Here is a 288,358-nt window from a genome sequence, read left to right as displayed (position 1 = left end):
TATATGCACTGCTCTTCTCCTTGACACCAGATGTTACCCTCTGTAACTGGGTGTTGATGTACCCAAATAGGCCCACTTTAAGCCAATCAGTCTTTTACACCCTCTTACCCGATGCCTATCGCTGAGCCATACCAATTGCCCCTCCAACCCTATTAGCAGGTTCTACATTACCTACATTTCTGGAACTTTTTCTATGTTTTATTTTAATGTGTTAATAATGAAATAATTAATAATAAAACTAAAGAAGAATGAAGGATTAAAAATGCAGAATCTTCCTGGAGGTGAATGTACACAGACGGGTGAGCGGAGATTACATGAAGTGCCTTGCAATCCTGGGTCAGTGACTGCTGATATACAAGACGTCTAAGAACCCTACCCCAGGATAGTCTAGTAGCGAGCGTCACTTCTAATACTCAGGACTATGGGGAACAGCTGCAGAAATGGAAAGAATGTGCAAATCTAAATATTCTGGAGCAGTGATTCCTGTCTACACTGTATGTATTACACAATCTCAGTTTCAGAGAAGATCAAGTCTCCGTAGGATCGGACAAAGACCTCAGGACGCGAATAAGGGGATTGTAAACAGCCACAACCCAGAGGAATATTTTGCTTTTCATTTTTAATGATATTATCTATTTTTATTTATTTTTTTTTTAAATCATAAAAATCAAGCAATTCCTACTCTTGCCACTAAGCCTAAAATAGTTTGTGACTTTCTGTTTCCTGGGGAGGGACCATGGCCCATAGATATAATGGTCATAAGCAGAGCATATTGATTTCTAGGGAAGAGTTTTCTAGGCTTGTTCTGTGGCCTGTTCAGAAATGTAGATAAGATGTGACATGTGACATGAGGTATAATAGTCCGTGGAGTCTCATCTTCCTCTTCGTTGGTGACTGCTATATGGAGAGGTGGGGGTGGGGTGGGTGGTTTGGGATAAATATAACAGTCCGTGGAGTCTCATCTTCCTCTTAGTTGGTGACCGCTATATGGAGAGGTGGGGGTGGGGCGGGTGTATTGGGATAAATATAACAGTCCGTGGAGTCTCATCTTCCTCTGGTTTGGTGACAGCTGGACACGTATTGGGCAGCGATCTCCACAGTGGCCTCTTCTTCTCCCAGTAGGATGTAGAGTTTCCTCTTCTCCCAGTCTGGGATGTGGGCAGAGAGTCTTTGGTAGTAGACGGCCCTCACAGCTGAGTATTTGGTGCAGTGTAGCAGGAAGTGGGTCTGGTCTTCTAGGGCCCCCTGGTTCCAGTGCTGGCACAGTCTCTTCTCCCGTGGCTTGTACGTCTGCCTGTATCGCCCCGTCTCTATCTCTAGGTTGTGGGCGCTCAGTCTGTACCGGCTCAGGGTCTGTCTGTGCTTGGGGTGGCGTATTCTCTCCAGGTAGGTGGCCATGGTGTAGTCCAGGGGTGCTCACACTTTGTCAGCATGTGAGCTACTTCTTTAAATGACCAAGCCCTAAGATTGACTACCCACTTCTTGTGGGCGGGGCCGGGGCGGGCCTGTAGGTGGGGTGGGGCATGTCTGTGGGCAGGGCTGGGAATGTGGGTGGGGCCGGGCGGATCATGAGAGGTGGCCGCCCAGGCATCCCCGCTGTCTGCTTCTTCACAGCGCAGGCTGAGAGTTATCTCTGGACACTGGCAGGCTGGGGCTGGGGTTGCGGCTGGGGCTGGGGTTGCAGTGGCCCCGCCTGCCAGTGTCCGTAGATGACTCTCAGCCTGCGCTGTGAAGAAGCAGCACCCCGGCCCCCTCCATCCCTAAGAGCGGCCTGCAAGTGCTTGTTCACAGCTCAGGCTGAGAGTCATCTATGGACACTGGCAGGCGGGGCCACCGCAACCCCAGACCCAGACCCAGCCTGCCTGTGTCCAGAGATAACTCTCAGCCTGCGCTGTGAAGAAGCAGACAGCGGGGATACCTGGCTGCATCCCGCGATCGACCCATACGTCCATTGCGATTAGACCGGTAGATCGCGATCAACGTATTGGGCACCCCTGGTGTAGTCCCTTTGTAGGGATTGGTACACGGTGATATATGTATACTGTGTATATATACTATATGTGCTATATATGTGTACTGTATATATACTGTATGTGCTATATATGTGTACTGTGTGTACACAGTCACCAACTAAGAGGAAGATGAGACTCCATGGACTGTTATACCCCAAACCATCCGCCCCACCTCCCCATATAGCGGCCACCAACTAAGAGGAAGATGAGACTCCATGGACTGTTATACCCCAAACCATCCGCCCCACCTCCCCATATAGCGGTCACCAACTAAGAGGAAGATGAGACTCCATGGACTGTTATACCCCAAACCACCCCACCCCACCCACCCCCATACCCACCACTCACCCACCCGAATCCAACCCCCCCCCCCCCCCACACACACTTTACTAGCTTTGGCAATGCCAAATATCTATTCGGACGTGCCAATAAAGCTTGTTTGATTTGATTTGATATAGTACATACAGTATATATACAGTGCACATATATAGCACATACAGTATATACACAGTACACATATATAGCACATACAGTATCTATACAGTACACATATATAGCACATACAGTATCTATACAGTGCACATATATAGCACATACAGTATATATACACAGTACACATATATAGTACATACAGTATATACACAGTACACATATATAGTACATACAGTATATATACACAGTACACATATATAGCACATACAGTATATATACAGTGAACATATATAGCACATACAGTATATACACAGTACACATATATAGCACATACAGTATCTATACAGTGCACATATATAGCACATACAGTATATATACACAGTGCACATATATAGCACATACAGTATATACACAGTACACATATATAGAACATACAGTATCTATACAGTGCACATATATAGCACATACAGTATATATACACAGTACACATATATAGCACATACAGTATCTATACAGTGCACATATATAGCACATACAGTATATATACAGTACACATATATAGCACATACAGTATATATACACAGTACACATATATAGCACATACAGTATATATACACAGTACACATATATAGCACATACAGTATATATACACAGTACACATATATAGCACATACAGTATCTATACAGTGCACATATATAGCACATACAGTATATATACACAGTACACATATATAGCACATACAGTATATATACACAGTACACATATATAGCACATACAGTATATATACACAGTACACATATATAGCACATACAGTATCCATACAGTGCACATATATAGCACATACAGTATATATACACAGTACACATATATAGCACATACAGTATATATACACAGTACACATATATAGCACATACAGTATCCATACAGTGCACATATATAGCACATACAGTATATAAACACAGTACACATATATAGCACATACAGTATATATACACAGTACACATATATAGCACATACAGTATATATACACAGTACACATATATAGCACATACAGTATATATACACAGTACACATATATAGCACATACAGTATCTATACAGTGCACATATATAGCACATACAGTATATATACACAGTACACATATATAGCACATACAGTATCTATACAGTGCACATATATAGCACATACAGTATATATACACAGTACACATATATAGTACATACAGTATATATACACAGTACACATATATAGCACATACAGTATATATACACAGTACACATATATAGCACATACAGTATATATACACAGTACACATATATAGCACATACAGTATCTATACAGTGCACATATATAGCACATACAGTATATATACACAGTACACATATATAGCACATACAGTATATATACAGTGCACATATATAGCACATACAGTATATATACACAGTACACATATATAGCACATACAGAATCTATACAGTGCACATATATAGCACATACAGTATATATACAGTGCACATATATAGCACATACAGTATATATACACAGTACACATATATAGCACATACAATATCTATACAGTGCACATATATAGCACATACAGTATATATACACAGTACACATATATAGCACATACAGTATATATACACAGTACACATATATAGTACATACAGTATATATACACAGTACACATATATAGCACATACAGTATCTATACAGTACACATATATAGCACATACAGTATCTATACAGTACACATATATAGTACATACAGTATATATATACACAGTGCACATATATAGCACATACAGTATATACACAGTACACATATATAGCACATACAGTATATACACAGTACACATATATAGTACATACAGTATATATACACAGTACACATATATAGCACATACAGTATCTATACAGTGCACATATATAGCACATACAGTATCTATACAGTACACATATATAGTACATACAGTATATATATACACAGTGCACATATATAGCACATACAGTATATATACACAGTACACATATATAGCACATACAGTATCTATACAGTGCACATATATAGCACATACAGTATATATACACAGTACACATATATAGCACATACAGTATCTATACAGTGCACATACATAGCACATACAGTATATACACAGTACACCTATATAGCACATACAGTATATATACACAGTACACACATATATAGCACATACAGTATCTATACAGTGCACATACATAGCACATACAGTATATATACACAGTACACCTATATAGCACATACAGTATATATACACAGTACACACATATATAGCACATACAGTATATATACACAGTACACATATATAGCACATACAGTATATATACACAGTACACACATATATAGCACATACAGTATATATACACAGTACACACATATATAGCACATACAGTATATATACACAGTACACATATATAGCACATACAGTATATATACACAGTACACACATATATAGCACATACAGTATATATACACAGTACACACATATATAGCACATACAGTATATATACACAGTACACATATATAGCACATACAGTATATATACACAGTACACACATATATAGCACATACAGTATATATACACAGTACACATATATAGCACATACAGTATATATACACAGTACACATATATAGCACATACAGTATCTATACAGTGCACATATATAGCACATACAGTATATATACACAGTACACCTATATAGCACATACAGTATATATACACAGTACACACATATATAGCACATACAGTATCTATACAGTGCACATACATAGCACATACAGTATATATACACAGTACACCTATATAGCACATACAGTATATATACACAGTACACACATATATAGCACATACAGTATATATACACAGTACACATATATAGCACATACAGTATATATACACAGTACACACATATATAGCACATACAGTATATATACACAGTACACATATATAGCACATACAGTATATATACACAGTACACACATATATAGCACATACAGTATATATACACAGTACACACATATATAGCACATACAGTATATATACACAGTACACACATATATAGCACATACAGTATATATACACACAGTACACATATATAGCACATACAGTATCTATACAGTACACATATATAGCACATACAGTATATATATACAGTACACACATATATAGCACATACAGTATATATACACAGTACACATATATAGCACATACAGTATCTATACAGTGCACATATATAGCACATACAGTATATATACACAGTACACATATATAGCACATACAGTATATATACACAGTACACACATATATAGCACATACACCCTATTTAATAAAATTTGCTGACAACTACGACACAAGCCGATGACCTGATGTAAGACACCCTCAATGGTACAGAAACACACATTGCTATATGTCTCGATCCAGCTACAGCTTCATAACCAATCTCCGTCTATATGTGACCCCTCAACCATCATCACTCTCATCATCCTCCTGCATCCTCTCACCTCATCCTGCAGCTGCGGCTTCTGCGATATCAACGCGGCAAGAGGAGGTCGATGAGTGGGAGGCTGAGCGCCTGTGTCACCGGGAAGTCTGCCGCCGCCTAGTGGACACCATCCAGAAAGCATGCTCAGGACGCTTCATACACATGGCAGCGCTTCACCTTACACCCATGAAATGAGGGAGGGGAGTGACAGCACCGGCATGTTCTAGTGATGGGGGGCCTGACAAGTGGATGGGCCCTGCCTTGTGCTGGAACTGGATCCATACAAATAAGGTGCTATCACCTGACCCTGACGGTGAAATACACAAAGATACACACATAGATAGATAGATAGATAGATAGACAGACAGACAGACAGACAGACAGACAGACAGACAGACAGATAGATAGATAGATAGATAGATAGATAGATAGATAGATAGATAGATAGGAGATAGATAGATAGATAGATAGATAGATAGATAGATAGATAGGAGATAGATAGATAGATAGATAGGAGATAGATAGATAGATAGATAGGAGATAGATAGATAGATAGATAGATAGATAGATAGATAGATAGATAGATAGGAGATAGATAGATAGATAGATAGATAGATAGATAGGAGATATATAGTAAGATAGATAGATAGGAGATAGATAGATAGATAGATAGATAGATAGGAGATAGATAGATAGATAGATAGATAGATAGATAGGCGATAGATAGGAGATAGATAGATAGATAGATAGATAGATAGATAGGAGATAGATAGATAGATAGATAGATAGGAGATAGATAGATAGATAGATAGATAGATAGATAGATAGATAGATAGGAGATAGATAGATAGATAGATAGGAGATAGATAGATAGGAGATAGATAGGAGATAGATAGATAGATAGATAGATAGATAGATAGATAGATAGATAGATAGATAGATAGATAGATAGATAGGAGATAGATAGGAGATAGATAGATAGATAGATAGATAGATAGGAGATAGATAGAAGATAGATAGATAGATAGATAGATAGATAGATAGATAGATAGGAGATAGATAGATAGATAGATAGATAGGAGATAGATAGATAGATAGATAGATAGATAGATAGGAGATAGATAGATAGGAGATAGATAGATAGATAGATAGATAGATAGATAGATAGATAGGAGATAGATAGATAGATAGATAGATAGGAGATAGATAGATAGATAGATAGATAGGAGATAGATAGATAGATAGATAGATAGATAGATAGATAGATAGATAGATAGATAGGAGATAGATAGGTAGATAGATAGATAGGAGATAGATAGATAGATAGATAGATAGATAGATAGATAGGAGATAGATAGATAGATAGATAGATAGATAGATAGGAGATAGATAGATAGATAGATAGATAGATAGATAGATTGTGGTGTGCAGTGGCTGGTATACAGTGATGGGTGAGATTGTGGTGTGTGCAGAGGCTGGTATACAGTGATGGGTCAGATTGTGGTGTGTGCAGAGGCTGGTATACAGTGATGGGTCAGATTGTGGTGTGTGTAGTGGCTGGTATACAGTGATGGGTCAGATTGTGGTGTGTGCAGAGGCTGGTATACAGTGATGGGTAAGATTGTGGTGTGTGTAGTGGCTGGTATACAGTGATGGGTCAGATTGTGGTGTGTGCAGAGGCTGGTATATAGTGATGGGTCAGATTGTGGTGTGTGCAGAGGCTGGTATACAGTGATGGGTCAGATTGTGGTGTGTGCAGTGCCTGGCTTACAGTGATGGGTCAGATTGTGGTGTGTGTAGTGGCTGGTATACAGTGATGGGTAAGATTGTGGTGTGTGTAGTGGCTGGTATACAGTGATGGGTAAGATTGTGGTGTGTGCAGAGGCTGGTATACAGTGATAGGTCAGATTGTGGTGTGTGCAGAGGCTGGTATACAGTGATGGGTCAGATTGTGGTGTGTGTAGTGGCTGGTATACAGTGATGGGTAAGATTGTGGTGTGTGTAGTGGCTGGTATACAGTGATGGGTCAGATTGTGGTGTGTGCAGAGGCTGGCAGGGAATGACGTCATTCCAGGGAGGTCCTTTCTCCATTCTGGTCCTCATGTTGATGCTATAGGGGGAGGGCGCAGCTGCTTCAGCACATTCATCCCCGGCTGCTGCTGCTGCTGCTTCTGCTGGAATAATAAGGCTTCATCTGTAGTATGTGACATTGGGCTAATCCCTGCAGCCCCCCCCATGTGACTCTGTGACTGACAGGCGCACACATCTGGCCGTCCATCTATTGTCTGTCTGCTGACATTTCCCTTCCTGCAGCTCAATGCCGCCTGTGCTCCTCTGTCTGCTCCTCCTGCTCCGGGTAAGACAACTCCCATCATCCGCTGTGTACCAGGGATGGGGCTCAGGGGAAAAGGCTCTGCTTTACAGATTGTGATACAGCTGTGTGATGTCCAGAATAAATACTAGATAGTCCTGTTATATCTGTATATAGTGATATTATATCTGTATATAGTGATGTTATATCTGTATATATGTTATATCTGTATATAGTGATGTTATATCTGTATATAGTGATGTTATATCTGTATATAGTGATGTTATATCTGTATATAGTGATGTTATATCTGTATATATGTTATATCTGTATATAGTGATGTTATATCTGTATATAGTGATGTTATATCTGTATATAGTGATGTTATACGTATATAGTGATGTTATATCTGTATATAGTGATGTTATATCTGTATATAGTGATGTTATATCTGTATATATGTTATATCTGTATATAGTGATGTTATATCTGTATATAGTGATGTTATATCTGTATATAGTGATGTTATATCTGTATATAGTGATGTTATATCTGTATATTGTGATGTTATATATATTGTCAGGGTCTGGGGCTGCTAGGTGGGGAGGCATAGACACACAAGTCCAGATTATTAGTCCAAATATTGATAGAGTTTTATTTTCACTCCAGTAACAGCGCGGCAACAAAAGAATACTATACAAATATAAACCCTGCCCGGCTGTAACTGACCACAGAACAGATCACCTATAATAGCAGACTCAATAACAAGTGGCAATATCCAGGACACAACCCCAATAGTGCGCCCTTCCTGCCGACTTTCCAGCCAAGCTCTGCCCCCTGGTCTGCTGCTGGAGCGACCTCTTATATCCTCACTGATAAGGACAATACTCAGGAACGCTGCAGTAACCGCCACAATGTGTAGACTGGAGGGGGGTGGAATGACAGGTCCCACTACCAACCTACCTGCCACTCCTAAAAATCCAGCCCAGTAAGTGGAACTTTAAAATAACCCTCAGCAGACTATATCTGCTATCTGTTACCTGCTGAGAAATGTTCTTTCTGGAGTTTTCTCATCTCACCCACCTGAGTAGTCTGTGTGAGATGTACACCCCCTCCATTACCTGACCGGCCATCGGCTTACACCCCCTCCATTACCTGACCGGCCATCCGCTTACACCCCCTCCATTACCTGACCGGCCATCCGCTTACACCCCCTCCATTACCTGACCGGCCATCCGATTACACCCCCTCCGTCACCTGACCGGCCATCGGCTTACACCCCCTCCATTACCTGACCGGCCATCCGATTACACCCCCTCCGTCACCTGACCGGCCATCGGCTTACACCCCCTCCGTCACCTGACCGGCCATCGGCTTACACCCCCTCCGTCACCTGACCGGCCATCCGCTTACACCCCCTCCGTTACCTGACCGGCCTTCCGCTTACACCCCCTCCGTTACCTGACCGGCCTTCCGCTTACACCCCCTCCGTTACCTGACCGGCCATCGGCTTACACCTCCTCCGTTACCTGACCGGCCATCGGCTTACACCCCCTCCGTTACCTGACCGGCCATCGGCTTACACCCCCTCCGTTACCTGACCGGCCATCGGCTTACACCCCCTCCGTTACCTGACCGGCCATCGGCTTACACCCCCTCCGTTACCTGACCGGCCATCGGCTTACACCCCCTCCGTTACCTGACCGGCCATCGGCTTACACCCCCTCCGTTACCTGACCGGCCTTCCGCTTACACCCCCTCCGTTACCTGACCGGCCTTCCGCTTACACCCCCTCCGTTACCTGACCGGCCATCCGCTTACACCCCCTCCGTTACCTGACCGGCCATCCGCTTACACCCCCTCCGTTACCTGACCGGCCTTCCGCTTACACCCCCTCCGTTACCTGACCGGCCATCGGCTTACACCCCCTCCGTTACCTGACCGGCCTTCCGCTTACACCCCCTCCGTTACCTGACCGGCCTTCCGCTTACACCCCCTCCGTTACCTGACCGGCCATCCGCTTACACCCCCTCCGTTACCTGACCGGCCTTCCGCTTACACCCCCTCCGTTACCTGACCGGCCATCCGCTTACACCCCCTCCGTTACCTGACCGGCCTTCCGCTTACACCCCCTCCGTTACCTGACCGGCCTTCCGCTTACACCCCCTCCATTACCTGACCGGCCTTCCGCTTACACCCCCTCCATTACCTGACCGGCCATCCGCTTACACCCCCTCCATTACCTGACCGGCCTTCCGCTTACACCCCCTCCATTACCTGACCGGCCTTCCGCTTACACCCCCTCCATTACCTGAACGGCCATCCGCTTACACCCCCTCCATTACCTGACCGGCCATCCGCTTACACCCCCTCCATTATCTGACCGGCCTTCCGCTTACACCCCCTCATTACCTGACCAGCCGTCCGCTTACACCCCCTCCACTACCTGACCGGCCATCGGCTTACACCCCCTCCACTACCTGACCGGCCATCCGCTTACACCCCCTCCATCACCTGACCGGCCATCGGCTTACACCCCCTCCATTACCTGACCGGCCATCCGCTTACACCCCCTCCATCACCTGACCGGCCATCGGCTTACACCCCCTCCATTACCTGACCGGCCATCCGCTTACACCCCCTCCATCACCTGACCGGCTGTTCACTTACACCCCCTCATTACCTGACCGGCCGTCCGCTTACACCCCCTCCATTACCTGACCGGCCATCCGCTTACACCCCCTCCATTACCTGACCGGCCATCCGCTTACACCCCCTCCATCACCTGACCGGCCGTCCACTTACACCCCCTCATTACCTGACCGGCCGTCCGCTTACACCCCCTCCATTACCTGACCGGCCATCCGCTTACACCCCCACCATTACCTGACCGGCCATCCGCTTACACCCCCTCCATCATCTGACCGGCCATCCGCTTACACCCCCTCCATTACCTGACCGGCCATCAGCTTACACCCCCTCCACTACCTGACCGGATATCCGCTTACACCCCCTCCATCACCTGACCGGCCATCCGCTTACACCCCCTCCATCACCTGACCGGCCATCCGCTTACACCCCCTCCATCACCTGACCGGCCTTCCGCTTACACCCCCTCCATTACCTGACCGGCCTTCCGCTTACACCCCCTCCATTACCTGACCGGCCATCCGCTTACACCCCCTCCATTACCTGACCGGTCATCGGCTTACACCCCCTCCATTACCTGACCGGCCATCGGCTTACACCCCCTCCATTACCTGACCGGCCATCCGATTACACCCCCTCCGTCACCTGACCGGCCATCGGCTTACACCCCCTCCGTCACCTGACCGGCCATCGGCTTACACCCCCTCCGTCACCTGACCGGCCATCCGCTTACACCCCCTCCGTTACCTGACCGGCCTTCCGCTTACACCCCCTCCGTTACCTGACCGGCCTTCCGCTTACACCCCCTCCGTTACCTGACCGGCCATCGGCTTACACCCCCTCCGTTACCTGACCGGCCATCGGCTTACACCCCCTCCGTTACCTGACCGGCCATCGGCTTACACCCCCTCCGTTACCTGACCGGCCATCGGCTTACACCCCCTCCGTTACCTGACCGGCCATCGGCTTACACCCCCTCCGTTACCTGACCGGCCATCCGCTTACACCCCCTCCGTTACCTGACCGGCCATCGGCTTACACCCCCTCCGTTACCTGACCGGCCATCGGCTTACACCCCCTCCGTTACCTGACCGGCCATCGGCTTACACCCCCTCCGTTACCTGACCGGCCATCGGCTTACACCCCCTCCGTTACCTGACCGGCCATCGGCTTACACCCCCTCCGTTACCTGACCGGCCTTCCGCTTACACCCCCTCCGTTACCTGACCGGCCTTCCGCTTACACCCCCTCCGTTACCTGACCGGCCATCCGCTTACACCCCCTCCGTTACCTGACCGGCCATCCGCTTACACCCCCTCCGTTACCTGACCGGCCTTCCGCTTACACCCCCTCCGTTACCTGACCGGCCATCGGCTTACACCCCCTCCGTTACCTGACCGGCCTTCCGCTTACACCCCCTCCGTTACCTGACCGGCCTTCCGCTTACACCCCCTCCGTTACCTGACCGGCCATCCGCTTACACCCCCTCCGTTACCTGACCGGCCTTCCGCTTACACCCCCTCCGTTACCTGACCGGCCATCCGCTTACACCCCCTCCGTTACCTGACCGGCCTTCCGCTTACACCCCCTCCGTTACCTGACCGGCCTTCCGCTTACACCCCCTCCGTTACCTGACCGGCCTTCCGCTTACACCCCCTCCGTTACCTGACCGGCCATCCGCTTACACCCCCTCCGTTACCTGACCGGCCTTCCGCTTACACCCCCTCCGTTACCTGACCGGCCTTCCGCTTACACCCCCTCCGTTACCTGAACGGCCATCCGCTTACACCCCCTCCGTTACCTGACCGGCCATCCGCTTACACCCCCTCCGTTATCTGACCGGCCTTCCGCTTACACCCCCTCATTACCTGACCAGCCGTCCGCTTACACCCCCTCCACTACCTGACCGGCCATCGGCTTACACCCCCTCCACTACCTGACCGGCCATCCGCTTACACCCCCTCCATCACCTGACCGGCCATCGGCTTACACCCCCTCCATTACCTGACCGGCCATCCGCTTACACCCCCTCCATCACCTGACCGGCCATCGGCTTACACCCCCTCCATTACCTGACCGGCCATCCGCTTACACCCCCTCCATCACCTGACCGGCTGTTCACTTACACCCCCTCATTACCTGACCGGCCGTCCGCTTACACCCCCTCCATTACCTGACTGGCCATCCGCTTACACCCCCTCCATTACCTGACCGGCCATCCGCTTACACCCCCTCCATCACCTGACCGGCCGTCCACTTACACCCCCTCATTACCTGACCGGCCGTCCGCTTACACCCCCTCCATTACCTGACCGGCCATCCGCTTACACCCCCACCATTACCTGACCGGCCATCCGCTTACACCCCCTCCATCATCTGACCGGCCATCCGCTTACACCCCCTCCATTACCTGACCGGCCATCAGCTTACACCCCCTCCACTACCTGACCGGATATCCGCTTACACCCCCTCCATCACCTGACCGGCCATCCGCTTACACCCCCTCCATCACCTGACCGGCCATCCGCTTACACCCCCTCCATCACCTGACCGGCCATCCGCTTACACCCCCTCCATCACCTGACCGGCCATCCGCTTACACCCCCTCCATCACCTGACCGGCCATCCGCTTACACCCCCTCCATCACCTGACCGGCCATCCGCTTACACCCCCTCCATCACCTGACCGGCCATCCGCTTACACCCCCTCCATCACCTGACCGGCCATCCGCTTACACCCCCTCCATCACCTGACCGGCCATCGGCTTACACCCCCTCCATTACCTGACCGGCCGTCCGCTTACACCCCCTCCACTACCTGACCGGCCGTCCGCTTACACCCCCTCCATTACCTGACCGGCCGTCCGCTTACACCCCCTCCATTACCTGACCGGCCGTCCGCTTACACCCCCTCCATTACCTGACCGGCCGTCCGATTACACCCCCTCCGTCACCTGACCGGCCATCGGCTTACACCCCCTCCATTACCTGACCGGCCATCCGATTACACCCCCTCCGTCACCTGACCGGCCATCGGCTTACACCCCCTCCGTCACCTGACCGGCCATCGGCTTACACCCCCTCCGTCACCTGACCGGCCATCGGCTTACACCCCCTCCGTCACCTGACCGGCCATCGGCTTACACCCCCTCCGTCACCTGACCGGCCATCGGCTTACACCCCCTCCGTTACCTGACCGGCCATCGGCTTACACCCCCTCCGTTACCTGACCGGCCTTCCGCTTACACCCCCTCCGTTACCTGACCGGCCTTCCGCTTACACCCCCTCCGTTACCTGACCGGCCATCGGCTTACACCCCCTCCGTTACCTGACCGGCCATCGGCTTACACCCCCTCCGTTACCTGACCGGCCATCGGCTTACACCCCCTCCGTTACCTGACCGGCCATCGGCTTACACCCCCTCCGTTACCTGACCGGCCATCGGCTTACACCCCCTCCGTTACCTGACCGGCCATCGGCTTACACCCCCTCCGTTACCTGACCGGCCTTCCGCTTACACCCCCTCCGTTACCTGACCGGCCGTCCGCTTACACCCCCTCCACTACCTGACCGGCCATCGGCTTACACCCCCTCCACTACCTGACCGGCCATCCGCTTACACCCCCTCCATCACCTGACCGGCCATCGGCTTACACCCCCTCCATCACCTGACCGGCCATCCGCTTACACCCCCTCCATCACCTGACCGGCCATCGGCTTACACCCCCTCCATTACCTGACCGGCCATCCGCTTACACCCCCTCCATCACCTGACCGGCTGTTCACTTACACCCCCTCATTACCTGACCGGCCGTCCGCTTACACCCCCTCCATTACCTGACTGGCCATCCGCTTACACCCCCTCCATTACCTGACCGGCCATCCGCTTACACCCCCTCCATCACCTGACCGGCCGTCCACTTACACCCCCTCATTACCTGACCGGCCGTCCGCTTACACCCCCTCCATTACCTGACCGGCCATCCGCTTACACCCCCACCATTACCTGACCGGCCATCCGCTTACACCCCCTCCATCATCTGACCGGCCATCCGCTTACACCCCCTCCATTACCTGACCGGCCATCCGCTTACACCCCCTCCATTACCTGACCGGCCATCAGCTTACACCCCCTCCACTACCTGACCGGCCATCCGCTTACACCCCCTCCATCACCTGACCGGCCATCCGCTTACACCCCCTCCATCACCTGACCGGCCATCCGCTTACACCCCCTCCATCACCTGACCGGCCATCCGCTTACACCCCCTCCATCACCTGACCGGCCATCCGCTTACACCCCCTCCATCACCTGACCGGCCATCCGCTTACACCCCCTCCATCACCTGACCGGCCATCCGCTTACACCCCCTCCATCACCTGACCGGCCATCCGCTTACACCCCCTCCATCACCTGACCGGCCATCGGCTTACACCCCCTCCATCACCTGACCGGCCATCGGCTTACACCCCCTCCATTACCTGACCGGCCGTCCGCTTACACCCCCTCCATCACCTGACCGGCCGACCGCTTACACCCCCTCATTACCTGACCGGCCGTCCGCTTACACCCCCTCCATTACCTGACCGACCGTCCGCTTACACCCCCACCATTACCTGACCGGCCATCCGCTTACACCCCCTCCATGACCTGACCGGCCATCCGCTTACACCCCCTCCATGACCTGACCGGCCATCCGCTTACACCCCCTTCATCACCTGACCGGCCATCCGCTTACACCCCCTCCATCACCTGACCGGCCATCAGCTTACACCCCCTCCACTACCTGACCGGCCATCCGCTTACACACCCTCCATCACCTGACCGGCCATCCGCTTACACCCCCTCCATCACCTGACCGGCCATCCGCTTACACCCCCTCCATCACCTGACCGGCCATCCGCTTACACCCCCTCCATCACCTGACCGGCCATCCGCTTACACCCCCTCCATCACCTGACCGGCCATCCGCTTACACCCCCTCCATCACCTGACCGGCCATCCGCTTACACCCCCTCCATCACCTGACCGGCCATCCGCTTACACCCCCTCCATCACCTGACCGGCCATCCGCTTACACCCCCTCCATCACCTGACCGGCCATCCGCTTACACCCCCTCCATCACCTGACCGGCCATCCGCTTACACCCCCTCCATCACCTGACCGGCCATCCGCTTACACCCCCTCCATCACCTGACCGGCCATCGGCTTACACCCCCTCCATTACCTGACCGGCCATCCGCTTACACCCCCTCCATCACCTGACCGGCTGTCCACTTACACCCCCTCATTACCTGACCGGCCGTCCGCTTACACCCCCTCCATTACCTGACCGACCGTCCGCTTACACCCCCACCATTACCTGACCGGCCATCCGCTTACACCCCCTCCATCACCTGACCGGCCATCCGCTTACACCCCTCCATCACCTGACCGGCCATCCGCTTACACCCCCTCCATCACCTGACCGGCCATCAGCTTACACCCCCTCCACTACCTGACCGGCCATCCGCTTACACACCCTCCATCACCTGACCGGCCATCCGCTTACACCCCCTCCATCACCTGACCGGCCATCCGCTTACACCCCCTCCATCACCTGACCGGCCATCCGCTTACACCCCCTCCATCACCTGACCGGCCATCCGCTTACACCCCCTCCATCACCTGACCGGCCATCCGCTTACACCCCCTCCATCACCTGACCGGCCATCCGCTTACACCCCCTCCATCACCTGACCGGCCATCCGCTTACACCCCCTCCATCACCTGACCGGCCATCCGCTTACACCCCCTCCATCACCTGACCGGCCATCCGCTTACACCCCCTCCATCACCTGACCGGCCATCCGCTTACACCCCCTCCATCACCTGACCGGCCATCCGCTTACACCCCCTCCATCACCTGACCGGCCATCCGCTTACACCCCCTCCATCACCTGACCGGCCATCCGCTTACACCCCCTCCATCACCTGAGCGGCCATCCGCTTACACCCCCTCCATCACCTGACCGGCCATCCGCTTACACCCCCTCCATCACCTGACCGGCCATCCGCTTACACCCCCTCCATCACCTGACCGGCCATCCGCTTACACCCCCTCCATCACCTGACCGGCCCTCGGCTTACACCCCCTCCATCACCTGACCGGCCCTCGGCTTACACCCCCTCCATCACCTGACCGGCCATCCGCTTACACCCCCTCCATCACCTGACCGGCCATCCGCTTACACCCCCTCCATCACCTGACCGGCCATCCGCTTACACCCCCTCCACTACCTGACCGGCCATCCGCTTACACCCCCTCCACTACCTGACCGGCCATCCGCTTACACCCCCTCCACTACCTGACCGGCCATCCGCTTACACCCCCTCCATTACCTGACCGGCCATCGGCTTACACCCCCTCCACTACCTGACCGGCCATCCGCTTACACCCCCTCCACTACCTGACCGGCCATCCGCTTACACCCCCTCCACTACCTGACCGGCCATCCGCTTACACCCCCTCCATTACCTGACCGGCCATCCGCTTACGCCCCCTCCATTACCTGACCGGCCATCCGCTTACGCCCCCTCCATTACCTGACCGGCCATCCGCTTACGCCCCCTCCATTACCTGACCGGCCATCCGCTTACGCCCCCTCCATTACCTGACCGGCCATCCGCTTACGCCCCCTCCATTACCTGACCGGCCCTCGGCTTACGCCCCCTCCACTACCTGACCGGCCATCCGCTTACGCCCCCTCCACTACCTGACCGGCCATCCGTTTACGCCCCCTCCACTACCTGACCGGCCATCCGCTTACACCCCCTCCATCACCTGACCGGCCATCGGCTTACACCCCCTCCATCACCTGACCGGCCATCCGCTTACGCCCCCTCCATCACCTGACCGGCCATCCGCTTACGCCCCCTCCATCACCTGACCGGCCGTCCGCTTACGCCCCCTCCATCACCTGACCGGCCGTCCGCTTACGCCGCCTCCATCACCTGACCGGCCATCGGCTTACACCCCCTCCATCACCTGACCGGCCATCCGCTTACGCCCCCTCCATCACCTGACCGGCCATCCGCTTACGCCCTCTCCATCACCTGACCGGCCATCCGCTTACGCCGCCTCCATCACCTGACCGGCCATCCGCTTACGCCGCCTCCATCACCTGACCGGCCATCCGCTTACGCCCCCTCCATTACCTGAGCGGCCATCCGCTTACGCCCCCTCCATTACCAGACCGGCCATCCGCTTACGCCCCCTCCATTACCTGACCGGCCATCAGCTTACGCCCCCTCCATTACCTGACCGGCCGTCCGCTTACGCCCCCTCCATTACCTGACCGGCCGTCCGCTTACGCCCCCTCCATTACCTGACCGGCCGTCCGCTTACGCCCCCTCCATTACCTGACCGGCCGTCCGCTTACGCCGCCTCCATTACCTGACCGGCCCTCGGCTTACGCCCCCTCCATTACCTGACCGGCCATCCGCTTACACCCCCTCCACTACCTGACCGGCCATCCGTTTACACCCCCTCCACTACCTGACCGGCCATCCGCTTACACCCCCTCCATTACCTGACCGGCCATCGGCTTACACCCCCTCCATTACCTGACCGGCCATCCGCTTACGCCCCCTCCATTACCTGACCGGCCATCCGCTTACACCCCCTCCATCACCTGACCGGCTGTCCACTTACACCCCCTCATTACCTGACCGGCCGTCCGCTTACACCCCCTCCATTACCTGACCGACCATCCGCTTACACCCCCACCATTACCTGACCGGCCATCCGCTTACACCCCCTCCATCACCTGACCGGCCATCCGCTTACACCCCTCCATCACCTGACCGGCCATCCGCTTACACCCCCTCCATCACCTGACCGGCCATCAGCTTACACCCCCTCCACTACCTGACCGGCCATCCGCTTACACACCCTCCATCACCTGACCGGCCATCCGCTTACACCCCCTCCATCACCTGATCGGCCATCCGCTTACACCCCCTCCATCACCTGACCGGCCATCCGCTTACACCCCCTCCATCACCTGACCGGCCATCCGCTTACACCCCCTCCATCACCTGACCGGCCATCCGCTTACACCCCCTCCATCACCTGACCGGCCATCCGCTTACACCCCCTCCATCACCTGACCGGCCATCCGCTTACACCCCCTCCATCACCTGACCGGCCATCCGCTTACACCCCCTCCATCACCTGACCGGCCATCCGCTTACACCCCCTCCATCACCTGACCGGCCATCCGCTTACACCCCCTCCATCACCTGACCGGCCATCCGCTTACACCCCCTCCATCACCTGACCGGCCATCCGCTTACACCCCCTCCATCACCTGACCGGCCATCCGCTTACACCCCCTCCATCACCTGACCGGCCATCCGCTTACACCCCCTCCATCACCTGACCGGCCATCGGCTTACACCCCCTCCATTACCTGACCGGCCATCCGCTTACACCCCCTCCATCACCTGACCGGCTGTCCACTTACACCCCCTCATTACCTGACCGGCCGTCCGCTTACACCCCCTCCATTACCTGACCGACCGTCCGCTTACACCCCCACCATTACCTGACCGGCCATCCGCTTACACCCCCTCCATCACCTGACCGGCCATCCGCTTACACCCCTCCATCACCTGACCGGCCATCCGCTTACACCCCCTCCATCACCTGACCGGCCATCAGCTTACACCCCCTCCACTACCTGACCGGCCATCCGCTTACACACCCTCCATCACCTGACCGGCCATCCGCTTACACCCCCTCCATCACCTGACCGGCCATCCGCTTACACCCCCTCCATCACCTGACCGGCCATCCGCTTACACCCCCTCCATCACCTGACCGGCCATCCGCTTACACCCCCTCCATCACCTGACCGGCCATCCGCTTACACCCCCTCCATCACCTGACCGGCCATCCGCTTACACCCCCTCCATCACCTGACCGGCCATCCGCTTACACCCCCTCCATCACCTGACCGGCCATCCGCTTACACCCCCTCCATCACCTGACCGGCCATCCGCTTACACCCCCTCCATCACCTGACCGGCCATCCGCTTACACCCCCTCCATCACCTGACCGGCCATCCGCTTACACCCCCTCCATCACCTGACCGGCCATCCGCTTACACCCCCTCCATCACCTGACCGGCCATTCGCTTACACCCCCTCCATCACCTGAGCGGCCATCCGCTTACACCCCCTCCATCACCTGACCGGCCATCCGCTTACACCCCCTCCATCACCTGACCGGCCATCCGCTTACACCCCCTCCATCACCTGACCGGCCATCCGCTTACACCCCCTCCATCACCTGACCGGCCCTCGGCTTACACCCCCTCCATCACCTGACCGGCCCTCGGCTTACACCCCCTCCATCACCTGACCGGCCATCCGCTTACACCCCCTCCATCACCTGACCGGCCATCCGCTTACACCCCCTCCATCACCTGACCGGCCATCCGCTTACACCCCCTCCACTACCTGACCGGCCATCCGCTTACACCCCCTCCACTACCTGACCGGCCATCCGCTTACACCCCCTCCACTACCTGACCGGCCATCCGCTTACACCCCCTCCATTACCTGACCGGCCATCGGCTTACACCCCCTCCATTACCTGACCGGCCATCCGCTTACGCCCCCTCCATTACCTGACCGGCCATCCGCTTACGCCCCCTCCATTACCTGACCGGCCATCCGCTTACGCCCCCTCCATTACCTGACCGGCCATCCGCTTACGCCCCCTCCATTACCTGACCGGCCATCCGCTTACGCCCCCTCCATTACCTGACCGGCCCTCGGCTTACGCCCCCTCCACTACCTGACCGGCCATCCGCTTACGCCCCCTCCACTACCTGACCGGCCATCCGTTTACGCCCCCTCCACTACCTGACCGGCCATCCGCTTACGCCCCCTCCATCACCTGACCGGCCATCGGCTTACACCCCCTCCATCACCTGACCGGCCATCCGCTTACGCCCCCTCCATCACCTGACCGGCCATCCGCTTACGCCCCCTCCATCACCTGACCGGCCGTCCGCTTACGCCCCCTCCATCACCTGACCGGCCGTCCGCTTACGCCGCCTCCATCACCTGACCGGCCATCGGCTTACGCCCCCTCCATCACCTGACCGGCCATCCGCTTACGCCCCCTCCATCACCTGACCGGCCATCCGCTTACGCCCCCTCCATCACCTGACCGGCCATCCGCTTACGCCGCCTCCATCACCTGACCGGCCATCCGCTTACGCCGCCTCCATCACCTGACCGGCCATCCGCTTACGCCCCCTCCATTACCTGAGCGGCCATCCGCTTACGCCCCCTCCATTACCAGACCGGCCATCCGCTTACGCCCCCTCCATTACCTGACCGGCCATCAGCTTACGCCCCCTCCATTACCTGACCGGCCGTCCGCTTACGCCCCCTCCATTACCTGACCGGCCGTCCGCTTACGCCCCCTCCATTACCTGACCGGCCGTCCGCTTACGCCCCCTCCATTACCTGACCGGCCGTCCGCTTACGCCGCCTCCATTACCTGACCGGCCCTCGGCTTACGCCCCCTCCATTACCTGACCGGCCATCCGCTTACGCCCCCTCCACTACCTGACCGGCCATCCGTTTACGCCCCCTCCACTACCTGACCGGCCATCCGCTTACGCCCCCTCCATTACCTGACCGGCCATCGGCTTACACCCCCTCCATTACCTGACCGGCCATCCGCTTACGCCCCCTCCATTACCTGACCGGCCATCCGCTTACACCCCCTCCATCACCTGACCGGCTGTCCACTTACACCCCCTCATTACCTGACCGGCCGTCCGCTTACACCCCCTCCATTACCTGACCGACCATCCGCTTACACCCCCACCATTACCTGACCGGCCATCCGCTTACACCCCCTCCATTACCTGACCGGCCATCCGCTTACACCCCTCCATCACCTGACCGGCCATCCGCTTACACCCCCTCCATCACCTGACCGGCCATCAGCTTACACCCCCTCCACTACCTGACCGGCCATCCGCTTACACACCCTCCATCACCTGACCGGCCATCCGCTTACACCCCCTCCATCACCTGACCGGCCATCCGCTTACACCCCCTCCATCACCTGACCGGCCATCCGCTTACACCCCCTCCATCACCTGACCGGCCATCCGCTTACACCCCCTCCATCACCTGACCGGCCATCCGCTTACACCCCCTCCATCACCTGACCGGCCATCCGCTTACACCCCCTCCATCACCTGACCGGCCATCCGCTTACACCCCCTCCATCACCTGACCGGCCATCCGCTTACACCCCCTCCATCACCTGACCGGCCATCCGCTTACACCCCCTCCATCACCTGACCGGCCATCCGCTTACACCCCCTCCATCACCTGACCGGCCATCCGCTTACACCCCCTCCATCACCTGACCGGCCATCCGCTTACACCCCCTCCATCACCTGAGCGGCCATCCGCTTACACCCCCTCCATCACCTGACCGGCCATCCGCTTACACCCCCTCCATCACCTGACCGGCCATCCGCTTACACCCCCTCCATCACCTGACCGGCCATCCGCTTACACCCCCTCCATCACCTGACCGGCCCTCGGCTTACACCCCCTCCATCACCTGACCGGCCATCCGCTTACACCCCCTCCACCACCTGACCGGCCATCCGCTTACACCCCCTCCACCACCTGACCGGCCATCCGCTTACACCCCCTCCACCACCTGACCGGCCATCCGCTTACACCCCCTCCACTACCTGACCGGCCATCCGCTTACACCCCCTCCACTACCTGACCGGCCATCCGCTTACACCCCCTCCATTACCTGACCGGCCATCGGCTTACACCCCCTCCATTACCTGACCGGCCATCCGCTTACGCCCCCTCCATTACCTGACCGGCCATCCGCTTACGCCCCCTCCATTACCTGACCGGCCATCCGCTTACGCCCCCTCCATTACCTGACCGGCCATCCGCTTACGCCCCCTCCATTACCTGACCGGCCATCCGCTTACGCCCCCTCCATTACCTGACCGGCCATCCGCTTACGCCGCCTCCATTACCTGACCGGCCCTCGGCTTACGCCCCCTCCATTACCTGACCGGCCATCCGCTTACGCCCCCTCCACTACCTGACCGGCCATCCGCTTACACCCCCTCCGTCACCTGACCGGCCATCCGCTTACACCCCCTCCACTACCTGACTGGCCATCCGCTTACACCCCCTCCATTACCTGACCGGCCATCGGCTTACACCCCCTCCATTACCTGACCGGCCTTCCGCTTACACCCCCTCCATTACCTGACCGGCCATCGGCTTACACCCCCTCCATTACCTGACCGGCCTTCCGCTTACACCCCCTCCATTACCTGAGCGGCCATCCGCTTACGCCGCCTCCATTACCTGACCGGCCATCCGTTTACACCCCCTCCACTACCTGACCGGCCATCCGCTTACACCCCCTCCATTACCTGACCGGCCATCGGCTTACACCCCCTCCATTACCTGACCGGCCATCCGCTTACACCCCCTCCATCACCTGAGCGGCCATCCGCTTACACCCCCTCCATTACCTGAGCGGCCATCCGCTTACACCCCCTCCATTACCAGACCGGCCATCCGCTTACACCCCCTCCATTATCTGACCGGCCATCGGCTTACACCCCCTCCATTACCTGACCGGCCGTCCGCTTACACCCCCTCCATTACCTGACCGGCCGTCCGCTTACACCCCCTCCATTACCTGACCGGCCGTCCGCTTACACCCCCTCCATTACCTGACCGGCCGTCCGCTTACACCCCCTCCATTACCTGACCGGCCGTCCGCTTACACCGCCTCCATTACCTGACCGGCCATCGGCTTACACCCCCTCCATTACCTGAGCGGCCATCCGCTTAGACCGCCTCCATTACCTGAGCGGCCATCCGCTTACACCCCCTCCACTACCTGAGCGGCCATCCGCTTACACCCCCTCCATTACCTGACCGGCCATCCGCTTACACCCCCTCCACTACCTGACCGGCCATCCGCTTACACCGCCTCCATTACCTGAGCGGCCATCCGCTTACACTTCCTCCACTACCTGACCGGCCATCCGCTTTCACCCCCTCCATTACCTGACTGGCCATCCACTTGCACCCCCTCCATTACCTGACCAGAATACACTCTATACACTGCATAGAGCACAGAACTGTAATATTAGACCCCACCTGTGCTCATAGAAGCCCTTCCCCTTCCATGACATCATACCGACCGTGTGCAACTCCATTCTAGACACTAGTACAACATATCAGGGCTTGGGGACAGCAGGGGTGGGAGATAGAGGTTTCTCCTGCCCACTGTCATCATGAAAGTGCTGGGGCCAGGACAGCATGTGGCCCATGTTTGGGTAAAATAATTGCTGTAAAGAGATGGACTGTGGAGGAAGCATTTTGGGCCCTCCCTTGCAGAACATCGCATCCATCTTCAGGCACCCCCTCCTATGCATCCGACACTGCAGGAATTTTAAGGGAGGCGGTTGGAATTTATCCATCCGGCTGAGTCACAGATCCGGGGCCAGAACTGAAAACTATAGAATCCGTCCGCTTGTGTGCATCATGCCATAGAGAAACTGCTAGTAAGCCGTGCATATGTGAGCGCACCCTAACATGGGGAGGGGCTGAAAATCTAGAGCCCTGAGTGTATATATTATGTGTAACTGCAAACTTAAGATGAATTGATCATCAGCAATTGTGGTAAGTTGTAAAAAAAAACGAAGTTTTGGCAGTTTGCTGGTCTGGAGTCTTCAGGTGTTAGTTAACACAATGCAAAGGAGAAAAACATCAGCATTGATCTTGAGAAGCAATCCTTCCTGCCCAAGAAGGACTGGTTGTCAGGAGAAAGACAGAACAAGTATGGCTCATGTATAAGGGTTGTCAGGAGAAAGACTAAACAAGTATGGCTCATGTATAGGGGTTGTCAGGAGAAAGACTGAACAAGTATGGCTCATGTATAAGGGTTGTCAGGAGAAAGACAGAACAAGTGTGGCTCATGTATAAGGGTTGTCAGGAGAAAGACAGAACAAGTGTGGCTCATGTATAAGGGTTGTCAGGAGAAAGACAGAACAAGTATGGCTCATGTATAAGGGTTGTCAGGAGAAAGACAGAACAAGTATGGCTCATGTATAGGGGTTGTCAGGAGAAAGACAGAACAAGTATGGCTCATGTATAAGGGTTGACAGGAAAAAGACAGAACAAGTATGGCTCATGTATAAGGGTTGTAAGGAGAAAGACAGAACAAACATGGCTCATGTATAAGGGTTGACAGGAAAAAGACAGAACAAGTATGGCTCATGTATAAGGGTTGTAAGGAGAAAGACAGAACAAGTATGGCTCATGTATAAGGGTTGTCAGGAGAAAGACAGAACAAGTATGGCTCATGTATAAGGGTTGACAGGAGAAAGACAGAACAAGTATGGCTCATGTATAAGGGTTGTCAGGAGAAAGACAGAACAAGTGTGTCTCATGTATAGGGGTTGTCAGGAGAAAGACAGAACAAACATGGCTCATGTATAAGGGTTGTCAGGAGAAAGACTGAACAAACATGGCTCATGTATAAGGGTTGTCAGGAGAAAGACAGAACAAGTATGGCTCATGTATAAGGGTTGTCAGGAGAAAGACAGAACAAGTATGGCTCATGTATAAGGGTTGTCAGGAAAAAGACAGAACAAGTATGGCTCATGTATAAGGGTTGTCAGGAAAAAGACTGAACAAACATGACTCATGTATAGGGGTTGTCAGGAGAAAGACAGAACAAACATGGCTCATGTATAAGGGTTGTCAGGAGAAAGACAGAACAAGTGTGGCTCATGTATAGGGGTTGTCAGGAGAAAGACAGAACAAACATGGCTCATGTATAAGGGTTGTCAGGAAAAAGACAGAACAAGTATGGCTCATGTATAAGGGTTGTCAGGAAAAAGACAGAACAAGTGTGGCTCATGTATAGGGGTTGTCAGGAGAAAGACAGAACAAGTATGGCTCATGTATAAGGGTTGTAAGGAAAAAGACAGAACAAGTATGGCTGATGTATAAGGGTTGTCAGGAGAAAGACAGAACAAGTATGGCTCATGTATAAGGGTTGTCAGGAAAAAGACAGAACAAGTGTGGCTCATGTATAAGGGTTGTCAGGAGAAAGACAGAACAAGTATGGCTCATGTATAAGGGTTGTCAGGAAAAAGACAGAACAAGTATGGCTCATGTATAAGGGTTGTCAGGAGAAAGACAGAACAAGTGTGGCTCATGTATAGGGGTTGTCAGGAGAAAGACAGAACAAACATGGCTCATGTATAAGGGTTGTCAGGAGAAAGACTGAACAAGTGTGGCTCATGTATAAGGGTTGACAGGAAAAAGACAGAACAAGTATGGCTCATGTATAAGGGTTGTCAGGAAAAAGACTGAACAAACATGACTCATGTATAGGGGTTGTCAGGAGAAAGACAGAACAAACATGGCTCATGTATAAGGGTTGTCAGGAGAAAGACAGAACAAGTGTGGCTCATGTATAGGGGTTGTCAGGAGAAAGACAGAACAAACATGGCTCATGTATAAGGGTTGTCAGGAAAAAGACAGAACAAGTATGGCTCATGTATAAGGGTTGTCAGGAAAAAGACAGAACAAGTATGGCTCATGTATAAGGGTTGTCAGGAAAAAGACAGAACAAACATGGCTCATGTATAAGGGTTGTAAGGAAAAAGACAGAACAAGTATGGCTCATGTATAAGGGTTGTCAGGAGAAAGACAGAACAAGTATGGCTCATGTATAAGGGTTGTCAGGAAAAAGACAGAACAAGTATGGCTCATGTATAAGGGTTGTCAGGAGAAAGACAGAACAAGTGTGGCTCATGTATAGGGGTTGTCAGGAGAAAGACAGAACAAACATGGCTCATGTATAAGGGTTGTCAGGAGAAAGACTGAACAAGTGTGGCTCATGTATAAGGGTTGACAGGAAAAAGACAGAACAAGTGTGGCTCATGTATAAGGGTTGTCAGGAGAAAGACAGAACAAGTATGGCTCATGTATAAGGGTTGTCAGGAGAAAGACAGAACAAGTGTGGCTCATGTATAAGGGTTGTCAGGAGAAAGACAGAACAAGTGTGGCTCATGTATAAGGGTTGTCAGGAGAAAGACAGAACAAACATGGCTCATGTATAGGGGTTGTCAGGAGAAAGACAGAACAAGTATGGCTCATGTATAGGGGTTGTCAGGAGAAAGACAGAACAAACATGGCTCATGTATAAGGGTTGTCAGGAGAAAGACTGAACAAACATGGCTCATGTATAAGGGTTGTCAGGAGAAAGACAGAACAAGTATGGCTCATGTATAAGGGTTGTCAGGAGAAAGACAGAACAAGTATGGCTCATGTATAAGGGTTGTCAGGAGAAAGACAGAACAAGTGTGGCTCATGTATAAGGGTTGTCAGGAGAAAGACAGAACAAGTGTGGCTCATGTATAGGGGTTGTCAGGAGAAAGACAGAACAAACATGGCTCATGTATAAGGGTTGTCAGGAGAAAGACAGAACAAACATGGCTCATGTATAAGGGTTGTCAGGAGAAAGACTGAACAAACATGGCTCATGTATAAGGGTTGTCAGGAGAAAGACAGAACAAGTATGGCTCATGTATAAGGGTTGTCAGGAGAAAGACAGAACAAGTGTGGCTCATGTATAAGGGTTGTCAGGAGAAAGACAGAACAAGTATGGCTCATGTATAAGGGTTGACAGGAAAAAGACAGAACAAACATGGCTCATGTATAAGGGTTGTCAGGAGAAAGACAGAACAAGTATGGCTCATGTATAAGGGTTGTAAGGAAAAAGACAGAACAAGTATGGCTCATGTATAGGGGTTGTCAGGAGAAAGACAGAACAAACATGGCTCATGTATAAGGGTTGTCAGGAGAAAGACAGAACAAGTATGGCTCATGTATAAGGGTTGACAGGAGAAAGACAGAACAAGTATGGCTCATGTATAAGGGTTGTCAGGAAAAAGACAGAACAAGTATGGCTCATGTATAAGGGTTGTCAGGAGAAAGACAGAACAAGTATGGCTCATGTATAAGGGTTGTCAGGAAAAAAACAGAACAAGTATGGCTCATGTATAGGGGTTGTCAGGAGAAAGACAGAACAAACATGGCTCATGTATAAGGGTTGTCAGGAAAAAGACAGAACAAGTATGGCTCATGTATAAGGGTTGTCAGGAAAAAGACAGAACAAGTGTGGCTCATGTATAAGGGTTGTCAGGAGAAAGACAGAACAAACGTGGCTCATGTATAAGGGTTGTAAGGAAAAAGACAGAACAAGTATGGCTCATGTATAGGGGTTGTCAGGAGAAAGACAGAACAAACATGGCTCATGTATAAGGGTTGTCAGGAGAAAGACAGAACAAGTGTGGCTCATGTATAGGGGTTGTCAGGAGAAAGACAGAACAAACATGGCTCATGTATAAGGGTTGTCAGGAGAAAGACAGAACAAGTATGGCTCATGTATAAGGGTTGTCAGGAGAAAGACAGAACAAACATGGCTCATGTATAAGGGTTGTCAGGAGAAAGACAGAACAAGTATGGCTCATGTATAAGGGTTGTCAGGAAAAAGACAGAACAAGTATGGCTCATGTATAAGGGTTGTCAGGAAAAAGACAGAACAAACATGGCGCATGTATAAGGGTTGTCAGGAGAAAGACAGAACAAGTGTGGCTCATATATAAGGGTTGTCAGGAGAAAGACAGAACAAGTATGGCTCATGTATAGGGGTTGTCAGGAGAAAGACAGAACAAGTATGGCTCATGTATAAGGGTTGTCAGGAGAAAGACAGAACAAGTGTGGCTCATGTATAAGGGTTGTCAGGAGAAAGACAGAACAAGTATGGCTCATGTATAAGGGTTGTCAGGAGAAAGACAGAACAAACATGGCTCATGTATAAGGGTTGTCAGGAAAAAGACAGAACAAGTATGGCTCATGTATAAGGGTTGTCAGGAGAAAGACAGAACAAGTGTGGCTCATGTATAAGGGTTGTCAGGAAAAAGACAGAACAAACATGGCGCATGTATAAGGGTTGTCAGGAGAAAGACAGAACAAGTGTGGCTCATGTATAGAGGTTGTCAGGAGAAAGACAGAACAAGTATGGCTCATGTATAAGGGTTGTCAGGAAAAAGACAGATCAAGTATGGCTCATATATAAATGTTGTCAGGAGAAAGACAGAACAAGTGTGGCTCATGTATAGGGGTTGTCAGGAGAAAGACAGAACAAGTATGGCTCATGTATAAGGGTTGTCAGGAGAAAGACAGAACAAGTGTGGCTCATGTATAAGGGTTGTCAGGAAAAAGACAGAACAAGTATGGCTCATGTATAAGGGTTGTCAGGAGAAAGACAGAACAAGTGTGGCTCATGTATAGGGGTTGTCAGGAGAAAGACAGAACAAGTATGGCTCATGTATAAGGGTTGTCAGGAGAAAGACAGAACAAGTGTGGCTCATGTATAAGGGTTGTCAGGAAAAAGACAGAACAAGTATGGCTCATGTATAAGGGTTGTCAGGAAAAAGACAGAACAAGTATGGCTCATGTATAGGGGTTGTCAGGAGAAAGACAGAACAAACATGGCTCATGTATAAGGGTTGTCAGGAGAAAGACTGAACAAACATGGCTCATGTATAAGGGTTGTCAGGAGAAAGACAGAACAAACATGGCTCATGTATAAGGGTTGTCAGGAGAAAGACAGAAGAAGTATGGCTCATGTATAAGGGTTGACAGGAAAAAGACAGAACAAATATGGCTCATCTATAAGGGTTGTCAGGAGAAAGACAGAACAAGTATGGCTTATGTATAAGGGTTGTCAGGAGAAAGACAGAACAAGTATGGCTCATGTATAAGGGTTGTAAGGAAAAAGACAGAACAAGTATGGCTCATGTATAAGGGTTGTCAGGAAAAAGACAGAACAAGTGTGGCTCATGTATAAGGGTTGTCAGGAGAAAGACAGAACAAGTATGGCTCATGTATAAGGGTTGTCAGGAGAAAGACAGAACAAGTATGGCTCATGTATAAGGGTTGTCAGGAGAAAGACAGAACAAGTGTGGCTCATGTATAGGGGTTGTCAGGAGAAAGACAGAACAAACATGGCTCATGTATAAGGGTTGTCAGGAGAAAGACTGAACAAACATGGCTCATGTATAAGGGTTGTCAGGAGAAAGACAGAACAAACATGGCTCATGTATAAGGGTTGACAGGAAAAAGACAGAACAAACATGGCTCATGTATAAGGGTTGTCAGGAGAAAGACAGAACAAGTATGGCTCATGTATAAGGGTTGTCAGGAGAAAGACAGAACAAGTATGGCTCATGTATAAGGGTTGTAAGGAAAAAGACAGAACAAGTATGGCTCATGTATAGGGGTTGTCAGTAGAAAGACAGAACAAACATGGCTCATGTATAAGGGTTGTCAGGAGAAAGACAGAACAAGTATGGCTCATGTATAGGGGTTGACAGGAAAAAGACAGAACAAGTATGGCTCATGTATAAGGGTTGTCAGGAGAAAGACAGAACAAGTATGGCTCATGTATAAGGGTTGTCAGGAAAAAGACAGAACAAGTATGGCTCATGTATAAGGGTTGTCAGGAAAAAGACAGAACAAGTATGGCTCATGTATAAGGGTTGTCAGGAGAAAGACAGAACAAGTGTGGCTCATGTATAAGGGTTGTCAGGAAAAAGACAGAACAAGTATGGCTCATGTATAAGGGTTGACAGGAAAAAGACAGAACAAGTATGGCTCATGTATAAGGGTTGTCAGGAAAAAGACAGAACAAGTATGGCTCATGTATAAGGGTTGACAGGAAAAAGACAGAACAAACATGGCTCATGTATAAGGGTTGTCAGGAGAAAGACAGAACAAGTATGGCTCATGTATAAGGGTTGACAGGAAAAAGACAGAACAAGTGTGGCTCATGTATAAGGGTTGTCAGGAGAAAGACAGAACAAGTGTGGCTCATGTATAAGGGTTAACAGGAAAAAGACAGAACAACTGTGGCTCATGTATAAGGGTTGTAAGGAAAAAGACAGAACAAGTATGGCTCATGTATAAGGGTTGTCAGGAGAAAGACAGAACAAGTATGGCTCATGTATAAGGGTTGTCAGGAGAAAGACAGAACAAGTGTGGCTCATGTATAGGGGTTGTCAGGAGAAAGACAGAACAAGTATGGCTCATGTATAAGGGTTGACAGGAAAAAGACAGAACAAGTATGGCTCATGTATAAGGGTTGTCAGGAGAAAGACAGAACAAGTATGGCTCATGTATAGGGGTTGTCAGGAGAAAGACAGAACAAGTATGGCTCATGTATAAGGGTTGTCAGGAAAAAGACAGAACAAGTGTGACTCATGTATAGGGGTTGTCAGGAGAAAGACAGAACAAGTATGGCTCATGTATAAGGGTTGTCAGGAGAAAGACAGAACAAGTGTGGCTCATGTATAAGGGTTGTCAGGAAAAAGACAGAACAAGTATGACTCATGTATAGGGGTTGTCAGGAGAAAGACAGAACAAACATGGCTCATGTATAAGGGTTGACAGGAAAAAGACAGAACAAACATGGCTAATGTATAAGGGTTGTCAGGAGAAAGACAGAACAAGTATGGCTCATGTATAAGGGTTGTCAGGAGAAAGACAGAACAACTGTGGCTCATGTATAAGGGTTGTAAGGAAAAAGACAGAACAAGTATGGCTCATGTATAAGGGTTGTCAGGAGAAAGACAGAACAAGTATGGCTCATGTATAAGGGTTGTCAGGAGAAAGACAGAACAAGTGTGGCTCATGTATAAGGGTTGTCAGGAGAAAGACAGAACAAGTGTGGCTCATGTATAAGGGTTGTCAGGAGAAAGACAGAACAAGTATGGCTCATGTATAGGGGTTGTCAGGAGAAAGACAGAACAAGTATGGCTCATGTATAAGGGTTGTCAGGAAAAAGACAGAACAAGTGTGACTCATGTATAGGGGTTGTCAGGAGAAAGACAGAACAAGTATGGCTCATGTATAAGGGTTGTCAGGAGAAAGACAGAACAAGTGTGGCTCATGTATAAGGGTTGTCAGGAAAAAGACAGAACAAGTATGACTCATGTATAGGGATTGTCAGGAGAAAGACAGAACAAACATGGCTCATGTATAAGGGTTGACAGGAAAAAGACAGAACAAACATGGCGCATGTATAAGGGTTGTCAGGAGAAAGACAGAACAAGTGTGGCTCATGTATAGGGGTTGTCAGGAGAAAGACAGAACAAGTATGGCTCATGTATAAGGGTTGTCAGGAGAAAGACAGAACAAGTGTGGCTCATGTATAAGGGTTGTCAGGAGAAAGACAGAACAAGTATGGCTCATGTATAAGGGTTGTCAGGAGAAAGACAGAACAAACATGGCTCATGTATAAGGGTTGTCAGGAAAAAGACAGAACAAGTATGGCTCATGTATAAGGGTTGTCAGGAGAAAGACAGAACAAGTGTGGCTCATGTATAAGGGTTGTCAGGAAAAAGACAGAACAAACATGGCGCATGTATAAGGGTTGTCAGGAGAAAGACAGAACAAGTGTGGCTCATGTATAGAGGTTGTCAGGAGAAAGACAGAACAAGTATGGCTCATGTATAAGGGTTGTCAGGAAAAAGACAGATCAAGTATGGCTCATGTATAAGTGTTGTCAGGAGAAAGACAGAACAAGTGTGGCTCATGTATAGGGGTTGTCAGGAGAAAGACAGAACAAGTATGGCTCATGTATAAGGGTTGTCAGGAGAAAGACAGAACAAGTGTGGCTCATGTATAAGGGTTGTCAGGAAAAAGACAGAACAAGTATGGCTCATGTATAAGGGTTGTCAGGAGAAAGACAGAACAAGTGTGGCTCATGTATAGGGGTTGTCAGGAGAAAGACAGAACAAGTATGGCTCATGTATAAGGGTTGTCAGGAGAAAGACAGAACAAGTGTGGCTCATGTATAAGGGTTGTCAGGAAAAAGACAGAACAAGTATGGCTCATGTATAAGGGTTGTCAGGAAAAAGACAGAACAAGTATGGCTCATGTATAGGGGTTGTCAGGAGAAAGACAGAACAAACATGGCTCATGTATAAGGGTTGTCAGGAGAAAGACTGAACAAACATGGCTCATGTATAAGGGTTGTCAGGAGAAAGACAGAACAAACATGGCTCATGTATAAGGGTTGTCAGGAGAAAGACAGAAGAAGTATGGCTCATGTATAAGGGTTGACAGGAAAAAGACAGAACAAATATGGCTCATGTATAAGGGTTGTCAGGAGAAAGACAGAACAAGTATGGCTTATGTATAAGGGTTGTCAGGAGAAAGACAGAACAAGTATGGCTCATGTATAAGGGTTGTAAGGAAAAAGACAGAACAAGTATGGCTCATGTATAAGGGTTGTCAGGAAAAAGACAGAACAAGTGTGGCTCATGTATAAGGGTTGTCAGGAGAAAGACAGAACAAGTATGGCTCATGTATAAGGGTTGTCAGGAGAAAGACAGAACAAGTATGGCTCATGTATAAGGGTTGTCAGGAGAAAGACAGAACAAGTGTGGCTCATGTATAGGGGTTGTCAGGAGAAAGACAGAACAAACATGGCTCATGTATAAGGGTTGTCAGGAGAAAGACTGAACAAACATGGCTCATGTATAAGGGTTGTCAGGAGAAAGACAGAACAAACATGGCTCATGTATAAGGGTTGACAGGAAAAAGACAGAACAAACATGGCTCATGTATAAGGGTTGTCAGGAGAAAGACAGAACAAGTATGGCTCATGTATAAGGGTTGTCAGGAGAAAGACAGAACAAGTATGGCTCATGTATAAGGGTTGTAAGGAAAAAGACAGAACAAGTATGGCTCATGTATAGGGGTTGTCAGGAGAAAGACAGAACAAACATGGCTCATGTATAAGGGTTGTCAGGAGAAAGACAGAACAAGTATGGCTCATGTATAGGGGTTGACAGGAAAAAGACAGAACAAGTATGGCTCATGTATAAGGGTTGTCAGGAGAAAGACAGAACAAGTATGGCTCATGTATAAGGGTTGTCAGGAAAAAGACAGAACAAGTATGGCTCATGTATAAGGGTTGTCAGGAAAAAGACAGAACAAGTATGGCTCATGTATAAGGGTTGTCAGGAGAAAGACAGAACAAGTGTGGCTCATGTATAAGGGTTGTCAGGAAAAAGACAGAACAAGTATGGCTCATGTATAAGGGTTGACAGGAAAAAGACAGAACAAGTATGGCTCATGTATAAGGGTTGTCAGGAAAAAGACAGAACAAGTATGGCTCATGTATAAGGGTTGACAGGAAAAAGACAGAACAAACATGGCTCATGTATAAGGGTTGTCAGGAGAAAGACAGAACAAGTATGGCTCATGTATAAGGGTTGACAGGAAAAAGACAGAACAAGTGTGGCTCATGTATAAGGGTTGTCAGGAGAAAGACAGAACAAGTGTGGCTCATGTATAAGGGTTGACAGGAAAAAGACAGAACAACTGTGGCTCATGTATAAGGGTTGTAAGGAAAAAGACAGAACAAGTATGGCTCATGTATAAGGGTTGTCAGGAGAAAGACAGAACAAGTATGGCTCATGTATAAGGGTTGTCAGGAGAAAGACAGAACAAGTGTGGCTCATGTATAGGGGTTGTCAGGAGAAAGACAGAACAAGTATGGCTCATGTATAAGGGTTGACAGGAAAAAGACAGAACAAGTATGGCTCATGTATAAGGGTTGTCAGGAGAAAGACAGAACAAGTATGGCTCATGTATAGGGGTTGTCAGGAGAAAGACAGAACAAGTATGGCTCATGTATAAGGGTTGTCAGGAAAAAGACAGAACAAGTGTGACTCATGTATAGGGGTTGTCAGGAGAAAGACAGAACAAGTATGGCTCATGTATAAGGGTTGTCAGGAGAAAGACAGAACAAGTGTGGCTCATGTATAAGGGTTGTCAGGAAAAAGACAGAACAAGTATGACTCATGTATAGGGGTTGTCAGGAGAAAGACAGAACAAACATGGCTCATGTATAAGGGTTGACAGGAAAAAGACAGAACAAACATGGCTAATGTATAAGGGTTGTCAGGAGAAAGACAGAACAAGTATGGCTCATGTATAAGGGTTGTCAGGAGAAAGACAGAACAACTGTGGCTCATGTATAAGGGTTGTAAGGAAAAAGACAGAACAAGTATGGCTCATGTATAAGGGTTGTCAGGAGAAAGACAGAACAAGTATGGCTCATGTATAAGGGTTGTCAGGAGAAAGACAGAACAAGTGTGGCTCATGTATAAGGGTTGTCAGGAGAAAGACAGAACAAGTGTGGCTCATGTATAAGGGTTGTCAGGAGAAAGACAGAACAAGTATGGCTCATGTATAGGGGTTGTCAGGAGAAAGACAGAACAAGTATGGCTCATGTATAAGGGTTGTCAGGAAAAAGACAGAACAAGTGTGACTCATGTATAGGGGTTGTCAGGAGAAAGACAGAACAAGTATGGCTCATGTATAAGGGTTGTCAGGAGAAAGACAGAACAAGTGTGGCTCATGTATAAGGGTTGTCAGGAAAAAGACAGAACAAGTATGACTCATGTATAGGGATTGTCAGGAGAAAGACAGAACAAACATGGCTCATGTATAAGGGTTGACAGGAAAAAGACAGAACAAACATGGCGCATGTATAAGGGTTGTCAGGAGAAAGACAGAACAAGTGTGGCTCATGTATAGGGGTTGTCAGGAGAAAGACAGAACAAGTATGGCTCATGTATAAGGGTTGTCAGGAGAAAGACAGAACAAGTGTGGCTCATGTATAAGGGTTGTCAGGAGAAAGACAGAACAAGTATGGCTCATGTATAAGGGTTGTCAGGAGAAAGACAGAACAAACATGGCTCATGTATAAGGGTTGTCAGGAAAAAGACAGAACAAGTATGGCTCATGTATAAGGGTTGTCAGGAGAAAGACAGAACAAGTGTGGCTCATGTATAAGGGTTGTCAGGAAAAAGACAGAACAAACATGGCGCATGTATAAGGGTTGTCAGGAGAAAGACAGAACAAGTGTGGCTCATGTATAGAGGTTGTCAGGAGAAAGACAGAACAAGTATGGCTCATGTATAAGGGTTGTCAGGAAAAAGACAGATCAAGTATGGCTCATGTATAAGTGTTGTCAGGAGAAAGACAGAACAAGTGTGGCTCATGTATAGGGGTTGTCAGGAGAAAGACAGAACAAGTATGGCTCATGTATAAGGGTTGTCAGGAGAAAGACAGAACAAGTGTGGCTCATGTATAAGGGTTGTCAGGAAAAAGACAGAACAAGTATGGCTCATGTATAAGGGTTGTCAGGAGAAAGACAGAACAAGTGTGGCTCATGTATAGGGGTTGTCAGGAGAAAGACAGAACAAGTATGGCTCATGTATAAGGGTTGTCAGGAGAAAGACAGAACAAGTGTGGCTCATGTATAAGGGTTGTCAGGAAAAAGACAGAACAAGTATGGCTCATGTATAAGGGTTGTCAGGAAAAAGACAGAACAAGTATGGCTCATGTATAGGGGTTGTCAGGAGAAAGACAGAACAAACATGGCTCATGTATAAGGGTTGTCAGGAGAAAGACTGAACAAACATGGCTCATGTATAAGGGTTGTCAGGAGAAAGACAGAACAAACATGGCTCATGTATAAGGGTTGTCAGGAGAAAGACAGAAGAAGTATGGCTCATGTATAAGGGTTGACAGGAAAAAGACAGAACAAATATGGCTCATGTATAAGGGTTGTCAGGAGAAAGACAGAACAAGTATGGCTTATGTATAAGGGTTGTCAGGAGAAAGACAGAACAAGTATGGCTCATGTATAAGGGTTGTAAGGAAAAAGACAGAACAAGTATGGCTCATGTATAAGGGTTGTCAGGAAAAAGACAGAACAAGTGTGGCTCATGTATAAGGGTTGTCAGGAGAAAGACAGAACAAGTATGGCTCATGTATAAGGGTTGTCAGGAGAAAGACAGAACAAGTATGGCTCATGTATAAGGGTTGTCAGGAGAAAGACAGAACAAGTGTGGCTCATGTATAGTGGTTGTCAGGAGAAAGACAGAACAAACATGGCTCATGTATAAGGGTTGTCAGGAGAAAGACTGAACAAACATGGCTCATGTATAAGGGTTGTCAGGAGAAAGACAGAACAAACATGGCTCATGTATAAGGGTTGACAGGAAAAAGACAGAACAAACATGGCTCATGTATAAGGGTTGTCAGGAAAAAGACAGAACAAGTATGGCTCATGTATAAGGGTTGTCAGGAGAAAGACAGAACAAGTGTGGCTCATGTATAGTGGTTGTCAGGAGAAAGACAGAACAAACATGGCTCATGTATAAGGGTTGTCAGGAGAAAGACAGAACAAACATGGCTCATGTATAGGGGTTGACAGGAAAAAGACAGAACAAGTATGGCTCATGTATAAGGGTTGTCAGGAGAAAGACAGAACAAGTATGGCTCATGTATAAGGGTTGTCAGGAAAAAGACAGAACAAGTATGGCTCATGTATAAGGGTTGTCAGGAAAAAGACAGAACAAGTATGGCTCATGTATAAGGGTTGTCAGGAGAAAGACAGAACAAGTGTGGCTCATGTATAAGGGTTGTCAGGAAAAAGACAGAACAAGTATGGCTCATGTATAAGGGTTGACAGGAAAAAGACAGAACAAGTATGGCTCATGTATAAGGGTTGTCAGGAAAAAGACAGAACAAGTATGGCTCATGTATAAGGGTTGACAGGAAAAAGACAGAACAAACATGGCTCATGTATAAGGGTTGTCAGGAGAAAGACAGAACAAGTATGGCTCATGTATAAGGGTTGACAGGAAAAAGACAGAACAAGTGTGGCTCATGTATAAGGGTTGTCAGGAGAAAGACAGAACAAGTGTGGCTCATGTATAAGGGTTGACAGGAAAAAGACAGAACAACTGTGGCTCATGTATAAGGGTTGTAAGGAAAAAGACAGAACAAGTATGGCTCATGTATAAGGGTTGTCAGGAGAAAGACAGAACAAGTATGGCTCATGTATAAGGGTTGTCAGGAGAAAGACAGAACAAGTGTGGCTCATGTATAGGGGTTGTCAGGAGAAAGACAGAACAAGTATGGCTCATGTATAAGGGTTGACAGGAAAAAGACAGAACAAGTATGGCTCATGTATAAGGGTTGTCAGGAGAAAGACAGAACAAGTATGGCTCATGTATAGGGGTTGTCAGGAGAAAGACAGAACAAGTATGGCTCATGTATAAGGGTTGTCAGGAAAAAGACAGAACAAGTGTGACTCATGTATAGGGGTTGTCAGGAGAAAGACAGAACAAGTATGGCTCATGTATAAGGGTTGTCAGGAGAAAGACAGAACAAGTGTGGCTCATGTATAAGGGTTGTCAGGAAAAAGACAGAACAAGTATGACTCATGTATAGGGGTTGTCAGGAGAAAGACAGAACAAACATGGCTCATGTATAAGGGTTGACAGGAAAAAGACAGAACAAACATGGCTAATGTATAAGGGTTGTCAGGAGAAAGACAGAACAAGTATGGCTCATGTATAAGGGTTGTCAGGAGAAAGACAGAACAACTGTGGCTCATGTATAAGGGTTGTAAGGAAAAAGACAGAACAAGTATGGCTCATGTATAAGGGTTGTCAGGAGAAAGACAGAACAAGTATGGCTCATGTATAAGGGTTGTCAGGAGAAAGACAGAACAAGTGTGGCTCATGTATAGGGGTTGTCAGGAGAAAGACAGAACAAGTATGGCTCATGTATAAGGGTTGACAGGAAAAAGACAGAACAAGTATGGCTCATGTATAAGGGTTGTCAGGAGAAAGACAGAACAAGTATGGCTCATGTATAGGGGTTGTCAGGAGAAAGACAGAACAAGTATGGCTCATGTATAAGGGTTGTCAGGAAAAAGACAGAACAAGTGTGACTCATGTATAGGGGTTGTCAGGAGAAAGACAGAACAAGTATGGCTCATGTATAAGGGTTGTCAGGAGAAAGACAGAACAAGTGTGGCTCATGTATAAGGGTTGTCAGGAAAAAGACAGAACAAGTATGACTCATGTATAAGGGTTGTCAGGAGAAAGACAGAACAAACATGGCTCATGTATAAGGGTTGACAGGAAAAAGACAGAACAAACATGGCTAATGTATAAGGGTTGTCAGGAGAAAGACAGAACAAGTATGGCTCATGTATAAGGGTTGTCAGGAGAAAGACAGAACAAGTATGACTCATGTATAAGGGTTGTCAGGAAAAAGACAGAACAAGTATGGCTGAGGTATAAGGGTTGTCAGGAGAAAGACAGAACAAGTGTGGCTTGTGTGGACAGGATGTCTTGGAAGGACGAGACCAAAGTGGAGATTTATGGCCATAATGTTTAGTGCCATGTCCTGCGTCCCCCTCCTACTGACTGTGGGGCACAATGGTGGAGATTTGGGCTCATTCAGCAGGACCCGGATCCCTTGTAGTCTCTGATTGGGCCATGAAGTCCTCTGTATAGCACTTTAGGGTCAGAGGTGAGGTTGTCTATACAACAGATAAAGCTGGGACCAAACTGGGTCACGTGACAGGACAAAGCCCTGCGCATTGTTGTTTCTTCATCTGAGGTTGGATTTACCAAATTTTAAGACCTTGTAAAGAAGAGAAGTTTTTGATGCGGTGGCGGTGATGGTGGACTTTGTTCTCGTGGGGTCACCTCACCCCTTAGCTAGCAGCCCTCCTGACCTCCCACCCTAACCAGGGCGCGCCTATGGATTTGCTGCCACCATTTATTCCACTCTTGTGTCTACAATATTTTGGACCTTGTTTTTGGTCATTTTTGCCCCTTCATGAAGACGAGTGATTATGAGGTCGACCCGACTTGCCATCTGCCCTCGAGTTCATCCCTTGGGTGTCGGGTGGGGTTGAGGTCGGGGGTCAACTTCCAAATGTTTCACAGCAAAAAACAAAGCAATACAACTATAAGGGTCACAAACCGAAAAATACTGAACTACTGATGAATAAATAATCCCCTCACACATCCCTGGTCACAGCTCTAGCAGCGCACAACACCTATAGGACGTAGATACAACTCTTATTATTCACTGGGCGCGTCATCACCATATGGCACTATTATAGATTACATGATCACATTCTGGGTTATATACACCGGGGGCACTGCAGGGGGGAGGGCTAGAGAATATACACTAGGTGTTATGATGTCTGCGGTATTGTGATATGTGCAATATTATATGTGCGGTATTATAATATGGGCGGTATTATGGTATGTGCGGTATTATGGTATGTGTGGTATTATGGTATGTGCGGTATTATAATGTGCGGTATTATGGTATGTGCGGTATTATAATGTGCGGTATTATGGTATGTGCGGTATTATAATGTGCGGTATTATGGTATGTGCGGTAATATGGTATGTGTGGTATTATGGTATGTGCGGTATTATAATGTGCGGTATTATGGTATGTGCGGTATTATAATGTGCGGTATTATGGTATGTGCGGTATTATAATGTGCGGTATTATGGTATGTGCGGTAATATGGTATGTGCGGTATTATGGTATGTGCGGTATTATAATGTGCGGTATTATGGTATGTGCGGTATTATGGTATGTGCGGTATTATGGTATGTGCGGTATTATAATATGTGCGGTATTATGGTATGTGCGGTATTATGGTATGTGTGGTATTATGGTATGTGCGGTATTATGGTATGTGCGGTATTATGGTATGTGCGGTATTATGGTATGTGCGGTATTATAATATGGGCGGTATTATGGTATGTGCGGTATTATGGTATGTGTGGTATTATAATATGTGCGGTATTATGGTATGTGCGGTATTATGGTATGTGCGGTATTATAATGTGCGGAATTATGGTATGTGCGGTAATATGGTATGTGTGGTATTATGGTGTGTGCAGTATTATAATATGTGCGGTATTATGGTATGTGCGGTATTATGGTATGTGCGGTATTATGGTATGTGCGGTATTATAATGTGCGGTATTATGGTATGTGCGGTAATATGGTATGTGTGGTATTATGGTGTGTGCAGTATTATAATATGTGCGGTATTATGGTATGTGCGGTATTATGGTATGTGCGGTATTATAATGTGCGGTATTATGGTATGTGCGGTAATATGGTATGTGCGGTATTATGGTGTGTGCAGTATTATAATATGTGCGGTATTATGGTATGTGTGGTATTATAATGTGCGGTATTATGGTATGTGCGGTATTATGGTATGTGCGGTATTATAATGTGCGGTATTATGGTATGTGCGGTAATATGGTATGTGTGGTATTATGGTGTGTGCAGTATTATAATATGTGCGGTATTATGGTATGTGTGGTATTATAATGTGCGGTATTATGGTATGTGCGGTATTATGGTATGTGCGGTATTATAATGTGCGGTATTATGGTATGTGCGGTAATATGGTATGTGTGGTATTATGGTGTGTGCAGTATTATAATATGTGCGGTATTATGGTATGTGCGGTATTATGGTATGTGCGGTATTATAATGTGCGGTATTATGGTATGTGCGGTAATATGGTATGTGCGGTATTATGGTGTGTGCAGTATTATAATATGTGCGGTATTATGGTATGTGTGGTATTATAATGTGCGGTATTATGGTATGTGCGGTATTATGGTATGTGCGGTATTATAATGTGCGGTATTATGGTATGTGCGGTAATATGGTATGTGTGGTATTATGGTGTGTGCAGTATTATAATATGTGCGGTATTATGGTATGTGCGGTATTATAATGTGCGGTATTATGGTATGTGCGGTATTATGGTATGTGCGGTATTATGGTATGTGCGGTATTATAATGTGCGGTATTATGGTATGTGCGGTATTATGGTGTGTGCAGTATTATAATATGTGCGGTATTATGGTATGTGTGGTATTATGGTATGCGCGGTATTATGGTATGTGTAGTATTATGGTATGTGTGGTATTATGGTATGTGTGGTATTATGGTATGTGCGGTATTATGGTATGTGCGGTATTATAATATGTGCGGTATTATGGTATGTGCGGTATTATGGTATGTGCGGTATTATGGTATGTGCGGAATTATGGTATGTGCGGTATTATGGTATGTGTGGTATTATGGTATGTGTAGTATTATGGTATGCGCGGTATTATGGTATGTGTAGTATTATGGTATGTGTGGTATTATGGTATGTGTGGTATTATGGTATGTGCGGTATTATAATATGTGCGGTATTATGGTATGTGCGGTATTATGGTATGTGCGGTATTATGGTATGTGCGGAATTATGGTATGTGCGGTATTATGGTATGCGTGGTATTATGGTATGTGTAGTATTATGGTACGCGCAGTATTATGATAAGAGGGTGAAATTCGGAAAAACAAAGGCGCAGATTTATGATTACAACAACAGTTTCCATATCTTCTGCGCTTAATACAATGATGACATCTCACCTCCCCACCAACTCAGATTCAGTGGGACAGTCCTGGATTCTGGGTGTTGTCCCACTGTCCGCTCCTTGCTTAACAATTCGGAGGCTGGTATACAGTGATGGGTCAGATTGTGGTGTGTGCAGAGGCTGGTATACAGTGATGGGTCAGATTGTGGTGTGTGCAGAGGCTGGTATACAGTGATGGGTCAGATTGTGGTGTGTGTAGTGGCTGGTATACAGTGATGGGTAAGATTGTGGTGTGTGTAGTGGCTGGTATATAGTGATGGGTCAGATTGTGGTGTGTGCAGAGGCTGGTATACAGTGATGGGTCAGATTGTGGTGTGTGTAGTGGCTGGTATACAGTGATGGGTCAGATTGTGGTGTGTGCAGAGGCTGGTATACAGTGATGGGTCAGATTGTGGTGTGTGCAGAGGCTGGTATACAGTGATGGGTCAGATTGTGGTGTGTGTAGTGGCTGGTATACAGTGATGGGTCAGATTGTGGTGTGTGTAGTGGCTGGTATACAGTGATGGGTCAGATTGTGGTGTGTGCAGAGGCTGGTATACAGTGATGGGTCAGATTGTGGTGTGTGCAGTGCCTGGTATACAGTGATGGGTCAGATTGTGGTGTGTGCAGAGGCTGGTATACAGTGATGGGTCAGATTGTGGTGTGTGCAGAGGCTGGTATACAGTGATGGGTCAGATTGTGGTGTGTGCAGAGGCTGGTATACAGTGATGGGTCAGATTGTGGTGTGTGCAGAGGCTGGTATACAGTGATGGGTCAGATTGTGGTGTGTGCAGAGGCTGGTATACAGTGATGGGTCAGATTGTGGTGTGTGCAGAGGCTGGTATACAGTGATGGGTCAGATTGTGGTGTGTGCAGAGGCTGGTATACAGTGATGGGTCAGATTGTGGTGTGTGCAGAGGCTGGTATACAGCGATGGGTCAGATTGTGGTGTGTGCAGTGGCTGGTATACAGCGATGGGTCAGATTGTGGTGTGTGCAGAGGCTGGTATATAGTGATGGGTCAGATTGTGATGTGTGCAGAGGCTGGTATACAGTGATGGGTCAGATTGTGGTGTGTGTAGTGGCTGGTATACAGTGATGGGTCAGATTGTGATGTGTGCAGAGGCTGGTATACAGTGATGGGTCAGATTGTGGTGTGTGCAGAGGCTGGTATACAGTGATGGGTCAGATTGTGGTGTGTGCAGTGGCTGGTATACAGTGATGGGTCAGATTGTGGTGTGTGCAGTGGCTGGTATACAGCGATGGGTCAGATTGTGGTGTGTGCAGAGGCTGGTATACAGCGATGGGTCAGATTGTGGTGTGTGTAGTGGCTGGTATACAGCGATGGGTCAGATTGTGGTGTGTGCAGTGGCTGGTATACAGCGATGGGTCAGATTGTGGTGTGTGCAGAGGCTGGTATACAGTGATGGGTCAGATTGTGGTGTGTGTAGAGGCTGGTATACAGTGATGGGTCAGATTGTGGTGTGTGTAGAGGCTGGTATACAGTGATGGGTCAGATTGTGGTGTGTGCAGAGGCTGGCATACAGTGATGGGTCAGATTGTGGTGTGTGCAGAGGCTGGTATACAGTGATGGGTCAGATTGTGGTGTGTGCAGAGGATGGTATACAGGGATGGGTCAGATTGTGGTGTGTGTAGTGGCTGGTATACAGTGATGGGTAAGATTGTGGTGTGTGCAGAGGCTGGTATACAGTGATGGGTCAGATTGTGGTGTGTGCAGAGGCTGGCATACAGTGATGGGTCAGATTGTGGTGTGTGCAGAGGCTGGTATACAGTAATGGGTGAGATTGTGGTGTGTGCAGTGCCTGGTATACAGTGATGGGTCAGATTGTGGTGTGTGCAGAGGCTGGTATACAGCGATGGGTCAGATTGTGGTGTGTGTAGTGGCTGGTATACAGTGATGGGTGAGATTGTGGTGTGTGTAGTGGCTGGTATACAGTGATAGGTCAGATTGTGGTGTGTGCAGTAGCTGGTATACAGTGATAGGTCAGATTGTGGTGTGTGCAGAGGCTGGTATACAGTGATGGGTCAGATTGTGGTGTGTGCAGAGGCTGGTATACAGTGATGGGTCAGATTGTGGTGTGTGCAGAGGCTGGTATACAGTGATGGGTCAGATTGTGGTGTGTGTAGTGGCTGGTATACAGTGATGGGTCAGATTGTGGTGTGTGCAGAGGCTGGTATACAGTGATGGGTCAGATTGTGGTGTGTGCAGAGGCTGGTATACAGTGATGGGTCAGATTGTGGTGTGTGCAGAGGCTGGTATACAGTGATGGGTCAGATTGTGGTGTGTGTAGTGGCTGGTATACAGTGATGGGTAAGATTGTGGTGTGTGTAGTGGCTGGTATATAGTGATGGGTCAGATTGTGGTGTGTGCAGAGGCTGGTATACAGTGATGGGTCAGATTGTGGTGTGTGTAGTGGCTGGTATACAGTGATGGGTCAGATTGTGGTGTGTGCAGAGGCTGGTATACAGTGATGGGTCAGATTGTGGTGTGTGCAGAGGCTGGTATACAGTGATGGGTCAGATTGTGGTGTGTGTAGTGGCTGGTATACAGTGATGGGTCAGATTGTGGTGTGTGTAGTGGCTGGTATACAGTGATGGGTCAGATTGTGGTGTGTGCAGAGGCTGGTATACAGTGATGGGTCAGATTGTGGTGTGTGCAGTGCCTGGTATACAGTGATGGGTCAGATTGTGGTGTGTGCAGAGGCTGGTATACAGTGGTGGGTCAGATTGTGGTGTGTGCAGAGGCTGGTATACAGTGATGGGTCAGATTGTGGTGTGTGCAGAGGCTGGTATACAGTGATGGGTCAGATTGTGGTGTGTGCAGAGGCTGGTATACAGTGATGGGTCAGATTGTGGTGTGTGCAGAGGCTGGTATACAGTGATGGGTCAGATTGTGGTGTGTGCAGTGGCTGGTATACAGCGATGGGTCAGATTGTGGTGTGTGCAGAGGCTGGTATACAGTGATGGGTCAGATTGTGGTGTGTGCAGAGGCTGGTATACAGTGATGGGTCAGATTGTGGTGTGTGCAGAGGCTGGTATACAGCGATGGGTCAGATTGTGGTGTGTGCAGTGGCTGGTATACAGCGATGGGTCAGATTGTGGTGTGTGCAGAGGCTGGTATACAGTGATGGGTCAGATTGTGATGTGTGCAGAGGCTGGTATACAGTGATGGGTCAGATTGTGGTGTGTGCAGAGGCTGGTATACAGTGATGGGTCAGATTGTGGTGTGTGCAGTGGCTGGTATACAGTGATGGGTCAGATTGTGGTGTGTGCAGTGGCTGGTATACAGCGATGGGTCAGATTGTGGTGTGTGCAGAGGCTGGTATACAGCGATGGGTCAGATTGTGGTGTGTGTAGTGGCTGGTATACAGCGATGGGTCAGATTGTGGTGTGTGCAGTGGCTGGTATACAGCGATGGGTCAGATTGTGGTGTGTGCAGAGGCTGGTATACAGCGATGGGTCAGATTGTGGTGTGTGCAGAGGCTGGTATACAGTGATGGGTCAGATTGTGGTGTGTGTAGAGGCTGGTATACAGTGATGGGTCAGATTGTGGTGTGTGTAGAGGCTGGTATACAGTGATGGGTCAGATTGTGGTGTGTGCAGAGGCTGGCATACAGTGATGGGTCAGATTGTGGTGTGTGCAGAGGCTGGTATACAGTGATGGGTCAGATTGTGGTGTGTGCAGAGGATGGTATACAGGGATGGGTCAGATTGTGGTGTGTGTAGTGGCTGGTATACAGTGATGGGTAAGATTGTGGTGTGTGCAGAGGCTGGTATACAGTGATGGGTCAGATTGTGGTGTGTGCAGAGGCTGGCATACAGTGATGGGTCAGATTGTGGTGTGTGCAGAGGCTGGTATACAGTAATGGGTGAGATTGTGGTGTGTGCAGTGCCTGGTATACAGTGATGGGTCAGATTGTGGTGTGTGCAGAGGCTGGTATACAGCGATGGGTCAGATTGTGGTGTGTGTAGTGGCTGGTATACAGTGATGGGTGAGATTGTGGTGTGTGTAGTGGCTGGTATACAGTGATAGGTCAGATTGTGGTGTGTGCAGTAGCTGGTATACAGTGATAGGTCAGATTGTGGTGTGTGCAGAGGCTGGTATACAGTGATGGGTCAGATTGTGGTGTGTGCAGAGGCTGGTATACAGTGATGGGTCAGATTGTGGTGTGTGCAGAGGCTGGTATACAGTGATGGGTCAGATTGTGGTGTGTGTAGTGGCTGGTATACAGTGATGGGTCAGATTGTGGTGTGTGCAGAGGCTGGTATACAGTGATGGGTCAGATTGTGGTGTGTGCAGAGGCTGGTATACAGTGATGGGTCAGATTGTGGTGTGTGCAGAGGCTGGTATACAGTGATGGGTCAGATTGTGGTGTGTGTAGTGGCTGGTATACAGTGATGGGTAAGATTGTGGTGTGTGCAGAGGCTGGTGTACAGTGGTGGGTCAGATTGTGGTGTGTGCAGAGGCTGGTATACAGTGATGGGTAAGATTGTGGTGTGTGCAGAGGCTGGTATACAGTGATGGGTCAGATTGTGGTGTGTGTAGTGGCTGGTATACAGTGATGGGTCAGATTGTGGTGTGTGCAGAGGCTGGTATACAGTGATGGGTCAGATTGTGGTGTGTGTAGTGGCTGGTATACAGTGATGGGTCAGATTGTGGTGTGTGCAGAGGCTGGTATACAGTGATGGGTAAGATTGTGGTGTGTGCAGAGGCTGGTGTACAGTGGTGGGTCAGATTGTGGTGTGTGCAGAGGCTGGTATACAGTGATGGGTCAGATTGTGGTGTGTGCAGAGGCTGGTATACAGTGATGGGTCAGATTGTGGTGTGTGTAGTGGCTGGTATACAGTGATGGGTCAGATTGTGGTGTGTGCAGAGGCTGGTATACAGTGATGGGTAAGATTGTGGTGTGTGCAGAGGCTGGTGTACAGTGGTGGGTCAGATTGTGGTGTGTGCAGAGGCTGGTATACAGTGATGGGTAAGATTGTGGTGTGTGCAGAGGCTGGTATACAGTGATGGGTCAGATTGTGGTGTGTGTAGTGGCTGGTATACAGTGATGGGTCAGATTGTGGTGTGTGCAGAGGCTGGTATACAGTGATGGGTCAGATTGTGGTGTGTGTAGTGGCTGGTATACAGTGATGGGTCAGATTGTGGTGTGTGTAGAGGCTGGTGTACAGTGGTGGGTCAGATTGTGGTGTGTGCAGAGGCTGGTATACAGTGATGGGTAAGATTGTGGTGTGTGCAGAGGCTGGTATACAGTGATGGGTCAGATTGTGGTGTGTGCAGAGGCTGGTATACAGTGATGGGTAAGATTGTGGTGTGTGCAGAGGCTGGTATACAGTGATGGGTCAGATTGTGGTGTGTGCAGAGGCTGGTATACAGTGATGGGTCAGATTGTGGTGTGTGCAGAGGATGGTATACAGTGATGGGTCAGATTGTGGTGTGTGTAGTGGCTGGTATACAGTGATGGGTCAGATTGTGGTGTGTGTAGTGGCTGGTATACAGTGATGGGTCAGATTGTGGTGTGTGCAGTGCCTGGTATACAGTGATGGGTCAGATTGTGGTGTGTGCAGAGGCTGGTATACAGTGATGGGTAAGATTGTGGTGTGTGCAGAGGCTGGTGTACAGTGGTGGGTCAGATTGTGGTGTGTGCAGTGGCTGGTATACAGCGATGGGTCAGATTGTGGTGTGTGCAGAGGCTGGTATACAGTGATGGGTCAGATTGTGGTGTGTGTAGAGGCTGGTATATAGTGATGGGTCAGATTGTGGTGTGTGCAGAGGCTGGTATACAGTGATGGGTAAGATTGTGGTGTGTGCAGAGGCTGGTATACAGTGATGGGTCAGATTGTGGTGTGTGCAGAGGCTGGTATACAGCGATGGGTCAGATTGTGGTGTGTGCAGAGGCTGGTATACAGTGATGGGTCAGATTGTGGTGTGTGTAGTGGCTGGTATACAGTGATGGGTCAGATTGTGGTGTGTGTAGTGGCTGGTATACAGTGATGGGTCAGATTGTGGTGTGTGCAGTGCCTGGTATACAGTGATGGGTCAGATTGTGGTGTGTGCAGAGGCTGGTATACAGTGATGGGTAAGATTGTGGTGTGTGCAGAGGCTGGTGTACAGTGGTGGGTCAGATTGTGGTGTGTGCAGAGGCTGGTATACAGTGATGGGTAAGATTGTGGTGTGTGCAGAGGCTGGTATACAGTGATGGGTCAGATTGTGGTGTGTGCAGAGGCTGGTATACAGCGATGGGTCAGATTGTGGTGTGTGTAGAGGCTGGTATACAGTGATGGGTCAGATTGTGGTGTGTGCAGAGGCTGGTATACAGTGATGGGTCAGATTGTGGTGTGTGCAGAGGCTGGTATACAGTGATGGGTCAGATTGTGGTGTGTGTAGAGGCTGGTATACAGTGATGGGTCAGATTGTGGTGAGTGTAGTGGCTGGTATATAGTGATGGGTCAGATTGTGGTGTGTGCAGAGGCTGGCATACAGTGATGGGTCAGATTGTGGTGTGTGCAGAGGCTGGCATACAGTGATGGGTCAGATTGTGGTGTGTGCAGAGGCTGGTATACAGTGATGGGTCAGATTGTGGTGTGTGCAGAGGCTGGTATACAGTGATGGGTCAGATTGTGGTGTGTGTAGAGGCTGGTATACAGTGATGGGTCAGATTGTGGTGAGTGTAGTGGCTGGTATATAGTGATGGGTCAGATTGTGGTGTGTGTAGTGGCTGGTATACAGTAATGGGTGAGATTGTGGTGTGTGCAGTGCCTGGTATTCAGCGATGGGTCAGATTGTGGTGTGTGCAGAGGCTGGCATACAGTGATGGGTCAGATTGTGGTGTGTGCAGAGGCTGGTATACAGCGATGGGTCAGATTGTGGTGTGTGTAGTGGCTGGTATACAGTGATGGGTGAGATTGTGGTGTGTGTAGTGGCTGGTATACAGTGATAGGTCAGATTGTGGTGTGTGCAGTGGCTGGTATACAGTGATAGGTCAGATTGTGGTGTGTGCAGAGGCTGGTATACAGTGATGGGTCAGATTGTGGTGTGTGCAGAGGCTGGTATACAGTGATGGGTCAGATTGTGGTGTGTGCAGTGGCTGGTATACAGCGATGGGTCAGATTGTGGTGTGTGCAGAGGCTGGTATACAGTGATGGGTCAGATTGTGGTGTGTGCAGAGGCTGGTATACAGTGATGGGTCAGATTGTGGTGTGTGCAGTGGCTGGTATACAGTGATAGGTCAGATTGTGGTGTGTGCAGAGGCTGGTATACAGTGATGGGTCAGATTGTGGTGTGTGCAGTGGCTGGTATACAGCGATGGGTCAGATTGTGGTGTGTGCAGAGGCTGGTATACAGCGATGGGTCAGATTGTGGTGTGTGTAGTGGCTGGTATACAGCGATGGGTCAGATTGTGGTGTGTGCAGTGGCTGGTATACAGCGATGGGTCAGATTGTGGTGTGTGCAGAGGCTGGTATACAGCGATGGGTCAGATTGTGGTGTGTGCAGAGGCTGGTATACAGTGATGGGTCAGATTGTGGTGTGTGTAGAGGCTGGTATACAGTGATGGGTCAGATTGTGGTGTGTGTAGAGGCTGGTATACAGTGATGGGTCAGATTGTGGTGTGTGCAGAGGCTGGCATACAGTGATGGGTCAGATTGTGGTGTGTGCAGAGGCTGGTATACAGTGATGGGTCAGATTGTGGTGTGTGCAGAGGATGGTATACAGGGATGGGTCAGATTGTGGTGTGTGTAGTGGCTGGTATACAGTGATGGGTCAGATTGTGGTGTGTGTAGAGGCTGGTATACAGTGATGGGTCAGATTGTGGTGTGTGCAGAGGCTGGTATACAGTGATGGGTCAGATTGTGGTGTGTGCAGAGGCTGGTATACAGTAATGGGTGAGATTGTGGTGTGTGCAGTGCCTGGTATACAGTGATGGGTCAGATTGTGGTGTGTGCAGTGCCTGGTATTCAGCGATGGGTCAGATTGTGGTGTGTGCAGAGGCTGGTATACAGTGATGGGTCAGATTGTGGTGTGTGCAGAGGCTGGCTTACAGTGATGGGTCAGATTGTGGTGTGTGCAGAGGCTGGCATACAGTGATGGGTCAGATTGTGGTGTGTGCAGAGGCTGGTATACAGCGATGGGTCAGATTGTGGTGTGTGTAGTGGCTGGTATACAGTGATGGGTCAGATTGTGGTGTGTGCAGTGGCTGGTATACAGTGATAGGTCAGATTGTGGTGTGTGCAGAGGCTGGTATACAGTGATGGGTCAGATTGTGGTGTGTGCAGAGGCTGGTATACAGTGATGGGTCAGATTGTGGTGTGTGCAGTGCCTGGTATACAGTGATGGGTGAGATTGTGGTGTGTGCAGTGGCTGGTATGCAGTGATGGGTCAGATTGTGGTGTGTGCAGTGCCTGGTATTCAGCGATGGGTCAGATTGTGGTGTGTGCAGAGGCTGGTATACAGTGATTGGTCAGATTGTGGTGTGTGCAGAGGCTGGTATACAGTGATTGGTCAGATTGTGGTGTGTGTAGAGGCTGGTATACAGCGATGGGTCAGATTGTGGTGTGTGCAGAGGCTGGTATACAGTGATGGGTCAGATTGTGGTGTGTGCAGAGGCTGGTATAAGTGATTGGTCAGATTGTGGTGTGTGTAGAGGCTGGTATACAGTGATGGGTCAGATTGTGGTGTGTGCAGTGGCTGGTATACAGTGATGGGTCAGATTGTGGTGTGTGCAGTGGCTGGTATACAGTGATAGGTCAGATTGTGGTGTGTGCAGAGGCTGGTATCCAGTGATGGGTCAGATTGTGGTGTGTGTAGTGGCTGGTATACAGTGATGGGTCAGATTGTGGTGTGTGCAGAGGCTGGTATACAGTGATGGGTCAGATTGTGGTGTGTGTAGTGGCTGGTATACAGTGATGGGTCAGATTGTGGTGTGTGCAGTGGCTGGTATACAGTGATGGGTCAGATTGTGGTGTGTGCAGAGGCTGGTATACAGTGATGGGTCAGATTGTGGTGTGTGCAGAGGCTGGTATACAGTGATAGGTCAGATTGTGGTGTGTGCAGAGGCTGGTATACAGTGATGGGTCAGATTGTGGTGTGTGCAGAGGCTGGTATACAGTGATGGGTCAGATTGTGGTGTGTGTAGTGGCTGGTATACAGTGATAGGTCAGATTGTGGTGTGTGCAGAGGCTGGTATACAGTGATAGGTCAGATTGTGGTGTGTGTAGTGGCTGGTATACAGTGATGGGTAAGATTGTGGTGTGTGCAGAGGCTGGTATACAGCGATGGGTCAGATTGTGGTGTGTGCAGAGGCTGGTATACAGTGATGGGTCAGATTGTGGTGTGTGCAGAGGCTGGTATACAGTGATGGGTAAGATTGTGGTGTGTGCAGAGGCTGGTATACAGTGATGGGTCAGATTGTGGTGTGTGTAGTGGCTGGTATACAGTGATGGGTAAGATTGTGGTGTGTGTAGAGGCTGGTATACAGTGATGGGTCAGATTGTGGTGTGTGCAGAGGCTGGTATACAGTGATTGGTCAGATTGTGGTGTGTGCAGAGGCTGGTATACAGTGATGGGTCAGATTGTGGTGTGTGCAGAGGCTGGTATACAGTGATGGGTAGGATTGTGGTGTGTGCAGAGGCTGGTATACAGTGATGGGTCAGATTGTGGTGTGTGCAGAGGCTGGTATACAGTGATGGGTCAGATTGTGGTGTGTGCAGAGGCTGGTATACAGTGATGGGTCAGATTGTGGTGTGTGTAGTGGCTGGTATACAGTGATGGGTCAGATTGTGGTGTGTGTAGTGGCTGGTATACAGTGATGGGTCAGATTGTGGTGTGTGTAGTGGCTGGTATACAGTGATGGGTCAGATTGTGGTGTGCAGTGGCTGGTATACAGTGATGGGTGAGATTGTGGTGTGTGCAGTGGCTGGTATACAGTGATGGGTCAGATTGTGGTGTGCAGTGGCTGGTATACAGTGATGGGTGAGATTGTGGTGTGTGCAGAGGCTGGTATACAGTGATGGGTCAGATTGTGGTGTGTGCAGAGGCTGGTATACAGTGATGGGTCAGATTGTGGTGTGTGTAGTGGCTGGTATACAGTGATGGGTCAGATTGTGGTGTGTGTAGTGGCTGGTATACAGTGATGGGTCAGATTGTGGTGTGTGTAGTGGCTGGTATACAGTGATGGGTCAGATTGTGGTGTGTGTAGTGGCTGGTATACAGTGATGGGTAAGATTGTGGTGTGTGCAGTGGCTGGTATACAGTGATGGGTCAGATTGTGGTGTGTGCAGAGGCTGGTATACAGTGATGGGTCAGATTGTGGTGTGTGCAGAGGCTGGTATACAGTGATGGGTCAGATTGTGGTGTGTGCAGAGGCTGGTATACAGTGATGGGTCAGATTGTGGTGTGTGCAGAGGCTGGTATACAGTGATGGGTCAGATTGTGGTGTGTGCAGAGGCTGGTATACAGTGATAGGTCAGATTGTGGTGTGTGCAGAGGCTGGTATACAGTGATGGGTCAGATTGTGGTGTGTGTAGTGGCTGGTATACAGTGATGGGTCAGATTGTGGTGTGTGCAGAGGCTGGTATACAGTGATGGGTCAGATTGTGGTGTGTGCAGAGGCTGGCAGGGAATGACGTCATTCCAGGGAGGTCCTTTCTCCATTCTGGTCCTCATGTTGATGCTATAGGGGGAGGGCGCAGCTGCTTCAGCACATTCATCCCCGGCTGCTGCTGCTGCTGCTGCTGCTTCTGCTGGAATAATAAGGCTTCATCTGTAGTATGTGACATTGGGCTAATCCCTGCGGCCCCCCCCATGTGACTGTGACTGACAGGCGCACACATCTGGCCGTCCATCTATTGTCTGTCTGCTGACATTTCCCTTCCTGCAGCTCAATGCCGCCTGTGCTCCTCTGTCTGCTCCTCCTGCTCCGGGTAAGACAACTCCCATCATCCGCTGTGTGTACTCGGGGGCATTGTTATTACCTCACCCTTTTTACCCCATAACATTGTGTGTTATTTTCCCGTGTTACCTTGTATTGGACCAGGACATAAGTAGGACGCTTGGGAGTGATGGGTATAGAAAGGAGGGCACAGAGATGCCCATTATAATTGGTTCTGGTCACCGACCCCCCCGACAGGGCAATATCAGAATCATCAGATTTATCATTGTGGATGAAATGACAATATCCTGAGCTCAGGACAAGGCCCAAGGCCCCACATCAGATCCAGCGAAACACAATGAGATACCAGATCTAGTGACCCAAAATCCTAGAGCAGATCTAGTGACCCACAAGTTCTGCTGCCTAGGGGGGCACTACTGGGGGGTCAGTTTATGGGGTTAAATTTCTCCTACATCGCTCCTGATTCTTGGTCGTCCTGATCCACAACAATCATATTGGCAGTCATGGTGGTCCCTGGTGCCTGCGCTGATTAAAATACACCTCACTCTTCTCGTAACATACCGCCATCTCCGGAAAAAGTGCCAACCGCACAACTCCATATTATTAAAAGAAAACAAGAGAGTGAAGGGTCAAGGTGCATCCCCCGACAACTCCGCAGGTTCCTGACACCCACTCCTCCCTTCATTAACTCAGATATTTGTACTTAGTATTTGTACTTAAAGGGCACCTGTAAATTATGTGACCCCTTTACAGTATAAGACATCTTTATATTATAGGGCACCTATATACTATATGACACCATTACATTATAGGGCACCTATATACTATATGACACCGTTACATTATAGGGCACCTATATACTATATGACACCGTTACATTATAGGGCACCTATATACTATATGACACCATTACATTATAGGGCACCTTTACATTGCATGACACTATTACGTTATAGGGCAACTATATACTATATGACAGTATTACATTATAGGCCACCTATATACTATATGACACCATTACATTATAGGGCACCTATATACTATATGACACTGTTACATTATAGGGCACATATATACTATATGACACCGTTACATTATAGGGCACCTATATACTATATGACACCATTACATTATAGGGCACCTATATACTATATGACACCATTACATTATAGGGCACCTATATACTATATGACAGTATTACATTATAGGGCACCTATATACTATATGACACTGTTACATTATAGGGCACCTATATACTATATGACACCATTACATTCTAGGGCACCTATATACTATATGACAGTATTACATTATAGGGCACCTATATACTATATGACACTGTTACATTATAGGGCACCTATATACTATATGACACCATTACATTATAGGGCACCTTTACATTGCATGACACCGTTACATTATAGGGCAACTATGTACTATATGACACCATTACATTATAGGGCACCTACATACTATATGACAGTATTACATTATAGGCCACCTATATACTATATGACACCATTACATTATAGGGCACCTATATACTATATGACACCGTTACATTATAGGGCACCTATATACTATATGATACCATTACATTATAGGGAACCTTTACATTGCATGACACCATTACATTATAGGGCACCTACATACTATATGACACCGTTACATTATAGGGCACCTATATACTATATGACACTATTACATTATAGGGAACCTATATACTATATGACACCATTACATTATAGGGCACCTATATACTATATGACACCATTACATTATAGGGCACCTATATGTTATATGGTACCCGCGACTTAGTCTGCGGTGATTGTAGCAGTGGGTATATACAGGCGCGGGTAAGGTTTTCGTACTGTGTATAAGGTATGGGATATGAAATGTAACTTTGTATCTTGTTGTTGCTGTAATTCTGAGAATACCTGAGACTTTTGTGTTGGATGTAATTTGTATTTCAGCTGCTATATATACGGTGTTGGTATAAACTGTACATAGTGTCTTTGGGACAGAGGGATTTGAAGTGAATAGACCTCGATATACGACATTGTAGGATTTGTTATTTTCTGCCAGTAGTGTGTTTCCATATTCTGATAGCAGTCACTTTGTTATTTGTCTGTGTCGGGGGGTGTCTTTTTTTGCGGGGCCGGGTGTAGTTTGTAGTTGTTGCATTTTCGGGAAATACTATTGGTTTGATCACTTTTGATTGATATTTGTATGATAATGAAAATAGTGAAAAAACAGGGGTTTTGGACTTTTCAGTATGTTTGCGGCTACGGCGTTAAGTGTCCAGGCAAAATATTTGTATAGCTTTGTAGAGCGGGCGATTTCGGATGCGGGGATACCTAACATGTATGTGTTTCACAGTATTTAACTACTTTTATATGTGTTCTAGGGAAAGGGGGGGATTTGAATTTTTAATCCTTTTTATTTTTTTTATATTTTTTTTTTACTTTTTTTAAACTTTTTTTTTGCATTTATTAGACGGCCTAGGGGTATTGACATGGGTGGGCGGTGTCGCGGATTGTCAGAGCGGTGGGGGTCGGCAAACATGGCTGCTCCGGAGCGTTAAAGAGCGCCTCCTAGAGAATCGTTAAGGTGAGGTGCAAAGTGGTAAAGTCTATGTATATGTGATTGTGTGGGGTTAGGGGCGAGGCTGCAGAGGGCAATAGGAATTTTGTGGCTTGCTATGGTCCAAAGTGTGTGAGATTGCAGAGATGGTGGTGTGAGTTTGGGTTTTGTGGGGGTCCTGGAACAAACGTATGTGCGCTATTGTGAGGAAAAGTAGCCTATTGCGCAATCGAGTGTAGTGACTATGTTTGTGGAAACTTTCAGCCAAATCGGTAGCGCGGGTTTTGCGTGATTGAGTAACAAACATCCAAACACACAAACACACAAACTCACAGATGACACCATTACATTGTATGACACTATTACATTATAGGGCACCTTTACATTGCGTGACACCATTACATTATAGGGCACCTATATACTATATGATACCATTACATTGTATGACACTGTCACGGGATGGTTAGAGTCTATACTATAGGCAATGTGTAATATATATTTCATGTGGAATGTATTCTCTAACCTGTTATATACATCAATGTGTAGTTGGCTGATTAGGGTCTAGTGTGTTAGCACATTGTATGCAAATACCTCTAACTAGTGAGGACCAGTGAGGACAATGGGTGGAGATAATCTGATCGGTGTCTCCAAGAAGATGTTGGATGGTGCATTGTCCATAGTAGACAGGGAGTCTGCTCTCCTTGGTATAGGTGAGGGGGGAAGGATCTGTGACTCAGCCCTTCCCACCCACAGATATAGGTGTAACAGTTTTAGTATATAGTATATAGCTAGCAGTTAGTATGTGTTAGCCGGCCTGTGCACAGCTCTGCAGAGAGCCAGAATTTAGTTACAGGACCAAGGAACCAAAGCTATCATTGGATTGTGACTTCTGTGGACTTATTGTTATTACGGTTGATGTGACCGCCGCCGGCTACTAACTTTGTGGATTACAATAAATTGCTGTTGTCTCCCGACCTCTTGCGTCCGTGTTGATTCAAAAGACCATCCGGAGGAAGACGTATACCTTCGCTCCGTGACAACTGGTTGGCAGCGGTGGGATCAACAGCGGACAGCGAGATGGACTACAGCAGCTCAGCGATTAATGGAGCCACAACCTCAGAATACAGGAACTGGACTATGGCAAGTCTACAAGTAAGGGCCCGGGAACTAAACCTGAGTTACCAGGGAAGAACGAAAGATCAACTGATCGAGGCACTGGAGGAGATGACCCTGCAAAGCGACCATGAGGAGGGCTGCCCCCAGGAGAGTGGAGAGATACGGGAGTGGCAGGTACAGACCCAAAAGAGCAGATGGGTTGTTTTGTATGAGGAGGAATTGGCAGTGCTGGGGCTAGGAGCAACTGCAGAGCAAAGGAGTAGAGCATTACAGAGGGCTCAGGAAACGGAGAAGGAGGAACAGAGAATGGCGCATGAAAAGGAAAGAATGGCGCATGAAAGGCGAATGGCTGAGATAACTACGAGGAATTATAATCAAACGTCGACCCCCAGCCCAACAGTGAGAGAACCACCATATGTCTCCCATAAACACTTCAAGACCTTTGATGAAGCGGCTGGGGATGTTGATGGATATTTTCAGGACTTCGAACACCAGTGCCACCTGATGGAAGTCCCAGAGAAGGATTGGGTCCGGTATCTGGTGGGGCACCTACGAGATGGGGCTGCGGAAGCTCTCAGAGCCATGGACCCTAGTGATCAGCGGGACTATGAGGCCATTAAAAGAGCGGTGCAGAAGTATTATGCAGTCACTCCAGAGACCTACCGAGTTCAGTTCCGCTCTTTGTCTTACAATGGGGGAAGCTCCTTCCACATGTTCGCCCACAAGTTGAAGCAAGCATGCAAGCGCTGGCTAGAAGGAGAGGAGGCTGTCACAGTCGATAAGATCCTCCAAGTCATACTTAAGGAACAGTTCTTTTCCCAGTGCCCCGCTGAGATCCGTGAGTGGGTGCTGGAACGGAACCCAGCCACAGTTGAGCAAGCTGCTTCTCTTGCAGATGAGGGCCTGACCATCAAGCCGCAGTGGAAGAGGTTGTTTGCAGAGGAGCGGAAAACTACCACAGTCCGCCAGACACCCTTCAGCCAGCCACCCACCTTTCGTGTCCGGCCTCAGGATTACAATTCCCCCTCTACCCCTGCCCCAGCCCATCGGCCTCCAGCTATGAACAACCCTGTCCCTAGACAACGACCCACTGGAAGAATGCTAGAGCGCAGATGTTTTGGGTGCGGGCGGCCTGGACATTTGCAAGCTAGTTGCCCTGCTAACATGGGGGCACGGGCCACCGTGGCATCCCGGCCTATTCACTACCTGGGAACCACCCCTAGGACAGAAAGTTTGGCCCCATTTCCAGATGACTCCATGAATGACCCATCTGTTCCACCTCCAGGGGTCTATGGGATTCAGCCTTCCGCCACACATCCCGCAAACCTCCAGAGGAAGCACTTGCAGGAGGTCCTACTGGATGGCCGAACAGTTGTTGGATTCCGGGACTCGGGAGCTTTCCTAACGGTAGCGGACCCCCGAGTTGTGCGACCCGAGGCCCTAGAGGAGGGCCCTGGCATTTCTATCAAGTTGGCAGGGGGTACTCAAAGACGTATTCCTAAAGCTACCGTGGAACTCGACTATGGTTATGGACCAAAACGATGCACAATTGGTGTGATGAGCGGGCTGCCGGCCGATGTTCTGTTAGGCAACGATGTTGGAAATCTACAGTGCCACTTTGTGGGAGCAGTGACCCGAAGCCAAGCTCAGAGAGACGCCAACATGGATCGACCGGATTTTCTGCCAGATGCCAGCCCTTCAAACCTACAACTTTACCATTCAGTACCGCCGAGGGAACCAACACCAGAACGCAGATGGGTTATCCCGGCAGGAGGACATATGAGCTATAGAGACTGATGTGCATTCCCCAATTTACCTGTGTAGGCCAATTGTGTCATGCACATGTTTTGACAGGGGGAGGGGTTGTCACGGGATGGTTAGAGTCTATACTATAGGCAATGTGTAATATATATTTCATGTGGAATGTATTCTCTAACCTGTTATATACATCAATGTGTAGTTGGCTGATTGGGGTCTAGTGTGTTAGCACATTGTATGCAAATACCTCTAACTAGTGAGGACCAGTGAGGACAATGGGTGGAGATAATCTGATCGGTGTCTCCAAGAAGATGTTGGATGGTGCATTGTCCATAGTAGACAGGGAGTCTGCTCTCCTTGGTATAGGTGAGGGGGGAAGGATCTGTGACTCAGCCCTTCCCACCCACAGATAGAGGAAGTAACAGTTTAGTATATAGTATATAGCTAGCAGTTAGTATGTGTTAGCCGGCCTGTGCACAGCTCTGCAGAGAGCCAGAATTTAGTTACAGGACCAAGGAACCAAAGCTATCATTGGATTGTGACTTCTGTGGACTTATTGTTATTACGGTTGATGTGACCGCCGCCGGCTACTAACTTTGTGGATTACAATAAATTGCTGTTGTCTCCCGACCTCTTGCGTCCGTGTTGATTCAAAAGACCATCCGGAGGAAGACGTATACCTTCGCTCCGTGACAGACACTATTACATTATAGGGCACCTTTACATTGCGTGACACCATTACATTATAGGGCACCTATATACTATATGATACCATTACATTATAGGGCACCTTTACATTGTATGACATTACTAAGTACAGTACAAATATCTGCAGTTAATGAAGGGAGGAGTGGGTGTCAGGAACCTGCGGAGTTGTCAGGGGATGCACCTTGACCCTTCACTCTCTTGTTTTCTTTTAATAATATGGAGTTGTGCGGTTGGCACTTTTTCCGGAGATGGCGGTATGTTACGAGAAGAGTGAGGTGTATTTTAATCAGCGCAGGCACCAGGGACCACCATGACTGCCAATATGATTGTTGTGGATCAGGACGACCAAGAATCAGGAGCGATGTAGGAGAAATTTAACCCCATAAACTCACCCCATAAACTTACCCCTTCCATAGCCGAGCTGAGCCCCCATCACCCCAGTGTTCTGCAGGGAGGATTCCATAGGACTGTTATATTTATCCCAATACACCCGCCCCACCCCACTCCAACCCACCTCCCCATATAGCGGTCACCAACGAAGAGGAAGATGAGACTCCATGGACTGTTATAACCCAAACCACCCCCCCATACCCACCACTCACCCACCCGAATCCAACTCCCCCCCCCCCACCGCCCACTTTACTAGCTGTGGCAATGCCAAATACCTATTTGGACGTGCCAATAAAGCTTTTTGATTTGATTTGATTTGTATTTTGCCCAGTGACGATTTTTGTTTTTTGGGTTAGGGGGGTTGAATGGACTTGCTGAAGGACTAATTTCTAGGCGTCAGCTTTGTCCAGACCCTCTATGACCACAGCTCCTGTATACAAGTCTACACCCCTCACTGTAGCAATTTGTCACAGACATATTGTAACTCCTGTTCTATAGAGCATATTGTACAACTAAAGAGCAGTATAGTGCATGTTATACAGCTGTACAGAGTACTAGTACTAGAGAACGGTATAGTGCATGCAGTACAGGTAGAGAGCGGTATAATGTATGTAGTACAGGTAGAGAGTGGTATAATGTATGTAGTACAGGTAGAGAGCGGTATAATGTATGTAGTACAGGTAGAGAGCGGTATAATGTATGTAGTACAGGTAGAGAGCGGTATAATGTATGTAGTACAGGTAGAGAGCGGTATAATGTATGTAGTACAGGTAGAGAGCGGTATAATGTATGTAGTACAGGTAGAGAGCGGTATAATGTATGTTGTACAGGTAGAGAGCGGTATAATGTATGTAGTACAGGTAGAGAGCGGTATAATGTATGTAGTACAGGTAGAGAGCTGTATAATGTATGTAGTACAGGTGGAGAGCGGTATAATGTATGTAGTACAGGTAGAGAGCGGTATAATGTATGTAGTACAGGTAGAGTGCGGTATAATGTATGTAGTACAGGTAGAGAGCGGTATAATGTATGTAGTACAGGTAGAGAGCGGTATAATGTATGTAGTACAGGTAGAGAGCGGTATAATGTATGTAGTACAGGTAGAGAGCGGTATAATGTATGTAGTACAGGTAGAGAGCGGTATAATGTATGTAGTACAGGTAGAGAGCGGTATAATGTATGTAGTACAGGTAGAGAGTGGTATAATGTATGTAGTACAGGTAGAGAGCGGTATAATGTATGTAGTACAGGTAGAGAGCGGTATAATGTATGTAGTACAGGTAGAGAGCGGTATAATGTATGTAGTACAGGTAGAGAGCGGTATAATGTATGTAGTACAGGTAGAGAGCGGTATAATGTATGTAGTACAGGTAGAGAGCGGTATAATGTATGTAGTACAGGTAGAGAGCGGTATAATGTATGTAGTACAGGTAGAGAGCGGTATAATGTATGTAGTACAGGTAGAGAGCGGTATAATGTATGTTGTACAGGTAGAGAGCGGTATAATGTATGTAGTACAGGTAGAGAGCGGTATAATGTATGTAGTACAGGTAGAGAGCTGTATAATGTATGTAGTACAGGTGGAGAGCGGTATAATGTATGTAGTACAGGTAGAGAGCGGTATAATGTATGCAATACAGGTAGAGAGTGGTATAATGTATGTAGTACAGGTAGAGAGCGGTATAATGTATGTAGTACAGGTAGAGAGCGGTATAATGTATGTAGTACAGGTAGAGAGCGGTATAATGTATGTAGTACAGGTAGAGTGCGGTATAATGTATGCAGTACAGGTAGAGAGCGGTATAATGTATGTAGTACAGGTAGAGAGCGGTATAATGTATGTAGTACAGGTAGAGAGCGGTATAATGTATGTAGTACAGGTAGAGAGCGGTATAATGTATGTAGTACAGGTAGAGAGCGGTATAATGTATGTAGTACAGGTAGAGAGCGGTATAATGTATGTAGTACAGGTAGAGAGCGGTATAATGTATGTAGTACAGGTAGAGAGCGGTATAATGTATGTAGTACAGGTAGAGAGCGGTATAATGTATGTAGTACAGGTAGAGAGCGGTATAATGTATGTAGTACAGGTAGAGAGCGGTATAATGTATGTAGTACAGGTAGAGAGCGGTATAATGTATGTAGTACAGGTAGAGAGCGGTATAATGTATGTAGTACAGGTAGAGAGCGGTATAATGTATGTAGTACAGGTAGAGAGCGGTATAATGTATGTAGTACAGGTAGAGAGCGGTATAATGTATGCAGTACAGGTAGAGAGCGGTATAATGTATGCAGTACAGGTAGAGAGCGGTATAATGTATGCAGTACAGGTAGAGAGCGGTATAATGTATGTAGTACAGGTAGAGAGCGGTATAATGTATGTAGTACAGGTAGAGAGCGGTATAATGTATGTAGTACAGGTAGAGAGCGGTATAATGTATGTAGTACAGGTAGAGAGCTGTATAATGTATGTAGTACAGGTAGAGAGCGGTATAATGTATGTAGTACAGGTAGAGAGCGGTATAATGTATGCAGTACAGGTAGAGAGCGGTATAATGTATGTAGTACAGGTAGAGAGCGGTATAATGTATGTAGTACAGGTAGAGAGCGGTATAATGTATGCAGTACAGGTAGAGAGCGGTATAATGTATGCAGTACAGGTAGAGAGCGGTATAATGTATGCAGTACAGGTAGAGAGCGGTATAATGTATGCAGTACAGGTAGCGAGCGGTATAATGTATGCAGTACAGGTAGAGAGCGGTATAATGTATGTAGTACAGGTAGAGAGCGGTATAATGTATGTAGTACAGGTAGAGAGCGGTATAATGTATGTAGTACAGGTAGAGAGCGGTATAATGTATGTAGTACAGGTAGAGAGCTGTATAATGTATGTAGTACAGGTAGAGAGCGGTATAATGTATGTAGTACAGGTAGAGAGCGGTATAATGTATGTAGTACAGGTAGAGAGCGGTATAATGTATGTAGTACAGGTAGAGAGTGGTATAATGTATGTAGTACAGGTAGAGAGCGGTATAATGTATGTAGTACAGGTAGAGAGCGGTATAATGTATGCAGCACAGGTAGAGAGCGGTATAATGTATGCAGTACAGGTAGAGAGCTGTATAATGTATGTAGTACAGGTAGAGAGCGGTATAATGTATGTAGTACAGGTAGAGAGCGGTATAATGTATGTAGTACAGGTAGAGAGCGGTATAATGTATGTAGTACAGGTAGAGAGTGGTATAATGTATGTAGTACAGGTAGAGAGCGGTATAATGTATGTAGTACAGGTAGAGAGCGGTATAATGTATGTAGTACAGGTAGAGAGCGGTATAATGTATGTAGTACAGGTAGAGAGCGGTATAATGTATGTAGTACAGGTAGAGAGCGGTATAATGTATGTAGTACAGGTAGAGAGCGGTATAATGTATGTAGTACAGGTAGAGAGCGGTATAATGTATGTAGTACAGGTAGAGAGCGGTATAATGTATGTAGTACAGGTAGAGAGCGGTATAATGTATGTAGTACAGGTAGAGAGCGGTATAATGTATGTAGTACAGGTAGAGAGCGGTATAATGTATGTAGTACAGGTAGAGAGCGGTATAATGTATGTAGTACAGGTAGAGAGCGGTATAATGTATGTAGTACAGGTAGAGAGCGGTATAATGTATGTAGTACAGGTAGAGAGCGGTATAATGTATGTAGTACAGGTAGAGAGCGGTATAATGTATGTAGTACAGGTAGAGTGCGGTATAATGTATGCAGTACAGGTAGAGAGCGGTATAATGTATGTAGTACAGGTAGAGTGCGGTATAATGTATGTAGTACAGGTAGAGAGCGGTATAATGTATGTAGTACAGGTAGAGAGCGGTATAATGTATGTAGTACAGGTAGAGAGCGGTATAATGTATGCAGTACAGGTAGAGAGTGGTATAATGTATGTAGTACAGGTAGAGAGCGGTATAATGTATGCAGCACAGGTAGAGAGCGGTATAATGTATGCAATACAGGTAGAGAGCGGTATAATGTATGTAGTACAGGTAGAGAGCGGTATAATGTATGTAGTACAGGTAGAGAGCGGTATAATGTATGTAGTACAGGTAGAGAGCGGTATAATGTATGTAGTACAGGTAGAGAGCGGTATAATGTATGTAGTACAGGTAGAGTGCGGTATAATGTATGTAGTACAGGTAGAGAGCGGTATAATGTATGTAGTACAGGTAGAGAGCGGTATAATGTATGTAGTACAGGTAGAGAGCGGTATAATGTATGCAGTACAGGTAGAGAGCGGTATAATGTATGTAGTACAGGTAGAGAGCGGTATAATGTATGTAGTACAGGTAGAGAGCGGTATAATGTATGTAGTACAGGTAGAGTGCGGTATAATGTATGTAGTACAGGTAGAGAGCGGTATAATGTATGTAGTACAGGTAGAGAGCGGTATAATGTATGTAGTACAGGTAGAGAGCAGTATAATGTATGTAGTACAGGTAGAGAGCGTTATAATGTATGTAGTACAGGTGGAGAGCGGTATAATGTATGTAGTACAGGTAGAGAGCGGTATAATGTATGTAGTACAGGTAGAGAGCGGTATAATGTATGTAGTACAGGTAGAGAGCGGTATAATGTATGTAGTACAGGTAGAGAGCGGTATAATGTATGTAGTACAGGTAGAGAGTGGTATAATGTATGTAGTACAGGTAGAGAGCGGTATAATGTATGTAGTACAGGTAGAGAACGGTATAATGTATGTAGTACAGGTAGAGAGTGGTATAATGTATGTAGTACAGGTAGAGAGCGGTATAATGTATGTAGTACAGGTAGAGAGCGGTATAATGTATGTAGTACAGGTAGAGAGCGGTATAATGTATGTAGTACAGGTAGAGAGCGGTATAATGTATGTAGTACAGGTAGAGAGCGGTATAATGTATGTAGTACAGGTAGAGAGCGGTATAATGTATGTAGTACAGGTAGAGAGCGGTATAATGTATGTAGTACAGGTAGAGAGCGGTATAATGTATGTAGTACAGGTAGAGAGCGGTATAATGTATGTAGTACAGGTAGAGAGCGGTATAATGTATGTAGTACAGGTAGAGAGCGGTATAATGTATGCAATACAGGTAGAGAGTGGTATAATGTATGCAGTACAGGTAGAGAGCGGTATAATGTATGTAGTACAGGTAGAGAGCGGTATAATGTATGTAGTACAGGTAGAGAGCGGTATAATGTATGTAGTACAGGTAGAGAGCGGTATAATGTATGTAGTACAGGTAGAGAGCGGTATAATGTATGTAGTACAGGTAGAGAGTGGTATAATGTATGTAGTACAGGTAGAGAGCGGTATAATGTATGTAGTACAGGTAGAGAGCGGTATAATGTATGTAGTACAGGTAGAGAGCGGTATAATGTATGTAGTACAGGTAGAGAGCGGTGTAGATCAAGATAAAACTTGAATTGCTTTAAGATGGAAATCCACCATTCCGCTGGCTGTGGACACTGACTTACTTCCTAGGATGTCTCTAACCTGGGCTGCTTGACAGACTCCCTCCACAACACTGTATCTGCTTTTGATGCTATCTGGGATCAATGGGATATCTCTTGTACATTGAGAAACTTGTGCCGCCTCCCTTCTCTCCTACACCCGCACTTTTTCTTTGTTGTCTCTTGGTCTTGTGCCGGTCTCTAGTCTGATTGCCTTATTGCCATTACCTTGTCTTGGACTTCCTTGTACATTTGGATCCATCTTGTAATACTTCTTATACGTTTCCTTCTGAGGGCAAAATTATCAGCATTTACACTAGAAAAGTGATGCAAGTCTATGCCCAGGGGTGCAGCGGGAGTCACCTCACACATCTGGGGGCGCAGGAGATATGAAAAGTGATGTAAGTCTATGCCCAGGGGTGCAGCGGGAGTCACCTCACACATCTGGGGGCACAGGAGATATGAAAAGTGATGTAAGTCTACGCCCAGGGGTGCAGCGGGAGTCACCTCACACATCTGGGGGCGCAGGAGATATGCAAAGTGATGTAAGTCTACACCCAGGGGTGCAGCGGGAGTCACCTCACACATCTGGGGGCGCAGGAGATATGAAAAGTGATGTAAGTCTACGCCCAGGGGTGCAGCGGGAGTCACCTCACACATCTGGGGGCGCGGGAGATATGAAAAGTGATGTAAGTCTACGCCCAGGGGTGCAGCGGGAGTCACCTCACACATCTGGGGGCGCAGGAGATATGAAAAGTGATGTAAGTCTACGCCCAGGGGTGCAGCGGGAGTCACCTCACACATCTGGGGCGCGGGAGATATGCAAAGTGATGTAAGTCTACGCCCAGGGGTGCAGCGGGAGTCACCTCACACATCTGGGGGCGCAGGAGATATGAAAAGTGATGTAAGTCTACGCCCAGGGGTGCAGCGGGAGTCACCTCACACATCTGGGGGCGCAGGAGATATGCAAAGTGATGTAAGTCTACGCCCAGGGGTGCAGCGGGAGTCACCTCACACATCTGGGGGCGCAGCAGATATGCAAAGTGATGTAAGTCTACGCCCAGGGGTGCAGCGGGAGTCACCTCACACATCTGGGGGCGCAGGAGATATGCAAAGTGATGTAAGTCTACGCCCAGGGGTGCAGCGGGAGTCACCTCACACATCTGGGGGCGCAGCAGATATGAAAAGTGATGTAAGTCTACGCCTAGGGGTGCAGCGGGAGTCACCTCACACATCTGGGGGCGCAGGAGATATGCAAAGTGATGTAAGTCTACGCCCAGGGGTGCAGCGGGAGTCACCTCACACATCTGGGGGCGCAGCAGATATGAAAAGTGATGTAAGTCTACGCCCAGGGGTGCAGCGGGAGTCACCTCACACATCTGGGGGCGCAGCAGATATGAAAAGTGATGTAAGTCTACGCCTAGGGGTGCAGCGGGAGTCACCTCACACATCTGGGGGCGCAGGAGATATGCAAAGTGATGTAAGTCTACGCCCAGGGGTGCAGCGGGAGTCACCTCACACATCTGGGGGCGCAGCAGATATGAAAAGTGATGTTGATAACTCCCCCGTTATTTCCATTTCTAGCCTATCTCTCATCCTGGCATTTCCTTTTAGGAATCTTCCATGTTCCAAGTGACGGTCACAGACGACAACCTCATCCTCATCTCCCTGGAGGATTCCGATGTGACATCTTTGTCCTCCGTGTATGTTGTGAAGATCACAGGTGAATCCAAAAACTACTTCTTCCAGTTTGAGGAGTTTAACAGTTCTCTGCCGAGTCCTCTGCTCTTCAATGCCACTTACCATGGACTCTATTACATAATCACCTTAATGGTGATAAACGCCAACCTGGCCTCAAGACCGGCAAGATCAGTGACCGTTCTGACCAGTAAGTATGTCTACCATGAGCGTCCCGTGGCAGGGGCTACAGTGGTCTGATAACCCCCACAAGTGCCTCCTCCCAGCACAGAGCTGCTGACATGGGACTTTCCTTCCAGGACTCCCAATAACACTTACGTCTTTCTTGCAGAGCCGCTTCCGGTTACCAGGGTATTGATCCATGACTACATACCGTCTCCAGAAACAGGAGTTGTGTTTGAGGTTTACTACCCCGAAAAGTTCAACGTTTTCACAAGAGTTAACATCAGTTATTGGGAAGGAAGCAACTTCCGTACAATGCTATACAAAGGTCTGCATCATATAAGAACCCAAATAGTGGGAGGGAAATAGAGTCATACTAACAAACAGTAGTAGTGATACTAATGATAGTAGTAGTGGTGGTGGTAGTGATAGTAGTACTAGTAATAATGATGGTAGTAGTGATAATGGTGATAGTAGTAGTGGTGGTAGTAGTGATACTAATGATAGTAGTAGTGGTGGTGGTAGTGATAGTAGTACTAGTAATAATGATGGTAGTAGTGATAATGGTGATAGTAGTAGTGGTGGTAGTAGTAGTGGGGGTAGTAGTGATACTAATGATAGTAGTAGTGGTGGTAGTAGTACTAGTAATAATGATGGTAGTAGTGATAATGGTGATAGTAGTAGTGGTGGTAGTAGTGATACTAATGATTGTAGTAGTGGTGGTGGTAGTGATAGTAGTACTAGTAATAATGATGGTAGTAGTGATAATGGTGATAGTAGTAGTGGTGGTAGTAGTGATACTAATGATAGTAGTAGTGGTGGTGGTAGTGATAGTAGTACTAGTAATAATGATGGTAGTAGTGATAATGGTGATAGTAGTAGTGGTGGTAGTAGTGATACTAATGATTGTAGTAGTGGTGGTGGTAGTGATAGTAGTACTAGTAATAATGATAGTAGTAGTGGTGGTGGTAGTGATAGTAGTACTAGTAATAATGATGGTAGTAGTGATAATGGTGATAGTAGTAGTGGTGGTAGTAGTGATACTAATAATTGTAGTAGTGGTGGTAGTAGTGATAGTAGTACTAGTAATAATGATGGTAGTAGTGGGGGTAGTAGTGATAATGGTGATAGTAGTAGTAGTGATAGTAGTACTAGTAATAATGATGGTAGTAGTGGGGGTAGTAGTGATAATGGTGATAGTAGTAGTAGTGATAGTAGTACTAGTAATAATGATGGTAGTAGTGGGGGTAGTAGTGATAATGGTGATAGTAGTAGTGGGGGTAGTAGTGATACTAATGATAGTAGTAGTGTTGGTAGTAGTGATAGTAGTACTAGTAATAATGATATTAGTAGTGGTGGTAGTAGTGATAGTAGTACTAGTAATAACAGTCCGTGGAGTCTCATCTTCCTCTTAGTTGGTGACCGCTATATGGGGAGGTGGGGTGGGGGTGGGGCGGGTGTATTGGGATAAATATAACAGTCCGTGGAGTCTCATCTTCCTCTTGTTTGGTGACTGCTATATGGGGGGGTGGGGGTGGGGGTGGGGCGGGTGTATTGGGATAAATATAACAGTCCGTGGAGTCTCATCTTCCTCTGGTTTGGTGACAGCTGGACACGTATTGGGCAGCGATCTCCACAGTGGCCTCTTCTTCTCCCAGTAGGATGTAGAGTTTCTTCTTCTCCCAGTCTGGGATGTGGGCAGAGAGTCTTTGGTAGTAGACGGCCCTCACAGCTGAGTATTTGGTGCAGTGTAGCAGGAAGTGGGTCTGGTCTTCTAGGGCCCCCTGGTCACAGTGCTGGCACAGTCTCTTCTCCCGTGGCTTGTACGTCTGCCTGTATCGCCCCGTCTCTATCTCTAGGTTGTGGGCGCTCAGTCTGTACCGGCTCAGGGTCTGTCTGTGCTTGGGGTGGCGTATTCTCTCCAGGTAGGTGGCCATGGTGTAGTCCCTTTGTAGGGATTGGTACACGGTGAGTTTCTTGGAGTTATTTATTTCATTTCTCCATTCTTCAATGTACCGCTCTCTGTTTGCCTCTGTGGTCGCCTTTATTTCGGCCTTGGTTATCATCTGTTGGTGTTTTTGGTTTGGTGGTTGGCTGCTGTTTGGTTGGGGAGTGTCTGGTTTGCTCAGGTGGCTTAGCCATGCTTGGTGGTGGTAGGAGTCGCTCCCCTGGATGTGTGCCTGGAAAGCTAGCGCCCTCTTCTGTATGGTGAGCCATAGGGGGAGTCTGCCTAGCTCTGCCCTGCAGGCCATGTTGGTGGTGTTGCGATGGACATGGAGCAGGTATTTGCAGAACTCCAGGTGGAAGTTCTCTGTTGGGCTGGAATCCCACTTTGACTGGTCTGGGTAGGTGGCTGGGCCCCAAACCTCGCTGCCATAGAGAAGGATCGGGGAGATGACTGCGTCAAATATCTTCAGCCAGACCCTCACCGGTGGTTTGAGGTGGTGCAGTTGTCTTCTGATGGCATATGGTATATGTAGTACTAGTGATGGTATATAGTAGTACTAGTGATGGTATATATAGTAGTACTAGTGATGGTATATATGTAGTAGTAGTACTAGTGATGGTATATAGTAGTACTAGTGATGGTATATATACTAGTACTAGTGATGGTATATATAGTAGTACTAGTGATGGTATATATAGTAGCACTAGTGATGGTATATATGTAGTAGTAGTACTAGTGATGGTATATATAGTAGTAGTAGTACTAGTGATGGTATATGTAGTAGTACTTGTGATGGTATATATAGTAGTAGTACTAGTGATGGTATATATAGTAGTACTAGTGATGGTATATATAGGCAGAGTGCTGATCTGCGGCGACCTAAACGCCAGGACTGGCACAGAGATAGACTACCTGTCCTCTGATGGAAACCTGCACATCCCGGTAGGCGAGGTCCACCACCTGGAGTCTGCACAGAGAAGAAGAAATAGCTATGACAGTCGTCAACAAGAGCGGGAGACAGCTGCTGAACCTGTGCCGGAGTCTGGGACTGTACATAATAAACGGGCGTACCAGAGGGGACACTCAGGGACGCTTCACACTAAACTCCCATGTGGGCAACAGCGTGGTGGACTATGCCATCACAGACGCAGACCCAGCAGACATAGATGCTCTCATAGTCACCCCTGAGACACACCTGTCAGACCACAATCAGATCCTGCTGTACATGAGATCCACTGACAAGCCCCTCACACAGCAGCCCCACCAGATTGGTCTCTACAACCTGCCACCATTCTTTAAATGGGCCAGTCACCGGGCCACCGAATACACCAATGCGGCTAACCGACCCGAAATCAAGGAACTGCTCACAAACTTCTATATGAGTTCCTACCAGCCAGACCAACAAGGGGTCACCCGAGCAGTGAAGGACTTCAGTAACATCCTGTACACCACGGCAGAACTAGCAGGCCTGAAACAGACAAAGCCCAAGAGACCGACTAACAAACAGTCTCACAAATGGTTTGACAGTGACTGCAAGGCTCTACGCCGTTCTCTAAGGGCAGCCTCCAACCAGAAACACAGAGACCCCCAACAACAGAGAGACGAGGGAAGCCTACAACAATCTATGCAAGCAATACAAGGGCACCCTCAGAGAGAAGAAACAGAGATACCTCTCCCACAAAATACAGCAACTAGAGGACTCCCTCCAGGACAGCTCATTCTGGGAGACCTGGCACCACATGGGCACAAAGCCCAAGAAAAACTCTCTCCACATCCAAAATGGCAATATCTGGCTCAACTACTTCAGAGGTCTCTACAAAAACATCCCAGAAGAAGACCTAACTCCAGAACAGCAACAGATAATCACCAAACTGAGGGACATGGAAAAAGTCATCAAAGACTTCCAGAACCCTCTGGACTCGCCAATCACCATAAAAGATATACAGGAAAGAATTGTCCTGCTGAAAGGCAAAAAGGCCAGTGGCCCTGACGGCATCCTACCAGAGATGATCAAATACAGCCCTCCAGCAATACACGCGGCACTGGCAAAGCTATTCACCCTCGTGCTCAATGCTGGACACTTCCCCGAAGACTGGAACAAAGGCCTCATAACCCCCATCTACAAGAATGGGGACCAATATGACTCCAACAACTACAGAGGGATCTGCGTCAGCAGCACATAGCTGGGGAAACTGTTCAACAGCATCATCAATAACAGAATCCTCACCTTCCTCACACAACACGGGGTCCTCAGCAAGAGCCAAGCAGGGTTCATGCCAAACCACCGCACCACAGACCATATCTACACCCTGCACAGCCTCATCAAGACGCACGTCCACAACACCAGAAGAGGCAAGATATTCGCCTGCTTCGTAGACTTTAAGAAGGCGTTTGATTCAGTATGGCACCCAGGCCTACTCCTAAAACTCCTAGAGAGTGGAATAGGAGGAAGAACGTACGACGTCATCAAGAGCTCCTACACCAGAAACCAGTGCAGTGTGAAGGTGAATGGGAAAAGGACCGCATACTTCCAACAGGCCCGAGGGGTCAGACAAGGCTGTAGCCTGAGCCCAACGCTCTTCAACATCTATATCAATGAACTGGCTACAGCTCTGGAGGCCTCACCAACCCCAGGCCTCACCCTGAACAATCGAGAGGTGAAGTTCCTGCTATACGCCGACGACCTCCTACTCCTGGCCCCCACCGAGAAAGACCTCCAAGAAAGCCTGTCAGTGCTGGAAAAATTCAGCACCACATGGGCCCTACCCATCAACCAGAAGAAGACCAAAGTCATGGTATTTCAGAAGAAGGGCCACAATAAAGCCTCCACCACCTCACAATTCACACTGAACGGCTCCACACTGGAGAAAACCAACAGCTACACCGACCTGGGGCTGGAGCTCAGCCAATCAGGAAGCTTCAAAGCAGCAATAGAAACCCTGAAAGCAAAAGCCTGCAGAACCTTCTACGCCATCAGAAGACAACTGTACCACCTCAAACCACCGGTGAGGGTCTGGCTGAAGATATTTGACGCTGTCATCTCCCCGATCCTTCTCTATGGCAGCGAGGTTTGGGGCCCAGCCACCTACCCAGACCAGTCAAAGTGGGATTCCAGCCCAACAGAGAACTTCCACCTGGAGTTCTGCAAATACCTGCTCCATGTCCATCGCAACACCACCAACATGGCCTGCAGGGCAGAGCTAGGCAGACTCCCCCTATGGCTCACCATACAGAAGAGGGCGCTAGCTTTCCAGGCACACATCCAGGGGAGCGACTCCTACCACCACCAAGCATGGCTAAGCCACCTGAGCAAACCAGACACTCACCAACCAAACAGCAGCCAACCACCAAACCAAAAACACCAACAGATGATAACCAAGGCCGAAATAAAGGCGACCATAGAGGCAAACAGAGAGCGGTACATTGAAGAATGGAGAAACGAAATAAATAACTCCAAGAAACTCACCGTGTACCAATCCCTACAAAGGGACTACACCATGGCCACCTACCTGGAGAGAATACGCCACCCCAAGCACAGACAGACCCTGAGCCGGTACAGACTGAGCGCCCACAACCTAGAGATAGAGACGGGGCGATACAGGCAGACGTACAAGCCACGGGAGAAGAGACTGTGCCAGCACTGGAACCAGGGGGCCCTAGAAGACCAGACCCACTTCCTGCTACACTGCACCAAATACTCAGCTGTGAGGGCCGTCTACTACCAAAGACTCTCTGCCCACATCCCAGACTGGGAGAAGAGGAAACTCTACATCCTACTGGGAGAAGAAGAGGCCACTGTGGAGATCGCTGCCCAATACGTGTCCAGCTGTCACCAAACCAGAGGAAGATGAGACTCCATGGACTGTTATATTTATCCCAATACACCCGCCCCACCCCCACCTCCCCATATAGCAGTCACCAACGAAGAGGAAGATGAGACTCCACGGACTGTTATATTTATCCCAAAACACCCGCCCCACCCCACCTCCCCATATAGCAGTCACCAACGAAGAGGAAGATGAGACTCCACGGACTGTTATACCCCAAACCAACCGCCCCACCCCACCCCACCTCACCTCACCTCCCCATATAACGGTCACCAACGAAGAGGAAGATGAGACTCCATGGACTGTTAAACCCCAAACCACCCACCCCACCCCCACCACTCACCCACTCGAGTCTAACTCCCCCCCCACACACACTTTACTAGCTTTGGCAATGCCAAATATCTATTCGGACGTGCCAATAAAGCTTTTTTGATTTGATTTGATATAGTAGTACTAGTGATGGTATATATAGTAGTAGTACTAGTGATGGTATATATAGTAGTAGTACTAGTGATGGTATATATAGTAGTAGTACTAGTGATGGTATATGTAGTAGTAGTACTAGTGATGGTATATGTAGTAGTAGTACTAGTGATGGTATATATAGTAGTAGTACTAGTGATGGTATATATAGTAGTAGTACTAGTGATGGTATATATAGTAGTAGTACTATAGTGATGGTATATATAGTAGTAGTACTAGTGATGGTATATATAGTAGTACTAGTGATGGTATATATAGTAGTAGTACTAGTGATGGTATATATAGTAGTAGTACTAGTGATGGTATACATAGTAGTACTAGTGATGGTATATATAGTAGTAGTACTAGTGATGGTATATGTAGTAGTAGTACTAGTGATGGTATATGTAGTAGTAGTACTAGTGATGGTATATATAGTAGTACTAGTGATGGTATATATAGTAGTACTAGTGATGGTATATATAGTAGTGGTACTAGTGATGGTATATATAGTAGTACTAGTGATGGTATATATAGTAGTAGTACTATTGATGGTATATATAGTAGTAGTACTAGTGATGGTATATATAGTAGTACTAGTGATGGTATATATAGTAGTAGTACTAGTGATGGTATATGTAGTAGTAGTACTAGTGATGGTATATGTAGTAGTAGTAGTACTAGTGATGGTATATATAGTAGTACTACTAGTGATGGTATATATAGTAGTACTAGTGATGGTATATATAGTAGTACTAGTGATGGTATATATAGTAGTGGTACTAGTGATGGTATATATAGTAGTACTAGTGATGGTATATATAGTAGTGGTACTAGTGATGGTATATAGTAGTACTAGTGATGGTATATATAGTAGTACTAGTGATGGTATATATAGTAGTGGTACTAGTGATGGTATATATAGTAGTGGTACTAGTGATGGTATATATAGTAGTAGTACTAGTGATGGTATATATAGTAGTAGTACTAGTGATGGTATATATAGTAGTACTAGTGATGGTATATATAGTAGTGGTACTAGTGATGGTATATGTCACGGGATGGTTAGAGTCTATACTATAGGCAATGTGTAATATATATTTCATGTGGAATGTATTCTCTAACCTGTTGTAAACATCAGTGTGTAGTTGGCTGATTCGGGTCTAGTGTGTTAGCACATTGTATGCAAATCCCTCTAACTAGTGAGGACCAGTGAGGACAATGGGTGGAGATAATCTGATCAGTGTCTCCAAGAAGATGTTGGATGGTGCATTGTCCATAGTAGACAGGGAGTCTGCTCTCCTTGGTATAGGTGAGGGGGGAAGGATCTGTGACTCAGCCCTTCCCACCCACAGATAGAGGAAGTAACAGTTTAGTATATAGATATAGCTAGCAGTTAGTATGTGTTAGCCGGCCTGTGCACAGCTCTGCAGAGAGCCAGGACTTAGTTACAGGACCAAGAACCCAAAGTTATCATTGGATTGTGACTTCTGTGGACTTATTGTTATTACGGTTGATGTGACCGCCGCCGGCTACTAACTTTGTGGATTACAATAAATTGCTGTTGTCTCCCGACCTCTTGCGTCCGTGTTGATTCAAAAGACCATCCGGAGGAAGACGTATACTTTTGCTCCGTTACAACTGGTTGGCAGCGGTGGGATCAACAGCGGACAGCGAGATGGACTACAGCAGCCCAGCGATTAATGGAGCCACAACCTCAGAATACAGGAACTGGACTATGGCAAGTCTACAAGTAAGGGCCCGGGAACTAAACCTGAGTTACCAGGGAAGAACGAAAGATCAACTGATCGAGGCACTGGAGGAGATGACCCTGCAAAGCGACCATGAGGAGGGCTGCCCCCAGGAGAGTGGAGAGATACGGGAGTGGCAGGTACAGACCCAAAAGAGCAGATGGGTTGTTTTGTATGAGGAGGAATTGGCAGTGCTGGGGCTAGGAGCAACTGCGGAGCAAAGGAGTAGAGCATTACAGAGGGCTCAGGAAACGGAGAAGGAGGAACAGAGAATGGCGCATGAAAAGGAAAGAATGGCGCATGAAATGCGAATGGCTGAGATAACTACGCGGAATTATAATCAAACGCCGACCCCCAGCCCAACAGTGAGAGAACCACCATATGTCTCCCATAAACACTTCAAGACCTTTGATGAAGCGGCTGGGGATGTTGATGGATATTTTCAGGACTTCGAACACCAGTGCCACCTGATGGAAGTCCCAGAGAAGGATTGGGTCCGGTATCTGGTGGGGCACCTACGAGATGGGGCTGCGGAAGCTCTCAGAGCCATGGACCCTAGTGATCAGCGGGACTATGAGGCCATTAAAAGAGCGGTGCAGAAGTATTATGCAGTCACTCCAGAGACCTACCGAGTTCAATTCCGCTCTTTGTCTTACAATGGGGGAAGCTCCTTCCACATGTTCGCCCACAAGTTGAAGCAAGCATGCAAGCGCTGGCTAGAAGGAGAGGAGGCTGTCACAGTCGATAAGATCCTCCAAGTCATACTTAAGGAACAGTTCTTTTCCCAGTGCCCCGCTGAGATCCGTGAGTGGGTGCTGGAACGGAACCCAGCCACAGTGGAGCAAGCTGCTTCCCTTGCAGATGAGGGCCTGACCATCAAGCCGCAGTGGAAGAGGTTGTTTGCAGAGGAGCGGAAAACTACCACAGTCTGCCAGACACCCTTCAGCCAGCCACCCACCTTTCGTGCCCGGCCTCAGAATTACAATTCCCCCTCTACCCCTGCCCCAGCCCATCGGCCTCCAGCTATGAACAACCCTGTCCCTAGACAACGACCTACTGGAAGAATGCTAGAGCGCAGATGTTTTGGGTGCGGGCGGCCTGGACATTTGCAAGCTAGTTGCCCTGTTAACATGGGGGCACGGGCCACCGTGGCATCCCGGCCTATTCACTACCTGGGAACCACCCCTAGGACAGAAAGTTTGGCCCCATTTCCAGATGACTCCATGAATGACCCATCTGTTCCACCTCCAGGGGTCTATGGGATTCAGCCTTCTGCCACACATCCCGCAAACCCTCAGCGGAAGCACTTGCAGGAGGTCCTACTGGATGGCCGAACAGTTGTTGGATTCCGGGACTCGGGAGCTTTCCTAACGGTAGCGGACCCCCGAGTGGTTCGACCCGAGGCCCTAGAGGAGGGCCCTGGCATTTCTATCGAGTTGGCAGGAGGTACTCGGAGACGTATTCCTAAAGCTACCGTGGAACTCGACTATGGTTATGGACCAAAACGATGCACAATTGGTGTGATGAGCGGGCTGCCGGCCGATGTTCTGTTAGGCAACGATGTTGGAAATCTACAGTGCCACTTTGTGGGAGCAGTGACCCGAAGCCAAGCTCAGGGAGAAGCCAACATGGATCCACCGGATTTTCTGACAGATGCCAGCCCTTCAACCCTACAACTTTACCATTCAGCACCGCCGAGGGAACCAACACCAGAACGCAGATGGGTTATCCCGGCAGGAGGACATATGAGCTATAGAGACTGATGTGCATTCCCCAATTTACCTGTGTAGGCCAATTGTGTCATGCACATGTTTTGAGAGGGGGAGGGGTTGTCACGGGATGGTTAGAGTCTATACTATAGGCAATGTGTAATATATATTTCATGTGGAATGTATTCTCTAACCTGTTGTAAACATCAGTGTGTAGTTGGCTGATTCGGGTCTAGTGTGTTAGCACATTGTATGCAAATCCCTCTAACTAGTGAGGACCAGTGAGGACAATGGGTGGAGATAATCTGATCAGTGTCTCCAAGAAGATGTTGGACTGTGCATTGTTCAAAAGAGACAGGGAGTCTGCTCTCCTTGGTATAGGTGAGGGGGGAAGGATCTGTGACTCAGCCCTTCCCACCCACAGATAGAGGAAGTAACAGTTTAGTATATAGATATAGCTAGCAGTTAGTATGTGTTAGCCGGCCTGTGCACAGCTCTGCAGAGAGCCAGGACTTAGTTACAGGACCAAGAACCCAAAGTTATCATTGGATTGTGACTTCTGTGGACTTATTGTTATTACGGTTGATGTGACCGCCGCCGGCTACTAACTTTGTGGATTACAATAAATTGCTGTTGTCTCCCGACCTCTTGCGTCCGTGTTGATTCAAAAGACCATCCGGAGGAAGACGTTACAGTATATATAGTAGTGGTACTAGTGATGGTATATATAGTAGTACTAGTGATGGTATATATAGTAGTACTAGTGATGGTACTGGTAGTTTTGTGTTAACAAGTCTTATACAATACAATTTACAGATTTCTTCAAGGGCAAAACGGTGTTTAATCATTGGCTCCCGGGGACCTGCTACAAGAATGTCACCTTCCAGCTGGTGTCGGAAGCCTCCTTTAATAAAAGCACCCTGGTAGAAAGCAGTGGGATTGGGCACACGCCCCAGCAACACAGGACCGGTGAGTAGCTCACATGTAGCGCTATACTTTTTATCCAGCAGAATATCTTTTATTTCCTTTAATAATAAATGTTATTTCTATAGCGCCAACGTATTCCGCAGCGCTGTACAAGTTGTAGGGTTCAAATACAGACAAAGATACATTACAAAGGAAGTCATTTCACACAATGGGACTGAGGGCCCTGCTCACAAGAGCTTACAATCTATGAGGTAGAGGGGGGGACACAAGAGCTTACAATCTATGAGGTAGAGGGGGTGACACAAGAGCTTACAATCTATGAGGTAGAGGGGGGGACACAAGAGCTTACAATCTATGAGGTAGAGGGGGTGACACAAGAGCTTACAATCTATGAGGTAGAGGGGGTGACACAAGAGCTTACAATCTATGAGGTAGAGGGGGGGACACAAGAGCTTACAATCTATGAGGTAGAGGGGGTGACACAAGAGGTAGCAGGGGCGGCATTGCTTATACACAGGTCAGACACTTCTGTAATAGAGGTGACTGTCATTACACAAACATAAGACTTTGAGCCGTCACCAGTCGTGTCATTTTCCTTTCCTTCTCTTTAGCTCCATACCCACCAAGAAACATCTCCATACAAGTTTTGGTGCTAAATGATAGCCGCTTGGAGCAGTTACCTCAGGGTGTTCCTTCTTCTGGAATTGCCCATTCTGATCCAGTGACAGAGAAAGCTGAGATGTTGGAGGATCAGTTTGAGAGCTCAGCAGGTGTTTCATCCCATAACTGGAGCGACTATAAGGCCTTGGACCTTGTGGCTTCATCACGGCCATACTGGTGGGTGAACGATAGCATGACCACAGACAGTGAGGGCTTCGTGAACGAGATTCCACCCGACTACGACAACCAAACACTACTGATCTCCTCATCTGAAGTCGGCCCAGATCATCCTGCTCCACCCAGATTCAGGCTCCTAGTCAGCTGGCTGCCGCCAACACCACCCACCGCCTTCGATGGCTTCAATATCTACATCCAGAAAGATGGTGCGTATAAGTGGTCACTACAACGTATAATAGAAGAAGGTCCACAGTAGCACCAGGGTAATGGCGGGCGCCGAGCCCAGAGTCAATGGTGACAGCCCCATGTAAGTATCCAAGGGAGAAGGCAGCACCAGGGTAATGGCGGGCTCCGAGCCCAGAGCCAATGGTGACAGCCTCATGTAAGCATTCAAGGGAGAAAGCAGTACCAGGGTAATGGCGGGCACTGAGCCCAGAGCCAATGGCGATAGCCCCATGTAAGTATCCAAGGGAGAAGGCGGCACCAGGGTAATGGCGGGCGCCGAGCCCAGAGCCAATGGTGACAGCCCCATGTAAGTATCCAAGGGAGAAGGCAGTACCAGGGTAATGGCGGGCACTGAGCCCAGAGCCAATGGCGATAGCCCCATGTAAGCATTCAAGGGAGAAAGCAGTACCAGGGTAATGGCGGGCACTGAGCCCAGAGCCAATGGCGATAGCCCCATGTAAGTATCCAAGGGAGAAGGCGGCACCAGGGTAATGGCGGGCGCCGAGCCCAGAGCCAATGGTGACAGCCCCATGTAAGTATCCAAGGGAGAAGGCAGTACCAGGGTAATGGCGGGCACTGAGCCCAGAGCCAATGGTGACAGCCCCATGTAAGCATCCAAGGGAGAAGGCAGTACCAGGGTAATGGCGGGCGCCAAGCCCAGAGCCAATGGTGACAGCCCCATGTAAGCATCCAAGGGAGAAGGCAGTACCAGGGTAATGGCGGGCGCCAAGCCCAGAGCCAATGGTGACAGCCCCATGTAAGTATCCAAGGGAGAAGGCAGTACCAGGGTAATGGCGGGCGCTGAGCCCAGAGCCAATGGTGACAGCCCCATGTAAGTATCCAAGGGAGAAGGCAGTACCAGGGTAATGGCGGGCGCTGAGCCCAGAGCCAATGGTGACAGCCCCATGTAAATATCCAAGGGTGAAGGCGGCACCAGGGTAATGGCGGGCGCCGAGCCCAGAGCCAATGGTGACAGCCTCATGTAAGCATTCAAGGGAGAAGGCAGTACCAGGGTAATGGCGGGCACTGAGCCCAGAGCCAATGGTGACAGCCCCATGTAAGAATCCAAGGGAGAAGGCAGTACCAGGGTAATGGCGGGCGCCAAGCCCAGAGCCAATGGTGACAGCCCCATGTAAGTATCCAAGGGAGAAGGTGGCACCAGGGTAATGGCGGGCGCCGAGCCCAGAGCCAATGGTGACAGCCTCATGTAAGCATTCAAGGGAGAAGGCAGTACCAGGGTAATGGCGGGCACTGAGACCAGAAGCCAATGGTGACAGCCCCATGTAAGAATCCAAGGGAGAAGGCAGTACCAGGGTAATGGCGGGCGCCAAGCCCAGAGCCAATGGTGACAGCCCCATGTAAGTATCCAAGGGAGAAGGCGGCACCAGGGTAATGGCGGGCGCCGAGCCCAGAGCCAATGGTGACAGCCTCATGTAAGCATTCAAGGGAGAAGGCAGTACCAGGGTAATGGCGGGCACTGAGACCAGAAGCCAATGGTGACAGCCCCATGTAAGAATCCAAGGGAGAAGGCAGTACCAGGGTAATGGCGGGCGCCGAGCCCAGAGCCAATGGCGATAGCCCCATGTAAGTATCCAAGGGAGAAGGCGGCACCAGGGTAATGGCGGCCGCCGAGCCCAGAGCCAATGGTGACAGCCCCATGTAAGCATCCAAGGGAGAAGGCAGTACCAGGGTAATGGTGGGCGCCAAGCCCAGAGCCAATGGTGACAGCCCCATGTAAGTATTCAAGGGAGAAGGCAGTACCAGGGTAATGGCGGGCACTGAGCCCAGAGCCAATGGTGACAGCCCCATGTAAGTATCCAAGGGAGAAGGCAGTACCAGGGTAATGGCGGGCACTGAGCCCAGAGCCAATGGTGACAGCCCCATGTAAGCATCCAAGGGAGAAGGCAGTACCAGGGTAATGGCGGGCGCCGAGCCCAGAGCCAATGGTGACAGCCCCATGTAAGCATCCAAGGGAGAAGGCAGTACCAGGGTAATGGCGGGCACTGAGCCCAGAGCCAATGGTGACAGCCCCATGTAAGTATCCAAGGGAGAAGGCAGTACCAGGGTAATGGCGGGCACTGAGCCCAGAGCCAATGGTGACAGCCCCATGTAAGTATCCAAGGGTGAAGGCGGCACCAGGGTAATGGCGGGTGCTGTGCTTAGAGCCAATGGTGACAGATCCGCAGGAGTACCCAAGGAAAATGACATCAAGAAAATAATGGTGAAATTTATTCCATGTGTGTAGACAAAGTTTCAGCTCTGGTGAGCCTATGGCTAGCAAAGAGCACGTGCACATAGGGTAGTGTATGTATATGTATGTGTATATATATATATCTCAGTGAGTATACAATTACATAGACTAGTACAGTATATATATATACAGTGCGTATACAATTGCAATTTACATTCAATCAAGTATAAAAGGTGATCTAATCCATATAAAACATCATAGTGTCCAGATATATAGTGAGAGCGTATATATATTCTGTCTATCTGTTTGTTCTCTATGCGCGACCAAACGACTGGACCGATCTTTACCAAATTTGGTACAGAGATACTTCAGGTATCCGGGAAGGTTTAAGACAAGACTCCAACTCGCTTGGACGTACTGTTGCTGAGATACAGCTTTCCCAACACCCTGGCCCAGGGCGCTGTGGATGATACGGTTACACAAGGTCACATTCACACAGCTTTACTCTAGGTCTCCATAACAACTGATCACAGGTTTTTCACTGATATCCAAAATGAGAAATACGTGATGCTTATGGACATACACAAATGACATACAAAATACTCCGGTATACAAACAAAAATGCAATATACCTGTGCAAATCGGAGTCCTGCTGCTAGTATTGTATAAGGCTTATTACCTAGCATTCTAGATGGTGTATTACTGATTATTGGATGAGGTGTATAACCTAGTATGGTATATGGGTTATTACTGAGTATTCTATATAGCGTATCACCTAGTATTCTATGTGGTTTATAGAATCTCCAGAGTGACGGCCATGCTGGGGGTCTCCAGGACCCGCTCTCATGAAGTGCCGTCACCTTCCCCATCTGATGCATCTTTTCTATCTCCCTTAATACAGAAAACACAACAGAAGTCTCTACGGTGGATGAAAACACACACGAATATGTCACAGAACTGAAGGAATCAGGGAAATACAAGCTGACAATCAGAACCTTCAGCTCCTCCGGGTCCTGTCCGGCACGAGAAAGTGATGTTTCCAAAGCCATGAGCTTCTACATCAGTAAGTGACCTGCTCTTCCTTCTTTGCAGATCCCACCAAACCTAAGAATACTTGGAATGAAATGATGATGTTGCACATGGTGGGCAGGGAATAGGAATATCCACTGGAAAGTCATTGGTGTTTCTTCATTCTGCGTCTCCTGCTGTGAACATTGCAATGAGTGACCACGTGGACTTTGGAGGTGACATGACGTTGAATACAATTAAAGATTAAAGGAGCTCTATCAGCAAAATCCTGCTGCTAGAGCCCCACATATGCCTGAATAGACTTTAAATAGGCTATTCAGGCACCGTAAATGTTATATTAAACTACCCCCCCCCGTTTTAAAATAAAACCCTAAAACAGAATATGATCTACTTACGTATCGTGCACGCTGGGCGGGCATTCAGGGTGTGTCTTCATCCACGCCTCCTCTTCCTCCGATGCCCTCGGGTCCAGTCTTCCTCCGGCGCTTGCGAACTGACATTGATAGAAAAAAATGGCCTGGGCGCATGCGCAGTAGCATGCGGCTTCTACTACGGCTACTGCGCATGCGCCCAGGCCATTTTTTTTTTAAATCAATGTCGGTTCACGAGCGTCGGAGGAGGACGGGACCTGAGGACATCAGAGGAAGAAGAGGCGTGGAGGAAGAAGAAGACACACCCTGAATGCCCGCCCAGCGTGCACAATGCGCAAGTAGAGCACATTCTTTTTTAGGGTTTTATTTTAAAACTGGGGGGGGGGGGGGGTGTAGGTTCACGCCTGCGTTCTTCTTTCCATCTTCTGCATGCCAGAAGACGCAAAGCACAGACCGGGTCCGGCCGTGAGCGTTTTATGCTCTCCGCCGCGAAACCAGATTTTTTAATCCGGACACAGAGTACTGCATGTCCAACTCGGTGTCCGGATTAAAAAACCCGGTTTCGCGGCGGAGAGCACAAAACGCTCACAGCAGCTCACGGCCGGACATCTCTCTCACCCATTCAAATGAAAGACTCCGGCAGGTTTCCGTCTCCTGCTCTGTTTTATGCAGGAAACGGAAACCTGCACAACGGAGAGGGCGACGCAGATGTGAACGAGCCCTAGCCGTTTTAAAGGCTATTCACGTATATGTGGGGCTCATCTGCATGATTTTGCTGATAGAGCCCCTTTAAGGCTTCTGTCTCAGTAGGACGGACCCTGGAGGAAATGTACAGGACAGCTGATTTACAACAGGATAGGATGGCTGCTCTACATCATTACAACAGGGCAGCCGCCCCGGGACGGGACAGTAACTGTACAACAGGAATCCCCCCCCCAGTATATTGTTATAAGAGGAAGTACTCACCCTAGTATACGGTTATAACAGGGACACCCCCCCCCCAATCTATAAGAGATCCCCCAGTATATGGTTATTAGAGGGAGCCCCTAAGTATAGGGTTACATGCGGAAGCTCCCCCAATGTAACAGGGAAGACCCCCCCACTATAAGGAGCCCCCTCTATATGGCTACGATTACACTTCTACATCGGGCTACTTTGTGTGAGGAGGGTTAAGGTGCTGATCATGATGAGACATATAAAGGGTTAATTTTTTTGGTGGCATTTTCTAGTTTTTGGATATTCCTCACATAGGTCCTGAAGGAAAGTGGTTTGAGGAGCTGACCGAGCGACCACTGAACGTGACCGTGAATGCCCTAAACGCCACGGCCGCGCTGGTATCGTGGACATCATCCCTGACAACCAGCAGCAATGAGTTTGTAGTGTCTGTGCAATCCCAAACGTGTCAGAAACAGAAGGAGAGTCAGCGTCTGGAGAAGCACTACTGCCAAGAGGTATACAGTATAGACTCTGTACTAGATACTGTAGGTCGGCAGATCGGATCACAGGTGATAGGATTAGATACTGTAGGTCAGCAGATCGGATCACAGGTGATAGGATTAGATACTGCAGGTCGGCAGATCGGATCACAGGTGATAGGATGAGATACCGTAGGTCGGCAGATCGGATCACAGGTGATAGGATGAGATACCGTAGGTCGGCAGATCGGATCACAGGTGATAGGATGAGATACCGTAGGTCGGCAGATCGGATCACAGGTGATAGGATGAGATACCGTAGGTCGGCAGATCGGATCACAGGTGATAGGATGAGATACCGTAGGTCGGCAGATCGGATCACAGGTGATAGGAGGAGATACCGTAGGTCGGCAGATCGGATCACAGGTGATAGGAGGAGATACCGTAGGTCAGCAGATCGGATCACAGGTGATAGGAGGAGATACCGTAGGTCAGCAGATCGGATCACAGGTGATAGGAGGAGATACCGTAGGTCAGCAGATCGGATCACAGGTGATAGGAGGAGATACCGTAGGTCAGCAGATCGGATCACAGGTGATAGGAGGAGATACCGTAGGTCGGCAGATCGGATCACAGGTGATAGGAGGAGATACCGTAGGTCGGCAGATCGGATCACAGGTGATAGGAGGAGATACCGTAGGTCGGCAGATCGGATCACAGGTGATAGGAGGAGATACCGTAGGTCGGCAGATCGGATCACAGGTGATAGGAGGAGATACCGTAGGTCGGCAGATCGGATCACAGGTGATAGGAGGAGATACCGTAGGTCGGCAGATCGGATCACAGGTGATAGGAGGAGATACCGTAGGTCGGCAGATCGGATCACAGGTGATAGGAGGAGATACCGTAGGTCGGCAGATCGGATCACAGGTGATAGGAGGAGATACCGTAGGTCGGCAGATCGGATCACAGGTGATAGGAGGAGATACCGTAGGTCGGCAGATCGGATCACAGGTGATAGGAGGAGATACCGTAGGTCAGCAGATCGGATCACAGGTGATAGGAGGAGATACCGTAGGTCGGCAGATCGGATCACAGGTGATAGGAGGAGATACTGTAGGTCGGCAGATCGGATCACAGGTGATAGGAGGAGATACCGTAGGTCGGCAGATCGGATCACAGGTGATAGGATGAGATACCGTAGGTCAGCAGATCAGATCACAGGTGATAGGAGGAGATACCGTAGGTCAGCAGATCGGATCACAGATGATAGGAGGAGATACCGTAGGTCAGCAGATCGGATCACAGGTGATAGGAGTAGATACCGTAGGTCAGCAGATCGGATCACAGGTGATAGGATGAGATACTGTAGGTCAGCAGATCGGATCACAGGTGATAGGATGAGATACTGTAGGTCAGCAGATCGGATCACAGGTGATAGGATGAGATACTGTAGGTCAGCAGATCAGATCAGATCACAGGTGATAGGATGAGATACTGTAGGTCAGCAGATCGGATCACAGGTGATAGGATTAGATACATTTGCCCTATTATTGATGACTCTTGTCTTATGTTTCAGGTAAATCTCACCAGTAGGGTCATAGCGGACCTGGTCCCCGGTGCACAGTACAGGGTGCTCGTCTACCTGCAGAAAGCTCCATTAATTGGTCCTCCGTCTGACCCACTTCTGTTTGCAATGGGTAAAAAGATAATTGCATAATATCCCTATATAATATACCTGCGAGCTATAGCGATGATATAGTGAAGTAACAATACATTTTATTTCTATAGCGCCAACATATTCCAAAGCGCTGTACAACTTGTAGGGTTCAAATACAGACAGAAAGACATTACTAAGAAAGTCATTTCACACACAATGGGACTGAGGGCCCTGCTCACAAGAGCTTACAATCTATGGGGTAGGTAGAGGGGGTGACACTGACACAGGAGGTAGCGGGAGGGGGGTTGGTGACACAGGAGGTAGCAGGGGCGGCATTCCTTATACAGGGGTCAGATAATTCTATAATAGAGGTGACTGTCATTACACATATATAAAGCTGTAGCAGCCGTCACCAGTCGTGTCTTGTAACATGCAGATGGGACCTGGACGTATAAAGTTAGTCTGAAACTGCCTCATATCGCGTGGGATAATATGGGAGCGGGGACAGTTTACATTAGGACATGTGATTGGCCGGTCTGGTGTTTCTTTAGTTATGCACTTGAAGCTGTAGCAATTGGGAGTTAATCTGATTTTCCAGGGATATTTATTCTGCTTACTTCTATAGCGCCATCATATTCCACAGCGCTGTACACATATTGTCAGTCACTGTCCCATATAGGGCTCACAGTCTACATTCCCCATCAGTATGTCTTTGGTGTGTGGGAGGAAACCCACGCAAACATGGAGAGAACATACAAACTCCTTGCAGATATTGCCCTTGGCAGGATTGGAACCCTTGGACCCCAGCGCTGCAAGTCTACAGTGCTAACCACTGAGCCACCGTGCTGCCGAGGTATAGAACATTCCAGAGAAGTGGTGCAGCTCGGGAGAAGTCTTGTATATGAGCGGGGGAGGTTCTGATAATAGAGGATGGAAGTGTTAGGTCATTGAGTGAGCGGAGAGCACGGGGATGTGTGATAGCGATGAGGAAGGACATGTAGGAGTTGCGGCATTATGGGGAGAGAAGGTTATATTGTATTCTGTAATGAATAGGCAGCCAATGAAGCATGTGACAGCACAGACCAGAGGCCGCTGCATTCAGAATAGATTGTAGAGGGGAGAGTTTAGTGAGGGGAAGACGGATTAGTAAGGAGTTACAGTAGTCAAGGCGAGAATGAATCAGAGAGACAATAAGTGTCTTTAGTGTATCTCTGGTAAGGAAAGGGTGTATTCTGGAGATGTTTTTGAGGTGGAGGTGACATGAACGTGCGAGTGATTCAATATGAGGGGTGAAGGAAAGGTCTGCGTCACACATGAGCCCGAGGCAGCGGGCCTGCTGCCTAGGAGTTATAGTAAGGCCTGAGACTGCAATGGATATATCAGGGACAGATCTATTAGATGGTGGAAACAGCAGTAGTTCAGTCTTAGAGAGATTTAGTGTCAGATAGACCGCACTTTCAGTCTATCATGTCCTCACTCTGAGAGATAAGAGGAGAACCAGGAGAGCGCAGTGTCCATGAGGCCGACTGAGCGGAACAGAGTGAGGAGAAGTTGAGATGAGCGAACAGTAAAATGTTCGATATTCGTTTCGAGTAGCCCCTCAATATTGGACTATTGGAAGGAATATGGAACCCCATTATAGTCTATGGGAGAAAATGCTTCACTACAGGGGATCCCACCATTCACCTCAGGAGAGTCAGCAAGTCCACTATGACACCCCAGGAAATGATGCCAACACCTCTGCAATGTAACTGGGACAGCAGGGGAAGCATGTCTGGGGGTATCAAGTACTTTTATTATGTCGGGATCCCTGTCAGCTTGCGATATGCCAGAGCTGACTTTTTCCCATAGGAATGCATTGACCAGCGTTGATTGGCCAGTGTACAGCATTCGGCCAATCAACGCTGGTTCTGCTGGAGGAGGCGGAGTCTAAAATTGGTCCACAGCAGTTTCCATTCTGGTCCGATTTTAGACTCCGCCTCTTCTGGCAGAACCAGCGTTGATTGGCCGAATGCTGTACACTGGCCAATCAACTCTGGTCAATGCATTCCTATGGCAAGATGAAGTAGAGCTAGCCGTGCGGTTAGCTCAGCTACACCCAACAATACTCCTCCTGTCACACACACAGCTCTGCACTACTACCAACCAGCCCTCCAACTACTCCTCCTGTCACACGCATCTCTGGTGTAACAGAGCTCAGCACACACTCAGCACTGCTACACTCTGTTGTAGAGATGTAGTAGAGCTGAGTGTGCACTGAGCTCTGCTACACACGAGATGTGTGTGACAGGAGGAGTAGATGGAGGGATGGTTGAGAGTAGTGCAGAGCTGCTACACTAGAGATGTAGCAGGGCTGGCCGATATTAGCAGTCCGATGCAGCAGAGCTGAGTGTGTTAGCTCTGCTGCATCGGACTGCTAATATCGGCCAGCCCTGCTACATCGGGCCGTGCGCTCAGCTCAACTACTCCGGAGTGTGTAGTATCAGACACTACTACATCAGAGATGAAGCAGAGCTGGGATTTTAAAGACGATCCTATTCACTACACAGCATGTAGTCCAAAAAATGGTTCAATTTTTGGACCCCACGCTGTGTAGTGATTAACCCCCTCTCCCCCAACCGGTGTCTGCTTACCTGCAGCTCCCTGTTCTTCTTGGTCCAGTCCGGTCTTCAGAGCGCCCCGCGACTAGTATTATAGAGAAGGCGGGGTTTTAGGAGAGTGTGGGCGGGGAGACGTCTCCGGAGTAGTTCAGCTGAGCGCACAGCCCGATGTAGGAGAGCTGGCAGATGTAGCAGTCCGATGCAGCAGAGCTAACACACTCAGCCCTGCTACATTGAGCCATGCACTCAGCTCAACTACTCCGGAGATACAGCCAAGCAGAGTGCACGCCCAGCTCTGCATCATCTCCGATGTACAGTACTGTGTCAGCACTGCTACATCTGAGATTGGACCACAATGGAAACTGCTTTGGATGGATCTTAGACTCTGCCTCCTCCAGCAGAACCAGCGTTGATTGGCTGAATGCTGTACACTGGCCAATCAATGCTGGTCAATGTATTCCTATGGGAAAAAGTCATCTCCTGCATATCGCAAGCTGCCAGGGATCCCGACCAGACAGAGCCCCAAAGAGCTGGGTGAGTAAGATCCCCCTAAATAAAGGTAACCCCTAGCTAACCCTGCCTGTACATCTGTCCCTGTCTCACAGTCACATAGTTCACAGTCCCAAATTAATCGAATGTTAAATCCACCATTAGTCTAAATGGGAGGTCACCTGATTTCGGCAGCCAATGGGTTTTTTCAATTTTTTTTCGATGCCTCCATTGTTGTAGTTCCTGTCCCACCTGCCCTGCACATTTATTGGTGCAAAAAACGTGCCAGGGAATACAAATTTTTACTGCGTTTGCCTCGTGGTATTCGATTGGAATCGAACACCTCAAACGGCCTGATATTCAATGGAACGGTGTTTGCTCATTTCTAAGGAGGAGATGATGGTCAACAGTGTCAGAAGCTGCAGAGAGGTCCAGAAGAATAAGAAGAGAGAAGTCGCCATTGGATTTAGCCATTAGGAGATCATTGGAGACTTTTGTGAGAGCCGTTTCAGTAGAGTGCAGAGCGCGGAAGCCAGATTGTAAGGGGTCAAGAAGAGAGATTGCAGAGAGATAGCGGATTAACCGAGAATAGACCAGGCGTTCCAAGAGTTTAGAGATGAAGGGGAGGTTAGAGACGGGTCAATAGTTAGCAGCACAGGACGGGTCCAGGGAGGGTTTTATCAATAGCGGAGTTATAACAGCGAGTGTGAAAGAGTAATATGGTGGGCAAGGGGGGGGGGGGGGGGAAATCAGTACTATGGTAGGTGAGGGGGGAAAATCAGTACTATGGTAGGTGAGGGGGGGGGGGGGAAATCAGTACTATGGTAGGTGAGGGGGGAAATCAGTACTATGGTAGGTGAGGGGGGGGGGAATCAGTACTATGGTAGGTGAGGGGGGGGGGGAAATCAGTACTATGGTAGGTGAGGGGGGGAAATCAGTACTATGGTAGGTGAGGGGGGGGAAATCAGTACTATGGTAGGTGAGGGGGGGGAAATCAGTACTATGGTAGGTGAGGGGGGGGAAATCAGTACTATGGTAGGTGAGGGGGGGGGGAAAATCAGTACTATGGTAGGTGAGGGGGGGGAAATCAGTACTATGGTAGGTGAGGGGGGGGACAATCAGTACTATGGTAGGTGAGGGGGGGAAATCAGTACTATGGTAGGTGAGGGGGGGGGGGAAAATCAGTACTATGGTAGGTGAGGGGGGGGAAATCAGTACTATGGTAGGTGAGGGGGGGAAATCAGTACTATGGTAGGTGAGGGGGGGGAAATCAGTACTATGGTAGGTGAGGGGGGGGGGAAAATCAGTACTATGGTAGGTGAGGGGGGGGAAATCAGTACTATGGTAGGTGAGGGGGGGGAAATCAGTACTATGGTAGGTGAGGGGGGGGGGAAAATCAGTACTATGGTAGGTGAGGGGGGGAAATCAGTACTATGGTAGGTGAGGGGGGGGGGAAATCAGTACTATGGTAGGTGAGGGGGGGAAATCAGTACTATGGTAGGTGAGGGGGGGGAAATCAGTACTATGGTAGGTGAGGGGGGGAAATCAGTACTATGGTAGGTGAGGGGGGGGGGAAATCAGTACTATGGTAGGTGAGGGGGGGGCAATCAGTACTATGGTAGGTGAGGGGGGGAAATCAGTACTATGGTAGGTGAGGGGGGGGGGGAAAATCAGTACTATGGTAGGCGAGGGGGGGGAATCAGTACTATGGTAGGCGAGGGGGGGAAAATCAGTACTATGGTAGGTGAGGGGGGGGAATCAGTACTATGGTAGCTGAGGGGGGATCAGTACTATGGTAGGTGAGGGGGGGAAAATCAGTACTATGGTAGGTGAGGGGGGGGAAAATCAGTACTATGGTAGGTGAGGGGGGGAAAATCAGTACTATGGTAGGTGAGGGGGGAAATCAGTACTATGGTAGGTGGGGGGGGAATCAGTACTATGGTAGGTGAGGGGGGGGGAAATCAGTACTATGGTAGGTGGGGGGGGGAATCAGTACTATGGTAGGTGAGGGGGGGGGAAATCAGTACTATGGTAGGTGGGGGGGGAATCAGTACTATGGTAGGTGAGGGGGGGGGAAATCAGTACTATGGTAGGTGAGAGGGGGGGGGGAAATCAGTACTATGGTAGGTGAGGGGGGGGGGAAATCAGTACTATGGTAGGTGGGGGGGGGAATCAGTACTATGGTAGGTGGGGGGGGGGGGGTAATCAGTACTATGGTAGGCAAGGGGGGGAAAAAAAATCAGTACTATGGTAGATGAGGGGGGGAATCAGTACTATGGTAGGTGAGGGGGGGGGAAATCAGTACTATGGTAGGTGGGGGGGGAATCAGTACTATGGTAGGTGGGGGGGGGGTAATCAGTACTATGGTAGGTGGGGGGGGAATCAGTACTATGGTAGGCAAGGGGGGGAAAAAAAATCAGTACTATGGTAGATGAGGGGGGGAATCAGTACTATGGTAGGTGAGGGGGGGGAAAATCAGTACTATGGTAGGTGAGGGGGGGGAAATCAGTACTATGGTAGGTGAGGGGGGGGGGAAATCAGTACTATGGTAGGTGAGGGGGGGGGGAAATCAGTACTATGGTAGGTGAGGGGGGGGGGAAATCAGTACTATGGTAGGCAAGGGGGGGGGGAAATCAGTACTATGGTAGGTGAGGGGGGGGGAAATCAGTACTATGGTAGGTGAGGGGGGGAAATCAGTACTATGGTAGGTGAGGGGGGGGGGGGGGAAATCAGTACTATGGTAGGTGAGGGGGGGGGGGAAATCAGTACTATGGTAGGTGAGGGGGGGAAATCAGTACTTTTTTGATTGAAAATGCGTTTATTCACAATCAGTCGTCAAGCAAAAGTATTTACAAAGTACTGCGTCGCAGCGCATTTGATACACAGCTTACAATACTTGCACAAATAAATAAATAAATAAATAGAAATACTTTTCCCATACTTAATGGGGCAGGGCGAAGCAGAGACCCAGAAGAAGTCTCCTGAGTGCTCTGCCTCGTCCTACCTCATACCAGTACTTCCTAGCCCCACAGCATGCATGCATTCAACAACTAGCTATCTGACATGTGGAGGAGGGGGGGAGGGGAGTAAACACAGTGCCCGAAGCTTTATTGAAGAACACACAAACACGAGGGAGCGACACAATGTCTATTCTAACTAACACAATAGCACTGCCTGAGCACCCGAGCCAGCTTGGGGGAGGGAGGGGAGGGAAGGGAGGGGGGAGAGAGAGGGAAGACTGGCTCAGAGCTCTGACAATGCAACTATACCAAATGCAAAGACAAAAATGGCAAAGTCCCAAAATGGAGGAAACAATCGAAGAAAAAGGCTTCTCAGTCTTCTTCTTCGTCTTCGCCTCTCAGGCTGTCCAGGATGGTGTAGTCCCGCAGCAAGCTGTGGATGAGCCTGCAGCAGTCCTGAAAGGTGACTTGTTCCCTCCTGAGAACAAGCCGGTTTCTGGCGAACCAGATAGCGTCTTTGAAACAGTTGAGGATCCTCCAGGCCTTCTCGCAGTCTGTCTCTCGGTGGGTCCCCGGGAAGAGTCCATAAAAAACAGAATGGTAAGAAAGCTGGTTCCGGGGGACCGAGTCCTGCAAATCATCCTCCAGGGCATCCAACAGGCCCTGAGCAAACGGGCAGGCCCAGAAAAGATGGTGGGTGGTCTCCTCTTTGAAGGGACATCTGGGGCAGTAGCGCGTCTTGCTCAGGTTGCGGGCATGCATGAACGACCTCACCGCCAAACCTCCCTGCACGGCCATCCACGACATATCCTTGTGCCCGTTGGTCAGCTGGGCCGAAGAGATGTTCTTCCAAACGACCTCCGCGGTTCCAGCCGGCAGCCCTGGGATCTCCTCCATGATGTCCTTAGCTCGGATGAGCTTATGGACGGTCTTGGGTTTCCAGAGGTCAGGCTTGAGCTCCTCCAGCTGGTGCTCCCTCACGAACCGGGGTGACGTCTTGGTAGTGCCAAGGGACGGTCCAGTTGTAAGGGACGGAGCTGTTCCACTTGTCCCATCCTAGGCGACGCCACAGGGGTAACAGGAACAAGCGGGACATGGCTCGGCCTGCCGATTCCGTTCCAGTCCTCAGGGTTCTGCGGACACAATCACAAACAAAGGTTAGTCTCAACAGAGTGGGGATGTCGGGGACACCCTTACCTCCTTTGGACGGATCCTTGTACATGACGGCCCGCTTCACCCTGTCCATCTTGGAGCCCCAGATGAAGTGGAAGACGATCCTGTAGATGGCTTTAACCACGGTGTTGAGAGGTGGCCAGGCCTGCGCGGTGTAGAGGAGCACAGGCAGGATCTCATTCCGCAGGACCAGTGTCTTCCCTTCCAGCGAAAGCTGTCTGAGGCTCCACAGTCCAATCCTCTGGTTGCATTTGGCCAAACGCTCGTTCCAGGACTTCAGGGCCGCTCCCTCCTTTCCGAACCAGACTCCCAGGATCTTGATGAAGTCCGGTTGCACTGTGAAAGGAAGGGGAGAGGATGAAGCCAGACGCCAGTCTCCGAAGAGCATGACCTCTGACTTGGCACAGTTGACTTTTGCCCCCGAAGCCCGGCCGAACTTCTCGCAGGTCTGGACGAGCGCTGAGACCGATGATCTGTCGGAACAGAAGACGGTGACGTCGTCCATGTACAGCGAGCACTTGACCACGTGGTTGCCAGGTCCCGGTGCGGTGATCCCTCTAATCCCTGCATTCTGCCGGATAGACTCCGCGAAGAGTTCTATAACACAAACAAAAAGAAGGGGTGAAAGAGGGCAGCCTTGTCTGACCCCGGAGAGGACCGGAAAGGGGTCAGTCTTCCAGCCGTTCACCATCACCGAGCTGTGAATGTCAAAGTACATTAGGTCGACATACTTACAGAACCCCGCACCCAGACCGAGTCTGCGGAGAGCCTTAGCCATGAAGGCGTGAGAGACACGATCGAAGGCCTTCTCCTGATCAAGACTGACCAGGGCCCACGGCGGTCAGTCCTGATAGGAGAGGCTAGATGTGTCTCTCACCATGGCTAGGCTGTCCGCAATCCTACGGCCAGGAATGCCGCAGGTTTGGTCGGGGTGGATGATCCTGTCGATGACAACCTTCAGTCTCGTCGCCAGCACCTTGGCCAGGATCTTGTAGTCCACGTTGAGGAGAGAGATGGGTCGCCAATTCTTCAGCTCGCACCTGTCGCCCTTCCGCTTGTACAGGATCGTGACCAGACCTTCCCTCAGCGACGGCGGCATGGCACCCTCCACCACCATCTCCTCGTAAAGGTCCTTCAGGTCCGGGCAAATGAGGTCGCCCAGCGCTACGTAGAGCTCCGCTGGGAGACCGTCACTGCCCGGGGTCCTTCCGGTCCTAAAGGATTTAGCGGCAGAGAGCACCTCTTCCGCCGTCAGAGGGTCATCGAGCCCCTCGGCACCTGCAGGATCAAGGGTGTTAGTGATACCTGACAGGAACTCCTCGGCGGCGTCATCATCGATGGGCCTTTGGGAGTAGAGGTCGCGGTAGTAGTCGTGGACGACTCCCATCACTTCCTGCTTCCCCCGCCGGATGTTGCCGTCCTCATCCTTCATCTCTGTCACAGGCGTGTGGCCGGCGTGGAGTTTCCTGAAAAAGAACGAGTTACATTTCTCACCCTTCTCCAGTGTCTCCACTTTGGAACGGAAGATGACGTGCTGGGCCTCCTCCTCGAAGTGCCTTTTCAGGTCCCTCTTGGCCTCGGCGAGCATGTCCCTGACGTCCCAGCCGCAGCGATCGAGGTCCATCAGTGAGTTGAGCTCGCGCTGCATCCCCTTGAGGTCCCTCTTGCGCTGTGACGCCTGCTGGCGTCCCTTGACCTGGAAGAAATGACGGATTTGGAGTTTAACATATTCCCACCATTCCCAAACAGTCCTGAAAAAGAAGCGGTCGTTACGCCAACACAAGTACGCATCTCTAAGCTCCGCCAGCGACCCCTCATTTTCCAGCAGTGCGCAGTTCAACTTCCAGGAACCTGGGCCAGGAGGAAAACCGTGGCCCAGAGTACCCTCGAAGAGAATGCCCCTGTGGTCAGAGAAGAAGCAGGGGATCATAGAGTGCCTTACCTGGGTGACCGATCGAGAGGTGAACACAAAGTCAATCCTGGAGCGCTGCGAGCCATCCGGGCGGCACCAGGTATAATTAACTGATGCCGGCCCCATGGAACCCACAGCGTCCCGAAGAGAGGCTTCGGACACCATCTCGATCAGTAGCTTTGACGTGACGTCCAGCTTCGCAGATGTCGAGGAGCTTCGTCCGTCCGCTTCGACAGGGCAGTTGAAATCCCCGGCCAATACCACTGCTCTGGTGGTGACGAGCTGAGTGCGCAGGATCTGGAAAAGCTCCAGTCGCTCGGCCTTCATGGGGGAAGCGTACACGTTGATGAGCCTGAGAGGCTCGCCCGCCCAGGTGCCGTCGATGACCGCAAGACGGCCAACGACGAGCTCCTGGACGGATTCAACAGTGAAGGCGTTCCCCCTAATGAGGACAGCAATACCTGCGGACTTACAGTCGCCCCCACCAAACCAGTAGGACGGGCCGTGGCTCCACTCCCTGCACAGGTGATGGTATGACCTGGAAGAAGGAAGGGAACACTCCTGCAACATAATAACATTAATGTTAGGGATAGCAGCAAAAAATGCAAGCGTCGTCTGTCGTCTCCTCTTCTCTCTCACACTTCGCACGTTGATGGAAAGAAGGTTAATTCCTGCCATAGTGAAAAGGTAAAAGGGTTAAGTTAACAATCAGAACGATACATGCAAGTTACCGCTCCCATCATCGATGTCTGGGCCCAACTCCGGTGTCCCGAGGCTGAGGCCGCTTCCGTAGATGTCTTCCTCCAGATCCTTGATCACTAGGGCCATCTGGCTGGGAGGTCCTTCCCCCTCTAAGACGGCGACGATGTCTGGGTCCATCTCCGTGGCGGAGTCGTCTACCAGCTCGTCGACCCTCTTCTCCAGTTCGGTGACCTCAGGGATGGGATCTCTCTGGACGTCCACCTCGATGGCGTCCTCTGAGGCCTCTATGGCGATCTTCTTGGAAGAGTCGTCATCTGAGTCCTCCCTGTCCTTCCTCTTCTTGGGCTGTTTGGGCGGCTCTGAGGAGACAAGAGATCGACAAGGGAGGGGGGGGAACTCCTCCATAGACAATACCGAGGTAGCTGGAGGAAGGACTGTTAGTGCTACCTCGGGGGAAGGGCGGGTGGGGGGTTGGGTGTTAACAGGGGTGTCCACCGAGGTTGTGGAGACTATAGGGGTGGAAACCTCGGTGGGGGTGGAGGTAGGGAGGGGTGCCGATTTCTTACCCTTGGCCTTTCCCTTTTTCTTCTCCTTCTCCGGTCCTGGTTTCTTCTCCTTTGCGGCCGCCTGGGCTCTAGCCTGGGTCCCGGAGGGACCGGCCCGAGCCGCTGGGGCCTTGGCGTTTCCGGCTGGGGCTTTTGAGGCCTTCGCCGGTCCCGCCTTGGCCCCGGCAGAAACCACGGTGGAGGGGGGTTCCTTGGCCACGGAAGCCCAGGATCGGGTGCGCATCTTGCAAGCCTTGTAGACATGGTCCGCCATGCCGCACAGGTTGCAGGTCTTGGCCGTGGGGCAGTCCTTTGTGGCGTGGCCCTCCACTCGACACATCCTGCAGGCGTCAGCTTTGCAGTCTTTTACCTGGTGGCCCTCCTTTCCGCAGCGCCGGCAGGCCTTCGGTAGGTCGGGGTACCAGATGAGACCACTGCTGTTACCTAAGGAAAATGTTTGAGGGAGATGCCTTACCTCGCCATCCCTTCGCAGTTTGACGACCACCGACCATTTCCCAGTCCAGTAGCCCGTCTTGTTCAGGATGCGAGTGGGATCCCGCAGCACTGTGCAAAAACGAGCCAGGAACCGGGCGATGTCTCCGGGTGGGGTGTGCGGGTTCCTCATCGTCACCCTCCTCTCATCCATCTGGACAGGGCAACTGCCCAGGAAGGCCTTGAAGGGGGAGCCCGGTGCCGCTGACTTGACCGCCTCCCAGTACCGGCGGCAGATCTCCATACTTGCAAAGGTGACGTAGAACAAGCCCGTCACAAAGCTCTGGACGCTGAGGGTCTGGCAGGGGGAGAAGCCCTGGTCTGCCAGCATGGTCCGGCAGAAGACCTCCTCGCTCAGGTCCGGGAGCCTCCCGTCTACCTCCCTAAGCTTGAGCACCACGGTCTGCTTCATCCAGGGCTCCAGTGAAGGAGGTCCCTGTTTCCGCAGACCGGGTACACCAGGCCCGGGGAGAGCTTCAGGGCTGGCGTCTCCGGTTGCCGTCTTCCGTCCGACGTCTTCTTGAGGAGCAGCAGCGGTGGTTGCCACGACGTCCCCTGAAGTCGCCATCTTCGTCCTCTTCGTCGTCTTCTTCTCCAGCAGTGTTCTAGCTCAGTTGCTTCTTCAGCTGCTCTCTCTTGCTCCTCGTCGTCCGAAGTGTTCTATCACTCGTAGACAAGGGGCTCGCGTTCTCGGCCCCGAACTGGTGGGATACAAGGTTTCTCTGGAATCAGAATAAATTCTGATAAGAACAGATACTACACTTGATCTTAGCCATAAGGCCGAGAAGCCTTATGGTGAGGGGGGGAAATCAGTACTATGGTAGGTGAGGGGGGGAAATCAGTACTATGGTAGGTGAGGGGGGGAAATCAGTACTATGGTAGGTGAGGGGGGGAAATCAGTACTATGGTAGGTGAGGGGGGGAAATCAGTACTATGGTAGGTGAGGGGGGGAAATCAGTACTATGGTAGGTGAGGGGGGGAAATCAGTACTATGGTAGGTGGGGGGGGAATCAGTACAGGAGAGAGAAGAGATGAGGGGGTCGGAGTCTTGTTTGGGGAGGTGAAGGGCAGAACTAGAGGTTTTGAGCATAGACTTGTAGTGGAGGAGTCTGCAGGTTACAGAATCTTCTCCACAGACGTTCGGCACACCTAGAGCACCGCTGAAGATAACGTGTCTGGTGTGTGGTGGGGCTGCAGCCTCCTACGTCTCACTTTGAGTGGAGGGGGGAGGGGAAGCCACCTCATCCAATGCATTACTAAGGGTTTCATTATAGTGACTGGTGGCCAGATTGGGACAGGAGATTGAAGAGATAGGGGACAGAGAGGATTGTAGAGTATCTGAGAGGTGCTGGGTGTAATAGTAGGCAAGTTCCTATATGTATGATGGGTAGGGGTATCCTGTCATGGGTAGGGGTATCCAGTGAAGGGGAGAGGGCACCGTTGGGAGAGACAGAAGGGTATGATCAGAGAAGAGTTAGTAAATTTAGAAACTGAGGAGTCGATGGAAGAAGAGATCAATCGAGTGGTCATCTACATGTGTGGTGGAAGAAGAACATTGTGAGAGACCCAAAGAAGTGGTTATTGAAAGAAACTGAGGCAGCTGGGGAGTGAGGGGGCAATAGGGATGTGACAGTCACCCATGATGAGGGCAGGAATAGGCCAGGATAGTAAGAGGGGAAGCCAAGACGCAAAGTGGTCCAGAAATTGGTAGGGTGAGCCAGGTGGACAGTAGATCACGGCTACACGTAAGGAGAGTGGGCGGATGAGTGGGGAATGTGAGTGAGGGACCAGGGGAATGACCTGTAATACACTGTGGTGACAGAAGTAAGCCTACCCCACCACCCTGCCCATTGTCAGGCCTAGAGGTGTGTGAGAATTGTAGGCGACCATGACACTGAGCAGCAGGGGAGGCCGTATCTGACTGCTGGATCCAGGGCTCAGTAAGGACGAGCAGGCTGAGGGATTTACTAAGGAATAAGTCATTAATATATTCTATGGGAAGAATATGCAAATCTGTCTTCCATGATGTACCGTATTTTTCGGACTATAAGACGCACTGGACTATAAGACGCACCTAGGTTTTAGAGGAGGAAAATAGGGAAAAAAAATTTTGAAGCAAAAACTGGTAAAATATTTAATATATGGGAGTTGTAGTTTTGCAACAGCTGCAAGGCCACATTGACAGGTGACCCTGCAGCTGTACGGGGATGCATAGAGCGTTTTTTTTTTGCGGGGCCAGCTGTACTTTTTAGTTATACCATTTTGGGGGATATCTATTGCTTAGATCACCTTGTATTGAAAAAAAAAAAACAAAAACAGGAGGTGATTTAGAACTTTTATTTATTTCATATTTTTAAAGCTTTTTTTTTTTTACTATTTTATTCCCCCCCTGGGGGCTTGAACCTGCGGTCACCTGATCGCAAGTCCCATAGACGGCAATACAACTGTATTGCCGTCTATGGGACATTCTGTCTATTAGTATTACAGCTGGTCATAGAGACCAGCCGCAATACTAATACAGCAGTGACAGGCCGGGGAGCCTCATTAGGCTCCCGGCTGTCACCCGAACAGGTCGGCTCCTGCGATATCGCCACGCAGGAGCCGGCCTGCAACTTTACAGGTACGGGGCCGGTGGAGACCGGCCCCGGGGGAGAAGAGGCCACCGATACTGACCCGGCATCCGCTGTACTAGAGAGGCGGATGCCAGCACGGGATAGACGCCGGGGCCTGAGACATTGCTGCCCTGCCCTGCATGAAGCCAGCAGCGGGGGGACGGAGGAGCGGAATATCAGCATCACTCCTCCCGCTGCTGGCTTCATGCAGGGCAGAGGAGCGCAGCGATGTCTCAGGCCCCGACACCTGTAATGGCGTCTATCACTTGCCGGCTTCCGCCTCTCTACTACAGCGGATGCCAGGCGCCACCTTCAGACTATAAGACGCACCCTTCTTTTCCCAAAAAAATTTGGGGAAAAAAAGTACGTCTTATAGTCCGAAAAATACGGTAATTAGGAAGTCAGAAGCTGCCTCATTGTTGCAAACCAATAGAGGGCGCTCACTGGAATGTGCAAACCTGTCTTCCCTGATTTAGTTAGGATGACAGAATTCCAGTGAAATAACCCAATAAAGGCTGCTCCCTTTAGCATCATGCCCGACCTTCCAAGAGGCCTTTATTTTGCAATGACACTGGGATTACTACCAGGTATAGTCTCTCAATCAAGGACGGCCGTTTCGATGTACTTGCATCTCATCAGCTCGATGTAGAGAGGACTATAACCTGGTAGAGGTGAGAGGCTTAGACAGGGTTAAGGGGATATTGTGGTCTCTCCCTAAGGAGTGATAATATCCCCTTAACCCTGTCTAAGCCTCTCACCTCTCCCAGGTTATAGTGTGTGTGTGTGAGAGCTGTACATGGGAGAAGGAAGACGAGACAGCTGATATGTATAGTGTATACTGGTGGTAGAGATGGAGGAGAGGTCTGATATGTATAGTGTATACTGGTGGTAGAGATGGAGGAGAGGTCTGATATGTATAGTGTATACTGGTGGTAGAGATGGAGGAGAGGTCTGATATGTATAGTGTATACTGGTGGTAGAGATGGAGGAGAGGACTGATATGTATAGTGTATACTGGTGGTAGAGATGGAGGAGAGGTCTGATATGTATAGTGTATACTGGTGGTAGAGATGGAGGAGAGGTCTGATATGTATAGTGTATACTGGTGGTAGAGATGGAGGAGAGGACTGATATGTATAGTGTATACTGGTGGTAGAGATGGAGGAGAGGACTGATATGTATAGTGTATACTGGTGGTAGAGATGGAGGAGAGGTCTGATATGTATAGTGTATACTGGTGGTAGAGATGGAGGAGAGGTCTGATATGTATAGTGTATACTGGTGGTAGAGATGGAGGAGAGGTCTGATATGTATAGTGTATACTGGTGGTAGAGATGGAGGAGAGGACTGATATGTATAGTGTATACTGGTGGTAGAGATGGAGGAGAGGACTGATATGGATAGTGTATACTGGTGGTAGAGATGGAGGAGAGGACTGATATGTATAGTGTATACTGGTGGTAGAGATGGAGGAGAGGTCTGATATGTATAGTGTATACTGGTGGTAGAGATGGAGGAGAGGTCTGATATGTATAGTGTATACTGGTGGTAGAGATGGAGGAGAGGACTGATATGTATAGTGTATACTGGTGGTAGAGATGGAGGAGAGGTCTGATATGTATAGTGTATACTGGTGGTAGAGATGGAGGAGAGGACTGATATGTATAGTGTGTACTGGTGGTAGAGATGGAGGAGAGGTCTGATATGTATAGTGTATACTGGTGGTAGAGATGGAGGAGAGGACTGATATGTATAGTGTATACTGGTGGTAGAGATGGAGGAGAGGACTGATATGTATAGTGTATACTGGTGGTAGAGATGGAGGAGAGGACTGCATATAGTTGGTGACAGTGCAGCTCCATGATCCCAGGCGTTATTGCTTGCTTACCTTGTTTTCTTCCATTGTTTGCCTGTTTTGCACCCGGTATCAGGGCCATGTGCCCGTGCACTTGGGGTATGCTGCCCACCCTGCACTGGGACTACTTCCCCCATAAGCTGTATCTACTTATACAGGGAACCTTCAGAACTAGCACTAATTTAAGTCGTTAACTAATTAATCTATAATCTGTGACACATGAGGAGACCGGGCCGTGCAGAGCCAAGAAATCACTGACCAGAAACAGCCATAAACTCAGAGAGGAACAAATCCCTGAACTAATGCAGAGAAGGACATAGGGAAATGCAAGAATACGGCGAAACGTGAGGAGGGGGCTCAGGGATCAGGAAAAGTTGGGGTTTAGAGTATCATAGACCTGTGTGATGAGAAGATGGTCGGAATCATGTCGTGTGTAACGTGCATTTCAGTTAAGATGGCCGCTGCGTGAGTATCATTGAGGGAAGAATGAGTGTATGAGGGGTGCACTTCTATTCCAAAGACTCCACAGTACCACTGCTCTTATCCTGTATTGTATGGACCGTGCACAGTACCACTTCTCTTATCCTGTATTGTATGGACCGTGCACAGTACTACTTCTCCTGTATTGTATGGACCGTGCACAGTACCAATTCTCTTATCCTGTATTGTATGGACCGTGCACAGTACCACTTCTCTTATCCTGTATTGTATGGACCGTGCACAGTACTACTTCTCCTGTATTGTATGGACCGTGCACAGTACCACTTCTCTTATCCTGTATTGTATGGACCGTGCACAGTACCACTTCTCCTGTATTGTATGGACAGTGCACAGTACTACTTCTCCTGTATATATGGACACTGCACAGTACTACTTCTCCTGTATTGTATGGACCGTGCACAGTACCACTTCTCCTGTATTGTATGGACAGTGCACAGTACTACTTCTCCTGTATTGTATGGACCGTGCACAGTACCACTTCTCTTATCCTGTATTGTATGGACAGTGCACAGTACTACTTCTCCTGTATTGTATGGACAGTGCACAGTACTACTTCTCCTGTATTGTATGGACCGTGCACAGTACCACTTCTCCTGTATTGTATGGACAGTGCACAGTACTACTTCTCCTGTATTGTATGGACCGTGCACAGTACCACTTCTCTTATCCTGTATTGTATGGACAGTGCACAGTACTACTTCAAATGTATTGTATGGACAGTACACAGTACTACTTCTCCTCTCCTGTATATATGGACAGTGCACAGTACTACTTCTCCTCTCCTGTATATATGGACAGTACACAGTACCACTTCTCCTCTCCTGTATATATGGACAGTGCACAGTACCACTTCTCTTCTCCTGTATATATGGACAGTGCACAGTACTACTTCTCTTCTCCTGTATATATGAACAGTGCACAGTACTACTTCTCTAGTTCTGTATATATGGACAGTGCACAGTACCACTTCTCTTCTACTGTATATATGGACAGTGCACAGTACTACTTCTCTTCTCCTGTATATATGAACAGTGCACAGTACCACTTCTCTTCTCCTGTATATATGGACAGTACACAGTACTACTTCTCTTGTCGTGTATATACGGACAGTGCACAGTACTACTTCTCCTGTATATATGGACAGTGCACAGTACTACTTCTCTTCTCCTGTATATATGGACACTGCACAGTACTACTTCTCCTGTATATATGGACAGTGCACAGTACTACTTCTCTTCTCCTGTATATATGAACAGTGCACAGTACTACTTCTCTTGTCCTGTATATATGGACAGTGCACAGTACCACTTCTCTTCTCCTGTATATATGGACAGTGCACAGTACTACTTCTCTAGTCCTGTATATATGGACAGTACACAGTACTACTTCTCTTCTCCTGTATATATGGACAGTGCACAGTACTACTTCTCCTCTCCTGTATATATGGACAGTGCACAGTATCACTTCTCTTCTCCTGTATATATGAACAGTGCACAGTACTACTTCTCCTCTCCTGTATATATGGACAGTGCACAGTATCACTTCTCTTCTCCTGTAGATATGGACAGTACACAGTACTACTTCTCTTCTCCTGTATATATGGACAGTGCACAGTACTACTTCTCCTGTATATATGGACAGTGCACAGTACTACTTCTCTAGTCCTGTATATATGGACAGTACACAGTACTACTTCTCTTCTCCTGTATATATGGACAGTGCACAGTACTACTTCTCCTCTCCTGTATATATGGACAGTGCACAGTATCACTTCTCTTCTCCTGTATATATGGACAGTGCACAGTACTACTTCTCTAGTCCTGTATATATGGACAGTACACAGTACTACTTCTCTTCTCCTGTATATATGGACAGTGCACAGTACTACTTCTCCTCTCCTGTATATATGGACAGTACACAGTACTACTTCTCTAGTCCTGTATATATGGACAGTACACAGTACTACTTCTCTTCTCCTGTATATATGGACAGTGCACAGTACTACTTCTCCTCTCCTGTATATATGGACAGTACACAGTACTACTTCTCTAGTCCTGTATATATGGACAGTACACAGTACTACTTCTCTTCTCCTGTATATATGGACAGTGCACAGTACTACTTCTCTAGTCCTGTATATATGGACAGTACACAGTACTACTTCTCCTCTCCTGTATATATGGACAGTGCACAGTACTACTTCTCCTCTCCTGTATATATGGACAGTGCACAGTATCACTTCTCTTCTCCTGTATATATGGACAGTGCACAGTACTACTTCTCTAGTCCTGTATATATGGACAGTACACAGTACTACTTCTCTTCTCCTGTATATATGGACAGTGCACAGTACTACTTCTCCTCTCCTGTATATATGGACAGTGCACAGTACTACTTCTCCTCTCCTGTATATATGGACAGTACACAGTACCACTTCTCTTCTCCTGTATATATGAACAGTGCACAGTACCACTTCTCCTCTCCTGTATATATGGACAGTACACAGTACTACTTCTCTTCTCCTGTATATATGGACAGTGCACAGTACCACTTCTCTTCTCCTGTATATATGAACAGTGCACAGTACTACTTCTCCTCTCCTGTATATATGGACAGTACACAGTACCACTTCTCTTCTTCTGTATATATGGACAGTACACAGTACCACTTCTCTTCTCCTGTATATATGGACAGTACACAGTACTACTTCTCTTGTCGTGTATATATGGACAGTGCACAGTACCACTTCTCTTCTCCTGTATATATGAACAGTGCACAGTACTACTTCTCTTCTCCTGTATATATGGACAGTACACAGTACTACTTCTCTTGTCGTGTATATACGGACAGTGCACAGTACTACTTCTCTAGTCCTGTATATATGGACAGTACACAGTGCACAGTACCACTTCTCTTCTCCTGTATATATGGACAGTACACAGTACTACTTCTCTTGTCGTGTATATATGGACAGTGCACAGTACTACTTCTCCTCTCCTGTATATATGGACAGTACACAGTACCACTTCTCTTCTCCTGTATATATGGACAGTACACAGTACTACTTCTCTTGTCGTGTATATACGGACAGTGCACAGTACTACTTCTCTAGTCCTGTATATATGGACAGTACACAGTGCACAGTACCACTTCTCTTGTACTGTATATACAGTACAGACTAATAGTTTGGCTGCACCTTCTCACTCGCAGAGGTTTCTGTATTTCCATGACTCTGACAGTTGTAGATGACACTGAAGTCAGACATGTGGGATTATAGACTTACCAAACAGTGGGACACAGCTGACAATCTGTCTTCTATTCTCGCTTCTTCAAAGTAGCCACCTTTGCTTTTGCTGGTTCACTATGCCTTCAATTTTGAATAAATCCCCAACAGTGTCCCCAGCTTGCCCCCCCCCCCATCACACCTCCTCCTCCAGGCTTTACGGTGGGAACCAGCCATGTAAAGTCCATCCGGTCCCCAAAGACATGCTGGTTGGAACCAAAGATCTCCAATTTGGACTCCTCAGACCTTGGCACAGATTCCCACTGGTCTAATGTCCATTCCTTGTGGTCTCTTCTGCTTGTTGCCGCTCCTTAGCAGGGGTTTTCTAGCAGCTATTTTACCATGAAGGCCGGCGGCTGCACAAAGTCTCCTCTTACCAGTTGTTGTAGAGATGTGTCTGCTGCTAGAACTCTGTGTGGCATTGCCTGGTCTCTAATCTGAGCTGCTGGTAACCTGAGATTTCTGAGGCTGGTGACTCGGATGAACTTATCCTCCGCAGCAGAGGTGACTCTTGGTCTTCCTTTCCTGGGGCGATCCTCATCCTCCGCAGCAGAGGTGACTCTTGGTCTTCCTTTCCTGGGGTGGTCCTCATCCTCCGCAGCAGAGGTGACTTTTGGTCTTCCTTTCCTGGGGCGGTCCTCATCCTCCGCAGCAGAGGTGACTCTTGGTCTTCCTTTCCTGGGGTGGTCCTCATCCTCCGCAGCAGAGGTGACTTTTGGTCTTCCTTTCCTGGGGCGGTCCTCATCCTCCGCAGCAGAGGTGACTTTTGGTCTTCCTTTCCTGGGGCGGTCCTCATCCTCCGCAGCAGAGGTGACTTTTGGTCTTCCTTTCCTGGGGCGGTCCTCATCCTCCGCAGCAGAGGTGACTCTTGGTATTCCTTTCCTGAGGCACTCCTTATCCTCCACAGCAGAGGTGACTCTTGGTCTTCCTTTCCTGGGGTGGTCCTCATCCTCCACAGCAGAGGTGACTTTTGGTCTTCCTTTCCTGGGGCGGTCCTCATCCTCCGCAGCAGAGGTGACTCTTGGTCTTCCTTTCCTGGGGCGGTCCTCATCCTCCGCAGCAGAGGTGACTCTTGGTCTTCCTTTCCTGAGGCACTCCTTATCCTCCACAGCAGAGGTGACTCTTGGTCTTCCTTTCCTGGGGTGGTCCTCATCCTCCGCAGCAGAGGGGACTCTTGGTCTTCCTTTCCTGGGGTGGTCCTCATCCTCCGCAGCAGAGGGGACTCTTGGTCTTCCTTTCCTGGGGCGGTCCTCATCCTCCGCAGCAGAGGTGACTCTTGGTCTTCCTTTCCTGAGGTGGTCCTCATGTCAGTCAGTTTCTTTGTAGTGCTTGATGGTTTTTGTAACTGCACTTGGGGACACTTTCAAAGTTTTCCCAATTTTTTGGACCGACTGACCTTCATTTCTTACAGTAATGATGGCCGCTCATTTTTCTTTACTTAGCTGTTTTTTTCTTGCCATAATACAAATTCTAAGAATCTATTCAGTAATACTATCAGCTGTGTATCCTGTACCTGACTTCTGCACAACACAACTGATGGTCCTAACCCCATTTATAAGGCCAGAAATCCCACTTATTACACCTGACAGCATGACCTGTGAAGTGAGAACCATTCCCGGTGACTACCTCTTGAAACTCATCAAGAGAATGCCAAGAGTGTGCAAAGCAGGAATCAAAGCAAAATGTGGCTGCTTAGAAGAATCTAGAATATAAGACATATTTTCAGTTGTTTCGCTCTTTTTTATAAGTGTATAATTCCACATGTGTTAATTCATAATTTTGATGCCTTCAGTGTCATCTACAATTTTCATAGTCATGGAAATACAGAAAACTCTTTGAATGAGAAGGTGTGGCCAAACTTTTGGTCTGTACTGTATGGACAGTGCACAGTACCACTTCTCTTCTCCTGTATATATGGACAGTGCACAGTGTACACCTGTGTGACAAATTTGGTGAAGATCGGTCCTGTCATTTGGTCGCGCATAAAGAACAGACAGATGGAAACTCATTTTTATCTATATACCAGCAGGAGGACGCGGCTCACACGGGTGTATGTCAGTTTTTGTTTGTGTAGTGGTCCAATAAGAATTGCCAAGTTCTGCACTGGTGTATGTTGGTGTATGTAGTATGTTTGTGTGTGTCCATAAGCGTCATGTGATCATGTGTATCTCAGTTTGGATATCATTGAAAGACCTGCGATCGGTTGTTTTAGATACCTGGAGTAAAGCTGTGTGTATGTGACCTTGTGTAACAATGTTATCCACAGCGCCCTGCCCCTTTAAAGCTGATGTACAGCAGTGAAGAAAAATGGCTGGGTTGCTATGGAAACCTGGAGTAATACTCTGATGTGTGATTGCGTATGCTGAGCCATGTATCTAATCCTCCAGTGTGTGGTACTGTATGCTGGGCTGTGTATCTAATCTTCCGATGTGTGATACTATGTGCTGAGCTGTGTATCTAATCCTCCGGCGTGTGGTACTGTGTGTTGAGCTGTGCATCTAATCTTCTGACGTGTGATACTGCGTGCTGAGCCACGTACCTAATCCTCCAGCATGTGGTACTGTGTGCTGAGCCATGTATCTAATCCTCCGGTGTGTGGTACTGTGTGCTGATGTATCTAATCCTCCGGCATGTGGTACTGTGTGCTGAGCCATGTATCTAATCCTCCAGCGTGTGGTACTGTGGGCTGAGCTGTGTATCTAATCCTCTGACGTGTGATACTGTGTGATGAGCTGTGTATCTAATCCTCCAGCGTGTGGTACGGTGTGCTGAACTGTGTATCTAATCTTCCAATGTGTGATACTGTGTGACGAGCTGCGTATCTAATCCTCTGGCGTGTGATACTCTGTGCTGAGCTTTGTATCTAATCCTCCGGCGTGTGGTACTGTGTGCTGAGCCAGGTATCTAATCCTCTGATGAGTGTATCTCAGTTTGGATATCAGTGTTGTATTGTACATGTGGAGTGACTGTTTGTCTGGCAGTTGGAATATGAGTGAAAGACCCGCAGGTTTGTATTGGCTAATAGGGGGGGTCAGGGTTTTGGGAAAGCTGTATCTCTGGAACGGTACATCCGAGAGAGTTGATGCCTCATCTTAAACCTTCCCGGACAGCTGAAGTATCTGTGTGCCAAATTTGGTGAAGATCGGTCCATTCGTTTGGTTGCGCCTAAAGAACAGACAGACAGAAATTCATTTTTGTAATCTAGAGATATAACTGATATTTAGTGCACCCACATAACACCGAGCTCCATCTACCTATGTAACCACACAATATATACAGATCTATACAGTATACAGCTGATATAATCTAGGTATTGTCATAGATGCGGTACCCTATATATTTAATATGGCGACATCTCCTGATTTGTCTTCTTCAGAGCCTCCTGGAGTCAGGGACCTGGTGCTCTACCCTCTGGGACCATCGTCTGTGGTGCTGAGCTGGACACGGCCTTACGTCAGCTCCTTCCGGAAATATGTGGTGGAAATGTTTTACTTTAATCCCGTCTCGATGACCTCAGAATGGACGCCATACTATGAAATTGCAGCCACCGTCTCCGTAACATCCACTGTGGTAACCTGAAGCAATGCATTCTGGGAAAAACAGACTAAACAGACATGCGGTTCCCCAGTCCAGACAGGCCAAGACGTTTAAGGGTCCAGACAGTGGCTTGGAGGGCAGAGCCCTGCAGGGGGCGCTATTCCTGCACCCTGCAGTATATATTGTACACATAAAAGTGCCCATGATAATAATGTAATGGCAAGTTGTCCCTCTGCGATCAGCAGCACCCCCGCAGGAGACATGGAGCATTACATATTACAGTTTCGGGGCTGGGGGGTGGGACGCTTGTAGCTCAGTGATAAGGCCACATGTTGTATTTCTGGAGCCCCATATTCTGTGTAATCGGGAGCCCCACTGATTGCATTGCATGTACATGGCTGTGGAATATGGAGGCGCTATCTTACATAATAATTATTCTTTCAGACCCCGCACCGCTTGGGTTTCTACACTAGATCGCTTCTGATGAAGGTCTAAGGGCCGACACGTCAATCCTCCATTGATCTAGCCTGTCCTCCGTTACTTTGCATTGTGTCAATGGCGTTAATCAGATTGTAAAATAAATCTCTTCAGTATAAGTCGTGTGCGCGGCATGATGTGTACACGGCTCTAAGGACGGCCGCCTGTAAGAGTCTGCGGTGCCATTCAGTCTTGTCTTATTATTCTTACAGAGACTCAGCAACTTACTTCCTGCCTGGTATTACAACTTCAGGGTGATCATGGTGACGTGGGCCGAACCCCAACTCAGCTGCTGCGACACCTCGACCCTCAGCTTCATAACAGGCAAGTCCTCGGCTTACTCCGCAAACCAGGCCCTGGACTAGTGTATATACCAGGACTAGTGTATATACCAGGACTAGTGTATATACCAGAACCTCGACTAGTGTATATACCAGGACTAGTGTATATACCAGGACCAGGACTAGTGTATATACCAGGACTAGTGTATATACCAGGACCAGGACTAGTGTATATACCAGGACCAGGACTAGTGTATATACCAGGACCAGGACTAGTGTATATACCAGGACTAGTGTATATACCAGGACCAGGACTAGTGTATATACCAGGACTAGTGTATATAAGAGGACTAGTGTATATACCAGAACCTCGACTAGTGTATATACCAGGACTAGTGTATATACCAGGACCAGGACTAGTGTATATACCAGGACCAGGACTAGTGTATATACCAGGACTAGTGTATATACCAGGACTAGTGTATATACCAGAACCAGGACTAGTGTATATACCAGGACTAGTGTATATACCAGAACCAGGACTAGTGTATATACCAGGACTAGTGTATATACCAGAACCAGGACTAGTGTATATACCAGGACTAGTGTATATACCAGGACTAGTGTATATACCAGGACCAGGACTAGTGTATATACCAGGACTAGTGTATATACCAGGACTAGTGTATATACCAGGACCAGGACTAGTGTATATACCAGGACCAGGACTAGTGTATATACCAGGACCAGGACTAGTGTATATACCAGGACCAGGACTAGTGTATATACCAGGACCAGGACTAGTGTATATACCAGGACTAGTGTATATACCAGGACTAGTGTATATAAGAGGACTAGTGTATATACCAGAACCTCGACTAGTGTATATACCAGGACTAGTGTATATACCAGGACTAGTGTATATACCAGGACCAGGACTAGTGTATATACCAGGACTAGTGTATATACCAGGACTAGTGTATATACCAGAACCAGGACTAGTGTATATACCAGGACTAGTGTATATACCAGAACCAGGACTAGTGTATATACCAGGACTAGTGTATATACCAGAACCAGGACTAGTGTATATACCAGGACTAGTGTATATACCAGGACTAGTGTATATACCAGGACTAGTGTATATACCAGGACTAGTGTATATACCAGGACTAGTGTATATACCAGGACCAGGACTAGTGTATATACCAGGACTAGTGTATATACCAGGACCAGGACTAGAGTATATACCAGGACTAGTGTATATACCAGAACCAGGACTAGTGTATATACCAGGACTAGTGTATATACCAGAACCTCGACTAGTGTATATACCAGGACTAGTGTATATACCAGGACTAGTGTATATACCAGGACTAGTGTATATACCAGGACTAGTGTATATACCAGAACCTCGACTAGTGTATATACCAGGACTAGTGTATATACCAGGCCCTGGACTAGTGTACATACCAGGACTAGTGTATATACCAGAACCAGGACTAGTGTACATACCAGGACTAGTGTATATACCAGGACTAGTGTATATACCAGGACTAGTGTATATACCAGGACTAGTGTATATACCAGGACTAGTGTATATACCAGGACTAGTGTATATACCAGGACTAGTGGATATACCAGGACCAGGACTAGTGTATATACCAGGACTAGTGTGTATATCAGGACTAGTGTATATACCAGGACTAGTGAATATACCAGGACTAGTGTATATACCAGGACTAGTGGATATACCAGGCCCTGGACTAGTGTATATACCAGGACCTCGACTAGTGTATATACCAGGACTAGTGTATATACCAGGACCAGGACTAGTGTATATACCAGGACTAGTGTATATACCAGGACCAGGACTAGTGTATATACCAGGACTAGTGTATATACCAGGACCAGGACTAGAGTATATACCAGGACTAGTGTATATACCAGGACCAGGACTAGTGTATATACCAGGACTAGTGTATATACCAGGACCAGGACTAGTGTATATACCAGGACTAGTGGATATACCAGGACTAGAGTATATACCAGGACCAGGACTAGTGTATATACCAGGACTAGTGTATATACCAGGACCAGGACTAGAGTATATAAGAGGACTAGTGTATATACCAGGACCAGGACTAGTGTATATACCAGGACTAGTGGATATACCAGGACCAGGACTAGAGTATATACCAGGACTAGTGTATATACCAGGAGCAGGACTAGTGTATATACCAGGACTAGTGTATATACCAGGACCAGGACTAGTGTATATACCAGGACCAGGACTAGTGTATATACCAGGACTAGTGTATATACCAGGACCAGGACTAGTGTATATACCAGGACTAGTGGATATACCAGGACCAGGACTAGAGTATATACCAGGACTAGTGTATATACCAGGACCTCGACTAGTGTATATACCAGGACTAGTGTATATACCAGGACCAGGACTAGTGTATATACCAGGACTAGTGGATATACCAGGCCCTGGACTAGTGTATATACCAGGACCTCGACTAGTGTATATACCAGGACCAGGACTAGTGTATATACCAGGACTAGTGTATATACCAGGACTAGTGTATATACCAGGACTAGTGTATATACCAGGACCAGGACTAGTGTATATACCAGGACTAGTGTATATACCAGGACCAGGACTAGAGTATATACCAGGACTAGTGTATATACCAGGACCAGGACTAGTGTATATACCAGGACTAGTGTATATACCAGGACTAGTGTATATACCAGGACCAGGACTAGAGTATATAAGAGGACTAGTGTATATACCAGGACCAGGACTAGTGTATATACCAGGACTAGTGGATATACCAGGACCAGGACTAGAGTATATACCAGGACTAGTGTATATACCAGGACCAGGACTAGTGTATATACCAGGACTAGTGTATATACCAGGACCAGGACTAGAGTATATAAGAGGACTAGTGTATATACCAGGACTAGTGTATATACCAGGACCAGGACTAGTGTATAGACCAGGACTAGTGGATATACCAGGACCAGGACTAGTGTATAGACCAGGACTAGTGTATAGACCAGGACTAGTGGATATACCAGGACCAGGACTAGTGTATAGACCAGGACTAGTGTATATACCAGGACCAGGACTAGTGTATATACCAGGACCAGGACTAGTGTATAGACCAGGACTAGTGGATATACCAGGACTAGTGTATAGACCAGGACTAGTGTATAGACCAGGACTAGTGTATAGACCAGGACTAGTGGATATACCAGGACCAGGACTAGTGTATATACCAGGACTAGTGTATATACCAGGCCCAGGAATAGTTTATATACCAATCTCCGAGTGTAGACCAGGACTAGTGTATACACCAGGCCCAGGACTAGTTTATACACCAGGCCCAGGACTAGTTTATACACCAGGCCCAGGACTAGTTTATATACCAGGCCCAGGACTAGTTTATATACCAGGCCCAGGACTAGTTTATACACCAAGCCCAGGACTAGTTTATACACCAGGCCCAGGACTAGTTTATACACGAGGCCCAGGACTAGTTTATATACCAGGCCCAGGACTAGTTTATATACCAGGCCCAGGACTAGTTTATATACCAGGCCCAGGACTAGTTTATACACCAGGCCCAGGACTAGTTTATACACCAGGCCCAGGACTAGTTTATATACCAGGCCCAGGACTAGTTTATATACCAGGCCCAGGACTAGTTTATATACCAGGCCCAGGACTAGTTTATATACCAGGCCCAGGACTAGTTTATATACCAGGCCCAGGACTAGTTTATATACCAGGCCCAGGACTAGTTTATACACCAAGCCCAGGACTAGTTTATATACCAGGCCCAGGACTAGTTTATATACCAGGCCCAGGACTAGTTTATATACCAGGCCCAGGACTAGTTTATACACCAGGCCCAGGACTAGTTTATACACCAGGCCCAGGACTAGTTTATACACCAGGCCCAGGACTAGTTTATATACCAGGCCCAGGACTAGTTTATACACCAGGCCCAGGACTAGTTTATACACCAGGCCCAGGACTAGTTTATACACCAGGCCCAGGACTAGTTTATACACCAGGCCCAGGACTAGTTTATACACCAGGCCCAGGACTAGTTTATACACCAGGCCCAGGACTAGTTTATACACCAGGCCCAGGACTAGTTTATACACCAGGCCCAGGACTAGTTTATACACCAGGCCCAGGACTAGTTTATACACCAGGCCCAGGACTAGTTTATATACCAGGCCCAGGACTAGTTTATATACCAGGCCCAGGACTAGTTTATATACCAGGCCCAGGACTAGTTTATACACCAGGCCCAGGACTAGTTTATACACCAGGCCCAGGACTAGTTTATACACCAGGCCCAGGACTAGTTTATACACCAGGCCCAGGACTAGTTTATACACCAGTCTCCGAGTGTAGACCAGGACTAGTTTATATACCAGGCCCAGGACTAGTTTATACACCAGGCCCAGGACTAGTTTATATACCAGGCCCAGGACTAGTTTATATACCAGGCCCAGGACTAGTTTATATACCAGGCCCAGGACTAGTTTATACACCAGTCTCCGAGTGTAGACCAGGACTAGTTTATATACCAGGCCCAGGACTAGTTTATACACCAGGCCCAGGACTAGTTTATACACCAGGCCCAGGACTAGTTTATACACCAGGCCCAGGACTAGTTTATACACCAGGCCCAGCACTAGTTTATATACCAGGCCCAGGACTAGTTTATACACCAGGCCCAGGACTAGAGTATATACCAGGACTAGTGTATATACCAGGAGCAGGACTAGTGTATATACCAGGACTAGTGTATATACCAGGACCAGGACTAGTGTATATACCAGGACTAGTGTATATACCAGGACCAGGACTAGTGTATATACCAGGACTAGTGGATATACCAGGACTAGTGTATATACCAGGACCTCGACTAGTGTATATACCAGGACTAGTGTATATACCAGGACCAGGACTAGTGTATATACCAGGACTAGTGTATATACCAGGACCAGGACTAGTGTATATACCAGGACTAGTGTATATACCAGGACCAGGACTAGTGTATATACCAGGACTAGTGTATATACCAGGACCAGGACTAGTGTATATACCAGGACTAGTGGATATACCAGGACCAGGACTAGAGTATATACCAGGACTAGTGTATATACCAGGACCAGGACTAGTGTATATACCAGGACTAGTGTATATACCAGGACCAGGACTAGAGTATATAAGAGGACTAGTGTATATACCAGGACCAGGACTAGTGTATATACCAGGACTAGTGGATATACCAGGACCAGGACTAGTGTATATACCAGGACTAGTGTATATACCAGGACTAGTGTATATACCAGGACTAGTGTATATACCAGGACCAGGACTAGTGTATATACCAGGACTAGTGTATATACCAGGACTAGTGTATATATCAGGACTAGTGTATATACCAGGACTAGTGTATATACCAGGACTAGTGTATATACCAGGACTAGTGTATATACCAGGACCAGGACTAGTGTATATACCAGGACTAGTGTATATACCAGGACCAGGACTAGAGTATATACCAGGACTAGTGGATATACCAGGACCAGGACTAGTGTATATACCAGGACTAGTGGATATACCAGGACTAGAGTATATACCAGGACCAGGACTAGTGTATATACCAGGACTAGTGTATATACCAGGACCAGGACTAGAGTATATAAGAGGACTAGTGTATATACCAGGACCAGGACTAGTGTATATACCAGGACTAGTGGATATACCAGGACCAGGACTAGAGTATATACCAGGACTAGTGTATATACCAGGAGCAGGACTAGTGTATATACCAGGACTAGTGTATATACCAGGACCAGGACTAGTGTATATACCAGGACCAGGACTAGTGTATATACCAGGACTAGTGTATATACCAGGACCAGGACTAGTGTATATACCAGGACTAGTGGATATACCAGGACCAGGACTAGAGTATATACCAGGACTAGTGTATATACCAGGACCTCGACTAGTGTATATACCAGGACTAGTGTATATACCAGGACCAGGACTAGTGTATATACCAGGACTAGTGGATATACCAGGCCCTGGACTAGTGTATATACCAGGACCTCGACTAGTGTATATACCAGGACCAGGACTAGTGTATATACCAGGACTAGTGTATATACCAGGACTAGTGTATATACCAGGACTAGTGTATATACCAGGACCAGGACTAGTGTATATACCAGGACTAGTGTATATACCAGGACCAGGACTAGAGTATATACCAGGACTAGTGTATATACCAGGACCAGGACTAGTGTATATACCAGGACTAGTGTATATACCAGGACTAGTGTATATACCAGGACCAGGACTAGAGTATATAAGAGGACTAGTGTATATACCAGGACCAGGACTAGTGTATATACCAGGACTAGTGGATATACCAGGACCAGGACTAGAGTATATACCAGGACTAGTGTATATACCAGGACCAGGACTAGTGTATATACCAGGACTAGTGTATATACCAGGACTAGTGTATATACCAGGACCAGGACTAGAGTATATAAGAGGACTAGTGTATATACCAGGACTAGTGTATATACCAGGACCAGGACTAGTGTATAGACCAGGACTAGTGGATATACCAGGACCAGGACTAGTGTATAGACCAGGACTAGTGTATAGACCAGGACTAGTGGATATACCAGGACCAGGACTAGTGTATAGACCAGGACTAGTGTATATACCAGGACCAGGACTAGTGTATATACCAGGACCAGGACTAGTGTATAGACCAGGACTAGTGGATATACCAGGACTAGTGTATAGACCAGGACTAGTGTATAGACCAGGACTAGTGTATAGACCAGGACTAGTGGATATACCAGGACCAGGACTAGTGTATATACCAGGACTAGTGTATATACCAGGCCCAGGAATAGTTTATATACCAATCTCCGAGTGTAGACCAGGACTAGTGTATACACCAGGCCCAGGACTAGTTTATACACCAGGCCCAGGACTAGTTTATACACCAGGCCCAGGACTAGTTTATATACCAGGCCCAGGACTAGTTTATATACCAGGCCCAGGACTAGTTTATACACCAAGCCCAGGACTAGTTTATACACCAGGCCCAGGACTAGTTTATACACGAGGCCCAGGACTAGTTTATATACCAGGCCCAGGACTAGTTTATATACCAGGCCCAGGACTAGTTTATACACCAGGCCCAGGACTAGTTTATACACCAGGCCCAGGACTAGTTTATACACCAGGCCCAGGACTAGTTTATATACCAGGCCCAGGACTAGTTTATATACCAGGCCCAGGACTAGTTTATATACCAGGCCCAGGACTAGTTTATATACCAGGCCCAGGACTAGTTTATATACCAGGCCCAGGACTAGTTTATATACCAGGCCCAGGACTAGTTTATACACCAAGCCCAGGACTAGTTTATATACCAGGCCCAGGACTAGTTTATATACCAGGCCCAGGACTAGTTTATATACCAGGCCCAGGACTAGTTTATACACCAGGCCCAGGACTAGTTTATACACCAGGCCCAGGACTAGTTTATACACCAGGCCCAGGACTAGTTTATATACCAGGCCCAGGACTAGTTTATACACCAGGCCCAGGACTAGTTTATACACCAGGCCCAGGACTAGTTTATACACCAGGCCCAGGACTAGTTTATACACCAGGCCCAGGACTAGTTTATACACCAGGCCCAGGACTAGTTTATACACCAGGCCCAGGACTAGTTTATACACCAGGCCCAGGACTAGTTTATACACCAGGCCCAGGACTAGTTTATACACCAGGCCCAGGACTAGTTTATACACCAGGCCCAGGACTAGTTTATACACCAGGCCCAGGACTAGTTTATATACCAGGCCCAGGACTAGTTTATATACCAGGCCCAGGACTATTTTATACACCAGGCCCAGGACTAGTTTATACACCAGGCCCAGGACTAGTTTATACACCAGGCCCAGGACTAGTTTATACACCAGGCCCAGGACTAGTTTATACACCAGGCCCAGCACTAGTTTATATACCAGGCCCAGGACTAGTTTATACACCAGGCCCAGGACTAGTTTATACACCAGGCCCAGGACTAGTTTATACACCAGGCCCAGGACTAGTTTATACACCAGGCCCAGGACTAGTTTATACACCAGGCCCAGGACTAGTTTATACACCAGGCCCAGGACTAGTTTATACACCAGGCCCAGGACTAGTTTATACACCAGGCCCAGGACTAGTTTATACACCAGGCCCAGGACTAGTTTATACACCAGGCCCAGGACTAGTTTATACACCAGGCCCAGGACTAGTTTATACACCAGGCCCAGGACTAGTTTATACACCAGGCCCAGGACTAGTTTATACACCAGGCCCAGGACTAGTTTATACACCAGTCTCCGAGTGTAGACCAGGACTAGTTTATATACCAGGCCCAGGACTAGTTTATACACCAGTCTCCGAATGTAGACCAGGACTAGTTTATATACCAGAGTCAGTGTGTCAGCGGGGAATTCTTTGTAGACCAGGTCTAATTTGTTCCAGTGACTGTAGTTATGCAGAGTCTTCTCACTTATCCACAGCCCCTGTAGCTCCACAAATTGTGCACATGGAATATGTCCGGCACCTCCTGTACGTCACCTGGAGATATGGGGAGAAAAACTTTGATTTGTCCCATTCCAGGATGTTGCACTGGCAAGTGACAGCTGAAGGAAGGAAGCGTGTAAAGAAAAGTGTAAGTGTGCATGACTTCTACTGGAGATGAGGGGAGTACCTGGAGGGGCTGCAGGTGCCTTATGGAGAGCCCCAAGATGTGGGGGGCAGTAATGTGAAGCTACATTATAGCTGGGGCACCTTCCGTGACCATCTGTCCTCATACAGCCCCCAGGGGTCAGATCACCCTTTCTTGTCTGCTATGGGCCGAGCCATAGGCAGGGGAATGTTTTTGGTCACCTCCTGTCAGATGGGAGTGCAGATGGAGCAGACCTCGTTGCAGGTTGCTTTCTAGTGTCTTGTACAATATTAACACTTTGTTTTCAGGTGTCTAGAACGACCATGACGGCAGTGATGAGTCTCCCAGCTGGCGACATCTATAATATCACGGTCACAGCCTGTACTGAGAGGAGCAGTAACACGTCTCTGCCGCACCAGGTGAAGTTAGGTGAGTGCGCTGGAATGAGGTCCTGGAGACCGCGCCGCAGAGCTGGCCCTTGTATCTGTCATTCTAATCATTGCTGCTGCTGTTTGTCTCAGATCCGGCCCCCCCCAAGTCTCTCTATGCTGTGAACAAGACGCAGACATCCTTCACCCTCCTGTGGGTAGAGGAAGGCTTCTCCGATCATTTTGAGGTTGTTTGCTGGCGCTTAGATCCTCTGCAGAGTGAATTTGAGAAGGTAAAAGGATTGATATCATGCATGTTGTCCCATGTATAGGGTTTGAGTTTCATGGAGGGGTCACCTATATACCCACAGGAATATGTGAGATACAGTATGGCATGTAATATATATCATGCTCTAAGGCAATGTGGTATATGTCATGTGCAATATACAGTACAGTGTGTAATATATAGTGTCATTTACATCCTACAGCCTATACTATGATATATGGTAGTTATAGAACATGATCGAGATTACACACTGCACTGTATATATCATGTTATATGTTACGTGCTCTACTCGGTATCTTGTTATACCACTACAGGCTTTATACTATATCCCGTATCATATAGCACTGTACTGTAAATCATATATTACATGCTGCACTGCAAATACACATTGTTTAATATAAAACATGTTACAGTCTAAGATGTGATAAATACTGTGCAGCCTGTATACTGTATACTCTACAGCAGAGAGTAATATACAATACAGTGCAGCCTGTAATATATAATGTAATACTCTACAGCAGAGTGTAATATACAATACAGTGCAGCCTGTAATATATAATGTAATATACAATACAGTACAGCCTGTAATATATAATGTAATACTCTACAGCAGAGAGTAATATACAATACAGTGCAGCCTGTAATATATAGGTGTAATACTCTACAGCAGAGTGTAATATACAATACAGTGCAGCCTGTAATATATAATGTAATGCTCTACAGCAGAGAGTAATATACAATATAGTGCAGCCTGTAATATATAATGTAATACTGTACAGCAGAGTGTAATATACAATACAGTGCAGCCTGTAATATATAATGTAATACTCTACAGCAAATATACAATACAGTGCAACCTGTAATATAGAATGTAATACTCTACAGAAGAGTGTAATATACAATATGGTGCAGCCTGTAATATATAGGTGTAATACTCTACAGCAGAGTGTAATATACAATACAGTGCAGCCTGTAATATATAATGTAATACTCTACAGCAGAGAGTAATATACAATACAGTGCAGCCTGTAATATATAGGTGTAATACTCTACAGAAGAGTGTAATATACAATACAGTGCAGCCTGTAATATATAATGTAATACTCTACAGCAGAGAGTAATATACAATACAGTGCAGCCTGTAATATATAGGTGTAATACTCTACAGCAGAGTGTAATATACAATACAGTACAGCCTGTAATATATAATGTAATACTCTACAGCAGAGTGTAATATACAATACAGTGCAGCCTGTAATATATAATGTAATACTCTACAGCAGAGAGTAATATACAATACAGTGCAGCCTGTAATATATAGGTGTAATACTCTACAGAAGAGTGTAATATACAATACAGTGCAGCCTATAATATATAATGTAATACTCTACAGAAGAGTGTAATATACAATACAGTGCAGCCTGTAATATATAATGTAATACTCTACAGCAGAGAGTAATATACAATACAGTGCAGCCTGTAATATATAATGTAATACTCTACAGCAGAGTGTAATATACAATACAGTGCAGCCTGTAATATATAATGTAATACTGTACAGCAGAGTGTAATATACAATACAGTGCAGCCTGTAATATATAATGTAATATACAATACAGTACAGCCTGTAATATATAATGTAATACTCTACAGCAGAGAGTAATATACAATACAGTGCAGCCTGTAATATATAGGTGTAATACTCTACAGCAGAGTGTAATATACAATACAGTGCAGCCTGTAATATATAATGTAATGCTCTACAGCAGAGAGTAATATACAATATAGTGCAGCCTGTAATATATAATGTAATACTGTACAGCAGAGTGTAATATACAATACAGTGCAGCCTGTAATATATAATGTAATACTCTACAGCAAATATACAATACAGTGCAACCTGTAATATAGAATGTAATACTCTACAGAAGAGTGTAATATACAATATAGTGCAGCCTGTAATATATAGGTGTAATACTCTACAGCAGAGTGTAATATACAATACAGTGCAGCCTGTAATATATAATGTAATACTCTACAGCAAAGTGTAATATACAATACAGTGCAGCCTGTAATATATAGGTGTGATACTCTACAGCAGAGTGCAATGTACAATACAGTGCAGCCTGTAATATATAATGTAATACTGTACAGCAGTGTGATATACAATACAGTGCAGCCTGTAATAGATAATGTAATACTGTACAGCAGAGTGTGATATACAATACAGTGCAGCCTGTAATAGATAATGTAATACTGTACAGCAGAGTGTAATATACAATATAGTGCAGCCTGTAATAGATAATGTAAAACTCTACAGTAGAGTGTAATATACAATACAGTGCAGCCACTATGGGACATAATACTGTGTGCAGGGGTCACTATGGGGGCATAATACTGTGTGCAGGGGCCACTATGGGACATAATACTGTGTGCAGGGGGCACTATGGGGACATAATACTGTGTGCAGGGGCCACTATGGGGACATAATACTGTGTGCAGGGGCCAGTAAGGGACATAATACTGCGTGCAGGGGCCACTATGGGGTATAATACTGTGTGCAGGGGCCACTATGGGACATAATACTGTGTGCAGGGGCCACTATGGGGGATAATACTGTGTGCAGGGGCCACTATGGGGGATAATACTGTGTGCAGGGGCCACTATGGGGGATAATACTGTGTGCAGGGGCCACTATGGTGTATAATACTGTGTGCAGGGGCCACTATGGGACATAATACTGTGTGCAGGGGCCACTATGGGGTATAATACTGTGTGCAGGGGCCACTATGGGACATAATACTGTGTGCAGGGGCCACTATGGGACATAATACTGTGTGCAGGGGCCACTATGGGGTATAATACTGTGTGCAGGGGCCACTATGGGACATAATACTGTGTGCAGGGGCCACTATGGGACATAATACTGTGTGCAGGGGCCACTATGGGACATAATACTGTGTGCAGGGGCCACTATGGGGGATAATACTGTGTGCAGGGGCCACTATGGGACATAATACTGTGTGCAGGGGCCACTATGGGACATAATACTGTGTGCAGGGGCCACTATGGGGTATAATACTGTGTGCAGGGGCCACTATGGGACATAATACTGTGTGCAGGGGCCACTATGGGACATACTGTGTGCAGGGGCCACTATGGGACATAATACAGTGTGCAGGGGCCACTATGGGACATAATAGAGCACGCAGGAATGCGTAGGACGGGGTTGATCGAGGTTTTCAGCATCGGTGTGTGTGGGGGGGGGGGGCGGCAATGTCAAAAGTTCGCCACGGGGCCCCGCCATTTCTAGTTACGCAACTGCACACACTCATACATATACCATATCTACTCAAAGATATACCACACACTCATACATATACCGTATACACTCACACATACACACTCATATATATACTCAGACACACATTTATACTATATGTAGTCATACTTATACATTGTTATGTCATATATACTCACACATATACGTTTATAGAGCTTATAATCCTCTGTAGGAGCCACTGTGGTGGTGGTGGTTACTGTGGAGCATATAATATTGTGTGAGGGCCACTGTGGAGCATATAATACTGTGTGGGGGGTCACTGTAAAGCATATAATACTGTGTGGGTACACTGTGGAGCATATAATAGCGTGTGGGGGCCACTGTGGAGCATATAATACTGTGTGGGGGGGTCACTGTGGAGCATATAATACTGTGTGATCGCCACTGTGGAGCATATAATACTGTGTGGGTACACTGTGGAGCATATAATAGCGTGTGGAGGTCACTGTGGAGCATATAATACTGTGTGGGGGCCACTGTGGAGCATATAATACTGTGTGGAGGTCACTGGAGCATATAATACTGTTTGTGGGGGGGTCACTGTGGAGCATATAATACTGTGTGTGTACACTGTGGAGCATATAATAGCGTGTGGGGGCTGCTCTGGAGCTTATAATACTGTGTGGGGGCCACTGTGGAGCATATAATTCAGTGTGGGGGCCACTGTGGAGCATATAATACTGTGTGGGGGGTCTCTGTGTAGCATATAATACTGTGTGGGGGTTACTGTGGAGCATATAATACTGTGTGGATGGTCACTGTGGAGCTTATAATACTGTGTGGGGGGCCAATGTGAAGCATATAATACTGTGTGGGGGGCCACTGTGGAGCATATAATACTGTGTGAGGGTCACTGTGGAGCATATAATACTGTGTGGGGATCACTGTGGAGCATATAATACTGTGTTTGGGGGCCACTGTGGGGCATATAATACTGTGTGGGTGGTCACTGTGGAGCATATAATACTGTGTGGGTGGTCACTGTGGAGCATATAATACTGTTTGGGGGGTCACTGTGGAGCATATAATACTATGTGGGGGGTCACTGTGGAGCATATAATACTGTGTGTGGGGGTGTCACTGTGGAGCATATAATACTGTGTGAGGGCCACTGTGGAGCATATAATACTGTGAGGGGGTCACTGTGGAGCATATAATACTGTGTGAGGGCCACTGTGGAGCATATAATACTGTGTGGGGGCCACTGTGGAGCATATAATACTGTGGGGGGGGGGTCACTGTGGAGCATATAATAGCGTGTGGGGGCTGCTCTGGAGCATATAATACAGTGTGGGGGCCACTGTGGAACATATAATACTGTGTGTGTGTGTGGGGGGGTCACTGTGGAGCATATAATACTGTGTGGGTACACTGTGGAGCATATAATAGCGTGTGGGGGCTGCTCTGTAGCTTATAATACTGTGTGGGGGCCACTGTGGAGCATATAATACAGTGTGGGCGCCACTGTGGAGCATATAATACTGTGTGGGGACCACTGTGGAGCATATAATACTGTGTGTGTGGGGTCACTGTGTAGCATATAATACTGTGTGGCGTCATTGTGGAGCATATAATACTTTGTGGGGGCTACTGTGGAGCATATAATACTGTGTGGGGACCACTGTGGAGCATATAATACTGTGTGGAGACTGCTGTGGAGCATATAATACTGTGTGGGGGCCACTGTGGAGCATATAATACTATGTGGAGACTGCTGTGGAGCATATAATACTTTGTGGGGGCTACTGTGGAGCATATAATACTGTGTGGGGACCACTGTGGAGCATATAATACTGTGTGGAGACTGCTGTGGAGCATATAATACTGTGTGGGGGCCACTGTGGAGCATATAATACTGTGTGGGGGCCACTGTGGCGCATATAATGCAATGTGGAGACTGCTGTGGAGCACATAATACTGTGTGGAGACTGCTGTGGAGCATATAATACTGTGTGGGGGCCACTGTGGAGCATATAATGCAATGTGGAGACTGCTGTGGAGCACATAATACTGTGTGGAGACTGCTGTGGAGCATATAATACTGTGTGGGGGCCACTGTGGAGCATATAATGCAATGTGGAGACTGCTGTGGAGCATATAATACTTTGTGGGGGCTACTGTGGAGCATATAATACTGTGTGGGGACCACTGTGGAGCATATAATACTGTGTGGAGACTGCTGTGGAGCATATAATACTGTGTGGGGGCCACTGTGGAGCATATAATACTGTGTGGGGGCCACTGTGGAGCATATAATGCAATGTGGAGACTGCTGTGGAGCACATAATACTGTGTGGAGACTGCTGTGGAGCATATAATACTGTGTGGGGGCCACTGTGGAGCATATAATGCAATGTGGAGACTGCTGTGGAGCATACAGTATAATACTGTCCTAGTATATAACATGTGAAATAGGTGTAGTATATAAAGTTATATTCAGTACATTAAGGTACTCAGCCCAATATAATAAGTTTTGTGTGGCCCCCTAAGTCTGATTTTTATGTTCTCAGGATCCGGTAACTGTCTTCTCACATGTGGTAACCATCGCCAATCTCCATCCAGGAACTTCTTACAACTGCAGCATCAGCACTGTCAGCCATCACACCACCAGCACCCCCACCTACATCATAGTCACTACACTGGGTAAGTGTATGGATCCCAGCCTCATTCACTGGTGTATCCCCATCTAGGCCTAGGGTTAGGGTCTTCTACGGCAGAGTTATTCGTAGTCAGAGACACGGACCACTTGGGGATCAGACTGCATCCTACAGTGCTGGAGCTTGGAAGCAAGGACAGATCCTGCACCTATAGGAGATGATAAGGCAGAGAGTCCCAGGACAACTCATCTGGTGCCCATATATCATAAAATGTACTAACGTGGCCGAGGGGCATCTGAAGCAAATGGGAAAATCTCTCTTCTGTCTCCTAGTGGCGGAGGTGAACCCCAATGTTGTGGTGATATCCCTGCTGGCCATTCTCAGTATACTTCTCATTGGACTCTTGTTGGTGACACTGGTTGTCTTACGCAGAAAACATCTCCAGATGTCGAGGTAATTCTGTGACAGTCTCAAGTATATTCTCCCCCATCTGATCTTACATCGCCCCCCTCTGCTCTTACATCGCAAGTTCAATTCTGTAAATAAACTGATTGTCCCCCAAAATGCACAAGGTCTGTGTAATAGTCAGGGCATATCCTCATACATGTCACTCATTGTATCAGTCAGGGCATATCCTCATACATGTCACTCATTGTATCAGTCAGTGCATATCCTCATACATGGGAAGAATATGCAAATCCGCCTTCCATGATGTAATTAGGAAGACAGTTGCTGCCTCATTGTTGCAAACCAATAGAGGGCGCTCACTGGAATGTGCAAGCCTGTCTTAAGACAGGATTCCAGTGAAATAACCCAATAATGGCTGCTCCCTTTAGCCTCATGCCCGACCTTCCAAAAGGCCTTTGTTTAGCAATGACGCTGGGATTATTACCAGGTTATAGTCTCTCAATCGAGGACAGCTGTTTCGATCTGGTTGGATCTCATCAGCCCGATGTAGAGAGGACTATAACCTGGTAGAGGTGAGAGGCTTAGACAGGGTTCGGGGGATATTGTCACTCCTTAGGGAGAGACCACCATATAGGTGTGTGGAGATTTGTTAAGCCTTTAGCACTCCACTTTGCAAGGAACTATGGGAAGAATATGCAAATCCGCCTTCCATGATGTAATTAGAAAGACAGTTGCTGCCTCATTGTTGCAAACCAATAGGCCTCTTGGAAGGTCGGGCATGAGGCTAAAGGGAGCAGCCATTATTGGGTTATTTCACTGGAATCCTGTCTTAAGACAGGCTTGCACATTCCAGTGAGCGCCCTCTATTGGTTTGCAACAATGAGGCAGCAACTGTCTTCCTAATTACATTATGGAAGGCGGATTTGCATATTCTTCCCATAGTTCCTTGCAAAGTGGAGTGCTAAAGGCTTAACAAATCTCCACACACCTATATGGTGGTCTCTCCCTAAGGAGTGACAATATCCCCCGTATCCTCATACATGTCACTCATTGTATCAGTCAGTGCATATCTTCGTACATGTCACTCACTGTATTAGTCAGGGCATATCCTCGTACATGTCACTCATTGTATCAGTCAGTGCATATCCTCATACATGTCACTCATTGTATTAGTCAGGGCATATCCTCGTACATGTCACTCATTGTATCAGTCAGTGCATATCCTCATACATGTCACTCACTGTATTAGTCAGGGCATATCCTCGTACATGTCACTCATTGACATGTACGAGGATATACCCTGACTAATACAATGAGTGATATGTACGAGGATATGCCCTGACTAATACAATGAGTGACATGTTCGAAGATATGCACTGACTGATACAATGAGTGACATGTATGAGGATATGCCCTGACTCATATAATGAGTGACATGTACGAGGATATGCCCTGACTGATACAATGAGTGACATGTACGAGGATATGCCCTGACTGATACAATGAGTGACATGTATGAGGATATGCACTGACTGATACAATGAGTGACATGTATGAGGATATGCCCTGACTAATACAATGAGTGACATGTATGAGGATATGCCCTGACTAATACAATGAGTGACATGTATGAGGATATGCCCTGACTGATACAATGAGTGACATGTATGAGGATATGCCCTGACTGATACAATGAGTGACATGTATGAGGATATGCCCTGACTGATACAATGAGTGACATGTATGAGGATATGCCCTGACTAATACAATGAGTGACATGTACGAGGATATGCCCTGACTCATATAATGAGTGACATGTACGAGGATATGCCCTGACTAATACAATGAGTGACATGTACGAGGATATGCCCTGACTAATACAATGAGTGACATGTACGAGGATATGCACTGACTGATACAATGAGTGACATGTATGAGGATAAAATATAAAAAAAACAAAAAAAACTTTGCAAGTCTTCAGTAGGTGATACCTTTTTTAATGGCTAACTCATAATGATGACAGAATATGACGTTTCGAAGCTTTCCTCTGAGCTTCTTCTTCAGATATAACTAAAGAACACTTTCTAGAGGCTGCATATTTATGTACAACAGGACACAGGGGTAGGATTACAGGAGGGAGGGGGGGAAGAGGCTTATTACTATATACTTATAAAAACAAACAATCAATTGCCAGATCCCCCAGTTCTTATCTTAATGGCTGTCTTAATGATGTGTATAAAAAGACATAAACCCATGTGAGATGTTCATCCCATTGTCCAACGTCTGGAATAGGGTCATGGCCTTGTACTCATAAATCAGTCGCTGTTTCCTTGATTTAAAGTTCCCTTTTAAGATCAAGATTTTCATGTCATTGGTGATATTATGATCTTCCTGGCAAAAATGATTTGGCACGGGAAGATCAGTTCTCTGTTGTTTGATTGTATGGCGATGTGAATTAATTCTCATTCTGAGTTTCTGTCCGGTCTCTCCAACATACAGATTTTCAGTGGAACATTTGGTGCAAATGATCAAATACACCACATTAGGTGTGTTACAGGTGACCGTACCTGGGATTTTATATTCCCTGTTAGAGTTTGGTATCTCTATCCTGTCAGTGGTCAGTATGTGGGGGCAGGTTTTGCACCTCTTCTGTCCACATGGAAATGTTCCTTTGTTAGTTGGAGGTGACAGTGAGCTGCTAATAATCATATTCCTGAGGTTTGGTGGGTGTCTGTAGCACAGGAGAGGGGGGTCAGAAAATATGGATTTTAGACGGTTGTCTTTTTGCAGTAGTGGATGTAATTTGCGTGTGATTCCTCTCAGCGTCTCCAGGTGGGGGTTGTATGTGACAACCAGGGGCACCCGAGTGTTCTCCTGTTTGGTATTGTATCTTAATAACTCCGATCTTGGTATCCTGGTGGCCCTGGTGATTTGGTTATCAGTTGTTCTTGGATGGTAACCCTGCCCTAAGAATGTGTTTTTGAGGCCCCCAAGGTGTTCGTCCCTATCTGCAGGGTTTGAACATATGCGATGGTATCTGATGGCCTGGCTGTAGACAATGGAGTTCTTTATGTGTTTCGGATGAAAGCTTTCCCATCTTAGGTAGGTAGGGCGGTCAATTGGTTTCCGATACAGCAGTGTCTCAATTTTGTTGTCCTGTATCTTGATGACGGCGTCCAGGAAGTTTATTTCGGAGAAGGAGTGATTGAGCGTCAGGTTGATGGTGGGATGGAACTGGTTGAACTGTTCATGGAAGGTTTTCAGCTGTTCCTCAGACCCGGTCCAAATGATTAGGATATCATCAATGAAGCGATAGTAGGCCCGAGGCCTAATGGTGCAGGTGGAGAGGAAGTCACTCTCAAGCTTGGCCATGAAGAGATTAGCGTACTGTGGCGCCATTTTGTATGAGGATATGCATTGACTGATACAATGAGTGACATGTACGAGGATATGCCCTGACTGATACAATGCGTGACATGTACGAGGATATGCCCTGACTGATACAATGAGTGACATGTACGAGGATATGCCCTGACTGATACAATAAGTGACATGTACGAGGATATGCCCTGACTAATACACTCATTGTATTAGTCAGGGCATATCCTCATACATGTCACTCATTGTATTAGTCAGCGCATATCTTCGTACATGTCACTCATTGTATTAGTCAGGGCATCAGTATCAGTTATCTGTCAGTTATTCTAGTGTAACGTCGATTTATAAATGTTATTCCCATTTTGCTTTGTGTATCAGTCAGTGAGATAATACATCTGTGTTCTATCTGCTCCTGTAACAAGCAGTGTATTAGTTTGTGATCAGTGGAATAGTCAGTCAGCCTATCAATTATTTTTGTTTAGAGAATGCGGCGCTGGAACATTCATCAATTTTGCCACGCTGGAGAGAGATGGGAAACTTCCATACAATTGGTGAGTGCAGCTTTGGCACAGTCAGTGAGCATGGCATCGGTGCAGTCGGTGGGTGCGCCGTCGGTACAGTAGGTGGGTGCGGCATCGGTGCAGTCGGTGGGTGCGCCGTCGGTACAGTAGGTGGGTGCGGCATCAGTGCAGTTGGTGGGTGCGGCGTCGATGGGTGCGGCTTCGGTGCAGTTGGTGGGTGCGGCGTTGGTGCAGTTGGTGGGTGCGGCGTTGGTGGGTGCGGCTTCGGTGCAGTTGGGTGTGGCATCGGTGCAGTTGGTGGGTGCGGCGTTGGTGGGTGCGGCGTCGGTGGGTGCGGCTTAGGTGCAGTTGGTGGGTGCGGCTTAGGTGCAGTTGGTGGGTGCGGCGTCGGTGGGTGCGGCTTCGGTGCAGTTGGTGGGTGCGGCGTTGGTGGGTGCGGCGTTGGTGGGTGCGGCGTCGGTGGGTGCGGCTTAGGTGCAGTTGGTGGGTGCGGCTTAGGTGCAGTTGGTGGGTGCGGCGTCGGTGGGTGCGGCTTCGGTGCAGTTGGTGGGTGCGGCTTCGGTGCAGTTGGTGGGTGCGGCTTAGGTGCAGTTGGTGGGTGCGGCTTCGGTGCAGTTGGTGGGTGCGGCTTCGGTGCAGTTGGTGGGTGCGGCTTCGGTGCAGTTGGTGGGTGCGGCGTTGGTGGGTGCGGCTTCGGTGCAGTTGGTGGGTGCGGCTTTGGTGCAGTTGGTGGGTGCGGCTTTGGTGCAGTTGGTGGGTGCGGCTTTGGTGCAGTTGGTGGGTGCGGCTTTGGTGCAGTTGGTGGGTGCGGCATAGGTGCAGTTGGTGGGTGCGGCTTAGGTGCAGTTGGTGGGTTCGGCGTCGGTGAGTGCGGCTTCGGTGCAGTTGGTGGGTGTGGCGTCGGTGGGTGCGGCATAGGTGCAGTTGGTGGGTGCGGCATAGGTGCAGTTGGTGGGTGCGGCATAGGTGCAGTTGGTGGGTGCGGCGTTGGTGGGTGCGGCTTAGGTGCAGTTGGTGGGTGCGGCTTAGGTGCAGTTGGTGGGTTCGGCGTCGGTGGGTGCGGCTTCGGTGCAGTTGGTGGGTGCGGCGTTGGTGGGTGCGGCTTAGGTGCAGTTGGTGGGTGCGGCTTAGGTGCAGTTGGTGGGTGCGGCGTCGGTGGGTGCGGCTTTGGTGCAGTTGGTGGGTGCAGTTGGTGGGTGTGGCGTCGGTGGGTGCGGCATAGGTGCAGTTGGTGGGTGCGGCGTTGGTGGGGTGCGGCGTTGGTGGGTGTGGCGTTGGTGGGTGTGGCTTCGGTGCAGTTGGTGGGTGCGGCGTTGGTGGGTGTGGCTTCGGTGCAGTTGGTGGGAGCGGCGTCGGTGGGTGCGGCTTCGGTGCAGTTGGTGGGTGTGGCTTTGGTGCAGTTGGTGGGTGCGGCTTAGGTGCAGTTGGTGGGTGCGGCTTAGGTGCAGTTGGTGGGTGCGGCTTCGGTGCAGTTGGTGGGTGCGGCTTTGGTGCAGTTGGTGGGTGCGGCATAGGTGCAGTTGGTGGGTGCGGCTTAGGTGCAGTTGGTGGGTTCGGCGTCGGTGAGTGCGGCTTCGGTGCAGTTGGTGGGTGTGGCGTCGGTGGGTGCGGCATAGGTGCAGTTGGTGGGTGCGGCATAGGTGCAGTTGGTGGGTGCGGCATAGGTGCAGTTGGTGGGTGCGGCGTTGGTGGGTGCGGCTTAGGTGCAGTTGGTGGGTGCGGCTTAGGTGCAGTTGGTGGGTTCGGCGTCGGTGGGTGCGGCTTCGGTGCAGTTGGTGGGTGCGGCGTTGGTGGGTGCGGCTTAGGTGCAGTTGGTGGGTGCGGCTTAGGTGCAGTTGGTGGGTGCGGCGTCGGTGGGTGCGGCTTTGGTGCAGTTGGTGGGTGCAGTTGGTGGGTGTGGCGTCGGTGGGTGCGGCATAGGTGCAGTTGGTGGGTGCGGCGTTGGTGGGTGCGGCGTTGGTGGGTGTGGCGTTGGTGGGTGTGGCTTCGGTGCAGTTGGTGGGTGCGGCGTTGGTGGGTGTGGCTTCGGTGCAGTTGGTGGGAGCGGCGTCGGTGGGTGCGGCTTCGGTGCAGTTGGTGGGTGTGGCTTTGGTGCAGTTGGTGGGTGCGGCTTAGGTGCAGTTGGTGGGTGCGGCTTAGGTGCAGTTGGTGGGTGCGGCTTCGGTGCAGTTGGTGGGTGCGGCGTCGGTGGGTGCGGCTTCGGTGCAGTTGGTGGGTGCGGCGTCGGTGGGTGTGGCTTAGGTGCAGTTGGTGGGTGTGGCTTAGGTGCAGTTGGTGGGTGCGGCTTAGGTGCAGTTGGTGGGTGCGGCGTCGGTGGGTGCGGCTTCGGTGCAGTTGGTGGGTGCGGCGTCGGTGGGTGTGGCTTAGGTGCAGTTGGTGGGTGCGGCTTAGGTGCAGTTGGTGGGTGCGGCGTCGGTGGGTGCGGCTTCGGTGCAGTTGGTGGGTGCGGCGTCGGTGGGTGCGGCTTCGGTGCAGTTGGTGGGTGCGGCCCCATTGATCTCTGCAGTTTAATTGCTTGAGGTACTGAACCTTTAAGAAATGACGTTTCTCCGCTGGTTTTCCAGTCGCCTCTGTCACTTCTTGATCTTCTCCGTTTTTTTTGTCTGCAGCTTCCATGTGGATCTAGTCCTGATGGAGTTTTAGGGTTTTTTTCTCTCATCTTATTTTTGGGATTCTTTTCCTTTGGTTTTGACCCTCGCTACACTTCAATCTTTCTATATTTTTCTTGTTGTGTTTTTCTTATTTCCTTTGCAAATCCCACTTTTTTTGTGGGGGGTTTTGCATTGTTTGTTCCTTATGCTTTTTTATATCTCTATTTTTTTTCTATTTTTTTCTGATACAGTCTTATTATTCTTCCGGTCTATACGCAATATACTGTATACATTGGTTCAGTCCTGCCGTTCTTACGCTCTGTAGTTATTATACGGTCACTTTTCTAACCTCCTGTTTCTGTCCTGACTTATTAACACTCACAGGCGTCGGAGTATCTTTGCTTTCCTAACCCTCCTGCCGTCCTGTCTCTGGACTGACTACCTCTTGGCTTTTTATATTAACCCTTGGTAAGTCGTTTTTATTCTTTGAAGCGTTAGATTTACTTGTTTTTTATTATATCGCACCCTATGATGTCATATTATGTCATCATGAAGTGTTGTGTTGTTGTAAGAAGAGCGCCCCCTCTACTGAGACTGTGTGATATCACTGATTATAATTGAGGATGTCCCATCATTTCCAGGGATCCATATAGAGAAGGGCGGAGACTTGGCAGATTCGATTCTACATCAAGAACTCTATAGGCGAAGGATATAGAAGTAATTGCTAATAATCTCAATAGTGCCCAGTGCTAGTCTGCTGCATGTAAAGCTGAGCTGTTACCTATGTAACATACTGGTGTATATGGGAGCAGGAGGGGGATGTGTTATTAGGGGCTACGGATTCGGAGTAAAGGAAAGGGAGTGATATTTATTAGATTACGCAGGTTGGAAGTTTGGGCAGAGAATAGAAAGTTATCAATCGGGATATTCAGGTGAGGTGGTCTGTGTCGGGGCAGTAACTAGGAATGGCGGGGGCCCCGTGACGAACTTTTGACATGCCCCCCCCGACCGACACAGACGCTGAAGACCTTGAGCGACCTCCTGCTCCGCATTTCTGCGCGCTCTATTATGCCCCTAGTGGCCCCTGCACACAGTATTATGTCCCATAGTGGCCCCTGCACACAGTATTATGTCCCATAGTGGCCCCTGCACACAGTATTATGTCCCATAGTGGCCCCTGCACACAGTATTATATACTATCCATAGTGGCCCCTGCACACAGTATTATGTCCCATAGTGGCCCCTGCACACAGTATTATCCCCCATAGTGTCCCCTGCACACAGTATTATGTCCCATAGTGGCCCCTGCACACAGTATTATGCCCCATAGTGGCCCCTGCACACAGTATTATGTCCCATAGTGGCCCCTGCACACAGTATTATACCCCATAGTGGCCCCTGTACACAGTATTATCCCCCATAGTGGCCCCTGCACACAGTATTATGTCCCATAGTGGCCCCTGCACACAGTATTATGTCCCATAGTGACCCCTGCACACAGTATTATGTCCCATAGTGGCCCCTGTACACAGTATTATCCCTCATAGTGGCCCCTGCACACAGTATTATGTCCCATAGTGGCCCCTGCACACAGTATTATGTCCCATAGTGGCCCCTGCACACAGTATTATGTCCCATAGTGACCCCTGCACACAGTATTATGTCCCATAGTGGCCCCTGTACACAGTATTATCCCCCATAGTGGCCCCTGCACACAGTATTATGTCCCATAGTGGCCCCTGCACACAGTATTATGTCCCATAGTGTCCCCCTGCACACAGTATTATGTCCCATAGTGACCCCTGCACACAGTATTATGTCCACATAGTGGCCCCTGTACACAGTATTATCCCCCCATAGTGGCCCCTGCACACAGTATTATGTCCCATAGTGGCCCCCTGCACACAGTATTATGTCCCATAGTGGCCCCTGCACACAGTATTATGTCCCATAGTGGCCCCTGCACACAGTATTATGTCCCATAGTGGCCCCTGCACACAGTATTATGTCCCATAGTGGCCCCTGCACACAGTATTATACTATCCATAGTGGCCCCTGCACACAGTATTATACCCCATAGTGGCCCCTACACACAGTATTATAACCCATAGTGGCCCCTGCACACAGTATTATGTCCCATAGTGACCCCCTGCACACAGTATTATGTCCCATAGTGGCCCCTGCACACAGTATTATGTCCCATAGTGACCCCTGCACACAGTATTATGTCCCATAGTGGCCCCTGTACACAGTATTATCCCCCATAGTGGCCCCTGCACACAGTATTATGTCCCATAGTGGCCCCTGCACACAGTATTATGTCCCATAGTGGCCCCTGCACACAGTATTATGTCCCATAGTGGCCCCTGCACACAGTATTATACTATCCATAGTGGCCCCTGCACACAGTATTATACCCATAGTGGCCCCTACACACAGTATTATACCCCATAGTGGCCCCTGCACACAGTATTATGTCCCATAGTGACCCCTGCACACAGTATTATGTCCCATAGTGGCCCCCTGCACACAGTATTATACTATCCATAGTGGCCCCTGCACACAGTATTATACACCCCATAGTGGCCCCTACACACAGTATTATACCCCCATAGTGGCCCCTACACACAGTATTATACCCCATAGTGGCCCCTGCACACAGTATTATGTCCCATAGTGGCCCCTGCACACAGTATTATGTCCCATAGTGGCCCCTGCACACAGTATTATATCCCATAGTGGCCCCTGCACACAGTATTATGTCCCATAGTGGCCCCTGCACACAGTATTATGTCCCATAGTGGCCCCTGCACACAGTATTATGTCCCATAGTGGCCCCTGCTCACAGTATTATGTCCCATAGTGGCCCCTGCACACAGTATTATACCCCATAGTGGCCCCTGCACACAGTATTATCCCCCATAGTGTCTCCTGCACACAGTATTATGTCCCATAGTGGCCCCTGCACACAGTATTATGTCCCATAGTGACCCCTGCACACAGTATTATGTCCCATAGTGGCCCCTGCACACAGTATTATGTCCCATAGTGGCTCCTGCACACAGTATTATACCCCATAGGGGCCCCTGCACACAGTATTATATCCCATAGTGACCCCTGCACACAGTATTAATGCCCCATAGTGGCCCCTGCACACAGTATTATGTCCCATAGTGGCCCCTGCACACAGTATTATGTCCCATAGTGGCCCCTGCACACAGTATTATGTCCCATAGTGGCCCCTGCACACAGTATTATCCCCCATAGTGGCCCCTGCACACAGTATTATGTCCCATAGTGGCCCCTGCACACAGTATTATGTCCCATAGTGACCCCTGCACACAGTATTATCCCCCATAGTGGCCCCTGCACACAGTATTATCCCCCATAGTGGCCCCTACACACAGTATTATGTCCCATAGTGGCCCCTGCACACAGTATTATCCCCCATAGTGGCCCCCTGCACACAGTATTATCCCCCATAGTGGCCCCTGCACACAGTATTATGTCCCATAGTGACCCCTGCACACAGTATTATCCCCCATAGTGGCCCCTACACACAGTATTATGTCCCATAGTGGCCCCTGCACACAGTATTATGTCCCATAGTGGCCCCTGCACACAGTATTATCCCCCATAGTGGCCCCTGCACACAGTATTATCCCCCATAGTGGCCCCTGCACACAGTATTATCCCCCATAGTGGCCCCTGCACACAGTATTATGTCCCATAGTGGCCCCTGCACACAGTATTATCCCCCATAGTGACCCCTGCACACAGTATTATACCCCATAGTGACCCCCTGCACGCAGTATTATGTCCCATAGTGGCCCCTGCACGCAGTATTATGTCCCATAGTTGGCCCCTGCACGCAGTATTATGTCCCATAGTGGCCCCCTGCACGCAGTATTATCCCCCATAGTGGCCCCTGCACGCAGTATTATCCCCCATAGTGGCCCCTGCAACACAGTATTATGTCCCATAGTGTCCCCTGCACACAGTATTATGTCCCATAGTGGCCCCTGCACACAGTATTATGTCCATAGTGGCCCCTGCTCACAGTATTATGTCCCATAGTGGCCCCTGTACACAGTATTATGTCCCATAGTGACCCCTGCACGCAGTATTATGTCCCATAGTGGCCCCTGCACGCAGTATTATGTCCCATAGTGCCCCTGCACGCAGTATTATGTCCCATAATGGCCCCTGCACGCAGTATTATGTCCCATAGTGGCCCCTGCACGCAGTATTATGCCCCATAGTGGCCCCTGCACGCAGTATTATGTCCCATAGTGGCCCCTGCACACAGTATTATGCCCCATAGTGGTCCCTGCACACAGTATTATGCCCCATAGTGGCCCCTGCACACAGTATTATGCCCCATAGTGGCCCCTGCACACAGTATTATGTCCCATAGTGGCCCCTGCACACAGTATTATACCCCATAGTGGCCCCTGCACACAGTATTATGCCCCATAGTGACCCCTGCAAACAGTATTATACTCCACTGTGGACGCCCATAAAAAATTATTATACTCTGGGGTCTTTTCAGATATTTGGAGACCCAGGGGGAATAAAAACATTAAAAAAAACCCGCTGTTACTTACTTGTCCCCTGTGTCCGGCTGCAGTCCTCCGCTGTCATCCTTCTTCAATGACGTCGGACGTCACATGACCCGGGACGCAGGTCGGGTTCATGTGACGTCAGAGACGTCAGACAACCAGGCCTGAAGCCTGCCCGGATCGTGGAGAGGTAAGTAACCGTGTTTTTTATGTTTCTTACCCTTCCCGGGCCTCCAATCATTATACTTGGGGGTCTGCAAAGAGTATAATGATAGTCTTTGTGGGGCCTGTGGTGTCACTTACTGATCCCGGCCCAGCCAGGATTGGTAAGTAAATAGGGCCTGTTACCGGCTGGAGTAACTCCAAACGGTAACGGCCTATTAAGAAGTAAGAAAAAAACCGCAGCGGTAGATCCCCTAATGTCCCTGACTGTAATGACTCCCTAGTGATGTCACCTCCAGGCCCAGCTCAGGGCTCTCTAGTGATGTCACCTCCAGGCCCAGCTCAGGGCTCTCTAGTGATGTCACCTCCAGGCCCAGCTCGGGACTCCCTAGTGATGTCACCTCCAGGCCCAGCTCAGGGCTCTCTAGTGATGTCACCTCCAGGCCCAGCTCGGGACTCCCTAGTGATGTCACCTCCAGGCCCAGCTCAGGGCTCTCTAGTGATGTCACCTCCAGGCCCAGCTCAGGGCTCTCTAGTGATGTCACCTCCAGGCCTAGCTCGGGACTCCCTAGTGATGTCACCTCCAGGCCCAGCTCGGGACTCTCTAGTGATGTCACCTCCAGGCCCAGCTCAGGGCTCTCTAGTGATGTCACCTCCAGGCCCAGCTCGCGGCTCTCTAGTGATGTCACCTACAGGCCCAGCTCGGGACTCTCTAGTGATATCACCTCCAGGCCCAGCTCGGGACTCCCTAGTGATGTCACCTCCAGGCCCAGCTCGGGACTCCCTAGTGATGTCACCTCCAGGCCCAGCTCGGGACTCTCTAGTGATGTCACCTCCAGGCCCAGCTCGGGACTCTCTAGTGATGTCACCTACAGGCCCAGCTCGGGACTCCCTAGTGATGTCACCTCCAGGCCCAGCTCGGGACTCCCTAGTGATGTCACCTCCAGGCCCAGCTCGGGACTCCCTAGTGATGTCACCTCCAGGCCCAGCTCGGGACTCTCTAGTGATGTCACCTCCAGGCCCAGCTCGGGACTCTCTAGTGATGTCACCTCCAGGCCCAGCACGGGACTCTCTCACACAAGTATAGGCGACTTTTGCACAGGCACCCGGGGGCCACACTATCACCTCTTCATATCTGAGCAGTTGCACATAGTGTGCACATGCAGCTCATCTGTAGGTGCACTGTACAACAGGTCAGCAGCTCTATTGTCCTGTATGCACGTGGAGCTCATCTATAGGTGCAATGTCCTGTATGTACGGGGAGCTCATCTATAGGTGCAGTGTCCTGTATGCACGTGGAATTCATCCATAGGTGCAGTGTCCTGTATGCACGTGGAGCTAATCTATAGGTGCAGTGTGCTGTGTGCAGGTGGAGCTCATCTATAGGGGCAGTGTCCTGTATGCACGGGGTGCTCATCTATAGGGGCAGTGTCCTGTATGCACGTGGAGCTCATCTGTAGGTGCAGTGTCCTGTATGCACGGGGTGCTCATCTATAGGGGCAGTGTCCTGTGTGCACGTGGAGCTCATCTATAGGTGCAGTGTCCTGTGTGCACGTGGAGCTCATCTATAGGGGCAGTGTCCTGTGCGCGTGCAGAGCTCATCTATAGGTGCAGTGTCCTGTGTGCACGTGGAGCACATCTATAGGTGCAGTGTCCTGTATGCACGTGGAGCTCATCTATAGGTGCAGTGTCCTGTGTGCACGTGGAGCTCATCTATAGGTGCAGTGTCCTGTGTGCACGTGGAGCTCATCTATAGGGGCAGTGTCCTGTGTGCACGTGGAGCTCCCGTTCCAGCGATGGACCCTTCACTGCAGCAATGATGAAACCAACTTTCGCAACAGAGGCCACTGATTGGCTGCTCTGACCATGTGACGGATCATTGACGGCATGACCAGAGACTAACAGGGCTTCAAAATGAACTAAAGACCTCCTAGACATCGGGGGTGACAAGGGCTCATGTAGTGCTGGCCCTCAGCTAATCCTAGGGCCACGCTGGGTGCACTTTATCTGCCGTGAATCTTGTGCCGTGTCCGGTCTCTGATCCTGAAGAGAATTTCTCTTTCTTTTTTAGTGTTACCAGAATCTATTACCAGAGAGGTAGCAGTGTTTGTCTGGAGCAGCAGTGCCCAGCTAGGTCAGTCTACCCAGAGACCCCGTGTGTCCTACCCCCCTCCCACCCCCCAGCTAGGTCAGTCTACCCAGAGACCCCGTTTGTCCTACCCCCCCACCCCCCAGCTAGGTCAGTCTACCCAGAGACCCCTTGTGTCCTACCCCCCCTCCCCAGCTAGGTCAGTCTACCCAGAGACCCCTTGTGTCCTACCCCCCCTCCCCAGCTAGGTCAGTCTACCCAGAGACCCCATGTGTCCTACCCCCCAGCTAGGTCAGTCTACCCAGAGACCCCGTTTGTCCTACCCCCCCACCCCCCAGCTAGGTCAGTCTACCCAGAGACCCCGTGTGTCCTACCCCCCACCCCCCAGCTAGGTCAGTCTACCCAGAGACCCCATGTGTCCTACCCCCCAGCACCCCCCATCTAGGTCAGTCTACCCAGAGACCCCGTGTGTCCTACCCCCCAGCACCCCCCAGCTAGGTCAGCCTACCCAGAGACCCCGTGTGTCCTACCCCCCCACCCCCCAGCTAGGTTAGTCTACCCAGAGACCCCGTGTGTCCTACCCCCCCACCCCCCAGCTAGGTCAGTCTACCCAGAGACCCCGTGTGTCCTACCCCCCTCCCACCCCCCAGCTAGGTCAGTCTACCCAGAGACCCCGTTTGTCCTACCCCCCCACCCCCCAGCTAGGTCAGTCTACCCAGAGACCCCTTGTGTCCTACCCCCCCTCCCCAGCTAGGTCAGTCTACCCAGAGACCCCTTGTGTCCTACCCCCCCTCCCCAGCTAGGTCAGTCTACCCAGAGACCCCATGTGTCCTACCCCCCAGCACCCCCCAGCTAGGTCAGTCTACCCAGAGACCCCGTTTGTCCTACCCCCCCACCCCCCAGCTAGGTCAGTCTACCCAGAGACCCCGTGTGTCCTACCCCCCAGCACCCCCCAGCTAGGTCAGTCTACCCAGAGACCCCGTGTGTCCTACCCCCCTCCCACCCCCCAGCTAGGTCAGCCTACCCGGAGACCCCGTGTGTCCTACCCCCTCACCCCCCAGCTAGGTCAGTCTACCCAGAGACCCCGTGTGTCCTACCCCCCTCCCACCCCCCAGCTAGGTCAGCCTACCCAGAGACCCCGTGTGTCCTACCCCCCCCACCCCCCAGCTAGGTTAGTCTACCCAGAGACCCCGTGTGTCCTACCCCCCACCCCCCAGCTAGGTCAGTCTACCCAGAGACCCCGTGTGTCCTACCCCCCTCCCACCCCCCAGCTAGGTCAGTCTACCCAGAGACCCCGTGTGTCCTACCCCCCCACCCCCCAGCTATTTCAGTCTACCCAGAGACCCCGTGTGTCCTACCCCCCAGCACCCCCCAGTTAGGTCAGTCTACCCAGAGACCCCGTGTGTCCTATCCCCCTCCCACCCCCCAGCTAGGTCAGCCTACCCGGAGACCCCGTGTGTCCTACCCCCCACCCCCCAGCTAGGTCAGTCTACCCAGAGACCCCGTGTGTCCTACCCCCCACCCCCCAGCTAGGTCAGCCTACCCAGAGACCCCGTGTGTCCTACCCCCCCACCCCCCAGCTAGGTTAGTCTACCCAGAGACCCCGTGTGTCCTACCCCCCTCCCACCCCCCAGCTAGGTCAGTCTACCCAGAGACCCCGTGTGTCCTACCCCCCACCCCCCAGCTAGGTCAGTCTACCCGGAGACCCCATGTGTCCTACCCCCCCAGCACCCAGCTAGGTCAGTCTACCCAGAGACCCCGTGTGTCCTACCCCCACCCCCCCACCCCCCAGCTAGGTCATTCTACCCAGAGACCCCGTGTGTCCTACCCCCCCCCCACCCCCCCAGCTAGGTCAGTCTACCCAGAGACCCCGTGTGTCCTACCCCCCCCCACCCCCCAGCTAGGTCAGTCTACCCAGAGACCCCGTGTGTCCTACCCCCACCCCCCCAGCTAGGTCAGTCTACCCAGAGACCCCGTGTGTCCTACCCCCCCACCCCCCAGCTAGGTCAGTCTACCCAGAGACCTCGTGTGTCCTACCCCCCCACCACCCCCCAGCTAGGTCAGTCTACCCAGAGACCCCGTGTGTCCTACCCCCCCCCCCCACCCCCCAGCTAGGTCAGTCTACCCAGAGACCCCGTGTGTCCTACCCCCACCCCCCCAGCTAGGTCAGTCTACCCAGAGACCCCGTGTGTCCTACCCCCCCACCCCCCAGCTAGGTCAGTCTACCCAGAGACCTCGTGTGTCCTACCCCCCCACCACCCCCCAGCTAGGTCAGTCTACCCAGAGACCCCGTGTGTCCTACCCCCCCCACCCCCCAGCTAGGTCATTCTACCCAGAGACCCCGTGTGTCCTACCCCCCCACCCCCCAGCTAGGTTAGTCTACCCAGAGACCCCGTGTGTCCTCCCCCCCCCCCCACACCCCCCAGCTAGGTCATTCTACCCAGAGACCCCGTGTGTCCTACCCCACCCCCCCACCCCCCAGCTAGGTCATTCTACCCCACCCCCCCACCCCCCAGCTAGGTCATTCTACCCAGAGACCCCGTGTGTCCTACCCCACCCCCCCACCCCCCAGCTAGGTCAGTCTACCCAGAGACCCCGTGTGTCCTACCCCCCCACCCCCCAGCTAGGTCAGTCTACCCAGAGACCCCGTGTGTCCTACCCCCACCCCCCCCAGCTAGGTCAGTCTACCCAGAGACCCCGTGTGTCCTACCACCCCACCCCCCAGCTAGGTCAGCCTACCCAGAGACCTCGTGTGTCCTACCCCCCCCCCAGCTAGGTCAGTCTACCCAGAGACCCCGTGTGTCCTACCCCCCCCCCCCCCAGCTAGGTCAGTCTACCCAGAGACCCCGTGTGTCCTACCACCCCACCCCCCAGCTAGGTCAGTCTACCCAGAGACCCCGTGTGTCCTACCCCCCCACACCCCCCAGCTAGGTCATTCTACCCAGAGACCCCGTGTGTCCTACCCCCCCCCCCCCACCCCCCCAGCTAGGTCAGTCTACCCAGAGACCCCGTGTGTCCTACCCCCCCACCCCCCAGCTATTTCAGTCTACCCAGAGACCCCGTGTGTCCTACCCCCCAGCACCCCCCAGCTAGGTCAGTCTACCCAGAGACCCCGTGTGTCCTACCCCCCTCCCACCCCCCAGCTAGGTCAGCCTACCCGGAGACCCCGTGTGTCCTACCCCCCACCCCCCAGCTAGGTCAGTCTACCCAGAGACCCCGTGTGTCCTACCCCCCACCCCCCAGCTAGGTCAGCCTACCCAGAGACCCCGTGTGTCCTACCCCCCCACCCCCCAGCTAGGTTAGTCTACCCAGAGACCCCGTGTGTCCTACCCCCCCACCCCCCAGCTAGGTCAGTCTACCCAGAGACCCCGTGTGTCCTACCCCCCTCCCACCCCCCAGCTAGGTCAGTCTACCCAGAGACCCCGTGTGTCCTACCCCCCACCCCCCAGCTAGGTCAGTCTACCCGGAGACCCCATGTGTCCTACCCCCCCAGCACCCAGCTAGGTCAGTCTACCCAGAGACCCCGTGTGTCCTACCCCCCCCCCCACCCCCCAGCTAGGTCATTCTACCCAGAGACCCCGTGTGTCCTACCCCCCCCCCACCCCCCCAGCTAGGTCAGTCTACCCAGAGACCCCGTGTGTCCTACCCCCCCCCCACCCCCCAGCTAGGTCAGTCTACCCAGAGACCCCGTGTGTCCTACCCCCACCCCCCCAGCTAGGTCAGTCTACCCAGAGACCTCGTGTGTCCTACCCCCCCACCACCCCCCAGCTAGGTCAGTCTACCCAGAGACCCCGTGTGTCCTACCCCCCCCCCCCCCACCCCCCAGCTAGGTCAGTCTACCCAGAGACCCCGTGTGTCCTACCCCCACCCCCCAGCTAGGTCAGTCTACCCAGAGACCCCGTGTGTCCTACCCCCACCCCCCCAGCTAGGTCAGTCTACCCAGAGACCTCGTGTGTCCTACCCCCCCACCACCCCCCAGCTAGGTCAGTCTACCCAGAGACCCCGTGTGTCCTACCCCCCCACCCCCCAGCTAGGTCATTCTACCCAGAGACCCCGTGTGTCCTACCCCCCCACCCCCCAGCTAGGTTAGTCTACCCAGAGACCCCGTGTGTCCTCCCCCCCCCCCCACACCCCCCAGCTAGGTCATTCTACCCAGAGACCCCGTGTGTCCTACCCCACCCCCCCACCCCCCAGCTAGGTCATTCTACCCAGAGACCCCGTGTGTCCTACCCCACCCCCCCACCCCCCAGCTAGGTCAGTCTACCCAGAGACCCCGTGTGTCCTACCCCCCCACCCCCCAGCTAGGTCAGTCTACCCAGAGACCCCGTGTGTCCTACCCCCACCCCCCCAGCTAGGTCAGTCTACCCAGAGACCCCATGTGTCCTACCCCCCCCCCCCCCAGCTAGGTCAGTCTACCCAGAGACCCCGTGTGTCCTACCACCCCACCCCCCAGCTAGGTCAGCCTACCCAGAGACCTCGTGTGTCCTACCCCCCCCCCAGCTAGGTCAGTCTACCCAGAGACCCCGTGTGTCCTACCACCCCACCCCCCAGCTAGGTCAGCCTACCCAGAGACCCCGTGTGTCCTACCCCCCCCCCCCACCCCCCAGCTAGGTCAGTCTACCCGGAGACCCCGTGTGTCCTACCCCCACCCCCCCCAGCTAGGTCAGTCTACCCAGAGACCCCGTGTGTCCTACCCCCCCACCCCCCAGCTAGGTCATTTTACCCAGAGACCCCGTGTGTCCTACCCCCCCACCCCCCAGCTAGGTCAGTCTACCCAGAGACCCCGTGTGTCCTACCCCCCCACACCCCCCAGCTAGGTCATTCTACCCAGAGACCCCGTGTGTCCTACCCCCCCCCCACCCCCCCAGCTAGGTCAGTCTACCCAGAGACCCCGTGTGTCCTACCCCCCCCACCCCCCAGCTAGGTCAGTCTACCCAGAGACCTCGTGTGTCCTACCCCCCCCCCCCCCACCCCCCAGCTAGGTCAGTCTACCCGGAGACCCCGTGTGTCCTACCCCCCTCCCACTGCAGATAGATCAGTCTGACCGATTATAATGGGTGTCCTTTGTATTAAAACTGAACATGGCAGAGAAGAAATGTTCCTTGTGCCGGATTTTTTTCTCTGCTGTTTTTTGTGGCGGAGTTTCAGAGCCTGAGGGTTTGTTAGATTGTATCAGGGCAGGGAAATGCAGAAGAAGAATCGACCTCTTGTCCTGATTTTGTTACATTGTGTCAGTGCAGATAAAATAAAGTCATCTGGGGCCCATTAATGTACAAGTGTAACAAACCCTCAGCTGTGAGAAGTTATCATTGAGGCATCTTGTCACTGACAGCAAGCAGAGATCTTTATTGTGTCAGTAATCTCCAGAAAACCTCTGTAATGCCCTGGACACGTAGGGTGGGGGGGCCGGGGGTCACGTTATCAGCCGTTCCTTCCTACTGGTTGTAGGTTCTGCTGGTGGAGGCGGAGTCTAAGAGCGGTCCACAGCAGTCTCCATTCTGGTCCGATCTTAGACTCCGCCTCCTTACAGACGAGCCTCCGGCAGAACCAGCATTGATTGGCCGAATGCCGTACACTGTACCATGACGGTGACTACCCCAGTGACCATGACGGTGACTACCCCAGTGACCATGACGGTGACTACCCCAGTGACCATGACAGTGACTATCCTAGTGACCATGACAGTGACTATCCTAGTGACCATGACAGTGACTATCCTAGTGACCATGACAGTGACTATCCCAGTGACCATGACGGTGACTACCCCAGTGACCATGACGGTGACTACCCCAGTGACCATGACGGTGACTATCCCAGTGACCATGACGGTGACTACCCCAGTGACCATGACGGTGACTATCCCAGTGACCATGACGGTGACTATCCCAGTGACCATGACGGTGACTATCCCAGTGACCATGACGGTGACTATCCCAGTGACCATGACGGTGACTATCCCAGTGACCATGACGGTGACTATCCCAGTGACCATGACGGTGACTATCCCAGTGACCATGACGGTGACTATCCTAGTGACCATGACGGTGACTATCCTAGTGACCATGACGGTGACTACCCCAGTGACCATGACGGTGACTACCCCAGTGACCATGACGGTGACTATCCTAGTGACCATGACGGTGACTATCCTAGTGACCATGACGGTGACTATCCTAGTGACCATGACGGTGACTATCCTAGTGACCATGACGGTGACTACCCCAGTGACCATGACGGTGACTATCCTAGTGACCATGACGGTGACTATCCCAGTGACCATGACGGTGACTATCCCAGTGACCATGACGGTGACTATCCCAGTGACCATGACGGTGACTATCCTAGTGACCATGACGGTGACTATCCTAGTGACCATGACGGTGACTACCCCAGTGACCATGACGGTGACTATCCTAGTGACCATGACGGTGACTATCCTAGTGACCATGACGGTGACTATCCTAGTGACCATGACGGTGACTATCCTAGTGACCATGACGGTGACTATCCTAGTGACCATGACGGTGACTATCCTAGTGACCATGACGGTGACTACCCCAGTGACCATGACGGTGACTACCCCAGTGACCATGACGGTGACTATCCCAGTGACCATGACGGTGACTATCCCAGTGACCATGACGGTGACTATCCCAGTGACCATGACGGTGACTATCCCAGTGACCATGACGGTGACTACCCCAGTGACCATGACGGTGTCTATCCCAGTGACCATGACGGTGACTATCCCAGTGACCATGACGGTGACTATCCTAGTGACCATGACGGTGACTATCCCAGTGACCATGACGGTGACTATCCCAGTGACCATGACGGTGACTATCCCAGTGACCATGACGGTGACTACCCCAGTGACCATGACGGTGACTACCCCAGTGACCATGACGGTGACTACCCCAGTGACCATGACGGTGACTACCCCAGTGACCATGACGGTGACTACCCCAGTGACCATGACGGTGACTACCCCAGTGACCATGACGGTGACTACCCCAGTGACCATGACGGTGACTATCCCAGTGACCATGACGGTGACTACCCCGGTGACAGGTACTTGCACTGCTTTTGTCATGTCCTCTCTTTTTTTCCACATAAACATTTATATTTTTGTTTTAGGAGCAAGAATGGATTCAAGAAGCGGAAACTGACCAAGTAGGTGACCTCTGCTGCTGCCTTCATATAAGCCCTGCCCTCTATAGTAGCTGCATGAAGCAGGCCACCAGACCCCAGCTGTTACTCTCTGATGTCAGCCCACTGCCAGTCTGCATGGATGTTTTTCTCTCTGATTGTGCCCAAACAATAACCCCATCATGTCCCTTCTCTCCCAAATCCCGGAAGCCCCGTACAGCTGGACGACTTTGATTCCTACATTGTGGACATGGCCAAAGATTCTGACTACAAGTTCTCACTGCAGTTTGAGGTAAGTGATGGTCTTCAACACTGCACAGATCCGTTCGCGCACAGATAGCCATACATATCTATATACACTGCTCAAAAAATTGAAGGGACCCTCCGATTAGACCTCCGAGATCTGAATGATCAGGGGGGGGCAGTAGTTTTCTGAGCAGTGTATATATGAGTGACCCTGTGACTGTATATATGAGTGACCCTGTGACTGTATATATGAGTGACCCTGTGACTGTATATATGAGTGACCCTGTGACTGTATATATGTGTGACTCTGTGACTGTATATATGAGTGACCCTGTGACTGTATATATGTGTGACTCTGTGACTGTATATATGAGTGACCCTGTGACTGTATATATGAGTGACCCTGTGACTGTATATATGAGTGACCCTGTGACTGTATATATGAGTGACCCTGTGACTGTATATATGAGTGACCCTGTGACTGTATATATGTGTGACCCTGTGACTCTATATATGTGTGACCCTGTGACTCTATATAAATCAAATCAAACAAGCTTTATTGGCACGTCCGAATAGATATTTGGCATTGCCAAAGCTAGTAAAGTGGGGGGGGGGGTTTGATTTTGGGTTATAACAGTCCATGGAGTCTCATCTTCCTCTTCGTTGGTGGCTGCTATATGGGGAGGTGGGGGTGGGGCGGGTGTTTTGGGATAAATATAACAGTCCGTGGAGTCTCATCTTCCTCTTGTTTGGTGACAGCTGGACACGTATTGGGCAGCGATCTCCACAGTGGCCTCTTCTTCTCCCAGTAGGATGTAGAGTTTCCTCTTCTCGTCTGCAGATATGAAGTCTGGGATGTGGGCAGAGAGTCTTTGGTAGTAGACGGCCCTCACAGCTGAGTATTTGGTGCAGTGTAGCAGGAAGTGGGTCTGGTCTTCTAGGGCCCCCTGGTCACAGTGCTGGCACAGTCTCTTCTCCCGTGGCTTGTACGTCTGCCTGTATCGCCCCGTCTCTATCTCTAGGTTGTGGGCGCTCAGTCTGTACCGGCTCAGGGTCTGTCTGTGCTTGGGGTGGCGTATTCTCTCCAGGTAGGTGGCCATGGTGTAGTCCCTTTGTAGGGATTGGTACACATTGGTGAGTTTCTTGGAGTTATTTATTTCGTTTCTCCATTCTTCAATGTACCGCTCTCTGTTTGCCTCTGTGGTCGCCTTTATTTCGGCCTTGGTTATCATCTGTTGGTGTTTTTGGTTTGGTGGTTGGCTGCTGTTTGGTTGGTGAGTGTCTGGTTTGCTCCGGTGGCTTAGCCATGCTTGGTGGTGGTAGGAGTCGCTCCCCTGGATGTGTGCCTGGAAAGCTAGCGCCCTCTTCTGTATGGTGAGCCATAGGGGGAGTCTGCCTAGCTCTGCCCTGCAGGCCATGTTGGTGGTGTTGCGATGGACATGGAGCAGGTATTTGCAGAACTCCAGGTGGAAGTTCTCTGTTGGGCTGGAATCCCACTTTGACTGGTCTGGGTAGGTGGCTGGGCCCCAAACCTCGCTGCCATAGAGAAGGATCGGGGAGATGACAGCGTCAAATATCTTCAGCCAGACCCTCACCGGTGGTTTGAGGTGGTACAGTTGTCTTCTGATGGCGTAGAAGGTTCTGCAGGCTTTTGCTTTCAGGGTTTCTATTGCTGCTTTGAAGCTTCCTGATTGGCTGAGCTCCAGCCCCAGGTAGGTGTAGCTGTTGGTTTTCTCCAGTGTGGAGCCGTTCAGTGTGAATTGTGGGGTGGTGGAGGCTTTATTGTGGCCCTTCTTCTGAAATACCATGATTTTGGTCTTCTTCTGGTTGATGGGTAGGGCCCATGTGGTGCTGAATTTTTCCAGCACTGACAGGCTTTCTTGGAGGTCTTTCTCGGTGGGGGCCAGGAGTAGGAGGTCGTCGGCGTATAGTAGGAACTTCACCTCCCGGTCGTTCAGGGTGAGGCCTGGGGTTGGTGAGGCCTCCAGGGCTGTAGCCAGTTCATTGATATAGATGTTGAAGAGCGTTGGGCTCAGGCTACAGCCTTGTCTGACCCCTCGGGCCTGTTGGAAGTATGCGGTCCTTTTCCCATTCACCTTCACACTGCACTGGTTTCCGGTGTAGGAGCTCTTGATGACGTCGTACGTTCTTCCCCCTATTCCACTCTCTAGGAGTTTTAGAAGTAGGCCTGGGTGCCATACTGAATCAAACGCCTTCTTAAAGTCTACGAAGCAGGCGAATATCTTGCCTCTTCTGGTGTTGTGGACGTGTGTCTTGATGAGGCTGTGCAGGGTGTAGATATGGTCTGTGGTGCGGTGGTTTGGCATGAACCCTGCTTGGCTCTTGCTGAGGACCCCGTGTTGTGTGAGGAAGGTGAGGATTCTGTTATTGATGATGCTGTTGAACAGTTTCCCTAGCGTGCTGCTGACGCAGATCCCTCTGTAGTTGTTGGGGTCATATTGGTCCCCATTCTTGTAGATGGGGGTTATGAGGCCTTTGTTCCAGTCTTCGGGGAAGTGTCCAGCATTGAGCACGAGGGTGAATAGCTTTGCCAGTGCCGCGTGTATTGCTGGAGGGCTGTATTTGATCATCTCTGGTAGGATGCCGTCAGGGCCACTGGCCTTTTTGCCTTTCAGCAGGGCAATTCTTTCCTGTATATCTTTTATGGTGATTGGTGATTCCAGAGGGTTCTGGAAGTCTTTGATGACTTTTTCCATGTCCCTCAGTTTGGTGATTATCTGTTGCTGTTCTGGGGTTGGTTCTTCTTCTGGGATGTTTTTGTAGAGACCTCTGAAGTAGTTGAGCCAGATATTGCCATTTTGGATGTGGAGAGAGTTTTTCTTGGGCTTTGTGCCCATGTGGTGCCAGATCTCCCAGAATGAGCTGTCCTGGAGGGAGTCCTCTAGTTGCTGTATTTTGTGGGAGAGGTATCTCTGTTTCTTCTCTCTGAGGGTGCCCTTGTATTGCTTGCATAGATTGTTGTAGGCTTCCCTCACCTCCTTGTTGTTGGGGTCCCTGTGTTTCTGGTTGGAGGCTGCCCTTAGAGAACGGCGTAGAGCCTTGCAGTTGCTGTCAAACCATTTGTGAGACTGTTTGTTAGTCGGTCTCTTGGGCTTTGTCTGTTTCAGGCCTGCTAGTTCTGCCGTGGTGTACAGGATGTTACTGAAGTCCTTCACTGCTCGGGTGACCCCTTGTTGGTCTGGCTGGTAGGAACTCATATAGAAGTTTGTGAGCAGTTCCTTGATTTCGGGTCGGTCAGCCGCATTGGTGTATTCGGTGGCCCGGTGACTGGCCCATTTAAAGAATGGTGGCAGGTTGTAGAGACCAATCTGGTGGGGCTGCTGTGTGAGGGGCTTGTCAGTGGATCTCATGTACAGCAGGATCTGATTGTGGTCTGACAGGTGTGTCTCAGGGGTGACTATGAGAGCATCTATGTCTGCTGGGTCTGCGTCTGTGATGACATAGTCCACCACGCTGTTGCCCACATGGGAGTTTAGTGTGAAGCGTCCCTGAGTGTCCCCTCTGGTACGCCCGTTCATTATGTACAGTCCCAGACTCCGGCACAGGTTCAGCAGCTGTCTCCCGCTCTTGTTGACGACTGTCATAGCTATTTCTTCTTCTCTGTGCAGACTCCAGGTGGTGGACCTCGCCTACCGGGATGTGCAGGTTTCCATCAGAGGACAGGTAGTCTATCTCTGTGCCAGTCCTGGCGTTTAGGTCGCCGCAGATCAGCACTCTGCCTTGGGACTGGGACTGGGCAGATTCCCTTTGTAGGACCTCATAGATGTCTGGGTTGTGGTAGGTGGACTCAGATGGGGGGGATATATACTGCACAGAGATAGATGTCGTGTTGGCCGTTGAGGATGGAGTTGCTTATTTTTATCCACATGTGGTTGTCACCGCGTTTGATGGCTTTCACATGTTCTTTAAGCTCCTCCTTGTACCATATTAGTATGCCTCCTGAGTGGCGGCCATGTTTGGTAGTCTTGCTTTTCCGGGCAGCGACAGAGAATTCCTTGTAGCCCATGGGTGTTAGGGACTCGTCATCTGCCCGGGTCCATGTCTCTAGGAGGATTTGGATGTCTATGTTTTTTAGTCTGTCTATAAATTCTGGATCGTTTGGTTTGGATCCAAAGGCTGAGGCGTTCAGCCCTTGGATATTCCAGCTACTGATAGTCAGTGGTGTCATCTTTGGTGGGTATACCTTGTAATGAGCTGTCCTGCAGAGGACGGGCTGGGTTCCTGATTGGTGGCCATGTTGTGGATCCCAGTCTGGAGCAGTGTGTCGCACAGGGTGCTGAACATGGTTCTTATCTCCTCTATGTCTGTGCTCTGCCTTGTTCTGTATGGCACAGGTGGCTTCCGCCATGGTTTATAGTAGTCCCCATTTCCAGTTTTTTGGGGAGACGTTGTGTTTGAGATATTTTCCAGCCAGGCAACCCCCCCATGGGTCTTTGTCTTGCATGTTGAGGGGGGTATGGTGTTTGGGTGTGTCTCCTGGAAGGTGACTTCTCCACAGGTGACTTCTCCACAGGTTCTTGTCTTGTTTGTTGTCTAGGCCCGGGGTCTCTGTTGAGCACTAAGTCTTTGAATTCCTTCGCTAGGAGGCTGACTCCCTGTTTGTTGAGGTGTTTGTCATCATATAGGTGACGCTTGTCTATGGAGGGGTGTTGTGCCAGGGCGATACCTGATGTTGATCGGATTTTGGCTGCCAGCTCTGAATTGATATCTCTGATGATGTGTTCAGAGATGTCTTCTCGTGGGAGCAGAGATGACAGGATGATACTGTAAGCCGTGTACCGAGGTGGGCTCCCGAGGATACAGCGAAGTCACGGACAAAGGAAGTGAGTCCAATTCAATTTAACCAAGATAGGACTTTACTTAGTTTAGATAACCTCTTTTGTCCAAAAGAACACTCCCAGGTATTACATTTACACAGCCTAGAGGCTGGGACCCTGGTGTTATACAGCACGGTGCCCACTAGTGTGGCCTTCAATATACTCCAAGCTTTTACCTACCTGCAAGCTGCGCCTATGCAGCTGCCTGTTACCTGTTATTACCCTATTACACAGGAACAATTCAGTGTGTGTGACACAGGCATCCGGCGGTGTAACACCAGGGTTTACAATCTTATCACAATACTACTAAATTCCCCCCAAACCAAGTACAACTAAGCAAGTATAATGGTTAGTTAGCTTGCAAGCCAAACAGTGTAAAGTTAAACTAAATGTTGCTCCCAGACTTCCTTACAAGTCCCTCTCTGGGAGATAGAACTCTGTAGAAATCCTCTGTGACTTAGTCCTTTTACCAGACAGGTAGATAGTTCACCAGTATTGCAGCCTGGGGTGATGATTATACCTAACTAACTAACTACAGGCTTTACTCAGTCCCAGCAATATGGTGCAAAACTTGCAGTGTGGTGCGTGCACGCTTACTTCTGTTGGGTACCTTTTAGTCTCTGTTAGCATCAGGGTGAAGAGGAGCTCCTCGGACAGCATGCAGTCTCACTGACAGTCTCACTTCTCAGCCAAGTCTCTGACAGTAATCTTCTCCTTAGGATGGTGTCTGCACAGACTCTGAAAGTCTCAAATCCTCAGCTATTCTTGCTGTGGCTTCTCCCTCCAAGGACCCTCTCTGCACAGTGATGTCTCCACAGCTCTCTCTTCTCCTCTAGAGTCCAGCACACTCTGACTCAAAATGGCTCCTAGAACCTTCCTCCAACGATCAGGGTCTCCACATCAATCTTCCAGGGGCATGCAGCCTTTTTCCTTTTACTTGTTATCTCGCAACAGCGACCTCTTGTGGTCAAACAACAAAATGTCAGGTTATGAAAACACCAACTCAATTACACATTGCACATTCACTACACAGGGGCTGTTTCACCCTCTTACATGCCACCCCACTAGAGGTTGACGTCCCTGGCAACCTTTCCCATATAAACTCATCTTGTGCATAGCGCTGTGGGGGTACCCCAGCATTGGACCTGGCTGTCCTACGCAGAGTCACAGAATCAGGGGCACCCGGCACACCCAATGATGGCTGTTCTGCAGGTTGTACAACTCCCTCCCTGGGCGGCAAACTAGACTCGACTTGGTTCCCTGGATCGGCTGGGGCAGGGACAACCCACCACTCATCGTCTAAGGGGGTTTCCCTGGTAGCAATGCTAGGAGCCTGTACCACCTCGTCGGCCACCGAGTGTTCAAAATTGCAGCGTCTTAACATGTTACGGTGAAGGTTCCTTGAGGGTCCTCCAGTCCCTACTGGCTGTACCTCATACACTGGAATATCAGGGTCTACCTTTCGCTTCACAACATATGGTACCGCCTCCCACCGCCCATCCAATTTTCCCGTTGGCCTCTTGGCCCTGACAATCACACGATCACCTGGGGCGTATTCATCCCTCTGCACCGGCCCTGGGTTGGGGTGTACTATTTGTCTCATGCGTTCGCCCACAACCTTATGTACTGCTCTCAGTCGGCGACGGTGTTCTTGCGCCCATGCGGTAGTGCTCCTTGGAGGAGGCTGCATTGGATCTGGCATGTGGAGATCCTCAATCTCTTGACCTGCCCTCCCAAACATCAACATGTGTGGAGAGTAACCAGTGGTGTTGTGTACTCTATTGTTATAGGCCCACATCAGTTCAGGTAGATACTCTGGCCACCGAGCTTTTTGACTATCCTCTAGCGTCCGCAACATCTGTATCAAGGTGCGGTTGAACCGCTCGCATGCCCCGTTCCCCTGTGGATGATATGGGGTCGTGCGAGAACGTTCGATCCCATAGAGTTGATACAATTCACTCATCAAAGCCCCCTGAAAGCACGCCCCCTGATCTGAATGGATTTTCTGTGGACACCCAAACACTTGTATAAAGTGTTTGCAGACCGCTTCGGCAGCGGATTCAGCCGTCTGATCTCTGGTGGGTACAGCTACTGCATACTTTGTAAAATGGTCCGTCATAACCAAACAGTAAGAATGTCCTGAGGTAGAGTACCCAATCTGTACATAATCAATCATTAGAATTTGCAGGGGGGCAGATGTTTGAATAGTTTGTACAGGGGCACGTTGTTCGGGACTTTTACTCAGCCCGCAGGACCGACATTGAAGACATGCCTTGGTCACCATCTTTCCCAAATCTGGACAATACACAAATCGTTGGAGCCATTGGTACGTTTTGGCACTCCCAAAATGGGCCCCACTCTCATGGGCTTCCTGAGCGGCTACTGGTCCCAATGACATCGGGATGACAATCTGTTGCCGGTGCTGCAGCTCTGACTGTATGTATATGGTCCGACATAGGAGTCCTTGGATGACAACCAGCTTATCCCACTGTCTCAGTAACTTCTGACCCTCTTGGGTTAAGCTAGCCCGCTCATTCGGCCGTGGCCAGATCTTAGTCCGGATCCACTCTTTCACTTTACATAGGTCCGGACAGCTATTTTGAACCCTTTCCCAATCTTCCAATGTCTTCCCCAGCACCATCGGCATCCCTGAAGCCACCCCACTTGAATGGGTTATGTTCTGGAATGGCGGTATTCTGCGGAGGTGTGGGATTTCACTGTCTTCTAGCCCTTCCTCTCCACTCTTGGTTGGCAACCCCACAGGGACTCGGGAGAGGGCATCAGCGTTGCCATTCTCTCTCCCTGATCGGAACTGGATACGGTATTGATACTTGGAAAGGCGGGACATCCACCTCTGCTCAAGGGCACCTAACTTAGCGTTCTCTAAGTGTGCTAAAGGGTTATTGTCCGTCATCACAATCACTTCTGCACCCGTCAGATACTCTGTGAATCTTTCAGTCATGGCCTATACAAGTGCCAAAAGCTCCAACTTAAAGGAGCTGTAGTTGTCGGGGTTACGCTCTGACTCCCTTAAGGACCGGCTGCCATAGGCAATCACCCTCTCACGTCCATCTTGAACTTGAGATAGCACAGCTCCCAGACCATGTAGACTTCCATCGGTGTACAACAGGAATGGCTTATCAAACTGTGCATAGGCCAGGATCGGGGTACTGGTCAGAGCTTTCTTTAACCCCTCAAAGGCTTCTTGCTGTCATGGCCCCCACTCAATGGGGCGATTCTTGGGTCCACCAGCTGTGCCTCTCAGTAGTTCATTTAGGGGGCCAGCCCGATGAGAGAACTTGGGTATGAATCTCCTGTAATAACCGGCCAACCCTAGAAAGGCTTGTACTTCACGCAGGGTTCTTGGTTGGGGCCACTTCTGGACGGCCTCCACCTTGCTGGGCGCAGGTTGTACCCCTTCCGGAGTGACTACATGTACTCTATTCGCTGCTGGAATAGTTGACACTTCTTGGGCTTGATTTTTAGCCCATGATCACGCAATCGCCCTAGGACCTGCCGCAGCTTTTCGAGATGATCTTCAAATGAGGACCCAAACACTACAACGTCATCCAAATATATCAATACCGACTCAAAGTTTAGGTCACCCAAACAGAGCTCCATCAACCGCTGAAATGTCCCTGGGGCATTGGACAGACCGAAAGGCATTCTGTTAAACTCATAGAGTCCCATGGGTAAGATAAACGCTGTCTTGGCCTTGTCCTTCTCGGCCACTGGCACTTGCCAATATCCACTGGCCAAGTCAAGCGTTGAGAAATACTTGGCATGACCGAGGGAGGATAGTGACTCTTCAATCCGTGGAAGGGGGTATGCATCACGGACGGTCTTAGCATTTAGTTTCCGGTAATCTACGCAGAAACGGAGACTTCCGTCTTTCTTCCGCACCAAGACCACCGGAGCAGCCCATGGGCTCTTACTCTCCTGGATCACTTGATTCTCCAGCATGCTAGCCACCATTTCTTTCACCTCCTGATACATCTTGGGGGGAATCTGCCTATACCGCTCCCGAATAGGCGCAGCGTCGCCAGTGGGGATTTCGTGTTCAATGGCGGTAGCACACCCGAAGTCTTCATCGTGTCTTGCAAACGCCTCCTGGAATTCCCACAGAGTGTCCTCCAGAAGCTTCTGTTGTCCCGGGGTCAGAGACCGGCGATCTACTCCCATCAGAGACATGATCACTTGGCCATTCCACTCTGCCGTTGGAGGCTGCCTTTGCTGGACCTTCACAGCATAGGTCCAAGACGACCTCCCATCAGGCTGCAACGTGAAGCTCTTCCGGCGAAGGATGTTACCCCCGGGCACGTGAACTTCAGCCAGCAGGGTATTCCCAGGCACGAACAACTCACTGTCCAGAACGTTGAGACAGCGTATAGGCACACACCCATCCTTCACAGTGGCAAGTGCTCGGGCTACCAGAGGGCGGGTCTGCGTTTCTCCCTGCAGGGCAGGCTCTATCAAGACCTCTAGTCCATTTAATGGTCGTCCAGCCCCCACCGGAAGCATCACAATATTTTCCTGTCGCGGTGGAATCTTCATTGGGGCACTCAGCGGCACCTTCACGTATCCAATGGAGCGCCCTGCCATGGTGCTCTTCTGCAAACTACAGCTCCTCACCATCTGCTGTAGGACCTTCTGAGTCGGCCGGTGTGTGGTGGCCCGCTGCCAGTATTTAGGTCCTTCCTTTGCATAAAGGTGATGATCTAGGTCTCTCAGCACGTTCATGCCCAGCGTCACATCGAGTCCTCTCCTGGACGGATGGTCTATCAGCACGATCCCCTTTTTGCCAATGTCTTGCCCAAACAGCCGGACCCGCATCCAGACGATCCCTTGTACGTCCATCGCACCATTGTTGGCAGCTATCAACCGGATGACACTTCCATCCTCTGGCTCCATCATATGTCCGAAGTGTCTCTCGAAGAACTCCAGGGGCATCAGGGTGCACTCCGATCCAGTATCAACTAAGCAGCGTACCTTCTGGCCCTCCAGCTCAGCTTCCATAACGGGGCTGCTAGCATATAGGTCGCATTCATCACATACGGGGCTTGATTGTTGGTGAACCGCCACAGGACGCCCCGTTACTGCGGCGGTCGGGAGTTTAAAGCCGGCTCGGGTTCCACCTCCCCCTTACACTCTCTGGCGATATGGCCATACTGTCTGCAACTCCAGCAGAGGGGTCCCCTTGATACCTGCCCAGCTGATGAGCCTCGGTTGGTGGGTCCTCGGCCACGGTGTACTCTCAGCGGGGGAGAGTAGGACGATGCGGTCATTTCTGGAACCATGGATTGACCTGCTCGCATCTGGGACACCTCCAGTCGGAGTTCTCTCATTTCTGCCCGTAGAGCCTGGACTACATCCTTTAAGGACCCTGGGTCTTCAGGACCTCCTCGGGTCCCTGTCACTTGGGTGCTACTCACAGCCTTCACATTCACAGCCACGGGCGCTTCTTCCCTCTCTACAGCAGCCAGGTAAACATTATAGAATGTCAGGTTGGTATCTGCCCGGATCATCTCTTGCAGTTTATCCTGTAACAACTTATTGGATAACCCTAGGATGAATTGATCTCGTAGCAGCCGGTCCACTTCTTTGAAGGCTCCCATAGCCTCTGAGTCCCGTCGCTGCACTTCATTCAGCATCTCTTGTAAGGCGTTAGAGTATTGCGTTAAAGTCTCACCCTCCCTCTGTGACCGATTGAAGAAGTTGCTCCGCAACTGCGCTACCTTGGCACGCCCTCCCTGAGCTCCCTCTAGCAGAGCAAATATTTTTTCTAAAGTGTCTCTTTCCGATTCGGGCCGTACCATCACTGTCCGTCTAGCGTCACCTTCTAGGGCCCCTAATGCTATCTCTGCACGCAGTTCCGGTATCAGGTTGCTCAGTCTAACTATACTTCGTACCCTTTCAGTCCAGTCCTGCAACGTCATATTATTACCGTCAAACTTTGGCAGATGCTGCATTAGTGCCCCGGCCGATAAGTACCCCACTTGGGCCGGCATTACCAGCGCTGGGGCTTGCTGTGCAGGGGCACCCTGGACCACCACAGCTGGTGCCAGGGGATTCTCTCCCGCCACATTCCCGTCCATGAGGGTCGCTGTATCCTGCCGACTACGCCAAGTTGTAAGCCGTGTACCGAGGTGGGCTCCCGAGGATACAGCGAAGTCACGGACAAAGGAAGTGAGTCCAATTCAATTTAACCAAGATAGGACTTTACTTAGTTTAGATAACCTCTTTTGTCCAAAAGAACACTCCCAGGTATTACATTTACACAGCCTAGAGGCTGGGACCCTGGTGTTATACAGCACGGTGCCCACTAGTGTGGCCTTCAATATACTCCAAGCTTTTACCTACCTGCAAGCTGCGCCTATGCAGCTGCCTGTTACCTGTTATTACCCTATTACACAGGAACAATTCAGTGTGTGTGACACAGGCATCCGGCGGTGTAACACCAGGGTTTACAATCTTATCACAATACTACTAAATTCCCCCCAAACCAAGTACAACTAAGCAAGTATAATGGTTAGTTAGCTTGCAAGCCAAACAGTGTAAAGTTAAACTAAATGTTGCTCCCAGACTTCCTTACAAGTCCCTCTCTGGGAGATAGAACTCTGTAGAAATCCTCTGTGACTTAGTCCTTTTACCAGACAGGTAGATAGTTCACCAGTATTGCAGCCTGGGGTGATGATTATACCTAACTAACTAACTACAGGCTTTACTCAGTCCCAGCAATATGGTGCAAAACTTGCAGTGTGGTGCGTGCACGCTTACTTCTGTTGGGTACCTTTTAGTCTCTGTTAGCATCAGGGTGAAGAGGAGCTCCTCAGACAGCATGCGGTCTCACTGACAGTCTCACTTCTCAGCCAAGTCTCTGACAGTAATCTTCTCCTTAGGATGGTGTCTGCACAGACTCTGAAAGTCTCAAATCCTCAGCTATTCTTGCTGTGGCTTCTCCCTCCAAGGACCCTCTCTGCACAGTGATGTCTCCACAGCTCTCTCTTCTCCTCTAGAGTCCAGCACACTCTGACTCAAAATGGCTCCTAGAACCTTCCTCCAACGATCAGGGTCTCCACATCAATCTTCCAGGGGCATGCAGCCTTTTTCCTTTTACTTGTTATCTCGCAACAGCGACCTCTTGTGGTCAAACAACAAAATGTCAGGTTATGAAAACACCAACTCAATTACACATTGCACATTCACTACACAGGGGCTGTTTCACCCTCTTACAATACTACAGTCTGGGAACTGTTGTTGTGCTTTCTCTGCTAGCTGGGTCAGCTGTCCCGCTATCTGTTGGTGCTGGTCCTGGGCCTCAAGGTTTTTTGTCCCTGTGTGTATGATGACGTGGTTGGGTTTGGTGAAATAAGGGTCGTTGATGGCAGCGTTTGCTTTTTCGATTGTTCCCAGGGAAAAGAGTCACCAAAATCCGCTGTTTAACAGTCTATTTGTGTCCAGGTATTTGCCATTGGAGTCTGTGATCAGGACAATATCTGGACCCGGTGATCTCCTCATCAAGACTTGGGTTTGGGGTATAACAGTCCGTGGAGTCTCGTCTTCCTCTTAGTTGGTGACCGCTATATGGGGAGGTGGAGGTGGGGGTGGGGTGGGGTGGAGTGGGGCGGGTGTATTGGGATAAATATAACAGTCCGTGGAGTCTCATCTTCCTCTTAGTTGATCGCTATATGGGGAGGTGGGGGTGGGGTGGGGCGGGTGTATTGGGATAAATATAACAGTCCGTGGAGTCTCATCTTCCTCTTGTTTGGTGACAGCTGGACACGTATTGGGCAGCGATCTCCACAGTGGCCTCTTCTTCTCGCAGTAGGATGTAGAGTTTCCTCTTCTCGTCTGCAGATATGAAGTCTATGTGTGTGTGTGACCCTGTGACTGTGTATATATATGTGTGTGAGTGTGTGCTCCATGTGCATCGCAACACCTCCAACATGGCCTGCAGGGCAAAGCTAGGCTGGACCCACATACAGGGCAGCAGTCCTGGCTCTTACCACCACCAAGCCTGGCTGAGCCACAGAGCCCAGAGAAAAACTGATACCCCCCAAACAAGCATCAGCCATCTGCCAAAACCCCCAACATGCCCTGAACAAGGCTCAAATAAAAGGAGTCATTGAGAGAGACAGAGAGCGGTACATGGAGGAATGGAGAAGTGCAATAAATAACTCCAAGAAACTCACCAATGTGTACCAATCCCTACAAAGGGACTACACCATGGCCACCTACCTGGAGAGAATACGCCACCCCAAGCACAGACAGACCCTGAGCCGGTACAGACTGAGCGCCCACAACCTAGAGATAGAGACGGGGCGATACAGGCAGACGTACAAGCCACGGGAGAAGAGACTGTGCCAGCACTGTGACCAGGGGGCCCTAGAAGACCAGACCCACTTCCTGCTACACTGCACCAAATACTCAGCTGTGAGGGCCGTCTACTACCAAAGACTCTCTGCCCACATCCCAGACTGGGAGAAGAGGAAACTCTACATCCTACTGGGAGAAGAAGACGCCACTGTGGAGATCGCTGCCCAATACGTGTCCAGCTGTCACCAAACCAGAGGAAGATGAGACTCCACGGACTGCTATATTTATCCCAATACACCGGCCCCACCCCACCCCCACCTCCCCATATAGCAGTCACCAACTAAGAGGAAGATGAGACTCCACGGACTGTTCTATTTATCCCAATACACCCGCACCCCCCCCCCCCCATATAGCGGTCACCAAACAAGAGGAAGATGAGACTCCACGGACTATTATACCCCAAATCAGCCACCCCCCACCCCCTTGCCCCATACTCTCACCCTCGACTCCAACTCCCCCCCCCACCCCCCTTTACTAGCTTTGGCAATGCCAAATATCCATTCGGATGTGCCAATAAAGCCTATTTGATTTGTGTGTGTGCGACCCTGTGACTGTGTATATATGTGTATATATATATATATATATATATATATATATATATATATATATATATGTGTGTGTGTGCGCGACCCTGTGACTGTATATATATATATGTGTGTGTGTGCGACCCTGTGACTGTATATATATGTGTGTGTGTGTGCAACCCTGTGACTGTATATATATGTGTGTGTGCGCGACCCTGTGACTGTATATATATGTGTGCGTGCGACCCTGTGACTGTATATATATATGTGTGTGTGTGTGCGACCCTGTGAGCACATGTTGTGTTTTCTCCAGGAGCTGAAGATGATCGGGTTGGACATCCCGCACTGCGCTGCCGACCTTCCTGCAAACAGATGTAAAAACCGCTATACAAATATTTTACCATGTGAGTTGAAGCAGCAATGGCGGCCACCACTACTGTGTGATGGGGACTATGACAGGTCTTCATGTCAGTGGCACTGTCTGCCAGTGTGTGGCACCACACTTGTATATAATGTTGTATATAGTGTTTGGCGTGTACTCTGTATAGTGCTGTATCAGTGTAGTGTGTTGCGGGCTGTGTACGGTATATAGTATAGTGTTAGGTGTGTATACAGTATATAATGTATAGTGTTAGGTGTATACGGTATATAGTGTGTACACCTTTGTATGATGTCATTGTCACCCAGGACTATATGTTTTGTCCCGATAGATGACTTTAGTCGGGTGAAGCTGGTGACCAGTGAGGAGGAGGAGGACGCCGCCGATTACATCAATGCCAATTACATCCCTGTAAGCTCTACTGGTTAAGTGAGGCTGTAATAACCCGGGCCATGTGGGGGCGCTGCAGTCCCTAAAATGTTGCATGGTCTCAGGGCGCAGGGATTGCAGGAGTCTCCTGTAGTGTCTGTGGGGAATAGCTGATCCCTACTGATGGGAACTCCGGGCCGCTACAATGTCACTTAAGGATTCTATTATTATTAGAGATGAGCGAACAGTAAAATATTCGATATTCGTTCCGAGTAGCCGCTCAATATTGGACTATTCAAACGAATACCGAACCCCATTATAATCTATGGGAGAAAATGCTTTGTTTCAGGGGATCCCACCATTCCACTCAGGAGGGTCACCAAGTCCACTAGGACACCCCAGGAAATGATGCCGACACCTCTGCAATGTAACTGGGCCAGCAGGGGGCGCATGTCTGGGGGCATCTAACAAGCCCAAGTCACTGTATTACATCGGGATCCCTGTCAGCTTGTGATATGCGGAGCTGACTTTTTCCCATAGGAATACTACTCCGGGGTAGTGAGCTGAGCGCACGGCCTGATGTAGCAGTGCTGGCCGATGTAGCAGTCTGATGCTGAAGGTTCAGCTGAACCTGCGGCACACTCAGCTCTGCTGCATCGGATACTGCTACACTGCTACATCGGGCCGTGCGCTACTCAGCCAAGCTCAGCAAACGGCCAGCTCTGCTGCTCAATGCATTCCTATGGGAAAAAGTCAGCTCCCACATATCGCAAGCTGCCAGGGATCCCGACCAGACAGAGCCCCAAAGAGCTGGGCGAGTGACATTTCCCCCTAAATAAAGGTAATCCCTAGCTAACCCTCCTGTACATCTGTCATAATAATAATACATTTTATTTTTATAGCGCCAACATATTCCGCAGCGCTGTACAATCTGTAGGGTTCAAATACAGACAGAAAGAGACATTACATAGAAAGTCATTTCACACAGTGGGACTGAGGGCCCTGCTCACAAGAGCTTACAATCTATGAGGTAGAGGGGGTGACACAAGAGGTAGCAGGGGCGGCATTGCTTATACAGGGGTCAGACACTTCTGTAATAGAGGTGACTGTCATTACACAAACATAAGACTTTATGAGCCGTCACCAGTCGTGTCCTGTAACATGTGGATGGAGCTCGGACCTATAAAGTTATCCTGAGATGACATCATATCATGTGAGGTAATGTGGGGGCGGGGACAGAGGAGGGGGAAGGGTTTACGTTAGACATTGTGATCGGCCGCTCTGATAAGATGAGTCTTTAGGCTGTATTCACACTGAGTAATGCTGGCGGTTTTTGTGCTTATTTTTGCACATAGCGCCGCGTATATGCGGCGCTATGTGCAAAAATAAGCAAAAAAAACGCCAGCGTTACTCAGTGTGAATGCAGCCTTAGTTTGTGTTTGAAGCTGTAGAAATTGGGAGTTACTCTGATTGTCCGGGGTAGAGCATTCCAGAGAAGTGGTGCAGCTCGGGAGAAGTCTTGTATACGAGCGGGGGAGGTTCTGATAATAGAGGATGTAAGTGTTAGATCATTGAGTGAGCGGAGAACACAGGTTGGCCAGTAGAGATGAGGGAGGAAATGTATGGGGGTGCGGCATTATGGAGAGCCTTGTGGGGGAGGGGGAGAACTTTATATTGTATTCTATAATGAATAGGCAGCCAATGTAACGACCGGCACAGACCGGAGGCCTCGCTGTAGTGACCGGCACAGACCGGAGGCCTCGCTGTAGTGACCGGCACAGACCGGAGGCCTCGCTGTAGTGACCGGCACAGACCGGAGGCCTCGCTGTAGTGACCGGCACAGACCGGAGGCCTCGCTGTAGTGACCGGCACAGACCGGAGGCCTCGCTGTAGTGACCGGCACAGACCGGAGGCCTCGCTGTAGTGTCTCGCCTGATAGATGAGCCTGGCCGCTGCATTCAGAATAGATTGTAGAGGGGAGAGTTTAGTGAGGGGAAGACGGATTAGTAAGGAGTTACAGTAGTCAAGGCTAGAATGAATCAGAGAGACAATAAGTGTCTTTAGTGTATCTCTGGTGAGGAAAGGGTGTATTCTGGAGATATTTTTGAGGTGGAGGTGACATGAACGTGCGAGTGATTCAATATGAGGGGTGAAGGAAAGGTCTGCGTCACACATGACCCCGAGGCAGCGGGCCTACTGTCTAGGAGTTATAGTAAGGCCTGAGACTGCAATGGATATATCAGGGACAGATCTATTAGATGGTGGAAACAGTAGTAGTTCAGTCTTAGAGAGATTTAGTTTCAGATAGAGCGAGGACATGATATTAGAGACAGCAGAGAGACAGTCACTGGTGTTCTGTATGAGTGCAGGGGTGATGTCACGGGAAGATGTGTATAATTGGGTGTCATCAGCATAAAGATGGTACCTGAAGCCAAATCTGGCGATGGTTTGTCCAATGGGGGCTGTGTAGAGAGAAAAGAGCAGGGGGCCGAGGACCGAGCCCTGAGGAACCCCAACAGCAAGGGAAAGAGGGGAGGAAACAGAGCCCACGAATGATAGACTGAAAGTGCGGTCTGAGAGATAAGAGGAGAACCAGGAGAGCGCAGTGTCCATGAGGCCGACTGAGCGGAGCAGAGTGAGGAGTAAATGATGGTCAACAGTGTCAAAAGCTGCAGAGAGGTCCAGAAGAATAAGAAGAGAGAAGTCACCATTGGATTTAGCCTTTAGTAGATCATTAGAGACTTTTGTGAGAGCCGTTTCAGTAGAGTGCAGAGCGCGGAAACGAGATTGTAAGGGGTCAAGCAGAGATTTAGCAGAGAGATAGCGGATTACACGAGAATAGACCAGGCGTTCCAAGAGTTTAGAGATGAAGGGGAGGTTAGAGACGGGTCGATAGTTAGAAGCACAGGACGGGTCCAAGGAGGGTTTTATCAATAGCGGAGTTATAACAGCATGAAGGAGGATGGGAAGATTCCAGAAGAGAGAGAGAGGTTAAATATTTTAGTAAGGTAAGTAGTTACAGCAGGCGACAGAGATTGGAGAAGGTGTGAGGGGAAGGGGTCACTACTGCAGGTTGTAGGGTGAGATGAAGAAAATAGCTGAGAGACTTCCTCTTCTGTAACAGGTTCAAAAGATGAGAATGGACAGTCTGAAGTGCGGCTGGTGAGGGGATCAGTACTATGGTAGGTGATGGGATCAGTACTATGGTAGGTGAGGGGGGGATTAGTACTATGGTAGGTGAAGGGGGATCAGTACTATGGTAGGTGAGGGGGGATCAGTACTATGGTAGGTGAGGGGGGATCAGTACTATGGTAGGTGAGGGGGGATCAGTACTATGGTAGGTGAGGGGGGATCAGTACTATGGTAGGTGAGGGGGGATCAGTACTATGGTAGGTGAGGGGGGATCAGTACTACGGTAGGTGAGGGGGGATCAGTACTACGGTAGGTGAGGAGGGATCAGTACTACGGTAGGTGAGGGGGGATCAGTACTACGGTAGGTGAGGGGGGATCAGTACTACGGTAGGTGAGGGGATCAGTACTACGGTAGGTGAGGGGGGGTCAGTACTACGGTAGGTGAGGGGGGGGTCAGTACTACGGTAGGTGAGGGGGGGGTCAGTACTACGGTAGGTGAGGGGGGATCAGTACTACGGTAGGTGAGGGGGGGTCAGTACTACGGTAGGTGAGGGGGGGGTCAGTACTACGGTAGGTGAGGGGGGGGTCAGTACTACGGTAGGTGAGGGGGGGTCAGTACTACGGTAGGTGAGGGGGGGGGTCAGTACTACGGTAGGTGAGGGGGGGGTCAGTACTACGGTAGGTGAGGGGGGGGTCAGTACTATGGTAGGTGAGGGGGGGGGTCAGTACTATGGTAGGTGAGGGGGTCAATGCCACCTGGGGCTTGGGCAGTAATTTCCTGACGGATCTTAGCAATTTTATCATGGAAATAAGTGGCCAGGTCATCAGCACTAAGGTCTGTGAATGGCGTCTGCACCTGTCTCACATCTGTCCCTGTCTCACAGTCACACAGTCACAGTCCCAAATTAATCGAATGTTAAATCCACCATTCGTCTAAATTAGAGGTCACCTGTTTTCGGCAGCCAATTCCTTCCGATTTTTTTCCCTGCCTCCGTTGTCGTAGTTCCTGTCGCACCTCCCCTGCGCAGTTATTGGTGCAAAAAATGCGCCAGGGAAGGTGGGAGGGGATACGAATTTTTACTGCGTTCTCCTCGTGGTATTCGATTGGAATCGAACACCTCAAACGGCCTGATATTTGATCGAATATGTATTCGATCAAACGGTGTTCGCTCATCTCTAATTATTATGGATTCAGGTATTTGCCCTATAAGATTATTTAAAGAGGGGATCTGAGGAGAGTCACTACCTGAATGCTGGGCCTCCACCTATGGCTACCATAGGACCACAGAGAAGAGTCATCTCATTACCATTAGAGGCTGAGGGCATCAGAGTCATCCCATTACCATTAGAGGAGGATGTCAGCAGAGTCATCCCATTACCAATAGAGGAGGATGTCAGCAGAGTCATCCCATTACCATTAGAGGAGGATGTCAGCAGAGTCATCCCATTACCAATAGAGGAGGATGTCAGCAGAGTCATCCCATTACCATTAGAGGAGGATGTCAGCAGAGTCATCCCATTACCATTAGAGGAGGATGTCAGCAGAGTCATCCCATTACCAATAGAGGAGGATGTCAGCAGAGTCATCCCATTACCATTAGAGGAGGATGTCAGCAGAGTCATCCCATTACCATTAGAGGAGGATGTCAGCAGAGTCATCTCATTACCATTAGAGGAGGATGTCAGCAGAGTCATCTCATTACCATTAGAGGATGATGGCAGCAGAGTCATCCCATTACTATTAGAGGAGGATGTCAGCAGAGTCATCTCATTACCATTAGAGGATGATGGCAGCAGAGTCATCCCATTTACCATTAGAGGAGGATGACAGCAGAGTCATCCCATTTACCATTAGAGGAGGATGACAGCAGAGTCATCTCATTACCATTAGAGGAGGATGTCAGCAGAGTCATCTCATTACCATTAGAGGATGATGGCAGCAGTCTCATCTCATTACTAATAGAGGATGATGGCAGTAGTCATCTCATTACCATTAGAGGATGATGGCAGCAGAGTCATCTTATTGGTAGCAGGTGTGGGCAGCAGTGTTCTCTTCCAGTGGCAGCTGTAGACAGGCATAATTTTGTCCTGTAACTCTATAATAGAAAGAAGAGGATTTGTACATTGTCAGGAAAAGTTACTTGTCGCCTCCGTCATCATCTGCTCCCTGCTGCTCTCTGGCTACACGGACACTCTCTTACATGTCCGGCTTCACCTTCTGTATGGTCCATTTTGCCTCTGCTGATAGTATAGGCCCTGCAGGATGTTGGGGTGGGCTGCACTCAGTGTGTGCTTTCGGACGTACGGTTTTTCTTTTCTGATGCAGGGATACAGCTCCTTACAAGAATACATTGCGACACAGGGACCCCTGCCCGATACCAGGAATGACTTCTGGAAGATGATTCTCCAGCAGAAATCTCAAGTCGTTGTCATGTTGACCCAGTGCAATGAGAAGAGACGGGTAAATTGCTCTCACATGTAGTATGGCTGCATGGATCCGTACCCTGTGCCCTGGGCAGAACCTGAACCTGGGCAGACCCCAGACCAGACCCCTAAACTAATACAGACCCCAGACCGGAGCCCTAAACTAATACAGACCCCAAACCAGACCCCTAAACTAATACAGACCCCAGACCGGACCCCTAAACTAATACAGACCCCAGACCGGACCCCTAAACTAATACAGACCCCAGACCGGACCTCTAAACTAATACAGACCCCAGACCGGACCCCTAAACTAATACAGACCCCAGACCGGACCCCTAAACTAATACAGACCCCAGACCGGACCCCTAAACTAATACAGACCCCAGACCGGACCCCTAAACTAATACAGACCCCAGACCGGACCCCTAAACTAATACCGACCCCAGACCAGACCCCTAAACTAATACAGACCCCAGACCAGACCCCTAAACTAATACAGACCCCAGACCAGACCCCTAAACTAATACAGACCCCAGACCAGACCCCTAAACTAATACAGACCCCAGACCCCTAAACTAATACAGACCCCAGACCAGACCCATAAACCAATACAGACCCCAGACCAGAGCCCTAAACTAATACAGACCCCAGACCGGACCCCTAAACTAATACAGACCCCAGACCAGACCCCTAAACTAATACAGACCCCAGACCAGACCCCTAAACTAATACAGACCCCAGACCAGAGCCCTAAACTAATACAGACCCCAGACCAGACCCATAAACCAATACAGAACTCTTCATCAATATGGTCCTCAGAACATGCACTCAGGATTGGTTGAGGTCCTTGTGATGCCCCCAGTCTGACATTTGGCTTGGTTGACCACAAGTGGCGCCATGAAAGTGATCTCTATATTGATAACTTCCTGCTTGACCTCACAGAACACTAGGACCTGTCCACACCAGACTCTACAGGTCGCCCTCCTCCTATCCAGGAATTTATTTTTGGGGAATGTGGGATACCTTATGGGGACCTTCCTGGAGGAGACAGCAGTAGGGTTCTCTTCACTGTGGGTGTCTCAGTACATTTCTTTTGACCCACCCAAGGCCCGTATCCAGGGAGTGTGGCCTCCAGTTTGCCCAGTAGACTCCATGTGACTGCCCCATTATTGTGTATTGTAGATAAAGTGTGACCACTACTGGCCGTTTACTGTAGAACCCGTCAGCTATGGAGACATCATGGTGGAGATGGTGTCTGAGGAGGAGCAGCCAGACTGGGCGCTCCGAGTATTCCGAGTCTCACATGTGAGTATCAATTAGTAGTGTGACATGATCTGCATAGCCATTCCTCAGGGGCGGAGCAGTAACAGCAGGTTGTGCCCTAGTGCCGGCCCAGAGGGGGAGGAGCATGACACAGGGATTGTGTATAGTACAGGAGCTGAGGGGGAGGAGTCTGAGACAGGGATTGTGTATAGTGCTAGCCCAGAGGGGGAGGAGCCTGACAGAGGTTCTGAGTAATGGCTGATCTCAGTCTCACCGTCCTTGTGTGATTGGTGCGATGCTCTGTCCTGCTCCATCTCCAGGGTATTGGCTATTTAAGGGGTTACAATTTTTGGACATACTTATCCTTTTTGTGAACCAGTTTTAGATTTTCCTTTGTGGAGTTTGTGGGGTTGGCTGAGGTGATCCGGTAGCAGTGGGGGTGGGGCGGTGACTACCATGGTGTCTTCAGTTTTTCGTTTTTCCAGGACTCTGATGCACAGCATGTTATGCATTTCAACTTCACGGCGTGGCCCGACCATGGGGTCCCAGCGGCCAGTGCGGCCGAGAGTATTCTACAGTTTGTTTACATGGTGAGACAGAAAGCAGCCAAAACCAAAGGACCAATAACCGTTCACTGCAGGTAAATCCTCCAGCCCTGACTCAGCAGCTAGTCTGAACATGCACATGAAGCTGAATAGTCCGCTGTGTGCCCGATAGCTGCAATACACTGCACGCAGTGAGTAGAGGAGAAGCTTCTGTAGTCAGGACCATGCAGGACATATTTAGAGAAGCACTGACCTGTACTGTACAATGGACCAGTATGTCCTCGAAACGCGTCAGCTAGATGCTTCTCTCTATATGTAGAAATCATTTTGGTAACACCAATTTGGAAACTGAATTTTAACTAATGTAAATAAAGGCCAAGTTTTAAGGACTTTATTGCGGTGCTGGATTCCTCTCTTTTTTTTCTACAATCTAGTACTTGGGCTGAGAGCGGTAGCCCCTGTGTAGAGTCTGGCTTTGTTTCTCTCTCTTTGGCCGGGTTCACACGGAGTTACGTGCCGCGAGATTTGGCACGTAGACGCCGCGTGACCCTTTGCGTGCCGTACACGCTCCCATTCATTTCAATGGGAGCGGGGAGCGTATGCGCCGCGCTAGTTTGCGGCCGTGCATTTATTCACGGCCGCAAACTAGCGCGGCGCATACGCTCCCCGCTCCCATTGAAATGAATGGGAGCGTGTACGGCACGCAAAGGGTCACGCGGCGTCTACGTGCCAAATCTCGCGGCACGTAACTCCGTGTGAACCTGGCCTTCTCTCTTTGCTCACTTCTTCCCCTACACGCTCCATAGACATCCTTGGCCATGTTATTTGAGTCATATGACCTGCTGATAGCAGAGATTTTCAGAGTGAATGTCACTTTAGCAGAAGGAGGATGAGATAAGTGGAGAAGCTACACCGGGTCTTACTATTCATGTCTGTCTCTTCTGTTGTATCTCGGACACCTTCTTCAGGCTATTGACCCCTCTTGTGTTCTTGTAGTGCCGGTGTCGGGCGGACTGGAACATTTATAGCTTTGGATCGCCTCATGCAGCATATACGAGACCACGAGTTTGTAGATGTCCTAGGGCTCGTAGGAGAACTGCGCTCTTACAGGATGTCTATGGTGCAGACAGAGGTTAGTATGTATTGCTATACTGTGTGTATAGTGGTGTATGTATATATATACTGTGTGTATGGTGGTGTATGTATATATATATATATATATATATGTATGTATGTGTGTATATATGTATATATATATATATATATATATATATATATATATATATATACTGTGTGTATGGTGGTGTATGTGTGTATGTATATATATATATATATATATATATATATATACTGTGTGTATGGTGGTATATGTATATATATACTGTGTGTATAGTGGTGTATGTATATATATACTGTGTGTATGGTGGTGTGTGTGTGTGTGTATATATATATATATATATATATACTGTGTGTATGGTGGTATATGTATATATATACTGTGTGTGTATAGTGGTGTATGTATATATATATATATACTGTGTGTATGGTGGTGTATGTATGTATATATATATATATATATACTGTGTGTATAGTGGTGTATGTATGTATATATATATATACTGTGTGTATAGTGGTGTATGTATGTATATATAGATAAGATAAGATAAGATAATCCTTTAATAGTCCCACCTTGGGGAAATTTCAGCGTGTTACAGCAGCATAGTAATACAGATACAGGATAATACAGAGTAATATGTTACAGACGTAGACACAGATAAGCTGAGAAGAGAAGATATACTAGGAGTCCATGGCAGCTAAGGAAAAACAGAAGAGAAAGAGGAAGACCTCATAATCATTAGTTCTCTGTGCGGAGAGCTCTTCGTTTGGTCTGATGTAGATTATACAGCCTGCTCGCGGTTGGAAGGAAGGACCTGCGATAGCGCTCCTTCTCACACTTGGCAGCACTGTAAGCGACCGTCTGCTTCACCCCAAGTCCCATCAGGGTCCCATACATGGGGTGGGATTTGTTCTCCCGCATGGAGGTCACCACAGACAGTATCCTTCTGTCACCCACCACCTGTACTGGGTCCAAGGGGCTCCCCAGGACAGAGCTGGCCCTCCTGATCAGCGTGACAAGTCTATTTCTGTCCCTGGTTGATATACTGCTTCCCCAGCAGGCCACACCGAAAAAGATGGCTGAGGCAACCACAGAGTTGAAGAAGGCCCTAAGAAGTGTCCCCCGGACTCCGAAGGCCCTCAGCCTCCTGAGCAGGTAGAGTCTGCTGTGACCCTTTCTGTGCAGCGCCTCCAGGTGATCAGCCCAGTCTAGTTTATTATTGAGGAGCACGCCCAGGTACTTATAGGTCCTGACTATCTCAATACATGTTCCTTGGATCTCCACCGGGGTCGGAGCACCTCTCCGTTTACTAAAGTCCACCACCATCTCCTTGGTCTTCCCAGCATTAATCCTGAGCTGGTTCTGCTGGCACCATTCAACAAAATCCCGGTTTAAGTCTCTGTATTCCCTATCATCGCCATCAGTGATAAGGCCGACTATAGCAGAGTCATCGGAGGACTTCTGTAAGTAACAGCTGGAGGAGTTGTGCCTGAAGTCAGCAGTGTACAGTGTGAGCAGGGGCGAGAACTGTACCTTGTGGTGCCCCCGTAGTGCAGATCACAGTGTCAGACACACAGTCCTGGGCTCTCACATACTGAGGGCGGGGTGTCAGGTAGTCTAGGATCCAGTTGGACAGGTGATGGTCCACACCACCAAGGTTCAGCTTCTCCCTCAATAGCCCTGGTTGATGGTGTTGAACGCACTGGAGAAATCAAAGAACATTATTCTCACAGTGTTCCCTGGTTTCTCCAGGTGAGAGAGAGCTCTGTGAAGAAGGTGGATGATGGCGTCATCTACCCCAATGCCTGGCCGATAGGCAAACTGGAGGGGGTGCAGAGCGGAGCTCACTAGGGGGCGTAGGTGTGTCAGGACCAGTCTCTCTAGGACCTTCATTAGGTGTGATGTCAGTGCTACAGGTCGGTAGTCATTGTAGCCCATCGGGTTGGGTTTCTTTGGGACTGGTACCACGCAAGATGTTTTCCACAGTTGAGGTACCACCCCCAGCTTCAGGCTCATATTGTACATGTGCGTTATAATACCACACAGCTGGTCACTGCACATTGTAAGAACTCTTGCGCTTATACCATCAGGTCCCCCTGCTTTGTTCGCTCTAATGTTCTTCATTTCCTTACACACTTGAGACTCCTGCAGGATCAGATAGTCAGATTGCAGTTGACCGCAGGTCGGTGGGGGTTGGGTCTTGGTGTGTGAGGGGAGGGCGGTTGGCTGACATGCTGGTGGAGGGAGCATTTGCTTGGAGTCGAATCTATTGAAGAATAGATTAAGCTCGTTAAGCCACTTCCTGTCCCCTACTGTTCGGTGCCTTGTCTTATATATATATATATACATACATACACCACTATACACACAGTATATATATATATATATATATATATACATACACCACCATACACACAGTATATATATATACATACACCACTATACACACAGTGTATATATATATATATATATACATACACCACCATACACACAGTATATATATATATATATATATATATATACATACATACATACATACTGTGTGTATAGTGGTGTATGTATTGCTATACTGTGTGTATAGTGGTGTATGTATATATATACTGTGTGTATAGTGGTGTGTGTATAGTGGTGTGTGTATATATACTGTGTGTATAGTGGTGTATGTATATATATATATACTGTGGTGTATGTATGTATATATACTGTGTGTATTGTGGTGTATGTATATATACTGTGTGTATAGTGGTGTGTGTATATATACTGTGTGTATAGTGGTGTATGTATATATACTGTGTGTATAGTGGTGTATGTATTGCTATACTGTGTGTATAGTGGTGTGTGTGTATATATACTGTGTGTATAGTGGTGTATGTATATATACTGTGTGTATAGTGGTGTATGTATATATACTGTGTGTATAGTGGTAAAGGGAAAATGTTTGTTTTGGTACCGTGTTAGCCAGTGGTTATAAAATATAAAAAACAAAAAAAACTTTGCAAGTCTTCAGTAGGTGATCCCTTTTTTAATGGCTGACTCATAATGATGACAGAATATGACGTTTCGAAGCTTCCTCTGAGCTTCTTCTTCAGATATAACTAAAAACCCTCTGTAGAGGCTGCATATTTATAACTGGGCACAGGGCTAGAGTTACAGGAGGGGGGAAGAGGCTTATTACTATATACTTATCACAACAAACAATCAATTGCCAGATCCCCCAGTTCTTATCTTAATGGCTGTCTTAATGATTTGTATAAAAAGACATAAACCCACGTGAGATGTTCATTCCATTGTCCAACGTCTGGAATAGGGTCATGGCCTTGTACTCATAAATCAGTCGCTGTTTCCTTGATTTAAAGTTCCCTTTTAAGATCAAGATTTTCATGTCATTGGTGATGCTGTGGTGTTCCTGGCAAAAATGATTTTACACACTAGATATTACACACTGGTCACCATACTGGGGGGATTAGGAGTATCACACACTAGATATTATGCAAGTCTTTAGTAGGTGATACCTTTTTTAATGGCTAACTCATAATGATGACAGAATATGACGTTTCGAAGCTTTCCTCTGAGCTTCTTCTTCAGATATAACTAAAAAACACTTTCTAGAGGCTGCATATTTATGTACAACAGGACACAGGGGTAGGATTACAGGAGGGGGGAAGAGGCTTATTACTATATACTTATAACAACAAACAATCAATTGCCAGATCCCCCAGTTCTTATCTTAATGGCTGTCTTAATGATGTGTATAAAAAGACATAAACCCACGTGAGATGTTCATCCCATTGTCCAACGTCTGGAATAGGGTCATGGCCTTGTACTCTAAATCAAGGAAACAGCGACTGATTTATAAGTTCCCTTTTAAGATCAAGATTTTCATGTCATTGGTGATATTATGATCTTCCTGGCAGAATGTTTTGGCACGGGAAGATCAGTTCTCTGTTGTTTGATTGTATGGCGATGTGAATTAATTCTCATTCTGAGTTGCTGTCCGGTCTCTCCAACATACAGATTATCAGTGGGACACTTGGTACACATTATTACATACACTACATGCGGGGTGTTACAGGTGACCGTACCTGGGGTCTTATATTCCCTGTTAGTTTGGGATCTCTATCCTGTCAGGGGTCAGTATGTGCGGGCAGGTTTTGCTCCTCTTCTCTCCACATGGGAATGTTCCTGTGTTAGTTGGAGGTGACAGTGAGCTGCTGACAATCACCATATTCCTGAGGTTTGGTGTCTGCAGCACAGGAGAGGGGGGTCTGGAGATCTGGATATTAGATGGTGGTCTTTTTGCAGTTGTATCTATCTATCTATCTATCTATCTATCTATCTATCTATCTATCTATCTATCTATCTATCTATCTCCTATCTATCTATCTCCTATCTATCTATCTCCTATCTATCTATCTCCTATCTATCTATCTCCTATCTATCTATCTCCTATCTATCTATCTCCTATCTATCTATCTCCTATCTATCTATCTCCTATCTATCTATCTCCTATCTATCTATCTATCTATCTATCTATCTATCTATCTATCTCCTATCTATCTATCTCCTATCTATCTCCTATCTATCTATCTCCTATCTATCTATCTCCTATCTATCTATCTCCTATCTATCTATCTCCTATCTATCTATCTATCTATCTATCTATCTATCTATCTATCTCCTATCTATCTATCTCCTATCTATCTATCTATCTATCTCCTATCTATCTATCTCCTATCTATCTATCTATCTATCTATCTCCTATCTATCTATCTATCTATCTATCTATCTATCTATCTATCTATCTATCTCTCCACATCTGTTTCTTATCTTCTTTCTAAGTCTGTTGATCTGATCCCTTGCCTCTCCCTATATCTCGGACTGCAGACAGTATTCAGTTTGTCTATACAGTGTTTCACTATGGCCACATATACGCTGCCCTTCCCCCTGTATATGTGACGCCCCCTCCCCATATGACCCCCAGGTCGGGCTCCAGTAACCGACTTGTATAATTGCACTTTAGGAACAGTTCGTCTTTCTTCATCATTGTGTTCAGCTAATGTGGAAGAAGAAGAAGCAGCAGTTCCGGATCAGTGATGTCATCTATGAGAACGTCCATAAATCCTAGAGCCGATTCTTACTGGTGAGTGAAGGGTTAATCTATCTATCTATCTCCTATCTATCTATCTATCTCCTATCTATCTATCTATCTATCTATCTATCTATCTATCTATCTATCTATCAGAGGAGACGGATATTCTCCCTATAGAGACAACCAGAGAACCTGTCATTGGTAAAAACACTCGGATATCTCTGCTTTACCTGCCACATCCTAGTCACTATCTGAGAAAATCCTCAGGGGCGTGTCCAAAGATGAAAGAGGGGGAGAGTGTCCACAGAGGAAAGGGGGGGAGAGTGTCCACAGAGGAAAGGGGGGGAGAGTGTCCACAGAGGAAAGTTATCAAAGTGGGATCTCCATGAGCTTAGAGGTGCCTCAATTATGGAAAGCTTAAAGGGATTCTACCATTAAACTACCTTTTTTTTTCTAATGAACACGTCGGAATAGCCTTAAGAAAGGCTATTGGTTTCCTACCTTTAGATGTGGTCTCTGCCGCGCAGTTCTGTAGAAATACCGGTTTTAACCAGTATGCAAATGAGCTCTCCGCAGCAATGAGGGCGGGCCCCAGCGCTGAAAGGCCGATGAGCACATCCCCATTGCTGCCCAGAGCTCTTTCCTGTGCCGACTCCTTCTTCTTCAGCAACTCCGCCTCTTCTGGCTTCTCTTACTCTTGTAGTTTGATACAGGAGCATAGAGAGGCCACCCCAAAATGGCCGCCGGCCAGCTCCTGTATTGAACTGCAAGAGCGGCTACCCCAAAATGGTGTCTAAATGAGAGAGGTTAGTCTCTCTTTATAGAGTAAGGCCTAGTTCACATCTGTGTTCGGTAATCTGTTCGGGTTCACATGGAGACGCCCTCCATTGGAATACCAAACGCATTGGCATGTGGTGAGCTTATGAAAGCACACGGACCCCATATAGACTATAATGGGGCCCGTACGCTTTCCGCGCAGAACATGCAGACAGAAACTTACGTCATGATGTACGCTCCTGTCCGCATGACTCGTGCGGAGTCCGCGCAGAAAGCACACGGACCCCATTTTAGTCTATACGGGGCCATTATAGTCTATGGGGTCCATGTGCTTCCACTGCTCACTGCTTGTCAATGTGTTCAGGAAGGGGCCCCATGCGGACTGCTCGAATGGATTAATGAACGCAGATGTGAACTAGGCCTAAGGCTGTTTATGGAGAGGGGTCTTCATGAGGAGATGTCTTCAGGGAGGGTTTGCACCCATGTACCTCATTTTTAGATTCCCATGATGGATGACGTGGACCATATGACACTTTTGCATTCTTCCTGCAGTCGAGAGCCGAGCAATCACCGCCTCCAGTTTTTGGACTACTCTCATTGGTTGTGCAGAAACTAAAGCCACTACCCTGTGGTCAAGCCCTGCAAAGAGCTGGCCTTGAATCTGGCGCGTCTTCTGGATCTTTTCTTCATGAACCTTTTCAGTATGGACCAAATAAAATCGATACCAAGGGAGAAGAGAACAGAGCTGGGAGGAGGAGGTGGCGGAGCAGGTGCAACGTTACAAGCCTCAGTCTTTCTATGGATTAGACCTCATTTTCCTTCCACAAGTTGCGAGGACACTGGGCTGTGCGGTCGCTCCATACCGAGTCTTCAGGCTCCTGGTCGAGGTTTCTCTAACTTGTATCCTGAGTGTAGAGACTTTGTCCCACAGTTGTATGTAACTTGTGAAGCACAATGTCCATGTTGTGTCCCAGGCTGGAGAGTGTGGAAGGCGCAGTAAGGAGCCCTGGCATCTCCGAGACCTCACCCTTGTGTGTATTCAGTTTCCTTTGTGCTATGTGAGTTTGACACGGGTAGGATCGGTTATGGGGCCTATGCATCTGTGTACCGGGGCAGGAACAATGTAACGAGAAATTGCACATACAATAAAATAATGAAGAGAACATTCTGTGTCATCTGATGTCCTCATTCAGAGCGACTCCCAGGACCCCCAGTGATACTGACCCCCAATGTCCTCATTCAGAGCGACTCCCAGGACCCCCAGTGACACTGACCCCCAATGTCCTCATTCAGAGCGACTCCCAGGACCCCCAGTGACACTGACCCCCAATGTCCTCATTCAGAGCGACTCCCAGGACCCCCAGTGACACTGACCCCCAATGTCCTCATTCAGAGCGACTCCCAGGACCCCCAGTGACACTGACCCCCAATGTCCTCATTCAGAGCGACTCCCAGGACCCCCAGTGACACTGACCCCCAATGTCCTCATTCAGAGCGACTCCCAGGACCCCCAGTGACACTGACCCCCAATGTCCTCATTCAGAGCGACTCCCAGGACCCCCAGTGACACTGACCCCCAATGTCCTCATTCAGAGCGACTCCCAGGACCCCCAGTGACACTGACCCCCAATGTCCTCATTCAGAGCGACTCCCAGGACCCCCAGTGACACTGACCCCCAATGTCCTCATTCAGAGCGACTCCCAGGACCCCCAGTGACACTGACCCCCAATGTCCTCATTCAGAGCGACTCCCAGGACCCCCAGTGACACTGACCCCCAATGTCCTCATTCAGAGCGACTCCCAGGACCCCCAGTGACACTGACCCCAATGTCCTCATTCAGAGCGACTCCCAGCACCCCCAGTGACACTGACCCCCAATGTCCTCATTCAGAGCGACTCCCAGGACCCCCAGTCATACTGACCCCATGTCCTCAGAGTGACTCCCAGCACCCCCAGTCATACTGACATCCTACACGGTTGGACTGCTTAATATGGAAACACATTTGTACCGACACCCGCAGAGTTGAAATCTTTAGCAGAAATTCGGAAGGTTTTCCTGTAGAAAAACTTGTTGCATTATAAAGGCCTGTAAAGCCAGAGCCATCCAGGTCAGTAGGGGCCCCTCCCTCCAGTGTGTTCCTGCTGGAATTGCAGTAAGTCTTCCATCCAGGTGACCTGTTTTAGTTGCAGCATGTGGAGTAGACTTCCTGTAGGTGGTTCCATTTTGCCCCACAGATGTTAATGAAACTCACCCAGTGGCGTAACTGACCCAGAACCATAGGGGGCCCAGCAGCAGCCACTACCACTGCGTTGTCGTGTTTTTTTCAAATAGGCAGTGACCGGCTGCAGCGGTGTTTTTTTTTACGTTTGTAACCCCCCTGGGTCTCCGATTATTGTACTCTAGGGTCTGAAAAGACTCCCCCCTCCCCCCATTCTCATCCAGAGTATAATAATTATTCATGGGTGTCCACTATGGGGGATAATACTGTGTGCAGGGGCCGCTATGGGACATAATACTGTGTGCAGAGGCCACTATGGGGTATAATACTGTGTGCGGGGGCCACTATGGGGGATAATACTGTGTGCGGGGGACACTATGGGACATAATACTGTGTGCGGGGGCCACTATGGGACATAATACTGTGTGCGGGGGCCACTATGGGGGATAATACTGTGTGCAGGGGCCACTATGGGGGATAATACTGTGTGCGGGGGCCACTATGGGGGATAATACTGTGTGCGGGGGACACTATGGGACATAATACTGTGTGCGGGGGCCACTATGGGGGATAATACTGTGTGCAGGGGCCACTATGGGGGATAATACTGTGTGCGGGGGACACTATGGGACATAATACTGTGTGCGGGGGCCACTATGGGACATAATACTGTGTGCGGGGGCCACTATGGGGGATAATACTGTGTGTAGGGGCCACTATGGGGTATAATACTGTGTGCGGGGGCCACTATGGGACATAATACTGTGTGCGGGGGCCACTATGGGACATAATACTGTGTGCGGGGGCCACTATGGGACATAATACTGTGTGCGGGGGCCACTATGGGGGATAATACTGTGTGCGGGGGCCACTATGGGGGATAATACTGTGTGCGGGGGACACTATGGGACATAATACTGTGTGCGGGGGCCACTATGGGACATAATACTGTGTGCGGGGGCCACTATGGGACATAATACTGTGTGCGGGGGCCACTATGGGGGATAATACTGTGTGCGGGGGCCACTATGGGGGATAATACTGTGTGCGGGGGCCACTATGGGACATAATACTGTGTGCGGGGGCCACTATGGGGGATAATACTGTGTGCGGGGGCCACTATGGGGGATAATACTGTGTGCGGGGGCCACTATGGGGGATAATACTGTGTGCAGGGGCCACTATGGGGTATAATACTGTGTGCGGGGGACACTATGGGGGATAATACTGTGTGCCGGGGCCACTATGGGGGATAATACTGTGTGTACAGGGTACATTATAGGGCATAATAGTGTGTGTGTGGGGAATGTCGGTTGGGGTCTTCGGCGTCAGTCGGTGCCCCATGTCAAAAGTTCGAGGGCCACAGGGCCCCCGACATTCCTAGTTACACCACTGCACTTACCTCTCGTAGCTCCCGGGACAATTTACCTCTTTTCTGAGCTCTGGCACCTGCACACATGACCTTGTAAATGCTTCAGCAAGGAAAGGGTGGGGGGTCTGGGGGCTATAAGCGTTAAGTGCTGTTGCAGTGTGTAAGCATCTCCCGCTCCCCTCATTTTGGATCATGCTGGCCCTTGCAACAACTATGTAACACCTCAATATTGGACCCCATAACAATATGCACTGAGCACAATATTTTTTGATGGGCTGCCCAGGAGACATCAGGCTTAGGATTTTAGGGTTACATTTAGATCTCAATCCTTTCGCTCCAACATTCAGAGCAGCCCCATGTTCACCTCCTCACAGGCCCCTCTATAGAGCTCCTCTCTGTCCACACCAGTCTATATATCCGCAGCCCCTCTATAGAGCTCCTCTCTGTCCACACCAGTCTATATATCCGCAGCCCATCTATAGAGCTCCTCTCTGTCCACACCAGACTATATATCCGCAGCCCCTCTATAGAGCTCCTCTCTGTCCACACCAGACTATATATCCGCAGCCCCTCTATAGAGCTCCTCTCTGTCCACACCAGTCTATATATCCGCAGCCCCTCTATAGAGCTCCTCTCTGTCCACACCAGTCTATATATCCGCAGCCCCTCTATAGAGCTCCTCTCTGTCCACACCAGACTATATATCCGCAGCCCCTCTATAGAGCTCCTCTCTGTCCACACCAGTCTATATATCCGCAGCCCCTCTACAGAGCTCCTCTCTGTCCACACCAGACTATATATCCGCAGCCCCTCTATAGAGCTCCTCTCTGTCCACACCAGTCTATATATCCGCAGCCCCTCTACAGAGCTCCTCTCTGTCCACACCAGTCTATATATCCGCAGCCCCTCTACAGAGGGGCTGCTATATATATATATATATATATATATATATATATATAGCTCCTCAGCCCCTCCATCCGCTTCCTCTCCTCACAGGTCCCTGTATTGAGCTCCTCTCTGTCCACGCGCACCCGTTTCCACCATCGTCTTCACATCCAGCCCTTTCTACACCTCACAAGTCTCACACAATGACTCGACATAAGACATGAAGAGAAGCTCGGTAAAAACACTTTACTCAAAAACCTCAGAAAAATAATTTCTATATTTATCATTTACTCAATAACCAACTAAACTTTTATTCATAGAAGACAAATATACAAGAAACCTGAACCCGGCTCCAGGCGTGCGGACATGAGCCATGGACGATGGAGAACATCTAATACTGCGGCGATAGACACGATAGGGGCAGAGCCAGCCACGTGCAGAAACTATTCATCATTGCCTGTACAAGTCACTCAGCCCCCCCCCCACCATAGGGCAGAATGCTCCCCCCCACCACCATAGGGCAGAATGCTCCCCCCCACCACCATAGGGCAGAATGCTCCCCCCCACCACCATAGGGCAGAATGCTCCCCCTACCATCTCCTCCACCAGCAGACAAGCTCAGGGGTCTCACTTTCAATGCTGTGATTGTATGATCAGCCTGGAGAATCAAACAAGGTAAAGTGACCGTGAGGCGAGTCCAGGAACGAGATTGGCAAATGATGGAAAAGACAAAGTCAGTGATTGTTTCCTTCATCAAAAGATTCCACCCCGGAGTCACTGGCCGCAGCGTTAATCTTCTCTTGCCGTTTTCTCATGACTTCCTGCAGCTCAGAACTTCCAGTCATTTTCTAGAAGAGAAAGGGAAGATAAGATTTGTACTTCAGATTAGTAACCAGCCAAGACATTCTGTGACCGGCCCTAGACGGCAGGGGCGACCACATCTGCGGCGGCTCTAGACGGCAGGGGCGACCACATCTGCGGCGGCTCTAGACGGCAGGGACGACCACATCTGCGGCGGCTCTAGACGGCAGGGGCGACCACATCTGCGGCGGCCCTAGACGGCAGGGGCGACCACATCTGCGGCGGCTCTAGACGGCAGGGGCGACCACATCTGCGGCGGCTCTAGACGGCAGGGGCGACCACATCTGCGGCGGCTCTAGACGGCAGGGACGACCACATCTGCGGCGGCTCTAGACGGCAGGGGCGACCACATCTGCGGCGGCCCTAGACGGCAGGGGCGACCACATCTGCGGCGGCCCTAGACGGCAGGGGCGACCACATCTGCGGCGGCCCTAGACGGCAGGGGCGACCACATCTGCGGCGGCCCTAGACGGCAGGGGCGACCACATCTGCGGCGGCCCTAGACGGCAGGGGCGACCACATCTGCGGCGGCCCTAGACGGCAGGGGCGACCACATCTGCGGCGGCCCTAGACGGCAGGGGCGACCACATCTGCGGCGGCTCTAGACGGAAGGCGCGACCACATCTGCGGCGGCCCTAGACGGCAGGGGCGACCACATCTGCGGCGGCTCTAGACGGCAGGGGCGACCACATCTGCGGCGGCCCTAGACGGCAGGGGCGACCACATCTGCGGCGGCCCTAGACGGCAGGGGCGACCACATCTGCGGCGGCCCTAGACGGCAGGGGCGACCACATCTGCGGCGGCCCTAGACGGCAGGGGCGACCACATCTGCGGCGGCCCTAGACGGCAGGGGCGACCACATCTGCGGCGGCCCTAGACGGCAGGGGCGACCACATCTGCGGCGGCCCTAGACGGCAGGGGCGACCACATCTGCGGCGGCCCTAGACGGCAGGGGCGACCACATCTGCGGCGGCCCTAGACGGCAGTGGCGACCACATCTGCGGCGGCTCTAGACGGCAGGGGCGACCACATCTGCCGCGGCTCTAGACGGCAGGGGCGACCACATCTGCGGCGGCTCTAGACGGCAGGGGCGACCACATCTGCGGCGGCTCTAGACGGCAGGGGCGACCACATCTGCGGCGGCTCTAGACGGCAGGGGCGACCACATCTGCGGCGGCCCTAGACGGCAGGGGCGACCACATCTGCGGCGGCTCTAGACGGAAGGCGCGACCACATCTGCGGCGGCTCTAGACGGAAGGCGCGACCACATCTGCGGAGGCTCTAGACGGAAGGCGCGACCACATCTGCGGCGGCTCTAGACGGAAGGCGCGACCACATCTGCGGAGGCTCTAGACGGAAGGCGCGACCACATCTGCGGCGGCTCTAGACGGCAGGGGCGACCACATCTGCGGCGGCTCTAGACGGCAGGGGCGACCACATCTGCGGCGGCCCTAGACGGCAGGGGCGACCACATCTGCGGCGGCCCTAGACGGCAGGGGCGACCACATCTGCGGCGGCCCTAGACGGCAGGGGCGACCACATCTGCGGCGGCCCTAGACGGCAGGGGCGACCACATCTGCGGCGGCCCTAGACGGCAGGGGCGACCACATCTGCGGCGGCCCTAGACGGCAGGGGCAGGCATCATGCACAGCTGTATCCGTATCAGGATGACTGAGTGCACTTGACGTATAGTCAGCACTTCCATAGCTGGGAGGATCTGAGCTCCTCATTGTGTTCACATCATTGTCTGTGACTATCTCATTTCCCCCAAAATTAAGGAATAACCCCCCCCCCCTCCCCCAACTCCCAGTGTAGCAACTGCGGTCAGTGAGGGCCCCTTGTGAGCCAGGGTCCACATTCTAGACACACACATTACCTCCAGAGTTGCTTTCTGCACCGTCACCTGGTTGTAGACCCTCGGCCCCTCTGGACAGACCGTCCTCAGCTCATCCTTTGTCAGAGAGAAGAGCTGCGCTCCGGTTAATACTCCAAGACAATCCACAGTTCTGTAGAGAACAGCAATGATGTGTAAAATAGTGCAATCCCCTGATGATAGAATAATTCACCCAATACCACCCCTCCCCCCAGGGATCGTAGCGAATACAAGTATAGTCCATGCCCAGGTGGTCTTAAAGCCCCTAAATATGAAAAGTCCCATTCACTACAGCAAGCGGAGATCCTGAGAAAGGTGAGAGAAAGTGACTGTACGTGCAGCCCCAGCCGTCAGCCTATGCAGTGTACAGGGCATCTACATAGGGGCGCTGGGAGAAGAGGGGGCATCTACATAGGGGTGCTGGGAGAAGAGGGGGCATCTACATAGGGGTGCTGGGAGAAGAGGGGGCATCTACATAGGGGCGCTGGGAGAAGAGGGGGCATCTACATAGGGGCGCTGGGAGAAGAGGGGGCATCTACATAGGGGTGCTGGGAGAAGAGGGGGCATCTACATAGGGGTACTGGGAGAAGAGGGGGCATCTACATAGGGGCGCTGGGAGAAGAGGGGGCATCTACATAGGGGTGCTGGGAGAAGAGGGGGCATCTACATAGGGGCGCTGGGAGAAGAGGGGGCATCTACATAGGGGTGCTGGGAGAAGAGGGGGCATCTACATGAGGGTGCTGGGAGAAGAGGGGGCATCTAGTGATATAAATGGAAACAACAAGGCCTGAACTTCTTTGATGCCCAGAGTCCCCCTTTATTCCCAGGGGCCTACATGGCTGTTATATCTACATGGGGGGGCTGGAAGAAGAGGGGGCATGTACAGTATTAAACATCGAAACCCCAAGTCCTCCGATTCCTCATGAGGGACCTACACGGAGCTGAAGCCCTTTGCGAGCAGCCAGGTCTTCACGTCCTCTGCACACGAGCTGTACGAGATATTCACCACTGGCACATTTTGACGCGGGACGGTGAATTTTTTCTGTGCTGCGTTACGTCCGATGGTCAGTCTATGAACTAACTCGTCCTGAACTTCTTCCATCTGAGACTTCCTCCCTAAAAGACAAGACACATTTCACAAAGTCTATAGCGCCTGATCTGCAGGAGAAACGAAGACGACAGGCCTTCAGTGGGCTCTAGGGGGGCAGTGTGATGGCAGCCAAACATCTAAGGACATAGACCTGGAGGGGACGGACCAGACCCCCCCAGACCACTCAGCCCCCCCAACACATACAGAGATTAAGAGATCTGTAAACCTCAGGTCTGGAGCCAGTGGTCTCATCTGTCACATCATCCAGAACCTTATCAGTGTTCTTATCCTGCTTTAGCTAGGCCACTGCCACACAATACAAGCCTAACCCTATACACAACCCTACTGGACCAGAAAATGGGGGGCATTGTGTAGGATTGATCGTATATCACACTGCAGCCTGGTCCTGCAGGATCTTTCATGGCCCTCAACCGATCTGCACGTTACATGGCTTCCCCCCTGATCTGCACGTTACATGGCTTCCCCCCTGATCTGCACGTTACATGGCTTCCCCCCTGATCTGCACGTTACATGGCCCGCCCTCTGATCCGCACGGTACATGGCTTCCCCCCTGATCCGCACGGTACATGGCCCTCCCTCCTGATCCGCACGGTACATGGCCCTCCTCCTTATCCGCACGGTATATGGCTTCCCCCCTGATCCGCACGGTACATGGCCCCCCCCCTCCTTATCCGCACGGTACATGTCCCCCCCCTCCTTATCCGCACGGTACATGGCCCCTCTCCTGATCCGCACGGTACATGGCCCCCCCTCCTGATCCACACAGTACATGGCCCCCCTCCTTATCCGCACGGTATATGGCTTCCCCCCTGATCCGCACGGTACATGGCTTCCCCCCTGATCCGCACGGTACATGGCCCCCCTCCTGATCCGCACGGTACATGGCCCCCCCTCCTTATCCGCACGGTACACGGCCCCCCTCCTGATCCGCACGGTACACGGCCCCCCCCCCCGATCTGCACGGAACATGGCTTCCCCCCTGATCCGCACGGTACATGGCCCTCCCTCCTGATCCGCACGGTACATGGCCCTCCCTCCTGATCTGCACGGTACATGGCTTTTCCCCTGATCTGCATGGTACATGGCCCCCCCCCTCCTGATCCGCACGGTATATGGCTTCCCCCCTTATCCGCACGGTACATGGTCCCCCCCTCCTGATCCGCACGGTATATGGCTTCCCCCCTTATCCGCACGGTACATGGCCCTCCCTCCTTATCCTCACGGTACATGGCCCCCCCCCTCCTTATCCGCACGGTACATGTCCCCCCCCTCCTTATCCGCACGGTACATGGCCCCCCTCCTGATCCGCACGGTACATGGCCCCCCCTCCTTATCCGCACGGTACATGGCCCTCCCTCCTTATCCGCACGGTACATGGCCCCCCCCTCCTTATCCGCACGGTACATGGCCCCCCCTCCTGATCCGCACGGTACATGGCCCCCCCCTCCTGATCCACACGGTACATGGCCCCCCCTCCTGATCCGCACGGTACATGGCCCCCCCCTCCTTATCCGCACGGTACATGGTTTCCCCCCTGATCCGCACGGTACATGGCCCCCCTCCTGATCCGCACGGTACATGGCCCCCCCTCCTTATCCGCACGGTACATGGCCCTCCCTCCTTATCCGCACGGTACATGGCCCCCCCCCTCCTTATCTGCACGGTACATGGCCCCCCCTCCTGATCCGCACGGTACATGGCCCCCCTCCTGATCCGCACGGTACATGGCCCCCCCTCCTGATCCGCACGGCACATGGCCCCCTCCTTATCCGCACGGTACATGGCCCCCCCCTCCTTATCCGCACGGTACACGGCCCTCAACCGATCCCTGCACCAAGTTATATTTATATAGTATAAACACAGCCACTCTTCTGAGGACTTACGATCAGACGTCTTGGACACTTGGGGGTCTCTTGCTCCGCTGCCCCCACTGTCACTAGAAGTGCTGCTTTGTCGGCTGACTAGATTTTCTGAAGGATAAGACTGTGATTTAGAGATGGAAACTCCTGGAGGAGCAGGAACAGGGGTTGGAGGGGGGCTGGGCGCGGTCACATTTGGCTCTGTGTGTCTTGCAATAAATTCAGATTTTTGTTTCTATGAAGAAAAAAAATTGGATGATATAGAGACAAGATACAGACAATAATATATACGGGCGCTATCTGTAGGTGTGTGTAGATATCTCACAGTGGTTATAGTGTGAATGTGTGTGAAGATACAGACACTTATCTAGAGACACTACACGGCTCTGAAGACAGTTGCAAGTTTCTCCTTGGAATCACAACATGGAAGTCCCATTTGGGAGAAGTGACGTCCTGAGGGATGAGTCTGCTCAGAAAAGATGTGACAAGATGACAGAAGCGATGTCTTTAGTAAATCAGTGACAAGCGGATGTTCTGACCCCACTGACATCGTCACTTCTCCCACCCTACTAAGCACATCTTCTCCCAACCAGAACATCTACCGAGGTCATCAAAATGTCTTACTAAGGTTATTGCAAAAGCTGCCACAAGTTTAGATACGCTTTAAGAACATCAAGTTATGCTAATGCCAATGACGACACTCAACCAAACCACAGTCTACAGGTAAAGAGAAGGAAGAACAAGGAGCCGCCGTGTAGTCCTAGTCTACAGGAAGCAAGACACAGAAGAAGGAAGAACAAGGAGCCACTGTGTAGTCCTAGTCTACAGGAAGCAAGACACAGAAGGAAGAACAAGGAGCCGCTGTGTAGTCCTAGTCTACAGGAAGCAAGACACAGAAGAAGGAAGAACAAGGAGCCACTGTGTAGTCCTAGTCTACAGGAAGCAAGACACAGAAGAAGGAAGAACAAGGAGCCGCTGTGTAGTCCTAGTCTACAGGAAGCAAGACACAGAAGAAGGAAGAACAAGGAGCCGCTGTGTAGTCCTAGTCTACAGGAAGCAAGACACAGAAGAAGGAAGAACAAGGAGCCGCTGTGTAGTCCTAGTCTACAGGAAGGAAGATACAGAAGAAGGAAGAACAAGGAGCCGCTGTGTAGTCCTAGTCTACAGGAAGGAAGGCACAGAAGAAGGAAGAACAAGGAGCCGCTGTGTAGTCCTAGTCTACAGGAAGGAAGACACAGAAGAAGGAAGAACAAGGAGCCGCTGTGTAGTCCTAGTCTATAGGAAGGAAGATACAGAAGAAGGAAGAACAAGGAGCCGCTGTGTAGTCCTAGTCTACAGGAAGCAAGACACAGAAGAAGGAAGAACAAGGAGCCACTGTGTAGTCCTAGTCTACAGGAAGCAAGACACAGAAGAAGGAAGAACAAGGAGCCGCTGTGTAGTCCTAGTCTACAGGAAGCAAGACACAGAAGAAGGAAGAACAAGGAGCCGCTGTGTAGTCCTAGTCTATAGGAAGGAAGATACAGAAGAAGGAAGAACAAGGAGCCGCCGTGTAGTCCTAGTCTACAGGAAGGAAGGCACAGAAGAAGGAAGAACAAGGAGCCGCTGTGTAGTCCTAGTCTACAGGAAGCAAGACACAGAAGAAGGAAGAACAAGGAGCCGCTGTGTAGTCCTAGTCTACAGGAAGCAAGACACAGAAGAAGGAAGAACAAGGAGCCGCTGTGTAGTCCTAGTCTACAGGAAGGAAGATACAGAAGAAGGAAGAACAAGGAGCCGCTGTGTAGTCCTAGTCTACAGGAAGGAAGGCACAGAAGAAGGAAGAACAAGGAGCCGCTGTGTAGTCCTAGTCTACAGGAAGGAAGACACAGAAGAAGGAAGAACAAGGAGCCGCTGTGTAGTCCTAGTCTATAGGAAGGAAGATACAGAAGAAGGAAGAACAAGGAGCCGCTGTGTAGTCCTAGTCTACAGGAAGGAAGATACAGAAGAAGGAAGAACAAGGAGCCGCTGTGTAGTCCTAGTCTACAGGAAGGAAGATACAGAAGGAAGAACAAGGAGCCGCTGTGTAGTCCTAGTCTACAGGAAGGAAGACACAGAAGGAAGAACAAGGAGCCGCTGTGTAGTCCTAGTCTACAGGAAGCAAGACACAGAAGAAGGAAGAACAAGGAGCCGCTGTGTAGTCCTAGTCTACAGGAAGGAAGACACAGAAGAAGGAAGAACAAGGAGCCGCTGTGTAGTCCTAGTCTACAGGAAGGAAGATACAGAAGGAAGAACAAGGAGCCGCTGTGTAGTCCTAGTCTACAGGAAGGAAGATACAGAAGAAGGAAGAACAAGGAGCCGCTGTGTAGTCCTAGTCTACAGGAAGCAAGACACAGAAGAAGGAAGAACAAGGAGCCGCTGTGTAGTCCTAGTCTACAGGAAGGAAGGCACAGAAGAAGGAAGAACAAGGAGCCGCTGTGTAGTCCTAGTCTACAGGAAGCAAGACACAGAAGAAGGAAGAACAAGGAGCCGCTGTGTAGTCCTAGTCTATAGGAAGGAAGACACAGAAGGAAGAACAAGGAGCCGCTGTGTAGTCCTAGTCTACAGGAAGCAAGACACAGAAGAAGGAAGAACAAGGAGCCGCTGTGTAGTCCTAGTCTACAGGAAGCAAGACACAGAAGAAGGAAGAACAAGGAGCCGCTGTGTAGTCCTAGTCTACAGGAAGCAAGACACAGAAGAAGGAAGAACAAGGAGCCGCTGTGTAGTCCTAGTCTACAGGAAGCAAGACACAGAAGAAGGAAGAACAAGGAGCCGCTGTGTAGTCCTAGTCTACAGGAAGGAAGATACAGAAGAAGGAAGAACAAGGAGCCACCGTGTAGTCCTAGTCTACAGGAAGGAAGATACAGAAGAAGGAAGAATAAGGAGCCGCTGTGTAGTCCTAGTCTACAGGAAGGAAGATACAGAAGGAAGAACAAGGAGCCGCCGTGTAGTCCTAGTCTACAGGAAGGAAGATACAGAAGGAAGAACAAGGAGCCGCTGTGTAGTCCTAGTCTACAGGAAGGAAGGCACAGAAGGAAGAACAAGGAGCCGCCGTGTAGTCCTAGTCTACAGGAAGGAAGGCACAGAAGAAGGAAGAACAAGGAGCCGCTGTGTAGTCCTAGTCTACAGGAAGGAAGATACAGAAGGAAGAACAAGGAGCCACCGTGTAGTCCTAGTCTACAGGAAGCAAGACACAGAAGAAGGAAGAACAAGGAGCCACCGTGTAGTCCTAGTCTACAGGAAGGAAGATACAGAAGAAGGAAGAACAAGGAGCCGCTGTGTAGTCCTAGTCTACAGGAAGGAAGATACAGAAGAAGGAAGAACAAGGAGCCGCTGTGTAGTCCTAGTCTACAGGAAGGAAGACACAGAAGAAGGAAGAACAAGGAGCCACCGTGTAGTCCTAGTCTACAGGAAGGAAGACACAGAAGAAGGAAGAACAAGGAGCCGCTGTGTAGTCCTAGTCTACAGGAAGGAAGATACAGAAGAAGGAAGAACAAGGAGCCGCTGTGTAGTCCTAGTCTACAGGAAGGAAGATACAGAAGAAGGAAGAAGAAGGAGCCGCTGTGTAGTCCTAGTCTATAGGAAGGAAGATACAGAAGAAGGAAGAACAAGGAGCCGCTGTGTAGTCCTAGTCTACAGGAAGGAAGATACAGAAGGAAGAACAAGGAGCCGCTGTGTAGTCCTAGTCTACAGGAAGGAAGATACAGAAGGAAGAACAAGGAGCCGCTGTGTAGTCCTAGTCTACAGGAAGGAAGATACAGAAGAAGGAAGAACAAGGAGCCACTGTGTAGTCCTAGTCTATAGGAAGGAAGACACAGAAGGAAGAACAAGGAGCCGCTGTGTAGTCCTAGTCTATAGGAAGGAAGACACAGAAGGAAGAACAAGGAGCCGCTGTGTAGTCCTAGTCTATAGGAAGGAAGACACAGAAGAAGGAAGAACAAGGAGCCGCCGTGTAGTCCTAGTCTACAGGAAGGAAGATACAGAAGGAAGAACAAGGAGCCGCTGTGTAGTCCTAGTCTACAGGAAGGAAGATACAGAAGAAGGAAGAACAAGGAGCCGCTGTGTAGTCCTAGTCTACAGGAAGGAAGACACAGAAGAAGGAAGAACAAGGAGCCACCGTGTAGTCCTAGTCTATAGGAAGGAAGACACAGAAGGAAGAACAAGGAGCCGCTGTGTAGTCCTAGTCTACAGGAAGCAAGACACAGAAGAAGGAAGAACAAGGAGCCACCGTGTAGTCCTAGTCTACAGGAAGGAAGATACAGAAGAAGGAAGAACAAGGAGCCACCGTGTAGTCCTAGTCTACAGGAAGGAAGATACAGAAGAAGGAAGAACAAGGAGCCGCTGTGTAGTCCTAGTCTACAGGAAGGAAGATACAGAAGGAAGAACAAGGAGCCACCGTGTAGTCCTAGTCTACAGGAAGGAAGATACAGAAGGAAGAACAAGGAGCCGCTGTGTAGTCCTAGTCTATAGGAAGGAACACACAGAAGGAAGAACAAGGAGCCACCGTGTAGTCCTAGTCTATAGGAAGGAAGACACAGAAGGAAGAACAAGGAGCCGCTGTGTAGTCCTAGTCTATAGGAAGGAAGACACAGAAGGAAGAACAAGGAGCCGCTGTGTAGTCCTAGTCTACAGGAAGGAAGATACAGAAGAAGGAAGAACAAGGAGCCACCGTGTAGTCCGAGTCTACAGGAAGGAAGACACAGAAGGAAGAACAAGGAGCCGCTGTGTAGTCCTAGTCTATAGGAAGGAAGATACAGAAGAAGGTAGAACAAGGAGCCGCTGTGTAGTCCTAGTCTACAGGAAGGAAGGCACAGAAGGAAGAACAAGGAGCCGCTGTGTAGTCCTAGTCTACAGGAAGCAAGACACAGAAGAAGGAAGAACAAGGAGCCGCTGTGTAGTCCTAGTCTACAGGAAGGAAGACACAGAAGAAGGAAGAACAAGGAGCCGCTGTGTAGTCCTAGTCTATAGGAAGGAAGACACAGAAGAAGGAAGAACAAGGAGCCACCGTGTAGTCCTAGTCTACAGGAAGGAAGGCACAGAAGGAAGAACAAGGAGCCGCTGTGTAGTCCTAGTCTATAGGAAGGAAGACACAGAAGAAGGAAGAACAAGGAGCCGCTGTGTAGTCCTAGTCTACAGGAAGGAAGATACAGAAGGAAGAACAAGGAGCCGCTGTGTAGTCCTAGTCTACAGGAAGGAAGACACAGAAGGAAGAACAAGGAGCCGCTGTGTAGTCCTAGTCTATAGGAAGGAAGACACAGAAGGAAGAATAAGGAGCCACCGTGTAGTCCTAGTCTACAGGAAGGAAGATACAGAAGAAGGAAGAACAAGGAGCCGCTGTGTAGTCCTAGTCTACAGGAAGGAAGATACAGAAGGAAGAACAAGGAGCCGCTGTGTAGTCCTAGTCTATAGGAAGGAAGACACAGAAGAAGGAAGAACAAGGAGCTGCTGTGTAGTCCTAGTCTATAGGAAGGAAGACACAGAAGGAAGAACAAGGAGCCGCTGTGTAGTCCTAGACTATAGGAAGGAAGACACAGAAGAAGGAAGAACAAGGAGCCGCTGTGTAGTCCTAGTCTATAGGAAGGAAGACACAGAAGGAAGAACAAGGAGCCGCTGTGTAGTCCTAGTCTACAGGAAGGAAGATACAGAAGAAGGAAGAACAAGGAGCCGCTGTGTAGTCCTAGTCTATAGGAAGGAAGACACAGAAGGAAGAACAAGGAGCCGCTGTGTAGTCCTAGTCTATAGGAAGGAAGACACAGAAGAAGGAAGAACAAGGAGCCGCTGTGTAGTCCTAGTCTATAGGAAGGAAGACACAGAAGGAAGAACAAGGAGCCGCTGTGTAGTCCTAGTCTATAGGAAGGAAGACACAGAAGGAAGAACAAGGAGCCGCTGTGTAGTCCTAGTCTATAGGAAGGAAGATACAGAAGAAGGTAGAACAAGGAGCCACCGTGTAGTCCTAGTCTATAGGAAGGAAGACACAGAAGAAGGAAGAACAAGGAGCCGCTGTGTAGTCCTAGTCTACAGGAAGGAAGACACAGAAGGAAGAACAAGGAGCCACCGTGTAGTCCTAGTCTACAGGAAGGAAGACACAGAAGAAGGAAGAACAAGGAGCCGCTGTGTAGTCCTAGTCTACAGGAAGGAAGACACAGAAGAAGGAAGAACAAGGAGCCGCTGTGTAGTCCTAGTCTACAGGAAGGAAGGCACAGAAGAAGGAAGAACAAGGAGCCACCGTGTAGTCCTAGTCTACAGGAAGGAAGACACAGAAGAAGGAAGAACAAGGAGCCACCGTGTAGTCCTAGTCTACAGGAAGGAAGGCACAGAAGGAAGAACAAGGAGCCGCCGTGTAGTCCTAGTCTATAGGAAGGAAGACACAGAAGAAGGAAGAACAAGGAGCCGCTGTGTAGTCCTAGTCTACAGGAAGGAAGATACAGAAGGAAGAACAAGGAGCCGCTGTGTAGTCCTAGTCTACAGGAAGGAAGATACAGAAGAAGGAAGAACAAGGAGCCGCTGTGTAGTCCTAGTCTACAGGAAGGAAGATACAGAAGGAAGAACAAGGAGCCACCGTGTAGTCCTAGTCTATAGGAAGGAAGACACAGAAGAAGGAAGAACAAGGAGCCGCTGCGTAGTCCTAGTCTATAGGAAGGAAGATACAGAGGAAGGAAGAACAAGGAGCCGCTGTGTAGTCAGAGTCTACAGGAAGGAAGATACAGAAGAAGGAAGAACAAGGAGCCGCTGTGTAGTCCTAGTCTACAGGAAGGAAGATACAGAAGGAAGAACAAGGAGCCGTTGTGTAGTCCTAGTCTATAGGAAGGAAGACACAGAAGAAGGAAGAACAAGGAGCCGCTGTGTAGTCCTAGTCTACAGGAAGGAAGATACAGAAGAAGGAAGAACAAGGAGCCGCTGTGTAGTCCGAGTCTACAGGAAGGAAGACACAGAAGGAAGAACAAGGAGCCGCTGTGTAGTCCTAGTCTATAGGAAAGAAGACACAGAAGAAGGAAGAACAAGGAGCCGCTGTGTAGTCCTAGTCTACAGGAAGGAAGACACAGAAGAAGGAAGAACAAGGAGCCGCTGTGTAGTCCTAGTCTACAGGAAGGAAGACACAGAAGGAAGAACAAGGAGCCGCCGTGTAGTCCTAGTCTATAGGAAGGAAGACACAGAAGAAGGAAGAACAAGGAGCCGCTGTGTAGTCCTAGTCTATAGGAAGAAAGACACAGAAGAAGGAAGAACAAGGAGCCGCTGTGTAGTCCGAGTCTACAGGAAGGAAGACACAGAAGGAAGAACAAGGAGCCGCCGTGTAGTCCTAGTCTATAGGAAGGAAGACACAGAAGAAGGAAGAACAAGGAGCCGCTGTGTAGTCCTAGTCTATAGGAAGAAAGACACAGAAGAAGGAAGAACAAGGAGCCGCTGTGTAGTCCGAGTCTACAGGAAGGAAGACACAGAAGAAGGAAGAACAAGGAGCCGCCGTGTAGTCCTAGTCTATAGGAAGGAAGACACAGAAGAAGGAAGAACAAGGAGCCGCTGTGTAGTCCGAGTCTACAGGAAGGAAGACACAGAAGGAAGAACAAGGAGCCGCTGTGTAGTCCTAGTCTATAGGAAGGAAGACACAGAAGAAGGAAGAACAAGGAGCCACTGTGTAGTCCGAGTCTACAGGAAGGAAGACACAGAAGAAGGAAGAACAAGGAGCCACTGTGTAGTCCTAGTCTACAGGAAGGAAGATACAGAAGGAAGAACAAGGAGCCGCCGTGTAGTCCTAGTCTATAGGAAGGAAGATACAGAAGAAGGAAGAACAAGGAGCCGCCGTGTAGTCCTAGTCTACAGGAAGGAAGATACAGAAGGAAGAACAAGGAGCCGCTGTGTAGTCCTAGTCTACAGGAAGGAAGATACAGAAGAAGGAAGAATAAGGAGCCGCTGTGTAGTCCGAGTCTACAGGAAGGAAGACACAGAAGGAAGAACAAGGAGCCGCCGTGTAGTCCTAGTCTATAGGAAGGAAGACACAGAAGGAAGAACAAGGAGCCGCTGTGTAGTCCTAGTCTATAGGAAGGAGGACATAGAAGAAGGAAGAACAAGGAGCCGCTGTGTAGTCCTAGTCTACAGGAAGGAAGGCACAGAAGAAGGAAGAACAAGGAGCCGCTGTGTAGTCCTAGTCTACAGGAAGGAAGGCACAGAAGAAGGAGGCACAAAAAGCCGCGGTTACCTCTGACAATTCTCCCAGTAATTGCTGCCGGCAAGGAGAGAGAATCCAGTTATGCAACTTATATAAGTAGAGGGAGACACGACACAGCAGATGCAAGGCAGGGACAGCAGGAAGCCTGCTCTAGGCCAAGGAGACATTCACACAATGGAACATTGACGCTCCTGGTCATGGGATCAATTTCTACACCTTTTAGTAATGTAGGAACCTGTGATGTTCATACAGACCCTAGACAACTGTTCTCCATACTGTGGCTCTCCAACTGCTATAAAACCAAAGCTTGTGCTGGAGCTGCCACAGACCTTGAACAACCTGGAAAAGAGACCAGCGCCCTAGACCCTGATCAACCAAAAGTTAAGGCCACGGCCCTAGACCTTGGTCACCCAGGAGTAGAGACCAGCGCCTTAGTCTTTGGTCACCCAGGAAACGCCTTAGACCATGGTCACCTCGGAGCAGACAGAAGACCTCTTGTCTTCAGGCTTTAGGTTTGAGAGTGACTCAATGGGTGGGGACTGCATGGTCCTGAGATTTGACCAGAATGGATGAGCTGTAGGCCTCTTACAAAGTCCATAATATTAAGCTCCATCCTCCTAAATGAAAGGCTCTTGGATACATCAACATAAATGATCTTTGGGATCAACAGAGGCTTTCCATTCCATACAAAGACAGATGCTTCTAAACTCTCCCCTTCAGGTGGTTAGGCCAGAGCCATCCAGTCCCTGTTCTGAGTATAGTCCTCATCTCAGCATTCATTGCTACTGAGGAACATTTGGGGAACTTATTGGCCTTCAGGACTATTTCGATCAGATCAAACAAAGCAGGAGAAGAAAAACCTAGTGACTAAAGAGCATGCAAAGCAGAAAGGCCGGGCCCAGCAGTCCACACACAAATAGCTGCCCTACCTTGAAGATCTCAAATTCCTTCTTTGGCATCAAAAGCTATTACCGAAGGACAAGTGAGGTCAGCCAATAGTCACCAATGGTTGAATAACAAACATACAGTCTGGATCAGATTCTAAAGATGTCTCTTAAGTGATCTACTATACACAGTCACTACCTAGGACCTCAGTGATCTACTATACACAGTCACTACCTATGAGCTCAGTGATCTACTATACACAGTCACTACCTATGAGCTCACTGATCTACTATACACAGTCACTTCCTATGAGCTCAGTGATCTACTATACACAGTCACTACCTATGAGCTCAGTGATTTACTATACACAGTCACTACCTAGGAGCTCACTGATCTACCATACACAGTCACTACCTAGGACCTCAGTGATCTACTATACACAGTCACTACCTAGGAGCTCAGTGATCTACTATACACAGTCACTTCCTATGAGCTCAGTGATCTACTATACACAGTCACTACCTATGAGCTCAGTGATCTACTATACACAGTAACTACCTATGGGCTTACTGATCTACTATACACAGTCACTACCTATGAGCTCAGTGATCTACTATACACAGTCACTTCCTATGAGCTCAGTGATCTACTATACACAGTCACTACCTAGGACCTCAGTGATCTACTATACACAGTCACTACCTAGGAGCTCAGTGATCTACTATACACAGTCACTTCCTATGAGCTCAGTGATCTACTATACACAGTCACTACCTATGAGCTCAGTGATCTACTATACACAGTAACTACCTATGGGCTTACTGATCTACTATACACAGTCACTACCTATGAGCTCAGTGATCTACTATACACAGTCACTTCCTATGAGCTCAGTGATCTACTATACACAGTCACTACCTAGGACCTCAGTGATCTACTATACACAGTAACTACCTATGAGCTCACTGATCTACTATACACAGTCACTACCTATGAGCTCAGTGATCTACTATACACAGTCACTACCTATGAGCTCACTGATCTACTATACACAGTCACTTCCTATGAGCTCAGTGATCTACTATACACAGTCACTACCTATGAGCTCAGTGATTTACTATACACAGTCACTACCTAGGAGCTCACTGATCTACCATACACAGTCACTACCTAGGACCTCAGTGATCTACTATACACAGTCACTACCTAGGAGCTCAGTGATCTACTATACACAGTCACTACCTAGGAGCTCAGTGATCTACTATACACAGTCACTTCCTATGAGCTCAGTGATCTACTATACACAGTCACTACCTATGAGCTCAGTGATCTACTATACACAGTAACTACCTATGGGCTTACTGATCTACTATAAACAGTCACTACCTAGGAGCTCAGTGATCTACTATACACAGTCACTTCCTATGGGCTTACTAATCTACTATACACAGTCACTACCTATGAGCTCAGTGATCTACTATACACAGTCACTACCTAGGAGCTCAGTGATCTACTATACACAGTCACTACCTATGAGCTCACTGATCTACTATACACAGTCACTACCTATGAGCTCAGTGATCTACTATACACAGTCACTTCCTATGGGCTTACTGATCTACTATACACAGTTACTACCTAGGAGCTCAGTGATCTACTATACACAGTCACTACCTATGAGCTCACTGATCTACTATACACAGTCACTACCTAGGAGCTCACTGATCTACCATACACAGTCACTACCTAGGACCTCAGTGATCTACTATACACAGTCACTACCTAGGAGCTCAGTGATCTACTATACACGGTCACTTCCTATGGGCTTACTGATCTACTATACACAGCCACTACCTAGGAGCTCAGTGATCTACTATACACAGTCACTACCTAGGAGCTCAGTGATCTACTATACACAGTCACTTCCTATGGGCTTACTGATCTACTATACACAGTCACTACCTATGAGCTCACTGATGTACTATACACAGTCACTACCTATGAGCTCAGTGATCTACTATACACAGTCACTACCTATGAGCTCAGTGATCTACTATACACAGTCACTACCAAAGAGCTCAGTGATCTACTATACACAGCCACTACCTATGGGCTCAGTGATCTACTATACACAGCCACTACCTATGAGCTCAGTGATCTACTATACACAGCCACTACCTATGGGCTCAGTGATCTACTATACACAGCCACTACCTATGAGCTCAGTGATCTACTATACACAGTCACTTCCTATGGGCTCAGTGATCTACTATACACAGTCACTACCTATGAGCTCAGTGATCTACTATACACAGTCACTACCTATGAGCTCAGTGATCTACTATACACAGTCACTTCCTATGGGCTTACTGATCTACTATACACAGTCACTACCAAGGAGCTCAGTGATCTACTATGCACAGCCACTACCTATGAGCTCAGTGATCTACTATACACAGTCACTACCTATGAGCTCAGTGATCTACTATACACAGTCACTACCTATGGGCTTACTGATCTACTATACACATTCACTACCTAGGACCTCAGTGATCTACTATACACAGTAACTACCTATGAGCTCAGTGATCTACTATACACAGTCACTACCTATGAGCTCAGTGATCTACTATACACAGTCACTACCTATGAGCTCAGTGATCTACTATACACAGTCACTACCTATGAGCTCAGTGATCTACTATACACAGTCACTACCTAGGAGCTCACTGATCTACCATACACAGTCACTACCTAGGACCTCAGTGATCTACTATACACAGTTACTACCTAGGAGCTCAGTGATCTACTATACACAGTCACTACCTAGGAGCTCAGTGATCTACTATACACAGTCACTTCCTATGAGCTCAGTGATCTACTATACACAGTCACTACCTAGGACCTCAGTGATCTACTATACACAGTCACTACCTATGAGCTCAGTGATCTACTATACACAGTCACTTCCTATGGGCTCAGTGATATACTATACACAGTCACTTCCTATGAGCTCAGTGATCTACTATACACAGTCACTTCCTATGAGCTCAGTGATCTACTATACACAGTCACTTCCTATGGGCTCAGTGATATACTATACACAGTCACTTCCTATGAGCTCAGTGATCTACTATACACAGTCACTTCCTATGAGCTCACTGATCTACTATACACAGTCACTACCTAGGAGCTCAGTGATCTACTATACACAGTCACTACCTATGAGCTCAGTGATCTACTATACACAGTCACTACCTATGAGCTCAGTGATCTACTATACACAGTCACTACCTATGAGCTCAGTTATCTACTATACACAGTCACTACCTATGGGCTCAGTGATCTACTATACAAAGTCACTACCTATGAGCTCAGTGATCTACTACACACAGTCACTTCCTATGGGCTTACTGATCTACTATACACAGTCACTACCTAGGACCTCAGTGATCTACTATACACAGTCACTACCAAAGAGCTCAGTGATCTACTATACACAGCCACTACCTATGGGCTCAGTGATCTACTATACACAGCCACTACCTATGAGCTCAGTGATCTACTATACACAGTCACTTCCTATGGGCTCAGTGATCTACTATACACAGTCACTACCTATGAGCTCAGTGATCTACTATACACAGTCACTACCTATGAGCTCAGTGATCTACTATACACAGTCACTTCCTATGGGCTCAGTGATATACTATACACAGTCACTTCCTATGAGCTCAGTGATCTACTATACACAGTCACTTCCTATGAGCTCAGTGATCTACTATACACAGTCACTTCCTATGGGCTCAGTGATATACTATACACACTCACTTCCTATGAGCTCAGTGATCTACTATACACAGTCACTACCAAAGAGCTCAGTGATCTACTATACACAGCCACTACCTATGGACTCAGTGATCTACTATACACAGCCACTACCTATGGGCACAGTGATCTACTATACACAGTCACTTCCTATGAGCTCACTGATCTACTATACACAGTCACTTCCTATGGGCTCAGTGATCTACTATAGACAGTCACTACCAAAGAGCTCAGTGATCTACTATACACAGTCACTACCTAGGAGCTCAGTGATCTACTATACACAGTCACTACCTATGAGCTCAGTGATCTACTATACACAGTCACTTCCTATGGGCTTACTGATCTACTATACACAGTCACTACCTAGGACCTCAGTGATCTACTATACACAGTCACTTCCTATGGGCTTACTGATCTACTATACACAGTCACTACCAAGGAGCTCAGTGATCTACTATGCACAGCCACTACCTATGAGCTCAGTGATCTACTATACACAGTCACTTCCTATGGGCTCAGTGATCTACTATACACAGCCACTACCTATGGGCACAGTGATCTACTATACACAGTCACTACCTATGGGCTTACTGATCTACTATACACAGCCACTACCTATGAGCTCAGTGATCTACTATACACAGTCACTACCTATGAGCTCAGTGATCTACTATACACAGTCACTACCTATGGGCTTACTGATCTACTATACACATTCACTACCTAGGACCTCAGTGATCTACTATACACAGTAACTACCTATGAGCTCAGTGATCTACTATACACAGTCACTACCGATGAGCTCAGTGATCTACTATACACAGTCACTACCTAGGAGCTCACTGATCTACCATACACAGTCACTACCTAGGACCTCAGTGATCTACTATACACAGTCACTACCTAGGAGCTCAGTGATCTACTATACACAGTCACTACCTAGGAGCTCAGTGATCTACTATACACAGTCACTTCCTAGGAGCTCAGTGATCTACTATACACAGTAACTACCTAAGGGCTTACTGATCTACTATAAACAGTCACTACCTAGGAGCTCAGTGATCTACTATACACAGTCACTTCCTATGGGCTTACTGATCTACTATACACAGTCACTACCTAGGAGCTCAGTGATCTACTATACACAGTCACTACCTAGGAGCTCAGTGATCTACTATACACAGTCACTACCTATGAGCTCACTGATCTACTATACACAGTCACTACCTATGAGCTCAGTGATCTACTATACACAGTCACTACCTATGAGCTCACTGATCTACTATACACAGTCACTACCTATGAGCTCAGTGATCTACTATACACAGTCACTACCTATGAGCTCAGTGATCTACTATACACAGTCACTACCTATGAGCTCAGTGATCTACTATACACAGTCACTACCTATGAGCTCAGTGATATACTATACACAGTCACTTCCTATGAGCTCAGTGATATACTATACACAGTCACTTCCTATGAGCTCAGTGATCTACTATACACAGTCACTTCCTATGGGCTTACTGATCTACTATACACAGTCACTACCTAGAAGCTCAGTGATCTACTATACACAGTCACTACCTATGAGCTCAGTGATCTACTATACACAGTCACTTCCTATGGGCTTACTGATCTACTATACACAGTCACTACCTAAGAGCTCAGTGATGTACTATACACAGTCACTACCTATGAGCTCAGTGATCTACTATACACAGTCACTACCTATGAGCTCAGTTATCTACTATACACAGTCACTACCTAGGACCTCAGTGATCTACTATACACAGTCACTACCTATGAGCTCAGTGATCTACTATACACAGTCACTACCTATGAGCTCAGTGATCTACTATACACAGTCACTTCCTATGGGCTTACTGATCTACTATACACAGTCACTACCTAAGAGCTCAGTGATGTACTATACACAGTCACTACCTATGAGCTCAGTGATCTACTATACACAGTCACTACCTATGAGCTCAGTGATCTACTATACACAGTCACTACCTAGGACCTCAGTGATCTACTATACACAGTCACTACCAAAGAGCTCAGTAATCTACTATACACAGTCACTACCTAGGAGCTCAGTGATCTACTATACACAGTCACTACCTAGGAGCTCAGTGATCTACTATACACAGTCACTACCTATGAGCTCAGTGATCTACTATACACAGTCACTTCCTATGGGCTTACTGATCTACTATACACAGTCAGTACCAAGGAGCTCAGTGATCTACTATGCACAGCCACTACCTATGAGCTCAGTGATCTACTATACACAGTCACTACCTATGAGCTCAGTGATCTACTATACACAGTCACTACCTATGGGCTTACTGATCTACTATACACATTCACTACCTAGGACCTCAGTGATCTACTATACACAGTCACTACCAAAGAGCTCAGTGATCTACTATACACAGCCACTACCTATGGGCTCAGTGATCTACTATACACAGCCACTACCTATGGGCACAGTGATCTACTATACACAGTCACTTCCTATGAGCTCACTGATCTACTATACACAGTCACTTCCTATGGGCTCAGTGATCTACTATACACAGTCACTACCAAAGAGCTCAGTGATCTACTATACACAGTCACTACCTAGGAGCTCAGTGATCTACTATACACAGTCACTACCTAGGAGCTCAGTGATCTACTATACACAGTCACTACCTAGGAGCTCAGTGATCTACTATACACAGTCACTACCTATGAGCTCAGTGATCTACTATACACAGTCACTACCTAGGACCTCAGTGATCTACTATACACAGTCACTACCTAGGAGCTCAGTGATCTACTATACACAGTCACTACCTAGGAGCTCAGTGATCTACTATACACAGTCACTTCCTATGGGCTTACTGATCTACTATACACAGTCACTACCAAGGAGCTCAGTGATCTACTATGCACAGCCACTACCTATGAGCTCAGTGATCTACTATACACAGTCACTACCTATGAGCTCAGTGATCTACTATACACAGTCACTACCTATGGGCTTACTGATCTACTACACACATTCACTACCTAGGACCTCAGTGATCTACTATACACAGTAACTACCTATGATCTCAGTGATCTACTATACATAGTCACTACCTATGAGCTCAGTGATCTACTATACACAGTCACTACCTATGAGCTCAGTGATCTACTATACACAGTCACTACCTATGAGCTCACTGATCTACTATACACAGTCACTTCCTATGGGCTCAGTGATATACTATACACAGTCACTTCCTATGAGCTCAGTGATATACTATACACAGTCACTTCCTATGAGCTCAGTGATCTACTATACACAGTCACTTCCTATGGGCTTACTGATCTACTATACACAGTCACTACCTAGGAGCTCAGTGATCTACTATACACAGTCACTACCTAGGACCTCAGTGATCTACTATACACAGTCACTACCAAAGAGCTCAGTAATCTACTATACACAGTCACTACCTAGGAGCTCAGTGATCTACTATACACAGTCACTACCTAGGAGCTCAGTGATCTACTATACACAGTCACTACCTATGAGCTCAGTGATCTACTATACACAGTCACTTCCTATGGGCTTACTGATCTACTATACACAGTCAGTACCAAGGAGCTCAGTGATCTACTATGCACAGCCACTACCTATGAGCTCAGTGATCTACTATACACAGTCACTACCTATGAGCTCAGTGATCTACTATACACAGTCACTACCTATGGGCTTACTGATCTACTATACACATTCACTACCTAGGACCTCAGTGATCTACTATACACAGTCACTACCAAAGAGCTCAGTGATCTACTATACACAGCCACTACCTATGGGCTCAGTGATCTACTATACACAGCCACTACCTATGGGCACAGTGATCTACTATACACAGTCACTTCCTATGAGCTCACTGATCTACTATACACAGTCACTTCCTATGGGCTCAGTGATCTACTATACACAGTCACTACCAAAGAGCTCAGTGATCTACTATACACAGTCACTACCTAGGAGCTCAGTGATCTACTATACACAGTCACTACCTAGGAGCTCAGTGATCTACTATACACAGTCACTACCTAGGAGCTCAGTGATCTACTATACACAGTCACTACCTATGAGCTCAGTGATCTACTATACACAGTCACTACCTAGGACCTCAGTGATCTACTATACACAGTCACTACCTAGGAGCTCAGTGATCTACTATACACAGTCACTACCTAGGAGCTCAGTGATCTACTATACACAGTCACTACCTATGAGCTCAGTGATCTACTATACACAGTCACTTCCTATGGGCTTACTGATCTACTATACACAGTCACTACCAAGGAGCTCAGTGATCTACTATGCACAGCCACTACCTATGAGCTCAGTGATCTACTATACACAGTCACTACCTATGAGCTCAGTGATCTACTATACACAGTCACTACCTATGGGCTTACTGATCTACTACACACATTCACTACCTAGGACCTCAGTGATCTACTATACACAGTAACTACCTATGATCTCAGTGATCTACTATACATAGTCACTACCTATGAGCTCAGTGATCTACTATACACAGTCACTACCTATGAGCTCAGTGATCTACTATACACAGTCACTACCTATGAGCTCAGTGATCTACTATACACAGTCACTACCTAGGAGCTCACTGATCTACCATACACAGTCACTACCTAGGACCTCAGTGATCTACTATACACAGTCACTACCTAGGAGCTCAGTGATCTACTATACACAGTCACTACCTAGGAGCTCAGTGATCTACTATACACAGTCACTTCCTATGAGCTCAGTGATCTACTATACACAGTCACTACCTAGGACCTCAGTGATCTACTATACACAGTAACTACCTATGGGCTTACTGATCTACTATAAACAGTCACTAACTAGGAGCTCAGTGATCTACTATACACAGTCACTTCCTATGGGCTTACTGATCTACTATACACAGTCACTACCTAGGAGCTCAGTGATCTACTATACACAGTCACTACCTAGGAGCTCAGTGATCTACTATACACAGTCACTACCTATGAGCTCACTGATCTACTATACACAGTCACTACCTATGAGCTCAGTGATCTACTATACACAGTCACTTCCTATGGGCTTACTGATCTACTATACACAGTTACTACCTAGGAGCTCAGTGATCTACTATACACAGTCACTACCTATGAGCTCACTGATCTACTATACACAGTCACTACCTAGGAGCTCACTGATCTACCATACACAGTCACTACCTAGGACCTCAGTGATCTACTATACACAGTCACTACCTAGGAGCTCAGTGATCTACTATACACAGTCACTACCTATGAGCTCAGTGATCTACTACACACAGTCACTACCTATGAGCTCAGTGATCTACTACACACAGTCACTTCCTATGGGCTTACTGATCTACTATACACAGTCACTACCTATGAGCTCACTGATCTACTATACACAGTCACTACCTATGAGCTCAGTGATCTACTATACACAGTCACTACCTATGAGCTCAGTGATCTACTATACACAGTCACTACCTATGAGCTCAGTGATCTACTATACACAGTCACTTACTATGGGCTCAGTGATCTACTATACACAGTCACTTCCTATGGGCTTACTGATCTACTATACACAGTCACTACCTAGGACCTCAGTGATCTACTATACACAGTCACTACCTAGGAGCTCAGTGATCTACTATACACAGTCACTACCTATGAGCTCAGTGATCTACTACACACAGTCACTACCTATGAGCTCAGTGATCTACTACACACAGTCACTTCCTATGGGCTTACTGATCTACTATACACAGTCACTACCTATGAGCTCACTGATCTACTATACACAGTCACTACCTATGAGCTCAGTGATCTACTATACACAGTCACTACCTATGAGCTCAGTGATCTACTATACACAGTCACTACCTATGAGCTCAGTGATATACTATACACAGTCACTTCCTATGAGCTCAGTGATCTACTATACACAGTCACTTCCTATGGGCTTACTGATCTACTATACACAGTCACTACCTAGGAGCTCAGTGATCTACTATACACAGTAACTACCTATGAGCTCAGTGATCTACTATACACAGTCACTTCCTATGGGCTTACTGATCTACTATACACAGTCACTACCTAGGAGCTCAGTGATGTACTATACACAGTCACTACCTATGAGCTCAGTGATCTACTATACACAGTCACTACCTATGAGCTCAGTGATCTACTATACACAGTCACTACCTATGAGCTCAGTGATCTACTATACACAGTCACTACCTATGAGCTCAGTTATCTACTATACACAGTCACTACCTATGGGCTCAGTGATCTACTATACAAAGTCACTACCTATGAGCTCAGTGATCTACTACACACAGTCACTTCCTATGGGCTTACTGATCTACTATACACAGTCACTACCTAGGACCTCAGTGATCTACTATACACAGTCACTACCAAAGAGCTCAGTGATCTACTATACACAGCCACTACCTATGGGCTCAGTGATCTACTATACACAGCCACTACCTATGGGCACAGTGATCTACTATACACAGTCACTTCCTATGAGCTCACTGATCTACTATACACAGTCACTTCCTATGGGCTCAGTGATCTACTATACACAGTCACTACCAAAGAGCTCAGTGATCTACTATACACAGTCACTACCTAGGAGCTCAGTGATCTACTATACACAGTCACTACCTAGGAGCTCAGTGATCTACTATACACAGTCACTACCTATGAGCTCAGTGATCTACTATACACAGTCACTTCCTATGGGCTTACTGATCTACTATACACAGTCACTACCTAGGACCTCAGTGATCTACTATACACAGTCACTACCTATGAGCTCACTGATCTACTATACACAGTCACTTCCTATGGGCTCAGTGATATACTATACACAGTCACTTCCTATGAGCTCAGTGATATACTATACACAGTCACTTCCTATGAGCTCAGTGATCTACTATACACAGTCACTTCCTATGGGCTTACTGATCTACTATACACAGTCACTACCTAGGAGCTCAGTGATCTACTATACACAGTAACTACCTATGAGCTCAGTGATCTACTATACACAGTCACTACCTATGAGCTCAGTGATCTACTATACACAGTCACTACCTATGAGCTCAGTGATCTACTATACACAGTCACTACCTATGAGCTCAGTTATCTACTATACACAGTCACTACCTATGGGCTCAGTGATCTACTATACAAAGTAACTACCTATGAGCTCAGTGATCTACTACACACAGTCACTTCCTATGGGCTTACTGATCTACTATACACAGTCACTACCTAGGACCTCAGTGATCTACTATACACAGTCACTACCAAAGAGCTCAGTGATCTACTATACACAGCCACTACCTATGGGCTCAGTGATCTACTATACACAGCCACTACCTATGGGCACAGTGATCTACTATACACAGTCACTTCCTATGAGCTCACTGATCTACTATACACAGTCACTTCCTATGCGCTCAGTGATCTACTATACACAGTCACTACCAAAGAGCTCAGTGATCTACTATACACAGTCACTACCTAGGAGCTCAGTGATCTACTATACACAGTCACTACCTAGGAGCTCAGTGATCTACTATACACAGTCACTACCAAAGAGCTCAGTGATCTACTATACACAGTCACTACCTAGGAGCTCAGTGATCTACTATACACAGTCACTACCTAGGAGCTCAGTGATCTACTATACACAGTCACTACCTATGAGCTCAGTGATCTACTATACACAGTCACTTCCTATGGGCTTACTGATCTACTATACACAGTCACTACCTAGGACCTCAGTGATCTACTATACACAGTCACTACCTATGAGCTCACTGATCTACTATACACAGTCACTTCCTATGGGCTCAGTGATATACTATACACAGTCACTTCCTATGAGCTCAGTGATCTACTATACACAGTCACTTCCTATGGGCTTACTGATCTACTATACACAGTCACTACCTAGGAGCTCAGTGATCTACTATACACAGTAACTACCTATGAGCTCAGTGATCTACTATACACAGTCACTACCTATGAGCTCAGTGATCTACTATACACAGTCACTACCTATGAGCTCAGTGATCTACTATACACAGTCACTACCTATGAGCTCAGTGATCTACTATACACAGTCACTACCTATGAGCTCAGTTATCTACTATACACAGTCACTACCTATGGGCTCAGTGATCTACTATACACAGTCACTTCCTATGAGCTCAGTGATCTACTACACACAGTCACTTCCTATGGGCTTACTGATCTACTATACACGGTCACTACCTAGGACCTCAGTGATCTACTATACACAGTCACTACCAAAGAGCTCAGTGATCTACTATACACAGCCACTACCTATGGGCTCAGTGATCTACTATACACAGCCACTACCTATGGGCACAGTGATCTACTATACACAGTCACTTCCTATGAGCTCACTGATCTACTATACACAGTCACTTCCTATGGGCTCAGTGATCTACTATACACAGTCACTACCAAAGAGCTCAGTGATCTACTATACACAGTCACTACCTAGGAGCTCAGTGATCTACTATACACAGTCACTACCTAGGAGCTCAGTGATCTACTATACACAGTCACTACCTAAGAGCTCAGTGATCTACTATACACAGTCACTACCTATGAGCTCAGTGATCTACTATACACAATCACTTCCTATGGGCTTACTGATCTACTATACACAGTCACTACCAAGGAGCTCAGTGATCTACTATGCACAGCCACTACCTATGAGCTCAGTGATCTACTATACACAGTCACTACCTATGGGCTTACTGATCTACTATACACATTCACTACCTAGGACCTCAGTGATCTACTATACATAGTCACTACCTATGAGCTCAGTGATCTACTATACACAGTCACTACCTATGAGCTCAGTGATCTACTATACACAGTCACTACCTATGAGCTCAGTGATCTACTATACACAGTCACTACCTATGAGCTCAGTGATCTACTATACACAGTCACTTCCTATGGGCTTACTGATCTACTATACACAGTCACTACCTAGGACCTCAGTGATCTACTACACACAGTCACTACCTATGAGCTCAGTGATCTACTATACACAGTCACTACCTATGAGCTCAGTGATCTACTATGCACAGTAACTACCTATGAGCTCAGTGATCTACTACACACAGTCTCTACCTATGAGCTCAGTGATCTACTATACACAGTCACTACCTATGAGCTCAGTGATCTACTATACACAGTTACTACCTATGAGCTCAGTGATCTACTATACACAGTCACTACCTAGGACCTCAGTGATCTACTATACACAGTCACTACCTATGAGCTCAGTGATCTACTATGCACAGTAACTACCTATGAGCTCAGTGATCTACTATACAGTCACTACCTATGAGCTCAGTGATCTATTATACACAGTCACTACCTAGGACCTCAGTGATCTACTATACACAGTCACTTCCTATGGGTTTACTGATCTACTATACACAGTCACTACCAAGGAGCTCAGTGATCTACTATACACAGTCACTACCTATGAGCTCAGTGATCTACTATACACAGTCACTTCCTATGGGCTTACTGATCTACTATACACATTCACTACCTAGGACCTCAGTGATCTACTACACACAGTCACTACCTATGAGCTCAGTGATCTACTATACACAGTCACTACCTATGAGCTCAGTGATCTACTATGCACAGTAACTACCTAGGAGCTCAGTGATCTACTATACACAGTCACTACCTATGAGCTCAGTGATCTACTATACACAGTCACTTCCTATGGGCTTACTGATCTACTATACACATTCACTACCTAGGACCTCAGTGATCTACTACACACAGTCACTACCTATGAGCTCAGTGATCTACTATACACAGTCACTACCTATGAGCTCAGTGATCTACTATACACAGTCACTACCTATGAGCTCAGTGATCTACTATGCACAGTGTCACGGGATGGTTAGAGTCTATACTATAGGCAATGTGTAATATATATTTCATGTGGAATGTATTCTCTAACCTGTTGTATACATCAATGTGTAGTTGGCTGATTAGGGTCTAGTGTGTTAGCACATTGTATGCAAATACCTCTAACTAGTGAGGACCAGTGAGGACAATGGGTGGAGATAATCTGATCAGTGTCTCCAAGAAGATGTTGGATGGTGCATTGTCCATAGTAGACAGGGAGTCTGCTCTCCTTGGTATAGGTGAGGGGGGAAGGATCTGTGACTCAGCCCTTCCCACCCACAGATATAGGTGTAACAGTCTTAGGATATAGTTGTAGCTAGTAGTTAGTATGTGTTAGCCGGCCTGTGCACAGCTCTGCAGAGAGCCAGGATTTAGTTACAGGACCAAGGAGCCAAAGCTATCATTGGATTGTAACTTCTGGGGACTTATTGTTATTACGATTGATGTGACCGCCTAACTTTGTGGATTACAATAAATTGCTGTTGCCTCCCGACCTCTTGCGTCCCTGTTGATTCAAGATATCCTCCGGAGGAAGGACGTATACCTTTGCTCCGTGACACACAGTAACTACCTATGAGCTCAGTGATCTACTATACACAGTCACTACCTATGAGCTCAGTGATCTACTATGCACAGTAACTAACTATGAGCTCAGTGATCTACTATACACAGTCACTACCTATGAGCTCAGTGATCTACTATACACAGTCACTACCTATGAGCTCAGTGATCTACTATACACAGTCACTACCTATGAGCTCAGTGATCTACTATGCACAGTAACTACCTATGAGCTCAGTGATCTACTATACACAGTCACTACCTATGAGCTCAGTGATCTACTATGCACAGTAACTACCTATGAGCTCAGTGATCTACTATACACAGTCACTACCTATGAGCTCAGTGATCTACTATACACAGTCACTACCTATGAGCTCAGTGATCTACTATACACAGTCACTACCTATGAGCTCAGTGATCTACTATACACAGTCACTACCTATGAGCTCAGTTATCTACTATACACAGTCACTACCTATGGGCTCAGTGATCTACTATACAAAGTCACTACCTATGAGCTCAGTGATCTACTACACACAGTCACTTCCTATGGGCTTACTGATCTACTATACACAGTCACTACCTAGGACCTCACTGATCTACTATACACAGCCACTACCTATGGGCTCAGTGATCTACTATACACAGCCACTACCTATGGGCACAGTGATCTACTATACACAGTCCCTTCCTATGAGCTCACTGATCTACTATACACAGTCACTTCCTATGGGCTCAGTGATCTACTATACACAGTCACTACCAAAGAGCTCAGTGATCTACTATACACAGTCACTACCTAGGAGCTCAGTGATCTACTATACACAGTCACTACCTAGGAGCTCAGTGATCTACTATACACAGTCACTACCTATGAGCTCAGTGATCTACTATACACAGTCACTTCCTATGGGCTTACTGATCTATTATACACAGTCACTACCTAGGACCTCAGTGATCTACTATACACAGTCACTACCTATGAGCTCACTGATCTACTATACACAGTCACTTCCTATGGGCTCAGTGATATACTATACACAGTCACTTCCTATGAGCTCAGTGATATACTATACACAGTCACTTCCTATGAGCTCAGTGATCTACTATACACAGTCACTTCCTATGGGCTTACTGATCTACTATACACAGTCACTACCTAGGAGCTCAGTGATCTACTATACACAGTAACTACCTATGAGCTCAGTGATCTACTATACACAGTCACTACCTATGAGCTCAGTGATCTACTATACACAGTCACTACCTATGAGCTCAGTGATCTACTATACACAGTCACTACCTATGAGCTCAGTTATCTACTATACACAGTCACTACCTATGGGCTCAGTGATCTACTATACAAAGTCACTACCTATGAGCTCAGTGATCTACTACACACAGTCACTTCCTATGGGCTTACTGATCTACTATACACAGTCACTACCTAGGACCTCAGTGATCTACTATACACAGTCACTACCAAAGAGCTCAGTGATCTACTATACACAGCCACTACCTATGGGCTCAGTGATCTACTATACACAGCCACTACCTATGGGCACAGTGATCTACTATACACAGTCACTTCCTATGAGCTCACTGATCTACTATACACAGTCACTTCCTATGCGCTCAGTGATCTACTATACACAGTCACTACCAAAGAGCTCAGTGATCTACTATACACAGTCACTACCTAGGAGCTCAGTGATCTACTATACACAGTCACTACCTAGGAGCTCAGTGATCTACTATACACAGTCACTACCAAAGAGCTCAGTGATCTACTATACACAGTCACTACCTAGGAGCTCAGTGATCTACTATACACAGTCACTACCTAGGAGCTCAGTGATCTACTATACACAGTCACTACCTATGAGCTCAGTGATCTACTATACACAGTCACTTCCTATGGGCTTACTGATCTACTATACACAGTCACTACCTAGGACCTCAGTGATCTACTATACACAGTCACTACCTATGAGCTCACTGATCTACTATACACAGTCACTTCCTATGGGCTCAGTGATATACTATACACAGTCACTTCCTATGAGCTCAGTGATATACTATACACAGTCACTTCCTATGAGCTCAGTGATCTACTATACACAGTCACTTCCTATGGGCTTACTGATCTACTATACACAGTCACTACCTAGGAGCTCAGTGATCTACTATACACAGTAACTACCTATGAGCTCAGTGATCTACTATACACAGTCACTACCTATGAGCTCAGTGATCTACTATACACAGTCACTACCTATGAGCTCAGTGATCTACTATACACAGTCACTACCTATGAGCTCAGTTATCTACTATACACAGTCACTACCTATGGGCTCAGTGATCTACTATACAAAGTCACTACCTATGAGCTCAGTGATCTACTATACACAGTCACTACCTATGAGCTCAGTTATCTACTATACACAGTCACTACCTATGGGCTCAGTGATCTACTATACAAAGTCACTACCTATGAGCTCAGTGATCTACTACACACAGTCACTTCCTATGGGCTTACTGATCTACTATACACAGTCACTACCTAGGACCTCAGTGATCTACTATACACAGTCACTACCAAAGAGCTCAGTGATCTACTATACACAGCCACTACCTATGGGCTCAGTGATCTACTATACACAGCCACTACCTATGGGCACAGTGATCTACTATACACAGTCACTTCCTATGAGCTCACTGATCTACTATACACAGTCACTTCCTATGCGCTCAGTGATCTACTATACACAGTCACTACCAAAGAGCTCAGTGATCTACTATACACAGTCACTACCTAGGAGCTCAGTGATATACTATACACAGTCACTTCCTATGAGCTCAGTGATATACTATACACAGTCACTTCCTATGAGCTCAGTGATCTACTATACACAGTCACTTCCTATGGGCTTACTGATCTACTATACACAGTCACTACCTAGGAGCTCAGTGATCTACTATACACAGTAACTACCTATGAGCTCACTGATCTACTATACACAGTCACTACCTATGAGCTCAGTGATCTACTATACACAGTCACTACCTATGAGCTCAGTGATCTACTATACACAGTCACTACCTATGAGCTCAGTTATCTACTATACACAGTCACTACCTATGGGCTCAGTGATCTACTATACACAGTCACTTCCTATGAGCTCAGTGATCTACTACACACAGTCACTTCCTATGGGCTTACTGATCTACTATACACAGTCACTACCTAGGACCTCAGTGATCTACTATACACAGTCACTACCAAAGAGCTCAGTGATCTACTATACACAGCCACTACCTATGGGCTCAGTGATCTACTATACACAGCCACTACCTATGGGCACAGTGATCTACTATACACAGTCACTTCCTATGAGCTCACTGATCTACTATACACAGTCACTTCCTATGGGCTCAGTGATCTACTATACACAGTCACTACCAAAGAGCTCAGTGATCTACTATACACAGTCACTACCTAGGAGCTCAGTGATCTACTATACACAGTCACTACCTAGGAGCTCAGTGATCTACTATACACAGTCACTACCTAAGAGCTCAGTGATCTACTATACACAGTCACTACCTATGAGCTCAGTGATGTACTATACACAATCACTTCCTATGGGCTTACTGATCTACTATACACAGTCACTACCAAGGAGCTCAGTGATCTACTATGCACAGCCACTACCTATGAGCTCAGTGATCTACTATACACAGTCACTACCTATGGGCTTACTGATCTACTATACACATTCACTACCTAGGACCTCAGTGATCTACTATACATAGTCACTACCTATGAGCTCAGTGATCTACTATACACAGTCACTACCTATGAGCTCAGTGATCTACTATACACAGTCACTACCTATGAGCTCAGTGATCTACTATACACAGTCACTACCTATGAGCTCAGTGATCTACTATACACAGTCACTTCCTATGGGCTTACTGATCTACTATACACATTCACTACCTAGGACCTCAGTGATCTACTACACACAGTCACTACCTATGAGCTCATTGATCTACTATACACAGTCACTACCTATGAGCTCAGTGATCTACTATGCACAGTAACTACCTATGAGCTCAGTGATCTACTACACACAGTCTCTACCTATGAGCTCAGTGATCTACTATACACAGTCACTACCTATGAGCTCAGTGATCTACTATACACAGTTACTACCTATGAGCTCAGTGATCTACTATACACAGTCACTACCTAGGACCTCAGTGATCTACTATACACAGTCACTACCTATGAGCTCAGTGATCTACTATGCACAGTAACTACCTATGAGCTCAGTGATCTACTATACAGTCACTACCTATGAGCTCAGTGATCTATTATACACAGTCACTACCTAGGACCTCAGTGATCTACTATACACAGTCACTTCCTATGGGTTTACTGATCTACTATACACAGTCACTACCAAGGAGCTCAGTGATCTACTATACACAGTCACTACCTATGAGCTCAGTGATCTACTATACACAGTCACTTCCTATGGGCTTACTGATCTACTATACACATTCACTACCTAGGACCTCAGTGATCTACTACACACAGTCACTACCTATGAGCTCAGTGATCTACTATACACAGTCACTACCTATGAGCTCAGTGATCTACTATGCACAGTAACTACCTAGGAGCTCAGTGATCTACTATACACAGTCACTACCTATGAGCTCAGTGATCTACTATACACAGTCACTTCCTATGGGCTTACTGATCTACTATACACATTCACTACCTAGGACCTCAGTGATCTACTACACACAGTCACTACCTATGAGCTCAGTGATCTACTATACACAGTCACTACCTATGAGCTCAGTGATCTACTATACACAGTCACTACCTATGAGCTCAGTGATCTACTATGCACAGTAACTACCTATGAGCTCAGTGATCTACTATACACAGTCACTACCTATGAGCTCAGTGATCTACTATGCACAGTAACTACCTATGAGCTCAGTGATCTACTATACACAGTCACTACCTATGAGCTCAGTGATCTACTATACACAGTCACTACCTATGAGCTCAGTGATCTACTATACACAGTCACTACTTATGAAGGTGCTTAGCCATATCTACAATGTACCTGGTGTCGGCCATCTTTCCCATACAGTACAGAATTCCACAATGGAGCTGACGCATAGTGTAGCGCTGCACTCATAGGACTGACTACTCAGGGTGCAGTACATGGCGATGTACCTGAATTGTCTGGCTGTAGACTGGCTCAGCGCGTCCCGGTGAAGGCTCCTCAGGTTTCACTACTCCCAGGATGTTGTTTGGCACAAATCCAGAAGAGCCGCTGGAATTTTTTACTTTCCACCACTGCTTTCTATCATCAATGACCTGAAATACAGAGAGGAGAAGCAAGTGGGCGCTGTACACACTACAAGCGGGAACCATCCTGAATCCATGCATGTTATAGTAGGTATCTGGATGTAAGGCTCACTGCTCTATACTCAAGTCATTGGCTGGTGAAGAAGGTGCGCACTACTATAATATGTAACCCCTGCTAGGGGTAAAATAGCAGAAGGCAGCACCACCTGATTCTTTGTGCCCCTGCCACCGAGGGGAGGAGCTGCAAAGGATGGGGGGAAAAGGGAATTGTGGGTCAAGGAAAAGCAGGAAGGAGATGAGGGGACCGCATGGTTTAGAGAGAAGAGGGTCCTGGACTTGGACACATCGGGCAGAGCCCCGGAGACAGTCCTGCCCACACAGCAGCTAAGACCAGGAGAGAGGGTCACTCTGCAGCTAGACGGCTCTACAACTTGGCCCTGGACAGACCCCTTGTCTCATCACACAGGCAGACCCTGCCCCACTCCGCTAGGATCTGAGTGCTGCAGACTCGCGCAGAATTCTGGAAGTGGACGCATCTGTGTGTCTGGGAGTTGGGACTAGTCATTGCTGAACTGTGTTAGAGAGTTCTTGTGGGAACTATTCCTGAGGAGATTAACCTTAAGTGCACCAACGGTTCCAGCAAGCGCGCCAGCGGCATCAGGGCCCCAACTCACGGACTGAGTTCTGGATGTTGCTGCAGCTTTATTAGGGGAGATTTGGTACATTCAGCTAGCTCTGTGGAGTGTGTGAGAGAATGAGGTAGTATGTGGGGGGTCACTGTCCATTAACCCTGTGTTCCCCAGAGTATTAGGGGATCCATTTATACTATTATATCCGCCAGGCCTGGCCTGCATTTATAGCTCGTGGTTACAAAGGAGCAGCCGCTGGATTGCTTAGGTGTTTGTTCTCCTGAGCACATTCCTATTTCATTCTATCCCAATAAATATTCCCCGGTTGTTTTACCCCTGGCAGTGTGTACTGAGCTTAGGCAGGGGTTTCCCCGAGACAACCCCTGGCAGAAGAGGACAACCCTCCTGCCTTCCTACAGAGCTCCGAGAAAGATTCGGGTGGAGGCACTGCGCCATAGCCAATTTAAAGGTACCACACACCCTTCCTATAGAGTGAGGTCTGAAGGGGTGTTACAAATAGGAGGAGGTGGTGAGCGCTACTAGGGGGACGCGTAGAAGAAGGAGAAGGTGAGCACTATAAGGGGGACGCGGAGGAGGAGAAGGTGAACACTACTAGGGGGACGAGGAGGAGGAGGTGGTGAGCGCTACTAGGGGGACGGGGAGGAGAAGGTGGTGAGCACTACTAAGGGGACGAGGAGGAGGAGGTGGTGAGCGCTACTAGGGGGACGAGGAGGAGGAGAAGGTGAGCACTATAAGGGGGACGCGGAGGAGGAGAAGGTGAACACTACTAGGGGGACGAGGAGGAAGAGGTGGTGAGCGCTACTAGGGGGACGGGGAGGAGGAGGTGGTGAGCACTACTAAGGGGACGGGGAGGAGAAGGTGGTGAGCACTACTAAGGGGACAAGGAGGAGGAGGTGGTGAACGCTACTAGGGGGACGGGGAGGAGGAGGTGGTGAGCACTACTAAGGGGACGAGGAAGAGGAGAAGGTGAGCACTATAAGGGGGACGCGGAGGAGGAGAAGGTGAGCACTACTAGGGGGACGAGGAGGAGGAGAAGGTGAGCACTACTAGGGGGACGGGGAGGAGAAGGTGGTGAGCACTACTAAGGGGACGAGGAGGAGGAGGTGGTGAGCACTACTAAGGGGACGAGGAGGAGGAGGTGGTGAGCGCTACTAAGGGGACGAGGAGGAGGAGGTGGTGAGCACTACTAGGGGGACGGGGAGGAGAAGGTGGTGAGCACTACTAAGGGGACGAGGAGGAGGAGGTGGCGAGCGCTACTAAGGGGACGAGGAGGAGGAGGTGGTGAGCACTACTAAGGGGAGGAGGAGGAGAAGGTGAGCGCTACTAGGGGGACGAGGAAGAGAAGAAGGTGAGCACTATAAGGGGGACGCGGAGGAGGAGAAGGTGAACACTACTAGGGGGACGAGGAGGAGGAGGTGGTGAGCACTACTAAGGGGAGGAGGAGGAGAAGGTGAGCACTACTAGGGGGACGAGGAAGAGGAGAAGGTGAGCACTATAAGGGGGACGCGGAGGAGGAGAAGGTGAACACTACTAGGGGGACGAGGAGGAGGAGGTGGTGAGCGCTACTAGGGGGACGGGGAGGAGGAGGTGGTGAGCACTACTAAGGGGACGGGGAGGAGAAGGTGGTGAGCACTACTAAGGGGACGAGGAGGAGGAGGTGGTGAGCGCTACTAGGGGGACGAGGAGGAGGAGGTGGTGAGCACTACTAAGGGGAGGAGGAGGAGGAGGAGAAGGTGAGCACTACTAGGGGGACGGGGAGGAGGAGGAGGAGAAGGTGAGCACTACTAGGGGGAGGAGGAGGTGGTGAGCACTACTAAGGGGACGGGGAGGAGGAGGAGAAGGTGAACACTACTAGGGGGACGCGGAGGAGGAGAGGGTGAACACTACTAGGGGGACGGGGAGGAGGAGGTGGTGAGCACTACTAAGGGGACGGGGAGGAGAAGGTGAACACTACTAGGGGGACGAGGAGGAGGAGGTGGTGAGCGCTACTAGGGGGACGAGGAGGAGGAGGTGGTGAGCACTACTAAGGGGAGGAGGAGGAGAAGGTGAGCACTACTAGGGGGACGGGGAGGAGGAGGAGGAGAAGGTGAGCACTACTAGGGGGATGGGGAGGAGGAGGTGGTGAGCACTACTAAGGGGACGGGGAGGAGGAGGAGAAGGTGAACACTACTAGGGGGACGAGGAGGTGGTGAGCGCTACTAGGGGGATGAGGAGGAGGAGGTGGTGAGCACTACTAAGGGGACGGGGAGGAGGAGGAGAAGGTGAGCACTACTAGGGGGACGGGGAGGAGGAGAAGGTGAGCACTACTAGGGGGACGGGGAGGAGGAGGAGGAGAAGGTGAGCACTACTAGGGGGACGAGGAGGAGGAGGTGGTGAGCACTACTAGGGGGGACGAGGAGGAGGAGGAGAAGGTGAACACTACTAGGGGGACGGGGAGGAGGAGGAGGAGGTGGTGAGCACTACTAGGGGGACGAGGAGGAGAAGGTGAACACTACTAGGGGGACGAGGAGGAGGAGGTGGTGAGCGCTACTAGGGGGACGGGGAGGAGGAGAAGGTGAGCACTACTAGGGGGACGCGGAGAAGGAGAAGGTGAGCACTACTAGGGGGACGCGGAGAAGGAGAAGGTGAACACTACTAGGGGGACGGGGAGGAGGAGGAGGAGAAGGTGAGCACTACTAGGGGGACGAGGAGGAGAAGGTGAGCACTACTAGGGGGAGGAGGAGGAGAAGGTGAGCACTACTAGGGGGACGGGGAGGAGGAGAAGGTGAGCACTACTAGGGGGACGGGGAGGAGGAGAAGGTGAGCACTACTAGGGGGACGAGGAGGAGGAGAAGGTGAGCACTACTAGGGGGACGAGGAGGAGGAGAAGGTGAGCACTACTAGGGGGACGGGGAGGAGGAGGTGGTGAGCACTACTAAGGGGACGGGGAGGAGGAGGAGAAGGTGAGCACTACTAGGGGGACGAGGAGGAGGAGAAGGTGAGCACTACTAAGGGGAGGAGGAGGAGAAGGTGAGCGCTACTAGGGGGACGAGGAAGAGAAGGTGAGCACTACTAGGGGGACGAGGAGGAGGAGAAGGTGAGCACTACTAGGGGGACGAGGAAGAGGAGAAGGTGAGCACTACTAGGGGGACGGGGAGGAGGAGAAGGTGAGCACTACTAGGGGGACGCGGAGGAGGAGGTGGTGAGCACTACTATGGGGACGGGGAGGAGGAGAAGGTGAGCACTACTGGGGGGCGGGGAGGAGGAGAAGGTGAGCACTACTGGGGGTCGGGGAGGAGGAGAAGGTGAGCACTACTAGGGGGACGAGGAGAAGGTGAGCACTACTAGGAGGAGGAGAAAGTGAGCACTACTAGGGGGACGAGGAGGAGGAGAAGGTGAGCACTACTAGGGGGACGGGGAGGAGGAGGTGGTGAGCACTACTAAGGGGACAGGGAGGAGGAGGAGAAGGTGAACACTACTAGGGGGACGAGGAGGTGGTGAGCGCTACTAGGGGGATGAGGAGGAGGAGGTGGTGAGCACTACTAAGGGGACGGGGAGGAGGAGGAGAAGGTGAGCACTACTAGGGGGACGAGGAGGAGGAGAAGGTGAGCACTACTAGGGGGACGAGGAAGAGGAGAAGGTGAGCACTACTAGGGGGACGGGGAGGAGGAGAAGGTGAGCACTACTAGGGGGACGCGGAGGAGGAGGTGGTGAGCACTACTATGGGGACGGGGAGGAGGAGAAGGTGAGCACTACTGGGGGGCGGGGAGGAGGAGAAGGTGAGCACTACTAGGGGGACGAGGAGAAGGTGAGCACTACTAGGAGGAGGAGAAAGTGAGCACTACTAGGGGGAGGAGGAGAAGGTGAGCACTACTAGGGGGACGGGGAGGAGGAGGTGGTGAGCACTACTAAGGGGACGGGGAGGAGGAGGAGAAGGTGAACACTACTAGGGGGACGAGGAGGTGGTGAGCGCTACTAGGGGGATGAGGAGGAGGAGGTGGTGAGCACTACTAAGGGGACGGGGAGGAGGAGGAGAAGGTGAGCACTACTAGGGGGACGGGGAGGAGGAGGAGGAGAAGGTGAGCACTACTAGGGGGAGGAGGAGGTGGTGAGCACTACTAAGGGGACGGGGAGGAGGAGGAGAAGGTGAACACTACTAGGGGGACGCGGAGGAGGAGAAGGTGAACACTACTAGGGGGATGAGGAGGAGGTGGTGAGCGCTACTAGGGGGACGGGGAGGAGGAGGTGGTGAGCACTACTAAGGGGACGGGGAGGAGAAGGTGAACACTACTAGGGGGACGAGGAGGAGGAGGTGGTGAGCGCTACTAGGGGGACGAGGAGGAGGAGGTGGTGAGCACTACTAAGGGGAGGAGGAGGAGAAGGTGAGCACTACTAGGGGGACGGGGAGGAGGAGGAGGAGAAGGTGAGCACTACTAGGGGGATGGGGAGGAGGAGGTGGTGAGCACTACTAAGGGGACGGGGAGGAGGAGGAGAAGGTGAACACTACTAGGGGGACGAGGAGGTGGTGAGCGCTACTAGGGGGATGAGGAGGAGGAGGTGGTGAGCACTACTAAGGGGACGGGGAGGAGGAGGAGAAGGTGAGCACTACTAGGGGGACGGGGAGGAGGAGGAGGAGAAGGTGAGCACTACTAGGGGGAGGAGGAGGTGGTGAGCACTACTAAGGGGACGGGGAGGAGGAGGAGAAGGTGAACACTACTAGGGGGACGAGGAGGAGGAGGTGGTGAGCGCTACTAGGGGGACGAGGAGGAGGAGGTGGTGAGCACTACTAAGGGGACGGGGAGGAGGAGGAGAAGGTGAGCACTACTAGGGGGACGGGGAGGAGGAGGAGGAGAAGGTGAGCACTACTAGGGGGACGGGGAGGAGGAGGTGGTGAGCACTACTAAGGGGACGGGGAGGAGGAGGAGAAGGTGAACACTACTAGGGGGACGAGGAGGAGGAGGTGGTGAGCGCTACTAGGGGGACGAGGAGGAGGAGGTGGTGAGCACTACTAAGGGGACGGGGAGGAGGAGGAGAAGGTGAGCACTACTAGGGGGACGGGAAGGAGGAGAAGGTGAGCACTACTAGGGGGACGGGGAGGAGGAGGAGGAGAAGGTGAGCACTACTAGGGGGACGAGGAGGAGGAGGTGGTGAGCACTACTAGGGGGGACGAGGAGGAGGAGGAGAAGGTGAACACTACTAGGGGGACGGGGAGGAGGAGGAGGAGGTGGTGAGCACTACTAGGAGGACGAGGAGGAGAAGGTGGACACTACTAGGGGGACGAGGAGGAGGAGGTGGTGAGCGCTACTAGGGGGACGGGGAGGAGGAGAAGGTGAGCACTACTAGGGGGACGCGGAGAAGGAGAAGGTGAGCACTACTAGGGGGACGCGGAGAAGGAGAAGGTGAACACTACTAGGGGGACGGGGAGGAGGAGGAGGAGAAGGTGAGCACTACTAGGGGGACGAGGAGGAGAAGGTGAGCACTACTAGGGGGAGGAGGAGGAGAAGGTGAGCACTACTAGGGGGACGGGGAGGAGGAGAAGGTGAGCACTACTAGGGGGACGGGGAGGAGGAGAAGGTGAGCACTACTAGGGGGACGAGGAGGAGGAGAAGGTGAGCACTACTAGGGGGACGAGGAGGAGGAGAAGGTGAGCACTACTAGGGGGACGGGGAGGAGGAGGTGGTGAGCACTACTAAGGGGACGGGGAGGAGGAGGAGAAGGTGAGCACTACTAGGGGGACGAGGAGGAGGAGAAGGTGAGCACTACTAAGGGGAGGAGGAGGAGAAGGTGAGCGCTACTAGGGGGACGAGGAAGAGAAGGTGAGCACTACTAGGGGGACGAGGAGGAGGAGAAGGTGAGCACTACTAGGGGGACGAGGAGGAGGAGAAGGTGAGCACTACTAGGGGGACGAGGAGGAGGAGAAGGTGAGCACTACTAGGGGGACGGGGAGGAGGAGAAGGTGAGCACTACTAGGGGGACGCGGAGGAGGAGGTGGTGAGCACTACTATGGGGATGGGGAGGAGGAGAAGGTGAGCACTACTGGGGGTCGGGGAGGAGGAGAAGGTGAGCACTACTAGGGGGACGAGGAGAAGGTGAGCACTACTAGGAGGAGGAGAAAGTGAGCACTACTAGGGGGACGAGGAGGAGGAGAAGGTGAGCACTACTAGGGGGACGAGGAGGAGGAGAAGGTGAGCACTACTAGGAGGAGGAGGAGAAGGTGAGCACTACTAGGAGGAGGAGGAGAAGGTGAGCACTACTAGGAGGAGGAGGAGGTGAGCGCTACTATAATAGGAGAAGGAGGTGAGCGCTACTATAATAGGAGGAGGAGGTGAGCGTTACTATAATAGGAGGAGGAGGTGAGCGCTACTATAATAGGAGGAGGAGGTGAGCGTTACTATAATAGGAGGAGGAGGTGAGCGCTACTATAATAGGAGGAGGAGGTGAGCGCTACTATAATAGGAGGAGGAGGTGAGCGCTACTATAATAGGAGGAGGAGGTGAGCGCTACTATAATAGGAGGAGGAGGTGAGCGTTACTATAATAGGAGGAGGAGGTGAGTGCTATTATGAGGGGTGTAGCTATAGAGGGTGCAGCGGTAGCAGCTGCTACTGGGCCCTGGACCCCGAGAGTCTACCAAGGTTCCTTAGCCACATAAATGCACTATCATTCTAATTGGTACCAGATAAGTAGGGGAGCCATTCCAGATTCTGCATTTGGGGCCCAGAAGATTCCGGTTCCCCTCCTGGCTACTATACTAGCAGCTCAGTAGGGATCAGTCTCACCTCTACAATGTCGTCTTTCAGAACGGAGAGCTCATTCAGGTTCCTGGCCACAAAGTCGTACCTGCAGATGGCGAACTTCTTGGGCAGCACTGCCTCCGTGTTCCTGTGGTACAAGAAAGAATTACAGATCATCATCACGGCTTGCATGAGCAACTCATGAACCTTTAGGATCCTGCGCCAGAAAACTGAACATCCAGCAAGCAGAAGACCCCAATTGTTTGTTCTATGAGACTGCCCTCCATCCAATGTCGCTCTTCTCCTCTGTGCAATATACCCCGTGTTATGGTCGTGGTCTCCTCCGCCCTCCGTGCAATATACCCCGTGTTATGGTCGTGGTCTCCTCCGCCCTCCGTGCAATATACCCCGTGTTATGGTCGTGATCTCCTCCGCCCTCCGTGCAATATACCCAGTGTTATGGTCGTGGTCTCCTCCGCCCTCCGTGCAATATACCCCGTGTTATGGTCGTGGTCTCCTCCGCCCTCCGTGCAATATACCCCGTGTTATGGTCGTGATCTCCTCCGCCCTCCGTGCAATATACCCCGTGTTATGGTCGTGGTCTCCTCCGCCCTCCGTGCAATATACCCCGTGTTATGGTCGTGGTCTCCTCCGCCCTCCGTGCAATATACCCCGTGTTATGGTCGTGATCTCCTCCGCCCTCCGTGCAATATACCCAGTGTTATGGTCGTGGTCTCCTCCGCCCTCCGTGCAATATACCCCGTGTTATGGTCGTGGTCTCCTCCGCCCTCCGTGCAATATACCCTGTGTTATGGTCGTGGTCTCCTCCGCCCTCCGTGCAATATACCCCGTGTTATGCTTGTGGTCTCCTCCGCCCTCCGTGCAATATACCCCGTGTTATGCTTGTGGTCTCCTCCGCCCTCCGTGCAATATACCCCGTGTTATGCTTGTGGTCTCCTCCTTGCAATATACCCCGTGTTATGGTCGTGGTCTCCTCCGCCCTCCGTGCAATATACCCCGTGTTATGGTCGTGGTCTCCTCCGCCCTCCGTGCAATATACCCCGTGTTATGGTCGTGGTCTCCTCCGCCCTCCGTGCAATATACCCCGTGTTATGGTCGTGGTCTCCTCCGCCCTCCGTGCAATATACCCCGTGTTATGGTCGTGGTCTCCTCCGCCCTCCGTGCAATATACCCCGTGTTATGGTCGTGGTCTCCTCTGCCCTCCGTGCAATATACCCCGTGTTATGGTCGTGGTCTCCTCCGCCCTCCGTGCAATATACCCCGTGTTATGGTCGTGGTCTCTTCCACCCTCCGTGCAATATACCCCGTGTTATGGTCGTGGTCTCCTCCGCCCTCCGTGCAATATACCCCGTGTTATGCTTGTGGTCTCCTCCGCCCTCCGTGCAATATACCCCGTGTTATGCTTGTGGTCTCCTCCGTGCAATATACCCCGTGTTATGGTCGTGGTCTCCTCCGCCCTCCGTGCAATATACCCCGTGTTATGGTCGTGGTCTCCTCCGCCCTCCGTGCAATATACCCCGTGTTATGGTCGTGGTCTCCTCCGCCCTCCGTGCAATATACCCCGTGTTATGGTCGTGGTCTCCTCCGCCCTCCGTGCAATATACCCCGTGTTATGGTCGTGGTCTCCTCCGCCCTCCGTGCAATATACCCCGTGTTATGGTCGTGGTCTCCTCCGCCCTCCGTGCAATATACCCCGTGTTATGCTTGTGGTCTCCTCCGCCCTCCGTGCAATATACCCCGTGTTATGGTCGTGGTCTCCTCCGCCCTCCGTGCAATATACCCCGTGTTATGGTCGTGGTCTCTTCCACCCTCCGTGCAATATACCCCGTGTTATGGTCGTGGTCTCCTCCGCCCTCCGTGCAATATACCCCGTGTTATGCTTGTGGTCTCCTCCGCCCTCCGTGCAATATACCCCGTGTTATGCTTGTGGTCTCCTCCGTGCAATATACCCCGTGTTATGGTCGTGGTCTCCTCCGCCCTCCGTGCAATATACCCCGTGTTATGGTCGTGGTCTCCTCCGCCCTCCGTGCAATATACCCCGTGTTATGGTCGTGGTCTCCTCCGCCCTCCGTGCAATATACCCCGTGTTATGGTCGTGGTCTCCTCCGCCCTCCGTGCAATATACCCCGTGTTATGGTCGTGGTCTCCTCCGCCCTCCGTGCAATATACCCCGTGTTATGGTCGTGGTCTCCTCCGCCCTCCGTGCAATATACCCCGTGTTATGCTTGTGGTCTCCTCCGCCCTCCGTGCAATATACCCCGTGTTATGGTCGTGGTCTCCTCCGCCCTCCGTGCAATATACCCCGTGTTATTTTTAATTATGCGCTATGATATATATCTGTACTCTTCTTTTTTCTCTTCTGAACTCCTAACCTACTGCCATACAGTGACAGATACATCTATCGCTATATACAAGGGTGTTATGTATGTAAGAAAGAATCCTAGGACTGGAGATGAAGGGGAAACCTTCTTCAGCAGTGCAGTCTGTCACCAATGGAAGGGGCGTTCCCACTGCCAGGGATCACGTCCGTCGCTGTATACCGTCGCGGATGATGGCAGCAGACATTAAACGGTCGCAGAGAAGGTGAAGATGGCGGCCATCATGTTGTTTCCATTAGTATCAGTCTGTGACCATTCTCTACGACTGTATACAGCAACGGACATTATCACTGGCAGTGCCAACGCCCCCCATAAATAATACAGTGCAGCCTGTGAGATTTGGGGGGGGTTTGGCCCCTCATTTGCCTGACCTTGCTGGATTTGGTTGGGTACAGGCGAATTCTTCTTCCATTGCTGTGACCACACCCCCAATATATACCTGTACAATGGATCAGATCAGCTAGCATTCACCCCCCCACACCCTACATGTATACCACTGGACAGTCTATATATTTGGGTGTATAATCATGTATATGTGCATAGGATTGCCCGCTCCATATGCAGTTGAGATATACACGATTTTTGGGTTTTTTTTATATATGGTACAATCTATATGTATATGGCGGCACAATCTATATGTATATGGCGGTACAGTCTATATGTATATGGCGGCACAATCTATATGTATATGGCGGCACAGTCTATACGTATATGGCGGTACAATCTATACGTATATGGCGGTACAATTTATACGTATATGGCGGTACAATCTATACGTATATGGCGGTACAATTTATACGTATATGGCGGTACAATCTATATGTATATGGCGGTACAATCTATATGTATATGGCGGTACAATCTATATGTATATGGCGGTACAATCTATATGTATATGGCGGTACAATCTATATCTATATGTATATGGCGGTACAATCTATATGTATATGGCGGTACAATCTATATGTATATGGCGGTACAATCTATATGTATATGGCGGTACAATCTATATGTATATGGCGGTACAATCTATATGTATATGGCGGTACAATCTATATGTATATGGCGGTACAATCTATATGTATATGGCGGTACAATCTATATGTATATGGCGGTACAGTCTATATGTATATGGCGGTACAATCTATATGTATATGGCGGTACAATCTATATGTATTTGTGGTACAATCTATATGTATATGGCGGTACAATCTATATGTATATGGCGATACAATCTATATGTATATGGCGGTACAATCTATATGTATATGGCGGTACAGTCTATATGTATATGTGGTACAATCTATATGTATATGGCGGTACAATCTATATGTATATGGCGATACAATCTATATGTATATGGCGGTACAATCTATATGTATATGGCGGTACAGTCTATATGTATATGGCGGTACAATCTATATGTATATGTGGTACAATCTATATGTATATGTGGTACAATCTATATGTATATGGCAATACAATCTATATGTATATTTGGTACAATCTATATGTATATGGCGGTACAATCTATATGTATATGTGGTACAATCTATATGTATATGTGGTACAATCTATATGTATATGGCAATACAATCTATATGTATATTTGGTACAATCTATATGTATATGGTGGTACAATCTATATCTATATGTATATGGCGGTACAATCTATATCTATATGTATATGGCGGTACAATCTATATGTATATGGCGGTACAATCTATATGTATATGGCGGTACAATCTATATGTATTTGTGGTACAATCTATATGTATATGTGGTACAATCTATATGTATATGTGGTACAATCTATATGTATATGTGGTACAATCTATATGTATATGGCAATACAATCTATATGTATATGGCAATACAATCTATATGTATATTTGGTACAATCTATATGTATATGGTGGTACAATCTATATCTATATGTATATGGCGGTACAATCTATATCTATATGTATATGGCGGTACAATCTATATGTATATGGCGGTACAATCTATATGTATATGGCGGTACAATCTATATGTATATGGCGGTACAATCTATATGTATATGGCGGTACAATCTATATGTATATTTGGTACAATCTATATGTATATGGCGGCACAATCTATATGTATATGGCGATACAATCTATATGTATTTGTGGTACAATCTATATGTATATGGCAATACAATCTATATGTATATTTGGTACAATCTATATGTATATGGCGGTACAATCTATATGTATTTGTGGTACAATCTATATGTATATGGTGGTACAATCTATATCTATATGTATATGGCGGTACAATCTATATGTATATGGCGGTACAATCTATATGTATATGGCGGTACAATCTATATGTATATGGCGGTACAATCTATATGTATATGGCGGTACAATCTATATGTATATGGCGGTACAGTCTATGTATATGGCGGTACAGTCTATATGTATATGGCGGTACAATCTATATGTATATGGCGGTACAATCTATATGTATATGGCGGTACAATCTATATGTATATGGCGGTACAATCTATATGTATTTGTGGTACAATCTATATGTATATGGCGGTACAATCTATATGTATATGGCGATACAATCTATATGTATATGGCGGTACAATCTATATGTATATGGCGGTACAGTCTATATGTATATGTGGTACAATCTATATGTATTTGTGGTACAATCTATATGTATATGGCGGTACAATCTATATGTATATGGCGATACAATCTATATGTATATGGCGGTACAATCTATATGTATATGGCGGTACAGTCTATATGTATATGGCGGTACAATCTATATGTATATGTGGTACAATCTATATGTATATGTGGTACAATCTATATGTATATGTGGTACAATCTATATGTATATGGCAATACAATCTATATGTATATTTGGTACAATCTATATGTATATGTGGTACAATCTATATGTATATGTGGTACAATCTATATGTATATGTGGTACAATCTATATGTATATGGCAATACAATCTATATGTATATTTGGTACAATCTATATGTATATGGTGGTACAATCTATATCTATATGTATATGGCGGTACAATCTATATCTATATGTATATGGCGGTACAATCTATATGTATATGGCGGTACAATCTATATGTATATGGCGGTACAATCTATATGTATATGGCGGTACAATCTATATGTATATGGCGGTACAATCTATATGTATATTTGGTACAATCTATATGTATATTTGGTACAATCTATATGTATATGGCGGCACAATCTATATGTATATGGCGATACAATCTATATGTATTTGTGGTACAATCTATATGTATATGGCAATACAATCTATATGTATATGGCGGTACAGTCTATATGTATATGGCGGTACAATCTATATGTATATGGCGGTACAATCTATATGTATATGGCGGTACAATCTATATGTATATGCGATACAATCTATATGTATATGTGGTACAATCTATATGTATATGGCGGTACAATCTATATGTATATGGCGGTACAATCTATATGTATTTGTGGTACAATCTATATGTATATGGCGGTACAATCTATATGTATATTTGGTACAATCTATATGTATATGGCGGCACAATCTATATGTATATGGCGATACAATCTATATGTATTTGTGGTACAGTCTATATGTATATGGCGGTACAATCTATATGTATATGGCGGTACAATCTATATGTATATGCGATACAATCTATATGTATATGTGGTACAATCTATATGTATATGGCGGTACAATCTATATGTATATGGCGGTACAATCTATATGTATATGGCGGTACAATCTATATGTATATGTGGTACAATCTATATGTATATGGCGGTACAATCTATATGTATATGGCGGTACAATCTATATGTATTTGTGGTACAATCTATATGTATATTTGGTACAATCTATATGTATATGGCGGCACAATCTATATGTATATGGCGATACAATCTATATGTATTTGTGGTACAATCTATATGTATATGGCGGTACAATCTATGTATATTTGGTACAATCTATACGTATATGGTGGCACAATCTATATGTATATGGCGATACAATCTATATGTATTTGTGGTACAATCTATATGTATATTTGGTACAATCTATATGTATATGGCGGTACAATCTATATGTATTTGTGGCACAATCTATATGTATATGGTGGTACAATCTATATCTATATGTATATGGCAGTACAATCTATATGTATATGGCGATACAATCTATATGTATATGGCGGCACAATCTATATGTATATGGCGGTACAGACTATACGTATATGGCTTTGTGTACTGCTGCCATGGTTTCGGGGTCACAAATAATCCAGAGATACGGCAGTGGAGGTGTGCAGCTTAGTTTATTGGTGTCAGAGTATAGAATATATACAGGACACTTCATTTGTGATTGGATTCTGTTATTGGAAATCAAGGCGAGGTAATTGAAGCCTCGAACCTCTGGTAGAGGTCATGTGATGTAGGAGAGGAGGATCACGGGATCAAGCGATTACTGTGCATTGTGATCAGAGCAGATCTATTAGAGGGTTAAGGTTTAGATTCTCAATGATTGGCAAGAGGGAGTGGCTAGGATTAGAATGTACAACAGGGAGGAGAGATGGATGGCAGGCTCCTGTGTTCTTCAGAGGAGGAGACGTGGGCCGGGAGGTATATGGCGGCACACAGGACGGGAGGTTAGTAATTATAAAAATAAAGATTCCTGCGACAAGAAGAAAAGTAACGGAGTCAATGGCGGTCACAGAGGGTGGAGAGATGTACACAACGCCAACGCCACCCTGCCCGGAACCCCAACTATTACTGCTGGGACTGAATATACACATAATAAACATACTACAGTATATACAGGGTACACACTACATACAGTATATATACACGCACTATATACCGGGTACACACTACATACAGTATACACGTACTATATACAGGGTACACACTATATACAGTATATACACACGCACTATATACAGGGTACACACTACATGCAGTATACACACACTATATACAGGGTACACGCTACATGCAGTATATACACGCACTATATACAGGGTACACACTACATGCAGTATATATACACACACTATATACAGGGTACACACTACATGCAGTATATATACACACACTATATACAGGGTACACGCTACATGCAGTATATACACGCACTATATACAGGGTACACACTACATGCAGTATATATACACACACTATATACAGGGTACACACTATATACAGGGTACACACTATATACAGGGTACACACTACATGCAGTATACACACACTATATACAGGGTACACACTACATGCAGTATATATACACACACTATATACAGGGTACACGCTACATGCAGTATATACACGCACTATATACAGGGTACACACTACATGCAGTATATATACACACACTATATACAGGGTACACACTATATACAGGGTACACACTATATACAGGGTACACACTACATGCAGTATACACACACTATATACAGGGTACACACTATATACAGTATATATACACGCACTATATACAGGGTACACACTACATGCAGTATATATACACACACTATATACAGGGTACACACTATATACAGTATATATACACTATATACAGGGTACACACTACATGCAGTATATATACACACACTATATACAGGGTACACACTATATACAGTATATATACACGCACTATATACAGGGTACACACTACATGCAGTATACACACACTATATACAGGGTACACACTACATGCAGTATACACACACTATATACAGGGTACACACTACATGCAGTATATATACACACACTATATACAGGGTACACACTACATGCAGTATACACACACTATATACAGGGTACACACTATATACAGTATATACACACGCACTATATACCGGGTACACACTACATACAGTATACACACACACACTATATACCGGGTACACACTACATACAGTATACACACACACACTATATACAGGGTACACGCTACATGCAGTATACACACACTATATACAGGGTACACACTACATGCAGTATATATACACACACTATATACAGGGTACACACTATATACAGTATATATACACGCACTATATACAGGGTACACACTACATGCAGTATACACACACTATATACAGGGTACACACTACATACAGTATACACACACTATATACAGGGTACACACTACATGCAGTATATATACACACACTATATACAGGGTACACACTACATGCAGTATACACACACTATATACAGGGTACACACTACATGCAGTATACACACACTATATACAGGGTACACACTACATGCAGTATATATACACACACTATATACAGGGTACACACTATATACAGTATATATACACGCACTATATACAGGGTACACACTACATGCAGTATACACACACTATATACAGGGTACACACTACATACAGTATACACACACTATATACAGGGTACACACTACATGCAGTATATATACACACACTATATACAAGGTACACACTACATGCAGTATACACACACTATATACAGGGTACACACTACATGCAGTATATATACACACACTATATACAGGGTACACGCTACATGCAGTATATACACGCACTATATACAGGGTACACACTACATGCAGTATACACACACTATATACAGGGTACACACTATATACAGTATATACACACGCACTATATACCGGGTACACACTACATACAGTATACACACACACACTATATACCGGGTACACACTACATACAGTATACACACACACACTATATACAGGGTACACGCTACATGCAGTATACACACACTATATACAGGGTACACACACTATATACAGGGTACACACTACATACAGTATACACACACACTATATACAGGGTACACACTATATACAGGGTACACGCTACATGCAGTATATACACACACTATATACAGGGTACACACTATATACAGGGTACACACACTATATACAGGGTACACACTACATGCAGTATATATACACACACTATATACCGGGTACACACTACATACAGTATACACACGCACTATATACAGGGTACACACTATATACAGGGTACACACTACATGCAGTATATACACACACTATATACAGGGTACACACTACATGCAGTATATACACGCACTATATACAGGGTACACACTACATACAGTATACACACACACTATATACAGGGTACACACTACATGCAGTATATACACACACACTATATACAGGGTACACACTACATACAGTATACACACACACTATATACAGGGTACACACTATATACAGGGTACACACTACATGCAGTATATACACGCACTATATACAGGGTACACACTACATACAGTATACACACACACTATATACAGGGTACACACTACATACAGTATACACACACACTATATACAGGGTACACACTACATACAGTATACACACACACTATATACAGGGTACACACTATATACAGGGTACACACTACATGCAGTATATACACACACTATATACAGGGTACACACTACATGCAGTATATACACGCACTATATACAGGGTACACACTACATGCAGTATATACACGCACTATATACAGGGTACACACTACATGCAGTATATATACACACACTATATACAGGGTACACACTACATGCAGTATACACACACTATATACAGGGTACACACTACATGCAGTATATACACACTATATACAGGGTACACACTACATGCAGTATATACACGCACTATATACAGGGTACACACTACATGCAGTATATACACGCTATATACAGGGTACACACTACATGCAGTATATACACACTATATACAGGGTACACACTACATGCAGTATATATACACACACTATATACCGGGTACACACTACATGCAGTATACACACACTATATACAGGGTACACACTACATACAGTATACACACACTATATACAGGGTACACACTACATGCAGTATACACACACTATATACAGGGTACACACTACATGCAGTACATATACACACACTATATACAGGGTACACACTACATGCAGTATATACACACACTATATACAGGGTACACACTACATGCAGTATATACACACACTATATACAGGGTACACACTACATACAGTATACACACACACACTATATACAGGGTGCACGCTACATGCAGTATATACACACACTATATACAGGGTACACGCTACATGCAGTATATACACACTATATACAGGGTACACACTACATGCAGTATACACACACTATATACAGGGTACACACTACATGCAGTATACACACACTATATACAGGGTACACACTACATGCAGTATATATACACACACTATATACAGGGTACACACTACATGCAGTATATACACACACTATATACAGGGTACACGCTACATGCAGTATATACACACTATATACAGGGTACACACTACATGCAGTATACACACACTATATACAGGGTACACACTATATACAGTATATATACACACACTATATACAGGGCACACACTACATGCAGTATATACACACACTATATACAGGGTACACACTACATGCAGTATATACACACACAGTATACACACACTATATACAGGGTACACACTACATGCAGTATACACACACACTATATACAGGGTACACACTACATGCAGTATATACACACACTATATACAGGGTACACACTACATGCAGTATATACACGCACTATATACAGGGTACACACTACATGCAGTATATACACACACTATATACAGGGTACACGCTACATGCAGTATATACACACTATATACAGGGTACACACTACATGCAGTATACACACACTATATACAGGGTACACACTATATACAGTATATATACACACACTATATACAGGGTACACACTACATGCAGTATATACACACACTATATACAGGGTACACACTACATGCAGTATATACACACTATATACAGGGTACACGCTACATGCAGTATACACACACTATATACAGGGTACACGCTACATGCAGTATATACACACTATATACAGGGTACACGCTACATGCAGTATACACACACTATATACAGGGTACACACTACATACAGTATATACACACACTATATACAGGGTACACACTACATACAGTATACACACACACTATATACAGGGTACACACTACATACAGTATACACACACACTATATACAGGGTACACACTATATACAGGGTACACACTACATGCAGTATATACACACACTATATACAGGGTACACACTACATGCAGTATATACACGCACTATATACAGGGTACACACTACATGCAGTATATACACACACTATATACAGGGTACACACTACATGCAGTATACACACACGCACTATATACAGGGTACACACTACATACAGTATACACACACACTATATACAGGGTACACACTACATACAGTATACACACACACTATATACAGGGTACACACTACATACAGTATACACACACACTATATACAGGGTACACACTATATACAGGGTACACACTACATGCAGTATATACACACACTATATACAGGGTACACACTACATGCAGTATATACACGCACTATATACAGGGTACACACTACATGCAGTATATACACACACTATATACAGGGTACACACTACATACAGTATACACACACGCACTATATACAGGGTACACACTACATACAGTATACACACACTATATACAGGGTACACACTACATGCAGTATACACACACTATATACAGGGTACACACTACATGCAGTATATACACACACAATATACAGGGTACACACTACATGCAGTATAAACACACTATATACAGGGTACACACTACATGCAGTATACACACACTATATACAGGGTACACACTACATACAGTATACTGTATACACACGCACTATATACCGGGTACACACTACATACAGTATATACACACTACATGCAGTATACACACACTATATACAGGGTACACACTACATACAGTATATACACACACTACATGCAGTATACACACACTATATACAGGGTACACACTACATACAGTATATACACACACTATATACAGGGTACACACTACATGCAGTACACACACTATATACACTACAGAATATACAGTTTTGGGCGCAGTACACTTACCTGTCCAGTGGAGGGAGCTCCAGACTGCGAGAAAACTGCAAATTCAACACATGGAGGAAATTCTCATATTACACCGGAAGATCAGAGACACAAACACATTATATCCCCCCTTTATTATGGGGAGGTTTCAGGGTACCCTGGGCCCCTCCCCACACAGTATAGTGGCCACTGCACACAGTATAATGCAGACAGTGTGTGTGTGGGGGGGCGACAATAATGCTGCTGACAGTAGGGGGGGACAATAATGCTGCTGACAGTAGGGGGGGACAATAATGCTGCTGACAGTAGGGGGAGGAGGGACAATAATGCTGCTGACAGTAGGGGGAGGAGGGACAATAATGCTGCTGACAGTAGGGGGGGGACAATAATGCTGCTGACAGTAGGGGGGACAATAATGCCTGCTGACAGTAGGGAGGGACAATAATGCTGCTGACAGTAGGGAGGGACAATAATGCTGCTGACAGTAGGGAGGGACAATAATGCTGCTGACAGTAGGGGGGGGACAATAATGCTGCTGACAGTAGGGGGGGGACAATAATGCTGCTGACAGTAGGGGGGGGGACAATAATGCTGCTGACAGTAGGGGGAGGAGGGACAATAATGCTGCTGACAGTAGGGGGGAGGGGGGAGACAATAATGCTGCTGACAGTAGGGGTGGGACAATAATGCTGCTGACAGTAGGGAGGGACAATAATGCTGCTGACAGTAGGGGGAGGGGGTGGGGACAATAATGCTGCTGACAGTAGGGGGGGACAATAATGCTGCTGACAGTAGGGAGGGGACAATAATGCTGCTGACAGTAGGGAGGGACAATAATGCTGCTGACAGTAGGGGGGGGGGACAATAATGCTGCTGACAGTAGGGGGGGACAATAATGCTGCTGACAGTAGGGAGGGGACAATAATGCTGCTGACAGTAGGGAGGGGACAATAATGCTGCTGACAGTAGGGGGGGACAATAATGCTGCTGACAGTAGGGAGGGGACAATAATGCTGCTGACAGTAGTGGAGGGACAATAATGCTGCTGACAGTAGGGGGTGGGGGACAATAATGCTGCTGACGGGTAGGGGGAGAGGGGGGGCAATAATGCTGCTGACAGTAGGGGGGGGACAATAATGCTGCTGACAGTAGGGGGGGGACAATAATGCTGGCTGACAGTAGGGGGAGGGGGGGGGACAACAATGCTGCTGACAGTAGGGGGGGGGAAATAATGCTGCTGACAGTAGGGGGGGACAATAATGCTGCTGATAGTGGGGGGAGGGGGGGACAATAATGCTGCTGACAGTAGGGGGAGGGGGGGACAATAATGCTGCTGACAGTAGGAGGGGACAATAATGCTGCTGACAGTAGGGGGAGGAGGGACAATAATGCTGCTGACAGTAGGGGGAGGGGGGGGACAATAATGCTGCTGACAGCAGGGGGGGACAATAATGCTGCTGACAGTAGGGGGGGACAATATGCTGCTGACAGTAGGGGGGGACAATAATGCTGCTGACAGTAGGGGGGGGACAATAATGCTGCTGAAAGTAGGGGGGGACAATAATGCTGCTGACAGTAGGGGGAGGGGGGACAACAATGCTGCTGACAGTAGGGGGGGGGACAATAATGCTGCTGACAGTAGGGGGGGGACAATAATGCTGCTGACAGTGGGGGGACAATAATGCTGCTGACAGTAGGGGGGGACAATAATTGAGCTGACAGTAGGGGCAGGGGGCAGGACAACAATGCTGCTGACAGTAGGGGGGACAATAATGCTGCTGACAGTAGGGGGGGGACAATAATGCTGCTGACAGTAGGGGGAGGGGGACAATAATGCTGCTGACAGTAGGGGGGGACAATAATGCTGCTGACAGTAGGGGGAGGGGGACAATAATGCTGCTGACAGTAGGGGAGGACAATAATGCTGCTGACAGTAGGGGGAGGAGGGACAATAATGCTGCTGACAGTAGGGGAGGGGGAGGGACAATAATGCTGCTGACAGTAGGGGGGCAATAATGCTGCTGACAGTAGGGGGGGCAATAATGCTGCTGACAGTAGGGGGGACAATAATGCTGCTGACAGTAGGGGGAGGGGGAGGACAATAATGCTGCTGACAGTAGGGGGGCAATAATGCTGCTGACAGTAGGGGGGGCAATAATGCTGCTGGACAGTAGGGAGGGACAATAATGCTGCTGACAGTAGGGGGGACAATAATGCTGCTGACAGTAGGGGGGACAATAATGCTGCTGACAGGAGGGGGAGGACAATAATGCTGCTGACAGTAGGGGGGACAATAATGCTGCTGACAGTAGGGGGAGGGTGGAGGATAATAATGCTGCTGACAGTAGGGGGGGCAATAATGCTGCTGACAGTAGGGGGGGACAATAATGCTGCTGACAGTGGGGGGGACAATAATGCTGCTGACAGTAGGGGGTGGACAATGCTGCTGACAGTAGGGGGAGGGGGAGGATAATAATGCTGCTGACAGTAGGGGGGCAATAATGCTGCTGACAGTAGGGGGGGACAATAATGCTGCTGACAGTAGGGGGAGGGGGGACAATAATGCTGCTGACAGTAGGGAGGACAATAATGCTGCTGACAGTAGGGGGGACAATAATGCTGCTGACAGTAGGGGGAGGGGGAGGACAATAATGCTGCTGACAGTAGGGGGGACAATAATGCTGCTGACAGTAGGGGGAGGGGGGAGGATAATAATGCTGCTGACAGTAGGGGGGGCAATAATGCTGCTGACAGTAGGGGGAGGGGGGGGGACAATAATGCTGCTGACAGTAGGAGGGACAATAATGCTGCTGACAGTAGGGGGGGACAATAATGCTGCTGACAGTAGGGGGAGGGGGAGGACAATAATGCTGCTGACAGTAGGGGGGGGACAATAATGCTGCTGACAGTAGGGGGGGACAATAATGCTGCTGACAGTGGTGGGGGGACAATAATGCTGCTGACAGTAGTGGGAGGGGGGACAATAATGCTGCTGACAGTAGGGGGGGACAATAATTGAGCTGACAGTAGGGGCAGGGGGGGAGGACAACAATGCTGCTGACAGTAGGGGGGGGGACAATAATGCTGCTGACAGTAGGGGGGGACAATAATGCTGCTGACAGTAGGAGGGAGGGGGACAATAATGCTGCTGACAGTAGGGGAGGACAATAATGCTGCTGACAGTAGGGGGAGGAGGGACAATAATGCTGCTGACAGTATGGGGAGGGGGAGGACAATATTGCTGCTGACAGTAGGGGGCAATAATGCTGCTGACAGTAGGGGGGGCAATAATGCTGCTGACAGTAGGGGGGACAATAATGCTGCTGACAGTAGGGGGAGGAGGGAGGACAATAATGCTGCTGACAGTAGGGGGAGGGGGAGGATAATAATGCTGCTGACAGTAGGGGGGGCAATAATGCTGCTGACAGTAGGGGGGGGCAATAATGCTGCTGACAGTAGGGGGGGACAATAATGCTGCTGACAGTAGGGGGAGGGGGGGGACAATAATGCTGCTGACAGTAGGAGGGGACAATAATGCTGCTGACAGTAGGGGGAGGAGGGACAATAATGCTGCTGACAGTAGGGGAGGGGGGGACAATAATGCTGCTGACAGTAGGGGGGGACAATAATGCTGCTGACAGTAGGGGGGGACAATAATGCTGCTGACAGTAGGGGGGGGGACAATAATGCTGCTGACAGTAGGGGGGGACAATAATGCTGCTGACAGTAGGGGGGGACAATAATGCTGCTGACAGTAGGGGGAGGGGGGGACAATAATGCTGCTGACAGTAGGGGGGGGACAATAATGCTGCTGACAGTAGGGGGGGACAATAATGCTGCTGACAGTGGGGGGACAATAATGCTGCTGACAGTAGAGGGAGGGGGGACAATAATGCTGCTGACAGTAGGGGGGGACAATAATTGAGCTGACAGTAGGGGCAGGGGGGAGGACAACAATGCTGCTGACAGTAGGGGGGGGGGACAATAATGCTGCTGACAGTAGGGGGGGACAATAATGCTGCTGACAGTAGGAGGGAGGGGGACAATAATGCTGCTGACAGTAGGGGAGGGACAATAATGCTGCTGACAGTAGGGAGGAGGAGGGACAATAATGCTGCTGACAGTAGGGGAGGGGGGAGGACAATAATGCTGCTGACAGTAGGGGGGCAATAATGCTGCTGACAGTAGGGGGGGGCAATAATGCTGCTGACAGTAGGGGGGACAATAATGCTGCTGACAGTAGGGGGGAGGGGAGGACAATAATGCTGCTGACAGTAGGGGGGCAATAATGCTGCTGACAGTAGGGGGGGCAATAATGCTGCTGACAGTAGGGGGGGGCAATAATGCTGCTGACAGTAGGGGGGGCAATAATGCTGCTGACAGTAGGGGGGGACAATAATGCTGCTGACAGTAGGGGGAGGGGGAGGACAATAATGCTGCTGACAGTAGGGGGAGGGGGAGGATAATAATGCTGCTGACAGTAGGGGGGGGCAATAATGCTGCTGACAGTAGGGAGGGGACAATAATGCTGCTGACAGTGGGGGGGACAATAATGCTGCTGACAGTAGGGGGGACAATGCTGCTGACAGTAGGGGGAGGGGGGAGGATAATAATGCTGCTGACAGTAGGGGGGGCAATAATGCTGCTGACAGTAGGGGGGGACAATAATGCTGCTGACAGTAGGGGGAGGGGGGGGGACAATAATGCTGCTGACAGTAGGGGAGGACAATAATGCTGCTGACAGTAGGGGGGGACAATAATGCTGCTGACAGTAGGGGCAGGGGGGGAGGACAACAATGCTGCTGACAGTAGGGGGGACAATAATGCTGCTGACAGTAGGGGGGACAATAATGCTGCTGACAGTAGGGGGGGACAATAATGCTGCTGACAGTAGGGGGGGACAATAATGCTGCTGACAGTAGGGGGGGACAATAATGCTGCTGACAGTAGGGGGAGGGGGGAGGACAATAATGCTGTTGACAGTAGGGGGGGACAATAATGCTGCTGACAGTAGGGGGAGGGGGGGAGGACAATAATGCTGTTGACAGTAGGGGGGGGACAATAATGCTGCTGATAGTAAGATAAGATAAGATAATCCTTTAATAGTCCCACAATGGGGAAATTTCAGTGATACAGTTTCATAGATGGTACAGTAGTATATAACAAGAGAGAAACACATAGAAGCTCATGGCAGATAGAGAAATCCTAGGAATCAGAGCAACGAAAAAGAAAGAAACACAGACACACTGCAGGATCATTTAATTCTCTGTGCGGATTGATGTTAATAATAATAATAATAATAATAATAATAATAATAATAATACAGCCGACTTGGTTGTAGGACACGAGGAGGGGTCACAGCATGTAGATATAACAAACAGAAAAACATTTTTGCAGAGGTGGGGGACATATGCAGCTATCATGATAACATGTGGTAGTAGGGGAGGACAATAAAGCTGCTGACAGTAGGGGGAGGGGGGGACAATAATGCTGCTGACAGTAGGGGGAGGGGGGACAATAATGCTGCTGACAGTAGGGGGGGACAATAATGCTCCTGACAGTAGGGGGGGACAATAATGCTGCTGACAGTAGGGGGGCAATAAAGCTGCTGACAGTAGGGGGAGGGGGGACAATAATGCTGCTGACAGTAGGGGGGGACAATAATGCTCCTGACAGTAGGGGGGGACAATAATGCTGCTGACAGTAGGGGGGGACAATAATGCTGCTGACAGTAGGGGGGGCAATAAAGCTGCTGACAGTAGGGGGAGGGGGGACAATAATGCTGCTGACAGTAGGGGGAGGGGGGACAATAATACTGCTGACAGTAGGAGGGGACAATAATGCTGCTGACAGTAGGGGGGGACAATAATGCTGCTGACAGTAGGGGGAGGGGGGACAATAATGTTGCTGACAGTAGGTAGAGGGGAAGACAATAATGCTGCTGACAGTAGGAGGGGACAATAATGCTGCTGACAGTAGGGGGAGGGGGGACAATAATGTTGCTGACAGTAGGTAGAGGGGAAGACAATAATGCTCCTGACAGTAGGGGGAGGGGGTGACAATAATGCTGCTGACAGTGGGGGGGGGGACAATAATGCTGCTGACAGTAGGGGGGACAATAATGCTGCTGACAGTAGGGGGGACAATAATGCTGCTGACAGTAGGGGGAGGGGGGAGGACAATAATGCTGCTGACAGTAGGGGGGGGACAATAATGCTGCTGACAGTAGGGGGGACAATAATGCTGCTGACAGTAGGGGGGAGGGGGAAGGACAATAATGCTCCTGACAGTAGGGGGGGCAATAATGCTGCTGACAGTAGGGGGGACAATAATGCTGCTGACAGTAGGGGGGGCAATAAAGCTGCTGACAGTAGGGGGAGGGGGGGACAATAATGCTGCTGACAGTAGGAGGGGACAATAATGCTGCTGACAGTAGGAGGGGACAATAATGCTGCTGACAGTAGGAGGGGACAATAATGCTGCTGACAGTAGGAGGGGACAATAATGCTGCTGACAGTAGGGGGGGACAATAATGCTGCTGACAGTAGGGGGGACAATAATGCTGCTGACAGTAGGGGGGAGGGGGGAGGACAATAATGCTCCTGACAGTAGGGGGGGACAATAATGCTGCTGACAGTAGGGGGGACAATAATGCTGCTGACAGTAGGGGGGGCAATAAAGCTGCTGACAGTAGGGGGAGGGGGGGGACAATAATGCTGCTGACAGTAGGAGGGGACAATAATGCTGCTGACAGTAGGAGGGGACAATAATGCTGCTGACAGTAGGGGGGGGACAATAATGCTGCTGACAGTAGGGGGGGACAATAATGCTGCTGACAGTAGGGGGAGGGAGGACAATAATGTTGCTGACAGTAGGTAGAGGGGAAGACAATAATGCTCCTGACAGGAGGGGGTGACAATAATGCTGCTGACAGTGGGGGGGGGGACAATAATGCTGCTGACAGTAGGGGGGACAATAATGCTGCTGACAGTAGGGGGGGTCAATAATGCTGCTGACAGTAGGGGGGACAATAATGCTGCTGACAGTAGGGGGAGGGGGGAGGACAATAATGCTGCTGACAGTAGGGGGGGACAATAATGCTGCCGACAGTAGGGGGGACAATAATGCTGCTGACAGTAGGGGGAGGGGGGAGGACAATAATGCTGCTGACAGTAGGGGGGGGGCAATAATGCTGCTGACAGTAGGGGAGGACAATAATGCTGCTGACAGTAGGGGGGGACAATAATGCTGCTGACATTAGGGGGGCAATAATGCTGCTGACAATGGGGGGTACAATAATGCAGCTGACAGTGGGGGGAGGGGAAGGACAATAATGCTGCTGACAGTAGGGGAAGGGAGGGACAATAATGCTGCTGACAGTGGGGGGAGGGGAGAGGACAATAATGCTGCTGACAGTAGGGGGGGGACAATAATGCTGCTGACAGTAGGGGAGGACAATAATGCTGCTGACAGTAGGGAGGGACAATAATGCTGCTGACAGTAGGGGGGGACAATAATGCTGCTGACAGTAGGGGGAAGGGGGAGGACAATAATGCTGCTGACATTAGGGGGGGCAATAATGCTGCTGACAGTGGGGGGGGGGTACAATAATGCGGCTGACAGTAGGGGGAGGGGGGAGGACAATAATGCTGCTGACAGTAGGGGGAGGGGGGGACAATAATGCTGCTGACAGTAGGGGGAGGGGGGGACAATAATGCTGCTGACAGTAGGGGGAGGGGGGACAATAATGCTGCTGACAGTAGGGGGAGGGGGGACAATAATGCTGCTGACAGTAGGGAGAGGGGGGGACAATAATGCTGCTGACAGTGTGTGATATTGCTGCGGCCTCTAGGGGGAAGAGGGGGTGGGAAAATGCTGATATACTATAGAAAAGCAGGAGCCTAGGCAGTGCACACCTGGTATCTGACCTCTATATGGCGGTATTACTTGGTAGAATAGTGCTTGTATAGTGGTAGTATATACCTGGTATCTGACCTCTATATGGCGGTATTACTGGATAGAATAGTGCTTGTATAGTGGTAGTATATACCTGGTATCTGACCTCTATATGGCGGTATTACTGGATAGAATAGTGCTTGTATAGTGGTAGTATACACCTGGTATCTGACCTCTATATGGCGGTATTACTTGGTAGAATAGTGCTTGTATAGTGGTAGTATACACCTGGTATCTGACCTCTATATGGCGGTATTAGGGTGCATGCACACTACGTAACGCCGGGCGTGTATGAGAGCCGTACACGCCGGCGTTACAGCAGGGCTGCCGAACACTTCCCATTCACTTCAATGGGAGCGCTCGTAAACGCCGCTGTTACGAGCGCTCCCATTGAAGTGAATGGGAAGTGTTCGGCAGTCTGCTGTAATGCCGGCGTGTACGGCTCTCATACACGCCCGGCGTTACGTAGTGTGCATGCACCCTTACTTGGTAGAATAGTGCTTGTATAGTGGTAGTATACACCTGGTATCTGACCTCTATATGGCGGTATTACTTGGTAGAATAGTGCTTGTATAGTGGTAGTATACACCTGGTATCTGACCTCTATATGGCGGTATTACTTGGTAGAATAGTGCTTGTATAGTGGTAGTATACACCTGGTATCTGACCTCTATATGGCGGTATTACTTGGTAGAATAGTGCTTGTATAGTGGTAGTATACACCTGGTATCTGACCTCTATATGGCGGTATTACTTGGTAGAATAGTGCTTGTATAGTGGTAGTATACACCTGGTATCTGACCTCTATATGGCGGTATGACAGTTATCCTGCAGTTTGTGGCATCTGCTGTTCTTTGCTCTCTGCCCTTTAGACTTGAGTGGCAGGTTTGGCAGACAGATGAAGATTGGGAGACTGCACCCCGCCACTCATCACAGCCCCCTCCCCTGCATCAGGCAGAGTCTTACTCACCTCTGACGGTAAATTTTTGCTTTCCTGCTTTGGTTCAGGTGGATGTGACTGTAAATCTACCATCTGATTTTGTTCTACAACTTTAGGAACATTTCCCAAATTTAAAATGGGCGGCTCCCAGCCATTCCTGAACCGTGGGACGTATGGTGGGATGAACTGGTCTTTAGGCCACTCCACCCTATGGAAAGAGGTAAGTTATTAAGGATGGATCAAGGACGATGGAATATCTATGGAGTGTTCATGGTGGAGCAGATCATTACCTGGATTTACTCCATGAGTCCCCTAGTGAAAGCCACAGGATCTTCTCCTCATTGTTCAGCACAAAATTCAGGAAATCAATGGCATCTTTAACAAGGAGTGGGCTCAGGACACTTTGTGCAAGCTCAGGACCTCCCGTGGCCTCCACCATCTACAGAATATGGAACCATCAAATCTAATACTGGACCAAATGTACAGACAACACAGATAAATCATATAGACGTCCCCCGCTTATCATACTCCTCTACAATACAGATAGATCATATAGACGTCCCCCGCTTATCATACTCCTCTACAATACGGATAGCTCATATAGACGTCCCCCGCTTATCATACTCCTCTACAATACAGATAGATCATATAGACGTCCCCCGCTTATCATACTCCTCTACAATACAGATAAATCATATAGACGTCCCCCGCTTATCATACTCCTCTACAATACAGATAGATCACATAGACGTCCCCCGCTTATCATACTCCTCTACAATACAGATAGATCACATAGACGTCCCCCGCTTATCATACTCCTCTACAATACAGATAGATCACATAGACGTCCCCCGCTTATAATACCCCTCTACAATACAGATAAATCATATAGAGGTCCCCCGCTTATCATACTCCTCTACAATACAGATAGATCATATAGACGTCCCCCGCTTATCATACTCCTCTACAATACAGATAGATCACATAGACGTCCCCCGCTTATCATACCCCTCTACAATACAGATAAATCATATAGAGGTCCTCCGCTTATCATACTCCTCTACAATACGGATAGCTAATATAGACGTCCCCCGCTTATCATACCCCTCTACAATACAGATAGATCATATAGAGGTCCCCCGCTTATCATACCCCTCTACAATACAGATAGATCATATAGAGGTCCCCCGCTTATCATACCCCTCTACAATACAGATAGATCACATAGACGTCCCCCGCTTATCATACTCCTCTACAATACAGATAGATCATATAGACGTCCCCCGCTTATCATACCCCTCTACAATACAGATAAATCATATAGAGGTCCCCCGCTTATCATACTCCTCTACAATACAGATAGATCATATAGACGTCCCCCGCTTATCATACCCCTCTACAATACAGATAAATCATATAGACGTCCCCCGCTTATCATAATCCTCTACAATACAGATAGATCACATAGACGTCCCCCGCTTATCATACTCCTCTACAATACAGATAAATCATATAGACGTCCCCCGCTTATCATACTCCTCTACAATACAGATAGATCATATAGACGTCCCCCGCTTATCATACTCCTCTACAATACAGGTAGATCACATAGACGTCCCCCGCTTATCATACTCCTCTACAATACAGATAGATCACAGACGTCCCCGCTTATCATACTCCTCTACAATACAGATAAATCACATAGACGTCCCCCGCTTATCATACTCCTCTACAATACGGATAGCTCATATAGACGTCCCCCGCTTATCATTCTCCTCTACAATACAGATAGATCACATAGACGTCCCCCGCTTATCATACTCCTCTACAATACAGATAAATCATATAGACGTCCCCCGCTTATCATACTCCTCTACAATACAGATAAATCATATAGACGTCCCCCGCTTATCATACTCCTCTACAATACGGATAGCTCATATAGACGTCCCCCGCTTATCATTCTCCTCTACAATACAGATAGATCACATAGACGTCCCCCGCTTATCATACTCCTCTACAATACAGATAGATCATATAGACGTCCCCCGCTTATCATACTCCTCTACAATACAGATAAATCATATAGACGTCCCCCGCTTATCATACTCCTCTACAATACAGATAGATCACATAGACGTCCCCGCTTATCATACTCCTCTACAATACGGATAGCTCATATAGACGTCCCCCGCTTATCATACTCCTCTACAATACAGATAAATCATATAGACGTCCCCCGCTTATCATACTCCTCTACAATACAGATAAATCATATAGACGTCCCCCGCTTATCATACTCCTCTACAATACGGATAGCTCATATAGACGTCCCCCGCTTATCATACTCCTCTACAATACAGATAGATCACATAGACGTCCCCCGCTTATCATACTCCTCTACAATACAGATAAATCATATAGACGTCCCCCGCTTATCATACTCCTCTACAATACAGATAAATCATATAGACGTCCCCCGCTTATCATACTCCTCTACAATACAGATAAATCATATAGACGTCCCCCGCTTACCATACTCAGCGGGGTGAATAGAAAGTGCATCAGCTCTGCGGCACTTGGGTTCTGAATATGGGACTTCAATTTGGCCTGTAAGAAAGTAAAAATCCATCAAACCCTCAGAATTGGGGCAGGGGAGCGCGAGGGGCAGGGGAGCGCGAGGGGCAGGGGAAGCACAGTGCGGGCTCACAGGCAGACCCAATCACTCCACATGATACTAACTAAACTGTATCAGTCACGTTTATGGGACATCTGCCCCTCATGTGACCTAGGAGAAGTTTATGCAGTCACTTACCAGAAGGTTGAAGCCATGTTTGAACTTCTGGAGACAGTCTACAAACTCCTCCTGAGGCGGGGGCTTGGCACGGAGAGTTAGAACGCCCTCTAAAGGAAATGGGAGTCATGTTAACATTGACTTCATCACATGGGTCACATCAGCCATGGAGCTCATGATGTACAAGAAAGGCTCCGCATATATAGGCCCAACCCACAAAATGGACGAGAACGGCCCCACCTGCATGTGAGCCACCCCTTCTACACTCTAGGGCAGTGATGGCAAACCTTCTAGAGACCGAGTGCCCAAACTGCAATCCAAAACCCATTAATGTACGGCGACTTAGCCTTAAGACTGTGCGGATCTACAAGTGTGGACAATTATGGACCGGCAATATACGGCTGTGTGAATGGGGCTTTACTGAGCTTTCAATGATGCAAAACAACTTGGAGAAGGTGAAGGTCTCTCCATCTGCTCTAATCATGTCCAATTAATGGTCGCCATTTCCATCGCACAGGATCTGTTCTTTAGTGTCCGTCCAATATTATTACACCCTGTACTATCACGTCTGCTAGAAAACAGATCCAAATAGTGATCGGGTCCCAACACAGTACACTTTGCTCCGCAGCGATCCCCACACAGTACACTTTGCTCCGCAGCGATCCCCACACAGTACACTTTGCTCCGCAGCGATCCCCACACAGTACACTTTGCTCCGCAGCGATCCCCACACAGTACACTTTGCTCCGCAGCGATCCCCACACAGTAGAACCTGCTGTAAAATGGCCCCCACCCAGTATAATCTGCTCTGCAAATGGGTGCCCACAGATCAGGTGCCCTGAGTGCCACCTCTGGAACGAGTGTCATAGGTTCGCCATCACAGCTCTAGGGTATGACTACACCTTCATAGTCCATCTTCCTAAAGACTGGTGGTTTCTCCACTCTAGATGGAATCTAAGGCATGTCCGCTTAATGAGGCATGTCCTCCTCTAGTGATGTCCGCCTGTAGCGATGTCCTCCTCTAGTGATGTCCTCCTGTAGCGATGTCCTCCTGTAGCTGGTGGTTTCTCCACTCTAGATGGAATCTAAGGCATGTCCTCCTCTAGTGATGTCCTCCTCTAGTGATGTCCTCCTCTAGCGATGTCCTCCTCTAGCGATGCCCTCCTCTAGCGATGCCCACCTCTAGCGATGCCCACCTCTAGCGATGCCCACCTCTAGCGATGCCCACCTCTAGCGATGCCCACCTCTAGCGATGTCCTCCTGTAGCTGGTGGTTTCTCCACTCTAGATGGAATCTAAGGCATGTCCTCCTCTAGCGATGTCCTCCTCTAGCGATGTCCTCCTCTAGTGATGTCCTCCTCTAGCGATGTCCTCCTCTAGCGATGTCCTCCTCTAGCGATGTCCGCCTCTAGTGATGTCCTCCTGTAGCGATGTCCTCCTCTAGCTGGTGGTTTCTCCACTCTAGATGGAATCTAAGGCATGTCCTCCTCTAGTGATGTCCGCCTGTAGCGATGTCCTCCTCTAGTGATGTCCTCCTGTAGCGATGTCCTCCTCTAGCTGGTGGTTTCTCCACTCTAGATGGAATCTAAGGCATGTCCTCCTCTAGTGATGTCCTCCTCTAGCGATGTCCTCCTCTAGCGATGTCCTCCTCTAGCGATGTCCTCCTGTAGCGATGTCCTCCTCTAGCTGGTGGTTTCTCCACTCTAGATGGAATCTAAGGCATGTCCTCCTCTAGCGATGTCCTCCTCTAGCGATGTCCTCCTCTAGCGATGTCCTCCTCTAGCGATGTCCTCCTCTAGCGATGTCCTCCTCTAGCGATGTCCGCCTGTAGCGATGTCCGCCTGTAGCGATGTCCTCCTCTAGCGATGTCCGCCTGTAGCGATGTCCTCCTCTAGCTGGTGGTTTCTCCACTCTAGATGGAATCTAAGGCATGTCCTCCTCTAGCGATGTCCGCCTGTAGCGATGTCCTCCTCTAGTGATGTCCGCCTGTAGCGATGTCCTCCTCTAGTGATGTCCGCCTGTAGTGATGTCCTCCTCTAGCGATGTCCTCCTCTAGTGATGTCCTCCTCTAGCTGGTGGTTTCTCCACTCTAGATGGAATCTAAGGCATGTCCTCCTCTAGCGATGTCCACCTGTAGCGATGTCCTCCTCTAGTGATGTCCGCCTGTAGCGATGTCCTCCTCTAGCGATGTCCACCTGTAGCGATGTCCTCCTCTAGTGATGTCCGCCTGTAGCGATGTCCTCCTCTAGCTGGTGGTTTCTCCACTCTAGATGGAATCTAAGGCATGTCCTCCTCTAGTGATGTCCTTGTCACGGGATGGTTAGAGTCCGGCAATAGGCAATGTGTAATATATATTTCATGTGGAATGTATTCTCTAACCTGTTGTAAACATCAGTGTGTAGTTGGCTGATTAGGGTCTAGTGTGTTAGCACATTGTATGCAAATACCTCTAACTAGTGAGGACCAGTGAGGACAATGGGTGGAGATAATCTGATCAGTGTCTCCAAGAAGATGTTGGATGGTGCATTGTCCATAGTAGACAGGGAGTCTGCTCTCCTTGGTATAGGTGAGGGGGGAAGGATCTGTGACTCAGCCCTTCCCACCCACAGATATAGGTGTAACAGTTTAGTATATAGTTGTAGCTGGAGTTAGTATGTGTTAGCCGGCCTGTGCACAGCTCTGCAGAGAGCCAGGATATAGTTACAGGACCAAGGAACCAACGCTATCATTGGATTGTGACTTCTGTGGACTTATTGTTATTACGGTTGATGTGACCGCCGCCGGCTACTAACTTTGTGGATTACAATAAATTGCTGTTGTCTCCCGACCTCTTGCGTCCGTGTTGATTCAAAAGACCATCCGGAGGAAGACGTATACCTTTGCTCCGTGACAACTGGTGGCAGCGGTGGGATCAACAGCGGACAGCGAGATGGACTACAGCAGCCCAGCGATTAATGGAGCCACAACCTCAGAATACAGGAACTGGACTATGGCACGTCTACAAGTAAGGGCCCGGGAACTAAACCTGAGTTACCAGGGAAGAACGAAAGAGCAACTGATCGAGGCACTGGAGGAGATGACCCTGCAAAGCGACCATGAGGAGGGCTGCCCCCAGGAGACTGGAGAGATACAGGAGTGGCAGGTACAGACCCAAAAGAGCAGATGGGTTGTTTTGTATGAGGAGGAATTGGCAGTGCTGGGGCTAGGAGCAACTGCAGAGCAAAGGAGTAGAGCGTTACAGAGGGCTCAGGAAACGGAGAAGGAGGAACAGAGAATGGCGCATGAAAAGGAAAGAATGGCGCATGAAAGGCGAATGGCTGAGATAACTACGAGGAATTATAATCAAACGTCGACCCCCAGCCCAACAGTGAGAGAACCACCATATGTCTCCCATAAACACTTCAAGACCTTTGAGGAAGCGGCTGGGGATGTTGATGGATATTTTCAGGACTTCGAACACCAGTGCCGCCTGATGGAAGTCCCAGAGAAGGATTGGGTCCGGTATCTGGTGGGGCACCTACGAGATGGGGCTGCGGAAGCTCTCAGAGCCATGGACCCTAGTGATCAGCGGGACTATGAGGCCATTAAAAGAGCGGTGCAGAAGTATTATGCAGTCACTCCAGAATCCTACCGAGTTCAGTTCCGCTCTTTGTCTTACAATGGGGGAAGCTCCTTTCACATGTTCGCCCACAAGTTGAAGCAAGCATGCAAGCGCTGGCTAGAAGGAGAGGAGGCTGTCACAGTCGATAAGATCCTCCAAGTCATACTTAAGGAACAGTTCTTTTCCCAGTGCCCCGCTGAGATCCGTGAGTGGGTGCTGGAACGGAACCCAGCCACAGTGGAGCAAGCTGCTTCCCTTGCAGATGAGGGCCTGACCATCAAGCCGCAGTGGAAGAGGTTGTTTGCAGAGGAGCGGAAAACTACCACAGTCCGCCAGACACCCTTCAGCCAGCCACCCACCTTTCGTGTCCGGCCTCAGGATTACAATTCCCCCTCTACCCCTGCCCCAGCCCATCGGCCTCCAGCTATGAACAACCCTGTCCCTAGACAACGACCCACTGGAAGAATGCTAGAGCGCAGATGTTTTGGGTGCGGGCGGCCTGGACATTTGCAAGCTAGTTGCCCTGTTAACATGGGGGCACGGGCCACCGTGGCATCCCGGCCTATTCACTACCTGGGAACCACCCCTAGGACAGAAAGTTTGGCCCCATTTCCAGATGACTCCATGAATGACCCATCTGTTCCACCTCCAGGGGTCTATGGGATTCAGCCTTCCGCCACACATCCCGCAAACCTTCAGAGGAAGCACTTGCAGGAGGTCCTACTGGATGGCCGAACAGTTGTTGGATTCCGGGACTCGGGAGCTTTCCTAACGGTAGCGGACCCCCGAGTTGTGCGACCCGAGGCCCTAGAGGAGGGCCCTGGCATTTCTATCAAGTTGGCAGGGGGTACTCAAAGACGTATTCCTAAAGCTACCGTGGAACTCGACTATGGTTATGGACCAAAACGATGCACAATTGGTGTGATGAGCGGGCTGCCGGCCGATGTTCTGTTAGGCAACGATGTTGGAAATCTACAGTGCCACTTTGTGGGAGCAGTGACCCGAAGCCAAGCTCAGAGAGACGCCAACATGGATCGACCGGATTTTCTGCCAGATGCCAGCCCTTCAAACCTACAACTTTACCATTCAGTACCGCCGAGGGAACCAACACCAGAACGCAGATGGGTTATCCCGGCAGGAGGACATATGAGCTATAGAGACTGATGTGCATTCCCCAATTTACCTGTGTAGGCCAATTGTGTCATGCACATGTTTTGAGAGGGGGAGGGGTTGTCACGGGATGGTTAGAGTCCGGCAATAGGCAATGTGTAATATATATTTCATGTGGAATGTATTCTCTAACCTGTTGTAAACATCAGTGTGTAGTTGGCTGATTAGGGTCTAGTGTGTTAGCACATTGTATGCAAATACCTCTAACTAGTGAGGACCAGTGAGGACAATGGGTGGAGATAATCTGATCAGTGTCTCCAAGAAGATGTTGGATGGTGCATTGTCCATAGTAGACAGGGAGTCTGCTCTCCTTGGTATAGGTGAGGGGGGAAGGATCTGTGACTCAGCCCTTCCCACCCACAGATATAGGTGTAACAGTTTAGTATATAGTTGTAGCTGGAGTTAGTATGTGTTAGCCGGCCTGTGCACAGCTCTGCAGAGAGCCAGGATATAGTTACAGGACCAAGGAACCAACGCTATCATTGGATTGTGACTTCTGTGGACTTATTGTTATTACGGTTGATGTGACCGCCGCCGGCTACTAACTTTGTGGATTACAATAAATTGCTGTTGTCTCCCGACCTCTTGCGTCCGTGTTGATTCAAAAGACCATCCGGAGGAAGACGTATACCTTTGCTCCGTGACAGTCCTCCTCTAGCGATGTCCTCCTCTAGCGATGTCCTCCTCTAGCGATGTCCTCCTCTAGCGATGCCCACCTCTAGCGATGTCCGCCTGTAGCGATGTCCTCCTCTAGCGATGTCCGCCTGTAGCGATGTCCTCCTCTAGTGATGTCCGCCTGTAGCGATGTCCTCCTCTAGCGATGTCCGCTTGTAGCGATGTCCTCCTCTAGCTGGTGGTTTCTCCACTCTAGATGGAATCTAAGGCATGTCCTCCTCTAGCGATGTCCGCCTGTAGCGATGTCCTCCTCTAGTGATGTCCGCCTGTAGCGATGTCCTCCTCTAGTGATGTCCGCCTGTAGTGATGTCCTCCTCTAGCGATGTCCTCCTCTAGTGATGTCCTCCTCTAGCTGGTGGTTTCTCCACTCTAGATGGAATCTAAGGCATGTCCTCCTCTAGCGATGTCCACCTGTAGCGATGTCCTCCTCTAGTGATGTCCGCCTGTAGCGATGTCCTCCTCTAGCGATGTCCACCTGTAGCGATGTCCTCCTCTAGTGATGTCCGCCTGTAGCGATGTCCTCCTCTAGCTGGTGGTTTCTCCACTCTAGATGGAATCTAAGGCATGTCCTCCTCTAGTGATGTCCTCCTCTAGCGATGTCCTCCTCTAGCGATGTCCTCCTCTAGCGATGTCCTCCTCTAGCGATGCCCACCTCTAGCGATGTGCTCCTCTAGCGATGTCCGCCTGTAGCGATGTCCTCCTCTAGTGATGTCCTCCTGTAGCGATGTCCTCCTCTAGTGATGTCCTCCTGTAGCGATGTCCTCCTCTAGCTGGTGGTTTCTCCACTCTAGATGGAATCTAAGGCATGTCCTCCTCTAGCGATGTCCTCCTCTAGTGATGTCCTCCTCTAGCTGGTGGTTTCTCCACTCTAGATGGAATCTAAGGCATGTCCTCCTCTAGTGATGTCCACCTGTAGCGATGTCCTCCTGTAGCGATGTCCTCCTCTAGTGATGTCCGCCTGTAGCGATGTCCTCCTCTAGCGATGTCCGCCTGTAGCGATGTCCTCCTCTAGATGGTGGTTTCTCCACTCTAGATGGAATCTAAGGCATGTCCACTTAATGAGGCATGTCCTCCTCTAGTGATGCCCACCTCTAGCGATGTCCTCCTCTAGCGATGTCCTCCTCTAGTGATGCCCACCTCTAGCGATCTCCTCCTCTCGCGATGCCCTTCTTTAGTGATGTCCGCCTGTAGCGATGTCCGCCTCTAGCGATGCCCACCTCTCGTGATGTCCTCCTCTAGTGATGCCCACCTCTCGTGATGTCCTCCTCTAGTGATGTCCTCCTCTAGTGATGTCCGCCTCTCGTGATGTCCTCCTCTGAAAGTACGAGGGCCGAGCGTTCTCAGACCATGCCCTCTCCATGTCTCCTGGTGTACAGGGCTATTACTGCCTGATCACTGGGTTACTCCGATAGCTGATTGGACCACGTGATCATAATTCATTCATCTAATATTAGAACTCACCGGGAAGCAGAGGACTCCCATAGCACTGCATAAGGACCCCACCACAGCCATTGCCCCCAAGTAATGGATGAGGACCCCCAGCCATTGGCCTATAGCAGTGCAAGAGGACCCCAGGCCATCACCCCATAACAATTGACAAGGACCCACAGCCATTGAACCACAGCACTGCATGAGGACCCCTAACCATTACCACCAAGGCCGGTGTCAGCACCCTGCAAACTCGGGCAAGTGCTGGGGCCCCAACCTTCTGAGGGGGGCCACTGGGCTGCTAGGTGCTGAAAGACAGAGAGACTTCAACCTCCAGTAGATGATAGTGAGCTTAAGGACCTTTGATTATGTCATGTGTGGGTGGAGCTACTCGGGATCGATGTGTGAGGGTAAGTAATGAGCACATAATACTGTGTGGGGGCCACTGTGGAGCATATAATACTGTGGGGGGGTCACTGTGGAGCATATACTGTGTGGAGGGTCACTGTGGAGCATATACTGTGTGGGGGCCACTGTGGGGCATATAATACTGTGTGAGGGCCACTGTGGAGCATATTATACTGTGTGGAGGCCACTGTGGGGCATATAGTACTGTGTGGGGGCCAGTATGGAGCATATAATACTGTTTGGGTGCCAGTATGGAGCATATAATACTGTGTGGGGGCCACTGTGGAGCATATAATACTGTGTGTGTGGGGGGTCACTGTGGAGCATATAATACTGTGTGTGGGCCACTGTGGAGCATATTATACTGTGTGGGGGCCACTGTGGAGCATATTATACTGTGTGGGGGCCACTGTGGAGCATATAATACTGTGTGGGGGGGTCACTGTGGAGCATATAATACTGTGTGTGGGCCACTGTGGAGCATATTATACTGTGTGGGGGCCACTGTGGAGCATATAATACTGTGTGTGGGGGGGGTCACTGTGGAGCATATAATACTGTGTGGGACCCACTGCGGAGCATATAATACTGTGTGGGGGGATCACTGTGGAGCATATAATACAGTGTGGGGGGGTCACTGTGGAGCATATAATACTGTGTGGGGGTCACTGTGGAGCATATAATACTGTGTGGGTGCCACTGTGGAGCATATAATACTGTGTGGAGACTGCTGTGGAGCATACAATACTGTGTGGGGGTCACTGTGGAGCATATAATACTGTGTGGGGGTCACTGTGGAGCGTATAATACTGTGGGGGGGTCACTGTGGAGAATATACTGTGTGGAGGGTCACTGTGGAGCATATACTGTGTGGGGGCCACTGTGGGGCATATAATACTGTGTGAGGGCCACTGTGGAGCATATTATACTGTGTGGAGGCCACTGTGGGGCATATAGTACTGTGTGGGGGCCAGTATGGAGCATATAATACTGTTTGGGTGCCAGTATGGAGCATATAATACTGTGTGGGGGCCACTGTGGAGCATATAATACTGTGTGTGGGGGGTCACTGTGGAGCATATAATACTGTGTGGGGGGATCACTGTGGAGCATATAATACAGTGTGGGGGGTCACTGTGGAGCATATAATACTGTGTGGGGGTCACTGTGGAGCATATAATACTGTGTGGGTGCCACTGTGGAGCATATAATACTGTGTGGAGACTGCTGTGGAGCATACAATACTGTGTGGGGGTCACTGTGGAGCATATAATACTGTGTGGAGGTCACTGTGGAGCATATAATACTGTGTGGGGGTCACTGTGGAGCATATAATACTGTGTGGGGGTCACTGTGGAGCATATAATACTGTGTGGGGAGTCACTGTGGAGCATATAATGCAGTGTGGGGACCACTGTGGAGCATATAATACGGTGTGGGGGCCCCTGCGGAGCATATAATACAGTGTGGGGGCCACTGTAGAGCATATAATACTGTGTGGGTGTCACTGTGAAGCATATAATACAGTGTGGGACCCACTGCGGAGCATATAATACTGTGTGGGGGTCACTGTAGAGCACATAATACTGTGTGGGGGTCACTGTGGAGCATATAATACTGTGTGGGGGTCACTGTGGAGCATATAATACTGTGTGGGGGCCACTGTGGAGCATATAATTCTGTGTGGGGAGTCACTGTGGAGCATATAATACTGTGTGGGGAGTCACTGTGGAGCATATAACACTGTGTGGGGGGCTGCTGTGGAGCACATAATGTTTGGGGGCCACTATCGAGTACATAATACTGTTTGGGGACAGTATGGAGCATATAATACTGTTTGGGGGCCAGTATGAAGCATATAATACTGTGTGTGGGCCAATATGGAGCATATAATACTGTGTGGGGGCCAGTATAGAGCATATAATACTGTGTGGGGGCCAGTATGAAGCATATAATACTGTGTGGGGGCCAGTATGGAGCATATAATACTGTGTGGGGGCCAGTATGGAGCATATAATACTGTTTGGGGGCCAGTATGGAACATATAATACTGTTTGGGGGCCAGTATGGAGCATATAATACTGTGTGGGGGCCAGTATGGAGCATATAATACTCCAGGACCCCACACACAGGCTGCAGAGCTGGAGGGGCCACAACCCATCAGGTGACCCCCTACCTCCAGGTCCTCACACATAGGCTGCAGAGCTGGAGGGACCACATCCCATCAGGTAACCCCCTACCTCCAGGACCCCACACACAGGCTGCAGAGCAGGAGGGGCCACATCCCATCAGGTGACCTCCTACCTCCAGGGCCCCACACACAGGCTGCAGAGGCCACATCCCATCAGGTGATCCCCTACCTCCAGGACCCCACACACAGGCTGCAGAGCTGGAGGGGCCACAACCCATCAGGTGACCTCCTACCTCCAGGGCCCCACACACAGGCTGCAGAGGCCACATCCCATCAGGTGATCCCCTACCTCCAGGACCCCACACACAGGCTGCAGAGCTGGAGGGGCCACAACCCATCAGGTGACCCCCTACCTCCAGGACCCCACACACAGGCTGCAGGGGCCACAACCCATCAGGTGACCCCCTACCTCCAGGACCCCACACACAGGCTGCAGGGGCCACATCCCATCAGGTGACCCCCTACCTCCAGGACCCCACACACAGGCTGCAGGGGCCACATCCCATCAGGTGACCCCCTACCTCCAGGACCCCACACACAGGCTGCAGGGGCCACATCCCATCAGCTGACCCCCTACCTCCAGGACCCTTTTTCTTCTTGGATTTCCGCCTCTTGGAGAGCTCAGAGAAGGCTTCTGCTGCTTTCTGCAGTTTCATGATGAAGAATTCGATATCATCAAGAATGTGGTTGAGAATTTGCTGCAAAAAAAGTGAGAAAACAACAAATAAAGGCGAATTCACACAATAAGTCCGAGCGGCCTCCAGAGAGTGCACTGAGCAGACGGGCCCAGGATCTGCAGCATTCACCTGCCTGAAGGTGTGAACATGGACTAAATCAGGACTGTGTTATTATACAGCACAGAGGATTGGTGCACGCTCACACTGGGCCACTGACATGTGCAGATTCCAAAACACAGCCATTGTACACGGCATAGAAGAGTCTACAATTACCACATCTCTATCAATGCGGGCCTCGGCCATCTGCGGAGAGTCCTCCAGGTCGGAGATCTGCAGGGAGCGGTCATCTGTAATACACAGGAGAGAGTCAGAGAGAAGGGGGCTGCACTACTGAGACAGCACACAGGGCCACGTCACCGCCATACAGGGTATAAAGCCAGTACACAATACTATATCACCGCCATACACTGTATATAGAAAGTACACAATACTATATCACCGCCATACACTGTATATAGAGAGTACACAATACTATATCACCGCCATACACTGTATATAGAGAGTACACAATACTATATCACCGCCATACAGGGTATATAGAGAGTACACAATACTATATCACCGCCATACACTGTATATAGAGAGTACACAATACTATATCACCGCCATACACTGTATATAGAGAGTACACAATACTATATCACCGCCATACAGGGTATATAGAGAGTACACAATACTATATCACCGCCATACAGGGTATATAGAGAGTACACAATACTATATCACCGCCATACACTGTATATAGAGAGTACACAATACCATATCACCGCCATACACTGTATATAGAGAGTACACAATACTATATCAACGCCATACTGGGTATATAATGAGTACACAATACTATATCACCGCCATACACTGTATATAGCGAGTACACAATACTATAGCACCGCCATACACTGTATATAGAGAGTACACAATACCATATCACCGCCATACACTGTATATAGCGAGTACACAATACTATATCACCGCCATACACTGTATATAGCCAGTACACAATATTATATCACCACCATACAGGGTATATAGAGAGTACACAATATTATATCACCGCCATACACTGTATATAGCGAGTACACAATATTATATCACCGCCATACAGGGTATATAGAGAGTACACAATATTATATCACCGCCATACAGGGTATATAGAGAGTACACAATATTATATCACCGCCATACACTGTATATAGAGAGTACACAATACTATATCACCGCCATACAGGGTATATAGAGAGTACACAATACTATATCACCGCCATACAGGGTATATAGAGAGTACACAATATTATATCACCGCCATACAGGGTATATAGACAGTACACAATATTATATCACCGCCATACAGGGTATATAGAGAGTACACAATATTATATCACCGCCATACACTGTATATAGAGAGTACACAATACTATATCACCGCCATACACTGTATATAGAGAGTACACAATACTATATCACCGCCATACATGGTATATAGCCAGTAGACAATATTATATCACCGCCATACACTGTATATAGCGAGTACACAATATTATATCACCACCATACAGGGTATATAGAGAGTACACAATACTATATCACCACCATACACTGTATATAGCGAGTACACAATACTATATCACCGCCATACAGGGTATATAGAGAGTACACAATATTATATCACCGCCATACACTGTATATAGCCAGTACACAATACTATATCACCGCCATACACTGTATATAGAGAGTACACAATACCATATCACCGCCATACAGGGTATATAGAGAGTACACAATATTATATCATTGCCATACACTGTATATAGCCAGTACACAATACTATATCACAGCCATACAAGGTATATAGCCAGTACACAATACTATATCACCACCATACACTGTATATAGAGAGTACACAATACTATATCACCGCCATACACTGTATATATAGAGTACACAATATTATATCACCACCATACACTGTATATAGAGAGTACACAATATTATATCACCGCCATACACTGTATATAGAGAGTACACAATACTATATCACCGCCATACAGGGTATATAGCGAGTGCACAATACTATATCACCGCCATACAGGGTATATAGAGAGTACACAATACTATATCACCGCCATACACTGTATATAGCCAGTACACAATATTATATCACCGCCATACAGGGTATATAGAGAGTACACAATACTATATCACCGCCATACACTGTATATAGCGAGTACACAATATTATATCACCGCCATACACTGTATATAGCCAGTACACAATACTATATCACAGCCATACAAGGTATATAGCGAGTACACAATACTATATCACCACCATACAGGGTATATAGAGAGTACACAATACTATATCACCGCCATACACTGTATATAGCGAGTACACAATATTATATCACCGCCATACACTGTATATAGCCAGTACACAATACTATATCACCCCCATACACTGTATATAGAGAGTACACAATACTATATCACCGCCATACATTGTATATAGCGAGTACACAATATTATATCACCGCCATACACTGTATATAGCCAGTACACAATACTATATCACCCCCATACACTGTATATAGAGAGTACACAATACTATATCACCGCCATACACTGTATATAGCCAGTACACAATACCATATCACCGCCATACAGGGTATATAGAGAGTACACAATACTATATCACCACCATACACTGTATATAGCGAGTACACAATATTATATCACCACCATACAGGGTATATAGAGAGTACACAATACTATATCACCGCCATACACTGTATATAGAGAGTACACAATACTATATCACCGCCATACACTGTATATAGAGAGTACACAATACTATATCACCCCCATACACTGTATATAGAGAGTACACAATACTATATCACCGCCATACACTGTATATAGAGAGTACACAATACTATATCACCGCCATACACTGTATATAGCCAGTACACAATACTATATCACCCCCATACACTGTATATAGAGAGTACACAATACTATATCACCGCCATACACTGTATATAGCCAGTACACAATACTATATCACCCCCATACACTGTATATAGCGAGTACACAATATTATATCACCGCCATACACTGTATATAGCCAGTACACAATACTATATCACCCCCATACACTGTATATAGAGAGTACACAATACTATATCACCGCCATACACTGTATATAGCCAGTACACAATACTATATCACCCCCATACATTGTATATAGCGAGTACACAATATTATATCACCGCCATACACTGTATATAGCCAGTACACAATACTATATCACCCCCATACACTGTATATAGAGAGTACACAATACTATATCACCGCCATACACTGTATATAGCCAGTACACAATACCATATCACCGCCATACAGGGTATATAGAGAGTACACAATATTATATCACCGCCATACACTGTATATAGAGAGTACACAATACTATATCACCGCCATACAGGGTATATAGAGAGTACACAATACTATATCACCGCCATACACTGTATATAGAGAGTACACAATACTATATCACCGCCATACACTGTATATAGAGAGTACACAATACTATATCACCGCCATACAGGGTATATAGCCAGTACACAATACTATATCACCGCCATACACTGTATATAGAGAGTACACAATACTATATCACCGCCATACAGGGTATATAATGAGTACACAATATTATATCACCGCCATACAAGGTATATAGCCAGTACACAATACTATATCACCGCCATACACTGTATATAGAGAGTACACAATACTATATCACCGCCATACAGGGTATATAATGAGTACACAATATTATATCACCGCCATACAGGGTATATAGCCAGTACACAATACTATATCACAGCCATAAAGGGTATATAGAGAGTACACAATACTATATCACCGCCATACAGGGTATATAGAGAGTACACAATACTATATCACCGCCATACAGGGTATATAGCGAGTACACAATACTATATCACCGCCATACAGGGTATATAGCGAGTACACAATACTATATCACCCCCATACACTGTATATAGCCAGTACACAATACTATATCACCGCCATACACTGTATATAGAGAGTACACAATACTATATCACCGCCATACAGGGTATATAATGAGTACACAATACTATATCACCGCCATACAGGGTATATAATGAGTACACAATATTATATCACCGCCATACAGGGTATATAGAGAGTACACAATATTATATCACCCCCATACACTGTATATAGCGAGTACACAATATTATATCACCGCCATACAGGGTATATAGAGAGTACACAATACCATATCACCGCCATACAAGGTATATAGAGAGTACACAATATTATATCACCCCCATACACTGTATATAGCGAGTACACAATATTATATCACCGCCATACAGGGTATATAGCCAGTACACAATACTATATCACCGCCATACAGGGTATATAGAGAGTACACAATATTATATCACCGCCATACAGGGTATATAGCCAGTACACAATACTATATCACCGCCATACAGGGTATATAGAGAGTACACAATACTATATCACCCTCATACACTGTATATAGCGAGTACACAATATTACCCCCGCACACACTTACAGTCTCCATACTCTGCCGCCCACGCTGACCAGGCCGCCACACGGCTTCGCACATCCACCTGTGTCACAGATCCGGGGAGCTGGGGGGCCGGAGCCTGGGGAGGTGGAGGAACCCTGTTGTCACTGGCATTGATGGCCCTATGATGGAATAGATGGTCATTACCAGGAGCTAATGACCAGTAATCTGCCCCTCGTGTACCTGGTAAATGCCCCCCCACTGGCTACTGTGCGCTAGTACCTGGAGGCGTCCCCCAATAACACCTGGAGTGATAGGGTAGTGCTGTCACTCCGACCCTCCTGACTCCATGGTATAAGGGGCAGAGATCTTACAAACCATAACAAATACAGAAGATCTTTTTGTCCTGGTCACTAAACATGAAAAGTCCTGGCAAGCGGAAATTACCGAAGTGCGGCGAAAAAGATTACCTGAGAGTGTCCGGGCGGGTTTTCACTTTTCCTCCTTTGTGGTCAGTCATTGCACTGTATATATCTTGGTGAATAGTGGAAGCCTGTGGGGTGCAGAAAAGCACTATCAGATAAAGAAGGACACCCCAATACACCCATCTACATAACACAATGGGAATCACCACAAGAGGGCACACAAATAACCATGGGGGTGAGAAGAGGGGGCACAGATCACTATGTAGTCACTATGGGGTGAGAAGAGGGGGCACAGATCACTATGTAGTCACTATGGGGTGAGAAGAGGGGGCACAGATCACTATGTAGTCACTATGGGGTGAGAAGAGGGGGCGCAGATCACTATGTAGTCACTATGGGGTGAGAAGAGGGGGCGCAGATCACTATGTAGTCACTATGGGGTGAGAAGAGGGGGCGCAGATCACTATGTAGTCACTATGGGGTGAGAAGAGGGGGCAGAGATCACTATGTAGTCACTATGGGGGGAGGAGAGGGGGCGCATATCACTATGTAGTCACTATGGGGTGAGAAGAGGGGGCAGAGATCACTATGTAGTCACTATGGGGTGAGAAGAGGGGGCACAGATCACTATGTAGTCACTATGGGGTGAGAAGAGGGGGCAGAGATCACTATGTAGTTACTATGGGGTGAGAAGAGGGGGCACAGATCACTATGTAGTCACTATGGAGTGAGAAGAGGGGGCACAGATCACTATGTAGTCACTATGGGGTGAGAAGAGGGGGCACAGATCACTATGTAGTTACTATGGGGTGAGAAGAGGGGGCGCAGATCACTATGTAGTCACTATGGGGTGAGAAGAGGGGGCGCAGATCACTATGTAGTCACTATGGGGTGAGAAGAGGGGGCACAGATCACTATGTAGTCACTATGGGGTGAGAAGAGGGGGCGCAGATCACTATGTAGTCACTATGGGGTGAGAAGAGGGGGCACAGATCACTATGTAGTCACTATGGGGTGAGAAGAGGGGGCGCAGATCACTATGTAGTCACTATGGGGTGAGAAGAGGGGGCGCAGATCACTATGTAGTCACTATGGGGTGAGAAGAGGGGGCAGAGATCACTATGTAGTCACTATGGAGTGAGAAGAGGGGGCAGAGATCACTATGTAGTCACTATGGGGTGAGAAGAGGGGGCACAGATCACTATGTAGTTACTATGGGGTGAGAAGAGGGGGCGCAGATCACTATGTAGTCACTATGGAGTGAGAAGAGGGGGCACAGATCACTATGTAGTCACTATGGGGTGAGAAGAGGGGGCACAGATCACTATGTAGTCACTATGGGGTGAGAAGAGGCGGCACAGATCACTATGTAGTCACTATGGGGTGAGAAGAGGGGGCGCAGATCACTATGTAGTCACTATGGGGTGAGAAGAGGGGGCGCAGATCACTATGTAGTCACTATGGGGTGAGAAGACGGGGCACAGATCACTATGTAGTCACTATGGGGTGAGGAGAGGCGGCACAGATCACTATGTAGTCACTATGGGGTGAGAAGAGGGGGCGCAGATCACTATGTAGTTACTATGGGGTGAGAAGAGGGGGCACAGATCACTATGTAGTCACTATGGGGTGAGAAGAGGGGGCGCAGATCACTATGTAGTTACTATGGGGTGAGAAGAGGGGCACAGATCACTATGTAGTCACTATGGGGTGAGAAGAGGGGCACAGATCACTATGTAGTCACTATGGGGTGAGAAGAGGCGGCACAGATCACTATGTAGTCACTATGGGGTGAGAGGAGGGGGCACAGATCATTATGTAGTCACTATGGGGTGAGAAGAGGGGGCAGAGATCACTATGTAGTCACTATAGGGTGAGAAGAGGGGGCACAGATCACTATGTAGTCACTATGGGGTGAGAAGAGGCGGCACAGATCACTATGTAGTCACTATGGGGTGAGAAGAGGGGGCACAGATCACTATGTAGTCACTATGGGGTGAGAAGAGGGGGCACAGATCACTATGTAATCACTATGGGGTGAGAAGAGGGGGCGCAGATCACTATGTAGTCACTATGGGGTTAGAAGAGGGGCACAGATCACTATGTAGTCACTATGGGGTGAGGAGAGGGGGCACAGATCACTATGTAGTCACTATGGGGTGAGAAGAGGGGGCAGAGATCACTATGTAGTCACTATGGGGTGAGAATAGGGGGCAGAGATCACTATGTAGTCACTATGGGGTGAGAAGAGGGGCACAGATCACTATGTAGTCACTATGGGGTGAGAAGAGGGGGCACAGATCACTATGTAGTCACTATGGGGTGAGAAGAGGGGGCACAGATCACTATGTAGTCACTATGGGGTGAGAAGAGGCGGCACAGATCACTATGTAGTCACTATGGGGTGAGAAGAGGGGGCGCAGATCACTATGTAGTCACTATGGGGTGAGAAGAGGGGCACAGATCACTATGTAGTCACTATGGGGTGAGAAGAGGGGGCACAGATCACTATGTAGTCACTATGGGGTGAGAAGAGGGGGCAGAGATCACTATGTAGTCACTATTGGGTGAGAAGAGGGGGCACAGATCACTATGTAGTCACTATGGGGTGAGAAGAGGAGGCACAGATCACTATGTAGTCACTATGGGGTGAGAGGAGGGGGCGCAGATCACTATGTAGTCACTATGGGGTGAGAAGAGGGGGCACAGATCACTATGTAGTCACTATGGGGTGAGAAGAGGGGGCACAGATCACTATGTAGTCACTATGGGGGGAGGAGAGGGGGCGCAGATCACTATGTAGTCACTATGGGGTGAGAAGAGGGGGCAGAGATCACTATGTAGTCATTATGGGGTGAGAAGAGGGGGCACAGATCACTATGTAGTCACTATGGGGGGAGGAGAGGGGGCGCAGATCACTATGTAGTCACTATGGGGTGAGAAGAGCGGGCAGAGATCACTATGTAGTCACTATGGGGTGAGAAGAGGGGCACAGATCACTATGTAGTCACTATGGGGTGAGAAGAGGCGGCACAGATCACTATGTAGTCACTATGGTGTGAGGAGAGGCGGCACAGATCACTATGTAGTCACTATGGGGTGAGAAGAGGGGCACAGATCACTATGTAGTCACTATGGGGTGAGAAGAGGGGGCACAGATCACTATGTAGTCACTATGGGGTGAGAAGAGGGGCACAGATCACTATGTAGTCACTATGGGGTGAGAAGAGGGGGCACAGATCACTATGTAGTCACTATGGGGTGAGAAGAGGGGGCACAGATCACTATGTAGTCACTATGGGGTGAGGAGAGGGGGCACAGATCACTATGTAGTCACTATGGGGTGAGAAGAGGGGCACAGATCACTATGTAGTCACTATGGGGTGAGAAGAGGGGCACAGATCACTATGTAGTCACTATGGGGTGAGAAGAGGGGGCGCAGATCACTATGTAGTCACTATGGGGGGAGGAGAGGGGGCGCAGATCACTATGTAGTCACTATGGGGTGAGAAGAGGGGGCAGAGATCACTATGTAGTCACTATGGGGTGAGAAGAGGGGGCACAGATCACTATGTAGTCACTATGGGGGGAGGAGAGGGGGCGCAGATCACTATGTAGTCACTATGGGGTGAGAAGAGCGGGCAGAGATCACTATGTAGTCACTATGGGGTGAGAAGAGGGGCACAGATCACTATGTAGTCACTATGGGGTGAGAAGAGGCGGCACAGATCACTATGTAGTCACTATGGGGTGAGAAGAGGGGGCACAGATCACTATGTAGTCACTATGGGGTGAGGAGAGGGGGCACAGATCACTATGTAGTCACTATGGGGTGAGAAGAGGGGCACAGATCACTATGTAGTCACTATGGGGGGAGGAGAGGGGGCGCAGATCACTATGTAGTCACTATGGGGTGAGAAGAGGGGGCAGAGATCACTATGTAGTCACTATGGGGTGAGAAGAGGGGGCACAGATCACTATGTAGTCACTATGGTGTGAGGAGAGGCGGCACAGATCACTATGTAGTCACTATGGGGTGAGAGGAGGGGGCGCAGATCACTATGTAGTCACTATGGGGTGAGAAGAGGGGGCACAGATCACTATGTAGTCACTATGGTGTGAGGAGAGGGGGCACAGATCACTATGTAGTCACTATGGGGGGAGGAGAGGGGGCGCAGATCACTATGTAGTCACTATGGGGTGAGAAGAGGGGGCAGAGATCACTATGTAGTCACTATTGGGTGAGAAGAGGGGGCACAGATCACTATGTAGTCACTATGGGGTGAGAAGAGGAGGCACAGATCACTATGTAGTCACTATGGGGTGAGAGGAGGGGGCGCAGATCACTATGTAGTCACTATGGGGTGAGAAGAGGGGGCACAGATCACTATGTAGTCACTATGGGGTGAGAAGAGGGGGCACAGATCACTATGTAGTCACTATGGGGGGGAGGAGAGGGGGCGCAGATCACTATGTAGTCACTATGGGGTGAGAAGAGGGGGCAGAGATCACTATGTAGTCACTATGGGGTGAGAAGAGGGGGCACAGATCACTATGTAGTCACTATGGGGGGAGGAGAGGGGGCGCAGATCACTATGTAGTCACTATGGGGTGAGAAGAGGGGGCAGAGATCACTATGTAGTCACTATGGGGTGAGAAGAGGGGCACAGATCACTATGTAGTCACTATGGGGTGAGAAGAGGCGGCACAGATCACTATGTAGTCACTATGGGGTGAGAAGAGGGGGCACAGATCACTATGTAGTCACTATGGGGTGAGGAGAGGGGGCACAGATCACTATGTAGTCACTATGGGGTGAGAAGAGGGGCACAGATCACTATGTAGTCACTATGGGGTGAGAAGAGGGGGCGCAGATCACTATGTAGTCACTATGGGGGGAGGAGAGGGGGCGCAGATCACTATGTAGTCACTATGGGGTGAGAAGAGGGGGCAGAGATCACTATGTAGTCACTATGGGGTGAGAAGAGGGGGCAGAGATCACTATGTAGTCACTATGGGGTGAGAAGAGGGGGCACAGATCACTATGTAGTCACTATGGTGTGAGGAGAGGCGGCACAGATCACTATGTAGTCACTATGGGGTGAGAAGAGGCGGCACAGATCACTATGTAGTCACTATGGGGTGAGAGGAGGGGGCGCAGATCACTATGTAGTCACTATGGGGTGAGAAGAGGGGGCAGAGATCACTATGTAGTCACTATGGGGTGAGAAGAGGGGGCACAGATCACTATGTAGTCACTATGGGGTGAGAAGAGGGGGCACAGATCACTATGTAGTCACTATGGGGTGAGAAGAGGGGGCAGAGATCACTATGTAGTCACTATGGGGTGAGAGGAGGGGGCGCAGATCACTATGTAGTCACTATGGGGTGAGAAGAGGGGGCACAGATCACTATGTAGTCACTATGGGGTGAGAAGAGGGGGCACAGATCACTATGTAGTCACTATGGGGTGAGAAGAGGGGGCACAGATCACTATGTAGTCACTATGGGGTGAGAAGAGGGGGCAGAGATCACTATGTAGTCACTATGGGGTGAGAGGAGGGGGCGCAGATCACTATGTAGTCACTATGGGGTGAGAAGAGGGGGCACAGATCACTATGTAGTCACTATGGGGTGAGGAATGGATCCAATACATGCTATTTAGCAGTTCTTGGTCTCTCCTCCATTTTGCTGCCACTTTGGAGGACAAGTACCAATTCTCTGCCATCTTGCAGGTGTCTTTGTTACTTCTTCTATCTGACAGGTCTTTTCTACATCTCGCTCGATTTTTGGCTTAGGGCATATCAAGCAGATATGGAGGACCTCTAACCACAGATAAGTGGAGGACACGTACCCTCAGAGTATAATGGGGGAATAGCCTGCCCCTTAACACACATGGAGGAGGCCTCGCTCGAATGACATATGGAAGAAGTCTCACCCTCAGGATATAAATGGAGAAGGTCATACCTTCAGGATACAAATGGTGGATATTTCACCCTCAAAACATAAATGGAGGACGTAACGCTCTTGGGTCATAAATCGGAGGATGTCACGTCCTCAGGACATAAATAGAGGACATTTTTGTGGCCTCTCGGTCGTCAGTATCCATATAAATCTTGGTTATCGCGGCCCCCCTCTTATGTTCTTGCAGTTTGAGGTTTCCTTTGTGGCTGGTCCATGTCCACCAGTATTACATTGACCCATGCAGGTGACACAAGCGCCCCATGCCCTATCTGTACACACACTGGGAACACCGTGCAGGACACAGGGAGGGGAGCAGTCGCCCAGCCTTACCTTGACCTCATCACATTGGAAGAGGTGCAGATCAGCTTTACTTTGTGTTGGCTCTTTACAAACAAGGACAAGAATGGAGTTGTATCTGCAGGAGTTCATCACAGCCTTACAGTGCTGGATGGTGCTGATGGGGAAATTCTCTAATTCAGTCTGTGCAAAAATGAAATGATAAACATTGTCCATCCTGAAGACTCCGTCGGTCACACAGGAGGACACCACATGCATGGACACCAGAACTTCACGCATGTAACCACAGCCACAGAGATGTCCGATACACACAACAGCCCATGGCCTAAGAACTGTGCACTAAACCATCAGGTCTTACCTCATGGAAGGGGGGCAGAAACTTTCCTAAGTAAATAATGACTAGAGCGTCAGGTAACAGAATCCGGCACAGCCGCCTTATTGTATGTATGTCAGCAGGAAAAACCAGGACAAGGCTGAGCTGGTACCGGCATCACTAGCTCTAGGACTACAGAACGATGTGCAAAGGTGTGTAGTGTTCATGTAGGATCTCCACGTGGAGGCATCCTCATCTACAGAGGGTCACCTACCAGACCAGGGCATCCTCATCTACAGAGGGTCACCCACCAGACCAGGACATCCTCATCTACAGAGGGTCACCCACCAGACCAGGACATCCTCATCTACAGAGGGGTCACCTACCAGACCAGGACTTCCTCATCTACAGAGGGTCACCTACCAGACCAGGACATCCTCATCTACAGAGGGTCACCCACCAGACCAGGACATCCTCATCTACAGAGGGACACCCACCAGACCAGGACATCCTCATCTACAGAGGGTCACCCACCAGACCAGGATATCCTCATCTACAGAGGGTCACCTACCAGACCAGGACATCCTCATCTACAGAGGGTCACCCACCAGACCAGGACATCCTCATCTACAGAGGGTCACCCACCAGATCAGGACATCCTCATCTACAGAGGGGTCACCCACCAGACCAGGACATCCTCATCTACAGAGGGGTCACCTACCAGACCAGGACATCCTCATCTACAGAGGGGTCACCTACCAGACCAGGACATCCTCATCTACAGAGGGTCACCCACCAGACCAGGACATCCTCATCTACAGAGGGTCACCCACCAGACCAGGACATCCTCATCTACAGAGGGGTCACCTACCAGACCAGGACATCCTCATCTACAGAGGGTCACCCACCAGACCAGGACATCCTCATCTACAGAGGGTCACCCACCAGACCAGGACATCCTCATCTACAGAGGGTCACCCACCAGACCAGGACATCCTCATCTACAGAGGGTCACCCACCAGACCAGGACATCCTCATCTACAGAGGGGTCACCTACCAGACCAGGACATCCTCATCTACAGAGGGTCACCTACCAGACCAGGACATCCTCATCTACAGAGGGTCACCCACCAGACCAGGACATCCTCATCTACAGAGGGACACCCACCAGACCAGGACATCCTCATCTACAGAGGGACACCCACCAGACCAGGACATCCTCATCTACAGGGGGTCACCCAGCAGACCAGGGCATCCTCATCTACAGGGGGTCACCCAGCAGACCAGGACATCCTCATGTAAAGAGGGTCACCTACAAGACCAGGGCATCCTCATCTACAGAGGGACACCTACCAGACCAGGACATCCCCATCTACAGGGGGTCACCCACCAGACCAGGGCATCCTCATCTACAGGGGGTCACCTACCAGACCAGGACATCCTCATCTACAGAGGGTCACCCAGCAGACCAGGACATCCTCATCTACAGGGGGTCACCTACCAGACCAGGACATCCTCATCTACAGGGGGTCACCTACCAGACCAGGACAACCTCATCTACAGAGGGGTCACCCAGCAGACCAGGGCATCCTCATCTACAGATGGTCACCTAGCAGACCAGGGCATCCTCATCTACAGGGGGTCACCTACCAGACCAGGGCATCCTCATCTACAGGGGGTCACCTAGCAGACCAGGACATCCTCATCTACAGAGGGGTCACCTACCAGACCAGGACATCCTCATCTACAGAGGGGTCACCTACCAGACCAGGACATCCTCATCTACAGAGGGTCACCCACCAGACCAGGACATCCTCATCTACAAAGGGTCACCTACCAGACCAGGGCATCCTCATCTACAGAGGGGTCACCTACCAGACCAGGACATCCTCATCTACAGAGGGGTCACCTACCAGACCAGGACATCCTCATCTACAGAGGTACATCTAGCAGACCAGGTCATCCTCATGTAAAGAGGGTCACCTACAAGACCAGGGCATCCTCATCTACAGAGGGACACCTACCAGACCAGGACATCCCCATCTACAGGGGGTCACCCACCAGACCAGGGCATCCTCATCTACAGGGGGTCACCTACCAGACCAGGACATCCTCATCTACAGAGGGTCACCCACCAGACCAGGGCATCCTCATCTACAGATGGTCACCTAGCAGACCAGGGCATCCTCATCTACAGAGGGGTCACCCAGCAGACCAGGACATCCTCATCTACAGGGGGTCACCTACCAGACCAGGGCATTCTCATCTACAGAGGGGTCACCTAGCAGATCAGGGCATCCTCATCTACAGAGGGTCACCCACCAGACCAGGACATCCTCATCTACAGAGGGTCACCTACCAGACCAGGACATCCTCATCTACAGAGGGGTCACCTACCAGACCAGGACATCCTCATCTACAGAGGGTCACCCACCAGACCAGGACATCCTCATCTACAGAGGGTCACCCACCAGACCAGGACATCCTCATCTACAGAGGTACATCTAGCAGACCAGGTCATCCTCATGTAAAGAGGGTCACCTACAAGACCAGGGCATCCTCATCTACAGAGGGACACCTACCAGACCAGGACATCCCCATCTACAGGGGGTCACCCACCAGACCAGGGCATCCTCATCTACAGGGGGTCACCCACCAGACCAGGGCATCCTCATCTACAGATGGTCACCTAGCAGACCAGGGCATCCTCATCTACAGAGGGGTCACCCAGCAGACCAGGACATCCTCATCTACAGGGGGTCACCTACCAGACCAGGACATCCTCATCTACAGAGGGTCACCCAGCAGACCAGGACATCCTCATCTACAGGGGGTCACCCAGCAGACCAGGACATCCTCATCTACAGAGGGTCACCTAGCAGACCAGGACATCCTCATCTACAGAGGGGTCACCCAGCAGACCAGGACATCCTCATCTACAGAGGGGTCACCCAGCAGACCAGGACATCCTCATCTACAGGGGGTCACCTAGCAGACCAGGACATCCTCATCTACAGAGGGGTCACCTACCAGACCAGGACATCCTCATCTACAGAGGGGTCACCCAGCAGACCAGGACATCCTTATCTACAGAGGGGTCACCTACCAGACCAGGACATCCTCATCTACAGGGGGTCACCCAGCAGACCAGGACATCCTCATCTACAGAGGGGTCACCTACCAGACCAGGACATCCTCATCTACAGAGGGTCACCCACCAGACCAGGACATCCCCATCTACAGAGGGTCACCTACCAGACCAGGGCATCCTCATCTACAGAGGGGTCACCTACCAGACCAGGACATCCTCATCTACAGGGGGTCACCTAGCAGACCAGGACATCCTCATCTACAGAGGGGTCACCTACCAGACCAGGACATCCTCATCTACAGAGGGGTCACCTACCAGACCAGGACATCCTCATCTACAGGGGGTCACCTAGCAGACCAGGGCATCCTCATCTACATGAAGTCATCTACGGACTTGTAATCCTCAGGAGGTCGCTGGACTCTAGTGCAGACAACCTCAGAAAACAGTTAAAGTTTTACCCCAATTCTGGGCAGACATTGGCTGTCTTGACCTCACCTGTCTGCACACACCATATTGATCACTGAATGTCCAGTCTTTCATTTATCTGCATAAAATTACCAAACGCGCAAAATGACCATCAAGGAATTTAAGAGGGAACTGAGAAATTGTAAAAATAATATCAATGTTAACAATTCCCCAAAGGTACAACCATCATCACCATCCCATGTGTCCAAACTATCAGCAGCATCCTATGTGGCCCTCAACCACCATCATCAGTGACCTCAGGTTTCCCAACCATCACCTGCTGGGGCCCCGAACACTACTGCCATCATGAGGGCTCCTAAACACCTTCACTAACTCTAGGAGCACCACCTGTGCCGTCTGGGATCCTGACCCTCCATGCCACGATGCTTGGCATCTCTGAACAGCATGGTACCACACACACCATGACACAAGCGGTGACAATGGAAGGGGAGAAGACGTTACCTTGGTCTCTATATCATACAGACTAACTGCTTTGTCATCCACTTGGAGGTTCATGTCTTGCGTCCACACTTTTCCCTTTGCATCCAGTAACTTTAGTTTGCGGATTCCATCTTCGATGGTGAGCACCGCATCCTTGCGATCCATGATGAACGTAGTGAGGTGCTGTAGTACATTGTAGGAGGGGGTTCATAATATGTCAACAGGCCAAGGTGGGGGTGCAAACTTTTGGGAGATTGGACTCATTTACAGCACAAAGCTAAATAATAGGGAACTCCAAGACTGTAGACAACGTGACCAATCCCTGTGTATAACCCCACCACCATCACCCCGAGTCTCTACTACAGTGGGGGTACAGTATGTTACCTCAACATGATACTGGGAGGTCTCTGACACCACGCTGACGCTGTCCCGGGCATAGCTCTTCCTCTGCTCTGTGAAAAGACATACCAAGGAAATTATTCGGCATCTTAAAAGACATCTCAGCCCCACACAGAATGAGGGAAGGGTGACTGTCAGGTTAGGAAGAGACCACACAGTGCAAGGATGGCAAAGACTGAGCTGAGGGGTCAGGAGCCAAGGACCCCCCCGAATATTATACAGCGCTCTCATATCCTCTGTATGGACCCCATTATCTTCAGTCACTCCAGGGATTATTACACAGAACAAGAAAGCGTTTCCAGCCAGAAACTGAATATTGGGCCACACCTTGGATACTAGATGAATATTATAAACCCAATCCCACCAAGTCTGGATATCCACAACCTCAATCACCTAAGAGATAAAGGCTTCATCATGTCCATAGGGTCAACTAGAAGATCATGGCATCCTCATACCCATAATGTCATCCACCAGACCAGGACACCCCATCTACAGGGGGTCACCTACCAAACCAGGGCATCCTCATCTACAGGGGGTCACCTAGAAGACCAGGGCATCCTCATCTACAGAGGGGTCACCTAGAAGACCAGGGCATCCTCATCTACAGAGGGGTCACCTACCAGACCAGGGCATCCTCATCTACAGAGGGGTCACCCACCAGACCAGGACATCCTCATCTACAGGGGGTCACCTAGAAGACCAGGGCATCCTCATCTACAGAGGGTCACCCACCAGACCAGGACATCCTCATCTACAGAGGGGTCACCCACCAGACCAGGACATCCTCATCTATAAAGGGTCACCTAGAAGACCAGGACATCCTCATCTATAAAGGGTCACCTAGAAGACTAGGACATCCTCATCTACAGGGGGTCACCCACCAGACCAGGGCATCCTCATCTACAGAGGGGTCACCTACCAGACCAGGGCATCCTCATCTACAGAGGGGTCACCCACCAGACCAGGGCATCCTCATCTACAGAGGGTCACCTAGCAGACAAGGACATCCTCATCTACAGAGGGGTCACCCAGCAGACCAGGACATCCTCATCTACAGAGGGGTCACCTAGCAGATCAGGGCATCCTCATCTACAGGGGGTCACCTAGCAGACAAGGACATCCTCATCTACAGAGGGGTCACCTAGCAGATCAGGGCATCCTCATATCCATAATGTCATCCACCAGACCAGGGCATCCTCATCTACAGAGGGTCACCCACCAGACCAGGGCATCCTCATCTACAGGGGGTCACCTAGAAGACCAGGGCATCCTCATCTACAGAGGGTCACCCAGCAGACCAGGGCATCCTCATCTACAGGGGGTCACCTAGAAGACCAGGACATCCTCATCTACAGAGGGGTCACCCACCAGACCAGGACATCCTCATCTACAGAGGGGTCACCTACCAAACCAGGGCATCCTCATCTACAGAGGGTCACCCACCAGACCAGGGCATCCTCATCTATAAAGGGTCACCTAGAAGACCAGGACATCCTCATCTACAGTGGGTCACCCACCAGACCAGGTCATCCTCATCTACAGAGGGGTCACCTACCAAACCAGGGCATCCTCATCTACAGAGGGTCACCCACCAGACCAGGGCATCCTCATCTATAAAGGGTCACCTAGAAGACCAGGACATCCTCATCTACAGAGGGTCACCTAGAAGACCAGGACATCCCCATCTACAGGGGGTCACCCACCAGACCAGGGCATCCTCATCTACAGAGGGGTCACCTACCAGACCAGGGCATCCTCATCTACAGGGGGTCACCTAGCAGACAAGGACATCCTCATCTACAGAGGGGTCACCTAGAAGACCAGGACATCCTCATCTACAGAGGGTCACCTAGCAGACCAGGACATCCTCATCTACAGAGGGTCACCTACCAGACCAGGACATCCCCATCTACAGGGGGTCACCTACCAGACCAGGACATCCCCATCTACAGGGGGTCACCTACCAGACCAGGACATCCTCATCTACAGAGGGGTCACCTACCAGACCAGGACATCCTCATCTACAGGGGGTCACCTAGAAGACCAGGGCATCCTCATCTACAGAGGGTCACCTAGCAGACCAGGGCATCCTCATCTACAGAGGGTCACCTACCAGACCAGGGCATCCTCATATCCATAATGTCATCCACCAGACCAGGGCATCCTCATCTACAGAGGGTCACCCACCAGACCAGGGCATCCTCATCTACAGGGGGTCACCTACCAAACCAGGGCATCCTCATCTACAGGGGGTCACCTAGAAGACCAGGGCATCCTCATCTACAGGGGGTCACCTAGAAGACCAGGACATCCTCATCTACAGAGGGGTCACCTAGAAGACCAGGACATCCTTATCTACAGAGGGGTCACCTACCAGACCAGGACATCCTCATCTACAGGGGGTCACCCACCAGACCAGGGCATCCTCATATCCATAATGTCATCCACCAGACCAGGACATCCTCATCTACAGAGGGTCACCTACCAGACCAGGACATCCTCATCTACAGAGGGTCACCCACCAGACCAGGGCATCCTCATCTACAGAGGGTCACCCACCAGACCAGGGCATCCTCATCTACAGTGGGTCACCTACCAAACCAGGGCATCCTCATCTACAGGGGGTCACCTAGAAGACCAGGGCATCCTCATCTACAAGGGGTCACCTAGAAGACCAGGACATCCTCATCTACAGAGGGGTCACCCACCAGACCAGGACATCCTCATCTACAGAGGGGTCACCTACCAAACCAGGGCATCCTCATCTACAGAGGGTCACCCACCAGACCAGGGCATCCTCATCTATAAAGGGTCACCTAGAAGACCAGGACATCCTCATCTACAGAGGCTCACCTAGAAGACCAGGACATCCCCATCTACAGGGGGTCACCCACCAGACCAGGGCATCCTCATCTACAGAGGGGTCACCTACCAGACCAGGGCATCCTCATCTACAGGGGGTCACCTAGCAGACAAGGACATCCTCATCTACAGAGGGGTCACCTAGAAGACCAGGACATCCTCATCTACAGAGGGTCACCTAGCAGACCAGGACATCCTCATCTACAGAGGGTCACCTACCAGACCAGGACATCCCCATCTACAGGGGGTCACCTACCAGACCAGGACATCTTCATCTACAGAGGGGTCACCCACCAGACCAGGACATCCCCATCTACAGGGGGTCACCTACCAGACCAGGACATCCTCATCTACAGGGGGTCACCTTACCAGACCAGGACATCCTCATCTACAGAGGGTTCACCTACCAGACCAGGACATCCTCATCTACAGAGGGTCACCCACCAGACCAGGACATCCTCATCTACAGAGGGTCACCTACCAGACCAGGACATCCTCATCTACAGAGGGTCACCCACCAGACCAGGGCATCCTCATCTATAAAGGGTCAAACAGCAGATCAGGGCCACCTTATCCACAGATGATCACCTAGCAGAATGGGTTGCCACCTAGCAGTCTCCCCTCCTGCAAAGCTGTACATTAAATCAGGCCGGTTCCATCCCCCACTTTATTAAAGTATGCTCTGACAACCCTTATAGCAGAATTAATGGCCGATTTATTAATGGTTGTCACTTGGTCTCCTGATGCACGTGAAATTCTTCTCAACTTGGTAGATTCCATAGTCTGGGAGAAAGTGTGACCACAGCAACATTATGCCACATTGCTAGAACCTTATGTCTGAACGTATTTGCTTGGGATCTAGTGATTTTAGGGATACTCGCTATGGGGTATAGTTCTAGATTGATGAATGAACACACAAGGCAGCGGCACAGCACACAGCAAAAACTCTACCTTTCTTCTTATGTTTGGATGAAGATCGAAAGAAATAAATCCCATCCCCTGTGAGTGAGATCAGATAGCACAATATCAGGACAGAAGTTGGTGACCAGTGGGGGATTCGTGTGACCTGTCAATGGGGGACAAGGTGCTTTACTGCCACCCTCCTCCATGGCTCTGGAGGTCACAGACTACCATTTCTTGGGTTTTACAGTTCTATATAAAATCCTATTTCCTGGATAGAAAGCTAAACTCTGCCTTCCATCTGAGACTTTTCCCAAGGTCTACATCAGTCCCTCAGCCCGGCTCCTCTCAATAGGTCTACATCTGTCCACTCTCACCAGGTCTATGTACGGCTCCTCTCACCAGCTCTACGTCCGGCTCCTCTCACCAGCTCTACGTACGGCTCCTCTCACCAGCTCTATGTCCGGCTCCTCTCACCAGCTCTATGTCCGGCTCCTCTCACCAGCTCTACGTCTGTCCCCTCTCACCAGCTCTACGTCCGTCCCCTCTCACCAGGTCTACGTCCGGCTCCTCTCACCAGCTCTACGTCCGGCTCCTCTCACCAGCTCTACATCCGTCTCCTCTCACCAGGTCCACGTCTGTCCCCTCTCACCAGCTCTACATCTGTCCACTCTCACCAGGTCTATGTACAGCTCCTCTCACCAGGTCTATGTACGGCTCCTCTCACCAGGTCTATGTACGGCTCCTCTCACCAGCTCTACGTACGGCTCCTCTCACCAGCTCTATGTCCGGCTCCTCTCACCAGCTCTACGTCTGTCCCCTCTCACCAGCTCTACGTCCGGCTCCTCTCACCAGCTCTACGTCTGTCCCCTCTCACCAGGTCTACGTCCGGCTCCTCTCACCAGCTCTACGTCCGGCTCCTCTCACCAGCTCTACATCCGTCTCCTCTCACCAGGTCCACGTCCGTCTCCTCTCACCAGGTCCACGTCCGTCCCCTCTCACCAGGTCCACGTCCGGCTCCTCTCACCAGGTCTAAGCCGGCTCCTCTCACCAGGTCCACATCCGTCCCCTCTCACCAGGTCCACGTCCGGCTCCTCTCACCAGCTCTACGTCCGGCTCCTCTCACCAGCTCTACGTACGGCTCCTCTCACCAGGTCCACATCCGTCCCCTCTCACCAGCTCTATGTCCGTCCCCTCTCACCAGCTCTACGTCCGTCCCCTCTCACCAGGTCTACGTCCGGCTCCTCTCACCAGCTCTACGTCCGTCCCCTCTCACCAGGTCTACGTACGGCTCCTCTCACCAGGTCTACGTCCGGCTCCTCTCACCAGGTCTACGTCTGTCCCCTCTCAATAGGTCTACATCTGTCCACTCTCACCAGGTCTACGTACGGCTCCTCTCACCAGCTCCTCTCACCAGGTCTACATCTGTCCCCTCTCACCAGGTCTACATCTGTCCCCTCTCACCAGGTCTACGTCCGGCTCCTCTCACCAGGTCTACGTCCGGCTCCTCTCACCAGGTCCACATCCGTCCCCTCTCACCAGGTCTAAGCCGGCTCCTCTCACCAGCTCTACATCTGTCCCCTCTCACCAGCTCTACATCTGTCCCCTCTCACCAGCTCTACATCCGTCCCCTCTCACCAGCTCTACGTCCGGCTCCTCTCACCAGCTCTACATCTGTCCCCTCTCACCAGCTCTACGTCCGGCTCCTCTCACCAGCTCTACATCTGTCCCTTCTCACCAGCTCTACATCCGTCCCCTCTCACCAGCTCTACGTCCGGCTCCTCTCACCAGGTCTACATCTGACTATAAGGACCCTCAGTCACATGCGTGTCCTTCCACCTGACCAGATATATGTTGGAATATAGATATCGGCACTCCCACGGCACAGAACAAGGATTTCTCCTTTACCGTAAAGACTCTTGGCGCTTGTTCTTCCCGTTTTCTCAGATTTTACAGAGGACAAATCATAATTACTAGAGGAAAAAGGAGAAAAAGAAGAGACGTGAGCGAAGCCTCGCCCGGGGACCGGTGTACAACGTACAATACACATCGTACTCAACACAGGTTCAACGTGGATGGTTGTGGCAACAATGGACCGTATAAAGTGCACTGAAGTCTCAAGCCAAAGCAGAGAACATAATGGTCTGTAAGGCTCAGGTGAATAGAAGGAAAACAAACTAAACTCATCCGGAGACGAGAGCACACGAGGATAAAAGCCTCAAGTACCACCTGGAGGATAAACCTTGGGCTGTTTGTGGCACGTGGTTTGTCCGTGCACGATGCTCAGCTGGGCAATTACCATCTACCACAAATACAGAAATCGGCAGACGCTCCTCCAGGCACACATTCTTATCTGCAGCTATAGGGGGCGCATTGCTAGCAGTTGCCACTGGGCCCTAAGGGGGCCCCAAAAGTCCCTGTGCCACATAAAGCATACTACTATTCTAAATGGCACAAGGTGGGAAGGGGCCCTGTCACGGAGCGAAGGTATACGTCTTCCTCCGGAAGGTCTCTTGAATCAACAGGGACGCAAGAGGTCGGGAGGCAACAGCAATTTATTGTAATCCACAAAGTTAGTAGCCGGCGGCGGTCACATCAACCGTAATAACAATAAGTCCACAGAAGTCACAATCCAATGATAGCTTTGGCTCCTTGGTCCTGTAACTAAATCCTGGCTCTCTGCAGAGCTGTGCACAGGCCGGCTAACACATACTAACTGCTAGCTATATACTATATACTAAGACTGTTACATCCTATATCTGTGGGGGGGAAGGGCTGAGTCACAGATCCTTCCCCCCTCACCTATACCAAGGAGAGCAGACTCCCTGTCTACTATGGACAATGCACCATCCAACATCTTCTTGGAGACACTGATCAGATTATCTCCACCCATTGTCCTCACTAGTTAGAGGTATTTGTATACAATGTGCTAACACACTAGACCCGAATCAGCCAACTACACATTGCTGTATATAACAGGTTAGAGAATACATTCCACATGAAATATATATTACACATTGCCTATAGTATAGACTCTAACCATCCCGTGACAATACCATATAAAGAGCCCCATATATATCACTGTCATGGAGCAAAGGTATACGTCTTCCTCCGGAGGATATCTTGAATCAATAGGGACATAAGAGGTCGGGAGACAACAGCAATTTATTGTAATCCACAAAGTTAGTAGCCGGCGGCAGTCACATAACCGTAACAACAATAAGTCCACAGAAGTCACAATCCAATGATAGCTTTGGTTCCTTGGTCCTGTAACTAAATCCTGGCTCTCTGCAGAGCTGTGCACAGGCCGGCTAACACATACTAACTGCTAGCTATATACTATATACTAAGACTGTTACACCTATATCTGTGGGGGGGAAGGGCTGAGTCACAGATCCTTCCCCCCTCACCTATACCAAGGAGAGCAGACTCCCTGTCTACTATGGACAATGCACCATCCAACATCTTCTTGGAGACACCGATCAGATTATCTCCACCCATTGTCCTCACTGGTCCTCACTAGTTAGAGGTATTTGCATACAATGTGCTAACACACTAGACCCTAATCAGCCAACTACACATTGCTGTATATAACAGGTTAGAGAATACATTCCACATGAAATATATATTACACATGGCCTATAGTATAGACTCTAACCATCCCGTGACAGGCCCCATTACAGATTCTGCACCGGGGCCCAGAACTTCAGGTTACACCTCTGTCCACAGCAGAACCTGGTTATAATAGATCTCATGTGTGGCAGAGATCCACTTACTAACACCTCAACAATCCCTTTCTGCAACCCCCCTAGATGGGGCCCCCTTACCCCAATCAATAAGGGCCCAATTATTACCATTTACTGTATCTAAGCAGAAAGAACAAGACAGTACCTGCACCCTGCCAAGAAGCATCAGCGCCCAGGCGGTCCACAGCTGGACATTGACATACTGGGAGCCACCAAAGTGGGCAGACCCTTCCGTACCCCTGCACCGCTACACTGGGGTAGATTTACGCTAGGTTCACACTAGCATTGGGTGATTACCTGCAGTGGTTAAGTAGTGGTCAACTGCAGAAACCCACAGACCCCACAGACTGTAAGGAGGTCCATGGGTTTCCGCCCTGCAAGCAGGACTTATCCCTTTGTATTTTTCAAGTGACATGGGGGACGGAATCCCCAAACACAGATGTGAGCCCAGCCTGAGGGGATTCTTAATGGCAGTCTGTGTTACTGTACAATGTTTTGATAAACCTGGTAAATTTGTAAGTCTACCACGGCCGTACCCCCCATGAGCCAGGCTGACCCTGCCCACGGTCAGTCACACGCCAGGCTGACCCTGCCCACGGTCAATCACACGCCAGGCTGACCCTGCCCACGGTCAATCACACGCCAGGCTGACCCTGCCCACGGTTATTCACACACCAGGCTGACCCTGCCCACGGTCAGTCACACACCAGGCTGACCCTGCCCACGGTCACACGCCAGGCTGACCCTGCCCACGGTCACACGCCAGGCTGACCCTGCCCACGGTCACACACCAGGCTGACCCTGCCCACGGTCACACGCCAGGCTGACCCTGCCCACGGTCACACGCCAGGCTGACCCTGCCATCATAGCTGAATTCTATGGAACCAATGAGGTAACTTACCTGGAGTCGGGGGAGGAGCTTCCCAACCTCCCAGGGTAGTAATGTGATAAATGTCCATTCATGATGGGTCTCCTGTAATAGAGAAATCATCAGAGGCAGGAAAGGAAACCAGAGAGAGATACAGAAGACTGGAAATACAGAACACGGGATCCCACAAGGACGTCAAGGGAAAGATTTCTGGGATCCAGTCCGACGTTTCATCACCTTCTCTGGAGTCTTCATTGCCTTAATGATGATATCAGGATTTCTGGGGTTACAGATGGGTTACAAGTGGGGGGGTGATCTGGATACTTACTCCAGGTCATTGACCCCGACACGTTCTGGAAGTAACGTCCCAATGTCAGGACCTCACTGACACGGCCATCTCTTCAGCCCAGAGGCAGATCTTCTGATTCCAGACTGTGAAGAGAGCAGAGAAGACGCCACTAAATATAGGAAATGACCCCGGTGCTCTAGAGGCAGAAGGATGATGGGAGTCGTGGTCCTCGTACAAAGCAGCGACATGGATGGGATGGAGGGGGGGGGGGGCACATGTAGAGAGCAGGACCAAGGTCACAAGGACGCCCCATCCTAGGGTCATTGGACAGACATTTAAACATTCTGCAGCTCTGAATGTGATCAAGAGATTAAACCTTGCACGCTCTATACAGCCCCTGCACACACCCCGGGGTGATGGAACCACTGTGCCCCCCCTCTACTATACCCTGCACTGCCCCGAGACACTCTATACAGCCCCTGCACACACCCTGGGGTGATGGAACCATTGTGCCCCCCCTGTACTATACCCTGCACTGCCCCGAGACACTCTATGAAGCCCCTGCACACACCCTGGGGTGATGGAACCATTGTGCCCCCCCTCTACTATACCCTGCACTGCCCCGAGACACTCTATACAGCCCCTGCACACACCCTGGGGTGATGGAACCATTGTGCCCCCCCTGTACTATACCCTGCACTGCCCCGAGACGCTCTATACAGCCCCTGCACAGACCCCGGGGTGATGGAACCACTGTGCCCCCCCTCTACTATACCCTGCACTGCCCCGAGACACTCTATACAGCCCCTGCACACACCCTGGGGTGATGGAACCATTGTGCCCCCCCTGTACTATACCCTGCACTGCCCCGAGACACTCTATACAGCCCCTGCACACACCCTGGGGTGATGGAACCATTGTGCCCCCCCTGTACTATACCCTGCACTGCCCCGAGATGCTCTATACAGCCCCTGCACACACCCTGGGGTGATGGAACCATTGTGCCCCCCCTGTACTATACCCTGCACTGCCCCGAGACACTCTATACAGCCCCTGCACACACCCCTGGGTGATGGAAGCATTGTGCCCCCCCTGTACTATACCCTGCACTGCCCCGAGACACTCTATACAGCCCCTGCACACACCCTGGGGTGATGGAACCATTGTGCCCCCCCTGTACTATACCCTGCACTGCCCCGAGACACTCTATACAGCCCCTGCACACACCCTGGGGTGATGGAACCATTGTGCCCCCCCTGTACTATACCCTGTGCTCTATACCCTGCACTGCCCCAAGACACTCTATACAGCCCCTGCACACACCCCTGGGGTGATGGAACCATTGTGCCCCCCCTGTACTATACCCTGCACTGCCCCGAGACACTCTATACAGCCCCTGCACACACCCTGGGGTGATGGAACCATTGTGCCCCCCCTGTACTATACCCTGCACTGCCCCGAGACACTCTATACAGCCCCTGCACACACCCTGGGGTGATGGAACCATTGTGCCCCCCCTGTACTATACCCTGCACTGCCCCGAGACACTCTATACTGCCCCTGCACACACCCTGGGGTGATGGAACCATTGTGCCCCCCCTGTACTATACCCTGCACTGCCCCGAGACACTCTATACAGCCCCTGCACACACCCTGGGGTGATGGAACCATTGTGCCCCCCCTGTACTATACCCTGCACTGCCCCGAGACACTCTATACAGCCCCTGCACACACCCTGGGGTGATGGAACCATTGTGCCCCCCCTGTACTATACCCTGCACTGCCCCGAGACACTCTATACTGCCCCTGCACACACCCTGGGGTGATGGAACCATTGTGCCCCCCCTGTACTATACCCTGCACTGCCCCGAGACACTCTATACAGCCCCTGCACACACCCTGGGGTGATGGAACCATTGTGCCCCCCCTGTACTATACCCTGCACTGCCCCGAGACACTCTATACAGCCCCTGCACACACCCTGGGGTGATGGAACCATTGTGCCCCCCCTGTACTATACCCTGCACTGCCCCGAGACACTCTATACAGCCCCTGCACACACCCTGGGGTGATGGAACCATTGTGCCCCCCCTGTACTATACCCTGCACTGCCCCGAGACACTCTATACTGCCCCTGCACACACCCTGGGGTGATGGAACCATTGTGCCCCCCCTGTACTATACCCTGCACTGCCCCGAGACACTCTATACAGCCCCTGCACACACCCTGGGGTGATGGAACCATTGTGCCCCCCCTGTACTATACCCTGCACTGCCCCGAGACACTCTATACAGCCCCTGCACACACCCTGGGGTGATGGAACCATTGTGCCCCCCCTGTACTATACCCTGCACTGCCCCGAGACACTCTATACTGCCCCTGCACACACCCTGGGGTGATGGAACCATTGTGCCCCCCCTGTACTATACCCTGCACTGCCCCGAGACACTCTATACAGCCCCTGCACACACCCTGGGGTGATGGAACCATTGTGCCCCCCCTGTACTATACCCTGCACTGCCCCGAGACACTCTATACAGCCCCTGCACACACCCTGGGGTGATGGAACCATTGTGCCCCCCCTGTACTATACCCTGCACTGCCCCGAGACGCTCTATACAGCCCCTGCACACACCCTGGGGTGATGGAACCATTGTGCCCCCCCCCCCTGTACTATACCCTGCACTGCCCCGAGACGCTCTATACAGCCCCTGCACACACCCTGGGGTGATGGAACCATTGTGCCCCCCCTGTACTATACCCTGCACTGCCCCGAGACACTCTATACAGCCCCTGCACACACCCTGGGGTGATGGAACCATTGTGCCCCCCCTCTACTATACCCTGCACTGCCCCGAGACACTCTATACAGCCCCTGCACACACCCTGGGGTGATGGAACCATTGTGGCCCCCCTGTACTATACCCTGCACTGCCCCGAGACGCTCTATACAGCCCCTGCACACACCCTGGGGTGATGGAACCATTGTGCCCCCCCTCTACTATACCCTGCACTGCCCCGAGACACTCTATACAGCCCCTACACACACCCTGGGGTGATGGAACCATTGTGCCCCCCCTGTACTATACCCTGCACTGCCCCGAGACGCTCTATACAGCCCCTGCACACACCCTGGGGTGATGGAACCATTGTGCCCCCCCTGTACTATACCCTGCACTGCCCCGAGACACTCTATACTGCCCCTGCACACACCCTGGGGTGATGGAACCATTGTGCCCCCCCCGTACTATACCCTGCACTGCCCCGAGACACTCTATACAGCCCCTGCACACACCCTGGGGTGATGGAACCATTGTGCCCCCCCTGTACTATACCCTGCACTGCCCCGAGACACTCTATACAGCCCCTGCACACACCCTGGGGTGATGGAACCATTGTGCCCCCCCTGTACTATACCCTGCACTGCCCCGAGACGCTCTATACAGCCCCTGCACACACCCTGGGGTGATGGAACCATTGTGCCCCCCCTGTACTATACCCTGCACTGCCCCGAGACACTCTATACAGCCCCTACACACACCCTGGGGTGACGGAACCATTGTGCCCCCCCTCTACTATACCCTGCACTGCCCCGAGACACTCTATACAGCCCCTGCACACACCCTGGGGCGATGGAACCATTGTGGCCCCCCTGTACTATACCCTGCACTGCCCCGAGACACTCTATACAGCCCCTGCACACACCCCTGGGGCGATGGAACCATTGTGCCCCCCCTGTACTATACCCTGCACTGCCCCGAGACACTCTATACAGCCCCTACACACACCCTGGGGTGATGGAACCATTGTGCCCCCCCTGTACTATACCCTGCACTGCCCCGAGACACTCTATACTGCCCCTACACACACCCTGGGGTGATGGAACCATTGTGCCCCCCCTGTACTATACCCTGCACTGCCCCGAGACACTCTATACAGCCCCTGCACACACCCTGGGGGGATGGAACCATTGTGCCCCCCCTGTACTATACCCTGCACTGCCCCGAGATGCTCTATACTGCCCCTGCACACACCCTGGGGTGATGGAACCACTGTGCCCCCCCTGTACTATACCCTGCACTGCCCCGAGACACTCTATACAGCCCCTGCACACACCCCTGGGGTGATGGAACCATTGTGCCCCCCCTCTACTATACCCTGCACTGCCCCGAGACACTCTATACAGCCCCTGCACACACCCTGGGGCGATGGAACCATTGTGGCCCCCCCGTACTATACCCTGCACTGCCCCGAGACACTCTATACAGCCCCTGCACACACCCCTGGGGCGATGGAACCATTGTGCCCCCCCTGTACTATACCCTGCACTGCCCCGAGACACTCTATACAGCCCCTACACACACCCTGGGGTGATGGAACCATTGTGCCCCCCCTGTACTATACCCTGCACTGCCCCGAGACACTCTATACTGCCCCTACACACACCCTGGGGTGATGGAACCATTGTGCCCCCCCTGTACTATACCCTGCACTGCCCCGAGACACTCTATACAGCCCCTGCACACACCCTGGGGTGATGGAACCATTGTGCCCCCCCTGTACTATACCCTGCACTGCCCCGAGACACTCTATACAGCCCCTGCACACACCCTGGGGTGATGGAACCATTGTGGCCCCCTGTACTATACCCTGCACTGCCCCGAGACACTCTATACAGCCCCTGCACACACCCTGGGGTGATGGAACCATTGTGGCCCCCCTGTACTATACCCTGCACTGCCCCGAGACGCTCTATACAGCCCCTGCACACACCCTGGGGTGATGGAACCATTGTGCCCCCCCTGTACTATACCCTGTGCTCTATACCCTGCACTGCCCTGAGACACTCTATACAGCCCCTGCACACACCCTGGGGTGATGGAACCATTGTGGCCCCCCTGTACTATACCCTGCACTGCCCCGAGACGCTCTATACAGCCCTTACACACACCCTGGGGTGATGGAACCATTGTGCCCCCCCTGTACTATACCCTGTGCTCTATACCCTGCACTGCCCTGAGACACTCTATACAGCCCCTGCACACACCCTGGGGTGATGGAACCATTGTGGCCCCCCTGTACTATACCCTGCACTGCCCCGAGACACTCTATACAGCCCCTGCACACACCCCTGGGGTGATGGAACCATTGTGGCCCCCTGTACTATACCCTGCACTGCCCCGAGACGCTCTATACAGCCCCTGCACACACCCTGGGGTGATGGAACCATTGTGCCCCCCCTGTACTATACCCTGCACTGCCCCGAGACACTCTATACAGCCCCTGCACACACCCTGGGGTGATGGAACCATTGTGCCCCCCCTGTACTATACCCTGCACTGCCCCGAGACACTCTATACAGCCCCTGCACACACCCTGGGGTGATGGAACCATTGTGCCCCCCCTGTACTATACCCTGCACTGCCCCGAGACACTCTATACTGCCCCTGCACACACCCTGGGGTGATGGAACCATTGTGCCCCCTGTACTATACCCTGCACTGCCCCGAGACACTCTATACTGCCCCTGCACACACCCTGGGGTGATGGAACCATTGTGCCCCCCCTGTACTATACCCTGCACTGCCCCGAGACACTCTATACAGCCCCTGCACACACCCTGGGGTGATGGAACCATTGTGCCCCCCCCTGTACTATACCCTGCACTGCCCCGAGGCACTCTATACAGCCCCTGCACACACCCTGGGGTGATGGAACCATTGTGCCCCCCCTGTACTATACCCTGCACTGCCCCGAGACGCTCTATACAGCCCCTGCACACACCCTGGGGTGATGGAACCATTGTGCCCCCCCTGTACTATACCCTGCACTGCCCCGAGGCACTCTATACAGCCCCTGCACACACCCTGGGGTGATGGAACCATTGTGCCCCCCCTGTACTATACCCTGCACTGCCCCGAGACGCTCTATACAGCCCCTGCACACACCCTGGGGTGATGGAACCATTGTGCCCCCCCTGTACTATACCCTGCACTGCCCCGAGGCGCTCTATACTGCCCCTACACACACCCCTGGGTGATGGAACCATTGTGCCCCCCCTGTACTATACCCTGCACTGCCCCGAGACGCTCTATACAGCCCCTGCACACACCCTGGGGTGATGGAACCATTGTGCCCCCCCTGTACTATACCCTGCACTGCCCCGAGACACTCTATACAGCCCCTGCACACACCCCTGGGGTGATGGAACCATTGTGCCCCCCTGTACTATACCCTGCACTGCCCCGAGACACTCTATACAGCCCCTGCACACACCCTGGGGTGATGGAACCATTGTGCCCCCCTGTACTATACCCTGCACTGCCCCGAGACACTCTATACAGCCCCTGCACACACCCTGGGGTGATGGAACCATTGTGCCCCCCTGTACTATACCCTGCACTGCCCCGAGACACTCTATACAGCCCCTGCACACACCCTGGGGTGATGGAACCATTGTGGCCCCCCTGTACTATACCCTGCACTGCCCCGAGACACTCTATACAGCCCCTGCACACACCCTGGGGGGATGGAACCATTGTGCCCCCCCTGTACTATACCCTGCACTGCCCAGAGACACTCTATACAGCCCCTGCACACACCCTGGGGTGATGGAACCATTGTGCCCCCCCTGTACTATACCCTGCACTGCCCCGAGACACTCTATACAGCCCCTGCACACACCCCTGGGGTGATGGAACCATTGTGCCCCCCCTGTACTATACCCTGCACTGCCCCGAGACACTCTATACAGCCCCTGCACACACCCTGGGGTGATGGAACCATTGTGCCCCCCTGTACTATACCCTGCACTGCCCCGAGACACTCTATACAGCCCCTGCACACACCCCTGGGGTGATGGAACCATTGTGCCCCCCTGTACTATACCCTGCACTGCCCCGAGACACTCTATACAGCCCCTGCACACACCCTGGGGTGATGGAACCATTGTGCCCCCCTGTACTATACCCTGCACTGCCCCGAGACACTCTATACAGCCCCTGCACACACCCTGGGGTGATGGAACCATTGTGCCCCCCTGTACTATACCCTGCACTGCCCCGAGACACTCTATACAGCCCCTGCACACACCCTGGGGTGATGGAACCATTGTGCCCCCCCTCTTCTATACCCTGCACTGCCCCGAGACACTCTATACAGCCCCTACACACACCCTGGGGTGATGGAACCATTGTGCCCCCCCTGTACTATACCCTGCACTGCCCCGAGGCGCTCTATACAGCCCCTGCACACACCCTGGGGTGATGGAACCATTGTGGCCCCCTGTACTATACCCTGCACTGCCCCGAGACACTCTATACAGCCCCTGCACAGACCCTGGGGTGATGGAACCATTGTGCCCCCCCTGTACTATACCCTGCACTGCCCCGAGACACTCTATACAGCCCCTGCACACACCCTGGGGTGATGGAACCATTGTGCCCCCCCTGTACTATACCCTGTGCTCTATACCCTGCACTGCCCCGAGACACTCTATACAGCCCCTGCATACACCCTGGGGTGATGGAACCATTGTGCCCCCCCTGTACTATACCCTGCACTGCCCCGAGACGCTCTATACAGCCCCTGCACACACCCTGGGGTGATGGAACCATTGTGCCCCCCCTGTACTATACCCTGCACTGCCCCGAGACACTCTATAAAGCCCCTGCACACACCCTGGGGTGATGGAACCATTGTGCCCCCCCTGTACTATACCCTGCACTGCCCCGAGACGCTCTATACAGCCCCTGCACACACCCTGGGGTGATGGAACCATTGTGCCCCCCCTGTACTATACCCTGCACTGCCCCGAGATGCTCTATACAGCCCCTGCACACACCCTGGGGTGATGGAACCATTGTGCCCCCCCTGTACTATACCCTGCACTGCCCCGAGGCGCTCTATACTGCCCCTACACACACCCTGGGGTGATGGAACCATTGTGCCCCCCCTGTACTATACCCTGCACTGCCCTGAGGCGCTCTATACAGCCCCTGTACAGACCCTGGGGTGATGGAACCATTGTGCCCCCCCTGTACTATACCCTGCACTGCCCCGAGACGCTCTATACAGCCCCTGCACACACCCTGGGGTGATGGAACCATTGTGCCCCCCCTGTACTATACCCTGCACTGCGCCGAGACACTCTATACAGCCCCTGCACACACCCTGGGGTGATGGAACCATTGTGCCCCCCCTGTACTATACCCTGCACTGCCCCGAGACGCTCTATACAGCCCCTGCACACACCCTGGGGTGATGGAACCATTGTGCCCCCCCTGTACTATACCCTGCACTGCCCCGAGACGCTCTATACAGCCCCTGCACACACCCTGGGGTGATGGAACCATTGTGCCCCCCCTGTACTATACCCTGCACTGCCCCGAGACACTCTATACAGCCCCTGCACACACCCTGGGGTGATGGA

The 288,358-nt window shown here is 49.3% G+C and overlaps 3 protein-coding genes and 1 pseudogene across 8 annotated transcripts in view; 1 reads left to right on the top strand and 3 right to left on the bottom strand.

Annotated features, from left to right (window-relative positions):
• The window catches only part of RERG (RAS like estrogen regulated growth inhibitor), a 46,324-nt gene extending 40,263 nt beyond the window's left edge, over nucleotides 1-6,061 (bottom strand). The window contains exon 1 of the mRNA XM_075262049.1: nucleotides 5,987-6,061. The gene's annotated coding sequence lies outside the window, so the exon portion shown is untranslated. The remainder of the gene's footprint in view (nucleotides 1-5,986) is intronic.
• Nucleotides 6,062-53,259: 47,198 nt separating this feature from the next.
• PTPRO (protein tyrosine phosphatase receptor type O) lies at nucleotides 53,260-175,064 on the top strand. 2 transcript variants are annotated; one of them, XM_075262055.1, is made up of 28 exons: nucleotides 53,260-53,372; nucleotides 66,992-67,265; nucleotides 67,407-67,565; nucleotides 77,751-77,903; nucleotides 78,473-78,904; nucleotides 82,016-82,177; nucleotides 83,766-83,965; nucleotides 85,509-85,629; nucleotides 108,090-108,283; nucleotides 108,940-109,051; nucleotides 117,667-117,818; nucleotides 118,124-118,244; nucleotides 118,337-118,476; nucleotides 124,323-124,455; nucleotides 124,742-124,862; nucleotides 128,678-128,746; nucleotides 131,692-131,775; nucleotides 138,103-138,165; nucleotides 145,258-145,293; nucleotides 145,480-145,561; nucleotides 159,567-159,657; nucleotides 159,964-160,043; nucleotides 165,460-165,594; nucleotides 166,743-166,865; nucleotides 167,309-167,463; nucleotides 168,365-168,500; nucleotides 173,506-173,625; nucleotides 174,904-175,064. In XM_075262055.1, exons 1-27 carry the CDS (start codon nucleotides 53,334-53,336, stop codon nucleotides 173,608-173,610), a joined length of 3,672 nt encoding a protein of 1,223 aa, XP_075118156.1. In that variant the 5' UTR covers nucleotides 53,260-53,333; the 3' UTR covers nucleotides 173,611-173,625; nucleotides 174,904-175,064. The 2 variants fall into 2 exon arrangements, with proteins under 2 accessions (XP_075118156.1, XP_075118157.1); XM_075262056.1 differs by lacking the exon at nucleotides 138,103-138,165.
• LOC142188913 (U2 spliceosomal RNA) lies at nucleotides 97,162-97,254 on the bottom strand (annotated as a pseudogene).
• A 4,343-nt stretch (nucleotides 175,065-179,407) lies between the features above and the next one.
• EPS8 (EGFR pathway substrate 8, signaling adaptor) lies at nucleotides 179,408-280,072 on the bottom strand. 5 transcript variants are annotated; one of them, XM_075262050.1, is made up of 23 exons: nucleotides 279,966-280,072; nucleotides 279,671-279,742; nucleotides 276,932-276,996; nucleotides 271,247-271,314; nucleotides 270,884-271,045; nucleotides 266,586-266,735; nucleotides 260,337-260,419; nucleotides 259,912-260,048; nucleotides 255,493-255,566; nucleotides 255,120-255,240; nucleotides 245,092-245,180; nucleotides 244,812-244,886; nucleotides 242,567-242,715; nucleotides 242,307-242,484; nucleotides 233,402-233,436; nucleotides 220,886-220,988; nucleotides 213,344-213,487; nucleotides 193,635-193,670; nucleotides 192,736-192,759; nucleotides 184,557-184,767; nucleotides 182,498-182,678; nucleotides 181,566-181,695; nucleotides 179,408-179,676 (listed from the first exon to the last, which is right to left on the bottom strand). In XM_075262050.1, exons 2-23 carry the CDS (start codon nucleotides 279,730-279,732, stop codon nucleotides 179,563-179,565), a joined length of 2,391 nt encoding a protein of 796 aa, XP_075118151.1. In that variant the 5' UTR covers nucleotides 279,733-279,742; nucleotides 279,966-280,072; the 3' UTR covers nucleotides 179,408-179,562. The 5 variants fall into 5 exon arrangements, with proteins under 5 accessions (XP_075118151.1, XP_075118152.1, XP_075118153.1 ...); XM_075262051.1 differs by lacking the exon at nucleotides 193,635-193,670; XM_075262052.1 differs by lacking the exons at nucleotides 192,736-192,759; nucleotides 193,635-193,670.
• Between the last annotated feature and the right edge of the window lie 8,286 nt (nucleotides 280,073-288,358).

Source organism: Leptodactylus fuscus, unplaced genomic scaffold (genome assembly GCF_031893055.1).
Source record: "Leptodactylus fuscus isolate aLepFus1 unplaced genomic scaffold, aLepFus1.hap2 HAP2_SCAFFOLD_84, whole genome shotgun sequence".
NCBI lineage: Eukaryota > Metazoa > Chordata > Amphibia > Anura > Leptodactylidae > Leptodactylus > Leptodactylus fuscus.
The sequence above is the reverse complement of the archived record's forward strand: the minus strand, read 5'-3'. Positions and strand labels throughout refer to the sequence as shown.

What these genes read in the sequence shown, in the direction of transcription:
- EPS8 (XM_075262050.1), bottom strand. Translation starts at nt 279,732, where the DNA reads ATGAATGGACATTTATCACATTACTACCCTGGGAGGTTGGGAAGCTCC. An exon ending in AAGCGCCAAGAGTCTTTACG is followed by an intron (nt 271,315 to 276,931) that starts GTAAAGGAGAAA and finishes GTCTTTTCACAG; the next exon opens with AGCAGAGGAAGAGCTATGCC. An exon ending in GACTCATGGAGTAAATCCAG is followed by an intron (nt 242,485 to 242,566) that starts GTAATGATCTGC and finishes CTCTTTCCATAG; the next exon opens with GGTGGAGTGGCCTAAAGACC.
- PTPRO (XM_075262055.1), top strand. Translation starts at nt 53,334, where the DNA reads ATGCCGCCTGTGCTCCTCTGTCTGCTCCTCCTGCTCCGG. An exon ending in GAGTATTCCGAGTCTCACAT is followed by an intron (nt 166,866 to 167,308) that starts GTGAGTATCAAT and finishes TCGTTTTTCCAG; the next exon opens with GACTCTGATGCACAGCATGT. An exon ending in TGTCTATGGTGCAGACAGAG is followed by an intron (nt 168,501 to 173,505) that starts GTTAGTATGTAT and finishes ATTGCACTTTAG; the next exon opens with GAACAGTTCGTCTTTCTTCA.